We start from the raw sequence: 288,358 nt of genomic DNA, 5'->3' as shown, positions 1-288,358 counted from the left end.
GTAAAATAATCCACTTTGAAATCAAAGATAGATTTGCTTTTTTTGCTGGACCTCGGCTTCATAACATGGCTTCCCTTTATGGCCAGCTTGACACAACCAAGAAGCTAAGAGATTTCTTTACCATCACAGATCTGAGGATAAGACTGCTTAGGCCAGCAACTGGAGAAATATATGTAGATGAGCAACACCTGGCACGCTACTTTTATGCAATTTCAGACATAAGGGTATATGGAAGGTAAGCTAATACATACCTTTAGAAACAAGCATGTGTGTTTGGTTTTACAAGCTACTCAAAACTGCTTATTTTCCCAAACATTGTGAGATTTGTCTGATGGGATATATTCACTGGAAACCTGTCTCAGTTGAAGTCTGTTTGTGGTCATGCTATCAGTTTCTGACTCAGCAGCACAAAGTCCTGGGTGTTTGCTGTCACCGGCCTGGGATCACAGAATCACAGAATTACCAAGGCTGGAAAAGACCTTTTAAGGTCGAGTCCAGCCTATGACCAACACCATCATATCAGCTAGGATCTTGAGCCTTAGGTCTCATGAGCAGGATAGAAGTAACAGTTTCTTACATTGGCTCAGGAATTCACCCTGACATTAGGACACTTTCTGCTTTTATATAGTTGGAGCCTAATCTGATGGCAATTAACTGGAAAGAGAGATTCTCTTCTATAATTTTACTTTTTCAGGCCTGTAATGTAAGGTGTGATTGATACAGCAGCCCTTGCGTGGACCCTTCCCACTAGGTCCAGCTATGACCTGCCAATGAACGAGAAAGGCAGAAGAAATTAAATTCCATTCCTTGTACTTCAGTTAGCTCTGAAATGACGTGAAGCTGAAGTAAAATGGAAAAAAAAAATAATTAAAAAAATCAGTGTTTTAGAGAGACTGATTTAAACATAACTAAAATTATTAGCTGGGTTCAAGATAAATAGTCCCCCTAGGGCAAGCAGTGGCTGATATCAGGTGCTGTCACCTCAGAAATAATAACTGTGCAATGACATTCCTACTGGGAAATCTTCTTCCCAACTCAACCTAGCAATTCACTGATCACCTCAAGCAGGAGGGTGATACACTTTACATGTATCTTGGATGTCCATTTGTTCAGAAGTAAATGAGACCTTCTGTATTAGCAATTCACTCACCTCTCTAATGTACCTTTTCCTTCTCTGTTTCTTCTATAGAAAGTTCAAATGTTTTTAATTTATCTTTTTTTTAAAGAAGCTAAGTATCAAAACAAACAGGAAAGCTAACACATCTTAGAAGGCCAGGGCACTTTCTGCAGACACAGAACTGAGTGGAAAAATATAGAAACAGAGATCATATAAAACACTGGTGACTACATTTTTATTACTGCTGTTGGGAGTTTGCCATTTTCTAGCTCTTTTATGCAAACCTTTCATGTTCATAAGCATTTCCACATAGCAAAAATTGATACATAAAATCAAAATATAATCAAATTAATGTGATGTAATCTATTGAAAAACTATTGAATAACTTTATATGAAGGAAGAATTGATGCCACGTACAGATTTTAATGCCCAAGTGCTTTTGCAGTGGGAATATATTTTTATATTACATCAAAATACATTTCTTAAGACAGTAGATTTCTCATGTAGTTACAGTCTTCTGTGTCCACCCCAAATATATATGCATGCACACGGACTCACTAATTGAATATGTGAAAGTATAAGATAGTTGCTCTGTAAGATAAAGTTGCTGATTTAAGAATTCTTACTGTCATTTTCATTAGATACATTGTAAATTGTTTTTCAGAAATCTCTTGGAAGAGCTAAGTGGATCATACGCAGTTTAAGTTACTGTTTGAAATAGTTTGGTAAAATTAGCCTCAGCATATACAAAAAATAACATATTTGTTCTGTTTAATGAGCATCCTTTCTCCATGGGCTCCACATAGGTTAGCTCAGGAGAGGCATCATATCAAAGCTCAGGATTTTAAGGTGCACAGTTTAAGGAAAAGCTGCTCCCCATCTGAAAAACAATTTGGAGCTTAGTCTGACTTCAACTAGACTATTGGTACTTTATTAAAGAAATCATCTGAAAGATTACACAAGAGTGCACTTCGTGCAAATTAGAAACCTTCTGAGCACATCTGAGACGTGGCAGTCTTGTGAAAAGTTATCTATAGAAATGAAGCATGACCGTACAGAGAACTTATCTGATGCTGATGCTTGTTGTCTAAATGCTGCAGTAATTGGACACATGCTTTAAAAGAAATACCTGATGTATAATAGTATCTCACTAGATTAGATGCATGTCAATTCTTCTCTCTTCTGCTAATGAGAACAGCTCTTTAGGGATTTGATGGCCTTTCCTTCAATATGCAGTGAGCCCTCCTTGTTAAAAACATTTTATGGGCTTGCTTACTGTGAAGTAGCTGTGGGGCTGTAGTACACAGGCCCCAATTATTTAGTTGCACAAATATAACTTGCAATAGGCCCACTGCCAGCTGGTTTTAGGTATTCTTGGTCTCCTACCAGAAACCATATGACCCCACCCTCCAAAGAGTTTCCAAATAAGCTTTATGGTCATGTGCCCTGGCGTGTTCTGAGCATGGGAACACGATGGAGGGGAGCAAGGGTCACCAGGAGCTTTGTGCCATTGTTCCCGATTCAGCTGGGCTTTCCAGCTCTTGCATGGTAATTTAGGAAGTTAACTGGAAATGAAGTTATAATGTGTGGGTTTTTTGCTACGGCATTTCACATTCTGGGCTTTGAGACATAGATATTTATATAAATTTAGTAAAACTAGACTAGACTATTCCATGTGGACATGATACAGAGGGATGTTACAAAGCCACTTGACATGATTGGAAGAGTTATGCTAGCAGACACATTTTAAAGTTAGCCCTTTCACTGAAAAAAAAATGACCTATAGGTTAAATGGAGCAAGTCCTCCAGGGCTGGAGCATCTCTGCTATGAAGACAGACTGAGAGAGCTGGCGTTGTTCAGACTGGAGAAGGCTTTGGGGAGACCTTATAGTGGCTTTGCAGTATCTGAAGGGGCCTACAGGAAAGCTGGGGAGGGGCTTTTTACCAGGGTATGTAGTGATAGGACAAGGAGTAATGGTTTTAAAGTGGAAGAGGGAAGATTTAGGTTAAACATTAGGAAGAAATTATTTAGTGTGAGGGTGGTGAGATACTGGAACAGGTTGCGGGTGCCCCCTCCCTGGAGGTGTTCAAGGCCAGGTTTGACTGGGCTTTGTGCAACCTGGTCTAGTGGAAGGTGTCACTGCCCCTGTGGGGGGGTTGGAACTAGAAGATCTTCTAGGTCCCTTCCAACCCAAACCATTCTATGATTCTATGAAATACAGTTAAAATCACCAAAGCTCATAATAGCATACTTCTAAAAGCAGCATGTTATTTGTTTCACACTGTATTTTAAGGATTAATGACAGTAAAAGGCATCTTAAAGCTGCCATATTTTATATACAAGATGCTAGGGTGGTACGTACTTCACAACAAATGTTAAATGGGAGATTTGCCCACTTACTATGGGGCTTGTTTTGTCATTGCTTTGCATTTTGGTGTGAAGTAAGCCTGATGTATGCTGCATTAGAGATGAAGACCTGTGTACTCTCAATGAACACCTTACCTCCTCTATTACCATCTTTTTATTCATCTTCAATTTGCCGCTTCCATTGTGTATTTATTAAGATGATGAAAAAAAAAGGAAACGTGGCTGTTAGCAATTTCAGCAACCCCACTGCACTCCCATTATTCAAGAAACTTAATAATCCACATGAACTAAGTCTGACTTACTGATGGTGTGCTTCACTAAATCAGGGTGATTTCTTCTAGTGAATAATGGACGATGTAGTGTGCCGGTACCTTAATTAAAGAGAGCCTCTCTTAGTCTTGATCTCATTTTAATTTACAGGGTAATACTACAATAATATCACTAATGGAAGGTACATTAAAGGGCATCAAGTAGCATTAACTGTATTAAATTATGGCACTTGTGTTAATTAACTGCTGAAGCAAGATGGTCCTAGCAGCTAGAAAGGTCGACTGATGCATAAATAAAGTCTTCTGGGATGGAAAACTAAGAAAGAGCAGACATTTTTTCCCCTCATCTGGCCGTGTTGCAGAGAATCAGAGGGTGTCCTGTGCGGTAACCTCGGGAAGGTTTTGCTCACTTTGCTGCCTGCAGGAGTGGCCTGGCTGGTCTGTGAGCACTGCCTGTCTTCAATTCCACATGAAGGACAGTCCTGGCTGGAAGCTGCAAGGCACAGCTCCCTTTATAAACATTTTTTTCTATAAGAAGTTCACTAAAATGCTGATTATAATTCCTTTTAAGTCAAGCAAAAGGTTCCCAGCAGATTTTGGATCAAGCTGCTAAAGGTTTGACTGCGTTCATTCCAAAATATTTATGTTTTTACTGTTACATTGTCAGTTATGTTTACATTTATGCACTGTATATTAACTGTAATTCAGGATGCTAGTAAAAAAGCATTGCCTCAGCAGGTGAGAGAATAACTAGCTGGCTAAAACAGAGGATCTTACTGCTTTTTGGGTGACTAGGTTTTTATGTAAGAACCACTAGTTTCCTTCTGACACCAGAATATACAGCTTCTCTGTACAATGTTATTAAGTCCTTTGGAATTAATTTTTATATTCTTCTTGCCTTGAAGCTGCTGTGTTTAAGCCCCAGGGGTTTCTGACCCCGTCTCAGCTATGGTTGCAGTTCCAGCAGCATCAGACACCTCTAACTCACAGTATGCAAGTGAAAAATATTCTCAGTTTTAACAGTTTCTTGCTCTCTTATTCTCCCTTCTAAATTTAAATCCATCTCAGAATCTGAATAAATTACTCTCGAGGAAAGCATATTTGCTTCTTAGGGAGTTGGGGCATTTTTGCCTTATTAATCAGCCTGCTCCTCGTGCCAGCCATGACCCTGAACCACTTCCTCAGTATTGCGGTGGTGGATTTGGGGTAGGGGAGCGCCCTTCCTCTTAAAAAAGAGCTCATCTGCCCCCCTGAGCCTAGAGTTTGCACTGCAGCCTTCAGCGGGCAGTCACACCACGAAGGTTGGGTTCTACCAGGCTTCATCTTCTGGCTTATTCTACAGATCCGTTCTATGGATGGATTAATGGGATTAAATCTGTATGTTACTCGGGCATACGCTTGACAATGCTGTAATAATATCCCTCTGTAATTTATCCGAAGGCAGAACTTTGCCCTAGGGAAGTGGTAATATATAGAAGTGCTTTAGTTTTATTTATAATAGAAAATGTTTCCATTAATGTTCAGCTCAGAACCGAACCATCAATATGGAGATATGTAGGCTTTACTTTTTTAAGCAGACAATGAAATACCATTCTTGTTTCTAGGATTTATTTACTGTACTTGGATACTCTTTGTTTTATGAGAACACTTGCTTAAGCAGCTTATTCTCCTTTGAGGTTTTTGCTAGTATTTGGAGGGAATCTGGCAGTTTCTTCAATTAAATTATGAACTCATTAGAGAACAGGAATGAAAAAGAAACATGTATTTAAGAGTATGTCAGTTTAGCTTTAATTCCCAAGTGCAGTTAGCTTTTTTTGATAAATCTACTGTAATATATCACTAAGGAAAATAGTCCGTCATTTTCTGCAAACAAATCTAGGATCTTCAGGAATTGAAATCATTAAATGGCCACTGTGTTTATTCAGACTGAGCAGTCTTTAGTAGTTAACTCAGTACAGGTGTCCTGCATGGGTTTTACTCCTGCTCATGTTAAAATAATATTGGTTTCTACCTTCCATCCTGGTGACACTAGTCCTGTCTGTCAATTCAGAGCAGTCTTAGTTTTGTAGTGACTGGAAGGGGAGCAGATCATTGGAGTCTGGATGGCTGACTAGGTCTCTAATTCTGATATGCACTTTTGTAACTAGTGAGTCTAAATCACCAGGTTTCACTCACCACCTTTGCTCATTAGCATTTGATCATCTTTTCTTAGCTGATTTCCATACTAATCTCCCTCAGCTGTCTTTAAAGGAAGCTGAGTATCATGCAGGATCAGGGTGTTTGAGGAAAGGCACCAAGCCTTTCTGTAATATAATTCATTTTGCCACTGAACATTAAAGGACTAGAGATGAAACTCCTGATGAAAAAAACGAGAATTTTTCTTTCTATAGTACTTTGTATGCTGAAAAGCAATCCAAAGAGCTTTTCTGAATAAATTCAGTGATTCCAATATCTTGCAGAAACATTTTCCTTTAAGCTTTTCATTTCACACGAGTTGAATTTAATGCAAACACTGAAATAAGCTTAAGGAACTCCTGGATCACATGTACAAATGATTCCTGGCACAGGGATGTCCTTCAGGTTCAGGTGGAGTGGTACAACATATTATCATCTTAAAAATTTAAAAATTTCCAGCTATTTCACAACTAATATGAACTACCAACTTGCAGGATGTTTTGTTGTTGTTGTTGTTTTTTAATTTAACGTTCTGATCCCTTCCATGGGCACTGGCATAGTAAGATTGCCTGCTATTTGTTTTGTCTATCTCAGTACCCAACTACACATGCTTAGGAGTTGATTTTTCCTGGATACTCCTCTGCAGAAAGTAGTTGAATCCAGATTATCTACAGCCTTTCTCTTGACACAGGTGATGTTTCTCTTGCTCTCTCTCTGTTAATCTTTTTTGTTAGTCATAATAAATGAGCTATTGTTCAGCTGCGATTTAAGGAAATGATTGAAACAAGGAGACTAAACTTTACCATCTTTCCTCTTATCCCCCTGTAGTACAGTCCTGTAGTTAACGCGTTGTATCACTCCCTTTAAGAGAAGTTAAGTATTGAAACAAGGTTCCAGACATGACACTAGTTTCAGATGCCATCCTGTAAATCAGGATTAATTTCACTGAAGTTACCCATATAGAACTGATCAGTTTCAAATGCTTTCACGTAAGAGGAGTAAGGGCAAAAAAGTGAGGGAGAGGAAGTGAGGACAGAAGGAAGGAAAGCAAGGAGGGAGAACAGAAGTAGAGGCTGTCCCAGCTTCTGTTTAAAATAAATTAGAAAAAGAAACACATCTGACAGTGTTTTCATCCTCTCTCATCTTCATATAATAAGGCTGATGTAAAGCAGAACAGTTCTAAATTCAGTGATAGACTCACACATAGACACCTCTTCAGAAAACTGAAAGTGAATTTCTAAAGGTCAAGGTCTAATAGTCTTGTTAGGTGGGGTCTGTGAGAACCCTTCCTCTCCTTCACTCTTGAGTCTGTCTCTGGGATGAACGGGCCTCAGCAGTACTAGCACACAAAGGGAATCATCATGGTTCTTACTTGATTGCAGCGGGCTGTAGTGCAAATGACTCTGCACCAAAGATCTGTAGTAAAACACAGGTAAAACATCTTGTTCACTGAGCTGAACAACAGGGTAAGTTTTAAACACTTCTGTAGTCATGTTTTCACAGAGTGCAGTCTTGCTAATGGACAAGTAAGAAAAGAGCTACAGAAAGAAACAGCATTGCTGTGAATTTAGCAGGCAGTAATACTGGCAGAGAAAGAGAGGCAAGGGGTTATGCTCCAGGTAGCATTCCCAAGAGAAAGTCTGGCTGCTGACGCATTCAGGAAAGCATAATCTTAGCTGTAGCCTTTTGCAGGACATGCTGTGTCCTGGTCAAATTTGTGGGACATGGTAGAAATGAAAGGATGCTCAATGGCAAGAGGCATCCTAATGACATTAGGAGGGAGCAGGAATTGGAGAACTCGATACACTACCACTCCTGTATGAGACCAGGTTTAATTTTTTCATCATGCTGAGTCCTTAGAGTCTATCCGCTAAGTGTCTGGCTGCTTACAGAACTGTTCATCCAGACTTCTAAGCAAGCAGCAATTAATAAAAATGCATTATTAGTATGACTTCTATGCTGGAAATGCTGCCATACTCTGAAGTAACATCACGTACTTCACTGATTATTATTTTGAAATTTCTGGGGTGATGACCACTGTTGTATAATAAGCCTAAAAGCAAATAAAAACATTTCAGGAAGAGGCCAATAATCCACAGCTTCATGCAGTGGGTTAGGGGTGATCATCCCATGGGACATACTATGGATAATGCAATACATATGATGCATACATATGCCCATATCCCAGAGCTGGAGGGCAGTCTTCTAAAGTTATTCTCTTTCTTGAAGCCTTGAGTCTATCCTCTAACTTTGATGTTAGTGCAAATGTCAATAGTTGTCAGCTTCTTCCTTGTAAACTCCATGGAAGACCTTGTGATTCATTTCATTTCCCCTCTTAAATCCTTTTCTGCTATGCAGAGTGTCTTTCCTCTCAGCCATACAGTATCACCACTTCCACCCTCACTAGGTGTGTTGGCCTCTAATGTGAGCCAGTATCTGATATGTTAGGATTTATAAAGCACTTTGAACTATGCTTAGGAAAGATTGGTGAAGAAGCACAGTGGATCGCTTATAATCTGTCCTCCCTGCACCATCACTCATAAAACAGGCATGTAATGGGAGTACTGGTACAAATGTTAATGATAGCAATACTGCCTCGAGGACAGAGGGACATAGTGGTGCATGTTTAAATGCCATAAATATTTGCTACACTGCACATTAAACCTATTCACCACCAGAAAGATAACATTCTATCACAATAAGGATATATACATTGAGATATGCATCTTCACAGTCAACTAATTAGGTGCCATCAACTGTTTTCACTTTGCTCAGTGACATGTGCTACATAAATCATTACAATATGTTAAATGCAAATGGTTGGTAATAGGGTAACCATCTGCTCACTGTTGGAAAGTTAGCAGAGGAATATAGTAAGCTGTACTTCTAATAATGATGCTAAACTCACGTCCCTGAAATACCAAGTATCTAAAAACAGCTGCCTCCACTAATGCCAACATTACTAATATGTCTTTTACCCTTTACATTTTCAGAAGTGAACTACATATTGTAAGAGGTAATCTTGTTCTTCAGCATGAACTTGACTTCAAGGCTAGAGTCTGTAACAACAATGTGAACCACCGTGTATCTCAGAGCCTGATTATCTTCTTAGATTGTGTTTAGTACTTTTGAACAGCCAATAAATAATCAGGCTGCCCAGTCTTCTCAGGACATCTTTCTGTCCACAAATATAATTAAACTCTCTTCCTCTCCTCGCTCCTGCTGCCAGGTCCTTTCTCAGGGACAACATTTTTTTTTTAAGTGATAGATAGTTGGCACATTGCTGTCTGGTAACATATTACACTAGAGACCATCAAAGGGTGCCTTCCATCTAATAACCTACAGTGCCCTATGAGTGTTAAAGATCACCACTGCAAAGAGGGATCAATTACTTTGCCACAGACATAGATTATCAGGAGCTGTCATACAGCTTCATAATGAGCATTTCTGAATACCCAAGTGACAAAGTAATGCATTGGAAAATTAGTAGTGGGGCAAGAGTGAAGGACTTCCTGCCAAAGTTGAGGCTGTGCCTTCAAGCTAGAGCAGCTCCTTCTCTCCTTACCCATTCAGTCATTTGTTGGTCAGGGTCACTATCACAGTCCTGATGTGCTGGCTCCCCCATCAGTAATGTATTGCATTATCACCCATCAGAGAGATTAATATGTTCCCATACTGAATTCCCATGACATGACTCTAAGAATTAGAGAAGCTGAGGAATTAATTTGGCTCCCACTGTCTGAACAGAGAGGTTGTTTGTGATTTCATCAGAGTCAGATGCTAGTGCTGCCATGCCTTTCTTAAGCCACATTGGGAAGGAGGGGTTGGTGTATGTTTGGGGGGGTTACATCTGGCATGGCAGTGTCTGATTTAAGATTGTTCTTCAAGGGAAGCACCTGCAGGGGAAGAGGCTGCAGGAGAGCTCATTAGCCTGGCCGTTTCTCAGCTCTGGGATGAATTACAGAATAAGATGCTTACTCTAAAGGGTCTCAGAAACCTGCAGCTTTGTATAGGTGTGCTGTCCTGCAAAGCTTTCCAAGTTTAAAAAAATGTTACACAGAGATGTTTTTGTGCTAACACATTTTCCTTTGTTACCTTGCACTGGCTGAAGGCTGCACATGTTTAGCAGCTCCATTTTGATTCACAGTGAACACTTCCCTGTTTCAAAATGGGGTGTCTGGACTTCATATTTATCTGGAGCATTCATAGACAGAGCTGGTGTGTGAGCAGCACTTTATAATACCTCAAAGGCATGGTGCCAGAGTTGGGAATTTGATAAGCCAGGGGCCTGAATTGAATTCCAGCAATGGTCACAAGTTTTAGGAAGCTCTCATTTCAAATTGCAAGCAGAGGAAAAACAGGATTCTTCCTCTTTAATTGCATTAGTTTTATTGAACTGAAGCATCACTTCAGTTCCCAGAACACTTTATATATATTTTAATGCAGGTTACCAGAGACAGAACAGTTGCAGGACCATTTATTGTTTCTGACTTTTATATTTGGTAAAACTGATTTTACTCATTTTCCCATGTAACTCTCTAGTGCATTAAGAATCTTTAAACTTTGTGATGGTGTTTACTGAAGTAATCATAAACATAGTAATTTTAACTTATTTGATTTGGTAATGCTTCTGTAGTGCTTTTGTTTAGGCGTGTTCAGAAAAACCAGGCCAAGCCACATGAATGTGAACTGAAGCCCAGAAACTTCTGGTAGCCTTTTGTGCAGGACAGGGAACATGAAATTCATTCTCTCAGAAGCTGATCCTTTAGGTTTTGTTTGATGTATCCTTCTAGCACTCACTGTGACACAGATGTCCTGGTCATGGGATGCTTCCCATCTGTTGTCTGGGGAAGAGGGTCATTTGAGAGGTTTGGGGTTTTTTAACCTTACTTAGCTTGGCTTTATTTTTATAATGACTCTAGATCTTCTCATTGTATTTATTCAACTGTGGGCTGCTTCTTCCCTTACTTAGAGCTATGGGTGTTGATTTTGCCATGTAAGCACAATCAGAAATTGACTTTAAAAGATTTTTTACATTTTTTTTTTCCAAAAAATTACTATTCCTACCCCTCAGGTAGAGCACAGCAGGTCCTGCAACCTTCTGCACCACTGGGGGAGCAGAGCCATCAGGAAGAGGGTGCAGTGATGGCAGTTGTGACATGGGGCAGAGCTGCAGGATAAGACAGCATTTGTTTTGTCAGTGACCCACTTTGGGAATTCCTCCATCCCTTCTCTCACACCCTGCATGCCTCCAGCTCATTTCTCACTGTCTTCACATCTCCTTTTGGTGATCATCATTCCTTCAGTTGTACTGCATGGGGAGTCACTGCACGTGTGGCTGAAAGAGGAAATAAAAACCTTTGCCAGGACATCCCCCTTTACAATGAAAAGTAAACCTATTACACTTCATCAATGCAGAAAATTGCTTATGATTTAACAAGCTTCATTAAATATACTGTGCTTATGGAACCATGCCTCCCTTCCTTTGAAAGACCCTGAAATAATTCTTCCAGCAGGGCAGCCAAACAGCAAGGAGCCAGTTACATTTTTAATCACTTGTGTCCCATAGGAACTGCAGTCTGCCAGCAAGGGCAGCTCCTTCCCCTCTGCAACACAGGAGAAGAATTAAAAGATGGGAAGCTGTGGTTCCAGAATGGTGTGTTACAGTTATTAATGAGCTAAAGATCAAACAGGCTCAGTGTCATTAACTGCTAATATTCCTGTACTAAAAAAATTTAACCCAATCTGCAAGCTAGATCTGAGAAAAACAAAACAAAACAAAACTGTTTCATCCCCCTTTTCCACTTCTTTTTTTTCCTGAATAGTGAATGGGGTGTGGAGAAACAGCAGGATGAAAGGAATAGGGAAAAGTAAAATGACACTGAATTTCTCCTGTACTGTACATATATCAAAAGGAAGTTTCAGTAGCGTAGAATCTTTACACACCCAAACCAGTTTGCATCATTTTACCTTCTCATCAGATAGCTCAGTTAGTTGCTGCAGAAGCAACCCCCAACCTGGCGATTCTTTCTGAGATTCCTCCTTTCAGGTGCATAACAGCAAGAGCCTCAGTTATGACGTACAAATATCTCAGGTTTTAGACCTGCTGTGTTAAAATTTACATCTAGACTTCTGTTTTTTACATAGTCACTATATTCTGAAATCTTTCTTCATTCCAATGGATACTAATGCAATCTTTGGATTTTGTGGTCTATATGTTTGTTTGCTTGTCTGTTAATGCTTCATAAAATATACATGCTTTAAATAGAAGAGATGCAGGAGAGCAGTACCACCAGGATGACAAAGGGTTATGTGTTTTCATTCCAAAAACAGGTGAAGTATATATTTTTAACATAGTTCATTGGTTTCTTCACTGTATGGTCATACCCAGGTTTTGACTAATAAATGCACTATTAGTGTATTCAGCTTGCCTGTGAATTGTGGACAGGAGATATATATGCTCTAAAGGCTTCATACAAAGAGCCTCACTTTAGATTTTTAGAGGCATTTAAAATGAAATAATTTAGACATGGTTTAGTGCTGGTTCTTGGGAAAAAAAATGGGGATTTTGTAAATTTTGACTGTATTCTGTTATACCTGGACTTTCAAAAAACCTCTTGCACATGTTAGGATCACACTCACAAAAAAAACCTTACTCCCAGATAAAAAGTTCAGCAATTTAAAATGCACTGAGTGTATGCTGGAACTTTTGGAGTGTTGTGCAAATATTGCTGCAATACAAACACAATTAATAGAACATGAAGTCCAAACTCAGTGCCCTGTATACAGGAGCTCTCCCCTCACTCCTAACACATAAAATGTGTACCTTTTTTTATATCCTCATAAGCTTAGCACATTTTAAAAGAAACCAGGTTTGAAAATTCAGCTGTTATAACTACATTACACAAATAGGAAAGGGAAGGGAAAGAATTACTATGAGGCATAGGAGAGACTTCATCCTAAAAGATTTGTAGGCAGCAGCCCAGAGCATTTGTCCTGCCTTGCAACTGCAGGTGCAGGTGGCATAACAGTGAGAGAGGCGCAAGCTGTTTTGTCATGGCTGTTAACAGAGTTTGCAGTGCATGCATCTCAAGAGAAGCCTGTTACAGACCTTTTTCCTTATTTTATCAAGTTCTTTATCTTCAGAGGCAGATCAGCATCTGAATACCCAGAAATTATCTTGAAGGAGTAAAACTGAGACAAAACACAGGAGTGATTTGCACAGAAAAAAAAGGTAATAAAATGTATTCTGAAAGCTACATTCAACTTCTGTTACAAGCAGCTTGGACAGATGCCAGAAGCTTGTTTCCTTTGTGGTACAATTATATGGCCACTAAGTCATTTGGTTCAGTCAATTTGCTATCATAGAATCATAGAATGTTAGGGGTTGGAAGGGACCTCTAGAGATCATCCAGTCCAATCCCTCTGCCAAAGCAGGACCACTTGTGGTAGACCACACAGGAACGCATCCAAGCGGGTTTTGAAAGTCTCCAGAGAAGGAAACTCCACAACCTCTTTGGGCAGCTGGTTCCAGTGCCCCATCACCCTTACAGCAAGGAAGCTTCTCCTCACTTTGAGGTGTAACTTCCTATGTTCTAGGTTATACCCATTATTCCTTGTCCTATTACTAGACACCACCGAGAAGAGACTGGCCTCTTCTATTGATACCCACCCTCTGATATTTATAGACATGAATAAGATCCCCTCTCAGCCTTCTCAACACTAAACAGCCCCAGTTCTCTCAGCCTTTCTTCATAGGAGAGATGTTCAAGTCCTGGTTTCCAGAAGGGTGACCCCTAATCTGTACTGGTGTTATTTCTCCCCAGATGCAGGACTCTACACTTGTCCTTATTGAACTTCATGAGGTTCACCTTCGCCCAACTCTCTAGCCTGTCTAGATCTCACTGGGTAGCAGCACAGCCTTCTGGTGTGTCAGTCACCCTCCCAGTATATCATGACAAATCTGTATAGAGCAGAAAATCTACAAAGTTCTGCCCTTTTCCTCTCCTGAGATTTCTGCTCAATGTGAAAGCAGAGAACAGCTTCAAAAAAAATCTGGGGGCATTTCTGAGTCCTGTGTAATACTCCCTTCCTGGCTTGTGTAGGTCACCAGGAGGAGATGCTGAGTAGTCATGAGAATAGATGGGGAAAGATGAGCAGTAACGGTGAGGACAGGAGGTCATGACTGTTGTGGGCACCATCCTAAATCCCAGTGGGGCTGTCTCCTTCCTTCTCCTCTGCAACTCTCTTTGTGTCTGAGAGACAGAACACAACACTAAAACATATCAGTTTCCTTCACCCTCAGAAGTATTTCTTACAAAAATATTTCCTAATAAAGTGGCTGTTACACTTTTCTTCTTAGTTTTTTATTTCCATAATTCAGGAGGTTTCTGATAACTATGCCCAAATTCACTAAGGATAAAGCTCTGTGTTCTGAAAGAGCTTTTGTTAGGATCCTCTCAGAACACTTTGTCTATTCCTACTTGTCAGATCTTCAGGACAAATCTCTCTTCTTTTCACTGGGTGGCAGCTCTCTGTCAGTGTGCAAACAAAAAACAATTCCTTTTGAACAGCACTCTCCTTCAATCCATGCCTGAAGAATGCTTTAATGCAAGGAAACTGTTGTTCACCGTTCAGCTATGTCCAAAACAGGATCCCATCCAATCTTGCTAGATCTATTCCTTATAATAAGCAGCTGCTGGAGAAATAGATGCTGCTAGACATGCTTTTATTAATGATTTTTTTTTTTTCAAATCTGTGTTCTTTCTTTACCTGCATCTAATAGTCCTCTACTATTGTTCATAAAGCTATGTATTCTATTTATTTTATATATACACATATATGTATGTATGTGTGTGTATAAATTTGAGTTCCAGATTAGCTCAAACATTATTTGAGAACAGAAACAGCCTGTACATTTTCCATTAGAGTTTGAGGCTGAGGAAGTCTGCTTGACATTGCAGGGAAAACTGAAAAGTTTGTATAGGATTTTAAAACCTATGTTATGCAAGATGGAATAGCAAAGGTTTGTTCTTCAATATAAAATATACTTATTGTTTTTTTCAGAAGTATTTCACAATTTGCTTTCTCCTATGACAGCTTTACATTATTCATAACTAGCAATCTATTCCTTAAATTCTCAGTTATAGGAGTTTCTTGCTGGGGGTTGCAGAATATGGAAGGAAGTATTGATTTGAAACATTTGAAATATAAATGAAGTTGTTTTGTTCTTCTGGTACATGGAGTATTATAATCACTGCATCAAATTTGACCTTCCCAGCATGTCTGTTTTGTAGACAACATGTTCCCAACCCCTCAGTGGACAGTGCAGCTCAGCTCTAGCCTCTGCCTGAACATTCTTTGATTTACCCAGTACCTGTTAAAAACAAACATGAATAATAAATGTTTCAGAGCACTTGAAGGCCAAAAGTGATCGCTGTTTTATCCTAGTCTGACATTAGGTCAGAATCATAAGGCTTCCCTTTAAAACTACTAGTCCTTTGCCACAAAAACTTATGGGATAATATCAAAGCAGTATCATCAACCCTGTTTCACAGAGAAAGATGTACAAGATAGTCTCTTGTTCAACGACACTTGAGTTTGGGGCTAAGACAAGTATTAATTGCATGGGCAGACCTGTTTTGGCATTGGGGGAAACCAGTCAGCTTTGGTGGTGCTGTCACCTGTAGGCAGATGTGCAAGTCCATACGTGTCTCCTTCTCACTGCTCTATGGCCAATGCCAGAAGCCAGGTCTCCTCTACCTTTCCCCATCTGAGTTCTATGAGTTCCCTTCCAGATGCATTTGATGAGTGAATAGGACTGCCTAGTTCTGGCCATGCACCCCTGAAAAGGCCAGGTCATCCATTATGAGTTGTACCCACAGACCATCTATTAATTTGCTACATTCCGATTTTTCTTTGGTAAAAATCCAGTAAATTTGACCCCTTACATAACCTGTCTCATACTTTCTAATACTAAATAGCATTTGTAATTTTCTCATCTTTGGATAATTCTAATAACTTTAATAAAATATAATAACATGTTTGCAGAATCTAGCCAGTTTAATGGCCTCAAGATAACAATTAGTGTCTCTAAGTAAATAGTCATGTTGTGTTTTTGAAAAGAAAACAAGCTTTCTTTACATGAAGTCAGCAACTGAAATATAGTAGGTGAAGGCAGAATTGTTTTCCCAAATTAAAAAGAAAAGATTGAGTTAGAACTTTATTTCCAGAACCATTTAAAATTAGTCCCAGCACATAATTTCATTGTGCTGTTACACTAATGGGGCTGGAGAGAAGATAATCCAGGAGTTCTTTTTCAGTATCTATGTTAGCTGTAGGATGCTAGGTTGCTTTTGGCATACTTCAAACACTGTGCAAAGACACAAACCATTCATTTTTCATCTAGTTTTCTTCAGCAGAAGAAAGGATTAGTATTTCTGAATTATAAAGTACTCACAGAAAAAAACTTGTCAGGGATGGCTAAAAGCATTTTTTAGAATTCAATCCACATTAATAAATACTTTTGACTAATTTTTTTGAAAATTCAGAAAACACAATTTTTTATTTGGAAATATTTTTTGGTAAAAAAAATTGTCAAAACATTTCTAAAAAGAGATTTAAAGCCTAAAAATAAAATGACATGTTTCATTTGACACAATTTTTCCCCCCAGTTTTTCCATTTCAGTCAGTGAAGTGAAAAATCAATTATTTATATAGCTCTACTTGCAAATAATCCTTCTCATAATAATTCCAGAGGGAATTATTCTGTGACAAGGAGCTTATACTGTATGGAATTTAAAAGTTAAAAAATTGAGGCTAGCATGATAAACAATGAGAAATGTTCTGTTTGGTTTTCTTACTTTACTCTTTCAAATAATTACCTCCAATTGAGATTAAAAACTAAAGGAAGAAAGAGTGTGGGAAAAAAAGAATCAAACAAAAAAGTATTTTAAAGTGGATGTGGAGTGTTTGTTTTGCTAATAAGAACCCACCAACTCCCATTGAGATGGAGCCATGAGGCCTGAGCATTTTGAAAATCAACCCTAATGACACTCAAGAAAACACCAGAACAAAACTACTTTGGAAATATTTAGACAGCTTTGATTGCTCTGAACAGTTCATTATGCACCCTCAACTTTGATAGCTTAATCATTAATATTTTGAAACACACTCCAGAAAATATTATAGCTGCTTCATGCCTTATGATTACTCTTAAAGTTCAAGTTCAGCAACGTGATTTTTCAAAAAGAAATCAATTAACCTACCCTTGGAGTAAGTGTGTTCTTCTCCTTAGCCTTTATAAGAATCATCACACAGTGGCACCATCAGGACCCAGCAGAGAACAGCTGGGATGCCAGCACCTGCAAGCTTCCCTCTCTGGTAACAATGGCAGCACTGCAGAGGGAGAGAGGGGATTAAACTTGGGTAACACCTAGAAGTAATATCAGTAATAATAATCAGTGATAACGAAGAGAACAGAAGAAGACAAAGGGAAGAGCAGGACACTTTACCTGTGTGATAAGGTGCCCCTGAGAGTGGTTGCATCAGTGAGTCTTGGGCAGTGGCTTTTCTGAAGATGAAGAGCAAGGCATAAGCCTGAAATGAGGAATATTAAGCTATTTCTCAGAGTCAAGTGTTACCTTTGGCCTAGGTGCTGTATTCACAATTAATAAATATTTTACATGTTTATAATTTAAAAATATCTACCAAGAGGACAGGCCACTAAATCACATACCAGAAGTTTTTGCATCTAGATTCTCAGCATTCTCAAAAGAGAATAACATGAATTACATTTCTGCTATGCCCTCGCTTATCCCTGTGGTTTTCCTAAATGTCCAGTCAGTGCCTAAATATCTCACAGTGATACTGAAAATTATATTATGTGCTTTTACCAACAGTTCTTCACCTTTCCCCCACACATCTCCTATAAAACAGGATAAATAAAAGAAAGGAAATCAGATTTTGATGTACATGTACATTTAAAGCACTAAAGTCTTGGGCTTTTCAGGGACTGTTGTGTTTAACTATCATCAAAACTGAACTGGAATGATAACTCAGTCTTTATTCTTTATGTGTGTTTTATTGCTGGTTGTGCATGTTGTTGGTACAGCTGGAGCAAAAGGTGACCAAAATAGGTAGACAAAACCCCCAAGGATTTGTTTGATATTCCTTTTCTCTTTGGAGAATTCTTTCTGGCAGTTTTCAGAGAAAGGCAAGTGGGGTCTCCTGAGCAACTGCCCAAAGATTTCCTACTGTCTTCTGTCCCTTGCCTGGCATATCCCCCATGGCTCCAGCCACTGCAGGAGCTTTCCCAGCCAGGTGTTTTGTAGGAGCCACGATGAGCTGGGTTGACCTGCCACTCTGACAGGATTAGACAATATCTGTAAACTATTCTGCTTTGCATTTGCTTTTCTCTGAATTATGACTAATTTTCTTTTTGGAAACAAATTGTTACTTGGCCTCTGTTTTTGTTTGGAAGGAAGGTGGAAGTCTCCTCAGGGCTTCTTTGATGTTTAAAATCCTCTCACCTACAGACATAAACGTAATGAGGGCTTAAAAGCAGAGCTGGTCACAGCAGATACCTCTCAGAGAATGAGCAAGGGAGAAGGTTCCTCACTGAATCCAGATACCAGGCCCCATAGAAAGGACTTTCCTGTTACTGACTGCAGTAGAAACAAGACTGAGCAATTTGTTTCATTAAAGCTATGAGAGAGGTCTCGCTTTTTCAAGTGAAACCTGGTGTCCCAGAGTACGTGTACCTGGCATGGGCTGTTCTGCACCTCTTTGGTGCCTGTGTGCAGAGATCCTGCTGCCCTCACAGGTGCTGCAGCTGCAGGGGATCAGGTCCTCGCTGAGGGCAAAGGGACACCCAATTGGGGACAGCAGCAGCAGCAGCGTGCTGCTGCACCAGTTAGGCCTTACATTGATTGCTCCTCCCAGGAGCATTACTCAGCAGCACAAGGCATATTTTCTCTCCCTCTCAGGCAACCTGTTACAACCTGTAACCCTGCTCTTCTGTATATACCATCCCTACAGCAGTAACTACTAGGGGCATGTTCGAGCCTTCAAATGAGCCCATAGGAGGTCTATTAAACAGAAATGCTTTAAAATGTTTTGAAAAGAGCAGCAGATGTACTGCGTCACAGAGCTGGTTTCCCTGGTGTTGAATTGTGTGCACACCACAGATTTTTATGCTGCTTTTCTCTATTATAGCCCTTAAACAGTTATTGAAATCAGTATGAAATTAACCTTGCTTGTTTCTCATGTATGCAAAATGCTACTCCTCTGACAATGGCTCAAGAAAATACTTTATTCCCTGTTGTAACAAAATAGGTGCAACATCCTGAGTCTTTCTCTAAGCTTAAAGCAGAGATACTTTTGCTTTGGCCAGTTCTGTCCAACATTAATCATGGACACAAATTTGTACCAGCTCGTTTGGGCTATCACCACATGGGAAATGAAATTTTCCCATTGCAGAGAGTCAAGGAATATTTTTGAATGGTATTGTAAGCATGTCTCCTTGGATGGTAATTTAATGACCACAGCTTTAGACCTCCCACACAACAAATCATTCTTTTTCAGTGTTGTGCTGGGAAAAAGAATTTGGGTACCAGCTGGCAGCTGATACTGTGAAATACTACTTACAAATAAAGACGTGAAGTGTGGTGTAATCACTAGCATCTTAGAGCAGCTTTCTTTGGATCACTGCTGAGCAGATGTAAGACTCTTATTAATTAAGCTAAACCCAGAAAAACTGGTGTCTCGATAAAACTTAAAAGTGGTGATGCATGTTAATACAATGCCAGGAATTTAAAATCTAATGTTCAGATTTTTAATCTGGAGAAAAGAGAAGAAACGATGACTTCTAAAGAGTTTTGAACTTTCCTTTTTAATTTTGAAAGCTGTGGAACTTTGCAGTGATATATTGCTGCACCTTTCGTCTGAGGTTTGTGTGTCACATTCTTAACAATCTAGCGGGTTGCATTACAGACTTCTACGACTGCTGTGATATAGTGATTAAATTGTGCCTGGTGGTATTATAGTGATTAAAATGGCAGTGTGTCTAGAGGGTACCTGTTGGTGGGTATTGACTTGCTGATGATGACTTACCGCCCAATAGATGGATGGCAAACTAAGGCTGGTAAGCAGGACTTTGGACAGCAGCAAGAAAATATTAAAATAGTAACAGCTTTGCTTACTTAATATCCTGATGGCAATGAGCAGTAGCAAAATCTCAGCCAGCATTCTCTTGAACTTTTTTGCACCATCAGAAAGTCAATGACAAGGTAATGCCAAACAGATTGCATTATTTCAGCTGGTGAAGGGACAGCTACATTCGTGTCCCAGTAGCTTTTTCTCTCTGATGTATAGCAGCATAAGCAGCTGAGGAGATGCTTTAGTTTTTTTCCTTCTCCTAGTTTTCCTTGATATTCAGAAGAAACCAATTAAAGCATGTAATATATCATGACAGCTCAGAACACCTAAACTGTGTAGTACAACTGCAACACACATGCTTCCCATTCTCCCATCCCATCAGTGTATTGAACAGATGGACTGTTACACAAAGCACAGCAACTTAGTAGGTGAGACTAAATTATTGCAGTGAGAAAGAAGGGAAATCTTTAGTGGGAGAGAAGAGAAGAAAGGGACTAATTGTAACACTGATGTACTTAAGAGTTTATCTCTACTGCTTTTTCTTCCTTCTTCAGTGGTTGTCTGGGAACCCACCAAAACAATCACCAGTGTTAAATGATCAGTTAGTAGCACTGGAAGAAACTGTCATTGTTCATCTTCACCTTAGCAAGAGATTTTACTTTCTCTGTGGGAAGGGCATGACTGCCATGGTCCCTAGTTTTGGCATCTTTCAGGTAGGTAATAAAAGCTTTCAATTTCTGAGGTTCCGGATTGGAGCAAAACAGATGCATGTGAACAATATGAAATATCAGCATCATACCTTCTCAGCAGTCATGTCCCTAAAAGCACATCTCTTCTGGGCTCCTTATTTTCCACTGACGCCCAGTTTTTATCCTATGCTTGTTCAAGATCACAGGTTTGTCCTTTAAAATGATAAAAAGATTATCTGCCATTATCTAAAAATACAGTCACCAAGCCTAGAATAATATGAATGAAAGCTGAAAACCAATTAGGCCACATTTCAAACAGTGTGAACTAACATAATTCCATTGATTCTAGTGGAGCCAGATGGATTTTACATCAGCTAAGAATCTGGCAAACTGTGTTCATGGGTGAAATTATGTGCAGAACATGCTGCTGGCAAACTCTAGCAGATTTTATAGCCACTCTCTATTGACACATTTCCATGAAAACTAGTATCTGAAGAAAAAGTGAAGGAGAGGGGGGCTGGAAATGCTTGACAGCAACTATATTTTCAGACAGATTTATTTCGGCTTTAACACTTAGAGAATGTGAAATGAAAAATAGAAAAAGCACTTGGACATTCCAGTTGGCTAGGTGTATCTAAGTGTTTAATATTAAGGCTAAGTATTTTTTTGTGGTAAACTGAAATAACTCAGACTCAGAATTAGCCATTCTGTTCTACTAGGTATAGGCATCACTGGATTGTTTTGAGACTTTGGACCTAAGAGACTGAAATAATTCTGAAAATTTTCAGATCTGCTGGTCTGAAACATTTTTGTACCTATCCAAGAAATCAGACCAGTTTCAAATGCTTAAATACTGAGGTGTTTGTAAGAGGTTTAATAGGTTACTGCCTCCTACTTCCTGTGTTTAAGTTTTGAGCATTGCTGATCTAGCCTGTAAACATTTTCACTGGCCTCTGTTTGGAAGGATGTCCTCTAGTAAGCTACTGCATTTCAGAAAATTTTACAATTCAGCAAGGTGAGGTTGTCTGTGGCCTTGTGTCTGAGAGGGACAGAGGGAAGGGAGTGGTGAGGCCAAAAAGACCTGCCCTGCTAACATTTGGCTTCAACAGAAAGACAGTATATGTCTCTGCCAGACTATGTACTAATCAGATACAGATTGAGAGATCCATCAGTAGTGATCCTGTAGTTCTTGTTTGTATTGACCAGCATTTAACTTGACAGTAGTTCCCATTTAAATAATCAGAATATATAAAAATGTTTACTAGCGTGTGGACACAATCTTAAAAACATGTTAATATTTACATTTAGTGCTTCTGTGCTCTTATTGTTAGGCTTGTTTCAAGCAAACAGTGGGCAGTCCATACCTTGCACATCTTCTGAGTCCTTGGTCCTGTGGGAAAGGATATTATGCTGCCCTTTTGGACTTTATTTTCTTTTTTAACTTCAAGCTCTCCAAAAGGCTTGGAAGTAGGCCACTGAGAAAGCAAAGCAAACAAGCTCTCTGTCCCTGCATTTTGCTGTTCCCTACTAGGTATATTCTATTAAGCTGAGGGAGAATAAGAAGCTATTTTCCCCAATTTTCCATACTGTCTGTGGGAATTTAATTCAATTTCCTCCCAAATTTAGCAGCAAAAACTAAACAGTAAAGAATCAGGTTGAAGAGGTTTCTGTAAATCTGTGGGTTCTAAGGTACTAAGGTGCAGCAGGATTACTGAGAGCAGGTTAAACTTCTTTTCTAGCCACAAAGCTACTTACAGATTTAAGAAGCTTAAAAACCTGATCCAACATTAGTCCTTGCTTTGCGAATGAAAAATAACACATCTACCTATACGAAGTTATATTTGTTATTATTGAAAAATTTTTATACTTTATTATTGGTGTAGCCCCATTCCACAAAGGAATCTTTGGGGTAGTGGGGGTGGAGTGGTAGACAGAGGAGATTATGATGTATTGGATAAATTCAGGGAAGGGCACAGGGAAAAAGGCTGGTGACCAAATGCATTTCCAGGAAAAAAAAGCAAATGGAAGAAAGGACTCACATTTCCTTACTCTGACTACAATGGCTACATTTTACCAGCAGACCACAGGGCTCTTATTCATAACTTTCAGAAAAAGTTGTAATGCCTTTTTTGGACTTGGATTCCATATAGAAAATGTAGAATTGAAATTTTCATATTGATCAAAAAATACTGAATAAAAAGCAGAATTTACTTTTCTACTTGACGTGAGCTGGAACATTTGTTCAGCAGACCTACTTGCAGACAGCAAACGGTGTCATTTTCTGATTTTCAGCTGTCCTTAGGTTTTTTTACCCTTTTAGCTTAGAAGTTCTTCAGACAGGTAGTCCCTGCAGTGAGCACTGGTAGCCTAGATTTCAGTAATTATCTTGTTACCTTTTATGTGTGTGTTCTCACTGTCTGTTCCATCCTTGCAGAAATAAATTGGCCAGCAATAATTTTATTTCTTCACAATAGTGTCCTTTATACTTGTTTTCATCAAAATCTTCTTAGATAGTAAAGCTGCATAGACATCTATTAAGCTTTGGAAATTAGGGTAAGAACCAGCATACTTTTTTTTGTTAACATCACATGGAAAAAGCCTATGATATAATGAATAATAATATTCAGCAGACGTGACGTTTCTGAGACTGTGAGGCTCTATGAAAACATGTTTTACTTGTTGGAGGGATTTAAATCTAAATATTTTCATGGTGTTTACCTTGTACACTTAATGGTTTAAGAGTTATGTCACTTACCTGTACACACAGTTTCTCAAATTATGATGAATTTGTCTCAAGGTGTCAAAAAAAATTTTAAAATAAGATAGATGTAAAACCTCAAAAATTAAGATGCAAAGCTGGTTTTATCCTGAAAATTTCATGGTATATTTTAAAGCTATTTCTATTTTCACTTTCACTTTCTCAACCTACCTCTCTTCCTCCTTCATGGCTGAGGTATCACCTAAAATGTATTTGCAACATGGAATTTTAATCTTAGTCTACATTATAACAGAAAACTAAATCTTGCTGGTGAAGCTGCCTTAAGGTCAATAGTAAGCTTGAGAGGTATCATGGAGGTGACAGCCTCCACACATCTAATACTGTGCTAAACACAGCCAAACCCTTTAGGACAACTGTAACAAGGTGCTGGAAGTGGTTGCTAGTACTAAGGAGCTAAGGCTCTGACACTGGTAACAGTTTTTCAAAATGCCTAATTAAAATTGTGCAGGATGGTATTTTACATTGTGTGGGCACCACATTGTATGGGCACGAATGTGAAGATCAAACATGCCCACTCCTGTGCAAGTTCCAGCTTGAGCAGAAAGCTGACCTGTGGTACATAAAAGTGAAGAGCCCATGCAGAGGGCTTAGAGGCTCATTTTAAGTTGATTTTCTAAACTTTGGTGATGACCCAGAATGATTCAAAGATGTGTCTTAGTGAAGAACATATGGCTCATCGTTAAAAATGTATCAAAGAGCTTCTCTTGCCTTTCTTTCTCATGAATTGTCTCTTCAACATAAATTATCCCCTCATGTGACCCCTGTCTGGTGGCTGGCACTCACAGGCAAGAGCATCAGCATGCTATTAGCAATTACCTTAGTGATATTTACAGCATTTTAATGTCAATTGTCTGTATGTAAATAGAGTCTGTGGGGAACTCAGTGCACCTGGGGCTCCTGCTCCCACTAGAACAGCTTTGCTCCTTCTACACAGCAGAGTGCGTCCTGCACCATACGTGTCTGCCAAAAATACAATTTCAGTTGCTTTATGACAAAATAATGAGTCTGTCAAAGATGAGTGGTCAGAAAAACAAATTTGTTCTCCCACACAATTAGAGTTTATAGCGTTGGACAGCAATATCAATCTCCAGCGATTCACAATTGAATTTGCACGTTGGAGGGAAGTGTGTTCTTGTCTGTGCCGTAACCAGGCTGCTTAGCCAGAAAAGTCCTCACCGTTTCAACTGGAAAGATGGGTATCAGCTGAGTTGTGGAAAGATCAGGATGGAAGTTTCCAAATGCAGACTAGTGATGTGGGGACGTGGGGTTCACTTTACGAGCTCAGCACTGACAGAGCCACTCCCACAAGTATTAACAAAGAAAAGTCTGGAAAAACTGTTGTCAGAGGTAACAGGCAGACAAATGTTCCCTTCAGGTAGAAAGCTGTTTCAAAGGCCTGTATCTCCCTGTACATAACCTGATTGCACATAGAGTTACTAATATTTAATATTTATAATCATGGACTTGAGACATTCTTTGTAAAGATGTACAAAGCATTAGACCTCAGCAATGCCATTTATGGTGAGCATACACTGTATCACAGATCTGCCCTTTGCCCTTAACATTTGCTGTATCCTTACATAGGATTTTGCCCTTAGGCTGTTTGCCAGTGAAGTGCAAAGGCTGCAGCATACATCCTCTTCTATTTGCTATACTTTAACCTGTATTGTCAAGCCTGGGTTACTTGTTACACATGCAAACCCACTTGACACGCCAAGCATCTGCTACCCACTCACTGCTACCCAGTAATTGCATTTCTGGGCACATGTACATAATGCCTTGTGAAGTACATAGAATTTTTCCTTTGGATTTCAAGAAACTATATATGCATGAAATCTTGTCACCTGGAATTCAGTACACAGGATGTTGAAGCAGTTTTTTAGGTTTTCAGAACTCCTCCATTCAGAAACATACAGCCAAAGTGACCACGTTCTTCTAATGGAAGAATCTACAAGGGCTATATGAAAATTTATGTTTAATGTGCTTTGTATGTAAAACTAATTAAGCCTTTTTGGTACTATCTCAGATTTAAAGCAGTAGCAGCTAAGAATAGCCCTTCAAAGCAAGTGTTTAAAGAACTTACAAATGGTACCTAGGATTTTCAGTAATAGTTTATCATAATGGATATTCACATAAGGTAACAAAATATTTCCTTACCTCTGGAGCAGAAAAGAAAGGTACTCGTCCTTAAAAAAGAGACAAGAAACGTGAAGGACTCTGAACTGGGGCAGTCTTCCATAGGGATCTGATGTCCACATCTTGAGAGTGATCTGATAGGAACCCGAGTCAGCTACCAGATCAGTGGTGCTCTGCTGATTCACGGTTGCCTCAAGTGCCTGAGGTCCAGCTCTTTGTTATCCAGTACATCTCATCGCAGGAGTGATTCTCTCATGGTCGGTCTGGGTGGTACCTGAATAGTCTTATCTCTGTAACTTTAAATGTTTCAATTTGCATTACTGTTTATCCTGCAAATAAAAGTAGCTTTTTATTATACTTTAGTCATCTTTCAGCCCTGCTTTGTACATTTACCTCTTTCATTCATCCAGAGAAGTCTGCCCCTCAAGCACAGCTGGCATTTCTCTTCTTTGCTGGAGTCTCTGAGATTGTCCATACATACACTTTGATGAGGTCCCTGGGACAGATTGCCCAATTCCTAGTGTAGCCTTCCTTAAACAAGCAGAAGTATACAAAATATGGTTCTTCTCTTTCAGTAAAAAAGTCTCTCCACATACAGTACAGGATTTAGTATTGTCTGGTTTTTCCCCAGACACAGTACCCTCCAACTTATTTTCAGTTTGCTTTCCACAGATGCTTTTTGTTCTCTTTCACTTGCCTGCTGAAACACTGCCTGCATTTTATACACAATCAGTATTCAGCTACATCCTTGATTTGCTGAGGAAATCATGATCAATCTCTCTGAGATCTGTGAAGTGACCTCTGCATAAAATTGGTACGAGTGAGAGAAGAGTCAGAGCCTCTGTGGTTCAATCCTCTGATTGTCTTTTTTTCTGCTTATCCTTCTGCTCTCTTATTCCTTATGTGTAGTTACTGACACCAACAAGAATTCCAGCTTAATCTCTTCAATTTTCAATAATCTAAGGATTTGCTTATATTTGTCTAACACTAATGATCATAAACCAAACTTTTAGGTTGTCTATACACTAAGAAGGCAAAGGTAGCTTTTTGCCACACATTTGCTGACATTTTGTGGTTTAGTTAGTGGGGTTTTTAAAAACATTTCTTTTTGTGCCCACTTTTACCTAGCTCTCATTAACTCTACATTTAACATTTTTAATAGAAATCTATTTATTTACCTTGGTCTTTGATCTTTAGCTAATCTTGTAGAAAACCACAATGGTCACTTTTGTTCCTTACTTTCTTATCCTTGGAAATTATACACAGCTAAGTTTGCAGGTAACTGAGGATTTTTAGGATTATTCAGCATTATCAGCTCTTTTTTCTGCTCAGTTGTTTTAGGTTTTTAGGTTTTGACAATCTATTCTCTGCCCACAGAGGTTTTAGATCAGTCTTTTATTTTTTTCAGCGATAAATTGGTTTTGTTGCATTCACTTTAAATCATACTCCTAGAAGGCTACACCTCTCTCCCTGTTGCTGTTCAGTTTTAGTTTGTTGGGGGGTTTTTTTGGAGGGTTGTTTTTCTGGGGTTTTTATTTAATTGAGAGGAGTAGAAAGGTTGCTCTCCTCTTGAACATGATATTATTTGGAATTTTCTTTTAAGGCAGGATGCAGCCTTCTGCAGGGAAAGATTTTCAAAATGCTTATAAAACATCCAAATAAGTTAATGTTCAGAGAGGTATTAACTGAATGAATCTGTGATTATTCTGCTGGTTTAGGGCAGGAAGACCCATGTAGCAGTTTAGGAATTGCTTAGGAAATGCTTTAGGAAATGGCTGAGATTTCTTTCTACATTACCTGTTCTGTGCATGTTTGTTCTGAATGCCTGTGTGAGAGCTGATTGTTTTAAGTCTCAGACAATAGCTTTAAAATTTGACAGAAAATCTCCAAGTACTTCCACAAGAAAATTTGTTTTTCTGGTTTTGTGAAAAACTGCCTGTATTGGGTAGAAATATAGACCTCCAAAATCTGTAGTTGTCCTTTGTCTGTGGGAGCTTGGTGGCTAAAATCACAGAAGATTAATTCTGCAGAAACCTTGCCCATTGCTGTACTGCATGGACCGTGGAACAGCTACCATGGCCTGATGCCACCACACTGGGCTGAGAAGAACTTCCTCTGAAATTAAAAAAATTGGACACCAGAATGGGCAGCAGAGCTATTCTGTGCTGTCCATGCTCCCTTGCTTGGGAAATAAGGACAAGGAGGAGGCAACTTATAAAGAGGTGATTGCAGTGGAGTTAGGAAATGTGGGAAATAAAAGGAAATCAATGTGCATGAGAATTTATGGGAATTGTTTGTGTATGCATGTATAAAACTACAAATACAAATATGTGGTTTGTATGTATATGAGGAGGCATAGGACAGGACCAGATAGAAGCAGAGGGAGATGGAGAAGGCCAGAGTGTACCCAAGACTTTTAACCATGCAAGCAAAATTGAGGAAGGTCAGTCCATCTCTTCAGGAGTATACAAGTATAGCATCTGAGTGCAAACAGACTTTGCACAAGGTGGTTTTGGCACAACTGTTTTTTACTTTCAGGTCCTTATTAAAAGAGGTGTGCACATTTAAACCAATTAGAAGATGTACATACATTTATTTCCTCTCACCTCAGTTCACCCACCAGTCTGCAGCATCCTCTCAGAACCCAAGAAGCTACATCTTGTCCTTAGAATCATCTGTTTTTTTCTTCCTGCCTAGATTAGTTTGCTGCCCCTTACACTGACGAGTTTCTCCACTAAAACAGAAATCTCCACCTGAAAGAAAGCAAATTGGTTCCTCTCTCATTTATCAAAGTGACTGCACAGTCTCCCCTGCATCTTTTTCCTCTGACTCTCTGTTTTTTGGTACTATCATTATTGTATATTTCTCCTATTTGAGAGTCTTCCATTTTCATATTCCTGTGGACAGTAAAACCCACCCATCAGGTTTTTTAATAGCATTGCTATTTACCAAAATTTTCAGTCTCTCTCCATGAATAAGCATATCTCATCTACTGACACCCAGACAGGCATCTTCCATTCTGCAGTGGCTAGTCATTGACAATTTACTTTACAATCAATATAGTCGTTAAGCATCAATATTTTGGATATTATATTTTAAAATTCCTTTTTTTTTTCCTTTTCTTTTTCCACTTCTTTTTGTTTAGCATATTCAATACATTCTTGTAATTTCAATTTAAAAGGTGCTGCTCCCATTTTTCTTTACAGTGACCATTGCTCAAATAACAGCAGTTTCATCTGCCTCATTTCTAGCATTGAGCAGAATGCTCTGCTATCTGCTCTGTTACAAATTCTTGTGGATTTTCTCCAGCAGCTACTTCTGACAACTGCAAGCTTGGTTTTACCCCGGTGATATATATGTATGTGGCCAGTTGCTTCAGGTCATATTCCTCCCAAATGGATGTCACTTTGACAGCTGGTAATTTGCACTTGGCCATTCCATGTATTGTTTTGCTCTAATTATTGGTCACTGTATGGAACAGGTGACAAATACCCACATGAGAACCCTTTAAATCACTAGATGTACAGTCATTAGGAAAACAAACAGGGTCTTTGGGGGTAGTTTTCTCTCCACCCTCAAACAGAACAGGGTTTTGACATCTATTGGAAAGGCACAGAAAGAGGTGAACAATACCTTACTGTTTCTTGAACTACTTTCCCATTCTGTTAGCAGCCTAATTACAGGGAAGGAGGGAAATTTAAGGAAAACACAGCTTTTCAAAGATCAGATGCAAAATCTAGTTTATCTAATGATTTGTCACAACATTTGATGAGGGTTTCTTTCTTAAGCAAAACTAAATGTACCTACCAAAATATTTCCTCTGACCTTCAGCCACTGCAACCATATCAAATTAAAGCAGGCAAAAAAAAAAAAAAATTCTTTCTGAGTAAGAGAGTACTTGCTGAACAAGAATGGCAAAACACCATTGGTTTTGGTCTGTGAGCTTCACTTCTACCCAAGTGTGGCAACTGCAGAGGATATTTAATTGAAATCTCTTTTCACAAACCCCCCCAGGCCTAATTTGGATCTTAATTTGGGCCAGATTCTCAAAGGACATAAGCAGAGGACTTGTTTTGTTCCTGGGAGTAGTAACTCCTGAATTTTTCCAAGATTATAGACCCATCTGTAGTGAAAATTATGAATAATTTAGTTGATCCCAGTGGAGTTGCATTAGTGGAAACAAGAAAAGATTCAGCCTTTTGGAATCTTGGTGATTTTAGGCCTGTGCAAGCTGAAGATATTACAACATGCTATTTGAGTGATGTCTTGTGAAGCATATTAAAATACTAATACAGGCACAGTGCAGAAACAGAGTGGGTACCATAGGACATGCTTAACTAAGATTTAATCTGAACTGAAAATCACCTCTAAATAATATCCCACTGTGTTTTTGTTTTTTTTTCCTTTTAAAAATAGGTGTAAGTGCAACCTTCATGCTACTGGCTGTAAAGAAGAAAACAAAAGACTCCTTTGTGAATGTGAGCATAACACAACTGGCCCAGACTGTGGAAAATGCAAGAAGAATTACCAGGGCCGACCATGGAGCCCTGGTTCTTATCTGCCTATACCTAAGGGCACTGCCAATATCTGTAAGTTGTTCTGTATAATAAGGATATTTCGTTATTAGAATTCTGTCCTGTATCTTGATTCTGAAGGAAGATTAATGCTGGCAAAAGTTTGTAATTTCTTTATGACCCAGTGCATATAATTTGGAAAAGTGTCAATTTGTGTTAATTGTAAGCATACATAATCTGTGCTCTTACATGGTTGTAAATAACTTGCACAAGAACTGCATGTTTGGGTCCACAGACAAATCCTTGGACACTGCACAGAAAAGGCTAAGTAATGAAAAAATTATGACTCTTCACCTAAAAAGCACGCACAGAGGAGAGAAACTCAGGAGGAACATCTGCAATACTGCTCCAGCCATGGCACCCTCAGCTCTCCATCCTAATTGCCTCGAGATTCAAAAAAACCTCAGGTCAATGTGGGAGATGAGGCCTTTGCTCGTTTTTTGCCCATATAAAGTTTTTAAATCTCAGAGAAAATTCTTCCAATTAAAAACTAAACATCTAAAGGTTGGTAAAGGAAGTTTTTACCTGATGTTGACCTGCAGTCCAGATTCACATGCACTCTTTTAGATCATGGAAGGTGCTGAAGGGGGAGATCGAGGGCAAACCCAGAGTTTTTTGTCTGCTTGTTTCCAGCTGATAGCCATTCAAGACCACTCATACACACTGTTCCAGCACATTTTCATATTATTCAAAGGAAGTTATTGACCAGCTGCATTTCCTGGACCTCAGCGGGACTGGGTGAAAAAGATCATGGTGCTGAAAGAAAGGGCATGAAAACAAGTATGAGCATCAATTCTTCCTTTCGTGTATAAAATACATAATGATTCAGAATCCTCCTGAACAAACTTAATAGATTTAAATTCCTTTGAAGAAAGGATTGAAGATGAGGATAAATCACCAAATCTTTTGACAGAGTTACTAGCTTCTTTTAAGAAAAGAGTCTACAGCTTTGCCCTGATTAAAAGCAAGGCATTCGTCTTAGAATATTAGAATATAACCATTTACTGAAAAGCTCTTTGAGAGAAACAGAGCTATGTACTGCAGTCAAATGAAAAGTTTAAAACCAGGAGCAGTGTGCAATGCTCAGAATGTTATCTAAGACTTCAAAGCAGCAGCTGTAAAGAATCAAAACTCAAAAATTAGTATCATAGGAAGCAGGACCTTATCAAGTTAAATGTGAGAGTATTAGACCAAGTAACAAACCGTGAAGTGTGAGGGCATGAAATTATGATAAAATTCTTACTGAGCTGAAAAAAAAAATGAACTTCCAAAAGGCAGGGGAAAAACATTTTGTAAGAGTATTCTTTTTTACATATGGCATAGAAAGTGAGTGTGGCTCACAGAATAAATACTTTAAAACTATGTTTGGAAAAATTAGTGATATATACCAGATTGGTTTTATTTATATATTTTATATACCTACACACACACGCATGCATAGGTATGCATATATATACATGTTTATATGTAAAATGTAGCTGCTACCTCAGCAATCATTTAAACTAGGGACAAGATCCATCTGAATGTGAAAACAGAGATCTTTCTGAATGCAGCTTGCTGTGTCAGCTACATCATCAGTTGCCGATCAGTTGAGCACAGAATGAACAATGGAATTAGAGCCCACCAAAAGGATGCCTGAAGCTTGTTAAAACAATGTTCAACATTATTGAATACACAGTTTCATCAAAAATCAAAATGTTTTGCAAGTCAGTCTTTTCTGTTTATTGTTATTATGATAGCATAACGAAAACCTTGTTTGGGCTGACAGCTGCTCCACTTACCCTCAAATCCTGACTTCAGCAGTAATCAGCAGGAGGAATTAATGAGAAACAGGAAGTATGAAGGATTTCTTCTTTGCCTTCCCCATTGCCAGCAATAAACTGGCTTTCTGAGCTGGACCCTCCATCATACCCACACTGGTTGCTAGCTGCTGAGTGGAGAGACCCAGCTGCCATAAGCTTGATCTTGGTGACATCTTACAGCAATACATTTCACATTTTAATGGCACAGTGAGTGAAAGGTATTTCCTTTTGTTTGCTATAAATGTTTTTATATGGTTCTGCCTGTACCTCCTTAGACAGGAAAAAACAGAGTAATGCATCCCTGTTTACATCCATGTACCATTTATGATTATAGAGTCTTGAAAAACCCTCTCCAACCTATTTTCTACTAAATGATGAATCCTGATCACTTTAATCTTATCATATATAAAACCATACCACATCTCTGGTCATCTGTGCTTTCTTGCTACCCTCTAGTTCTATGGTGACATTTTCTTATTTGGTGAGGCTAAAACTACACTTGATATTCTAGACATGAGAGCAATATGAATCTTTTACAGTGGCACAAAAATATGTCTGCTTTATATTTTCTTATTACAGGGATCAGCCCTTGAGTCCTTTTATAGTCTGTGCCACAGTTACAACGTTTCTATTGGCATCAAGGCTGACATAAGTGACAGGTTATATGTTACAGTAGTTCAGAAATGTCATATTTGAGTTCCTTTAAAACACTTTTTGGTTGAACATAACCTTACGGCAATTCTTAGTCTTCGATATTATTTACATCTTCTAAAGCACCTTCAGGTGATTACAGACATTGAGAAACTTCTTCAGATTGTGAGAATCTCTCTAATCTTTGCTGTGAACACCAGTGAAAACAATTAATTTATTATTCAGTACTTTTATACCTTGATTACCTGCCTACCCAATCAGCTCACTGGGAGGCCTCCTTCTTCTAGTGTGGTTATTTTAACAAAAAAAATAATTATTTAGTTCTATGTCTGTAGCAATTTGATTCTTAAAGTACTGTACTTTATATTTAACTTGAGAGATTATATGCTTTTTTTCCCCACCTTTCTCCATTGAGATGACATATTTTTGAAGGATGTCTTTCCAAAATCATCTTCATGTGTTGAAAGGGGTTTTTTTGTTTATAAGATAGTAGATTTTTATAGTTTATTTTTTAAAAAAGATGGGTTGTGTTGAGTCTCTCATACATTTTAGTCTGCTTCCAAGCTGTTTGCATTAAATTATTTTAGCTGCTTATTTTTCTTTTAACTAACTTCCTCATTTTTTTATCTGCTCACTCTCTGGAAGTTAATATTACTGCAGTGGATTTTTGTTATCCTTTTCCTTCTCAATAAGTATGTTGACTTTCAGTTAAGAGGTGGTTCTCTGATAACTACTTTTTGAATCAGGTCCTATGTACTACTCAAAACAGCTTCTCTTCTTGTGGGTTCTTTGATTACTTGCTACAAGCAGCAGTAATTTATGGTACATAAAAGCTTCATTTGTCACTTCCTGATGTAATGCTGCATGTGTTGGAGCACATTAAATTTTGCATTACTGTCTAAACTCTTTGCACAGCCAAAGTAATTTTGCTTACCCTGTTGTGTTTATGCCACCATCTCCATCGTGTGGTCTCTATTCTAGCCCTGGCATTATGCTCTTCTTTCTCAGGTGTTAATTCCATAAACAGTTGCTGGAACACATTGATAGAATCAACTTATATTGTTTGACCCCATACTTCCCTTGATATATTACTTTAATTCCCTGAGGACTCTTGGTATAATCCAGTAATAGTGTCCCTTTGCTACTCCTTCCTCCAGTTTTTCAATGTCTTATCTTTTCCTTCTAAGACCAAAATATTTTAAACTTTAAATGCATCTGAAGGGTATTTTATGAGTGTGCTTACAGAAGATATAGCTAAAAACAGTTGTATAAATGAAATACACTAGGGGTTGGTTCTTTTTAACAAAATAAAGAGATCCTTTTTCTTGAGATTTTCTAAATTTGGGAAGTTTGCTTAGATTTAACAGGAACCGTAATAGCCATTTCCAGATTTTTCCCAACTAGAACTTCTGTTTTTTCCAGTTCTGCTTCTGCTTATTTTTTTAATTTATTTTTTTTTTACTGTATTCTACCTTTTCAAACCACGGCTCATGCAATACAGGAACATTGTAGATTATTCTGCAGTTGTAGCCTAAACCTGGATATAAAGCTGTTTTCTCTGTCCTTCTCATTTTAGGTCAACACGAGTTTTTCAGGACAATGCAAAGTGTTTTTTCCATGCACTGCTTGTGAAAGACACTGAGCACCTTGTTCATTGGCACTAACAATATTTCCACACTTGTCTCCTGCATAGCGTTTATTTTATATTTTCACTCTATCTTATTGACTATTTTGTGATTCTATTTATTCTCTTGTGCTGCCACATTCTGTAGATAGTTTGTTCTGCAATATATTTTGACACTCAAAGTGAACTTATTGAATTTTTCTGTACTTGGTATTACAAGCTAGCTTTTTTCCTCAGCAGTTGTGTGTCTGACAGCATTAGCCCTTTTCTTCCTCCTGTTGTTTAGATCATCTTTGGCACTTATGTTCTTTGCTCCATCAGGCAGAGCTGTGTACGACTGTGCTGGGCTCCCATCCGTCAAAGACTGCTCATTTTTTGTCAATCCCTTCATAACCAATAACTTGAACCAACGGTGCTTGACACTGGGTGAAAACTGCCTCCCAGCTGTTACATGACTTTCCTAATTCACAGTTCAACGTGAAACAAAGGATTGAGCAGAACACAGGGAACACTGGTGGTTCTTTTCACTGAACAGTGAGGCAGATACTCACTTTCAGTTTACTGAATTTCTCCTGCAGTGGGTCCCCCTCTGATAGCAAAGCCTTTGTCTCAACAGCACAGCTTTAATCCTCCCTGAATGGGAAATGACTTATGAGGCATCACTGCCACACAGCTGCCACAGAAACAGTTTCTGGCAAAAAAAAATATGGCACTTGAAGTATTGCACTGATTAACCTCATTTGTCTTTGTAGTTTTCCCCACTGCTGACTCAGAGCCATCTTGAAGGACAGGGGTAAACAAAATTGGCCAAGAAATTGTGAGATGGCAGTTTTAAAGGAATCTAAGTAGCATGTAACCTTGCAACTGAAAGATCACGCCTCCTGCTTTTCCTGTCAAAGCAGACCCATAAAGTAGATAGTGTCCAATTTTCCAAGGGCCACATTCTCCCAAACAACTGGAAGGAACTTTCCAGTGTCTAGTTTCATCCCTGAGGTAGAGGAGGTAAACCCTCATGATGTCAGTTTGAAGGAATGGGACACTCCTGCTCAAGAGGCAAAATGTTGCTCTTTGGTGATTCTGATAACATGTTTATCAAGAAAAAGGAAGATAGGAATGCAATAATACGTTACTAAACAACAAAGCTTCTTATGGCTCCCGCTTTATATTATGTATTAATTTTGGCTCATGAAGCTTACAGAAGATGTAAAGCCACAAGGAGATGTCACACAAAAGTTGTGTCAGACTGGGAAATTTGGTGGTGGGAACAGAATTGTAGAATATCAAGAGCACTCAGGAAGACGGAAGTGTCAAGAAAACCTGCAAATTATTAACTAACTTCCCTCCAACTAGGTATCCAGTGCAACGGCCAACAAAACATCATTTTTCAGCAGGCTGTGCTGTTGCGTGACCCTGCTGAGTTGGTTGTTTGTGCTGTTTATGGTGGCATCTGTTGCTGGGAAATGAATTGCTTCCATCCATCACTGGTTTCAAGCTCTGTTTTGCTGTATACAATGAAGAGGAGCAATGAAAGAGGGTTCTAGTCCTTAAGCAGCAGTATGAAAAGGCAAAGTGTCTATAAATGCTCAAAATTCTAGAAATGGTCTGGGTTTCGGGCTTTTAGAAGCTTCCAATATCTAATATTCTATTAGTTCTGATTACTTGGAAAAATCCTGTGATCTCAGTAGGACTTTGCTAGACAGTTTTCCAAACTGGTTTGGAGTCAATCATGAGAAAAGTTCCAAATTTTAAAATGTACTATCCAATAAATAATAACTGAATATGTTACCTGTCCCAATTATTTGTGGTGATATTGCTTGGGAGAGCAGGGATGGAGGATAAACTTCATCTTAGCCATTCTTTTTCTGGGAATTGAAAAATATTCATTTTTTATAGAGCAAACAACTGCAAAATTAACAGCAGCAGGAATTGTAGGACTCTTCCAAGGAAAAGCACAAAATTTCATAAGAATTGTGTCTTTTACTGTGTGTAGTTCTTTGGCTCAATACAGGTTTGGCAAGACAGGACAAGTTTACTCCTATGATCATAGCAATCACTCCCTTTGAGGGATTACAAGATGTTAGGTTCCTCCAGCTTCTCAGGGCTTCAATAACTAGAGAATTCAGACCTTCCAAAATTGATGCTGAAGGTCTGATATTGCAATCATGCCTCCGTGGAGGAGATGCAAAGCAAAAAAGACTCACTGCAGGGAGTGCTGTCATGCTGCAGCACAGATATTCTAGCAAAAGATCAGATGTGGCATTAACAGCCCAGCTCTGACTCTTTGCCATGGAATACCGCTCTGTATTTTGTTCTTGTTCAGGAATTAAAATGTGCAGTGTAGAGTGCAATTAGGAGGACATTTCTTTTGTCAGAAAAGCACTTACAGAGCTTTGATCAGCAATTAATGTGACTCCAAACTTGTACTGTGTTATTTACTATTGTATTCTGCCGTGGCTTCATAGGAGGCAGTTTTAATTCTCAGTCTCCTGGGCTGCATTCACCTCACCTGGATAATTCACAGAGCTCTTGGTGACACGTTTTCCCTGAATGTGAGTGATATGTAGTGTTTTGATAGCAGCAAGAGCCTGTCCCTGGCTCCCTGTCATACAGCAGGTGCACATTCAACTTGCAATGGAGAAGAGGCAAAGAATAGAATAGAATCATAGAATGGTTAAGGTTGGGAGGCACCTTAAAGATCATCAGGTTCCAACCTCTCTGCTATAAGCAGGGACATCTCCCACTAGACCAGGCTACTCAAGGCCTCATCCAGCCTGGCCCTAACACCTCCAGGGAGGGGACTTCCACAATCTCCCTGGGCAACCTATTCCAGCACCTTAATACCCTCATGGTGAAGGATTTCTTCCTGATGTCTAACCTAAATCTCCCCTCTTTCAGTTTAAAACCATTAACCCTTGTCCTATTACTGCCCTCTCTGGTGAAAAGCCCTTCCCCAGCTTTCCTTTAGGCCCCCTTCAGGTACTGGAAGGCTGCTGTAAGGTCTCCCTGAGCCTTCTCTTCTCCAGGCTGAACAGCCCGACTCCTTCAGCCTGTCTTCATAGGAGATGTGCTCCAGCCCTTTGATCATCTTCATGGCACTTCTCTGGACCCTCATCCACCAAGTGGTCCATCTGTTAAATCCATGACTTGTCAGTTTGGAGACCAGGATGTCATGTGGGACAGTGTCAAATACCTTACACAAATCCAGGTAGATGACGTCAGTTGGTCTGCCACCATCCACCATCTCTGTAGCCTTGTCATAGATGGCCACCAAATTGGTCAGGCATGATCATGAGAGAAGAATCACATGGGAAAGATGGTAGCCAAGACTGAATTGACACAGTAATTCCTTCATCCCACACATACTCCGTGCCCAGGAAGAGATGTAATCTGGTTGCATTAATTGTGCTGCTGGTGGGTAGCACACAGAGGAATTGATGATGGAGGTGATAAGAAGGACTGCAGGGTATGGCCCATCCTGAGACTGGAAGCAGCAGCACGGCCCTTCTCACCAAAAGCTTGATGCTGTTCCTTTGTCACAGATTTCACACCAGTGCAAACTATAGCAGAAATAAAAAAAACTTGCTTTCTCTCCTAGCATCTGATTTGCTTTTTTTCTCAATCTCAATAGTCAGCTCCATGTTACCTAATAGCTAAAACAACATATTTCTGGAAAAAAAAGAGGAAATGAGAAATTACAGGGCAGATGCAGATCATATGCAAAGAAAACACCAAGTAACACATGTATATTTAGATGCACTTACAGTGAACACATAATATACCAAACCACTACCCTCAAGTGAAGTCAGAAATAATAAATGGTATCAGAGACTTTCTTCTGCAATGTTTGCCATTTCAAGGGCAGTAGCTACCCCTGAACTTTCTTTGCATGCTTTACTTGCTGTTTCCTGACTCTGAAACTATTATCATCCCAGTGATTTCAACTGGAAGATAATTCAGGCTGAATACTGTTTTGGTTTAAGAACAGAATATACATAAATGCAGTCACTTGGGGTTTTTTACTGTCCTGGTTTGAGCCACGACATTTACTCATTATGTCTGGCTGAATAGAGTTGTGCATCAAGGGAGGTAATGGGCCTGATTCTTCATCTCTCTCTATAACCTGCTCACATCATTTCAAGGCTGCAGAGTGCTCACAGCTTTCAAGAGAAGGCTGACTGGAAGTGATCCACAGCACGTGCCGTAGCGGTTTCCGTGCAAAAGATGACAGCAGTGGTGTGACTGCCCAGAGCCTGCTGGTGTCCCCAGTGGTGGTGGCACAGGAGTCCCCATGCAGTGGGGCCCCTGCAGGCCTCCACATCGACAGAATCACACCTCCTTTGCCCCGTTACCTAAGGACTTGCACCAAATACAGCTCAGCTGAATTCAAGAGCTAACCTCAATATGTAACTGCAGATCTCTCAAAAACACTGGTTTTCATAAATGTTAGATCCTGCTCCATGACCCTACATAACCAGCTCTTTTCCAGACAAACTTAGATGTACCCTTCTCCCTCTCTTGACAGAAAGAGCATAAAGTAATGCACTCTCAAGGTCAGTAACCACACACAAGGATACCTGGGATTACAGAAATCAAGCTGGTTAAGAGATCATACCAACCCAGAAACTCAGTATGGAAATTGAAAAAGAGCTTTCCAAACAGAACCCAAAGACATCTTTACAAGGTTAATACAGAGGCTTTCAGGCTAGCAGGTGTCTTGTTTTCATTTTTCTCTACCCAGGAAGCATTTATCACTATGAACTTCACTGAAAATTTTTAAATACAGTAAAATGAGGAGAGGAGACTTGCAGGAAAACCTCTCCCTTTGCTACAATCTGTGCAGGAGAAAGGAAAGGATATTTGTATATGTGTGTAGGAGAGAAAGAGGTTTGAGGTGGGGGAGTATAGCCAGAGAAATTACAAATACCATTTCACAGTGGAAGTGTGAGTGTGAGAACACAGGATCTCTATTTTATCTAATATTTGTGCAGTTTCCATCAGTGTATAAAGGAAAACAAATCCTGCTAATTTAAATAGCTACAGTGACTTGCAAAAATGTTAACAAGCTGCTATTGAAACTTCAGGGAAAATTATTTGAAATTTGATTGCCTTTTTGACATTTAAGATGAAGGAATAGAAGTTCTTTTACATTATCCTAACTGAAAACTGCACTTTTTGCTGTTTCTAGAGCTATAACAGCATTGTTCTCTTATTATTATGATCTTTTTATTTAGCTTTTAATACCTCATTATTTTAAAATTTTGGAATACGTGTTAATCTCAGCAGAAATAGAAGTAACTAAGTTTGCAAGTGTCACAGGTTGCCTCAGGGTGGGCAGTTAAATCAGCAACAATGCTTTTGATCCCCTCCCTTCCTACCCAGGTAGGGAAGGAGAGAGAGAATGAGAGACTCTCTGGATGGAAAACTAAACTACACTGCTTTAATTAAATACTAATGATAAAAGAAAATATGTACAATTACATACAAACGTGTTCAGGAATGTGCAAACCCCTATTGCCTCCCCCCACCCCCAGCAACTCCTTAGCTGTGAATAGCCCGAAAAGTCCCGAAGCTGCCAAAGAGAGAGCACAGAGTGATGAGGGTCAGGAGAGCTTGAGCCTGGGGGTCGGTGGTGATGGATGGACGGAGTCCTCCCTGGACACTGGCCATGGATGGAAGAGAAGGGAAGAAGCAGCAGGAAGGAAGTTGTCTTCTGTGATCTCTGACCTTCCTCTGAGCTTATGCAGATCTATGGAATGGAATATCTCTGGCCAATTTTGCTGTCTGTCTAACTCAGCCTCCTATGGGGGGGTCATACATCTCCCCATAGTGTCTGAGCCAGCAGGGCAAAGACATAACCTTGGAGTCCCAGCAATAACAAAAACATTCCAGTGTTACCAGTCCACTAGCTGGAACACTTTCTTCTAGTTAAAAGAGAGCTTACTGACGGAAAAAAACATCAGTAAAAGGAAAATTGGCTTCATCCTGGTTCAAATCAGGACAGCAAGCAACACGAATGTGGGGCTCAGCTAGCAGCAGGTGCTGTCTCCAGTGCAGTGCCTACTGCTCTGCCACACCACAGGTTCCATGGGATATGAAACCAGCAAGCTGCAGTTCTGACATGTGCCCCAGGACTAATGCAGGGAAACACAAGAGAACTGGTTATGGTTGCCATTCTGCAAATGCAACTACTTCAGCATTGTGAATACCACTTATCTCCAAGACATCCCTTTGCTCCAGCTTGCTTACTTGCAGAATGAGGTCTATAGCATCTCAGAACAAGACACAACATCAAGATAGATGCTGAAAGAAGTATAGCAGATGTTTAATGGAGAAACAGACAGATTTCTGCAGTAAAATGGATGCCATGAAAAGTCTATAAAACTTAGAAGAGGCAAACTGTCCTTAACTAAGGGGATGCAAATAGCTGGGATTTAAATACCGATCTGCAGCTTGTGACTTTAACCCAAGAGACTAGCAATAGTGCCATCAGCAGTATCATTTAATCTAAAGAAAATGACATTTCAGGAAAGATTTTATGTCCATAATTTTGTGCTACACACCTTTCAGGACAGACCTGACAACAAGCTATATTTTGAGGCTGCTTCGTGCAACATGAGATTCTGCATTGCTGATCCAGCAGAGGAGTTTTACTCCTCAGCAGCCCCAACTCTTCTGGTAAATCTCACTTGCCTCTAGAATGGTTTCCTTTCATTAACTCAGCTTAGGAATTGAAACGAAAACAGGAAAAAAGAAAAAAAGAAAAAATCAATGAGAGGCTTAGTCAATACGACCAACTTAATGCATTAGATTGTTTCGCTCAATTACCTTTCTTTTCCATAGCTTAATTCAGATAACCATCAGGTAAAAGAGGAAAAAATGGCTATATGAAGTTAATGCAACAGAAACTATCAACTGATTTGAGCAGCTGGCCAAAGCCGTTAGCAATGTATCTATCCCTTGGTTAAATTATTCTCCTAGATCTGCATAATACATGCATGACTGATATTTTTATCTAGAGCATTAAACCTAATGGCTGGTTAGTTGAAATACAAAACTGTTCTGAACAAATTCATGAAGTTCAGAGGGCTGGTGGAGGTCCCAGAAATACCCATCTGTCAATACATTTTAGTGGTCCCTGCTGCCTCGTACTGAAAAATCTAAAGACACTGGCTTTATAAAGAGCTGGGTACATACTGGCAGTTGCTTGGGTTTAGCTGTGTGTATTGATATAATATTCTGAAAATTGGGAGAAAATTGTTTTCAGAATGTAAGATACAATAGCTCAGCCAACTACACCAAGCAGCTAACTACAGTTTTTTGTGTTTTCTTTCTCTCCAGGTATACCGAGTATTTCCAGTATTGGTAGTAAGTAATTAAACCAGTATTGTTTGGCATTGTCATTCAGCTTCTTGGATCTAATTTCCCAAAATCCCTTTCTGTTGTTTATAATGTTTCTCTGAAAATGTGCTCTATAGTGTGGGGGGCTGTGTATTGGCCTTCCTCTATTGCATTAACATGTAGTCATATTACACCTTTTCCCAAAAAAGCATGTTTAAAAAAAAAAAAAAAAAGTGCTTTCTAATAGCAGAGAAGAATAGGACCATTAATTTTCATGCAAGTATAAGTGTGTGTAAATTCGAGGAGCAAGCAAAAGAATTTATAAATGGAAGAATTTTCATTTGTATGAAGTAGGTTAGCAAATGCAGTGTATCAGCTAGAATCTTTGCACTAACTCCAGCAGCCTCTGAACTGGGCTTTATTCCACAAAATAAGCAGAATTACCTTCCTTGACAAAAACCTGCTTTCCCGTATGGAATTAAAGAGCAAAAATATTACACTTAAACTATAGCATAGTTGTGTGAAGAACTATTACATCAATGAAATGGTGATTGATTAAATAAAACACTTGAAGGGACTAAGCACAGGGTAGCTCAGCTATGAGCTGAGCAGGACACACCGTCAGGACACGTTACCTGATTACAAGTAAAGCAGGCAGGCAGAAATGGGATCCTGCTGTGGCTGACTGGAAGAATATTCCCCACAGCCTCGGCTTCACAGAGGCTTTTGATACAGCTTGTGTGATCAAAATGATAAAGCATCACAGTAGTAAAATGCAATTTGCCATACCCGATATCCAGCTGAAAAGCTTCTAATAGTTTGGGTAAAACTTATGATGCAGGGTCAGGTCTGTCAATTTATAAATCAGCTCTGTTTACTTAAGCTCATGAATGGTGCTGATTTGTTGAGCTCTTGACAGCAAGTTAAGTGCCATCAAAACTAGCCCACTTGCAAATAAAGCGGTGTTAACAGGAGAATGCCTTGGCACCTGTTTTGCAGCTTCAAATGGTGAAGCAGCATCAATGACAATAACGTGCAAATGAAAGCCTTCAGTCTCCATAATGCATTGTTCCTGCCCTAGTGTCACCTTTGGCATTTGCATGACTGCAAATGCATAGCGATATGCTGTTTTCCAGACCTTGTGTTTATACATGTATTTTATAACCATAGCAATCAACTAAATGAAAGAGAAGTTAATGTCACTGTTCTCAGGAATATTCCTGCTATTTACAACAGAAATGGCATGAATGGGAAAATAGCTCTTTGGAGTTTGCTTGTGCTGTGGTTTCTTAGTACTGTGTTGCATGCACTATATGGTTGTGTTTTCACTTCACACTCCATGCAGCCTTTGTCACCACATCTACCATTCTGAGCATCAGCAGATGTTGGCCTTTGAAAACTTAATAGGGAAACTCAAATAACTTTTAAACAATGGTGACCTGAAAGGATGCATTGTTGACCTCTTTATATTTTTAACAGGGGTGATAAGTACAGTTTACCTATTACAAAAGAGAAAACTCTGTTTAACATTTTGTAGGAAATACAAGAGTTTCTGCAAGTCTATGCTTTATTTTTAATCTGCTGTGAATGTCTTGGAATAATATGTGGTAGAATTCAAACAAGTTCTTTGCCTACCTGGAAAGGATGAAGCATGAGCACCTCTTCATGAGCACAAGTAAATACTGATACTCTGTTTTTTCATGTGTTGGTTTTTTTTTTTCTTAAATAGCTCAGGGAGAAAGCAGTTGTACTTGCACAATGTTCTGAACATCTTTCCTATAAAATAGAATTAGCTGAATTATTGTTAAACAAGGATAGATCCCATAAATTTAAGAGAATTTATGGGAGAATCTAAGAGAATTTAACAGAAGTACAATTAACACATAAAACCAAACAAGATTAATTAGTTGTGGCTGCTTTAATAGATTCTGCATGATTTCTTCGTTTGTCTATGCTAATACAATATTTATGTTCAGATCAGCAGAGTTTTATCCTGTCTAGGGACAGGAACTTACTCTTTGGGAGATGGAGTTTGGGTTTGATTTTGCCTGGCAGCAGACACTAGCAGAGGATCATTGGCTTTTGTGTGCTTCTAGCTTTTCCTAGTATAAGGAGGATGGGGTTGAGGTGGGGGGTTATGAAGACTAAACTGCCAGCATAAAAAGAAGATGCCACTGCAAGCCATGTTCATTTAACACTTTGAAGACTGCAATGAAAGCAAGCAAGGACAAATGAAATTTATTTACCTGTGTGCACATATATGTATCATTCCCTATTCCTTTTTTACCTCAAAGAATCTGGTATTAAAGCAGCTCATCAATAAGTTGAACACAAAAAAAGGAGTGGTCATTAAGTAAACATCCTTTCTGATCATCTAGAAGAAAAATAACAAAATCAGAGCTTTCCCACCAAGGTCATTTTTACCTGCTGTTGTCTGTCAGTTGAATAATAGGGTCTCTGGTCATTTCCAGCATTCTTGATTCCATTGCTGGCCCTTTCAGCATTTTTCAGCCATGTCTGGAAAAATACTGGTGAAAGTGTTAGCAATTAATGAGTCCCAAAACCATTTCATAATTTGAAGCAATGCTTACATACAGTATATAAATATTCTGAAAACTACATTATTTTACTTGCTAAAATAATGGTTGTACAGTTTTTCATAGACCAGTGCATCAAAACGTTCATTATTGTGACCAAATACCAAATTACTAATCTGCACATACACGCCTTCAAAAAGTTTAATCTTCTAAATTCTAGCTTCTGTCTTTATTCCTGTAAAACATAACTCCACTAATTATGCTAAACAGTTTGTTATAAAGGGTATAATTATATACAGGGTAGGATAGACATGATGTGCAAATGGCTCTGTGTGGGTGATTATCACCTTAAAGCCTGCTGGTGGCAGATGAGTCAGAGTTTAGAGACAGTGCACCCAAGTGCAAGATGCAATCACGATAATCAGATGGTATTTTCTGCTTTGTTTTCTATGTTTTTGTCCTTCTTTATAGCCAATTTCAAATTAAGAGAACTTTTGTTGTTGCTGCTAATGACAACAAATGCAAAACACAAAAGTAAAAATTAAGACTGAATGGGCACTTTTTTGTTTTATTGTTTTCTTAACCTTGAGAGATCTAGTAGGTGTTTTTCTGGAACTAAAATAGTGTCAGGATGAGTAGCTTTATTTGTTTTACTTATATGTTACAACATTTTAATGTGACAAATACATCTTGAAAGGTTTTGGAAGCAAATACTAGTGGATTTTTTTTCCCCTTTTTTATAATAACACAAAGTATTTTGGACCTGATTTTGCCCCCTTCCGGGTACTGACAATTCTCTCAGTAAATTTACAGTCATGGTCTCAAAGCCCTTACAGTGCCAAGTACTGAACTAGAGTATATAGACAATACCCACATATATCAGCAGGATATGAACATGAAGAACTAGGTTGCATGCTACTTTTCTATTATTATTTGAGGTCAAGTTTTACAGAGTGAGCTCTATTGCTTACAGACTATTAAGATGTTTATCTCCTTAGGACATTTAAATATTGTCTTCAGACCATATATAATTTTGGACATACTAGCAAAATGCTCTCATTTCAATTCAATTATATCAAAATCTTTTTCATAAATAATATTATTAATCAGGTTCCTAGTCTAAGGCAATCACCTTATCTAAGCCAGTAACAGTATTTGTTTTCCCTCCTTTAATACTTTGAAGAATGCAGAATTTTTCACTTTAATTATTAGACTTTCTGTTACATTAAAATAATACTGGGCTGAAAGAAAATACTGAGTGCCTATGTTGTATAATGCATTCATTTGAGCATGGGATCTGAAAGATATTTAACATTCCAATAAAGGAAACTGTGGGTATTTTATTTAACTGGTAGGATTCATGACAAAACCAATTTTCTTCAGTACAAGTAGGATTTCACCTTTGAAGCACAGTAAGCAGAGCGCCTGCACTGACACCAGCGCTGAGCACAAACCACCTCTTTGTGGAATGAGTTCTAGTGCAAGGTCAGAAACTATCAAGGCTGCTCCAGGGAGCACTGACAGGTTGTTGGTGTAGGGCTTTTGGGAGCCTTTGTTTCCATTTTTGTTTTGCCAGATCCACCAATTTTAACAGATAAGAAGAGCTGTTCCTACCAGTCTAGTAGACATGGCCGCTTACAGTTAGTATTGTTTCTCATTCATCATCTCAGTTTACCTTCATCATCTTGGGTTAGTTAAATAAAGTGTATCAGTCAAATTGTCTTTTCAGTGCTTTTTAAATTTGCTGTAGTATACAGGAAATCAGTTAGTTCACTTATCTTTGTTTTAACCAGTAGTAAGCAACCAAGAGACAGGACACTATAGAAAAATAAGATCTCAGCATTTCAATATATACCACAGCACCTGTGCAAAACACATTGCACTTGCAGTATGTGCAAGTTTAGCTACAGTTATTCAGGGAAGTTTACAGAGAGCAGACATGATCCTCAAAGATATTTAAAAATCTATCTATAAATCTTAGGCAGAAACTGCTAGGAAAAAAAATGCACTGCTATATCTTATCCTCTCCTTTTCTTTCCATCCCATAGACGTAATCAGTTTACTTCATAGCGTACAAGGGATGACTGAAGTTTCCAAGTCAGCATTCTGATTTTTAAAAGAAAGATCTTGATTTACTGTTCATCAGTTGTGAATTACTGTACAATAATCCTAATTGACCAATTTCATCATCTTTGTAGGAATAAAATAGAATCAATCAAACCAAAAAGGAACAACCCCCACAAACTATCAACAGAAATATATCCTTTTTTTGTCATGAGAAAGTATCTAAATATTTCCTTTCAAAAATGAAATTGTGTGAAATTGAATTCATTGTGCATTTTTGCAAATATTTTAGTGGAAATGCTTAAAATTGAAGAATACTCCCTCAGACCTCATTAGTTTGAAAATCAGCCAACATGTTTGTTAAAATCAGTAGATTTTTGTCAGATATGTAAAAGTTTCCAGAGCTGGATCACTGGAGTATTTTTTTTAAAGCTTCTAAAAAGATCACTTTCTTTTACTCTGAGATGACAAGTGGACACATAAAGGACTAATTGCATTTAAATTCTTCCAACAGTTATAAAAGCTGTTATGGCTGAGGAGCTGCCATAAAACAACCACATCATTTATGCAGAATTCTCCTTTCTTCAAAGGAACAGGTATGAAACTTCCTACATTGCTCCAAAAAATATTGCCTAACACTGGCCAAGTAATATTTTTAGACATAATAAAATAAAGGGGTGATTTTTAAAAAATAAAAACCTTTTCAGCATTTCTTCCCTTTGGATGAGTTAGATTTTGCAGTATTGTGAAAGTGCTGGAAGGCAAGTTTTATGTGAGGTAGGTTATCAGAACCTAATGAGACAGAAATACTATAATAACAATAGTGAGATCCTTGCAATAAGTAACGGAATATGAACTGATACAAATACACCAAATCATGCCAATCTGCTAATAAATTCAACAGTTCAACTTCAGTAACTTCAACAGTTGCTAAATTGATATTAGTGAGCATAATTTTTAATTATTCTTAATTCCTTGTCCAATATTAACAGCTAAACCCCCTGTCATATATATAACTCCACTGTGCTCAGCAGACATCTGTATTTTAGAATAGATATTTACTCTCAGCTACTCATGGTTAAAAACAGGCAGATGTCAGGCTAGCTTTCTGTGGCTATAAACATGGACTTCTACTGGAAACATTAAGCTTACATTGACAATTTTTGTAATGATTTATTGTGTTTTAACATCTTAACCCCCTCTAGGGTTCCTTATTGTTATTATAAATTAATGATAATTTTCAATACAAGTCCTCCCTGTCTGCCATGAGAGTGGGCATTAAGACTTACTGATTCATTACTAGTAGTTCTCAGCAGATGCATTGTTTGTGGACAGGGTCAGCAGAAACAGTTTACGAGATGAAAATACGTTAGTCTGCCGTAGAGTGCAGATGGCCAGGCAGCAACACAGTCTTCATGCATTCCATCACCTGTGCTCCTCATCCCTGAGGAAAGATAGCCACTCTCAGCAAGAATGCATTTTAATTTTACTGCCAGCTCAGTACTAGGTTGGAGTGAGAAGCCAACAAAGTTCTTAATAATTTCTGCCAACGTCATGACAGGTTCTTTTCATGTGCAGCTGTCTGGTTGGGCTCAGGCTGAAACTATCTCCTCGTTTCCATTGTTTTGCCAATATGAAACCAAGATGTAGCCCATGTTCCAGTCAATATTTGAGACAGATTTTTTTCATTTAATATCATAGGTAATTCTGATACTGTACATCAAAAAAGAAAAAAAAAAAAAGAACTTCTCTCACACACCTTATATAATGCAGTCCGTTTCTGCTTACTTGATGAAAGAAAGATTTTTCTCCAATAATCACTTCATGCATATAATTGTCTCTAGAACAATAGTAACTAAAAATGCATAAATTTCCAATGCAAATTTAACATGTCATATCTGATTTTCTGCTCAGTCATGTAGTTCACATATCTCTACTCTTAAAGGTCCTACATTAGCTTCAGTTTTAAATAATAACATTAAAATGTACTTTTAGAAACTTCTTCACATTTCTGTAGCCTTGTTTGCCCAGAATAGCTATCATAGAATGTATTACAATGGATTTATATATCTTCTAGATTACTTACACCAAAATTCATTAATTATTCTGGAAATAATAACTTTAATTGCAGAATACAGTGTCCACACATGGAACTGTTCTGAAAAAGCTTGGTTTATCTTGTCAGCTTCCCTGTAAATAAAAACCTTAGTGGCAACCACTGAAGACTAAAAATATTTTCACAAGTTGCTATAAAAGAATAGCTAGATACTAAGTCAATCTCCTCAGTGTCTGTTCAAAGGATGACTCATCTGCTCCAATATACTTGTGGAAATGACAGTCAACATTCTTTAACTTGGACGTCTCACATACCTTTTTTTGATAAAGCACTTACAAGTTGTCTACATCAAAATAAAACAAAACAAGAACATTTCTAAGATAAGAAGAAAGGCCTTTATGAAGAAGCCTGTAATTTTTATTATAATACTTTCTATGAATAAGAATACAAGAAAAAATATTATCTTTACAAAATAAAATAAAATGCACAACGTAGCAGAAGTATTGAGTCCCCAGGAGCATTAGCTACATTGCCAAGCAGCCCAGAGACACTGAAGACAGTGGCTGGTGTCAGCTGGATATGACCCTCAACAACCTCATCTAACTTTGAAGTTAACCCTGCTATGTTCAAAAGGTGGAAAAAAAATTTCTTCCAGAATCCCTTCTAAGGTGGCTGTAATTATTCCTAATAACTACTAATTATCACTAGTAATAATACTTAATTGATAATCTTCAGACACTGTAAATATGCTATTTACTGTTTTAGAAGTCCATTAAGAAACATAGTTCAACGCAGTCTAATTTAAAGAGGGAATTCTTAATTATTTTGCAGTAAGTCACAACCTGCATTTTAAGTAATTTGGCTAAAATGAGCACAGATCTAGAACATTTGCAGAATAACTAAAAAATATGTGACACTGATTTTTCTGTCATATAAGTAACAATTTCATTTGGACAAAAGATTACTTGAGGAAATCAGCATCAGAATAAGACTATATGAAACGCTATTGAGTATATAAATCAGATTATATCAAATATCTGATTTCCTAGATAGGACTTAAAGTTTATTAAATGACAGATATTCCAGAGGGTTAGCCCTGAGGCATGACAAAGCTTTGATGCTACTACTTCTGGTAATACCTAGGCCAGTTCAGTTGAAGGCAATTATGAGTGAGTTTTTGGAGTAGGTGTGCCACACAGTATTCAACAACAGAAGCAGGATACTAGAAGCTCCAGTCTGAAATATTATAGGAAAATATTATAGGTTTTCTGCAACAACCTTGATGTTGCACAATGACTAAAAGAGAAAAAGGCTCACGGGACAGCAGGACAATGCACTCAATGAAGATTGCTTTTCCTTTTTTAGCTCCTGATTTTTATATGTAGTCTCAGATGTCCAGTCCCTTTAAAATCTTTAGGTCAAGCCTAAGTGTTCATAAAACTACCAATACTTTTACAGTGAATTAAATGTGCAAATAATTTATGTGTGCTGGAAACTTCTTTAACATAACCAGTCAGGCAGTGTTTCAGGCAGTGTTTCAGGAGGAGGAAGGTGGTGTCTCAGGTGCGTGGAACTGCAGTCTGTCAGTGGGCTAGGGTTATCCTGCCAGCTCAGTGAGTATGGCTTTTAGATACCTTTTAGATACTCTGACTATTGTGCTTGCACTTCCTATGTGTGTGAATTGGTGGATCTGACCAGTAGAGGCAGGTTATTTTTCACCAATAAATAGACTGAGAATCTAACAAACTGACTCAGTTTTCCTTTCTTCCATGTTATTGATAAGGAAAAAGCACAAAAAATGCAAGAATGTGATGTTATTATGCAACTATACCACAACTTGACTGATTTAATTGCAGAAGATTACAGTAAATGTTACAATGCAGGTCATCATCCTTCCTTTGAGTTGTTCTATATGTGGGAGGACTTCTGAGGCAGATATCCCCACCCAGCAGACTTCTCTTCACTCTTGACAAATGAGTCAGAAGATACTATGGAAAAAAAATATGTCCTCCTTCCACATCAGATGTTTGAAACTCCAGTCTTTTTGTTGTAATATCCCTGCAGATCTTCTGCTAAGGTAGACATAACAGTGAAACACACCTTCTTCCAAAAGGCCTGTAAGCCCAGATCCTTAATGCCAACCAGCTTGTGACAACTGCAGTTTACTCACTACCCAACCAAATTCTCTGTAGGTAGAAATGAAGAATTAGCTCTCTCCCCACTTGTATCCCCAGTATGTAGGCTGATGTGACCATTAAGGAAAACTCTTCAGCTCAGAAGGAACACAACCACTGGAGTACTCACAGGTATTGATAAAAACATGGTCCAAATCTGATGTTCATACCTACACACATGAAAACAGAGGAAGAATTATAATAGAAAGAGACTATAAATACAGTTTCCCAGATGAGGGCTCAAAGAAAAGCTTTATTTTCTCCTCCCACAACCCCATCCTCTTTACTTATTCTTAGCTCCAACACTGAACACCTTTCTGCTAAGGATTATCACCCTCCACTACCCAGCCCCAAAAGCACATTGACCAAAGGAGAGCTCAGAAGAGACAGAGCTAATTCATTCACTGTGTAAACATTCAATGTACCTACCAAAAAAAAAAAAAAATCAAGCTGCAAAATACATCAGTAGAGGTGATGGAAATTAGATACAATATACGGAACTGTGAGAGCAAAAGAAAAAGCCCACTTAATTGGTAAACATATTTCTTCTGAGAACAGAAATATAATTCACTCAAAACAGCCTAAACCAGGATGTTAAGGTATGCATCTTTGGTAAGAAGTCCTTTTTTGTCCGATACTGTCGTTTTACCTCTATAGAGCAGATTTAACAGAATTTGTTCCTGTTTTGTCCCTGGTGTTAGAATCACATATTGGTCTAGGGTACCTTCTCATCAAGAAAAATTATATTTTAAATCACAGAAGATAAATTGTTATGCACAGTATTTTATGTCCATTTGGTGTTTTGGGAATCATCAATTGCTTGTTTTCTTGCTCACTGTGGAGTCATGTACTGTTCAAGTGCAACCTAGACTAGTCCTGTACTGGATGTTTGTAATCTATGTCTTTGTCCATATGCTTGCCTGTTTAGAACAATATCACAGATGTAAATAACAAAACCTGATTTTTCCTGATGCATGCAGATCCTCCAAAGTTTGATAGGATATGGCCGAATATTTCTTCCCTTGAGGTTTCTAAACCAAACCAAGGTAGGATGCTGTAAAATTCCTAGTAGTCTAAAATTACTGAGATTGCTTTAGAAGGAGTCCCACATAGTAGAAGTAGTAGTATAAAATATAATCCAATTCATTTTGGTGCTAAGTAGTATTAATCTGTGAGAAAATACCCATAAAACAAACCTTACCTGACAAGTCTTCCAACACTCATATTATGTACATCACTGCAAAAAGTCTGGAAAAGTAGACACACAAGTTATAAGTACTGATACAGAGAGCCCTAGATAACATTGGACTTGTTTAGACAGTAGTCTGTATTTTGAGTAAGTTTTGAGATTCTTGACTGAGAAAGACTGTCATTGTCTACCTCAAACCCATTTTTAATGTCTTGTTTCCACTTTGTTTTCCCAAGTGAGCTGAGAGACATTCTCAGCCAGCCTACCATCCACAGTACAAGCAAGTTCTCTGCAAGCTACACTCAGTTTTCTGCAATTTGAGTGCCACGTAAAAAAATTACTCGCAGGCTGTGGCACGATGATTAGCATTGAAAGACACAAAAAAACACAAAATTACTAATAAAAGTAAGGTTCTTTGTTATCTGAAGTTGCATTCAGATACACTTCACATTTCAAAACGTTTGTTCACTATAAAAAAATAATATCCTTTTTTTCTCCTTATTTAGTGCCCTTTGCTCCAAAAAAACACAACCCTGCAGAAATGTAGCCTCTGGCTTGCTTTGACTGTTGAAAGGGTGTCCTTTCTGTGCTATAACACATACAGATGGAAAATAAATTTAATGAAAAGGTGATCTAGAAAATAGCTACTAAATTGAACAAGATGTATTTGGAGTCTGTTGCGGAACTACATTGGGAGGGTTGTAGTTAATACACACAACCTAATCACAGAACCAAATCAAAACATATGCACATATATATAAAATCTACCATGTTACATGTGCAAGGTTCTATGCGCCTGACAAAACAGAAATACTAATTGATCTGTGCTTTCTATAAGAATTACTTTAGTTTGCATTACTCAAATATTTTAAATTAAATATCCCTGATGAATGATACTTAGCATTCTAGTAACTTCATTTAGCCCATGTTACATTTTTCAAGCTTTTTCATGTGTTCCTTAAACAAACAAAAAAAACCCAGATTGATCTTTGCTCCTCTGCTCTCTGTAAGGATTAGCCTATATTATTCACAGGAATTTTAAATCAAAACATTCCCAGTGAAATTATACTTAGCATTTCTAATGGATTCCATAGCTTAATTGCACTGGTTGTGATCTAAGACTTAACTTCATTGCAAAATATATCTTGAACAGCACAAAATTATTCAGTTTATCTTCCCCAAAAATAAAAAGTTTCAGTAAAGACATTTTGTTAGGGAGCACAAAACACAAAAACTTAAAAGCATTCAAGTCAGATTATGTGTTTGTAGCATATTGCTACAGTGTTTAATATTTATTGTAGATTAAAAACTTCAGTCAAGGATAATATATGAAGAGAATAATTACTGAAATCTGCATATACTTACTATTATTTTATTGTGTTTTCTTTGTTTATGCTATTAGGCCAGAATAAATATGCATGTAAATTTAATAAAACCCTCTTCAGCCCCCTCTGGTTACCACTGGTGATGAATTGGGAGAAAACATCAAATAACATCCAACACAAAACTGCCAAAGTGCAGATATGAATTACATTCCCTTTATCTTGGGTATTACAGCTCAAATTATTCAATAATTGATAGTATGCAACTAATTTTCCCTAATTTTCTTACAAAAATAAACTCTGACATTGTTAAAGTTAATTTAAAAGTTAGGAAATAAACAAGTTTATTTTAATCTCTTGATTTGTTCCTATATGATACCTTTTCTAATTTACTGTTCATTTTATTGCCTATCCAATTGCTCCCAAATTAGCTATGTCAACTGTTTCTTCTGTTCAAGTTGCAAACCACAAGAGAGGTAGGAATTCTTGGATTCATACAGTGACTCCATAGTGCTCTGTGTTGTGAAAACATTGCACTGTATGAATCTGGAGTATCTGTGAAGTGTATCCATCACCTTTCTGGTGAGGCATCTTCATTGACAACAACAGAAGCATTAAGTGACATAAACATAAGCCATATAAAGAAAATAATAAATGTGCTTCTTAGACAGTCACTGCTGGCATGTAAAGTGACCTGACATTCTTTTAAAGCAGTTTAATATATGAATATGACCATTCAGGTTGTTGCCTAGAAAGCAAATGTTTACTAGAGTCCTTGTGTTTTCCTCACTGATACGCATAAATTGTAAGAATACATAAGCAGATTATGTGAAGGCAAGCAAGACATTAAACATCATTGTCCATATCCTACAGGAGAACCTGTAAATGCCATGGACTATAATGCATAGTTATATCTTTTCATGCACTGTAAGTGGGCATTACATCTTCATTTTAAGAGTGTGCAAATTCAGACATTAGGCATTATATTTTGAACTGAAGATTCAGTGTTTTATCAAAATAATGGAATTATTTGAGCATCATGAAGGATGCCAGTGTTCACTCTGACTTACAGACAACCTGTTTCATTTGCATATCTGTCATTCACATTCTGAAGACTGAGATCTTCTAATTGTTCTTCCTCATCAATTGTTCTGTAAGGAGTATGTATAAAGATGTTTTCTCTTTCTGTAGCTATTGGGAATATCTGACTATTCATTAATATTAATATATTAACAAGGAATAAGGATATTCAGAAATTATTTACCTTAGTTGTCCCATTCAATGAGATCATCATAACAAGCCATACTGTTTGCTATGAAGCAGGTGCTTTCTGAGGGTATAATAAAATCTTCGTTTGCCTTTTGTTAGTATATAGAGGAACACAAAGTTCCTGAAAAATGTAAAAAAAAATTAAAATATTTAAATTATTTTGAATACACCTTGACTGAAATATTCTTCGTGCTTCTAATTAGGAAATGACACTAATATCTGTCTCATGCATTACCTGTCTTATTTTAAAAATTATGCTTCCCTTCCATGTGTGTTTACTGTTGTTTCATGTGATGACATTTTATTGGGCACAGCTGATGCCTTCAGCACACGCCGCAGCACAACAGTATGTCACCTCAAAGATGTAACTGCATAACATTTTAACAGGGGAAAAAAGTATTCACTTGGTGGGGGGGGGAAATTACTAATCTCTTTGTGATTCTCCTTCAATGGGTAATTTTATCACGCTTTCTACAACTGAAGAGTATTGCAATAGACTCGTTGCATTGGAAATACTCTTTAAAGGTGCATACGGTCAATATTTCTGTGAATTGGCAAGGGATTTGACAATTCCTGAAACATCCAAAAACAATTATCAAATCTAACATGGCTAACTCTTCTCCCTTTTTCCTTCACATTTAACCTGTCTAGCTATCTTAACCTCTCCTCTAAGGTTTTCTTTTCCAAACCATTTACTCCTTGTTATTTAGCTTTAAACTGTCTCCAGTTTATCTGTGTCTTTTCTGGCATGTGGTACTCAGTGCTGTAAGCTCATGTCATATCATTGTTGGTAAACCATTTGCAGCCTGATTTGGATACTTTCCCCAGTCACTCTCAGCAACTGCATGGCTTTGCCAGTGCATGGAAGTGATTGGGCTGCTAGCCAGAGACGTGCCTAAAAGCCTTAAGCTGTGCTTCTGACAAATCTAATAATTTCTGGTCTTGCTGTGCTGGTTAAGGAAAACCACATGAGCTAGAAAGGCCATATGGCATGGCCAGGTATCAGCTTCCCAGCAGGAGGGATGTCGACTGCCATTCTATGTGTTCTGTTTGGCTGGTTTAGGGTAGCACCTCATGTAGCCAGTGGAGAAAATAATTAAGCTCAGTCATATGAGGACCCTTTACATTACTTTTTTTATAAATAGAGAGGGATGTAGAAATTATTCACATGATCAGGCAAACAGCAGTAAGCAAAATAATTTCATCTGATACGGGGAAAGGAGCAAAAATTAGCAAAAAAATTATTTAAACACTACTTGCCATGCTTTTCTTGCCTTTGTGCCACTGCTGATCTTTGATGGGAGGTTACACTGGTTTTGAGTGAACTGGGTTTTTTCCTATGCCTATTACCAATCTGATGATCAAGATTCCTAGAGTTTTCCTGTATGGTAGTGTAAGTTAACCTTGAGACAAATGTTTTCTTTCACACAGCACAGTTGTTTCAAAAGAGCAACATCCAATAGGAATGCAACCAACAATGGCCTCATTGTTTACTTTTAATGTTGATGAGCCACATCTGAACTTGGGTAGTTCTTCTGCATATGTTTAGGAGCATGTGTGTACATCAAACTAAGTCATTTGTAGTTATCAGATCTTTCTTGAGTCCAAATCACAATTTGGACCAAGCCTTGTGACACAGTGAATTACTTTATGTGCAGCTTTTTTTTCTGTGCTTTTGTAATGGCTGATTCTGTGTAGTATGAATATTATTGAAGGTCATATCAATTTCAGAGTTGAAGAATTGTAATCATTCATTCACAGAATATTCTCAATTTCTTTCTACTACTTTAAACACAAAAGATGATGTAGCATAGTCTGCTTTACTTCTGCTTCTTTATAGCATGCATAATTTTGAAACCTAAAAATGCAGTATTCTGTTGCCTGTTACTGATTCAAAAAAACAAGGTAAATTATTTCCTCTAAACTCACCTGCAGTATGATTATGTTTAGCCAAAAGTCTGACAAATATATAGTGTGGTATCATCTCACCAAAGCAAATTATCCAGTGGTAGCAGAAGACAGGTCCTTTGTCAGAAGGAGAAACTAAGACAGCGTTGCTTCTGAATCCAAGATTCAGAAGGATCATATTCCTTATCATGAAGCAGTCTTTCTTATTTTAAAAATGAAACACAAAAAACTTGCTGTCAATTTTCCCTGTGATTTCTGTCTGCTAGTGCTAGTTTCCACTTTTAGATCTGTTGCCTCTGTCCCACACAAGCAGTTTTTACTTGAGCAAGATGGATATACAAGGGTAGAAATGCTGCTGGGTGGCTGGTTGAGATGCTGAATCATACTGACCAGCTGCAAAAGAAAATAAACATGAACACTGTCTTCCTCCCTCTCATTTACATCAAGTGGTAACTGACTGAGACACCAAATGTTTCACTATACTCCAGCAGTTATAGGCATCAAAATTCTCAGATTGACATGAACCACAAAACATTAGTTTAGCAGTATAACATTGAAGAGAACAAGAATGCATATGTTAACTAAATCTGTATATGTAAATTGAATTCATGTTTCCTGGCAGCAGAAAGGCAGCTCTCAACATTTAAACATACGTTGTGCGAAGCATTGGACAGGATAAGAAAAGATGCTATTTACATTCCGCTACCTCAGAAAACAGCAGGTCTGCATAACATACTCATAAACATGTACCAGGATTGCTTTTTATTTATAAAAATACAGACCCTATGACAACCTTCAGTGGGCTTATTAGGTGCCCTAGCATAATCAGCAACATAACGTAGGAAAGGCAGCACAGGGGAATTGGCCCCCATTTTGTATGGAAACATTTTACACCCTCTGCTACAGTTTTATGTAATTACAGGGTAAGTTAAATTCAGGACTGCCTAAATTAACTTCAGGACTTTGAAGCCTTTTCAAGTCCTTGCATCCAGTAGTCCATTACTGCAGGAAACATAGCATAATCTCTCTCACCAGTTAATAAACTACAGCTCTAAAGCATCAGTGTTTTTGTTACAAATGGAAATGTTGACGAAACACAGTGCCCTAATGGCTAGATACCATCTCCTAATTTCCAGTTTCTCAATGGCCAGTTAACACCCATTTGTTCTTGTGCCAGTGTTGTCCATTAGCACAGATGCTCACTTAGGATGGCAGAAGGCTATCTCCTGATTTATAGACCAGTGATATCCCATGTCTTCAGCTTCCTGACTAAACAAGCCAAATTATCCTAGTCTTCACTTTTTAAATAGGCCCTCTACTTCTCTGATCATCCTAATAACCTTTCCTGCATTCAGTCTGGGCTCATAATCTCAGAGTTGAGTGATTAGACTTACCCAAGCTGATATTGATACATTTGTAATTTCTACTTCATTCTGCATAAAACCAAGCACTCCTTCTGATTAAAGACTAAAAGACACAAGCATTCTACATTTAATGAAAGTGCTTTAAAAAGTGGCTATCGTGCCAGCTGCGTTTCAGATGGCTGTAGAAAGCATGCTTTCTCTTCAGTACACATTTCAGAATTTTCATGATCTTTTCTGGCATAATTGTTTTTCATCTCAGAATGTAAGGATGGGTTAATGCCTACCTCAAAAGTACTGCAGGAGTAGCTCTTAGATAATATTGCTCTACTTTCCTTCTCTTCTCTTTTGTTTTAGGAGGTGCTCGCCAAAATTGTCAAACTAGTGATTTGTTTGGTCTTGAAAGAAAACAGTCTGGTTCCCAAGGTGCCTACCAGCTGCAGTACCCTGAGAGTTCAGGAGTATTTTTAAATACCCATCACATATGTCAGAACAAAACTTGTAGCTTTTATTGTACTTATAGTTGTGGATTTAAGCATGACAAAGTTTGACAGTTTTGTCCACTTTATTTAATACGAGGAAGTTTTTCCCGTGTCTTGATTTACACTCATCTCAAAAGTGCAAAAACTTGTGCATTTCTATCAGTGGAAAATGAGCCCCAGGGAGCCCTGAAAGGTTTACAACTGCAAATGCTTCAGTCCCATCAGGTCTGCCAACAACAGCCAACCTTCAACATCATACTGTGGTCGTCGGGTCACGCTAACCTGCCTGAAATAAACTTCGCTTTCATTGCAGATAAACATCTGCTGTTGTCCATGTTACATTGATGAACATGTATGCGCCATTCATTCATATTTCTATTCATGGTTCATTTTTACTAAGCATGTAATGTGCTATTACTCTGCTGCTGTATACATTTGGTATACATTTCTGTTCTTCCTTGAAAGACTGTGAATGCTTCGGGCACTCCAACCGGTGCAGTTACATCGAGCTGCTCAATACGGTCATTTGCGTGAGCTGTAAGCACAACACTAGAGGTCAGCACTGTGAGTTATGCAGGCTGGGCTACTTCAGAAATGCTTCTGCAGAGCTGGACGATGAAAATGTGTGCATAGGTCAGTCCCGGGATAACTGCGCCTTTTCTTCTGTGCCTTTTCAGCTACTGGCAGCTGCTAGGGACCACTGCTGCTTACTTGCCAGTTGAGCCAGAATGAGCTTTTTCAATGGATAAAAACATCTGTGTCTTCTCCATTTCCATTGCCCCTGCAGCCCCAAGGAGGCATTTTTTATCTGTATATGACCATGAACCTCCCAGGCTAAGGGTCCTGGGAAGACTTTTTCAGGAAGCCCCTGAGAACTGCCCCTGCAGGAAGGAGCCACAGTGGAGTTGCACATGAATAAACTAGAGGGCTGAGTCATAAATACCTGTATAAGTACAGACCCTTCAATACTTGCCTGGAGAACTACAAAAGTTGTAGCTCCCCTTTTATCCACTTCAATTTCTTATAAACATGTTGCAGCTAATTCTGCTCCCAGACACAGGGCTGTAAGTGCAGCATTACCACTCTGCTCCTTAGAGGAGAAACTGATGATACGCCCATGTGGTTAGGAGCAGAATTTGTCAAATCAGTTTAACATTATGTCTATTTAGAAAAGGGATTCCTGGGTGAAAACAGTGCTGTACACCTAGCAAATGCTATAAATAGCCAAAATGCAGAATTAAAGGAAATGTCAGAACATAGTTTTAAAAGCCATTAGGAAATAATAAGATCTTTATCACACTAGAAGAATATGCACTATTCTCATGTCACTACAGATAGTATATAGCAAAGGACACTAGATGAAGATTGAATGTAATCAATACAGAAAGCCACATACAATGACCAGCAGTTAATAGGTAGCCACAAAAGGTGCTGTTCTAATAACAAACAGAGGTTGATGATTTATTATATAACATTTCTTATAGACATAAGCATCAGTAGAACTTGTTCTAGATTTTCATTGTGATTTTTTTCTTTCTATTGTACAGGAAGAAAAATGAAAGAGTAGTTAAAAGATTTTTTTCATGCCAATATAGACGATGAGTATATAAATTATATTTTAATATAATTTATAATCCATTGCTGAGATTCAAGCTAGAAACTATTTTCACTGCTATTATTTGTTTCAGTCTGCAGCTTGACAGATTTACATTTTATTTTGTGATAAACACCCAGATCCATCCACACACTGCATTTCATGTCTCCTTTTTTTAACTTTGCTTGGCAACACATTCAGAAAATGCATTATCTCCTTTGACATTAATTAGTCTGAGCTAATAAGAACATTAGTAGGCAAGTCATGATTTTGTATGACTGTGCTGAGGAGATTAAGCCAATCAAATGTTCTTGGAAAAAAAGCCACTGTCCTTCATATTTGTTTGATATAGATGATGGACTTTATTGGTATGACATCAGGGCTGTATAATTTCAGTTACCTAAATAGGCCTAATGAATATTACACTAAATTACTCTGGGATTTTTCATCAGCTCATTCAGTAAACTGTTTTCCTGTGTGCACTGAAATGCTAAGACAGCAGCTCTAGTTATGTAAGACAAGGAAGTTAAACCTGGAGACAAAACTAAGCAAATTTGAAATTAATTTGCAAGTGATGTATTTAGGATGCTTAGTAAAAAAATAATTACGCACTTCAAAATTGTCCAGAATCTGCAGAAATAAAATTAGAAAACCTTTCATTTAACAAGGGTCTTTAAAAACTTTTAAACAGGCAATGTGATGTATTTGGTGACTTCCCCACCTTAATGCAAGCAGAATTCTCTTGGGCTCCCATGAGAATTGTACTATGCAACATGACTATAGGATCAGCCCCTGGTTTGCTACATGTCAGGCAATAAGTTTTAAATAAATAATATACTCGGTGGACTAAGACTTCAGGATTGCAGTGCATACAAAATGCATGTATCCTAGCTGACTTGCCAAGACTTTCATATTGACTCTTGTAATAAGTCAGTGAAGTGAAGCAGACTCCTACGTTCCTTTCAGAAAACAAGTAAGTTTGTTCTTGTTCTAAAGTGCATGAGAACTGGGGCTCCTAAGATTTAATACTGCAAACTATAGAGTATTTTCACCTCTGAGAGCGCTGATGGATTCACCATCCTTCTGGGTCAAGCACACAGGGTCTTGCTCTATTGGAAACGCTCATTTCTCTCTTCTCTGAGTTTAAAAGCAGTGTTTTGGGTTTTAAGTATGAGTGAAATGCTGGCATGAACATATTAATAAGCAGATTTCCAGTCACAGGTGCAAGTCCTATTCCCATATGAAAGTCTCATTTTTCCAGGCTAATTCTTTCCTCTTCAGCCATGTATGTAGAAAAGTAAAATAATGTTTGGGTAAGCTAGTTAAACAGCAGTTAATGGGGCTTTTACTCTGATTTATCACACCTACTTATCTAGTTTTCATGAATATATATGGTAAGTACATGGATAACAAATTGGTGAATCTTAGTGGATGCTAACTAAATGGAGAAAATGTAGAATGTTTCATTTTAAAAACTGACAAGTTACAAAGAATTTAAATACTGAGAAGGTTTTTACCAGTGAACCAACTGCAACATGTTATATCATGGGCTTAAATCTGTTTTCATTATGCCCTTAATTTCTTTAGAAGCAAAATAAATTTTATTTCCTAAAGTGAAATATCAAAAATTTGTGGATTTGTCCATTAACTGCAAAATAACCTCGTATGGGCAACTGCATTTTCTAAATAAATCAAAGTATTATAAAGTTAAAAATAATTCACTTGATGTGCTTACAGTGAAAAAGAATTTAACAACTTGAAGAGCTTTTTATTTTTACAAGGTTTTGATATTCCTAATAACTCTTTATTTCACTGAATTCACATGCTGGCAAGCATTGATAGCATGGAAACCACCAAGTAGACCCAGAGTAATAAAATATTTTCTTTGCATTACAACATAAATACTAAAATGGTAATTATTGTCACACCTATAAGAAAGCCAGCCTTACAGTCACTTAGACTTAAACATGAGTTAACAGCTGTGAGACCTTTAGAAACCCTAATGCTATATTGTTAAGTGAACCTTGGGGGTCCTGTTGCCACTCAACCCAGAATTACAAGCAGCAAGCCTGCAAGCTTCAGCCTTATTTCTCCAACCTTCTTTTTTACTTATTTCCATTGTGCTTTGTTGGCAGTCACCAGATGGAGGTTAGTAGGAAAATTCCTTCCCAGTTCAGATCTGCAGGGTTTTTTTCCCCACCCTGGAATCTGGTGTGTGGTCTGCTTGTGAGGATGATACAGGAATGTTAATTTCATGTTATTTAAAGCTTATTGGACATACTGCCTGCAGCATTCTGGAACTGTGGCTTTTGAGCTTTTCAATGTCTTACGTATTTGGTAGGTCAAGGGAAGTGTTCCACAGCCTGTGATATTGTGTTGGACAATGAGCTTGGATGTTTGGTGGATCTCTGTAGGTTATATATCTCTGGTATCAATTGTGTATTGGGAAAGATGGAGGCTAGATTCAGTTACTAAACATTACTGAGTCTGAGTGGTGTTCTGATTTGACATACTACTTTTGTAAAAGGGCCTGGCTTAAAATTTTGATTCCACTGTCTACTTGCCCTTAAATAGCACAATATGTGCCTGGTACTTCTTACATGTTTATATGATAGAGTTCACTAGGAAAGCTTTCACTGATTCAGGGTCAGGTTCTTGTTTTCTGGAAAATAACAGTATATATCTACAAACATAGAATATCATAAGCCATAGATTTCTTTCACAAATACATGTTTAAATCACTGTAACTCCATTATGTCCACCTAAGCTATTAACGTACAAGAATTGGACCCTCCCTGCTTCTAGTGTAATTCCAAGCTTTTTGCCTTTCAAGATTTTCTACAAACACTCTTTAAGCAGATTTTACTTCCTGCACTCAGTATGTATCTCAGCTCTATGGCTGTTTACATGAACATTTTCTACATTCGATGAACCTCAGAACTGCCAGCTTTTCAAATGGCACTCGCTGTGCTGTAATTCTGCTGAGCCTTGCACAGTATCTTTGGTGTGTCAGTTTTCAGCTTCATTAATGAATGTTGCTAGTTATTGACTTTATTATTTTTGTAGAACTCTGTTTGCCAAAGGTAACTAGTCTTCAGCATGCCAGATGTTCAAAGTGCCATCTGTAATTTATAGTTAATAAACATTGGGACAACAGATGACTAATACCTTCCTGGCAATTTTTTTCCTGTTACATTTTTTCCATTGGATTTTTTTTCATATATTTTATTTCCTGGTTCAACTCCATTTAATAATTTACAATATTGTTGAGGTTTAACCTAATGCTAGTGAACAATTGCCAAAGGTAGCACTGATTCATAGACACATAAAACTAGACTCCCAGCAGGTTGCCTAGATTCAGGAATAGATTTGTGTATCTTTTGCCTTCAACAGCAGCAGAGATCAGATGCTGCCAAAATGTGTCTGCATTCTCAGATGACAGTGGAGTTACTCTGGGTCTACATGGGTCTACATACAAATAAGATGCAGCCCTTCATTTAAAATAATCAACTGATGAACAGGAGTACCAAAAATGAGCTCTGCTAGCTACTGTCCTTTTTTCTTTGTTCAGCCAGCTGAAAGCTGAACACAGATACTGCAATCATGTTAAAAGGGCTGTGAATTAACAGCACAGTAAGTGTTGTGGCAGAAAATGGGTTACCCTAGTCATTCTTTAATTAGGTGAACACATGTGGAAAATATACAGTGGGGAATGAACCTCGTTGTATTTTCCATCTGCTCGCTGAGAGGCGAAAGAAATGAAAAAGGCAGCGTAAAGCCACTTCTGATAAATTCTGCACTGTATGACTGCTCACCTCAATTTTTTCTTTTTGGAATATGTAAATGGTTTATTAACATCACTGATAAATACAATCTCATCAATTTAATGGCAAATATCCACATAAATTATTATACTGCTCAAAACTATAAAGGAAGACTATCTTGCAAATAAGTAAAGTGCACCTATATGGCCCTGTAAAGACATTCAGCACTTCTGAAAATACTGAGTAATATAGATAAGCCTGTTTTAATAATGTGAAACATTTCAGCCTGATGGCACGTTGCTATATCCATACTATGCAAAGTTTTTCTAACGTTCTTTAAATTGTCCAATACATTCTTACCAAAAGAGAATTTATTATAATCACTTACCCTCAAAGAACATGGAATCTTCTGCCTTTATGATTTTTCAGTTTACTTTTTCTCTTCACATTGTAAAATATCTCTTCCTGAAATGACATATGCAAACAAATAAATGGAGCTGTAGTAGTTCTATTCACTACTCTACATATCCTTAATAGACAGTCTTCCTTTACCTTTTGCACTGGAAATGCATCCTTTATTGGTATTGAATGAATTGCCACCATATGTAGACCTGAATCCAGTGTGTATGTGTTGTCTTGTTTCTGCAGACTGTTATTGTAACCCTTTTGGTTCAGTCCATGATCGCTGTAATGACAGAGGATTTTGTGAGTGTAAGGAGGGAACATCAGGGCCTAAGTGTGATAAATGTCTGCCGGGATATATCTGGCACAGCTTGGGCTGTCAACGTAAGTAACTCTAAGAGTCGCCCCTCTCCTGCATCTCTATGCTGTCATGTGCAGCTACTTAAGAGGAGAAAATGAGCAAAACCCTCTGCGAGCTGTAAGAATGCCATACTCTGCCTGAACCTTTTTGGAGACTCCCACGTGAGGACACTAAATTGACTGTGCCACGCATTTATTTCAACATGCTTTCTGTGTCCTCTTTCTCTTGTTCCTCCTCCTCGAGGAGCTCCCATTGAAATACATAAATATGTGTGTATCACCAACTGTGAAATAGGTTTTGTAAACTAGAACATCAGCATGTTAACTCCCAACTTTAAAACTCTTACTAAAAGACAAAAGGTAGTTTCTCTGCATGTTCACTTTTTCTGTACTAAACTTCAACTTCTTGAGTAATTTAACTATGCTTTCATATCTTAAAACTATGTCCCTAGACAATAAAACTGCAGAACACTGGCTCATCATCTGTTATAATTAGTGAAAACTAAACAAAAGCTAAAGGTAAATGAAACTGAGGTATACTTAACATCCTTAAAAATAAGAGCTGAAATTTTGCATAAATATTGCTAGAGCATATGTTGTTTCAATGCTCAGTTGTATATTTAGCTTCTCCTCTGGTGAACAGGTCTTGTAAACAAGTAAGTGGAAATACGAGATCGGTATATACAGGACTAGACTTTTATTGCAAATTTATTCTGAAGTAAATTCTTAATATTTATTCTTCATAATTGTTTTGGTCACCTACTTCCAGACACTCTGGAGAGTCCTCTCACATTTTTCTTTCACCTTTCCTCGCTGCCTCTGCATTCTTCTGCACACACATTAAAGAGATTTCTATATGAGCTTGCTTTTGATTTTCAAGAGTGAGAAACATAAGAGAGAATGTAATTACTGACACCAATTAGCCAAATATTATAAAATTTGACATATAGCCACACATATGCTCTAAATGCTCTAAAACAACTGCAAATCTTCTATAATGAATTTAAAAAACAAAACAAAACAAAACAGCAAGCATAGAGATTACCACTGCCTCTGCAAGTGACAGGTGCCTCTGCAGTAAAAATTCTGGGCTTGTGACAATTCATCAAATTTACCTGGAAAGAAAACGAATAAAGAATTTCAGTAAAGACTGTGATAATTAACTGATTAGCATTAATACATGAAGAGAAGGGAAGTTTGTATGGACAATGTGTTAAATGTTAGCTGAGAAAAGTAGACTTTCTCAGCTTCTGCATATTTGGCAGATTTTATAACCATACTTTTCACATGTGGTTGTTAACTGTATTCTCATTTTATGGATGCTTGCACTTGAGTTTTGATTTACAGAATTATTGAGCACTTACAGTTGCAGCAGAAATCACACTAAGTGATCACAGGGTTGTCACCAACCCTGTACCTTACCCTAGGTACTGGAAAAATAAGCATTGTAATTTGTGAAGCATTGAGATATTGCAGTGAGAAGAACCACAGGGAAAAAAAATTAAAAGGAAATTAATATGATTATCTGCAGTAGAATTTGAAGAAAGTATAGTAAACACCATGTCCACACACTAGGTCTTAAAAAGATACTAAATACCTCAGATATTCAACAGATCTGGAGGTGTGTGAAGCAGATTTTACAGTCATATAATTAATGTAATAATTTATAAATACCAGCTTGTCAAACTGATCACTTATTTAATGCAGTATTTCCTATATTTTCAAGTTTGGACATTATAACCCCAATAATGTTCTTTTAATGAGGATTTTTTTGAGCCAAACATATAATTAGCCTGATTTTAGCTGAATCAGAGTATTTGTAAAAGCTTTAGACAGTTTCTGGAAGTGCAAGCTAGTGCCTTTATACTTGCTGACAAAAGTGATTAAGTTTCCCTCACTGTGTTGTAACTTCCTGAACAACGGATTGTGTAACTGTTAGATATTCTCCAAGTTTGACCAATTTTATCTAATCAAATGCACAAGAAAAACAACTAGATGGAGTTGTCAGTTTTATGGAACAGACATCAAATTGCTATGGTTTTCCTAAGCACACACGGATGTAAATCTCATTTCAAGTCTTTTCATGGAGGAACAGAATTCCAATTCACTTAATTTTGTAGTGTTGCAATTTTAGCCTTGCTTGTTATTTTCCCATTAAAATCTAAACAAATCACTGGGCCAGCAAGCAGACCCAAATATACAAGAAACATGAGAACTCATTCTGCTGCCTTAGCAAATCTCAAAAAGATTATTTGTCTGGACTTGTAGCATATGGGTTTGAGCTGTTTCCCTAAGCTCATGCTGTACAGAAATGTATGCATGCAAAGATGGATACACACAGAGAGAGAACAGATCAATATGCATTTCCTTACTTTTTGTTATCCATAGCCTATTGGTACTATTAAGAAAATCTATTTGTAGAGAGCTTTGTTGCTAAAAATCATTGACCTAGGGCAACCAGAAGCTTGATCTGTAAATAAAGAAGTTAAATCTGTACTATAGCTAGCTTAATTATTTGTATAATTGTATTAGTAAATGGAGTGGCTTAGTTTATATAATAGTAATCCTACTTGGGGAAAATCAGAGCTAAAGTTCTGTTGTGTTTTCTAAGACTCACAACATATTATTTGATAAATTACTGTTCAGAGTCTACCTTGTACCACACCTGGACAAAAGACACAGAGGCTATGATCCTCAGAAGTATTCGTTTAGGTACCTCACTCTTACTGACTTCATCTAAAACCTCTGAGGATCTAGGCTCATCACTTGGCACCTCTGCGTATAGAGGACAGATGTAATTTTAGACTTTGCCTACAAGATAAAAAGCACGGCGATAACAGCTGTTTCCTTACTGAATGCAGGGTTTACACTGCACAGACATAGTGGTCAGCAAGGTCTAGTTGGTACAGGAAGGTTTGCTGCCCTCAGAAGAAGAGGCACAATAGATGCAGCTGTGCCTTGCTACTTCTAAGCCCTTCCCTGGAACCCGTCATTCCATGGGCATTGTGCAGGTGGGAACCTGCTGGGATTTAGCTCTCTGCCTCCCTCCCTCCCAGATAGCAACAATGGTTTTCTCTCTAGCACACATACATAGATCAAAGCACAAGGAATTAATTCAGAACAGAAGAGTCTGGTCCTGAAAACCTTTTAGAATTCCAGAAACATGAGAAAATACATAGCTATATTTCATTTTTCTATTTTGTAGAAATTAAACCGTTTCCTTTAGAAATTAACATTCAAACAGATTTAAAAGCTTCAAGTCTGGCAAGACATGTGAGGAGCAGCTGCCAGTGTTCTGGGCCAGTCTTAAACTGAACATAGTGCTTTGTGATAAAAGGAACCTGTAACAAAAGGTAGAAACATTACACACAAAAGTGTGTGAGTTTAAAAAAAATGGATTAAGGTAAAATATTAAAAGCATGAGCATTCATTTGGTTTTCCAAGTACAAGAGTTACCAATGGTAGCTTATACCAGGAGTTAAATTCAGTGCATTATTTATTATGAATCACTTTTAAATCATCCTGCTTCAGTGGTGTAAATCTTAAACAATTAGGGCCTGCCTTTTCAACCAGATGCCTTATTTCAAGCTTGGAATACTTTATTTTCTTTTACCCTGTTTCTTTCATTTTAAGTAGTTTTTATTAAAGTAGGCAGAGGATAACACTCTAATCTTCAGTGCTCAAACTGTGCTCAGTGCTTGTATCTGTCTTCCAGACTGAAATTGTATCACTCTGCAGCCTGTCAGGTAATTGATATTCTATCACAGCGTGCATTCAACTTATTATACAATTATTTAAATATAAGCTTTTTTTAATCTGCATTTTATCATGTCTTACAAATGTTGGAAGCCAAGATATTTGATCAAAATCATCACACAGATTGATTTGCCAAAGAAAATCAAACCTGAAATTGTAACCAGGAAGTTACATTAAAATTTGCTTTTGGAAGTTTGTACTTACAATTCAGCAAGAAAAGATGAGTTATCATCCATTTTGTAAGTGGCCAGTGGCTTACAGATGTAAGACAAGCAAGGCAAGATCACAAACAAAATTATAGTGCCACTGTAAATTACAGGTCTAATTCTCAGATGATGCAAAACACTGATTCCACTCAGCTCAGGGGACACGTGCTGCTGACTTACACATGTAATGCCATACTGATAACCTGGGTCTTTAAACCTGAGAAAAGACAACCTGAATGTGTATATTAACACCTTCATGACCCACAGAATAACCATACAGATAATAGGGACACAGAGAAAACAGTTAACCAAAGTATGAATACCATGGAATTGTTTGGGGGTTTTTTTAAAAAATACTGGGTTTGAAGGAGAAAAAGAATGTTGATACCTCTCTGGGTAGAGGATATTTCAGCCAGAACAAACATGTCAGAACATGAACACTGTATTTAACAAAAATTATTAAGTGAAACATCTTTCCTCTATGAAAAGCACAGAGGAGAAGATGAAACCATAGGATGCTTTCTCTATAGAGTTATTATAGACATTTACATAGTTACTGTAGCATGCCTAGGTTGGGGATCAAGTCTCAAGCTGCTTCTAGTACTGCTGCCTACAAAGCATGTGTAATACTATGGACAGGGAAGAGCCTGCAGAGGGAATAGACTAGCAGGGCATTGATGAGAGCTCAAGGATACTTCTCACGATCTCTGTGCTGGAAGGAAGACTTCTGTGAACAGGATGGGAATTGTGAGTTTGGTAACACCTGTGTAAGGAAGCCCAACAAAATAACAGGTCACCAAGCAACCAGACAATGAGGCATAGATTGGGAAGCTAGTTAGCATCTTACCAAGAGGCACCAGGCCCATAACAGACTGCAACTCTGCCCTTCAGGAGAGCTCTTCACTTTACTCATAACCTGGTGACCAGAACTGCTTTCTCCAAAGTGAAAAGAAATAGTTCAGTATCAACATGTATACACTTAACCTCTAATAGAACAATTATTCTGCAGCAAGGTGAAGGACCATATTGGAGCAGAGAGGTTGTTCTCTTCTTGATCGTGCCCAAGTGTCAGCTTCAAAGCTGCTATTCCATGACTGTCTAAATGGCTCTAATTGCAAGTGCTGCAATTCCTCTTCTCCCAGTTCCCAGCTATTTAGTCCCACACCCCTAGCAATTTCTCAGGCACTTATTTGGCCTTTCATTGAACCATTTCAGATCTAACTCAGTGGGACACTAAGCAAACAAGAACAGTTTTCTGCTGTGTTAGTCCTGTGATACAAATCCACAATAGGATGAGCAAGCAGGAGCACCCTGGGAGAGCATAACCCACTCAGCTGGGAGTGATATGACCCTGGCAGCCAGCAGTTCAGCTGGACCAGGCTGCCATGCAACTGTAGCACATCTGTGGGATCAGTATTTTCCTCTTTCCATCGTTAGATCTTTCACATTATAGTCTAGTATGGTGCTGGTATTTTTACCAGACAAAGCCACATAATTTCAGATGAATGAGCAAGTGGATCATTAGGGAACCTTCCCAATAATTTTGTCCTTAAAAAAAAGGTTCTAAACTTTCACAATAATAATTCAAAACTGCACTAACCTGCAGGAAAAAAAAAATAAAACAAAAACAAACAAAAAGCAAACAAACAAAGTCCAAGATTCTCTTCTACTGAAGCAGAATAATGATTTTTAGAGACAGCAAAACTCAGATTCTGTATGCAGAGCCAAAATGAATAGTGGTGACAGATGTGAGTGGAGTCATTACAAAGCAACCCAATTTTAAAAGACAATATAATTTCTAGGGTCATCAGTATTTTTGGTGCTGTATCATGGAATAGTTCTGAACAACTAAATATTAGTATATTCATGAAAAATTAAACAAGTAGCATTATTTGTTTTCTTTAGTCAGATTATTTTAAAATTGTTAATATTTGATAACACAATGATAAATATTTTAATATAGTATATTGCAGTCGGTTAGGAATAGATCAAAAAGATGCAAAGTAACTCCACTAGATAAACTTTTATTAGGTACATGAAATAGAACATAAAGCTTGATAGCAATTACTGTTTAATCTATTCACATTTGGGAAAGTATTGAAGGGGAAACTTGTAACTCAGTTGTTATGAATTATTAAATGTTCATTTGAACAGTGATGAGCAGGACTGCTTTTCCTCTGAAAAATCTCTCACAATTTTCTTTTAAGCCTGCTTGGTGGCCATAACTTCTATGTAGTTTTTGCCTGCTCGCTGGCTTTTTATGAGGACAGAAAAAGAGATCAGTAGCACCACAGACACACCCAGATGGGATGTTTTTATGAAGGGGCTTAAAAGCATTATTCAGGACTAAGTAAAATAATCACCATCCTCTTTAACTGCAGATAAAAACTACTGACCTGAGGAAATTAAAGACAGTCAACACTGCCTATCTTGATATCTCCTTTTATGACCTGATGACCCAATTATTGGATGAGGGAAAGGCTGTGAATATTGTCTATCTGGACCTGCAAAAAACATTTGACACAGTTACCCATAGAACTCTTACAAAAAAAACTGGCTGCTCATGGCCTGGATGAGCACACAATCTGTTGAATCAAGCACTGGCTGGACAGTTGGGCCCAAAGAGTGGTGGTCAATGGAGTCAAATCCAGCTGGGGCCAGTCACAAGTGGTGTTCCTCAGGGCTCAGTGTTGGGACTGTTTCTGTTTAACATCTTTATTGATGATCTTGATAAGGACATAGAGAGTATTATCAGTAAGTTTGCACATGACACCAAGCTAGGTAGGAGTGTTGATCTGCCTGAGGATAGGGAGGCTCTGCAGAGAGACTTGGATAGATCAGGTGGTTGGGCTAATGTTCATGGTCTGGGCTTCACCAAGGCCAAGTGCCAGGTCCTGCACTTGGGCCACAACAACCCCAGGCAGCGCTCCAGGCCTGGGAAAGTGTGGCTGAAAAGTGGCAGAAAGGGACCTGGGGGTTCTAATTGACAAGCGGCTGAATATGAGCCAGCAGTGTGCCCAGGTGGCCAAGAAAGCCAATGGCATCCTGGCCTGTGTTAGAAATAGTGTGACCAGCAGAAGTAGAGAGGTGCTTGTCCCCTTGTACTCAGCACTGGTGAGGCCACACCTGGAGTGTTGTGTCCAGTTTTGGGCACCTCAATTCAAGAGAGATATCGAGGTGCTGGAGTGAGTACAGAGGAGGGCAACAAAGCTGGTGAAGGGCCTAGAGAATAAATCTTATGAAGAACACTTGAAGGAGGTGGGAATGTTTAGTTTGAGGAAGAGGAGGCTGAGGGGAGACCTCATCAGTCTGAAAGGTCATTGTAGAGAGGTTGATGCTGATCTCTTCTCACAGGTAATTAGCAATAGAACAAGAGGGAAGGGCTTCAAGCTGCAACAGGGGAGGTTTAGACTAGACATTAGGAAAATTTTTTTTCACAGAGTGGTTAGACACTGGAACAGGCTGCTTAGCGAGGTGGTTGAGTCACCATCCCTGGATGTGTTTAAGGGTCGTTTGGATGTGGTGTTGGTGGATATGGTTTAGGGGAGGACTTTGTAAAGTAGGATTGATGGTTGGACTCAGTGATCCCAAGGGTCTTTTCCAACCTGAATAGTTCTATGATTCTATGAATGCAACTGACAGCAGCACATGCTGATTATTAATCCCTCAGTAGTTATTTTTTTAATGTCATTTGCACATATGCAAATGCAACTCTCCCAAGACATCTTTATTCACAGTGATGGCAATTTGAAAGCAAAAGTTAAGTTTAGAAGGAGTTGACAGGGTCCAAGATGCTGACTGCCTCCCCTATCAGAAGCTAAGCCCACTCAGTGTTATTTGAAGTAAAAAAAGTCTTTTGACATTACGCATTAATAAATGGATGTCATAGAACTAGTATCAAAATTCAGTCTACCTGTACATTTAAAATTTAAAAGACTAGCTTCTACTTTTTATGTATTTCAGAATTATTCTAGGTACAGGGGCACACCTGATACTAAGGTGTGTTTCTGCTCTGAATTTGAACATGCTGAAAGGATGTAATTTAAAGCAATCAGCATTTCTAACTTCAGGTTTGTATTTCTACAGAGCTGAGTGTTGTAATATTTCACATCTGATGAACTCAAGGCTTTTAATTACATACTACTACTATTTGAAGTATTTTCCAAAAGATTTTAGATGCCTTCACTCATTGACAGAATTTGTTTGAGTAATCTGTAGAGATGGAAGAAAAATCCCATCAGACTGGAGGTTTTAAAGAAATGTAGTTGAACTAAAGTAGTTATTTAGTATCAAAAGGTTGAGTACTTCAGCAATTAATTTGTGAAAATAATCAAGAACTTCCAAGATCTGAGCTGTTAACTAAAACACTTTTCAGATACATCATCAACTTGATCATTGCACCCATATGCTTACTGATTGCTTAAAAAAATAATCTACTAGGTTTGTAAATCATTATTTCCCTCTTTTGTTTTCATCATGTTCATTCATCTATCTGCTAATTCTATTCTTCATTATAATTGCCATCAACTTGCTTGCGGCAGAAGTTTTACTTGGCAGTCATTAGTACCTCAAAATCTCCTTGGAGTTCTTTATAAAAATCACATCTGCAACAGCCCCTTCTTATAGTTAACCAAGCCCATCTTGGCAATTAAGTAAGTAAAATCACAGGAAATAGTAAAAAATGTAATAAACCTTCTAGTAATTTCAATTTAATCTGAAAGTTAAGAGTGCAAGTAAATATTTTGACAAAGAATATGGGTACAATAAAATCAGGAACAAATGCTTGATCTGATATATGTCAGTCCAGCTTTTTGTAAGATGCTTGACTACTACTCTTTACAGCAGAAGTTTTAGTCAAGCTATTCATATATTCATATTTCAGCGTTGAAAGTGACTACAGCTTTACAGGACTCAGCCAGCAAATATTTAGAGGGGACTGATAGCTCATAAAAAGCCACAATGTTCTGTAAAACATCAACAGCATTGTTCTTTCCATTTCTTTCATCCCTGCACAATTTTGAGATAGGAGTTTGTAATCAACAAATTCATTTTTTTCTCACATTGGACCACAGTCAATAGCAAAAATCATTAGAAGAGAAGTTTCATGGAAGCCAAGTCAAGTCCATTATAAATATCTTGGCTTCTAAAGTGAATAAGTAAATTGTTAGTAAAATTTTACCTATAAAGTTTCAAGATTTCTACAGTAAAAAGGGGAAAGGGAGTTTGATCATAATTCAGTTGTTGGTAATTAATGTCTATAGAAGATTACGTATAACTGAAATCAACTTGAAATAATTATATTAAACAGATTGTGAACATTAACATCACTGATTTCAATATACAGCTCGGGTCCTAAATTATTAAAGCATTATGCCCAAAAATATTTTATATTATTATAACTACAGCTTAGACAAAAACTTCTTTATATGCTGTTTTTTTTTTTTCAATTACTACCTATCTTTTTATTCAGATGGAAGTAGAAAACCATGGAGTAACAACAGCACTGGTGCCACTGGCTGAATCTAGAGAATATTTTGATTTGCACTTCTGTTTGCAGATGAATTAACCTACTTCATTCCCTTTCTAGAGACTAAGTGGAGAAACTTTCCAAAACTTGCACACTTTTCAGACATTTATGAAACCTGTATATTTTCCAGACATACAAAGAATAAAGCATAACAATAGTCAGCTTATGGAGCCAGTGGCTGAGCTGTATATTGAGCATCTCTGAACAGCCAAAGACATTCTTATCTTTATACAACACCTACGTGGCTAGCCTCTGTTCTTATTTTATTTCCTGCTTAAATCTGAAGGCTTTCCAATGGAACCAAGAATCTATTCTTGCACTTCAAAACTGCTAGGTTATAAGGAGCTCAACCATAATCTCTTTGGAGCAGGAATTCTCCGTTGAATAGTTATTTAGGTCAGCCTTAAGAAATAACCAATCAGCTATAGGTCAGGGATACACAAGGGCTACAATCAAAAGAGCTATCAACTTTGCTACCTACATACACTAACCAGTCCCCGTATATGCTGACAAATTGCAGGATTATCCTCTACTATCCTCAGGATAGAAATAGCTGTCCATAGGAGACAGTTCAGCAGGGTGTTCTGTTGATGAGATGCTGCATCACTGAGATCTGAGTGTTGTACATACTTTAAATGGAAAATGAACTGCCCTTTTAAGCCAGAAGATCCTTGAAATAGGACTCTTACTTTGAAGAGTTGAGAATTTCATTTCCAAGGAGAGTAAAGAGTTTCACCACACGTAGCTCTTTCTTTATGGAGCTGAAGCAGCACTTTGAGAGGGAGGCAATAAGCACTGACTAGCGTCAAGGAGAACAAGTTACTCTCAAAAGGTTCAAGAAATTGGCTTGCTTCCTACTGATTTCAAGAACAGAAGAATCCCACAATGAGATTTAAACTGGGGCTGTTAGTGCAAGGAAATTAATATTGAGGGCAAACACAGCATCCTTAAATCAGCTCATTAGGTTGACATTATGCAGCTCTCTGCAAGGAAGCTTCTGCAAGGTTCTCAGAACAAGCATCCTATTCCACTTGTCTTTACAGACAGATTACAACAGTGTATTCCAACACAAATATCTCAAAAAATTGACCCAGATGTTTTGAAAGTCCTAACATTATGTATGCATACGTACCATTAGGTACACAACTGGGGAGAATCAGGAAAGGCTGCACGTACACAGCATAACTATTGCAAAGGTTTGAAAATTTGGGTCAAGATTTACACCACCTATCAAAATAAAGCTATATACTGCTGTAATTTTTCTTCAACAACCTGAGAGCTTTGCCAGTTCATGCAAAACCATTACTGATTTAAAGCACAACTGAAAAGATGCTTAGAAAAGCATACTCCAGTTATATCTTCTCTTTTATTCAGTAGCAACATGACAACTTAGTGATGATGCTGCAGCCCACGCTGCTCTGCACCATTAGAAGACCTTGACTGTTCTGCAAATACAAAACATTGAGCCAGCCATGCCGAGCACCTCCCTCACCTCCTCCCACCCATCCTGGTTTGGGCACAAAATCCTCTGTTCCAGTTCCAACCACTTCCCTTTAGCACTCATCTTTCTCTTTTAGTCTAACAGCTACTCATTCTGTAGCTTCCCTGCAGTCTTCAGAAAACCCTCATCCCACTCAGATCTGCCATGTTACCACTTCACTGGGCCTGCACTTCATACCTGAGCAGGAACCATGCTGGAGTCTCTCCTGCCCCAGGCAGGATGTCTGTGCAGAGCTTGTCCTTACATGCTGGCTAGCCAAGCTTGCCACGTGGCTTCATGGAGCCGGAGACTTGGTGTTCAGCCTCAGTGTTTGACACAAGGGTTCAGGCGTAGACTACTCCTACAAAAAAAGTCATCCTACCTGGAATTGCAGCCTTTTCTCATCCTCCAGTATCATGTGCACCCTTCGGCTGGCACTCTACACGGGCATGCAGCAAACACCATCTCCCACCATTGTAGGCAATGGAAGGAGTACACACTTCTGGAGAACGTGTGACTGGTCAAGTCAGATTTCCATTCTTGTTGCTGTCAAGGCTGCTGAAAGAGAAGGTCAAACATAAGACAGGAATTGTGGGGGTTCCATTTATGTAAGGTCAGGGGATGCAAGGGGGATAGCTGGGGGCAGAGGGCAGCACTGGACCCAAAGAGAAATTTGTCAGGAAAAACAGCCTCACCATCCAAATTCAGGTCAGCAGAAATCTGTTTACTTTTTCTCTGACAGTTCTACAAAGAAATGTAGTTGCACAGAAGGTTTTAAAATAAATGTGGACATTATGTTTTAAAAGAACATACAGTATTCCAGAAGTCCATTTGCATAAAAATTGAGGATTTCTTGTGTGACACTCACTCTAACCCAAGGCTATGAGTTAGTAACATTGTTATATGAACAGCTTCTTAGGAGCGTAAGAAAATGACCAAGGTCTTTGGCTTTTCAGTCTTATGTGCAAGTAAAAGACTTTTTGAGAAATGCAGTTATTTTTTTTCATCATGAAGTTTCAGGATATTTATACAATATATCTCTGGAAAAATATAACACACTCATTATAGATACATTGATTTTGCTTGTGTATAGATTAATGGAGATATCTTTCTTATTTTTTCAACTCTTGCATGGCTTGACAACCTAAAAATTGCAAAAATAATTTTATATAAAGCAAGTACTTTGAAGTGAAATAATATTTTACAGTTATCTATTCCTTGAGGATCTCAGCTTATTTCAGTCTTTACTAATAATTAAATTTTAACACCTTTGTGCATCAGGATTGATAAATAGAAATGTAAGTATGTTAATTAGCATGTCAAAAGTAATGCAAGAGCCATATAAAGCACAGAGGGAAAGTTCTTTACTCATGAGAGCCTTTTAACTCTGGACTTTTTAATATCTTGAATTGTCTTAATGTTGTTTCATAGTAAGCAATATCAACATCCATATTTAGAGGCATTGTCTTTAGTTCATATGTGTGTGGAAAGAACTTTTCAAACACATACCCAAATGCACACATTGAGTGCTCTCTTTCTAAGTCAATGCCAGTCTATTGTCATTCAGATGTTTTCTACATTGTAGCAAAACTGTAGAGTTGCTAAAATGAGATTAATGTAATCCTGTTACTATTGCAATAACTTAGTAGTGGTAGCCTGTATATTAATAATATGAAAAAAATGTTGATTGCCTATATGCAGTCTTTATCTGTATTGGTCAATGTGCAATACTGAATTCTAACTACATACTTAAAAAAAAAAAAAGAAAAAAAGATCATTTTTGAAAATACAAATAAATAATCAGAGCCTTTGAAAGTGTGTTATGGGGCAATGCAGTTAAAGACAGTTATTTTGTGTTTTGGTGTGAGCATCTTTTGGGTATTTTTGCTGAATGATGTGATACTCTAAGTCAGCTTAAAAAGTGTTTTCAGCTAAAACACTGTCTAAATCTATCACATTGGTTAGACTTGCATAGCACAATACATAAAAACTAGTGTTCCTGATGAAGACTGTGTTGGAAAATGAGCATCTAATATCTGTGTTGTCCCATCTAATGGCAGCTCTGTCATGAAGACAAATGCACAATGATACCTAGAGCAGTTCTGTGTGTAGCAGTAAGTATTGTTGATGGAAGCAATGGTGAAGCAGCTAATAGCTTTGATTATTTGATACATTAATTTATTAGTTCTCATTTTTGCCGAGTGCTACATATAAGCTGTTTGAGTCATCTTATTGATATGCTGATGAAAAAAGTAGGAAACTAAAGCATTACACCAATTAAAATCCCTCTTACAGGAGAGCATATTATCATCCAGCATATCTCAGAAATTAATTATTATATAAGAAGCTGCCTGTTGAGTGTAATTTTTAATTTTACTGTAATAATTAAAATAGACAATAATGGATAATATGTTTAAAGGCCAAGATAAAGCAGAGGGGATAAAAAACATTTGCGAGTCTTTACCGTGTTCCCTATAGATGAATATGAAGCTGATAAAGTTCCAACTGGTGAGATTAGAAAAAGACATACATGAGAGTCATCTTTCTAATTGGCAGAATATTTAAATAATTTAAGAAAATGCACATGACACTTAAGCGGATAAGATTGCATATTCCTTTTCTTAAACTTCATCATTTATAAGCCTTTTTCTAGCTGAAGGTCTCCAAACTCCCTTGGAAACATTAATCAACTCTGCTGCTGCATTTATTTGATGAACAGTACAATCTAGTAAATAGAACTGGAATTCAGAGAACCTGCTTTTATTCCCTTCTTTTGTTAGCACAGGCAAATAGTTTGACTTTCCTTGGCATCAGCTTTTCTACATTGGTCACTGGCAATAACAACTCTTACTCTGAAGAGCTTTGAGACATTTACAGGGCAGTGTTTTTATCCCTATTCTAGAGCTAGCTCAACAAAAGCACCCTGAAGCACTTAATCCACATTCAAAACAGTAAATCAATGTAGACTATGAGAGATGATGTCCTGATTCCCAGGGTTGCTGCTTTAACAACAACAACAAAAATCTCTCACATTTCATATGTTTTGCAGAAACTAAATTATTTTGCCTTTGCATTGTAACTCATGTTTACATAAACTGAGAGTTTCTATGCTGTGTACTTTTGCACATTGGTGTTTTAGTTTGCTATAGTAGAGTATTATCCTGAGATCTCAAATCTCTCTGTTTTAAAAAATGTACATGAGAGGAACACAATGATATATAAACATAAACTTGTGGTCACTCTAACATAGCTGATTTTAAGTCACACACACGTGTGACTCCCTTTTTTGTTACATACCCATTCCATTTTAATATCCTTAATATTTACAATTATGTAATTAGAGATTACTGATGTTTCCATTAAAAATATTATTTTATATCATTTAGAAGTTGATCATAATGTATTTCCAGCAAATTTTGTTACTAATTTTTCAAAATGCCCATGCAATTGACTTTGAGCCAAAGCTGCAAGAAGAGCTTGCAACATTCAAATTATTTTAGATCACAAATAATTTTAGAACAGCAACGTTAAAAAATTTACCATGACATGAATAAAGCATCTTCTGTGTAAAAAATAACCGAGACTACTTAAAAAAATTAGCTATTATAATGCAATATTATTTTTACTTCAAAGAATTTTTCTACGTTTGCTATACAAAGCAAGTATTGTAAAATAAAATTTGCAGAACCAGCTTCACTTCATCTGATACTAAACTGATTATTAAACATGTAGCTCTTTCTTAACACAAAAACAAGGACATGCGTTACTAAGCTAGAACAATTATGTGGCCTTGTGCAATAAAAATAACTTCAAATAACTCATTAGTCTCCTCTTCTTTATCATACACATCTCAAACACTTTTGCTCAGATTACCAGAGAATACACACACATGCACAAATGTATCATGTATTGGTGGAGCAAAACATTAGGGACAGTATAATTGTTGTTTGTTTGTTTTTTAAATACTGACATTAAATAACATAAGGCTACAATTTAATGTGAAAGTTCTCACTCAGCAGCTCTCTGAAATAATTTTTAGGTTTTTTCTACTAAGAACTTCAGGATCCAGGGCCATGCAGATATTTTGAGGAATACCAATACATCCAATATTTGTCCTTAGACTAGAACTATTGTGGAATTAATGTCTTTATTAATAAAAGCAACCAACACATTCTCTCTCTCTTTCCTTCTCTAAAGAAAAATAGGAAAATAATTATTAGAATAATTTTAATCCCCTAAATAATTAAGAAATACTTTCAGTTGTGACTATCTTCTCTGGTTTTGCTGCCAAATAAAGTAGTGAATGTGTAAGCATGTAGGACTATCTGATGGGTTTTGAAAGTCTTCAACACAGCATTTGTTGGGAAGAACAGCAGGGAGATAAACTTTTGTCTTTCTAAACAAATAGAAAATATTTGCATTCTTTTGTGTCCAAAATTTTATTTCAAGTCAAATATCTTAGCAGCTAAATATGCAGGAACATTCAGCCTTTTATATAATTCATGATCCTGTATTAGAATTGCTGACCTTTGTATGCTTCTGCTTTTGTTTGCTGCCCAGGCTTTCTTCTGCCTTTTTGGGCTTTGTAAAAGCAGGACTTGTTGCAGCTCTGTTTCATAGTTCTTGGGAACTTCTAAGAAATTACTGTAGTCAGGCATGAAGCTGGAAATGCTGCTGTTCCAGCAAAGCCATCCCTCTAGCTTTTTGGAAAGGACTGAACTGCCTGACTGTAGGTGTCTAGTGCCACTGGTAAGGAGCAATGGCAGCTGGTGTCTTCTCAAGGAGATGGCAAGCCAAGACCATGAGGGGACTGCTGGGGGTAAGGAGGATGGAGGGGTGAAATGGATCAGGCAAGAGCCTGAAGTTCAAATGCACTCCCAGGCTAGTGGGCAGAGTGCTTGAGTGGAGACCTGAGGTGAGGCTTTTCAAAGCTCTTTCTCACAACTTAGGGGCTTCCACAAGAGCCTTGTCAAGTGTCACGCAGCTGCACAGGACCAGAGCAGACACGGAATGCAGGCAGGGGAGCCATGTGCCAGATGGAAGGCCTGCAGGCAGGAGGGCAGCAGGCTGCCCACAGCAGGCAGAACCAAATCCTATGCTCCAAATGGCCTTTTGATGACCACTTCATCTTAGGTATCTAAGGAGTTTTTGTGCTTAGCCAGTTTTTATTGACAGTGGTTAAATCCAACCCCCAACCTTGCTGTTGGCACTAGACAAAACAAAACCAAAAAAACCCCTCTAGTTTAAATTGCTTCTCTTCTAGTTTAAGAAAGAGAAGACAGATCATGTAAGAATGTTCATTTATCTCCAGGAAGATAGAAATAATGGTGCTGCGGCTTACAGCTTTGTAAGTGGTATATGAATGATAGGGGTATGTAGTCCCTTTTGAGCAACTAAAGCTATGATGTAGCTTATTGCTCTGCTGAGATTATCCTAAAATATGATGAGGGTCATACCAATTCAGTGGTGCTTCTCCATAAGCAAAGCAATAAAGAGAAAGGATCCTCTTTTGTAGCAGTATAAAATTGGGACCAAGAAATCAGAAAAGTGAAAGGTTAATCAATCATTCCTTGAAATCAAGGAAGAATGTAAGGTATTATTCTCAACCATAATTCTTAGATAACTAAATCTGGATTTTATTACAGCCATTTTAACAAGCAATCTTGTGTTGTTTCTGACAAAGCTACTGTAGCTTCTGTATCATGCAAGAATGTGAATTCCAAAATTCAGTTCTCCCCCTTGTCCTTTTGACAGATTTCATGTATTTCTTATCATTATGTTTTATTAATTAAACCCAAGGATTTTAGATGAGGAACAGAAACAGAAAATGAGAAAGCAGACACAACCTGTGTAACAGAGTAACCTGCTACCTCTGCTCTCCTTATACCATAGTATGAGGTTATTTGTTCTGTAGAGGATTTTGCACTTTCAGTAGTAAATCAACTAAGCTTACCCATGTGGATGCTCGGATAAAGGAGTACCTGATTACAGGAGAGAGGAATCACCATCCATTCTGTGGCTGTGTGCTGGGGAGGACTCTGAATAGTACCTGTATCTTCTTGTAGAAACTCTGAATGCTTTTCCTGCAATTTGATTAGAACTGGCCTACCTATGAAGTGAGAATTATGCGGAGAGAACAGAAATTACATGTAGGCAAACAATCTAAAAATCTTACCAGAAATTTTCTGCAAACACAGCACTGCCATTACCCACCTATTCATTTACTCCTTGATAACATAATAAAACTGGTTTGATAAAAAATGAAGTGTCATTTCAATCGTGCTTCTAACAGGCATTTCTAAGACAAGTCAAGATGGAGGTGTCTGCCTTTAGAAACTGCCCTCACTTGGTCAATGTTTATTTCCTTGTATTGTTGGCAATATAATTAATCACAATATTGTTTCAACTTCGCACCAGAGATCTTTGTATTAATGTTTGTCATTTTATGACTGTAATTTTGACACAGTAAGATATGCTTTAGGCTTGTACTTGTCTACAGTGATTTATTTTGCCTTAACTTCAGACTGTGCCTTGGTAGATAAGCACAAACCAGTTTTCTTTTCATGCTATCAAAGCATCTACCTTGTCTTGATTTGATGGTATCCTAATATAGTTTTACTCATCCCATTACAAATAATGTTGAATTAGTGTCACTTCAAACAAACAAATCATTATTAATATCTTCACTTTAAAAACCAATAGCTGTTTTTCAGATCAGATATGTCTGTAGTTTAAAACCACTGGAGAAGTCTGATCAACAGTAACACATATACTAGCAGTAGCAAAACATTTAAAAACCATTTGGCAGTGTAACTGGTACCAATAAATTAAATTCTAATAATAATCTAAAAGTAGATGTAACTGGAAGACAGGAAGGAGGAGAAATCTAAGTGACAAAGCTTCCAAGTCAGTTATTAGCCACTGGTTATAAAAACAACTAAGATACTCAAAATCCAAAGATACGAGGTTCTGTCATGTTGCAGCACTAATGGTAACAGCAAGAGTTGCAACATTTAAGAAGCCTGACTATTTGTAAGTTTTCCCCATGTGCTTATATTCTCATTCCTAACACTTTATATAAGTAAAGTCTCCTGAGTCAGTGGGGCTCCACATAGAGGTCTTTAACACTTAAAAAGTACATACTGTATTTTTAGGATTGTTTCCAATTAATGGAAATAATCTGTTGTTGCTAACTCTGGCAATTTGAAAATATTTTGATTGTGGTCACTTATGTTCTGATTCAACTGGAAACAATTTTACACCTTTGCATTTGAATGAGACTAAGTGTTTTGCATTCCTCAATTCCATCAATGTCTACTTGACAAATTGTAGGGAAAATATGAATATTATTTGTCATGACAGCAGAGGTTTTCTTGTGCATATTTGTTTTATGTATGTGTAGATGTCCATACATACCAGCTTCCACAGTTGCTGCAATTTCTTCCATTTTCTGTGATTGTTTTTACCATTTATTAAATTATCAAATTTTTAGAAAAAGCATGTTAATTACAGAATTTTTCAAGTATTCATACAAACTAATTCTGTTTGAGTCCTTGCACTTGGCCTCAATTTACTGAACTTATTTATGTAGTGAGATGAAACCTCTCAATTTTTTCATGGCAATTCAATGTGCTGTTCACAGCTCTCTATATATAGACAACCACTGCATATATTGAAGGTACCTGTGAACATCATTACTGAAAACATGGGTTTCACTGTGCTTGGTTTTTTTTTTACTTACTTGTGCAGATACAGAATATTCTGTTAGCATGGGTGCTGAAAATTTCCTCATAAATGAATTCAAGTAACATTCTTTACTAGATAAGAATTACCAAGGAAACAGGTGCTTTGGAAAAAAAAAAAAAAAATACCCAAGAATAATTTCTTCAGCCACCAGACCTGCATGCTTTCAAAGTTAGGAACAAGGGGTGGAATTCAAGGTCAAAAAATTCTCATGGTTTCAGCAGTGCCATTCACATGAACTACTGACAAACACTATGGAAAATTCACTGCAGCAGAAGTAGGGTCAAAGCTTGGATCAGTGCTTTAGAATAGACCAAAATACTGTGTAATATATTCAGAGCTGTCAAGCCACCAACCTGTCCAGGGACTATAATACAGAAGATCTGGGGGACAAAAAGGAGAAAAGTAAGGAGGTGGTTTTAGAAAGAGAGAGAGGGAGAGAGAAGACTGTAACAAATGATACCACAAAAAGAGCACACTGAAGAAAAATAGTGATGGGAGAGATCGTACAGGACATTGCTTAAAATGAAAGACTTCCAAATTCAAGAATGGAAGCAAGGATCTCTATATAAAGTTTTTGGTGACTTTATCATTATTGGTCTTTATGCTGTTCCCACGAACAATGAAAATTTAATAACAAATCTAGATTTTTATGCAGAAAGTGATCATCACCTATCCCAGATCAAAAAAAAGGTGGGCTTTTGAATATGCTGATTTCTGATTTTTAAGTCAATAGCCTGTCCTTTCTCATATTCATGTGGCTTACCCACCTGAATAAGAAGCTATTGTAGGAAAGCTGTACAAAAATTATGGTAGCACAAAGAAAGGTACAAAATGTATTTTCTGTCCTCTTGGATGGTCTTCAGGAAAGACAGGACACTAAAAGAAATTCTGTACTGTAGGCAAACCAAAAGCCAAAAGCCAGTAGGCAATAAACAAAGAGCACGTGCTCTGAAACTGTCCAGGCACAGTAACCAGGTAGAGCATAAGCCAACTGAACAATGATGTGCTCAAGGTAGCACAGATTGAAGAACTTCCTTTTGTGTTACTGTGTCTATATTGCTGCTTCCAAACTTAAATCAGCCACAGTTGTCTACCTTTTTTTCTTTCAAGAAGTTGCAAAGGTATTAAAGTTGAATTTTGAAAAGACTCAGAATTTTTCATGTATTCAGATTTGATTATGTAAGAGGAAAGTAGACATTTGTCAAACAACTATACTACTCCTGATACATTTCATGAAGTATCCAATATAAATTCTATGAAACACTAGCACATCACTTACCCCTTGAACTGCACGACTGTTTGCAAGACTGGATATTTTCCCATTGTTTTCCTTCTTTATTGCATTTCGAAGTTTAATAACATTGTAATTACAAATCAAGAATATTTTGTGACTTGTGGCAAGGCATCTTTAATCATCATTTACAGAGGTCTTCTCCTACAAAAGAGTCTTCAATGTTTTATTAATGATTACTTGAGAAACATTTTTACATTTTAATTTAAAAATAGTAGTATCTCTTATTAACGGCAGAGGGTTGTTGGTTTGGAGGGGGTTATGTGAGAGGGTGAGTGTCAAGACGATGGAGTTAAGCTTTTTTCGGTGATGACCAGTGATAGGACAAGGAGTAATGGATACAAGTTGGAGCATAGGAGGTTTAAGATGAATATCAGGAAAAATTTTTTTACTGTAAGAGTGACAGAGCACTGGAACAGGCTGCCCAGAGAGGTTGTGGAGTCTCCTTCGCTGGAGACATTCAAAACCCACCTGGACGCCTTCCTGTGTGATGTACTCTAGGTGACCCTGCTCTGGCAGGGGGGTTGGACTAGATGATCTTTCGAGGTCCCTTCCAACCCCTAGGATTCTATGATTCTATGATTCTATGATTCTATGGGGGTTGCCCCAAGAACAGAAAAGCTTGAGATAGCCATCTATTTGTACATGTGGCTTTGTACATTCTTTCTCCTTTGTGTAGTGTTTTAAGGATCCCATAATGGGATCATAGCTTAGAGTATAAATCAATGAGTTACAAAAATACCATTAAACATTTTGCTTTATTCTACTTTAAATATTTTGCTTCCCTCAGTAGCACAGATCTGCAGACTGTGCTCAGAAACATCCTTCAAAAAGGCCTGCAAAGCTCTCCAGAGTAAATCAGATCTCTCTGTTTTGTTTCTTAAGTGATCAGTTTCATGTCCTGTCTTCTAATTAATGAAGAACTGCTAGGAAACCCACAGCTAGCTCAGCCACGCAAGTCTTAATAGCTGGCAAGTAAGTTTAAAAATGGGAAAGCTATTGGAAAATAAATGTGTTTTACTGAATACTTGGGAAAATGCAGATAATACATTCCATGCTGAACACAAAGTGAAATATCTCATCTACTGTTTAAAGAGTGGTATTTAATGAACTATTTAATTCCACTCAATAATTCAAGGCAAACAACGGTCAGTATTGATAGGACAGATATTTCACCATTTTCATTGCCTGAACTGTAGGAAGCATCCCAGCAATAAGCAATGTAGAACAAGCAGATTTCAGTAGCTGTACCATCAGATCAAGTATTTCAATTTTGTATATTGATATGGCTAAATACATATAATATAAATGAGTCAGCTGTAAAGATGCATAGCCTCAGTCATAAGAGATGTCACTCAAGTATGGTCTTTTAAAATACACTTAATTTTTTTGGCCTATTATATTTCTCTAGGTTGTTAATCTCATCACATATTTGGTGGTGATTTACTGTTTCTTGTATGTGATATAAACACTTTTTTTTTGTAATGTATATACAGAAGGTTAAAATTCAGGCATAGGTTGTCATAAAGAATGCGTGTTGCTTGTTGGACCCTAATATTGAAATTTTGGCATAACAATTCAGAAACTGGACAATGTTAAATCCGCAGCTCTTAGGAAAAATCTTTGCTAAAGGAATCACTGAAAAACATTATGCAACTCTTCTCTCTCAATTACATTTATGAGTTTGTAACAAATGCATTATAATTTGGCCCACTTGAAAGCAGAACATGAGAAAGCAGGTGTTCAGAACGTCCTTCAAGAGTGAGAAATTTTTTTTTCTGAAAGCAGACCAGGACAGATAAGATTACCAGTAAAGCTGCTGGTGTGCAGAATTGTACAGATTGATGTAGAATTGCACCACTTAAGAAGTTGTACTGTTTCAAATGTAGTTCTTTTAATATTTGCATTGCTTTTAAAAATAAACACTAACATTTATAAAACTGAACTTTTTATAGCAGTAGATAGCAATGTTTAAAGTAAAATTAACAATATTTTCCCTGTTTGGAATTATTTAGGCTATTTCCAGGCTAAGGTATGCATGAACAGCATAAAGTGCTGAGTAGGCTTCCAAACCAAGTCATCTTTTCCCTAATTCTCAGAGCAAAAGTTTTTGCTGTTACATCTGCCTAGACAGTAGGCGCAAGATCTTTACTAAAATGGCCTGTTCTGTGGAAGGCAGAGCTGTGGAAGGCAGAGTAGAACAGGCATCACTGTTCTACTAGTATGTCATCTGAATTAAAAGACAGATTGACCCATTTATGTAGTTATGTTCCTCATATAGCTACAGATCGACCCAGTGAAATATTTCAGTTGATGTTAAGCGATGTAAAGCTGTGAGTTCTTCAAATAGAATAACACTATGCATCTCTAAAACTTTTGCCTGTATCATTTTCTAATCTTTTTTTTCAAATCTGACTTCTGAAGTTATTATATCAAGGTACAATAAATAACTAAAATAGCTTTAAGATGCCAGTTACACTTGTATCAAAGTAAGAAATCTAATTAAGAAGAAATATTTGATCTCTAATTGAAATAACAGTATCTTTATCTCCATATGCATATACCATATAATCCCATCAAATAGCATGCTGAATTTCCTACCTGTGCTTGTCTTTTGTGCATATTTTTTTCATATCATTAACACATGCAGTTCTTGATTACAAAACCCCGCCTCCTCATACAGATCTTTTTACTTCAGCAAAGCCACGCTGCTTTTTTAATCACTCTTCATCCTTTCCAAAAGCTCCAAATACTTTGCCCCTTTCAAATAATAACACATGCACCTACAGTTCCAGTTTGGTAGGAAATATAAAAATGCAGACAGTGGCAGAAGGTATGTATCAATATTATTTCATGATTGATCATTTTTCATATTAATGAATATATTATAGGCCACGGTCTGAAGTGAATGTTACGGTTCTCCAAGACTACAGCCTAAAAAGATAAAACAGCAGATAAAATACAAAATCCAACTTGAAGTGTTTAAAAAAAACACATCCCCTTTTTACGTGTCTCAGGAAGAGGGGGGAGGGAGAGTTTTATATCTGGTTTTTGTGCAGAGTTTCTCCTCTGGATGGACTTTTATTTATTCTGCTCTTCTTTCCCTCCCTCCCCTGCTATCTTGCAGCAAACGTGTGTGACAATGAGCTACTGCATTGCCAGAATGGGGGAACATGCATCAACAATGTGCGATGCCAGTGCCCTCCGGCTTACACTGGCATTTTGTGCGAGAAGATGAAGTGTGAAAGGGATCCAGGTGGCTGCAGCCAGAACTCTGGCCAGGGGGCAATATCACACAGGCCGCTGTTACTGCTGACTGCTCTACTAGGAGCAACTGGTCTTCACATATGCTAGACTCAGTATGGCTGATGGCATCACAGACTGCTTGAAATGAACGTGCCACATGGAAACAAAACAAAATCCAAGTGTATGCTACCGAACTCTGAAAAGGAAAAACAAGAAGAACTCACCCCATACAAACTAAGGCCTAACTGAACTAAGCCATATTAATCAGTTATGGACAGGGCTCTGAGTCAAGACTGTTCACCTCTGACTCCAGACATTTTGGCAGCCTTTGAGTCTGTCTGATCAGCATGAGCTGCAAAGCTCACACAGGACTGGAACAGCTTTGACAGCCCCAGAATGGGAAGAGATTTAAATAAAACATTTGCTACTCCTCTATGGCGTGCGACCGTAGCTCTGCCCGGGATGTGGACCGACCAAATAAAGGCATTCTTTGCTGTCAGTGCATTGTGGGTATAAGGAAATCTGTAAAAGCTGCCATATTGGCCTGCTTCAGTCCCTGAATCCTTTCCAACCTGTGCTTTAGTGAACGTTGCTCTGTAACCCTTGTTGGTTGAAAGATTTCTTTGTCTGATGTTAGTGATGCACATGTGTAACAGCCCCCTCGATAAAACTCAAGCCAGTCATATCCTTGTATACCTTAGCAGCATGGCATCAGTAAGATGCTGTGTTCACCTCCTGTACAAGAGTGGCTATAGGACAAAAAGTGTATTTATCCTTTTGTATTCAAATGAAGTTATTTTTCTTGAAATAATGTATAATGTAGATTTTTTGTATTATTACCTATTTGTGTTACCAGACAATTTGTTATTGTATTTAATTCTAACCAGATAAGAGAAAAATATTACTTTTTATTTAGTTCTTTTCTTTTTCCTTTCATTTAATTGTGCAGAGATTTCTCTGTATGAGCAACGTGCTGGCATCAAAGAATATCAGTTTACATATATAACAAGTGTAATAAGATTCCACCAAAGGACATTCTAAATGTTTTCTTGTTGCTTTAACACTGGAAGATTTCAAAGAATAAAAATTCCTGCATAAACAGTCCCAGGATGATGTACTGCTATTTCTTAAGGCCTTTGTAGAAAACAAGCAAACGACAAAAAAATTTGATCATTTAACGACCTAGTATGTGGCAGAAAAACACTCAACAGTGGAAATTACATCATAACAATCTAACCTGGTTTTATTTTTACTACTGTCATTATTTTTGCAAACAATTTTTAACGTAAAAAGCATCCATGGTTTGAGGAACGATTCACCAAGTCCCAGGTTTTGAAAAGGTAGGAAAAGGTGAATAGTTCTCATCTTTGTTCTCTCAATTCATCATAAAAATTATTCCAAGACTAATTTACAAGGCATTACAGAAGCTAGTGTTTAATTCATACCTTTTTTGTGGATTCTGGCAGTAATAAGGTAGATACAGCCACAGCTTATATCGCTCCTCCAAAAGCTTCATTAAAATATGTTTATATATGTACTACTCTGCGTAAAAAACTGCAAAAACAGCAACAATCACCCAAAAAAAGCCAAGATTTAACTTTTAAATATAGTCAAATTTAATATTTAGAAGGAATGTCAAAATATACAGCAGCCAGTAGATAAAAAGTGCTGCTCCAGCAAATAAAGTTTGTTTAAAGTATTGCCCAAGGTGTAATAAATTCTTGTTTCTGCCTTTTATTAGGCCAATTACTGAGTGTGACAGAAAAAGGGAAGCAAGAATAGAGAGACAAGCCAAAACCACAGCAGTGTTTCAAAGTCCTGGGAAAAAAAAAAATACAATCAAAAGCTAGCAAGATTGAATTAATTTCCTGGCAATTTTCATCATAATGGCCATGAATATTTTACCAACATAATAGCCTAGTATGGAAAACAATTAATCAGCAAAAGAAAAATTCCTGAGAGAAATAATTTCTACCTGGCTCCCTCTTCAAAATGTTGAGCAGAGCGGAATTTAGGGCACTGCCTTCTTGGATAAGGTCTTTGTGCTGAGGAAGCAAGTTTTGCAGGCCAGGACTCAGCCTCCAGAAACAGGTAGGCAAATAGGTCTTGATTTCTAAAAGTCTCCTATGAAGATTATGAAGATGAAGACAACAAGCTGGTGCTTGTTCAGGCTGTCACCTTGGCCCTTCCTGTAGAACATTTGCAATTCACACTGGCTCTCTCTTCTGGTGGGCTAAATAAGACAAGGCAAAGATAAATTAAATCCTTGGCAGGTTGCCAGCCACGGCCTACATGAGATTGCAAGCAGAAATATGTTCACAACAACAAACAGAAAATTATATTGCAGACACAATGAGGAATATAAATGCTAATACAGGTGACATGTAGAGCTGGAGATTAATTATAATTAAGTGGATTTCTTATATTAAAATGTGGAATTTAAATTTTCTTAAAGCTTATTAGCACAGACCACATTCAACTTGTGTAATTACTGGAAAAGATGCATTTTAATTGTCATTATAAACTCAAGGCTTTGTGAAAGTGGTATAAAAGCACGTTGTGCACATTTGGTTAGAAGGGATTCTGCCAGCACTGCTAAAGTATAGTAAATATCTGAGCACAATCAATTCAGCTGCGTGCCAATTTCATATACTTATGATGTTCTAAACCAGGGTGGAGTAGATGGCTTTACACACATTTAGCTACCATTTCATGCATTTTATCCTCCCTCACCTATTAATAAAATTACAATTCTATACAGGAGTACATTCAGTGGAAAGTTTTCTAATCCATCATCCTTTTCTTCAGCTTCATTATTTTTCCTCTGAACCCCACAGAACCTCACTAACTGTAAATTTGAATGTTTCTCCTACTTATTCCAAGTATATGTGTAAAATTATGTGTGCACCTTTGAGAGAGGAGGAGATTTACATCACTCAGCTTCGCTTTACAGTCAAAAATTAAGGCAGAACCTGTTCCTCATTTCAGAAGCTGTGAAGAACAACAGATTCCTTTCCCTGAAGATATGGTAGGATCTTTCCATGATAATGTGTAGGTGCAGTATCTGCTTAATTTTTCACTTGAAAATTGACACCCCTTCCAACATACTTTAGGTTTCTTGGAGTAGGTATCTTGTCCCTGTGAATGCCTGTAAAATAGCAAACACATACATGACACTGAAAAAAAAAAGTAAGAGCAACACTATCACAAGCTTAGGATTTTGGTTCTGAATCAATATGCAGGAAAAGAAACCTATTGCTGAATTCTTATTTCCTGTGTGATATTCTTTCTATTCTTTCATAGAAGGTCCAGCATCCAAGTACTGACCAGGCTTCACATTGTTTAGTTGTCCAGATGATAGTTCAGAACACAGTACCTTTTATGCAGTTTTATTAGTTCCAGTTGTTTTGCTAAATAAGTCAGTCCTAGTCATCTTGCAATTCCTGTGTTTCTAACTATAGCATTGGTTCTTTTCCAGGATCCACGTGTGTAACATCTGAAAATGGGGCAGCTTATGACAAGGTGCTACTCCCTGACAAGGGAGCTGCAGAAATTTCCTCTTCAAGCTGGCCATCTTTCTCAAAGGGACATTAAGAGAGAGGCATCTTAATGCTGCACAACTGTTTCAAAAACAAACTATCCAAAGGGAGAATAATCCAGACAGAGCAAATTGACCCTGATCTAATACTTTTTCATGACTGAGCCACAGATAAAGAAAATTATTTCATGTAGTGAACAGAATAAAAAAATAATGTGCAAAAGACTCCTCAAATTTAGAAAGAGCTCTTCTACTTACATATAATTTTACACATCATTCTCATAACTCCAAGATGCCATGGGGGATTTTTTCTAACCTCATTAGGATTCTAGGTTTATTAAACCATTGAATTAAATAGATTCATCCATGCATGTGGTTTATTCACCTGTGAGAAATTTGAGTAATATTTTTCATAGAATATTCAAGACCAGATTTTCAGCCAGTCTTCAGCCTAGCCTTCATGTTTGTCCTTGCAAATGCAAAGTTACGATGTAAATATTAAGGCACAGTCAATCAGTTCATTCCTAAGAAAGACTGAGTTTAATTATTTATGGATGCAAACATTTGTCCATCAAAATGCAGATCTGACATTATAAATCAGAATTTTTATATTAACTAAGTTAGTACCTTTCCCACCATCACGCAGTCTCAGAAAGAAAAGGATGGAAGAAGCATATGCAAAATAAACAAGCAGAACAGCAGCATTTTGCACCATATGGTGCATTTCATTTAATGAAAGTTCATCACAAGTACAGTATGTTCACCAAGACACCATTTTTGCCACAATATGCAATAGATAAAATTCCAGTACAAAACATATGTTTCCCTTCATTGTTTTTGTGGCCATCATTATCTACACAGACCCAAACACATTCTTTATAACTGCTCAAGAATTTTAAAGCCTCGAAGAACACAGAGATGACTAATGTTACACAATCTGTAGATCTAAACAGATTGTAAGGTCTCAGGGTTGAATTCCTGCATACATTGCTAGCTAACATTCATTTCTGAGAAGGACCTGGATAATGATCACATCATGGAAGAGCACTGAATCACAGTTCCATGTCAGTCAGTAGAACCAAAGTGACAGCCAAGAGACAGAAAGCACAACAGGATGCTGTTAGTCCTGCAGCTGTCAGCACAACCAGGCATCACTCCTCCATCCAGACTTGCAAAAGCACATGTTTACAGATGTGCATGTTCTGGCTACAGTTGGTATGCTGCTTAGACACCCCCTGCTTACACAATATTGCTCAATGGAGCTGCTGTACACACATGGTCAAGGGTACTGCTGTCACTGGAAAAACAGTTTTTGTACTAGAGGGGAGCCGTTGTTGAGAAATTTAAGTACTAACAGCTTGTTTGGGGAAAAAAAAGGTTGAGAGTGGGTTTGGGGGCCATTGCATGTTTGTTTTGAGAAAATGAAACTGGTTTTGGATGAGTATTTTCTGTTTCTCACACCAGTACTTCACTTGAGTAGCCTGCCCAGGTCTTTGTGACATCTGAAAAATAAATTACTGATCGGGTAATTCTGACATTATATGACATTAACAAGACCTCTCAAGAATAATGACTACCATAGTTCCATCTTACACAGTCATCTTTATTGTTCCAGACTGCATGAGAGGCTCAAGACAGAGTTCTTTTCTTCAAAGAAGAAATATTAGAGCCACTGGCAGAGGTGAAAGGGACTTGAGAAGTCCTACACGTTAACTGTAAGTAGTTACATATATGCACACTCTCACTGAAGCCAAACCCTCCCTAATGTGGATGCCACAGCATTCTAAATAGAAACTCTCTGATTTTCACAAGTGCTCCATGTTCACAGCTCCCCGAGGTTGTCCCTTACTATTATTACAACTGTCCAGTGAAGCAGACTCTTCTCTGGTTCAGCAGAAGAGGAAACTGAAGTCTTTCCACATAAGACTGTAATTTGCCAAGTAACACATATGATAATCTACAAAATCACTGCCATCCTTAATATATAGAAGAGTTATGCATCATTTATGGTAGAAACTTCAAGTGTAATATTCTTTGCACACTAAGTTATTAAAAAAGTCACATTCTATTATTTTGGAAAACACTAAATATAATTAAAAACAGATTTTCTTCTTTACTAACCTAATTCCAGTGATGGAATTAACAGAGTCCACAGCTGCAACCTGAAGACAGAACTTGGACAGGAGGTTAAGCTTAAATTTATTCTACAGAAGAAATATTGCAGGTTCACAAGTCACATCTAATAGAGCAGAACTGAATTCCAGCACCATCACGACAGCCTACATCTGGAACTACTATGATCATTCCTGATCCAGCAAGCATGCTTAACTGTTAAATTTATAACTATGTTTATAAATCCAACAAGCTTTGAGAATTCAGATTATTGGCCAACAAATTTTGAGTCTCTGTAATGATCACAGTGAGGCTTTTTAAATTCTTAGTAGTCAAGTTGTCATTAGTTCTCTAGTCACATGTGTTCCAAAATCCCTTTTCTGGGACCAATAGCCACTCCAAAAATCATTTTTTAATCTTACAATGGAGTCACCAATTTCACTCAATTAGGTAATAGAGGGGAAAGGTTAACATTGTTCTGTACAGAGAATCATAGAATCATTCAGGTTGGAAAAGAGCTTGAAGATCATTAAGTCCAACTGTTATCGTAACACATCCAAGCCCACCATTAAACCATGTCCTTAAGTGTAATGTCTTAAGTAGTTTTGTTCTTCCTTAATGTAAATCACAACTCAAATCATAACATGAGTGATATTTTCTTTTTTCTCTTCCATTTTCAGTGGTATCCAAACCTAGTTCCCTCATTTATTCTACACAAATTTTAGTTCTTCAATGCATTGCTCAAAACAAATTATTCCTAGCTATGCTGCGTAAAGTAACATTAGCAAAGCAAAAAATTAAATGAAATCTTTATATCAATCTCTTCAAAACAAAGTTGAAAAAAATGAGCATAAAATTCCTCCAAACCATTTTGCTGCATAACACTATGCAAAATACCTTAGCAAACATTTTCTATTTAACAAGTCTCAAAAGGGTTATTTACCCATGTGTGATATTACGAAGCACTTTACATACAGTCAACTGACAGCCCACAAAAAGCAAAGGGATTCCTGCATGATCCCAAGAGAAGAACCATGTTCAGACATCATTCTTAGAATCAGTTCACAGCTACTGTGCTAGAATCAAAGTTAATTAACATATGCAGAAGGATACATGTGGAGGACAATATTGTCTGTAATGTAAAATCAGTACAAAACTAAATAATAACAATAATAAAAATTATAATTGTAATTAATAATAATAATAATAATAATAATAATAATAATAATAATAATAATAATAATAATAATAATGCAAATTCTCCAATTGCTTATTCAGCTCCATAGCATGAACAGATTGTTTTTAGAAATTTTTCTGGTGTAGATATAATCTGTTTTGAGGTTAATGCATTCTCTACATTCAAGTAGAAGTGCAATACCACTCCTTCAGAAAACTAGCAAAAACACATTATGAGATGTACACTCTTTCAGACCCTTATTCTGCCAGCTTCTGCAAGCCGTATTTCAGGTTCCCTAATATTAAGAGGCCTCAACTTAGCTGATGAAAACATCAACTAAGTGACTCTCTCAATGACTATTTTCAGTGTTACCTTAACATGTAAATGAAAATATTTCAATCCTTGTAAATCTATTGGGAACACGGTTCAATTTGCACCTGCAAATAACTGTGGATGCAAAATTAGTGCCTGCTGTCTGTAATTTTTGTTTATAATTGACAGCACTGAGAGATCTTGATCAAAGGCTTGGGCTTTCTTGGACTACATTCTGTAAATATGTGGAATGAAAAGATGTGTTTGCTTACTGTAACTAAATAAAACACAGGGCAAAACAATTCTTACAAGATTCTTATGATACTCAAAATGTCAAAGCGCAGTTGGGATACTTCAAAAACCCTCAAGGAAGAGACAATAGACCAAACTGTTATTTTCTACAACCAATAAATGCTCAGAAACTTCAAACAGAAATTCTGTATAATTTCTCTTTTAATAGATACGAGGGAACCATGACCCAGCTAGGTAAATGGAGTTGCCCAAAACACCCCAGTAGCTGGCAAAGGCAGGAAACAAGTTCAGTATGTGCAAGCTCCACATCACATTGAATATGAAGAAAGTGTTAAACTACATGAGTACTAAAAACTTCTTAATAACTTGTATTTACCACTTTATATAGTACTAGCATATATAACGTGTAATATTATTATGCATAACGTCTATAACTGTTTACAAAATATTACTTCACACCTCCTCATTTTAGAATGGGAGTCAAACCAATGTGTGGTCTCACAAGCAAATGTGCAGGACAAATGGGTGTATCCCAAATGGTGTGAAATTACTCCTCACCTGAACAGGTAACTATGACACTTCATTAGGGGTTATGAACACCCAGGTCATAAAGAAGTCCATTTTTCTATACTATTTTTTTAACAATAAATAACAACATATAGCAGATGATAAGTTGGATAGCAATAATGTTTTTACTATTGTGATATCTCATAATTTATTTACTAAAATTAATAGAAATAATTTTAATGGCATTAATGAAATTTCATATATTTTTAATACACTAATAGATTTGGACCTCAAGCACTCAAATTAACTTATTTTCTTTGCTAGTTTTATTGACCTTATAGATAATAGGTCCATTAAACTCTTAATGCAAAATAGGCCTGCTAAATACATGCCCAGCTCAAAGCTGGCACGCAAGCCAAAAAAATGGTAAGCTGAAACATAACAGCAATCTCATTTTTAAATTGAGATTTGCTCACCTAATAGAGCTAAAAAGCATTCACAGGAAGTAGGATTCAAATACTAAAACCAGGTCTTCAGCTTCACAGTGTCAAAACTTACAAGGCTAAATAGTGAAATGAAGGTTGGAGCCTACACTGCAGGAGCAGCAAGACCATGAAGAGCACGATGAAGTAGAATTAACAATTCTGTTCTCACCACCAGTCATTTAACTCAGTCTCAAAGAGAAGGGTATGTAAAAAGCATTGGAATCCAAAGGGAAAGAAAGCAAAAAGCAAAAAATCCACTTTTCTCAAGAGTTTTAACATTTGGCGAAAACCCAAAACTGGAAGAGTGAAAAGAGAACGTAAGGTGCCTCCAGACTAAAAATATACTAGGATCTCAGGGAAAAAGCCAATCTAGATAGTACATACACACTTGTAAATTAATAGACACAGCATTTGGCATTGTAATATCTGATTTGCAAACTATAGGATTTGAGCCAGGCACACACAGAACACTCTCTGCTTGAGAATTTCACCTCCTGGCTAAGTGAAACACTGCTCACTTATCTGCTCTGGAAGAGCCTAGGCCTGTCAGCACCACCTCTGCTTTGTCTTTGGGTCCAGCTCTGAATTTAGCAACACTGGTCTGGCCCTCTAGTCCAGACGTTCATAGAGCAGCTGCTTTTCAACACCTTTTGATAAAACATATCTCAGGGCTCCCTCAGGCCAATACAGAGCAAGCTCAGTGTGGGAAGAGCCCCATTGCCAAGATCTGTGCAAGGCCAGAGGTTACATCCACTCTTTGCCACACACAGCCTAAACCACTAAATGCAATTCTTATAAGGAGAGAGAGAACAAAAATTGTTCAGAAGAGAACATTTTCCCTTCAAGCCTTCTATTGGCATCTGATGTCACCATGTTCAACATGGAAGTGAACCAGGCTCTGAATGGCTGACTCATTCAAATGTATTTCTTGTTAACATCTCTTACCTCTAATTACTGTTGCTTGGCAGGATGGGAGAACCAGTGTGTTGAGCACTCCAGCAATTACATTTATTACACCGCTTTCTTTTTGCCATCCTACGGCTTGCTTTCTTCCCTCATGTCAGTTTTCTTCTATGCTTTCATAAAAATACATTTATTATTTGACATTAGAGGTCTCCCACGGGCAAAAGTAGGTGGATTGGTAGGTATGAATTGGTCTTGGCAGTGCTCTTTTGCCTCCCTAGATCTGGTAGGAAGTCACAACTACTTGTTCAATTCTCTCATTGAATGGGATGTAAAGAAAGATGACTAAACTATGTAGATTTAGTGGTGAACAATTATTTGACACCTTTCCCGTTTACTGGCAACATCTAGCAGCTGAATATCTCCCAGGTTAGCCTCATGACACTAGTGCAAAGCAGGGAGACATGCTATAGCCATTTTATGCACGGAAACTGAATCTTGAAGATTTTGAGAAACTTACAAAGTCAATTACAGAAAGAGAGATTAATTCTGACACCTCGTCCACTGCACTAAGTACCGAGACCTACAGTTCCCTACTTCATCCAAATTACAGAAATTTGAAATTAGTCTTCCATCTGCATGTATTTCCCATGCACTTACTTCAAATTATCTTATCCAAGTCTATTTTACATTACACCTCCCAAAACATTGTCTTTGCCTACCGTGCTTGGAGTTTCAGTGTTGTGATATGTAACTCACATGTTTGATTTTGCTTGTTTGGATTTTTCTCTTTTGGACTTCAGTCTAAGGCTAGATGGAAACCACAACTACTGTTTTTCGAAGGAATGTTATATATGAGTCAAGGTAATTTGAAGCACATAACAGTCTGAGAAATTAGAATACATGCATACAGCAAAAAGACTAAAATACTAAAATTTTCTTCCAAAGTAAAGAGGTGGCTATGGGGTTTTTCCCCTCTCCTCGCCTGGTTTTTGGGGGTATTTTATTGGATGTATTAAAGCTCACATAATAATAATATTATGACTTTATAAATTAATGCTTCAATATCAATCAATATCTTTTATAGCTTGAAATACCTATAGCTTTGGCATTTAATTTCTTCCATAAATGTCTATATATTGACACAATTAGCTTTGCATACATAGATATTTCTGTTTACTGTAACTCTGGTAGCAAAAAGACTGCATATTTTGAATGGACTCATAAATATATATTGAATTTAATTTTTTAATACACAAAATCAATTTTCCTACTGGTTGGCTGGTTTGGTGGCTGCTTGAGAAAAGTATTTTCTATAAATATTTTTGTTTTGTACAACTAATTAGCCCATAAATCAGTACATTGTAATATGGCAGAGATTACCCTCAAGCCAATAGAGAGGGCCTGATTGAATGTACTTACCTCCTTCATAATTCATCTGTCTCCCATGTCACTGCATTTTTTTCTGCTTCTTTCAAACTTCGTGTTGCCACTTTTTTCTCTCTTCCTGTTCTTCAAATATATACACCAATTTAACCAATAAGCATACTTGCTATTTAAACAACAGATTTTCCCTCTATTTTGAACCAAGTGCAATAGGTTGATGAAGTATTTAAATAAACAATAACTAGACAAACATAGATTAATCAAGTTGATTCTGTAGTAAGATTTTTTACATGCTTTCCATTTTCACATTATTTATTAAAGCCATTTACTAACATTAAAAATGTGCCAACTCTCAAGCATAAAAAAGTTACTAAAAGAGGGGAAAGGAAAACTACAAATATAAAATTCCTGTAAAAGAACAGATATGAAAGACTGATTTAGAAGTTAGTTCAGCAACTTTATATAAAGAAAAAAACATAAGCAAATGCTGAACTTGAAGCAAATCCCCCTTGAGCGTACTGTTTTTCTTCCTAATCTGTAACACCTACTTTATTTTCCTCAAATGGCTTTCCATGGCTACAAAGAAGTAGGATTGTTCAGAGGAAGTATCACTTGTGAGTTGCATGCTATCAGTCATCCAGCCCGTTACAACTTTAAAATATATATTTTTTAATGTATAAATAAATACACACATGAGTTTGTCATTATTTCTACTGACTGAAGTTTCTGAGTGGTAATTCTTGTGTGGCAATTAGTTGGCAGTCTTAGTACAGCTGCTAACAGAGATGTGAACACTGATTAACAAAAGCTATCAGTATTTTTACCCCAGCTGTCAATCTTAGCAAAGGAAGAGGAATGAAGATGAGCCAGCCTTACAACTCTCAAAAAACAGACCTCAGAGAAGGAGGAAATACATTGACAAAACAGTATTAGAAAACACAGAACTTCAGCATGCATGAAGCATCTATTCTGTGGACAATTAGGATTCATTCTCTAAGGACTGACCAGTTTGCATTCATTAATGACTTGCTCCAGAATCCCCTAAATTCAAAGGAAAGCTTCACTTTGACTTCAACAAAACAGAATCAGGTTTTAAATTCTGTCGAAATTAATTTCAGGAAAGGAAAAAAGTAATCCCTTAGGCCTTATCTCTCTGATCCTACTGTAATCTGCAACATTTGTAAAGTTCCATGTACTATTTATTGTGCATTAGTCCATTGCAGCACTTAAAATTATTCTCATTTGAATGTTTCCACAGACCCAGCAGTTATGATGACAAATGTCTTAATTTTAAAAGCTGGTCTGCATGGTAGGCACCATTTCTATCCAACAGAGAAAGGAACTCCCTTGCTGAAACTCTTTTCACCAACAATTTGTTTGCCAGCAGCATGTTTTCCTGTTTAATCCATGTTAACATTTTGTTCACAGTTATCCTAACTGGCATGTATTCCATCTGATAAGCATCTCCTCTTTTCCCTCACAGAAACATTATTTATTTATGACATTATTGTTACAGACAACTAAACAGCCAAGAGGGAAACACATTTGCTTTTCTACAAATACCTGCACATGCTGTTAAACCTGTGTCATTCTTCTTATAGAAACATCTAAAACTGGTAAAAGGCTTCCTAGCATGTCTTTGGTATCTGCTGAGAACAAGGGACAGGGATAGACACATGCAGCAGTACAAAATCAGCAAGGGTTCAGGAGAATAGGAGGAAAATAATTACATTTCAGGTTGTTAGGTTGATACATGAAATTTTCTGCTTTCCAGCCCATGACCCCAGGACTAAAATAACACAATATAAAATTACTCAAATCAAGAGCTGCTTTCAGTCATATTCTCTGTATCTTTGCCAACACAGGAACTAGCTACTGCATTATCAGGAAAGCAGCATCCAAACATAATGCACAGTGAGGGGGTGGGAGGGAGGGGGCTGAAAGGGGCTGTAGTGTTGGTAAAGTCTTCTTAGAATGATGCGCTACTGGTATTGGCAGACTCTTTATTCATATACCTCCACTCTCAACTGAAGTCACTGGGGCCACTGACTCAAAACACAACAGGCTAAACTCAAAACCTTTGCGTTCTCAGCAGTACTCGGGTTTTCTACCTAATTGTGTCTAGCACAAGACAGGAAGGGCTGAGAGTTTTGCATCTTCCTAAGGAAAGCGAGTATCAAAGTTCTTCAGCTTTAGAAAGAAATGATTGTTGGGTTCCTTGAGATGCCTTTAAAAAACCCAAGATTTAAGAATTATCTTCATCTTCATTTTTACTTTATGCATGCACACTTATATATAAACATATATGTATATATAGACACACACAATACTCTAAATGCCGAGTATTGCTCCTTACTCAGATTCGCCTGACATCTTGTGGTTACATGTAACACAACACTCCATTTAACCAAACATCTGAATACTACCCGGATGCACATAAGCATGCTAATGGCTGTATAATTTAGGCAAGTACAAAACAACTCTTGAACAATGCAAGACAATTATTTCACTCAATCAGACATGAGGAAGTGTCAGCATCATGTTCTGGAAAGACAAGCTGCATAGAATTGTAAAAGCAAACCACAGTCACAAGGAAGAGCTTTGGCTACTGGACTAGAGTAGATGATAATAATAATACATTGCTCAGAAGTATGAACCTAACTAATCTGAAATAAAAATTGCCAGAATATCCTCAGTTCTTCTGATATTGCCATGTTAAATATTACTTTGATTTTTGTCACAGGAACCAAACTACTCCTGCTGCAACAGAACATTAGTGCAGTAGACTACATGGGGAAAAATACGTCCTCTCAGACAGGAAAATATATGTCTAACAAAGAAGACTGGTTTTGCCCATATACACAGACACATCATGGGTATATGTGTGGCAGAGGTTGGGGGGGGCAGGGGGAAGGTGGAAACACCCATCCTGTGAAGAGCAGCTGCTTTTTCATTTCCTAAGAAAGGTGGTCTATTGATTCATTGTCAAGAAAAATAACTTAAATCTCAAGGAAGGAAAAAGATTCATCCTTTAAGGAGGATTTGCTGCCCTGTCTGAAGAGGTTTGACACTCACCTCCAGTACTACATTTTGGCATAAAGATGAACAATCAAGCAATAAGACAGAGAAAATAATTTGTGCAGTTTTATTAGTTTCCACACCGCATGTTCCCAGATATATTCATGTATCTCCTCAGCCAAGAGTGTGCACAGCTGGTATTTCTGGAGTCAACTCCAAAGCTATTTAACAGAGCAGTGGGGTTATATTAGCAGGGGGGGTTACATTATGGATCCCACCACTCTCCTCTGGGAGTCTGCTCCTGCTCTTGTTGAAGTGAAGGTATCATCATGCTCATTATCTTCAGAGAGAGCCAGATAAGGTTGCCAAAAAAACCTGTACTACTCTTTTACATGCTTGTACTTTCACCTCTTCCAGCCTATGACTTACATTTCATTTTCTTGCTGGTACCACAAGACACTGCAGCTGTTCACTGACCATGCTCTGGGGTTTCATTCTTTGTGAAGGAGATTCCAATCGCAAACAACTTTTAAAAGAATTGCAACAGATAATTAACAAACAAGCAACAGTCATTAAATTTTAATTACAATAGATTGCAAGAAATGGCAACTATGAAGTTGCATCTCATAAATGTTCTGGTGAGTGAAAAACCTCAGAGATGGACTTGACTGTTCCCAGATGAAAACAGTCATGGGTTCAGGCAAACTGCCCCAGGGCAAAGACTGGCTGGAAAGGAAGCCTCCAGCTTTCAAATGGCCACAAGATGAGAAATTCTAATTGGCTAAATCAGCTCCTGTTCATTTTTTTTAAAAGTTTCTTTCTTCATATTTACAGAAATGCTGCCGTAGCCCTGGAGCTCTGGGGTTTGTTCTAATTGCCCTGGTTGCAAGTGAGGTCATGTAAAATGTGGAAAGGAAAAAATTTACTACCCCTTCATATCTTATCAAGAAGGAAATTACAAGGTTATGTACATTTGCATTTCTAAGGAACTCCGTATCTGTGCAAATTTTGCAGTTTGTCTTCACAACTTCTGCGTTTTGTTACACAAGTCACACACGTGGGATTCTTTCATAAAGGATTAATACTTTTTTAATGCAAATTAAAGGTGATCTGAGGTGGAAACATGCTGGTGGAAGCATTGTAGTAACAGCAGGAAAGAATTCATCCTGTATACCCACAGTGCTGTGGGGATCTTTTTAGCACCAAGTTCCCAGTGTGTGCGTTTGACAACCAGTCTTTTCTATGTGGATGATCACTTGGAAAGTAATGTTACAGATAACTGAAGGGCTCTGCTTATCAGCTGAAAGCTCCAACTCTCCAAAAGGGACATTACAGATGTTTAATAGCCAGGTTAACCAGATTACCTTAGATAACTAAAATCATAAATAGGGAACACTGCTTTTAGAAGGTAAGGGACTGCAGGAAATGGGCAGTAAGAAGTACGTGATTTGGGTAGAAGGAATGGTCTATACCTATCCCTCAAGTCCCTATAAAGACACAAGATGGCTGTACAACACCAACACAGTAAGACTGGGTCAGTGCTGACAACGGAATCTCAAAGGGCAGCAGGGCTTGGCGAGGTACTACTGGAAGAAGGAAGGCACATAAAAATAGGACACAGGGATAAAGTACTCAAAGGCACCAGGGATATTCTTCCTTCAAGCAGCACAGGGAGATGCAGAAGGAAGATTAGTAAACCCAAACGCTCTGACTCTGAAAGGGACAAGCTAATAAGCAGAGGATCTGCTCAGAACAAAGGGGCCAGTGCCGTCCCCTGAAGCCTTAGTTATAGGTATACTTTGCTCACATAATTAGGTATAAAGGATCTTACTGTTCATTGCTGGTTTGGACTTGAAATGTCACAATGTTTAGTCACTCTTCTATGGGGACTGCTACTCCAATATATATATCTTGTGTAAAACTAGGCAGAAAAGGAAAAGGACTAACAAAGTAAAACAATCCACCATTTTCCTTCTACTTGTTGAATAAGGCAAAGAACGGCAAAGCAGCACAGAATTAAAGGCAAATTACACAGCTAACAAGCCTGCATACTAATCATTGAAAACAGAGTTAGCAGATGCATCTGTATTTAGTGTGTGAAGTCCCATTTCCTGAACTTTGCTAAGTCCTGCTGCTGACTTAAATCTAGCCACAATTTTATCCAGAAGATGTATCGAGTCACGCTGTGTGAGAAAATGGAGGCCAGCCAGTGTGTAAGATGGGAGGAACACTGCATACCTTAGTCTTGAAATACATTTAAAAAATTATGCCATGAGAATTTTTCTCTTCATAGGGAAATAAACTATATTTGCATTGTACCAACACAGTAGCTTAGTCCCCTCCTTCATGCACAGCTGATGCAAACTCCCACTCTTCTTGTTAGAGAAAACACCTGGGTCTGTTTCAGCTGTATTAGTGGAACCTGATTTTTAAAGTTCCAAAGATGCATATCTGACATGGAATTCCCAAATGCATCTTTAAAATCTGACCCCTACAGGTCCACTGGCAACGAAACAAGACACAGGATATCCTATCATGTTCCAAAACATTCTTGAGAGATAACAAATGAAAGAAAACAGCAGGATTGTAGGATCTAGCAAAGCAAAGGATATCTTGCACAAGGTGAAACAGTTGAAGAATATATCATCTGGTCCCTTCCTCAAAGTAACTGGAAAGCTCTGTCATCACAAATGCTTAGGGAGACTATGGCCAGCAAACCCTCCCCTTCAGCAAGCTCATTTCAGCGGCAGTTCTAGAACACGAGCATGAACCCAGGAGAGAGCAGATGTTAATTATAGCAAAATGGTATCACAGCCAAACTGAAATTTGTTTTGGTTTCATTTTGCCTTATTAGTTTGGCAGCACTCCCAAACAATGTGAACTACAGAGTATGCAAACCCTGACCATTTGACAAAGATAGATGTAGACTTGCCCATCCTATGTAACCAAATGTCACCTACGTAGTTATTAGCAATTTTCCTTAAGCTAATGCATCATATGTCTTTTTGACAATAGTAATGGCTGGGTTCTGACAAAGAATAATTACCGTTTCACTTGACAATGTTAAAATAAAACCAAAAATCAAACATGAAATTATTACTGAGAAATGTAGGAGAAATTACAGAAGGGTATCATTTTGCTAGAATTATCAGTAGCTTGACTGACCTTAATTTAGTTCTAATAAGCACTGAGTGCAGTACAAGGCTCTAAAGCAAACTGAAATGGTCATTACAGGGATTTGATACGAGGGTGCCCTCAGTGCTCAAGGAGCTTCAGTGCTAACCAGAGAACAACAGTGCTCCTAGGAGTATCCGTTCCCACCCAGTCTGGGGCTTAATGGCCTAATTCTTCAGTTTTAAACTTATTTTAAACTGTCAAGCTATTGTAAACACTGAAGCTGCACAGTGTAGCAAAATGAGGAATAATGCCATGTCCTCCAGACTTCAGCTGCAATGCTCCTCCAGCACACCCCTTCTGGGAAGTAATGAAAGGGGCTGAACAGTAAGTACTACAATTGTCTCCTTCCAACCCTCAGACGTTTACAGTATTCCATTGTTTCACTTTCAGCAATTTGAACTAAGCTCTCTCAATATTCCAATCAATTGCTTTTTGATTTACTGCCTTCCATGGTACTTTCCTCTTTCATTTATCGGTGCACTTGACTTGTATTTCCCACGGGGACACTGTGTGCTAGAATTGTGTGTCATTCTTTTAAAATGCCTTTCATTCCAGTACAAGTTTAGGTTGTACCCTGTAGGGTGCGCCCCTGAACTAACTTCTTCACTCCCCAGTCCTAGCAGAAATCTCTGCCTCTCCAGCTAGCAGTTTCTCCCACCACAGCACTGATTAGAATTTTGACCAAAATCTTCACCTGAATCCTGTCTCTATGGGACTGCGCTAGGCATAACAAGATAGCAAAGTTAAACATCTTTCAGCTTGCATTTATAACATAGTAGCATCTGATTTCCTACCTTCAAATGCACTGGTTGTACTCTTTGTCACCCCTGAGGAATAACGGATACAAACAATGAGTGGACTTTGCCCACATATCTATAGTACCAGGCAATCGAGACTTGAGGATTGTTCTTTTTATGCTGGCCATTAACCACTGCCAAATAAGTCAGAAGATGCTTGTGCCAGCTGAGGGCAAAATGGGTGACAGAAAGAACATTAGAGCAGCTCTTCACAACCCACTGACTCACACATCACTTCACTGACCAGCCATTATTTGCTTTACAGTAGGTGGAAACTAAGGTATTTTCCTAACAGTGAATCTAACGTATCCCTCTGCATTCTACCCAGCCCTCAAAATACTCTGTCATTCAAGCCATTGTTACTCACATAGATAATTTTCTTGCACACACAACCCTCATCCATCCCTCACAAATATTCTGATTTTATTAAGCAACAGAATTATCATATTCTCTGAATAAATCAATTTTCAATACCATTATGAACAGGGAGACCTTAAAAAAGATAAAGCCTTTGTGATAGCAATCTCTTCACTAGAATTGTCTGTTTTTCCCATACATACAAATTGCAGAATTTATCCTTAAGTCTACATATGATGTTATTTGTTCTTAATGTATCAGAAACTAATAAAGAATCATGCCAACACTGTATTCCTAATTCACAAGGCCAAGGAATGAGATAGGGTGGGGATTTTCTAGAATTTTAATTAAACCTACGGGAATCAATAAAACACTTTGTTTTATTCTAGCACTTGTTTTTAGGTGATAATATTTTCATGCTGCTGCTTGTTTAGTTGTACTAGAAACTACATTATCTGCTCAGCTGCAAAAAGACTATTGATTTGTATATAAAGCCAGGCAAAAGTACTGGTTGTTTACACAGGATTCAGAGTTCCTGTGAATAGTGTCTGTAAACAGTCACTGGACTCCAGTATAATACAGAATGGTTTGGGTTGGAAGAGACCTTAAAGATCATCCTAGTTCCAACCCTCCTGCATAGGCAGGGACACCCCCCACTAGATCAGGTTGCTCCAAGCCCCATCCAGCCTGGCCTTGAGCACTTCCAAGGAGAGGGCATCCACAACTTCCCTTGGCATCCGGTTCCAGTGTCTCACCACCCTCACACTAAAGAGTTTCTTCCTTATGTCTAACTTAAATCTACCCTTTTCCAGTTTACTGGAAAACTCCTTGTCCTATCAGTCCACAACCTTGTAAAAAGTCCCTCCCCAGCTTTTCTGTAGCCCCTTCAAGTACTTGGAGATGTTCTAACGTCTCCACAGTGCCTTCTCTTCTCCAGGCTGAACAACTCCAACTCTCCCAGCCTGTCTTCATTGTAGAGGTGCTCCAGTCCTCCATGGGCTTCTTCTGGACTCACTCCAAGAGCTCCATGTCCTTTTTTTGTTGGGGGCCCCAGAGCTATATGCTGTACTAGACATTTAGTCTCAAAAGAACAGAGTAAAGGGGGAGAAGCACCTCCCTTGACCTGCTGGCCACACTTCTTTTGATACAGCCCAGAACACAGTTGGCTTTCTGGCCTGTGAGCACACATAGCCAACTCATGTTGAGTTTTTCTCCAACCAACACCCCCAGGTCCTTCACCTCAAGGCTGTTCTCAATCCATTCTCCACCCAACCTGTATTTGTGCCTAGGGTTGCCCCACACCATGTGCAGGACCTTGCACTTGTGATGCTTGTTGAACTTCATGCAGTTAACAGAGGTCCACATCTGAAGCCTTCTAAGGTTGCTCTGGATGTCATCCTTCCGTCTGGTGTGTCAACCACACCACACAGCTTGGTGTCATGAGGAAACTTACTGAAGGTGCATTCAATTCCACTGTCCATGTCACCAAAGACATTATCAGCACAGGTCCCAATACCAACCCCTGAGGAACATCACTTGTCACTGGTATCCACTTAGACATTGAGCCATTGACCACAACTCTTTGAGTGCAACCATCCAGCCAATTCCTTATCCCCTGAGTGGTCCATCCATCAAGTCCATGTCTCTCCAAGAGACAAGAATATAATTTTTACCAGCATGCCTCAAAGGAAGCAAGCTAAAGAAATTCATACAGCTCACAGGAACCACTAAGCCCCTTTCTTTGTCACATAATAAACTTTCCAAGTCTGACAACATAAATAACAGAGAAGAACAAGTGCTTTTCAACAGCTCCTTAGAGGAAGATTAGGGAAGGAGTAATAAGATAAGAGGAAAATAGAAGAAATTTGATAAAGATGATCACTTAGCATTCAGGCAGCTTACACCTCAAAGGGAGCAGCCACAATTAATGCTCCTCAAACTTTTTTTCAGGAAATTCTTCATCCTAGAGAGTTTTGTCCAAAAATATCAGGCATCCAAATTAAAAAAAAAAAAAAAAAAGAACCACCAACAAAAACTGTTCTCAAAGCATTTCCTTTCACTGATGACAGAGCTGAGTAAAAGCAACAGATCTTGATTTTTGGCCTACTTTATTTCTAACACACTAGGACTGCTGTAGCTTTTAGGCTCAGGCTTAGAAATGCAGTAATTGAAGTTGAGGCCTCTGTGCAACTTTTGGGTTATGCATTTAACCTCAGCATTCATGCATGTGATACAAGAATGCTGACGTGCTCCTCCCTATCCACTGAAGATCAGTTTGCTTGAGATGCAGCTAGAATATAATTTTCTCGACAGTTATTTTATGTGATTGCCAGAGAACTATGACTCACTCAAAGACATGTCCTCAGGCATCATCACTGCTGAAACTCATGCAGCTGAATAATTCTCAAGAATTCACATCCTGACTGATCCATATGGCTTCAGTTTGCACCCTTTTGTCCTTTTGACAATGAAAGGTCTACAGTTACAACTGAACTTACCAGTTCTGGTCAAGCTTGAGCTGCTTCTGAGGTTGCTGGCTCTATTCTACATCCTCCATGGTCTGTGCTTCAGACATTTTTTTTCATCTTAGAAGCTTAAAAGAAAATATTATTCTAGTGTTATGCTAGAAACTGTAATAGTGAATTCTAATCTTGAAAGTAACCTGTTACAACAAACTTCCTCCCAGCCTTACAAGAAGCTAAACCCAGTATCCTATAAACTCCGATATAAGAAAATCCCACCATTAAGTGATTCGGCAATTCTATTTCAGGTTCTGTTCTTGCCAAACCTTTCAATAAATGAAAAATATTATACCTATGAGAAATGCTTACTTTCAAAAAAATAGTATAAAGACACAGAAGAAAGCCACAAAGGGGATTAAACAGGTGAGTTATTTGAACAAAGTACTCACCAGAAACCTCAATGCCTGGAATAAAAACTGATTCTTGGTCTGCAAAAACAACTATTTTTCACCCAGCTTCTTCTCCTAATAGTAGCAAGATTCTAAATACTGGCTAACCACACAGACCACAAAGAATATTCTGTATGCACAACTGAATGCATAATATATAATGCAATATTTTCACACAGATACACCTGTAGCTTCAGTGTCTAGATAATAGAGTTTTTAGAATTTAGTAAAAAAATTAACATATCAGTAGAGCGAATTTTGCCAACTCTTTGAGGTAGGATGGAGCCATAAAAGGACCATTAGTATCAGCTCCAAACCAAGCCACCACAATGACAAAATGTTCAAACTCTCATGTCAAAGCCAGGTTGATGTGCAGTGAACCATGTATATGCTCCAAATGTGAGTCACATTAACAGGGTCTGGATTTTGAACTCAGTCTCCTTCTGTGAGTGGAGACAAGCCAACCTCCAGTGACATAGAGAAGCATGAACAGTGTCACATGGCATGCCAGCTGTTCTCCAGGCCCATTCTGTTATTTCATAGATTAATCATTGTCTCTTCATGCAGTTAAACATCACATGGTCTAGTATTACTTAATGTCATTATACTATTAAATGGTTTAATAGTATTTGTGATTAGAAATGCTGACACAGTGACACTGAAATGAAACTTCTCTTTATAGTGCATTCCTGATGAAGAACCAGAAAGAGAAAACACCTAGGTTTATTTGACTTACTGCCTAGATGCATTTTATTTAGCCTTCTGCTGTTTTCTATGCTTGTTGCTTTCACTGAGAACTACAAAATACTCGTGACAATCCAAAAGTTGAGACTAAGTTCAGCTGCACGTAAGACAAAGCATTGCATCTCTTTACACACATTTAGAACAAAGAGAAAGGATGCCATGCCAAAAGCTATATTCACTATTAATCTAGAAAAAGTCAAACAAGGAAAAGATGTGTTCAGACACCAGCAAGAATTAATCTTGGCACTAGTACTCAATCCTTTGATGATAAAAAAAAAATATTGCAGTCAAGCTTATGGCTTGTTTGCCACTCTTTTACAAAAGACAGATTTTAATATTATAGTACTTTTGTAAATTGTGTAAGAACTAAATGAACTGGTTTTGTTTTATTAAAATGGACTGCCTGATGATTTGAGGGAATGATGCTAGAAGCAAATTAATCTCTCAGATCTTCCATTTTCCATTCATTTGGAATCAAGTAGAAAGACATGGTACCTGATCTGCCTTCCTTGTTAACCTTCCCCAAAACCCATGCATATTTAAGAAAAGTTTTTATTTTGACAACACTGCATATGTTGCAGCAACATTATGTTCTACCAAAAATAAACTTATAAATTATGTTTAGCTCATGCTTCCTACTGTGAACCAATTCTTAAGACTGGGGTTTTACACCAGTTTTACATTACTGTGTGGAAAAGATGAGCCAATTGCATCCCCTGAAGAAACTGTTTTGATTCTTAAGCATTCAAACTCTAATTATCAACCTGCTAGGTCTACATTGAATGTTCATCTTACTACCTTTCAACACCAGCAGTTGATTGAAGTACTGCACATCTGAAAGGCAATTACAGAAAGGTACTACAGGAGGACCTTCAAAAGAACATGTGGTATGTATTTTGGGCACCTAACTACATACAAACTGTCTCCGACATACATTTAGCTAGCTGGATCTTAAAAACCTCCTATGTTGGAGGTTCCACAATTTCACCTCACCATTTTGCATCTACATAGCTTGATATTCAGAAAACTACCCCTAAAGTTTTTCCCTAAATCTCCTTGCTCCAGTTTAAGCTTGTTTTTTCTGGTACTATTTACACTCACTATGGAGAACAGTTCTGTCTCTTAAGTTCCATAAAACCTTTCACCTGTTGGGGTTATTACCACTGCCCCCTTTAGCCTGTTCTATAATTCAGTTCTAACAAGTCCAGTTTCTTCACACTTCCTTGCTAGTCTTTTCAAGAATATCTTCAATGACACTGTATATTATACATTTACTGCCCAAAGCTGGACAAAATATTTCAGCTGAAGCCTTACCAAATATGAACTAAATTATTACTTTGCATTTTATAATTATGTTCCCAATACTCAACACTAAGACAGTATTTACCTTCTTCGCAAAATCTTATGTTCTGTCCATTATTCGCTTTTATTTTTTTCTCCTCAGAATTTAATGCAGTATGGCTGCTTAGCCAGAACTTGCCCAGTCTTGACTGGTACAGAAAATTCTTTCACCTGTAAATATAACTTCATAGATATTCTTATTTAATTGTAACCACTTATCTAAATTACCGATTTATCAGTATCTGGGTGAGTTTAAATCCTATCATCCAGCCCACTCCTAGCCCATACTTGCATGATATCACCTGAAAACACTTCAAATATATTTTCTAGACAAGAAAAAATATTGTTTGTCAAGAATTTGTTTGTTGGGGGAAGGTCCCTAAGCATGGTGTAAAACTTAACTCCCAATAGACAGATTAAGACTCAGAGACTCACAAATGAAGAATGTGCACACAGGGAATCATTGCTTTTGGAAGCATGTTTTTTCTAAAGCCATAAAGCCCTTTGGCTTAGTATGCAAAAGTAGTAATGTTATCAGAAATATTTCCCATATAACTGTTTTATATATACTTACATGAGTATTTACAGCTATGCACCAGAAAATATAAAACCAGAAGGGATTTGTGCATGTGGTCTTATTGTACAAGTCTGAGGAGCTGTTATCAGACTCATGAAAGATAGACTAAGCCTGCATTCCCCTGTTCAAGAGAATGTAGAAAAGAAAGTATGTTCCCCTAAGGTGTGATATAAAATTGCAAAGACTGAAAAGCTGTATCTAGATTCTCTTTAGATTGCTGGGGCTTCATTTTCCATCATAAACTGTCTAGAAAAAGTCACATTGACGTACTGATTTGGAGAACAATCTGCCTTTTACTGTTCAAATTCCTGTCTTTACCTGATCCAACTGGATATGCTTAAATTGTTACACAACTGCAACTTCTCTCCATGTTAATAACCCTGATGACTTACATACTCATGGGACTGGGAAGCTGACTTGTACCACACCTCAGCTGAATTTTTAAATAGTCTTTGTGATCTGGGGGGGGTAGGGAGAGCATGAATGAAAACAAGCTTCCCTTTCAGCATGTACAAGTGTTCTTCCAGCCAAAACACAAATGAGATGACATAGAAAAGTCGCATCCAAAACATTACAGAGCACGCAATTCCAGGGAATTTAATCTTTCATCCATCACAAACACAAGGCAGTCGAAGTTTAATGAAGCTATAGTCAAAACCACATCAAACTGAAAGAATAAAACTAGCCCACAAATTCCTTTGAGGTAAGCATTCCTTTATCTTACATTAAAACAAGCAGCTTTCTATACCATCCTTACCATTCTTACCAGTTGAGAAGCAAAGGAGGAAAAGCTCCCAAGCCTCTGCGTTTACACAGTATTTAACTAACTGGCCTTCTGAGATATCAACTTTATATAGCACTTGACAGGAACAGCACGGGAAAACAAACTCAGGATTCAAAAAACAGAGTATCTGGGAGAAGAGGTAGGAAAGGTGTTTGCACATCACCCAGTAACTAGTGGGATGGGGATCTCCAAGCACATTCCACGTTATTAATAGCTTACAAGCTACAGGGACACTGACTGTAAAATTACCAGAGAAAAAGGTTCCTTCAAGTAAATGTTTTTCCACTAGCTTTATGCATGAGTAAGAATTCTAATCCTAGAAACAATATTGCATTTCCCTGAGGAAACCTTTTAATTGCTTTGGGAAAAAATACAACTAATTGAAGACAGATTTATAGAGCTATCTGGTAAGACTGTGACCAAGTCCAAGGGTCCTTGATCCCTCTACCACGTTAACAGTTTTCCTATAGAGAAGCATTAGAGAATTTGTTTCCAATCCAATGCTATCAATAGACACTTAGTATTTTTTTGCACAATCACTCAGAAAAATTATCACACACCAGGTTGTTTCTAACACATACGGTATGGTATCAACTTTATACTTCTGTAATCTTCTCTATTTTTCTTCTTCCTGAAGCCACATTTTATACCACTATTAAAAAAAAAAAACAACACCCACAAAAAACCCCAAACAAAACAAAAACAACAACCAAAAAAAAACCAAAACCAACTAACCAACACAACACAGTTCTGAAAGAAACAAACCAGCCTGGTGTCCCTTGGCAAACAGCCACCTCTGAATCTGCCATTTGTTGTAACCCTAAGTTTACAACATTTCAAAATGAACTTGGATGTTTTCTGAAAAGCAATTAGCAAGGTAAAAATGTAACCCAGAAAAAGTCACCAATAACTTAAACACTTCAGGAGGCTCATTAAATAAAATCTAACTTCACAGTGATGTAAGCAGCAGAGATCCTTATAATGACTGGGCAGAATACACTGCAGCAGATCAGGAATTATAAAACTAAATTAGAAACCCAAATCTCATTTGCTATAACAACAAACAGCTCTTTGTTCTTGAAAAGGAAGTTGCTAAGATAATGCAATTAATCACCCTTCTGCAGTCAATTTCTGATGCATAATCCTTCCTATATTTCTATTAGCTAGTTTCACACATCACACATTTCAGCATTTCGGGGAAAAGTGTCTCTCTTTAACATCTTATCTCACAGCTTTATGAAGTCACAATTCCTCAAAAATACCCTTCTTCCATATAGCGGACATCTAGGTAAGAGCTATGACACATTTCAAGAAAGGCTACTGAATGTGCTAACTTCTTTCTCTTAAATGAATACATGCCAAGATTCAAAGTTGCATGCCAGTGATGACCCTAACCAAATTTGATGAAAACAAATGCTCTGTGGCTTGCTAAAGCCCCGAGCATTACATACACATACAGCCTCTCCACCCATCATTTTACTTTTTTGTGTGCCATAGTGGGTCTGGCTGAGATGGCCCTAACCTTTTTTGTACGAGCTCATAACAGTGTTACGATCTGCGTCAAAACCACTGCTGACAACACACTGATGCTTTAGCTATTGCTGACCAGTGCTGCGTAGCATCAAGGCCTTCTCCATTTCTTACTCTGTGCTCTCCTCCTTAGTGAATAGTAGTTGAGAGGGGGGACAATCAGGTAGATGACCCAAACTAACCGAAGAGATACTCCATGTCATGTATTGTCAGGCTCAGCAATAAAATGGAGAGGAAGGAGTGCCTCCTGTGTCACTGAAATGAAGTAATGCTCTCTGAACAGAAAAACTTCAATTTCAGATAAAATAGTAATGTAAGCCTTTCAGCACCCAGTCTGTAGCAAAGAGATGAAAGTTAATTTACTTTAGTATCAATACAGTTGGTGAAACTGTATGACAGTTCTAGTGAATAAATTGCATCTATTGATGCAGCTCTTTTTTCAAAGTGTTGGCAATATTGATTGTGAAATACAAACACTTTTGCACTGGACATCAAAGTCAACAGAACAAAACCTGGGTCCAAGGTATTTTGTATAAACAAGCCCCATTTTTCTCTAGGCAGCACCTCTCTCTCACCTTTATAAAATGCTAAAACCTTGAGAACTGACTTTTTCATCTCCTTCATAGAGCATCTAGAGTTTGCCTGTGATGCAAAGAGAAAGGTACCCTGGTTGGCATAGTTTTCATTGTTCAAGTTAGATTTTTTTCAAGCTGAGATTTTCAACTGAGCCTTCAAGCCTTCCAACTGAAAAGGTTACCAGGAACAGTCACAAGTGGTTCTTATGCTCTAAGTACAGTGCTTTCTCAATTTCTCACCTATCAGAGGATACACATCTCGCATATAAGGAGAAGGAGAATGTCTGTGACTGTAATATAGTTAATGAGAACTTGAGAAGCATGTTTGCACCACGCATTAGGTGTGACTCTTAGTTATGTGATATGTTCATGAGTGACAGGAAAATTATGCCTTACATCTGTAGAGATGTGTAAATGCCTCATTAAGTTTAATGATTACCTGTTAGAAGGGCAGTTCCACAAGAAAATCTCTGACACTGAAAAAGACAAGGGACACAATGAAACAACATTGCAATTGTATCATCACTGACCTTGCTGAATTAATTCACCTGTCCAGAAATATTTTTATAAGCATATTAATAATGAACGGTATATTGCAAAAAATGCATGAATTGGTTACAACATGAAAAGGTTATCAAGTAGGCCATGAAATCAGACACAGACTGTATGTTCAGATTTGAGTGCAATTCAACCCGAATTTGGATGTTAATTCACATATAACAGAGGGAAAAAGCAGTAAGTGGAAGAGAAAGTAAATTGCTATGAAACATTACATATAAAAGGAAACATTTAGGAACAACTTATTTTCAGTTAAAAAACTACAAGTATGACCTTTGACAGACAAAAATCTGATTCCACAACATTCTCTACAGCTAAAAAAACCCCAAACCACACCCCCTTCCAGGATGTGACAGAATGCCAATTATCCCAACAATAAAACACACTCAAGGAAAGCTATGCTATCCCATTTAGACTGACAGCTCAGTTTTGCAGCTAAACAAGGAATATATACATCTGGGAAACCAAAACAGAACATTATCAACTTCTGCTCACAATGACAAGAGGGATAGACAAAAGAAGCACAACCTTCATACTAGCTAATGACACATTTTGACACATACCATTAAACAAAAAATTAACCAGTTTATTATATGTAACATATTTACAAAATAGTACAAATTAAAGTACTGTAACTCCATTATTGCATGACAACAAAACCTCTATACAGGCAAAAGCAGCACATGAAAGAGACACTCCAGAATATTTAGGAAGTCTTTGGTACTCTAAACACAGTTTAAGATGCAGCATTAACTCAATCAATACAGGGCATTAAACACAGACAATGATATGTAAATTTATGCCACAAAATAAAGTTTATCTATGGCTTTCATTCTTCCCAAAGGCTCATTACTGGATTCAGGAATTGCTTAAAAGCTTAACAGCAACGTTAGGATGGAGAGACTTTTCAAAATTAGTCTAAAACCAAACTGTTGAAAAAAATAATGTATTTCTCAACTCAAATTAAAATGCCTCTTCTCAGAACTATATGACAGCAAAGCACTGAACACTTCACAGGCCTATTTCTCTACCCTTGATCAGGCAAAACTGTTAAAAGAACCAACTTTGTTTACTTAAGGAACACAGGATCAAGCTCACAATAGACAATAAAATCATGTGGCAAAACATGATCAAAGACTGTATACCCTAGTCCACACAGCTGTACACATCATTTACAAAATGTTTTATGCATAATCTACATATTTACAAATGTTCTCCATTGCTCCATTAAGTAATGTACTCAACATAATCACAGTTTACATAATTTTGAGGTAAATTCTTGAGCATCAGCAGAGTTTCCCTGCAAGGCCAAGTCTCAAAAGTAGAGGATTTCTAATTAGAAGTTCCTTTCACCTGGTCACACAGCAGTGTATGCTAGGTGTAGCAGATGGGTAAAATGGTTGCAGAGATGAAGAGGATTATTGTCAGTCCTCTGAGCTGTGCTTAGTTCTTCCTGATGGCCAGAAGGAGGCCAAAAAAAAAAACCAAAACAAAGAACACTGGAGACAGTCAAAAAGAATCTGAAATATGTACTAGCAGATCCTGCATCTGGACAAACAGTGCATATTATGTTGAATATTCAGTAGGAAAAACTGTGCTGTTAAATCATGCAGTGTCTTCACATACTCGTTGCAAGATGACTATTTGAAAAGAGGACAGGAAAAAGCAAAAGAGAGGATAGGGGACAGGATGAACTAACTTTCTTGATTGGTCAATAGTAACCTAGAAAGAAGACGCATTTAAGAGCTTTCTTTTCTTAGAAGTTTTCAAGCCAGGTTAGACATAATCTGTCTATATGAAACTGCACATCTGAAGACATCATCCACATTTATTTTAAGCTTTTAACTACAGCACTTCTGACCCTCCATACATTTATTAAAACACAGCCTCACCCAGGGGTGGACACCACTTTACAAGGCCTGATGTTTCAAGCTAGCTAACCTAGAGATACATTACCTTGGGAACGTTTGTAACTCACTCATGGGGCTGCCATTAACATCCCAAGTAACAAGAGAGGAAAAGAGCACAAGGAAATCTGAAAGTTCCCTTTGCATTACCTCGTAAGGGTACAAAAGGTGATAGAAACTCCTGTCTAACAAAGAAAAGACAGCTTAGAATTGGAAGCATCAAAGTTAATCAGAACCAACCAAGAGGTTAAGATAAACAGTTCTGCTCTTGAGAAGTGACATCATCTTGCATTTTATGTTAATGCTGAAAATTTTAAAACTCATCCTGTCATGACTATCCTCTGTTGCACTTCTATGGTCAGCTACCTACATGAAAAAACACACACACAAAAATAAAAAATAAAAAATAAATAAAAAAAAAGACTTGGGCTGACAAAGGATCCCACAATTCCACTTAGGGAATGCTTTTTCAAGCAACACCACATCATTACAACATTTTAAAACTTTGTCTTTAAACAAATTTTAGAAGACTTAGGCAGGACCTAAAAGTAGTCAGTTAACTAGTTATACATGTATTAATGCTACTCATGTTTACTACATTCATTTTTCTTTCAGAATGTTTTTGTGAGTAAAACTTTGTAAGGTGATAAGTAGTTTGATGTTTCAAGACAAGTCTACTGACTATACTTTATGCCCACTGGAATGACTGAAATCTCTTTGCTGCATGCAGTGATAAGGAATAATAAGTCTTCATCTCCTTTTAGCATCCCAGATGTTAGCTAGAAGAAACAGACTTGTTAAATATTCAGCCATAGCTCGTATTCATGGTGTAGTACAGGGTGAAATGAAAAGGAGCATAAAGAAATTTGCTTTCCAGACATCATCTGGGAAGGTGAGGGTTGGACTTAGTACTGATCCCCAGTGATGGCATGCTGGCAGGTCATTTCTTGCACAGCTCTGGGCAAGGTAATAAACTGTCAGAACAACCTTCTGTGTAAATCCCAACATAAAGACTGGAAGGTTCAGAGAAGACAAAAATGCTGCTGTTTAAATACTTAACAAGACCAATAACACTTGGAAGATATTACATTTTTAAATCCCTGAAAGTGATGGTCAGCGGAGGAAAGTTTATAATTCATTCATCCTCTTCAACGTAAGTTGATGGAAACCAGCCCACCTAAAAAAAAGAAAAAGCAGAATAAAATAGTATATGAAATGCACAGGGTTTGTTTTTTTTCAAATGGTTGAACTAGGCAAAACAAGGATGAGTCTATTTAGTAAATATAAGATGACAAATATAAACTTGACTGACCTGCCAAAGTTAGGGTAAGTACCCTAAATAAAAAAAATATATGCAGGTATGATAATTTGGAGACTAAATCCCACTCCCAAAAAATAACTTTTGCCCAAATTGGAAGTCTAGGCATTCAGGAAAATGTCTAGAAATACCAAAGGCAGAAGTAATTTTACTACAGGCAGGATGCTGCTATTTTTTGAATGAGCAGTTAAATACTCAACAGACTCCAGTCATGTCAAGGGAAGCCTCTTACAAAGGAAATAGTGACTGATCTGATTGCATTTCATGGAGTTAAGTTCTGTTGCCACCAACAGGAGTTTTAAATAAGACAGAACTGGAAGGCAGTCCCCACTGTTTCACACTTCATAAATTATAACATTATCTCAATTCTGAAATTAATGATGTGTCAAATAAGGATTATATAAGACATACAGGGAAACGATGTCATATTTTGTATTGTTTTATCTATTCATTTTAGGTTTTTCACTCAGACTTATTTATATATAAGTCAATTTATCATTAATGAAAGACCTCAAAACCAAGCCTAGAGCATGGGAGGAAGGAGTAACTGCGTAAATTTTGGGTTAGATTACCTTAACAAAACGTGTCCAGAGGTGAGCTTATGATCTTAAGTACAGGTTGTGAAAGTTATCAGAAAGAATGCTAATGAATAACAGGGAATCCTTTAGGATGTGGGTGGCTGCATTAGAATGAGATGCTCAATTTTCTTCACACATAAAGTGTATATAAGATGATAGGTATTTCTTCTGCTTCCCTATTTCTTCTTGTTTCTTGGCCATTTTACTTTGAGATCATAACCAGGCTCATGTACATTAAAAAATCTCCCAAATTTGCATAAAGCAGTAAAACTGGACATCTACTTCAACCAGACTCAAAACTTTCATTTCCAGCTTCTACTTTGCATTACTTGACCCTTCATTAAAAAACAGTGTACTAACACTGCAACATTATAGCCTTTATAGGTGAAAACTGAAACTGTACTTCCATGAAAGTCCCAGTGACTTGGTAAAAGTTCCTGCCAGATATGGCATTTCATATGAGTTACATTTTAGAGATCAAAGAAGCATCCTCCTATAAAAAAGGCAGCTGATTCCATTGCATTATAGTCTGCCAGAAAGCTGCAGAAATCTTTCTGTGTTAAACTGCTAAAGAGACTTTCACAGCATCAGGAACCTGAGCTTTTGACACCAAATATATGTGTGCAACACAGTTCAAGAGAGTTCAGCTGTTATTAATCCTGGTTATTTTCCAACTGTATAATTTTGCCCAGTTATCCAGTGTGGTAGCTTACATTAAATAACCAATTAATTTAGGTGGTGGGAAAGCAGCCTGGCAGGAGTTCTGCCTGGCTCCTATGAAACAGAGAAGAACATGCTGTATCTTGTGAATTTAAATACAAAAAGAAAGTTCATGATGTAAGAACACACTTTTTTTTTTTTTCTTAACAAATTCACTGACAGTGAAGACAGAAATGAGACAAAGAAGAAAAAAACCAACAACCTTACCCTTCCATTTACTTCACCTCTCCACCAGCCATTCGCACTCATCTTTGTATAAATTTTCACAACATCGCCTTTCAACAAGGACAGTTCCCTCATGTCTCTTGCACAGAAGTCATACCTGGCTATGGCAATGCCTATCACCTTTGGGCTTAGCACTGAAACAAAACAGATTTTGATATTATTAGGGTTTGTTAACTGAAGACTACTAAAGTAAATAGCAGTACTGTAAAATATAAAATAATGATTGCACAACATACACCAGCATTAGTATTATGCAAATGTGAAAGCATCTAAATTACACAGATCTAGAAGATCTAAACATAAATAGTATAAAAGTTGAAGGGATGTGATATTAATAGATTTTTATTTTTAGAAAAGAAGTCAAACTAGATGAACCATAAAAAAAAAAATCCCCCACCCTGAAACTACTAAACGCATTTGCATTTATTGTATTTTTGTGCTTCATAATAAAACTTGCTGCAAGTTACATGCATCAACATATTTTACAGGTCACTAGTTTCTCTCCAAAAGGATTATTACCATTTACAGTTGATTTAACTTTAAACCTTTAATGAAGCAAAACAAACAGAGTAAGGTGCAGTTCCTTCAAAAACAACTCCCAAGTTAAATATTAATGCACTTAAAATTGGAATCTAACATCAGCATGAGCAAACTAGTAAAGAGTTTCCACAGGAAATTTGTATGGATCATTTGTTACAATCTGCATTAACATTGGCTGATGTTAATGTACTCTTTTCAGGAGTATATTCAGTAAATCATCAATTAATTTGTTCTACAGAACTTAGGAAGAAAAAATTCTTTACAAACATAGTCCTAAGTTTCAGTAAAATTAAGACTCTAAAAATTTTAAGCTACATCAGCAATTAAGCATTGTGCCAATGTAAAGTCCTAACATTTTAAGCAATAAAAAGTTGTGAAACGTTTTTTAAAAGCCAAAGTGAAAAAAACCCAAATAATTTTACAGGAAATTATGTTTTTAACCCTCATGTAGAATGTCCAAACTTCCAAAAGAAACTTTCAACTCATTCAATAAGAGGAAAATTAACATAGCATCTAAGAGATAAAGGTTTCCAGATTTGAGCCATTTAGAAAAAAACATTTACTACTCTACTGCATTTTGTAGTTGGACTATTTGGCCAAAGCATTCTTTTTCTATATTTTTTATTCCATTAATACCACCTTCTTTTACAACTCTTTTCCTCTGTAAGTCACTGTAGATAAGAACAGGAATTTAAGAGCATAGGCAAGCTTCCTACTGAAAAGATTTCAGAAGAATTCATCATATGATCATGAAGGATGACTTGATATAACGTGCATATAATAATCATTTTTCTCAGAACCCTTTCCAGTTTTTTTAAAATTACCAATTGATTTTAGGAAATACTATTAAGATTCTAGTTTAACAATGCCTTCAACAATGTAATACTTTTAAAAAGTTCACAGCTAGTTGCCTTAAATTCAAACCAGGAACACAAAACATGGCAAATAAGCTAGAAAATCTTGACAGTTTTAGCTCTGCTAAAGATTTTTTTCTGACCCCACTGGAGACAAGTTACAGAAACACAGGCTTTTGCATAATATTATGAATTATGTGAAAATCATTATATATTCAAATAGTTTTAGCTTACAGGGCCAATATAAACATTTTATTTTTAAAATACCAACAAATACTACGTTTTAACTGTTATTAGAACTATCACAAAAACATAAGGCCTAAAAATCAGTTTTGGGAACAGATTATGCCTTCTTTTATACCATGCTATTCAAGTTTACTCCAACATTTCAGACAGCTTAAGCAGAGTACCCTTATCTGATACTTGATACAGGATGCCATATAAAAGAGAATCATCATTTCCATTTATTGCTTATATTCACAGTATGAAGATGATGTAAAAATATAGGCAATATCAAGTAATAATCAATAAAAGTATGTTAAAGTTCAAGCATATTTTTTCACGCTCTAAGTCAGATGTAGACACTACATTTTTTGATCCTGACATGAATGCTATGTCCTGTGGCCTATCAGGATTCCAGTAACCAATTTTACAGGGAAAGAGTACATCAAAGGCATCACTTGTTTTGGAGAAAGGAAAGAAAAAAAAAAAAATTTAAAAAAGCTGCATTTATTGCCCATAAGGTCAGTAACTGCTTATAGGTGTGCAGCAATATCACTGGCAGATTTGGGGAGCCATTGCAGGATAGAAGGGTGGTTCTGGGGAGCAGAGAATTAATTCAAATTCCAGAAAGGAGATAAAGGGGCAAGTAAGAAGATTACATGAGGCAAGGATGAACAAATTTGGAAAAAACATGGAAGAAAAAAACTAAGGAAGGAAGAAATGCATGGAAGAATAATAAAGAAGGAAAACACTGAGGAAAATAGTTGTTTCTCTCTCCCTGTGATACGCCCTTCTCACAATTCTGCATCTATATCCCCTAAGGGTTGCTCTTGTATATTCGTCTCCATGATCCTTGAAGCAATGTAGATTTACTTGCACTGTTTAACCAAACCTTGGTTCTATTATACAAGCATAGGCAGTGCCTTCAGTAGTGCTCAGTAGGCAGCTTAACCCTTTCCCTGTGTTACCAGCTTCCACATTAGCAGAACTAAGCCAGCTCTAAAGATCCTTTTGAAAAAAAAAAAAACTTTTAATATAATAAATAAGTATTTGTTCATTTAATGTAAGCAAATTCTTTGGCTATTGTAAAACAGATGGTTTTATTAAGAACATATGAAGTAAAGTAACCTTTCAGAATTTGAAATCCCATTCAAAAAGGGAGATAAGCTTAAATTAAGAATTACTAATCAGTATTTTCCTTTAATGTTTTTACTTGTATAAAGAAAAACTTTACACAGCATATTGTGATATGCAAGACACTGAATTCTTACTTACTGTTACAACTACTTCAGAATTTTTTGATACAGCAGTTTTTCATAGGAAAAAAGGAATATAATTATAATTTGTTGAAACCATATACAGGAATTTGTGATATACTTAAAGTAACCCTGAGTTTTGATTGCTGTCCTATCACCACAGGCCACTTCACAATTTTGTTTTCACAGAACAGGTATCAGCTTCAGTAAAAATGGACTTTATAATCAAGTACCATGCAGTTGAATGAAAGAGGCCATCTTCTATCCTAACCCAAAAGGATGAAAGCTCCAAGTATTTACCTATAACAAAGGGCCAAAACTTAACTCCTTTATGTTCTCCAATTCAAGTGAAGTGAGTGCTTCAGACATTCCAGCTGAATGTCACCATCACAGCATAAACAGCTATACCAGAATGGGTTTCTATTAATCTTTTCTACACGTGTCCCTTTATATAAGTAGATGTCAACTGGAAGAGTGCCTTAAAGCTTGGATTCTCAATGTTGTGACCATTGAAAAAAAGTAAAAGTATCTGTTCCAAAGAAATTTTTATGTAAGAAGACAGAAATGGAAAAATCAGTCTCCAAAACAGTGAACTGATGGGCAAAATGACCAAGAGCAGTATAGGACATTGAAATCCTTGGCATGAATTGAGAGAGGGCTCAGAGACACACTCAGCACAGGGGAAGCACACAAGCTATTCTACAGCCAGGCTGCCACCTACATCCTTTTCCCCTCTAGAAACTATGGTACGCCTTAAGCAATTTGGATGAGCTCTGTGGGCAGCTGTAAAACATACTGCCTTCTCCTAGTCAGATCTCAGTTATGGCCACATCTGTATTGGTACAGGCTAGTCACCTCCTCTCCCTAGTGCAAAAGCCAGCCTCAGTCTTCATTTTCACAACCTAAGCCAAGTTCTCTACACCCTCTACAGAGATATGCCAGTGTAACATGAGTGAACACTGCATTCTCAACAGCAGTAGCTCTTCCCTATGCTCCTCATAATTCTATACCATCTTGCTAGCAAAATTCTTGAATTGTGCAGCGGTGCAGTTCACCTCTGAAAACAAGGTCTTAGAGAGAAGAGCAAGTCATAGCCATACTGATCATAGAATCATAGAATCACAGGGGTTGGAAGGGACCTCGAAAGATCATCTAGTCCAACCCCCCTGCCAGAGCAGGGTCACCTAGAGTACATCACACAGGAAGGCGTCCAGGCAGGTTTTGAATGTCTCCGGAGAAGGAGACTCCACAACCTCTCTGGGCAGCCTGTTCCAGTGCTCTGTCACTCTCACAGTAAAAAAAAATTTTCTGACATTCACCTTAAACCTCCTATGCTCCAATTTGTATCCATTACTCCTTGTCCTATCACTGGTCATCACTGAAAAAAGCTTAACTCCATCTTCTTGACACTCACCCTTTACGTATTTGTAAACATTGATGAGGTCACCCCTCAGTCTCCTTTTCTCCAAACTAAAGAGGCCCAGCTCCCTCAGCCTTTCCTCATAAGGGAGATGTTCCACTCCCTTCATCATCTTTGTGGCTCTGCGCTGGACTCTTTCCAGCAGTTCCCTGTCCTTCCTGAACTGAGGGGCCCAGAACTGGACACAATACTCCAGATGCGGCCTCACCAAATGATGCACTAAGAGAGACTACCACTGCTACTACTTTAAGCATTTTTATGCAATTTCTTAGTTTAAAATGTTTGCAGAAAGAGGTGGTTAAAAGAGAATAAAGCAAGGAGTATTTAGAAAACTAATGGGTAAAATTAACAATGTTAATGCAGAATTTAAAGAAAGCACTTTCTACAAAAAACCTACTGTATTCTAAAATGGTTCTGCAGTATGGTTTGCTGCAGGGATGGGACGAACATATTTATCTAAAAGCAGTGAAATTTTCATTTGAACAAATACATTAAAATATAGATATAGCTTACAGATGTCAAATACGTAGCAAATTGACAGTCAATTAATTGATATTTGACTGAATCCGCTGCAGCGACTGAGCTTTACAACACCTATTCAAACTGCTTATTGTAATATACCCTTTTTCAGAAGTTTAAGAGTTTGATTTTTGTTACACTCCAAGAACAACATGTAATAACTCAGTTTTTGGAGCCAGAGGAGAACTGAAGTATTCAATTCGTCCCTTCCCTTGCTTGCTGCGCACAGAAACAACAGAAGCAAATTTAGAAGGAATATAAAAGCAATAAAGCAGTACCTGACCAGAAAGGAGTGGAGGAAGGGGGAACAAAGCTGTAGTCTGGAGGAGTTACAAAAGAAAACCCACAGAACAAAGAAGGGGCTTAGAGAAAGAAAGAGAAAAAGAGAAAAGCAAAAGAACATTGAAATATTGGCACAAGATTTAAATAATAGTTTTTTAACTATATCATTCATTGATAATAAGGAAACTAAGGTTCCCTACTAAGGATGTCTGGAAGGAAATTGACTATAATAACTATAAAATTTGTATCTATGATTTAATTTTTAACAATTGCATTTTTCAAAGGCTAAAGTAGAAAGGAGACACCCATTTAGGGTTTCAGAAAAGCAAATTAAAACTGCAGACTATTGCAAATATTTTCACATTTAACAGAACCTTTTCTTCTTTAGTTTTCATGCTTCTTAATAGCAGGAACTCATGCCTACATAACAATTCCTTTTGAGCCCAGAAATACTAGTCACACACCCTTCATTAGGAATACAGTCTAAGTACCAGTTGAACAGGGGTCTCATAATATGCATGGGAAAAAGTATGCATTTTGCCCTGCTAATAATTAACATCAGTAAGAATTCCACAGCTAAACTACATTCTCTAAGGCCCAAACACTATTGCTTGTCTTTGCAGTTCTCCCTGACTTGAGAGAAAACCTTTGAGAAGACAAAAGAGTATGTTTGGCCTGGGCAGAACTAGCACTTCATCCTAGTCCCTATAACAGCTTCCTCAAGTGAAAGGTTACAGGTACACTTGCTCTGTTACAAACAAACCTAAGGTCCACATATTTATAAATATAAAGTTTTATTAAATTAACTAAATAGCTTCAAATGGAACGAATGTTCTTACGTTTGTCCCTCTTTTGTAGAGGCAGTGACAGTATACACTGTACAAAACCTAGTAAATGGGATCTTAGCTCCCAGTTATGATTTGAAAAGGGAAGTCCCTCCTTAAGTGGTTACATGGTAATGTGACCGCTAAATTATACCTAATAACATCTGTAATTACAAACTAAGAGAGTTCCTTAAAAATGTAGCAGGGTTATATTAATCACCTGCAGCTGCTTCTCAGAATTTATTCCAGTGACTACACATGAAACAAAATAATATTTTATGCAATAAATTAACAAAGAATCCATGGTGGAGATAATTATTCAGTTTTGTGCATCTTACCTGGATCAGTATAGATACCTTCGTGAGAATGAAACTACCAGCATAAATAAAATAAACAGGACCAAGACTGTATTTTCACATTCACAAGCTATGGGTTTGTTTGTTGTTTTGGTTTATTAACACACAAAAAACCAAAAACATACCACTACAACCAACAGCAGTTGAAGTATCACAAGTACAAAAGAAACATACTCCAGTACTCCAGGGCTCTTTTGTAGTAGAAACTCCCTTCTGATCCTTCACAGTGATGATCCTTTCTCTACCTCTAAAACCAAATGCATTATCTAAGAATGCTCAAGGTTACCTGAGGAATTCCTGTATACTAGAGCTAGTGAGCCCAGGTGCCAGCTGTGTGTGGAAACACACTACACAAATCAAAAGAGCAACTTGACTGAAGTAGTGTGTCCATTCTTAGAAATAAAGGCAGTTATTTGTGTCTACAGAAGTAGGATGACAGTGTGCAAAAGTAGCAAGAAGGAATAAAGACAGGTAAGGTGATATAAACTGGGTGGCTGATCCTTTCCTGTCCATGTATTACCTTAATATTTTGCGAATTTTTCTGTCCAATATAACTGGTAGCTTGGTTTTACATGCCAAATTCTGGGCAACTAAACCTACATGGGTAGGGAAGTCATATTAGACTTATATAGATAACTAGTCTATATTTTAATATCTCTGCTAAGGGTTTTGGTGTTGGCTTTTAAGGAGAAAGTCTGGGTTATTTTGCTTCCTTACGGGTTGGGATGACATTTGTTTTATTTTATTTCGTTAATAGATACATTTACACAGCTAATGCATGAAGTAGTAGAATGACACGACTATTACTAGTTCATGTACCTCCTCCTAGTCTACAGATGATGAAAAACAGTCACTCAAATAGTCACTCTAATCTAATTTAAGAACTAGCATTTTTCTGTATAGCAAAACAAAATTTGATCAAACTATATCTAAAAAACCCTAGGGCTGAAAAATAAAAAATATAACATTTCCCCAAAAATGTTCCTAATTATTTTGAATTTCTATATTGAGAAAAGTAAATGTCTGGCAGCTCTTACAACCGCACTTTTAACAACTATCAGAACAGAGTGGATGACTTCTGAAAGAGCAGGAGATTAAAAACAAAGTTCTAACTAGAGAGGAAGCCTAACTAATTATCTACATTTAAAAAATATATTTTTCTTCTAAAAATCTAGTAGATGCTGAAGCAAGGATTAAATTCCCTGAAAATTTAAGAAGTTACAAGGTCATTTATTATGATTCACATCAGAAATTACAAGTAAACCAAAATGCCACTCTATTTTCTTTCCTTCAATGGGTAAGTGAAAACTTGACACACATTTGACACACAAAAATTGAATATAATCTTCTCACGTTGTTCTAGACAATGAAGTTAATTTGGTATTGCCATTCCATTTAATTTCACAGCAGCTCAAAGACTGAGAGCAGAAAATTATACAACTCTGTCAAAGTCTAGTGGTTCAACTCTGTTTTTCAGAAATACTTTTCCCACTTAATCTGTCAGCTATATTTGCTAAAGACCAGCTGTTTTTACTAAGAAGCTGATGTTTTCTCAAAAGATGGCCGCATAAAAAAATCCAAATACAGTCATGTGAATAGTGTAGTGAAAAATACTGAATTGAAATCCAAAACCTCCTTCAAATCAGCTTCAAACTGCAGAAACCCATTGCATTCACTAGCGTCAGCCCCGTGCTTGATAAAATATGGTGACTGTGACACTGAATAGTCATGCAACTGAAAAAAAAAAAGAGGGGAAAGTGCCCCTCCCTCTTTTCAGCTGACTTGTGTGGCTTTCTTTCAACAAACGTTTTTCTTGCACTCAGATTAAGTGAAAGAGGTCAAAAAAACAGTTCTCACTGAGGGCTGTGAAATGAAGTCAACGTTTAGCCACTGCCCCATGACTCATTTGTTTCCTCTACTAAACAAAACTGCAGCCTAAAGTTTACCAACTTCTTTCCAAATTCAGGCCCATCAATTCAGTAAAAAACTGACAGAATAGCTTTAAAACCAAGCAGTGTGATTTACGGATGGGTTGCTAATCATGGAAAGTTTGCTTAAAAACAACACAAACTTTTGGGGACATGATCACACTTAAAATAAAACTCTCAAATCCATTAAAGATCATTCTGTGTCCATCTAGGTAGGCTGACATAACTGTGGAAATCTATTAGATCTTAGGAGGAGTCTGAGAATTTAGAGGGTTTTTTGATCAGTTTGGACCAAGATAAAACCTGCCAGCTGCTACTACCATAGTCTGTAACATTAAATGGCTGATATTTACTATAGCAGAGATGCACTTTCTCATCCCCTTTATTAAAATGAGAACATCCCACACCCATGTACTGCCTAAAAGACCCTTTATTAAAGCAGATGTTTTCTTTTGTATGCGGACTGAAGGTAATCAGGATGTACCATAAGTCTTGTAGCCTTGTAAATCTTGAAATGATTGAGCTAATGATCTTACAGATTAATAAGTTGGTGGACAGTATGGACATATTCTAACTTGCCTAAGAAAGGAAAGAAAACAAATTGGCTCTGCTCACAGTCAATAATAACAAAAAATAAAAGCAAAGTAAAGTAAGCAGGGCATACCCTTCCAAGAATTAAAGCCTCATTGCTGTGAGGAGTTAAGCAATAAGGAAAGCACAAGAGATGACAAGAAGAAGCTAAGGGAGATCGCAAGCTAAAGGGAGATGAAAGGACAGGACACAAATTCACCAAGAGAGATGTACTGAGATACACCATAGCTGGGAGACAACTGACAGAAGTCCTGGGAAGCAGTGAAAGAAAACAGAAATTGAAAGAATAAAGAGGAATTGGGGGATAGACATAGAGTAAATGAAATGCACAGGCCCACGTTGGTTTCTTGCAATCATCTGTCCTAAATTATCCTCACTTTAATCAGGAGAGGAAGAAAGTCTCCAAAGTTACAGAAGTGCTCTGGAACAGAGGCAAGCAAGTAAACAAAAGCTCACAAACACAGCAAATTAAAGCAACACAGCCAGCTTCATCATCACAAAGACTAGACTGGACTTGATGGTCTTTCACAGCAGTCTTCATATTGTTAAAATATCAATTAATTTTTATTTTGCTCTTATTATCTGTTGCAGTACAAAGATACAGCCATTGTCTGCAGAACTGCAAATCTAATATTTGCTCTTTGACAGAAAGATTACATACTTTCCAGAGGCCAGCCATGTGGTAGCTTTTATCGTTAACGTTGAACTTGTACGTGTCTTAAAAATCATGCCAACTTCCACTTTAGTTGTAATAGGTTAAATAAAGGATACAACATGCATTGTAAATATTCTCAGTTTATTTCTAAATTTCAAAATTTTTTAACTGCTATTTACATTGTACAGTAGTACATTAACTTTCAGAAGCTTTGAGGCATGTAATAAGTATTTAGGGTTAAAAAGCAGGTATAAAAAAATTATGATTCAGGAAATCTAATGGGTTTTTTGAGAAATTTATGTGGTATTACTGAGATAGTACTTCATATACACTACAAGACTGATTTATTTAAATCCTTTTTTAAGGATTAGAAATCATCATAGATATTATTAACACTTGTAGATCCATGTATGCAAATGTCTGAAAAAACTAGGCAGGATGCAGTTTAATCACTCACTAGCATGCCTAATAGATGTTTGAGTATCAGGAAGATCTTAGGTTTGTCAGCAAGACAAACTTGCCAAACATGTTTATAAACCTCCTGGCAGATCTGAATCTGCTTAGCTTCAAAAAAATCCTAGCTAAAAACATTACTATAATAATTAATTATATATCAAAAATGGAAAATGAAGATGTTCAAAGTACGTTGTCTTTTTAATATTTATATAACAGAAAATACTACACAAAACTGTATAACACTCACAGTTGCCACCTGTTCTGTTACTTCTTTGTCCCACTGAGTTTTCAGCTTCTTTGTATGGAAATTGAAGAGTAGTATCCAAACTTCGGAAGCCTTCTTTGAGAGAGTGGTGCTTATAGTATTCTACGAGTTCCTTTTGTAAAGAAAAAACACTGTCATTGGAAATTTAACATCCTTTTCAACATTGTGGTATACAGTCAAGGACAGTTTTATCATACAAGGTAACCTCGTTTTATAATCCAACATCCCACAGTACGCTTGTTTTTTTAAAAGTGGTCAATCCTAAATATTGACCACTTTTACACTTACACTTAACTGGTTTTCATTTGTGTTGTTTTTTTTGTTTTGGTTGTTTTTTTTTTGCTTTTTAATGTAAAGTCTTATTCACACAGTCAACACTTATTGCTCCTTTGAGCCAGGCTGAGCATGCATTTGCTTTTCTGAAGTCAGGCGGAAGGCAAGATCAGCTGCTTGTTATGTAAGAGTAACTGTTCTTGTTTTTCTAATTTCTTTTGCAATGATAAGTGATACTGATCCATGTGTGCATTTGTAACACATGAGGCTTACATTTAAGACAACAGCACTTAAAGAGCAGATACACAGACCATATAAAAAGTTCAAGGCTCTGCCATTAAAATTAGTGTGGGGTTTTTGGGGGGAGAGGTTTAAAATAGTGCACGCTGACACACGTGACATTTCACATTCTTCTAGGGCCCAATCCAAAACTGTGTGCATATATATAAACTTATGTAAGTGTAACTGACATGAGCTGACAGCTCATGTTATCCCTTTGCAATCTTCAATCCCTGGCATTGTCTCTTTCATTTGAATTAGCCCTAATAATGTCAATATTACACAGTTTGTACACAGAGCCTAGAATAAGATTAAACGTGACCAAGCAATTTAAGGCAAACATATTTAATTTTATTAATGATACTTCAATTGTGGGATTTTCACTCTTCAGAAATGAAAGCACAAAGCAATCTATTTACTGTAAACCTTTCACTCCTATCAGTAACTCAGTCATTTCCAAAATTGAAGTTGACCAAGCCAAGCTTAGGTCAAAATAAGGAAATAGTACTGTGCTCAATAATTTCCCTTTAGTCAAAAAAAACCAACCAACCAAACAAACAAAAAACAACACCAAAAGCAAACAACAAAAAAACCTCACACAATTATGAGCCTACAACAGCCTGCATCAGTTCAGTAGTATGTTACTTCCAGCCAAACAAAATTGCTCTCAAATTATTTAATCCAATATTTAGTGTATAAACGATAAATTCTTGATAATAGTCAGAAGATTATCTCCTGAACTGAACTCTGTGGCACTTCACTCCTCACCATGTGAGTCGTTGCATATTCTAAAACTGCTTCAATAGACAGTCCAAAGCTAAGTAAGACGTACACCTGCTTTTAACAGTTCATAATCACAGACCTGCCAGGCATATCAAGTAAGCAGAAAGACCAGGAGACTAAGAACTGTTTGGGCTTTGTTGTCCAATATCAGCACAAGATGCAAAGTACAATGTCAGCAACCAAAATTTGCTATGGGTCACAAAGATTCAGTTGTGTTTAAAAGCTTAGCTTTTAATACCATTCTTCCATGAAAACAGTCAACAAACAACTGGTCTCTAAAACATTCATTGCACAAATCAGAATAGGAAACACACAAATAGATAAGCAAGGTAAGTAGCCCCTGCCAGCATGGATAGGGCTCCTCAGGAGTCTGTCACATTACCATGATTCACATCAGTAGACCTGACCTTTTACTGCACCTTGACCTGCTTTACCCACTCAGCTCTTTTTAATTATCTTGTGAAAGTTTTTCAAATACAGTGTTAAAATGATGTAGATGAGCTGTTCTGCTTTTGTTACCTTTGAAGTAGTACAGAACACTGTTTCACTGCAGATCTCTAGGTTTCCATGGCTGCTGGCTTTGTCTCTCTTCTGTTTCCAGGTCTACTCAGGCTACTCTTGTTCCTCTCATCTCCCAGACACTTAGTTTTTCTCTTGCAACTACCCAGAGCTAAGCAGCTGATCCACAACATATGCAAACAGTACTTACACTATCACTTGTCTATTTAACTCTCAAGGACAGACTTCATAATAACCTGAAACTGAGTTATGAAAATACTTTTTCCTAATGGAAAGTTAGCAAGGCTAAATTGGTAGCAATGTGGCCTTCAGACTAGAAATTTCTTTTGTCCTCTCAGACAGAATGCATAATCTTTTTGCTTCTTTTTTATCCAAGTTTGTGTCCAGTACTTGTATCTCTGATAATTCAGCTCTATTTTGAAATCTGTCTCAGAGCATTCAACTGCATAATTGCCATAGGATTTCTGGCAGCATGTGACTCCAGCTCATATGCTTTGCCAAGATCCTGAGAAGGCTCCAATGCTCTCATCAGCTTCCAGAGAATCATTTGCAGTGCGTGCAGGCTAAGTTGCCACCTCCTTCACGTGTTCATTTGAAGAACACCGTATGTGCTCGGAGGGAACCTTCACTTAGCTACTTTTAGGGATTACTATCTGAAGAAAAATTTCCAAATACTCAATATTCTCCTTTCAGAATCAGCCTAACTCCATTCCACATCACTGCAAGGGACACAGTCCAGTCCTAAATTTAAATATGTGGGTTTAAGCACATAATAACATCACTTAGAGCATTAACCTATTACCCTATTAGCAATTACAGACACATTTAAAATCTCTCACTCTCCCAGCCTTTTGTAATTCCACAAACCAAAGTAGCTCTCACTAAAAGCAACAGCTACACAGAAAATCTCGCATTGTTAAAAACATAATCGATGCTTACCACTAAATTCTTAAATTTTCTGTTTTCTGCAATGTGAAAAAAGCCATCTCTTGTTACAATCTTGATGTGTTTCACTTCATTATTGTACCTGTGGGCAACAAATAACTTATTCATATAAATGTGCTTTTAATCAGATGCAATCAGTAATTACCTGAGGGCATGTCCCTATAACACCAAACAAATAAATTCTTAAAGACTAAATTTATATCTGTACCAAAACAAAGATGACATCTAATTAACCAAATATATTTATTAAGACAGAGCTGAAGAGCTAATATGTATTCAGAAAAAGTCACAACTAACTGCTTATTCTAACTGGGAATTCACATATATTTCTTACTTTTATATTCATGTTGATAAACAATGTGAAATCAAACAAGACCCTCAGAATAATTTGCATTCACAGAATTTAGGAACCTACATTTAACTGAAATGTCTGAGATGCAAAGACCTTCGACAAGTTCTCACTGAAGTCACAGACACATTCTTATTCACTTCAGAGAATCAGATGACATTACACTCCATACACTTGCTTACTCTTACACAACATACTAGGCCATCATTTTTGTAGACCAGTTTGCTACACCAGAACAAAAAAATTGTTGCTACTTTCTTACTCTAAATCCTGGGCATTTTTGTCAGCAACTTAACTTTCCTATATTGATTCTCTTAAAGGCTGTGTATTATTACATAAATTGAAACAGGCTTTAATTTTCCTTATTTATTTCATATATTATCTAGACAAACATAAGAACAGAAGAACTTCATATACAAGATTTTAATCCACTTACTTAATACTAATTGCATATTCTCCTGACTCCTTGGTCCTGTGCCGAACCAGGTAAGTACTATTTATTCTGTTAATAAGTTCACTCTCTGCTTGCAGTCTTTCCATTGCTCCTGCAAACCTGTAACAGAGAACAATTAAAAGTGCCTATGATTTTTTTCACAGCTAAAAAGTAAGGTCTATTAACTATGCAATGCAAAGTCCCAATTTTCTGCATATGCTGGGGACTTAAAAATAGCTCAGTTGCAACTGAATATCCCTTTCCAGATCCTTGAACAAAGAAGAAAGCATGAAAAAATTCCACATAACTCAGGAGGAGAATTCTTAATTAGAAAAGTATTTATGCACACATTGAATACAGTAACTGTGAAGGAAAGTGCTAGAGTCTAAGCATTAGCTGAATAATTAGTAGATTGAATGGCTCATTAAACCAGGTGTTTTCCTTAATTAGAATTTCCAAGTGAAACAATACAACAGTGGTCCAGAACTTTTGAACCTCCCTGAGTTCTAGTGGGATTTATCTTAACAGAGTGCAGAATCAGGCTCAAATAGGCTATCAGGTCAAAAGAAGACCTAGTCAAATGTGGTATTTATACAACCATACTATTTTATTTGGTTGCATAATTATTCATAACCTCTAAAGGCTCAAGTGTACTGGGTAGACTAAACATCCACAAGCAAAAAAAAAATTCAACCTAATGTCCAAATTTGAAAGGGTTGATGTTAGGAGCTGAAAGCTAAGACAAATAAGTGACCAGTTCTGCAGCCTGATTGCATTAACAGATTTGTGCCCTTGCTCTGCCTTGCTGATTTGGGCTGTCAACTGATGTTTATTTGCAAAACTAGAGGTTAAACTGTTAATTGAGGAAAGTGACCTAACGTCCAGGGAAATTACACTTATTTTACCATTTTAGGCAGTCTAAAGGCAGTCAGCATCACAGACCACCACTACACAAAATTTCACACTAATACACCACTATCAATTAGAAGGGGGCTTTAAATAAAAAAGTTATTTTATGAAACACACCAGGGAACATGCATTTGCAAGTTTATTGCAAAATACTTGACTTTTTACAGTAAGTTTCAGCCTAAAGTAATTCTTCAGTTAAGTAATACAAATCTTTAGAAGATAGACTGAACCCAATGAGATGCTTTCTTCTAACAAAATTAGAAATAGAGTAAATGTTAGAATTTAATTTAAAATACCAATTTTAAATATTAAACATTCTATTTGGCTTGTTATGAAAAATCAGTATTTGCTTAGATCTTATTCTGATTTCACTTCTGGCAAAACAGGAAATCAGGACTCACATCTATATGATAAAAGCATGAAACCAGTGATGTTTATTCCGTACCTTTTCAAGAAGTGAGCTGAATTCCAGTAAAATGTTCACACATTACATAAGACCCCAGACGAGCAGTGGCTGTAGTTTTGATACACTGTTATTTTAGGTGTCTACAGTCTTATGTAGAATTATTCACAAGCCAAGATGTATTTAACATTATTCCCTCTTTTCACTTAAAATGTAAGATCTACTTGCACACTGTGTCTTAGTCTCTTATTTTCAGACCTCTGGGACAAAGGCTGCACAGCTACAGACTTGAAAACACAATGTCAAAATCATTTAGCATTTTATTACATCCTAAATGTTTTTATGTAACATATGATGTTACTTTCCCAAAACATTATACAATGTCACCTTCAGAAGTCTAGAAAGATTAAACAAATATAAATTAAATGGTAACAAACAGTCCTCCTTCTAGACTGCTGCCCTTCAAAGAGATTCTTTTAAGACTAAACAGGAACTCACCACAGTTGTGAAGAGTAGTCTACTGGTTTAGGAACCTAAGACATAAAAAGATACAAGAAAATGATGATAATTTTTTTTTTTTTCCCCAATCAACACAAATTAGATAGTATTGATATAATTGTCAATGTCCAGATGAAGTAAGCTAAAAAAAAGGACTAATTAGTCTGCAAGTGTAACTTCTTTTGAAATGAGTTATAATAAAGGACAAATATTTCATACCATTTTGAAAAGTAGTACAGAATATTTTAACTACTGGCTGCTGTCACAGATGATTTTTTTACTTAAAAAAAAATATTAGAAATTTTCCTGACTTCAAAAGAGACTACCTGTCCTGGTTTGAACCAGGATGAAGCCACTTTTCCTTTTACTCATTTTTTTTTTCCCATTCAGTAAGCTTTCTACTGATAACACTGAAATGTTTTGTTACTGACGAGACTGCAAGATTACGTCTTTGCCCTGCTGGCTCAGATACTATAGGGAGATCTATGACCCCCCCATAGGAGGCTGAGTTAGGCAGACAGCAAAACTGGCCAGAGATATTCCATTCCATATATCTATGTAAGCTCAGAGGAAGGTCAGAGATCACAGAAGACAACTTCCTTCCTGCTTCCTCTTCCCTTTTTCTTCCATTCATGGATGACATCCGGGGAGGACTCCATCCATCCATCACCATTGACTCCCAGGCTTGAGCTCTCCTGACCCTCACAACTCTCCCCTCAGCTCCTGTCTGCTCTGCCACTCTCTCTCAGACCTCCAGAACTTTTCGGACTATTCACAGCTAAGGAGATGTGGGAGTTGCTGGGGCCGGGGGAGGCAATAGGGGTTTGCACATTCCTGAACACATTTGTATATAATTGTATATATTTGCTTTTATCATTAGTGTTTAATTAAAGCCGTCTAGTTTAGTTTTCAATCCAGAGAGTCTCTCTCTCATTCTCTCTCTCCTTCCTTATCTGGGTGGGAGGGGGAGCGGATTGAGAGCATGGTTGTCGCTGGTTTAATTGCTGATCCTTAGTAAAACCGTGACACTACCAAACACAGATCAACTCAGGGAGGCAATATTATACAGGCCTACAAACTTAAATTAACTGAAACAGAAATAAATTACAGCTCCTACTAACTTAAGCTCAGGTATCAACTGAGATCTCTACCAAATGTCTAGAAGTGACCTTGAAATCAGCTCCAGCAATGGGATAAAAAAAACCCACAACAAACAACACAAAATCCCCATGTCCTTCCACATTTAATCACAGTATTCTGCAGTTAAATTTGCGAGGTTCAAGAAATGCAAATTTTTTGTGTTGTCATGAAGTTAGTCTAGTTCTTGAGAGAGAAAAAGGAAACATTCATTACTGCCAAAAAGCGTAAACAAAGGGCTCTCAAACAGCAGCAGTTGTAGTGCTGGTGGTATGTAAAGTCCTTTCAAGTGTAGGGTCCTAACGCAGCCAGGTACTACCACTGGCAGCAGCTGTGGCACTTCATATCCCTGCAGCTCCTTCTGCTTCTAATGGTGAGGCTTGGAAAAAGGTTAACAGATTATTAATGCACTGGCAAAGAATCCCAACAAGAAATGGTCTAGTGAAATAACCAAGTGACATTTCAAGGCCAGCTAGGCATTTACAGAGTCTACATGCTGCAAGATATTTCAAGAATATGTTTAATCTTCAAAAGAACTGGGCCTTTAATGATTTGGATTATCCCCCATAGAACTAATGCATTCTATCAGCAGCAGGAGTAAGAATAAGGAATATTTTAAATAAAATAAATATTCTTAATTTGTTAAGTGTCCTACTGTGTTGGAAAGGATATAAAAATTCAAAGATGGCTTAAGTCCATCCTCCAGAGTAGTTAAACAGTAGATGAGTAGTCCTTTTCAATTATTTTGAATGGATATATATATATAAAACACAAGTATGTAACTAGATGTAACAAATGGTGTTGTCATGAAACAGAGTAATATTAAATATTATTCCAGAAGCTCTTGGCTCATGCTGTGCTATGTATGAAATGCCTCTGAAGAAATGGAAAAACTGGAGGCAAGAACTAGATATTACTCATCTGGTGCAGAAAACGCCTGCTGACATATACTACTGATTGCAAAAAGGAAAAAATTGTTTACAGGTATATATCAGTGAAAAGTCTGGAATATAGATATTCTGGTGTTCAGCAAGTTTTCATTCAATATTCATCCCTGAAGTCTTTTGATGTATGTATTTTATGCTGTTTCTGGGCATTTTTGTATCAGCTGGTTATAAAGACTGTTAGACTTAATAACAGTAAAAATTATAGCATGTTTAAAACCTGATTGATGTTTCAGTAGCTTTAACTATATCATCTATCATAATAAGACATTTACATTTCATCCTTCCAAGTTAACAGTGGTGAAGCATCAAATTATCTTTTTGATCTGGTCATCACACCAGTTGGTAACACTTCAAGAATAATACTTATTTGTTCTGTAAAACTGTATTATTTTCAATGTGCCTCTAAACAGTATATTTTAAACTTAGCAGAAAGCTTTATCAGTAGAAAGCAGTCTTCGCAACACTCTACTAGTGTTCTTCTTAACTTTGATGTCCTGCTTCCTCTGCTTTGAAGTACAGTGGCAGTTCCTAAAATGTTGCTATGGTTACTGTCAATTATAGTATACAATGGCTGACTGGGTGGCTCCAAGAACCTAACATCAATACATAGCAGGTACTGCCCACGTCCAGGATGGTGACACCATGGCACAGAAAATCCACAACTTGTACAATAAGCAAGGAGTGAATGGAAGAAAGCTAAGTTCATGTAGCATTTTCATCTTTTTTCCAGATCTGTTCTCTCACCCAACATACCTTGTATCTAAAAACATTCTGTGCAGAGTACTAAAGATGTCTCAAGACACACTAACGTATTTATCCTCTGTAGGATTACATGTATATTTGTTTTAGAAACTAAGGCACAATAAAAGCCTTAAAGCCATATGAAAATGTAGCCATTAACAGCTGATTCCACGTGCTTATAAACCATTTAAGTGGCTTATCTTGATCGCAGTAATGAAAGCAATTCTTTTAACAAAGCAAACTGTTGAGAATCAAGTTCAAAGAAGTTAAAGCTATCTTGAAGCAAAGTAAGGACTATGATTCATTTCTGGGTTTATGGCTTTACATCAATTACTCAACAAAGGGATATATAGTAATGCAATGCAGTGTTATAGAGGAGCAAGCGTACAGTATATGAATGCATCATCACATCTGAATACAAAACTCTTTAATTAATGTTTTATAATATTTTTTTCTTATTGTTACCCTGAACTTCTCCAGATTGAGAACATCCTTGCATAAAATAAAGGCAGGTAAGAATCTACGGAGAGGAGAAAATGTATCGAGCAGTTGGACCTCAAAGTTTTATTTTAATTTTTCTCTTATGTGTTCTTCCAACTCACTACTTACGGTGTAATCCCTCTCTCTAAACCAAAGTGACTGAGGAACAGATTAGAACCAGAGGATTCTCACCTTACTGCTGGGAAAGGAAGAAAGTGCATTTTCAGATAAAATGCATTTGTTCTATACTCTTGAAGCAATTTAGACAGTTTGATTTATTAATATTCTCAAAAGTTAAATCTGCTTCTCAAGCTTTTTTTTGACATGCCTTATATACATCTGATAACCAAAAGTATTAGAATGCTGTATTTTAAGCAATATTGAACATACCATGAAAACACAAAAGAACTAGAAACAATATGATTTCCATAAGGTAAGATTAATAAAGCAATGGTATGAACTAGGCAGTTTTTCTGTAAGATGACAAAATTTAAAAATTGTACTTACACATGGGCTAGGCTTTACTGCATCACTTGGGAAGAACCCAAGCTCTCCTGTTGTTAGATTTCTGCCCTAGAAAAAAATCCAAAATTTTCCATTTTTGAGACATAATGGGGAGCAATAGTAAATAATAATACAAGCATAGGGATTTAGGACAAGATTTTATCAGAGTCTTGAAAATATAATGCTGTTCTAATAAAACATTACTCAACAGTTTTGTGGGTTTTGTTGTTTGCAAAAAGTTAATCATCTGGAAGATATTAAACATTCATGGACACAAAATGGTGAGAAACTATATAATCAGTGCACAGACTTATATGAGAGGTAGAGAAATACTCTCTGTCCAAACAACAATCCCACAATTTCCTTAGATGTCACCACTTCTTGGAAGATGCTGTTCCATGCAACTGTGGGACACTGTGTTAGGAGAGTAAAGGTAAAGTGTGCATTCTATGGACAGTATACCAAGACCAAAGCAAAAGCAGCAGTAGAGAAGTCACCTGGATGGTTTCTTTCATCACACAAAATATCCCTAAGTACTGTGACCAGTACAAAACTTTGCATTTTAAGCAATACCATCAATGTAACAAGCACTGAGACAATCCAAGAAAGGAGATGTCCTCTCAAGACAAGTTTCACATGAGACACCTGCAGATGGTTTTGCCAGTTAAATAAAATAAAATCCTTAAACAGAACAAGAGTTTTATTTACTACACATTGCTGAAGGAAACAGTTCACTTTAAAATGCTCTATTGATAGCGAGGTCATACAAATAATCTGATATAGTCCTTAAGAGACTAGGTTATTTTACTTCAGAAATTCTAGCTAAATTCATCAAGGTTTGGTGTCATTCATACACAAAACTGTGACCGGTTGTCAAATGATAATTTTGAAATTTAGGTTCTATCCATCAACTCATTAACAGCAGCAAAATTATTATGACACCATACTTCATTTCTACTAATAACTTATTTCTACTTTATGTTTCTTGCTTGCTATTCACTTATTGTTTGATGAATAAGCATCTTCTTGAACACTGCCATATAATTATTTGTGTCATTATAAAAAGGAGAACTAAAGGACTGGACAGAACTAGTTTTAAAAAATTATATTATGTACATACTATTACATGGTCTTTCTAAATTAGTAAATTATATATTAAAATATATATTTACATGTATGTGCACATACATATTCAAATACATAAGGGCCAGTGAAGCTAAGATTTATAAATTATCACATCCTTCACCCACTTGCATTTTGTTTACTACAAAGCATGGTGAAGAGAAGGATGAGACAGATGAAAAATTACAAACCAAATGACAAATCAAAATGGGAAAAAAATGCATTTTTACAGTGCTGCTTCCTCAATGTTTCCATTTTATATCCTAAGTATATTTACAATACACTTAATGCCTTTTGGCTTGTTTACAGCAGCACCACAAACTACTGAAGTATTAAAAAGTACATGTGTAATACTTATTACTTGATATGGGTTAATCTGCATCAAAGAAGAGTTGATTGTGAAAAAGGAAATAATCAGTCCAGGAAATATCTCTATTTTGGCATACTTGAGAAACATGATTTCCCAAAGATGGCAGCTAAATGCAATGCAAACTTGTGAAACTAGATTATATTATATACTATGGTAGGCATTGCAGCACCCCTGAAAGTCTACCCTCAGGCTAAGCAGGCACCAACTTACTCATACCAAACTCAGAAGAGGAGAGAAATCCACATCTGTAATAAAAATCTGACTACTTCAAAGCTGCACTATTACAGCTGAAACAACCAGCAGTGCTCTGGTTAAGGTGTCTGAAATTGCAATTTATAACACCAAGTTTTCTCCTCTCCTCTTACACACACAGCTCCTTTTTCTTATTTCATTCTGCAACTGATGTTAGCCAAGTACCAGCTATGCAAGCAGTATGGGTCTTCTAGTCTTGCATCTGAACTGCACAAAGAAATGCACAAGGGGATGAGTGTAAGCATAAGACCATCCTTCTCTTCACATGCAGTCAGGTGTTTACTGAGGACAGCAAAACAACCTGTGACAGTATCAACCTCCCTACACTACACATTCTCTTTGGAGAAAGTTCAGGTTTGGGGATGATACCAGTGTAGAGGTAGAAAGCAAATTCATTGAATTCAGAAATCTTTATTCCAGCCATCTTATTTCTTCCATGATCACCCAGTTTGCCTCTCAGAAAAGTATATGCAGCGTCATAAAGAGAAAAAAACATACTTCTCCTGTTTTCCAGACTGCATAACATGTAGATTCATATGGCTTTATGGTCTTGAATTACTACAGAGATTACCACAATTGCTGTACAATCATTCAAACATTAACTTAGCTGAATTTTAACATCAAAACACATTTGATTGCACTTAATGTATAGCTTATGCATTGCTTAGTAACTTGTGATTATTTGATGTAGTGTAAAGAATGCAAAAATATTTAAACCGTGCATACTAATCTATTACAAGCACTTGAATTTCTAAACTAAACAACAGGTGACCTAAAAATCTATTCTAGTATTCGTCTTACAGGTCAGCTGAAAATTACTTTAAAACACCTCTTGAAGAAAACTTACAGATTTTAATACAAATTGTGCTTTGCGGGGGCGGGGGGGCTTAATATGCATTTTTTAATGCACATTTCATTACAAGACTTATGAAAATCTGTCTGTGACAAGACAGCTTGTGAGAAAAAATGTTCCTGAATAATGCTAATGCAGATGACAATTTCCATTAAGATTCAAATCTACTACTAAGGCTTCTGGGGAAAAAGCTTCATGCACTTTCCAGTCTCTGCTAGTTAAAGACAGTGAGATTCTAGCTAAATTCTGTAGCATGATAGGTACATATATAATCTTAGAAAAAATCCAGCAGATTGAGTTGACACATGTTTCTGAACATGGCAAGAGAATCAGTCCCACAAGATGCCAATAATTCTGGGTTGTACTAAATTTATTAGTCAGATTATTATCTTCTAAGGCAGTCCCAAATCAAGAGCATGCTTAAGTGCTTCTCTGGCTCTTAACTCAAGAACTTGCAAAACCAAACACTCTCTTGAACTCTTATAATTTCACTAGAAGGACTAACTTTAATGCCATGTTCTTGCAGATTTAGTCACCAGGACTTTTATTCTAAGGCTGCAAGAATTAAGCTTTAAGTAATAGAGGAACTACCAGCACTTTAAAACTAGAAAATGTTGTATTAGACATTTATTTTGGGTAAAATACAAATATTTTTGTTGTTGTTGTTCAAAAAGAAAAAGGGTTAAAAGAGCAATATATCAATAAGAATCTAATATCTGGGACTAATGGAATATATTGAGCCATTTGCTAAATCATACACTACCTGCCAAAATAAGCTATGTGCATCTCCTCTAATTAGTTCAATAGTATCCCCAATCTGGATGTGCAAGGGTGGACCATCTTGTGTCGCTGGCTGTGGTATTCCATTGTAGTTTCTAATTACTTGCATTTTTGGTAAACCTGAACAAACAAATAAAAAAAAACAACAAAAAAAAACAACAGTCAACATATTTTTAGGTAACAATAATTTATAAAACCTGAAGATCACAAATGCAATAAATCAAAGAAACAATATGTCTTTAGTAGGTACCTGACAAATGCACTCAGGCAATGCCTTAGCGTACTGTGCCATGTACAGCCTCACAGAAGAGATCTACTTGGAAACAACATCTATGTCCTTCCATCTTTTTGTGGTAATGTAGATTTCTTGGCTATGGTGGCTCTTTGCTCTATATGTGCACTCCTGAATCTTCATAAAGTTCAAATATTAATCCTGTGTTTGTGTTCGAGGTAAGAATTGTAATGCGCTAGTATTAAAGACACCAATATGAACAATTTCATCAGCTTTAGATCAGTATGACTAAAAAGTTTATTGCTAATGTGAACATTCCCAAGACAGTAAGGATGACAATCCTTCTAGGATTTTTGTAAGACTTTTTTTTTTATTTATTTATTTATTTTAATTTTTTTTATTATTTACGGATTTTGATCGTAATTTTGGACACACATATCAAAGCCTGGATCACTTTTTAAAGACAAAAACTCTAGCAGCATGCTACTCCTTCCACATCAATACTGGCAGCATCTAGACTGCTGATCTGTGCTTTTTTTTTTTTAAATTTACTTTTTTAAAGGGAGCAAACCACTTATTGAGGCACAAAATGAGAATAATTAAAATACTTTATAGCTACAGTTCAAGTGCCCTCTACAAGCATGCATCAAATGGGAGACAGAAGGCAGGATTTCAGCCAGAAGAGAAAACTGTGTGTACTATAACTCCATATTCTAATAATTATACTTTTAAAGAAACACTGAAAGCATTATGGTCAACTAGTGAATTGCACTAAAAGAGCGTGCCGTGATATTATAAGACTACTCAAAATCAAGTCAAGTACCACCCACTCCATAGCAAATATTGTACAGACTTAAAAACTTTTAGAAAAGCATATTTTTCCAGTCTTTCTACTGCCAAGGAAAGTATCATTTTAACAGAAAAGATCTATTTTTAATTATTCTTCCCTTATCTTTAAAGAAAATTTTATGTAATAATTTCCCTAGGTAAAACTCCACATGGAAAGTTAAAAATTGCTTCAATTAACTGGACATATCAATTTATAATCTTAACCAGAAAGTTTTTTGTTAGGTAAGATTTGGTAAAAATATGTTTTAATAAATATAAATAGGAGTGAAAGCATAGAAAGTCAATGTACATGAGCTGCCATATTTAAACAGCTTCTTGCTGGAGAGTCATTAACAACTTAATTCTAACAACAAAGGATCTGCAGGCCTACAAAATACTTATTTCTGTTGCAAGACCACTACTGTAATTAGGTGGCAAGAAATACAGATACACATGGCCTCCTCTAAATTGTATGAAACATGAAAGAGATCACCTTCCATAATTGCTACTCTCTGTATTTAAGATTAAATACCAATCCAAAGGGCTGATGAAATATTAAGCAAAGTAATACCAGCTCTTATGTTACTCAACCCAAATGACACCATAACTTTCATTATTTCTTGAAGTTATTTGGCATATTTAAAATGAGCACCTACTTATTAGTAAGCCATTATTCTACTTAGGTAAATACTAGACTTTGCTTTATTTCTCAACTGAAGGCTGCTATGCTTTCAAATATTGACTCAGCATCAAAAAATGTTGCGTCTGTTTTGTGGGAAATAAAAGCAATGCTGCATACAAGTATCTACTCAAAGCTGACAATTTTGTCCTAATACAAAGGAAGTCCCTCATCACAATGTAATGATAACTTTGCAGATGTGATAAACTGTAAGCACCCACTCATCTTAGAAGTCTTTTGACTTGGAAGTCAAAACAAATGCGCAATAAGTCACTTGTGTTATAAAAACTTCTATCAGTGGTTTAGTTTATCGTATTTTTCATGTGCAAGACAGTACACTTTAACATCACCTTTGTACCAATCTCATCAGAATATAATAAAAAACACACTCATGCACTTCTCAGTACAAATCCTAGTGTTTTTTAAAGTAACTCCTTATTCTCTTTTTCACAGGTAATTATGATTATTGATACCTCTGAAAGTCAGGCCAGGAGAACAAGGGGGGGAAAACTGTGCTGTATCAACTAGCAGAATTATTCAAAGGTAACACAGAACTGATCATGTTAAAACATAACATGCCTAGAATACTTGTATATCATTCAATATGCCGAATTCTATAAAATCCTACAGCAATTTTCATTATAAAATTCCATTTGCAGATACAATGTTGAAAGATTTGATCTAACATCTCTAATCATCACTAGAAATAATCCTGCATATTTAAATATCCTTTTGAGTTAGAGTCTTAAGAAAGCTCACTATCTTGCTTCAGATCCCTTCTTAAAACTTCTTTGCCCTAATGCCCACAGAAACTGCAAAAACTACAGCACTGATGTGCTACAGCTGCTCTCTGCTATGGTGACCAACAAATCTTACTCTTCTACTGTAATTTTACTACCTACATTTATCCAGTTCTTGCACTGGGTCTACTTAGGAGTTTGTTGTGCTCAGGGCTGTCTTTGCTATGAATATATACTGTCTAGTGCAATGTATAAATACTATAACTATACCTACATAAATAAAAATCTGCAGTAACAGAGATACATGGCTAGGATTCCCATACATTGCAATAATATCCAAGAACACCATTATTTTCTTATTCTATCATTCACTCACTTTAGTAATGATACTATGCGCTAGCTTCAAGGCCACCGATCAAAAATGCATGTATAAACAAGGGAAATTATTTTCTGGTGCTAATTATTTAAGCACACATGAGATTTGACTCAGGTTCTGAAAAGTACTTTGTACCTCAAAGCACAGCAACTGAAGGTAAATTCACTCTCCAACAGAAGTGTCCGAGTCAGAGAATATATATTCATTTTAGTATCAGCAACACCAGATCTGTAAACAGCCTTTATTGATTGAAGATATAAAAGCAGTGAAAGTGCAACTAATGTGTTTTACTCGTTGCATGAAAATATCATTAAAAGGATCTGTCCCTGTTACATTATTTTAATTATTTTTTTAAAATCAGTTTTTCCAGGAACAAATGGCTAAATTAAATCCTTGACTCAGACACAAACACATACTATTCCAAAATAGCTATTTTTCCACAGATAAATGTTTCTTCTCATACAACTTCCCTTATAATACTATTAAGCAGAGAAGAAATAAAAGGGATACAGAAAAGTTAATAAATAGAAGTACACAGCCAAAGAGCTCCAAACAGAATACTCAAATTTCTTTTCACCATGCAATTATAGATTTGGTAACAGTAGCTTAGAATTAGCTTAGCAGATTAGCACTGAGATAGTGTACTTTTAATTGGACAGAATCTGGTCAGCCTTTCACCTGCTGACCTTGAAGTACACTGGTGTGGGACGAATCAAGTCCCATCCATCACTATCACAGTAAAAGGCTTGTACAAACTTTCAGCTGTTTAGCAAGCTTATCCTAAAATTAATCTGTTTGTTTCTACTATTCATTGTAGAACTTTATTCTCTGAGCACTTAGAATGTTCTACTTCCCAGCGTAAACCAGTTCATGGCCAACTTAAAGCCATTTGGAGGCAGCAGTCTGATTAGTTCTTTTCCTTGTCTGGATTTATTTTCATAGTGTAGTTAGAGAGTAATCATATCCCTTTTAACCTTAATTTTGCTAGGCTAAACAAGCCAAATTATTTTAGCCTCCTCTCATAACAGATCAATTCCTCTGAGGCAGTATACCAACTGTTTTACTGAAGTTCAGACAGACAAGGTCTAGAATATTTTCCTTGTCTATCTTGAAACTTCATTCCTTATTGGCACATGGATTCATCACAAATATTATTTAGAATCCTGAGTATATGCTGTAATAAAACAAGGCAGACAAGAAAAAGCACTATGTTATAGAAACCTGAAATGTTTTAAGCATAATTATGCATTATTTGTCACAGAAACCATATAGAAAAAGTACACATTAATAACTAAAGAGTGAAATATAAGCATTAGAAACACTGCCATTGTAATGTACATAGCTCCAGTATTGAGAGTATCTGACAACTGCAGAAAACTTCTGGAAACATACCTGGAAGAAATATGTGCCTCATTACTATGTTTAAAGGTGATAAAAATCCAACACAGAGGACAAGGTCAGATTTTTCAGCCATGCATTATTATAACTAATGTGAAAAAACCCATTGGCTTCAACGAAGTCAGATTTCCACATGACTGAAAGCTTTTTTCCAACACAGAAATAATAATAATTATTATTATTATTATTAATAATAATGATGATGATGATGATGATAATAATAATAATAATAATAATAATAATAATAATAATAATAATAATAATAATAATAATAATAATAATAATAATGATGATAATAATAGCAGAAAACTGATCCAGTTATTCCACTAATAAGTAGCTGAAATTTACTTCACTTGAAAACCAGGAAATCCCCCATATACCTAGGAAAGTCTTCATAGCCAAGCTTGGAGACACAAAACTGATACAAATTGATAATCTAAATTGTAGGTCACAAGAAAAGCCGAAAGCAGACTCAGGTCAGGGCTTACAAAGTCTCAATACAGCTACATTACCAAAAAATAAAACCTTTCATAAACTATACTATGTATTTGAGTATTTAATTTTAGAATTAACACAGTATGCAATAAGTTAGAATACTCGTTATATATGAAACAACAAGAATATACAAACTACTTGTATTCCTTACAGCTGCTCTGCATTTATGAATGCTACTGAAGGACCAGTCACATGCAGAGATTCAAAATAGGGAGGTTTTGCTGACAACACGCATTATGCATGCTCTGTGGTGACCTCTACTTGTCAAAACTGATTCCAGAATCTGTTATCTCCAAGCAACACCATTTACATTTTGGGTGTGGATAATTTTAACACAGAGAATAATGACACAGAGTACAGGAGAGCAGGGTTCAAAGGTGAATTTGTGGATATACTACATACTATTAGCACTGCTTTGTCTGCATTAAACATCCATTTCTAGTTAAAATGAGTCTTGAAGGAAGACATTCTTTCTCTCTATGGAAAATACAGCCTATCCAACAAATATTTATAACCTGATCCAAAACCCACAAAAGCAGTGGGAGAAGGCTCCCTGACTTCATGAGGCTTTGAATCTGAAACAGAGTTTTAGACTAACTGACAAAGCAAAATCTTAATGTTTCCAGAATACCAACACAATGACATCTTCCTTTCCTACAGGAAATGACATGAAGTCTCACTAATTCTATCCTTTCTTTCACCAAAACAGGCTTTTGGGGGTCTGTTTAGACACTCTAAACTGGCTTTAAACCTTTTTGGTTTATATTTTTGTAGCTACAAAAATAAGGAATGCAAGTCTGCTAAGGAACATTAGACTGACATTTAGTGATCGATAAGCCTTCCATAGCAAGGACCAGAAGAAACACCCCATCCCAAATCTCAGAGCAGGGTGCATCCGCAGCCATCTTCACCCTCCAACAAGGAAATGAGGGCAATGTAACCCACGGCAGTATCTCATTATCTCATTGGATTAAATGTCTGAACAATGAGCCACAGTGTCATGAATCATTTTAATAACACAAACTAAAGACACACAGGCAAAGGAGATCTTGTATTAAATAAAAGTGAAGAATCCTAAATCAATATTTAAACCACGGTAAGTAAAGTTAGCTTGTGAAGGTTTCAGATCAAGAAGGAAAACCTGCAGATAATGAAGTAACAAGGAGATGTGATTAAAAAAGAAAAAAAAAAGGGAAAACAAGTGGGTCAAGAAGGATAGCAATATGAAGAGCAGACGTACATTTATACCCACAATCTCAGCGTACATGACAAAAAACATCAGCTTTGCCACCTTTTTTGGCAACATCTTCATTCTCTAGGTATTACTAAAAGCTAGTTAAAGGAAAGCTCTTGTTTGAGCGTGGACTGCATGAAAACAAGTCCTTTACCATTCTTGTTATGTTCTTCACTTCAGCTCTGCTAGCTTCAGTGTTTAAAATTCCTGCTCCAAACCATTTTGTTGCAGAATTAACAGTAAACGGGATTCTCCTCTCTTGCATTTGTCAAGAGAGCTGCTTCTTAATTCCTAATCAGTCTCATCTATCTCCACAACTAGTGGAATTCAATAGATTTGTACAGTTACTGCCAAAGGCAAAACTTGTCTTGAAGGACTTCTCAGCTGATGAGGAGACATAAGAAAAGCAACACTACACAATCACTTAGAAAAAATGCATTCAGTTTCTGTGGATGTCTATTAATGATGCAAAAGAAAATAGGTGTGGGGTTTTTTTACTCTAAGGCCAAGTACTTATGACACAAATTACAGAACTCCTACATAGAATGCACCAGCACAGTCCTTTAAGTGTACTCTTCAGAGTGGCAATCATTTAAATAATTACTATTGGACAAAATTAATAAAAAATATTAAGTACATAGACATGCCTCAAAGAAGGTATTTTAACTGAACTTTTAATTTTCTGTCTTCAGTGATTATTTTATGTATGTCATCATAATTAAAAGTTCTAATTTTAGATATTGTTTATAACCTTATATTCAGGCAAGATGACTGAAATGCTGACAGTGCCTAAGAATCAACTTTGAATATTTCACTTGCCTTCTCTTTGGCTGTTTGTCTTTGAATACTGTTCAATAAAGTCTCAATATTTTTCATATGACTAACCACAACCTCCAAGTTTGTTGCTTGACTCAATTTTAAGTAAAAAAAACTTCAGAAGGCTGCCATTATAAAAACATCTGACAGCTACCATGAGCCCTAATCGACTAACTGTTTAAATTTTTCTTATACAGGTATATAAGTAGAGCAGCCTTGGCAGGATTTTCTTCCATCAAGAAAGAACTCACAAGCATTGGGAGAAGGGAGCAAAAATCTTCACTATGTCATAATTTAGATGACAAATTTTTAAAGCACTCCCAACTGCATCTGATAGATGTTCACATTTCTCTTCCACTTCCACAGAAATAGAAGATTTAAAGACTGTAATCCCACAGGAGAAATAAAACTACTGAAGAAATGTTTGGGGTTTTTTTTTTTACAGCCCAAGCCCTGCTCTCTGGTGAGTGCCCTCAACATTTTACCTCCTCAAAAAGCAGCATTCAGGGTTCCCTCCAGTCTCTTACTACCTGTCAAATCTTCTGTAATTATTCCAAGGCTCACTTTTTCTACCATTTCTCTTTAACACAGCATGTATAAGTTGTAATCTTGGCAGAGACCTCTGCAAAAATGGTCAACCACCAACTAAAATCAAGACGTGTGGGAGGAAAAAAATCTGTCTGTTAACAGTCTGATCAACAACTTGTTATCAGAAACAGAAAAACACCACAATTAATTCACTAAGTCCTACTGCTTCTTGGGGTTTCTTCTTGGGGTTTTGTAGACTTGATCATTACCAAAAAGCCCCTGAAAAGTAGCTGTACCTCCATTTTCCAGTTAAGATCCGCACAATATTTGGAACTATACTGCAAATCATAGCAGGTGTTGATGACAGGGAAAACAAACAAGTCTAGCTATGTTATTAATTTCACATGGTTGCATTTCTGAAATTGTGTGACTTCCAAAATATCTACACAGATATATTTTTTGTTAGAGTAGTTTGCTTTCCTTAAAGAACAATGCACAAACTGACATCTTGCCCTGCTCTGAACACCAGTATTAGACTTAGCTTATATGGTTTTTCAGCAAAGATATTGGAGGGTAAGTCTTTATGCTTAGTGAAAATGTGTGTGGCATTAGTGAAATTAGTAGCATGGGAACATGGACACCTACTGAGGTAAACAGTCCCCTTAGCAGCAGCTGCTTTGAGTTTTCAGGTCTTCCAAGTGAAGGCCAAACTTCATGCTTAGCTTGTGCTCCTATAAATAGCATTTATTTTGGTCAGAAATAAGCAATTTAGCTAAGAAAACTCAGAATCCAAACTGAGGTTTCAGAATTTAATTCCTAATTTAGAAAAATAACTCCAGCAGAAGGCATTTTCTTACTTAACTCATAGGCAGCAACATTTGGCACACCATGACATTCATCTTAAAGAATTTGGAAGCTTGCCTCTTTGCAAGAAAAAACAGCACTGCAGAAAAGCTTCTGAACAGCCATGTTTTTAAAAATTAGGAAAAGAAAGCCATAAGGGCTGCCTTTGGGAAAGGAATGAACTTATTATTTACATGATCATTTGTCTCTCATGCCCTTAAGGGTGGCTCTGCTCACAACTCTCACACATTCAGTCCCTCAGTATAAATTTATTTTTTGTTTCTCAAAGAAGAACAGAAGAAAAATTAACTGTGAAGATTTTTGCAAGTCCAGAGACAAAAATGTTAGGACAGAGCAAAAGCAATCAGGTAATTAGTGAGGTACAGCATGGAAACAATCTACTGACAAAAACACCAACCCGTTCCTGTTTGTGCAGCCAGCTTTTCCAGAATCCATCCTAGCCATCATTCAAACTCTCATAAAGTACATACATTTGGTTTTGTACATCCAAAGGTAATTGCAGCAATAAAGGATCCCATTTTCAGAAAGTCAAGTCCTTCAGAAAGATCAGGTAGCACTAGCTCCAGCTGCACTTGTCAAATTTTTTATTTTTTTTTTTTAAGCTTTAATTTAGAAAACCTGGACATGCCCTAGACAGATAACTGTGGATTGCATATGCAAGAAAGGATGTTTAAACTAATAGAAATTTCATGTGCAATTTCAACATAATGTCTTATAATTTATATTCAAAACTAGGTACTTGACATTTAAAACTTCAATGCCTGCAGTTTACTCTCTCCCAAAAAAAGAAGGCTCTCTCCAGGACTGCATTGACAGAAAGCAGAAGAGAGCTGGAAAAGTCACTGACTTTATAATGGTCATAGCCATACACATTTTGTGATAAATTAGAGTGAAAACTGTTTTTCTTTTGCTGAAAGACCTTGGTTTCCTTCCCATAGCATGCCTTCCTCTAAACAAGTGTTAAGGAAAAGTTCTCATGCTTTATACAATTTTAACTTCAATTGCTTATTTGGACAACCAGTCCTTACTTGCAGCAACACAGGCAGCTATCTTTGTGAGACTAAGAAATTTTGGAATTGTCTAGACTGGTAAGAATTTTGAACTTTGAACTAACATTACAAATAGCTGATTGCTAAATGTCATCTTATGAGAATAAATAACAAAGAATAATCAGGTTTAAAAATAAAGTTTTTATTTGTTTTGATAATATGATGAAGTATCATAATTTCAGTGTAGTCTAGTAGGTGAATTAGGGATATAAATTTTAAAAATAATGTTGATAATGAAATAAAAAGTGAGGAGCCTTACTATTTTCTTTAAAATTGAGCAAACTACAATTTTGACATACAAATCTGAAAATGTGGTACACGAGGTGCTGCTTTTTATAAAAGCACAAGGTATGAAATAACTAGTGTTAATTACCACATCTTTTAATGTGGTGCCACAGACAGGCATGGCATTCTAAAACTTGCATTTGTTCAAACAAGTACCTGCCCTGAGGAGCTAACAACTTACATTGTGCAGATATTACAGAAGAGCTATGAAGGTGTGTCCAGACAGTAGTAGATTATGTGCAGCAAAAGGCTCTGAAAAAACAGGGACAAATCTTGGATGATAAAATCCATTATTCCATAGAAGTAATTATTTAGTGCTATATTTTTAATAGTACATTCTGACTGCCCAGGGATGATTCTGCAGCAAGCAGCAGGAGGATAAAAGCTTGAGAAAGAGCTACACATTGGAATCTGACTTTAATACTGTGAAATGTCATTAATCTTGTAGAGCATTTAGGCATTTTTCTGTTGTTGAGCATTCACGGGCTGAATAATTTTGAAAACAACTTGGACAACTAAGTATAAACAAACTTTGTCCTTTCTAAAATATAAATGCACTGCAGTAAGAATATGATAGTCAAACCTCACCTGCAGTGTGCCTGAAAGCACAGCGTGACAGTAGGCAGCCCTACATTTCAACAAGTCTATTCAGCACAAATGGAATTAGTCATCCTGCTGACTACAGTGTTCACTTCAGTGTACGACGTTGTGCACTAAAATAACGATCATGGACAGCAAGATGGTAACTGTGCACAATATAACCCATGAAAACACACACTGATGCCACCTAAAATCTTTCACAGATCTCAAAACAAAATTAAAAGCATGCATTGCTGGAAATGCACTGGGATTTTAATCAAGCAAAAAAAAAAATTATCTTTCATGCAATTTCTTTTGTACTTAGTATTGATTAACAGGATCTGCCTCCAAGATAAAAGACCTTAGTCTCTAGTTCTGCTACTTGCAAGAAGTTCTATAGCAAGGGAGGAATTTTACATTATTACATTATGTGAAAGTGAAGTGGCTGATGCCTGGGGAAGCAGATGGGTTCCAGCAAATGACACAAGAATCTTACCTGCATGTACCCTCTTCATAATGCTACACAATCCTCCAGCTTTTTAAGTTAAATGCTCCTATAATCTTTCTTTTCAAACTACTTTTGTTTTCTGCAGCCTCTACTCTGACCATGGCAGACAGCTCTTCTACATATTGGCTGACACTTCTTAGCCTACATGCAAAAAAATTTCAGGCCCATATAGATCTTCTTTGCATGGAAGCATCTGTAGATGAATGTTACCAAGAATTATGGCATTATATTAAGCAATTAAAAGACACTCGCCTTGGATGAAACCAACCTCCTTACAAAAAGTATGCTTATTAACTTCTGGTTTGTATAGCTTACAGCTAATAACTTATTTTCTTTGAGAAAAGAGAAAAAAACTGGCATTCATTAAAAAAAAATTGTGTTTTAAAAGTAAAAAAGGATGATGTTGCCACATCATCATTATTTATCCCTAAATAATCAATACTTGTGATTTGGTTTTTATGCTGCATACTTTGCATATTTGAAGCACTGAGACTGCAGGAAAATAACTTCCTCAGTATCCAAAAGGATCTTGTGATACCTGCAGCTTTTCTGCATATTTGTTGTATCCCTGGCCTCATTCAGTTGACATAGCCATACACAGACACTCAGACCACTGAGTATAAAAATGCAAATACCTTACATCTTCTCTCACTGTCTTCTTTTAGAAGTTACTCTTTCTTTTCTATCAGGATTGGTATATCAAAAATTATGTGCTATTCTGATGCACTAAAGTTTCTTCAAACTTCCAACCTTTTTAACAAAGAAAATTTTTTTCGTTTTTAGTACAAACTCTAAAAAATGTTTTAAAAGTTACACAGCTCAATTTTCTATGTTTACATATAGAAAAGTCCTTTTATCTTTAAAGATAAAAATAAAAATATACAATGAAATTATCCATGATCATTTGATCTTTTCTGCACAATCAACAGACTCCATCTTCAAACCTCTGTTTCTTTCCCTTCTCCTGAGGAAACGCATATATTCAGATTCTCAATAGTGAAGATTTTTCTATTTAATGTTTCCAGTTTGAATGTGGATTTATGTACTCCACCAAACAGTGGGTAATTTGTTAGGACATAAAACGTACCTGAAAGCGATAAATTGTACAGGTTGATGTTCCATCTAACCCAGGATAAGTATACTCTGTTGCATCCCTGCTATCTGTGCAGCCTCAGGACTGAGCTGGTTCAGCAAGCCAATCAGAAAGAAAAATCTCTTATTTCCCCATGGCTGCCACCACCACCTCCTCCCAGGACTAGTTTTCCATTATCTCATTGGAGTGACTTAGCCCTGTGATCAGATGATCATTAGATTCAAAAGAAAGGGCAGTAAGGGAACACCTGGGTGGAAGAAAAAAAAAAAGCACCACACCTTGTAGCAACAGTCCACAGTTACATCAGAGATCAAACTAATACGAGCAGAACAGCCAGGGCTGGTTCTTTCTCCCAAAAACACTGCCTTAACAAAGACTACCCCTTAGGTACTTAAATCTCAGCATCAGCTCTTTGAGCTTAGTTGACCGATGTTTCTCAGACACCTGAGCCACGTGCAGGGCCATGTACAATTGTGGGATTTAAATCAGTATCACCAGAAACAGACAAATAACAAAACCAGTAGACAATTCACAAAAACAGCCAAAGATTTAAGTCTCTATCATTCAGTCTCATACTGTTTTTTTCCTTTTGAGCTTTTCTCCTTATTTATCCTCTCTATAGGGCAACCTGAAGGGTTTTACAAAGGGAAAAAAAAAAAAACAACACACAAACAAAACAAAAACCAACAAAAAAAAGCCCACACCATATTTACTTCATGGAAGATAAAGTAGCATTAAGTGAATTCAACTGTATTAAAATGATCACTGCTAGTTGCAAGACATGCTACTGCCAGGGGTGAGATGTTATTCTGGAAGGAAAGCTGTGCTCTGTACATGCAGCTTTTGTTGTTGTATCCTATTTCATGTGATTTGTTGCTGTCAAACTCAATTAAATGAAAAATCCAAGAAGAGTAAACACGTTCAGCTTTATCATCTGAACTAAAAGACACAGTGCCTTATGCTCCCTTCTCTCCCCAGAACTCCTATTCCAAATGGGCTGGTTAAAGAATAACTTGAAGGTTAATCAAACTGAGGTACAATTTTCAAAGTATCAGATAGTGAAGTTACTATTTAATTCCCTGTTACACATTAAAGCTTAAGAAATGCAAGTTATGAAAAGCGCAAGATTGAACATGTTTTCTATTTATTTGCAGGTCAGCAAGAGCAGCAACGAGGGCTGAACTCAAGTGCTTGCTTTGAACCCCTTAAAAAGGTACCTTACCTTTTTTCCTGGAGAAACCAAATCAAAGTGTTAAAAAAAAAACAAACAAGAGGTTGGATTAATTGATTCTACCAAAAAAAATCAAATCAGATCAAATTTTATACTGTCACTTAGTGGAAACACTAAGTACATTCAAATATGAAATTGCTGAGTTGTTTCATTATAATCTGCAACCTTTTTCTTAAAACCATCTCAGTACCATAGGAATAGGAGGTTAAGTGTGAATGTTCAAAGGAACTCAGTCATAAACAGTAGTAGAAGTCCCAACACAGATACCTGATGTTTGTACGAGACAGATTGGTAAAGCCTACTACAAAAACAGAATTTGCGAATATATGGATAAATATAATGTAAATTCTAAAAATACTTTTTAAAGAAAAACTGGGGACACTGTTTAGAGTTGACAATGAAAATGAGGATCAAGATTATATATTAATATGGATTAGCAAAATCATTTTAACAGGACTCATTATGAGGGTCTCTTCCAGATTTCATGATAAGAGGCAAAGTTCCTCTGGGATAAAGAAGCAGCAAGAGGACAGGCAGTAAAAGTTCAAAACAGTAGTTTGTTGTGTGTTTTCTTTTTTCAAATAGAAGGTCGTTTCCAAAAGGGTCACTCACAATAATCTGTGCTTGGACTTATGTTGTTCAAAAAACTAAGCAGTATTGAAATGGGAGTAAAAATGCATTAAGTCTTGTAGAAAGTGCAAGATTTTTTCTTTAGAAATAACACTATTTGCAAATAATTGAAGGAATATTTCATTAACTGAAGTGTCTGTACAATAGGATTACAAACTACAAAATAACTTTGGAGGAACCTTTGGAGGTCATTTGGACATAACTTCATGTAAGATGCAATTTAGCAAATACAAAGTAACATATGGGTGGAATATTCGTATACACTGACGGACTCTAAAACAGCTAATGTCATATAGACAACAGATCTCAGAGGAATTATTAAGCATTCTTTAACATCAGTTAAATCAGTTATTTAAGATTATATTCTAATTGTGCTGTGTCCCAATGCTAAGAACTTTCTTGGAGCAGAACACAGGCACTCTTGGACCTTTAAGTACGCAGACAAGCAAACAGAATGGTCAGATATAGAGAAAAGCTTCTGTATCAGAGGAATTAAGCAGATAATGGATCTTCAGGCTAAGAGAGAGATGACTGGAAGGAATTTGACAGACAACTTGTGAGTGGCATAGAGACAGTGACCAAAGTGTTAATTATTTCTTCATTTGTTATTCACTTTCCAGACTCAAAAATAGGAGGCAAAGTAACAGCAGGTTAAAAAAAAAATATTTTTTTATATATATATAAAAAAATTTAAAGGTTAAGAAACAAAACAAAGTACTGGGGGAAGCACCATGACAACCTACCCCATATTTTATCCTTAAGCATCCATTTAATTGGCTACTGTTGAAGAAAGGATTCTGGGCTAGCTTGGCCTGCAGCCTATCTCAGCCTCACTGTTCTCTGGGAAGCTCAAAGAGGTGAGAAGATTAAAAACTCTACTGAAAAGCAGCATCAGTTTCTCAGGGTCTTGCCTCTGGCTCCTTCTACTAAGCTGTAGAACCTTCCCCAGGCAAAAGGCAGAGGCAGTTCTGGGAGCTCTGGGAGCATCTCTTCTGTGAATTTTCAGCAGTCTTTTTTCTCCCATGGGATGTTTGCTTTTTGTTTTAGAATGTTTCCCAAATTCTTTGTGTGAGAATAACTTTGAAGTAGTGATCAAATACAGATTTAGTTAAATGAGTGAGCCACAAAAAAAGAAACCATATGCTTTAGAGTACTGTTAAAATTCAGTAACTTTTGACTGTTTTTAATCATTCATTGCCTTATTATCTTTGTTTTGCCTTCCCAGAATGACAGTACCCTGAAGATTAAAATTAGATATGAAAATAGGAGGGTAAATACAATACTCCTCTTGAAGATGAATAAGAGATTTCTAAGTCCCCATAAGTTTTAGCAAAATACTACCCAATCCCCTTCTACTTGCCATGGTATCTAAAGGCAATTTTTAGAGCCTTATGATTTCTGCACATGACACTTTTTTTAAATAGTGCTGGACTATTGTGTGTGTGTGTGTACATATGTAAAACAGAAAACAGTATAATTTTTTGTTTTATTGATCATACTTGTAAGCCCATTTTGTCCACTTTTAATCTGTTCCTTTTTTCTGCAATGCCAACTCCCATTTAGTTATCTGTAAAACAGTGATGTTTTGCTTAAAACAGCCAGTGTTGGAAGAGTTTTTATGCAGAAAAAGGCACTGTGGGACTGTTAACCCACTTCACCTGAAAAATGCTGAGCATTTATTAAATACTATTACTTCTCTAAGAAAAAAATAAAATGTTTGTTATTCAGAATATAGAGGCAGTCCCAAAAATATATCTAATAAGACAAGAGCCTGAATTACTCAAACACAAACTAATCTCACAATCTAACCAGACAAGGATGAAAGGGTTTGACAAAATAAATGTATTTCACCCTTTGGCATCTGGGTCTTCTGATGTTTAATTAAAATAAAGGCTAAAGGCTATATTCTTCTCTGAATGTTAGCTCACTGCTGAGATGCCAAAGGGACAGGCACCTTTCAAAATACCTCTCCCCAATAGGAATGTAAAAATAATTTCAAGTTATAATAAAACCACCCAAATAAAAAATCATTAAACTGTATTTGAAATGCCTCATTGGAAGAAAAAACTCTGCTTTGCCTTCCAGAAATGCATTCGTGGGAAATTTCTTGCTGCAAAATATGAGACATGTTCTTTCTTGTATCACGAGGAAGCAACTATAGCTCAGCACACAGCTTTAGCACTGCAGTAAAAAAAAAGCAATGATTCTAACTGCAAAATGTATTTTTAATAAATACATGAGATAAATTAATTTGATCTCACAAATTACACGGAATTGTGTGAGCTCTCTGAATTCACTGTTGCTGAGGTTCACCCGGAGGAAGCTGTCCCACTACCTGCTCCTAAGAATGCAATAACCACAAAGAAATTCACTGACTCTGGTCTCAAACCCCAACACAGTCCCAGCCACATGATGTAAAACATGTCAAAACATGTCTATCATACTAGAAGGTGTTCAGGTTACAGCTGCAATCCAAGTCCTTGAAAGACTCCAGCACATTCAGAACACTACAGCACAGCAGCAAGAAGTATTCCCTCTGTGCTGGCAAAAGGAGCCTTCCTGTTGCAGCAGCATGCTCCTTGCTGCCCTGTTAAACTAGTTCTTACCTGCAACTCACCTGGTTCACACAGAGACATGCACTGTATACTTCATATGCCCTGTTTAAACACTGGTGTTAAAAACATAAGTGTTAAGCTTAGAAAGGAAAAAACATCAATAATCTAATCAACTCCTCCAAAAAGTGAAGTATATGTGTTATATATGTATAATCAAAGCTAGTTTTTAGTTCTGTAGCTTAATACATTACCATGCAGAAAAGAGTTTGGCTACTTAGGAAATCTAATGCTCCACAAACATTAGAAAATAATAGGAAATAATTTGGGGAAATTAAGGAAAACACAGAAAATTATGTATACTTTTTACAATTGTTCATTATTAGAAATACTTTACGTCCAAGAGAAGTAAACCTTTGAGTTCCCTCAAGTCTCTAAAAGTCATTTCTCTCTCCCTTTTTTAAGCCATAAAGGCTGCATTATTTCAAGTCACGGGCTGCATTTCTTAACTACAGTAGGAAATTACAAAAAGTAAATCAAAAGGACATAAATGAGCAGGTCATTCTGGTTAGTCAGCCAATCTCCAAGTCTCATGGTCAGTTGCAGGATGTGTTCGATGTTTTACCCTTATGAACCTAATTAGATTATCTCACACCAGTAAGGAGTGGAAATAGACCTCAAACTTGCCAAACAACACACTCTTTGCTAATGGAAATTTCGGGAAACATTTCTCTTTGCTCCAGTATTCCTTCAGGCTTTCCCTGATTTAATTTACAGGCAGCTGCTCCTTCGTGTACATTTTCATTTTGACCAGCCATTAAAACACACAGTTATGTTCAATGTAAATAGTATCAAAAGCTTAAAGAAATGTCTTACGAACACTCTAGTACTTCATGTTGTCACATCAACACCCCCAAGAAGCTTTTCATAGATCTTTAACAGAGAAAGAAATAAGCCTGTGGCACTTTGAGCGAAGTCCTGAGGGAAAATGCAGAAATAAATTGCCTTGTAACGGTTTGCTCTACTCAGTCTGAAAGGAAAGACAAGAACTATTAAAAGGGAATTGCTGTTCACTCCTACCTTTTATTGACAGGAAAAATAATTAACACCAGCATATATGCCAGAAAAACACCTCTCGATATTAATTCTTGATTCTATGCACCAAAACTCCTTTACTAAAGGAAAAAAAAGCTACCTTTGTCTAATTCAAATTAAGGTAGTCATAAGGAGGAGATACTGCTAGTAACATCAGTCAGCTTCTCACAGGGAAAACTAAATACTGCATGCTTGTTTAATACCAGCTTTTCCTTTTTGGTATACCTTTGTGGCTTAAAACACAGATAAATTCTTCTTCTCAACAGTGATACTGACAGCCAGTTTCTAGTGGACCATCAGAGATTCAGCCAAAATCACAGCTAGCTGCCCTCATTGCTGAAATGGAGAAAAATTTCTGAATGCCAGTTTTTCAGCACTTGGCTACATGTTGCAGAAGGTTATCTTTTCTTATACAAGAACTTGGATAGTCTTTATACAAGACTGATCAAGAATGATAACATAGCTGGGCATATGTAGTGGCACTGAAATGGAGCTCAACATTAGACTTGCATACCACAGAATAAACTGTGTCAGAAATTGTTGAAATGTCTCACAGTCCAATACACCTAATTCTTAACTGAAAAGGAAATTTAAACTGCCAATATTACACTATACTCTAATTTTTACTGTGAAGATGAAATGCAATCATTACCACAATACACAAACATCTGAATATTGCTTCACTGTCTAGTAATCACATATAATGACACAATCCAGTTAAAAGATTCCACAACCCCATTTCAGCAAAATATGAAGCATGCAGTAGCTCATTTCACACTAAGTCTAATAAAATAAACATGTTTCCAATTCTGTACCTCTCCCTGCACAGATATAGCATATATATTTCAGGCCATAAACCCAGTTATTTTCCTCAGATTCTCTTCTCTTTAATCGGTATAAAGTCAATATTACAGGATTGTTTCACAAAGCAAGTATGGACCAGAAACCAACCAGAATTACAAACACTTACTTTTAAAAATACTTTTTGAACTTCGAACTTTCAGGATGAAAAATAGCTTTGCTCAAGCTATTGCATTGTATACATTATTTGTTAATAATGTTCCCAAAAAAAACCCCCATTCAATATATTACTTAATTTGAAAGGAAAAGACCTGTTTGTTCTGTCCTTTGGTTCAGAATTAAGGTTTCTAAGCTTTAACCCATGCTTATCAAGAAATAAGAAGTCAGGCCATGTTCAGTGACATTCTTTCATAGATCAGATTTTGAATTTATTCTGCAATGAATCTTGAATATAATCTAGTGTTCTATTTTTAACTATTCAAGTTTATGCTTCTGATATGAAATATAATTTCACACTTTCATAGAATAAAGTTCCAATGTTTATATTAGCAGAAGTGTTTTGCGTAAAGCTAGTGTTAAAAACACCAAGCTGTGAATCCATCAAATTTAGACTATACCATTAAAAAAACCAAAATATAGCAAACATACACTGTATTATTCCAATAGCTGAGTTTAAAAATTATTTTCTATTAAAATACCCAATTATTTCTGTTAAAAAAACAGGTTGGATTGCATCATCATTCTCAAGAAAAAATTCAAAGCCTTAACTTACGCTTACAAATATACATATGAATGGTCCATTTATCATTAAAGTCAGTAGTGCAAATCACATGCACGAAAGTTCTCTTGACATTCATTACACAAGGAAATAAATGTTATATAAATATCACTTCTAGGCAAAAACTGACACCAATCTAATAATCCACAAATACTTTTTAAAATAATCATGTTGTTCTACAGTAAAATGCAAATTCTAGACAAAAAATTTTTCCTGACATTATAGGTGCAGATGCATTTACAGGTTCATTCTCTCAATGGCTTTTATTATCTGCTGATTAATCCAAAAGAAAGGTTACCTAAAGCCTCTCTGCCCTAAAACTTCATAAATGGCCCAGTTCAGGAGGCTGTCTGCAACTGGACCACAGATGGAAGTCACATAAAGAAAAGACCAAGTAATTTTTCTTTTGCTTTCCAGTTTGTTCTTCACCTGTACAGTTTCTGCAAACATTTATTTTCTCATTGCTGTCATTTACCAGGAATTTCTCTGCCTCATCATCCATTAATCACTTTTCCTTCTACCCTTCCTTCTTACTCAGCACAAAGCAAATGTCAAGGAATAAAATGTCACTGTCAAAATTTTTACCAAAATTTCAAATAAAAACAAATTAAACAGCCATTAACAACTTATCGCTTTTAGGGCACTTCAGCTTCTTAGGTTCCCCTATCAATAAGCTTCACCAGCGGAAGACAAGAGATATTTTAATCCAGTAGCCTCCAATATTGTTTTGTTTAGACCATCCTTCTACTCTCAGTATGACTCAACAAACTGAAAGGATTTTTCATTCAGGGCTAGGCTGCGCCAGTAAATGTTGAATTTGGCTCTAACAAGCATAAAAAGAGAACCACAACACACCAACTTGACTCTACCATTTCTCCTACATTCATTATTCTTTACTAAAACACCTAAAGAAACAACAAGAAGAGACAAGACAGAACATGATGTTGAGAAAGTTAGGCTAAAATACCTGCAGCCCAAAAACAAGAGCAGCTACTGCTGATATCAAACTCCATCAATATTTCGACACAGTAGGTGCCTGTTACTGATTCACAGCAAATGCCTGCTTTCCTAAACTAGCACCCATGCTTCAGAAACGTAATATACAACAGAAGTAGCAATAAACCAGTCCGGGCAGCAAACTTTTAATTTCTTTTTTCTTTTTTTTTAAAAAAAGCACCTTAAGATTTATATGTTATCTCTGACTTTGATTACCTCTCTCAGCAAAAAAAGCACCCTAGTGCTAGGACTCCAGAGATTTATATGCCAGTGCTCTTGAACAGCTCTTAGGATCAATGCAGTATTACATGGCTGAAATAACAGATCTGTGGAGAGCATCTTCTGTCTCTCAACACATTGTGCATTCTGATGAGCAGTATTACTTGGAATATGCAAAAGAGATGCCAGGAGTTTACCAAAGACATACATGTCTTTAAAAGCTCCACCAAGTTATAGCAGGACTCAGGACATGTATGCTGACAAAATTCAAATAAAAAGGCTCAATGTGAAAACTGACAAAGTATACATATGGAGCATGTTAGTAATACATTTTCATTATCAATTATTTACTAAAATCTATTTACAATGTCAGAAGCAATTCTGTAAAACAGTCTTCTGCAACAATATCTCTAATAAAGGGACCTAAACATAACAAGGATGTTCTGCATTTCTATTGGCTTTCCAAAATACAATGGGGCCAAGAACTGTACTCAATAAGACTACTCCAACAACTCAAAAGAACTGTTCTGTGTAGGTAAAGGGATGGGGTGGGGGGAGCAGAACCATATTCTCAGCATTGGTTTCATCCCACTGTTAAATATCTATTTAATTCAATTACTCTAGTGATTCGAATGGTACTTAGCCTTCAATGAAAACTAATTTTAAAGTATCCTTATATATAAAGATCAAGTAGATACTTCTATCAGACATCAACAGCAAATACAGCCACCAGTATACTCTAAATTACTTAACCTTTTAGGAGTCTACATGAGATAGCTATGTTTAAAGATCTGAACCTGTAAGGACTACGCTGCAAGTATACATTACACTTCACTGCAACATATACCACTAAATAGGAAGAACTCAAACAGTCCCCACTTGGAAGTATTCTCATCCTCTTCTGCATATTTAATTTATTTTCTTGATGTTTCTCCCTCTGTGTGTAATAATTTTCAGTTACAGGGTGCTCTTCTTTTTTATTTAATGACTTCATTCAACAACGAAGAAAAATTTAGGAGTATCATGAAGCAATTTTTTTTCTAGAGGGAACCAAGTGACAATACGTGTTCCAAAACATGTCAAAGTGAGTGAGTAAGAAAGGTGTGGTCTGCTTCAGCTAGTTACAACATTCAGACTTTTAGACCCAAGGCAGCTGCAACGCTAGTGGTGCAACCAGCATTCCTAGTTTTTTGAAAAGTGCTTTGCTCTGCCAGGCTGTAATGTGGTGTATAGAGTTGCCATCCTGTTTAATGTTTGACTCCAAGTATTCTCAGGTGTCCACATTTAGAAATATTTAATAATCCACAGCTTAGTTTTATTCCAAATATTATCTGCATAACAAATTTCCAGTAATTAAACTATACAAGAAACATAAAAGACAGAAATGTAATTACTGTAAAAAATGACACTAAAAATATCACAGTTACACTAAAAACTATTTATAAAGACACATAATGGGTCTCTAGAGGAAATGGTCTCCCACTTGAGTACACAATTTATAAGCAAGCATTTAATTTTCTTAAGGGCTGCTGCTGCTGCCATGTTTCCACAAAAATATCTACTATAAACAAAAGGGAAGAATAAAATCACTTTGAAATTCTACATAAAACTGAAATCTCTTTATAACTTTCAGAAGAACAACTCATATTCAATATAACTAAGCACTGAGCACCACTACAGTTAAGACATCTGAGAATACCCACAACTTAGCAGATCAGAGCCTAAACTTTATAAGCAACTATCTGCTTCTCATCACTTAGTTATTTCTTTTAAAACTGCAGAGTACAGTAGGGTGGGTCATGTTAACCAAAAGTCCAGAGGCATTTTGTTGTTCAGACACAGCTAAAGCACTGCTTAAACAAAATAAATAAATGTAGATAAGAGTTCCATCAGCTGACCTTCTTTTTGAAATCACAGAACAATCACTGTAGACCTTCACAACTTTAGCAATAAAATTCTCAATACTGCATGCATTACAACAGTGTTCATAATGCAACTTGATAAAGTCAATTACAGCTTTCTCGCTTTGATTTAATGTTTAACTACTAAAAACTCATGACAAACCTGGGTCCACGTGTCTGGAGTTTCTTCTAATTCCATTTGTTCGTTTCTGCATAGGAAAACACAAATCAAGAATATGAATAAACATGTTTTCCTGTAGGCACATTGCACTCCTTTCGTTCCCACAATCTACTAGGCAAAGCTGGTTTTCTTATTTCCCCCAACCACCACCACAATTATCTTTATCTTGTAGAAAGATCATACTTTGAAAAACATTCTTAGGAGATAATTTTTTCATATCTCCCATTTTTTCTGACACTAGACTTAAAAGATTCTTAGCCCACAGATTTATTAAAAAATCTTTTGATATCAAGAACAAATTTCATTTTTAATAATTTATAATTAGGATAGTGGAAAGATATGCCATTTAGCCCCTCAAGATATCCACAAACACAAAAGTATTGAAGCTGCCTGCAATGCTTTAATAAGGTAGAAATGTCCACTATTCCTACTCTGTACTTAAGGTAGCTAGAATTTCCTATGCAAGTCTTTATTTCCTGATTCTCTAGGCAAGCACTTAAATGTACTTAATAACTCACCCCCCACTTGCTTTTGAATTTATATTAATCAGAGCTGTGAGAAATCAAAAATCCTCTGACAAGACCTAGACTTTTTTTTTCATGTATTTTATACTCCAAGACACTTAATAGGGATCCCTGAAAATTTCAATGTGAAATAGTATTTATCTGGGAACTACAGATAGGCTTTTGCAAACTTGCTTTAACTGGTAGCTTGCATGAAGGCTCATGCATTTATTTTTTAATCAAACCAAGCAGAGAAAAGCATGTTGCATAACAAAGGGAACAATTAGGTTGCTCCCATTTACTTGCAGTTGATATAAGCTGATGCAGGACACACACTGAGGCAAGCCAGAAAGCAGCACCCTGAGGCACAACCAAATTACTAAACCCTCTAGCAATCTGGCAAAACTAACAGCTTAGTTTAAAAAGAGCTTTCAGACTCCTGAGTCTTTGGACACACTTTCTCTGTTTCCTTTAAGTCTAATTAAAGAAAGGATGCAAGTTTTGTTTTGTCTGCAGTGGAAAGAAGTAACATTGAAAACTGCTGCTACAAAAAAAAGGTAATATTGCTGAGTAAGAACAAAAAGCTCCATTATACCCTAAGCATTTTCTTAAATGGACAAAACATTGCTGATAAGGATTGATGCAGAGTGGTGAGTAACTGAAGATTTGAACTAGAGAAGGAAAGGGACAGGAGTGGTAAAAGCAAACTACAACAAAGATACTAAAACAAAAGAAAAATACAATAATTCTGTGACCACATAAGTCATATACATCAAAGAACCAGATGGGAAACAATTATTGGGAAATAATTCCTGAGCTGCATGAAAATACGCTCAAAACTCTTAAAAACTCTTAAATGTACATTAAGTACATTTTATTACATTACTGGGATGAAATCTAAATCCATGTGTTCCAAAATGACACATCCTCGCCTATCCTCAAATTCCCTTCTGTACAGAGAGAAATAAAGGAAGCACTTGAACAAAAGTCTTCGTAAAAACGAAAGCAATCTGACAATTTGGATTAACTCGACAGTCAACAGCAAATCAATAGCCCCAGAAAGGAAGCCATTTTTTCCTCACAAAAAAATATTTACTAATCAAGCTAAGGGGTGAGAAGCCAAGGAGTGGAAGGGATTAGATACAACCAGTATATGTATTTTCTTCATCCAGCCCCAATATATTTAATACAATTAGGTTTACCGAGTCTGGCAACCTCGTTGGCAAGGCCCGACGGGCAAGTTGCTTCTTGCTCCCCAGTGCGGCCTGCCAGCCGCAGGACCGGGAGCGTGTCAGGCGAATGGACCGTGCTGCAGTTTCCATATTCCCAGCCCTTACTTAGAGGGTATTTCTAGGCAGGCATGTGAAAAGCCAGGCAGCACACAGTGGGAAGCACAGCTGGGGGAGCAGTGAGCAGAGAGGGCTTGCAGCAGCACCCTGGGCACAGGTCTGTGGCAGCACAGCACGCTCCTCACCCCAAGCTCCCCCTGCCGCCTCACCTGTCGCAGCCAGGCCCCCCAGACACCGGTGCCTGCTGCTGCGGCCAGCGCCCACCTGAGGCCTGCAGCAAGGAGCTCGCCAGAGGGTGCTGGGGACCCCCTCGTCTGGCCCGCACCACTGTCTGGGGTCACAGCAACACCAAAAAGAGCTCAACCATCAGAGAGCACAGATGTGCTCAGCCCTGCACACAACTCCCCTGGCACCAGTCACGTCAGCAGAAACGGTCCTTCCGATCCCAGTACCCGTTTTAGTGACAGAAAACACAGACATGCTTGGGGAGAGAAGTAACATACATATTCCTGTGTTGTTCATAACCAATATATCATTTAAGCATTTAAATTACCTTAGAATTCTGATCTAGAATAACTGCTATAAACTATTATATGCCATGCCCTTCTGTACTTCAGTGGAAAGGCATGAGGAGCTGGCGAGAAAACCACCCAGGGTAGCTTGCAGCCGTCTTGGAGTGGTGGCAAGGTAAGCCAGCATGCTACCCCAGCAGGGCTCACTTGCATTAAAAATTATAATTTAAAAAAGAGTACTCTTAAGCCAACTCCTAAATTTTGTTTAGGAACAGTAAAGATCTAGATATCAATTGTGAAGCGATATTGTTTTTAACGTTAACTTAAAAAATACATCTCCTCCCTTTCCAGTGCTCTCAGCATTAAGCCCTATCAACTGAAAATTGACTCACACTTGGAACAGAATACTTTTATATTTAATTATTAATATCTTGTTTCTTAGACAACTTGGTACTTTCCACTTTTCTAAAGAAATCTGCTGTTAAATACAGAAGAGAAACTTACCTGCTCAAACAACACATGCACAAAGTAAATAAGGAGCTCCTATGTCACTGACAAAACAAACACCGCATGAAAAGAAAAACAAATCCTTACCTCATGTTTCAGGTTCCCGTGTTCTGAAACATAAGTGAAAATTGGCATTATTGTCAACTGTAAATTGTACGCTTCTTATAAAGCAATCTCAGGCTGTGCTGTGTTGCATTACTGAAAACCCTGCTGCCTCCTTTCGCTACCTGATACCTGCAGCCTCCGCAGCACCCCGGGGCTGCACCAGCTCCTGTTGCGCAAACCCAGCTGTGATCTCCTCCCACCCATCGGTCCTGCCAGGCAGAGCCAGCTGGCTGGGAAAGGCTGCTTGCTGCCCAACACACAGCACCTTCCAGCAGTGGCATGGCAATCTGGTCTGCTGACTTCATAAGCGTTTAGAACATTTTGAAAATACTTCATAAATATTGACTTGTTAGGAGTTTAAAAGCTAGAGTTCTTCATCGTAAGTCAAGTTTACAGCTTTTCTTATCTGTGTTTTCATAGCATGCCAACATGTATCAAGATGATATATACCTCTAGCTGTAAAATGTTCTGTATTTCAGCAATGTATTAGTATTACAGAGACTCTGAAGTCATTAGTGTTTTATTTGACTTTTGTTAAGTCTTTTCTCATACTATGTAATAAGGAGGGGGGAAAAAAAAAGCCTTCTGGGAGATCAGAAGGACTGCATCATGACAATAACACCTTTACACACACATACCACTACACATCACAAAAGACACAAAAAGGATTGAATTTTTATATTTTTCTTTGAATGTCTAATTGGATAAGAGGTATTTGGGTGTATTCTAGGTTTTGATTCGGTTCCTTATCAAAGCACATGCAGCTGTATTTACCTGTGAGTGCTCTCTAGGACTGCACACACTATTGAGGCAAAGCACAAAACTGCACATGCCCAGTCTGTACTTCATCGCCTTTGAAAACTTTTACTGTAATATCTTATAAACAGTAAACCACAGTCACAGTAAATCAACTAAAAGCTTTAAAAGCAAGTAGATTTTGTTCTGATTAAAACAAAAAATAATATTAAAAATTAAATAATAAAGTGGGGGGGGGGAAAAAAGTCTTTGGCTTTCCAGCATTTTATGCAAAGATGATAAGACGTGCTGAGACGGGGCACACGCCGAGCACTCTGGTTCAGGCTGGGGAGGCACAGCCTGTTTACCACCAGCACAGCTCTCTTCTCACGTACACCTTCAGTCAGTTTTTTCCTCTTTATACAGTGCACCAAAGACGTATCATCTTCTCATCCACAGAAACCACTTTTATTATTATAACCTTTGCAAAAGCATTAATCTGCATTTGTATAGTGAGCAAAAGAAGAAAAATAAGCCCGCCCCAAAGGAGGAGATGCACGTAGACTACTGAGGTTTTCTAAGGAGCCTGAGGGAATTACTTACCTAAGTACTGCAGAAATTAAATATGATTCTGGTATTTACTTGTGCATTTTTATATGCCTTTCAGAATTCTTCCAAAAATCTGAGTAAAATCACCTTTTCTGAATGTTTTATCTCAGCATTATAACTGACTTTAAATTAAGGGAAGTCACTTATGTAAGTACTTGCACAGGAGGGCAAAATATCAAACCCAGACCTACGAGTTGTTTTTCCATTTTGTTTTGTTTTAATGGCCTCTGTGTAGTTTTGCAGATCTCTTACTTAAAAAAAAAAAAATTTAAAATGTCATTCTGTCCTCCAGAATCTGATTTTTAATGGTTGCTGTTGAATATTATTTTTACCTCTAGGTAATATTGCAAAACTAACTAGATAAATGAGTTCCATTTGGCGACTGAAGCATCTCAACACATTTCGTAAGAAATAATTAAGAAACTCATTGACTGACTTTCAATAATTGGATTCAAGATCTCACTACACAGGAAGGTAATAAGTATTCCTAATAATTCACATAGGATAAATTTCATTAAAAGGGTGGTGGGAGGACTGGAGTAAAAATTAAGTCCAAAACTTCACCAGCACTGACAGACCAAGATGCCATTCATGACTTCAATGTTAACACTTCAGAAACAGAAATCCAGTATCTGCATTTCCACATATAAACCTTTTCAAAAAATAAGGCATTGTCTTATCTTCATTACAGTTGAAATAGTCCTGTGTTACACAGTATTCCGTATGAATTAATTGCTTTCTTGTGAGGTTTTTTTACACAAGAGCAAAAATCCTCTGATTTCTATTTATTTCTATTTTTAGAGATAAATTAATGTATGAGGATATCCACCAGCAGATATTTTACACATGACAATTTTAATTCAAGTTTCTGCTCATCATCAATATGCCAAAGAAATTATCAAGTGAGTTCTCAGTTCTAACAGCAGGCTACTTTTACTGCCATAGCTCAGAACAATTTTTCCGTGCTTTTGTTTATTCACTGAGGCCATTATACCATTGGGTCACATTTTGATAATTATATTTTACTACAAAAGTAACAGGAGCAGCAGCTGACCTCAATAAGTGAGGGCACACAGATCAGAAAATGAGAAGAAGCTGCTCCTCAGGGATGCAACAGACCAGCTGGATTTACAAACTAACTAAATGGAAAGTAAAAAGGATATGTAGTAGACTACTTGCCTTTCTATTTTAAAAGAAATTTCAAAACATTTTAAATGTGTGAACTATAAAGTAAGCCACTTTAAAGGAGGTGTGGGACTACCTGGCTCCTTTCTGGTCAGCCAGTCATTGTATAATCAGAAGAAAACCAAATTGTGACCTAGAAGTGTCAAACCTCCTAACTGACTTGTTCAGCTTCAGAAAGGATGGTTAATTAAACAATACAGTTCAACCTTTGTTGCAGTTAAATAAAAAGTGGCATAACTCCAATGAACATTCTGGGCTTTGAACATTTGTTTGTCAATTCTGTTGACACGGTAGGTTTGGAGGAGAGCCAGCAATTTTGCAACTATTGATCATACCAGCAAAAAGGTAAACTGTGAAAGCTGATTATTTCTTTTTAGATGTCAAAACCACATGCTTTTTATGAATAATTTCTAATGTGCTGTAGCAACTAATTATTACAGAAACAGCATGGACTATATTATTTGGCATACACATTACCACGTGAAAATAACTCTGAACTTAACCCATTAATAGGGTAACATTTTCTTCCAAGTTCATCACACAGTTCAAGAAACTTCTTTTCCAACTAAGGAAATGCGCTACTTTCTCAAATGTAATTCTGTGAAGTAGAAAGGAATAATGCATAAGTTAACTAAAAATTACTATAAAAATGCCCATTTAATGTTTTTCTAAACCATTTATGCTTCCATTCCCTGGGAACAGCATTATAAAGAAGAATGTTTTGTGGGCTTCGCACTGCATTTAAAATATTTTTTTAAATTTCAGATTCTAGAACCATTTTTGGATGTTCATCTAATTTAAATATTCAATAGAATGATGAATCAGCAACTATTTGCCTGAGAAAAGTTAATTTAACATAATTGGACAGACTTGAAAAAATTCCAGTTTGGAAATAGAAATAGATGGCTAACTCTGCAGGTTTAGAATAGGAAACAGACTGGAGTTCTGCAGTGTGTTCTGAGCACTGTGATACTGTTTTATCAATCCTAAGGACCTCTGCAGAAATTGCAAAGGCCACAGGACCTGCACAATGGAAGTGGGAATAATGAGGAAGACAGATTCTGCCTTTGTCCAATAAAGTTGTGTCTTACTCATGCTTGCTTACCAAAGGTCCCACTCTTACCATGACCAAATATAAACACTTCCAACTAGCGGGAGAACATCACCAGGCAAGCAAAATTGTCCTGCGCTTTGAAATAAGGCACAGGAGTGCAGCTGAGAAGCCAAAAGAGGAGAAAAGACAAGGGGAGACGTCCACATCAACCCCCAGAGAAAAGATCACCACCTATGTCATTTTTAGTGGCCCTGTCAGAGAAATATGTGCATCCATTTTGTAATCCTTGTGTTTAAGGATAAGGCCTTGTGTTAAAGACTACACAACAAGGAGTAGTTCATCAGAACTTTAGCAAACAAGAGAGTGTATGAAGTATTTCAAGTCACAGAAAAATGAAGAGATAGGGCATATCAGTAATATTATGAAAATGCAGAGAACTACTTGAACATGTGCAGGGGCAGCATTTCAGAGGAGAAAAAGTTAAATCAATAATGGCAGAAATGAGCACAGAAGATTTCAACCAGCACTGTCAATTTACAGTAACAAGGGCAGAAACAGTAATAAAAAAACCCAAAGGCTAAATGTAGAGTTTTTGTTCTATTTATTAATTCAGCTGATTAACTCTTCACCTTTTATCACTGCAACCTCTGCAGTCTGTTGAACTGGCATTCTTTGAAGCAAAACATCTGAAGAGCTGGAATATGTGTATTTGGCATAACATGACAACGCAGCAGTTTATCATCACATTTTATCAATGTTTCTCTCATATATGTATAATTCAAATATGACACCTATTAAATTTATCATTCTAAAGGTTTCACCTGTCTTTGAATGTCTGTCTTTTTAATTTTCACAAACTTGGAATGATATACAAAGATTTAACCTACTCAGAGAGGTTCTAAGGATCATTTCAGAAAGGCTAGGAAAAACACCTCCTCAGTGGTCTGAAAGGAAAACAAAATCTTAAACTGCTCAAAAACAGGAAATGCTGAGAAAAACTCAAATGACTTTAAGAAACCTAATGGTGTCTTCTCATTGCCGTGTTTTGAATTCTGATCACTCCCATTTCAACAGACCTCTAGAAACAGTAGAGGTTTACAGAATCGAAATGAAAATTATTTCAGGCATAGAAGTAGCCTCAATTACTAAGATATAATTTTTTTTTTAAAGACTATTATTTTCAGAGAGTATACTGGTAAGAGGTCAAGTTATAAAATAATTTCAGTCACTCAAAACTTCCACTGACTCTTCTCACAAAAACTCAGTCACATGTTAAATTAAAAAGGTACAAAGGCCAAAAAAACAGGATAAGATATGCAAATTGAAAAAAAAAATAAAACAACAAAAGCAAACAAAAAACTTTACAGAACTCACTGTTCCAAAACTTGTGACACACAATTAGATATTTCTGTCAACAAAAATAGGGAAGCTAGGCAAAAGAATTAAAAAGATGTAAAACATGTAAAAACTTCTATGACAGCAAAAAGTTTAAAAGTAAATTTAACATGATTAAGAAAGTAGAATCACTCCTGGGCATTGTCTACAACACAGAGGATTTGCACTTTCCTGTGAAGCATCTGGAATGAATCACTGGCAGAAAGACAGAACACCAGATTAAATAGAACACTTTATATATATTTATAAAAATATGTGTGTGTGTGTGTGTATAATGGGATATATAGATATACAGAGATACATATAGATATATTCCAAGTCTGTGGCCATAACTAATGGCACATGACTGGGGAATAATAGTGTCCAGTTTCCTAAAAGGATGGTTGTGTTTCATATCCATTATACCCAGAGAAAAAGGCTGTAATAGTCCCCTAGAAACAACAGAAATACACTGATACAATACATGTTCCAGGCATTTTGCTATTACTGAAGCATTACAGCTGTGCTCTGGCTCTTTCTTATCTAATAGCACTCTCAGGCCACCTCTGCTAACTTCCCACAGAAGTAGCAAATGACACCACTAGAAAAAACAAGTTTATCAAATTAAAGGGAAAGCCAAGGGAAAGCATAGCTCCAGAAAATCATTCATACTCGAGTTGCACAAAACAGTATTTAAAGGAGTCTGAATTTTGTCCCATCCCTTTCTGGACCATGTATGGAAGTAGAAAGTGGTAAAGCTCCACCTTAAACCTTTCCTTAATCTGTGCACATGATTAACAGGCAGCACTGCTCAATCAAAACTTCTTTCTTTTAAAAAGCAAATAAAAAGAAAAAATGGAAAACAGTAGAGAAAACCCTCAAGATTTCCCTTCCTACTCATTGGCCAAAGTCCCTCATTAGGTGGGGAGAGGACACATGTTCAAAGTGAGCAAAACCATTTGTCCTTTCCATACTCCATTATTTGTAGAGTAAGGGGGAGCATGTGGAGTTTGTTCTTCCAGATATCATCCAGTCTCAGAGCAGTCTGTTAGGAAGCTGCAGCCTAGCACCTGTCATCCTATCTCATGAACAGGTGGAAGATACAGAACTCAGAACTTGTACTACAGCTACAGAAATCGGGGAGCCTTTGCATATAAGAAAAATAGACTTAAAAGAGAAAGTTTTAAGAGAGGACAGAGAGCAGAACTCCTGGATGCAAGCTAGACATGTAACACTTAACAACTCAGTTGCTTCCAGCCTCATTAAAGACTCAGTACAACATAATTTAAAAAAAATCAGGGCAATGTTTCAAACTAAAATCCAAAATAATGTTCTGCTCCTTTGAAGTTGCAAAATGATAATTTATTTCACTTACAAAAACATACTATTGTGATTTTTTTTTTTTCCTTTATTTTGTTCCCTCTAGCAAGTGCACAGCATTACTTAAGTATATATGCAGGAAAACTGCAAAACCAGACCTTGTGTTATCTGGGCATTTATAGTCATCCTTCAAGTCATTCTTACTGATACACCTTGCACCATATGTGTCCACAGATCTTTACAGAGGTACAGAAAGACAAGCTTCTGCCACCTGGGGTGTCAGCTATCCAATTAAAATAAAAACTATAGAAGTGATTAAAACAGAAGGAGCAAATGAAAGAAAAAAAGGACAAGTAGGGATGGTTTATACCACAGAAGACAGCTCTCTTGTGAAGAGCAGTGCATTTCTTTTTCCACTGTATTACTTTAAATGTAATTGCTTTAAAATATTCCATTTTAAGTATTTATTTTCTGTGAAATATAGGTTCTATGAAAATCCTGTGTTCCAAAAAGGATTTCAATGAAAAATACTGTGACTGCTTGTATGGTTTGCAGATCCACAAAAAATTATTTTTTTACAAGTCCAAACTTAGAGGAGAACATGGAAGTTCTCCAAAACAGGAAAGCAACTGTGAAAATAAACTTCACTGACTGCAGCAGAAGTCAGTACCTGCCATCCTGAGTGTTTCATGGAAGAATGAAACAGCCAAATAGCGCAGTGAGCCAAAAGCCAAGCAGAAGTCAGGAAGTAACATGAAGAGGGACAAAGACAGAAACAAGCTTACACAATTTTGAAAGCTAGAACCACACTCTTGAAGCAGCAGCTCAGTAAAGAGAAGTGGATGAAGTTATGTAAATTCAAGCAGTGGGAGAGAGATTCTCTCAACAGCATTTTGCAAGGATCATAGATAGTAACGTCAAAAAGAAAATAACCCAATGGAGGAGGCTGCAACAGTTTATGTGAAATAACATGAGAACTGTCAAACTATTATGATGTAATTTTGGAAAGGAATGTGCAGGTTTTAGAGAAGTGAGAGGCACAATTAATTAGAAACTTTCCCAACATATACAACTACGCTGTCCAGAAATCTTCTTGTTCCAATGGCTCTTCTCTTCCAAACACATTGAAAGAACAGGATTCCAAAAGTATTAATAGAGAGGGAAATTCAGAGAGGGGACAGGAGTTGTGGTGTCAGTCATTCCCCCTACACACCTATCAGTACCGAATAATCTCCAGAAAGAAGAAATAATAGTTAAGAACCTGAACAGAGAGAAGAGTCAGAAATGGCACTCTCGTTATTTGACCAGATGGCTGGAGTGCAACAAACTCACTGCCACCAACTGAAAAGGTACACTGAAGGGAAAGGGGGCAAATAATGAGAGCTAAAATTCTGCATTAGCAGTGGGAGATCCAGAATGTATCAGAGAGAATTAGAGATACAATACTAAACAGAAAGGAAAGAGGTCAAATTTGGAGTCATGTGAGGCAGATCAAATGGTATCTGAAGTCAAAAGATTCCTTAAGGTCCAAAGAGCAGAAGAATAGAAGTGCAAAGCGACAATGGCTAGGGAAGAAACTCACACAATACAAGGGCCTAAAAGAGGAGGAAAAAAAATGATCCTTAGATGTAGGAAAAAGAGAGCCATCAATCACCTTTTTGAGAATACTGTGAGTGAACAGAAACTATGAAAACCAAAGACATAAAAGAAGCAGCTGAGCCAACACAAACAAACAGCTTTAGCAGCCAAGGGGAAAGTATGAAAATTGGCATAGTTATAAAGGGAGAACCACAAGGGTGATAGAAGTTACACCATACAGTAGGTGTTACATGTGAGCAGTCTATGATGAAAATGAGAGCAATCCTTTGTTGTATATGATATTCATAGAGAAATTTGGTTTGATCTATAACAGTTCTCTCCTGCTTTCAAATGTTTCAATTTAGTAGCAATAAAAATCCCTATGAATTCTAAATGCAATTCTAATTGTGCTTCTAAATGGTAGCTTCACAAGTATGTATGTTACAATAAACACAAATTAGAGGTAAATTCAACCTTAATTATATCTAGCAAGTTTTATGTCCTAATTAAAAATGGTATTCTAACAATAAAAATTACTTACCACCTGAATTAGCTCTGCCACAATTGTCTAATCTTCCTAAACATTCTTTGTGTGCTCCAGCTCCACATTTAGAACATAAATAGCCTTGATAAAATGTTCCCCTGTAAAATAAAATTAATAGTGATACATTAGAGTAAATAAATTCTAACATAAAGGTAATAAGAGATATGGCAGAAGGTATTAAAAGACATCTGCTGTTCTGCATAATGACAGTCCTCTAAGGTTGAAGAAAAAGTGACAGATGACAAGCAGCTCATCTTTTTGTCACTACTAGTCGTTTAAAAATCACAACCAGGTAGTTCTTCTGGACTACTTGTAGAATAACAATCTCCATTTCAATTTAGCCCAAAGCAACTTTGGCACAGTTCACTTGAAATTGCACCATTATGTATCCTACTATATGTACACTTTGTTTCAACTCAATGAGAATATGCTTGGGCACTATGAAGTGTCAGATCTATTTCAAGATAGTTGTAAATGTGAATATATATTTAAGCATTAAGGAGTTCATAGGCTATATTGCAAATATTTTTTACTTTAAATGTGTTCAGCTAGTTAGGTAGATAGATACCTGGGTACACTTCAGCTAATATGCAGGACTGCTAAATAAGGAGTCTCTTCCCATATTCTAAATATTCTCCAGTTCCCCCCAAGAAACTGTAATCTGAATTTCAATCTGAGGAAACTGATTTATTTTTTATTTTGCATGGCTTTTCTCTTAGGTATGGGGTTTTTTTACATGTACCTCTGAGCGATTACGAGTTCTATCTACTGGTGTGTCTGCTTACTCTTCATGTGAGACTTTTCTGTCTCCAAGATGTTTCCAACCAGTTTGGAGTGATTATGCATCCTATTCTAACATGACACCTTCAGCTTGAAAGGAAAATCAGGTGTCTCATGTGGAACACAGGATTGAACAACTTAAACCTTAATGAAATGTACAGCAACTGCTGTTTACTACAGCAACTTCTAGACTGTTAGCACTGAAATATATTTTTAATTAGATTCAACAGCTCAGTATTTTGAAGTATCAGCATACACAAACTCAAAGACAAGTCGGAAGTATAAAAATATTTTTATGCATTCTTCTATTTTTGTTTTTTTCACTATTCACAGGACTCTATATACTCTCTAGATGAAAGTATAGGACATAACATTATCCTTCACTACAGATGCTTCTAAGACTAGGATTTTATCCCCACTTAAAGACCAGGCACTAACATTCAGATTTTTTTTTTTTCCAAGTGTTTACATATTAGCTTATGTTTGAAGCTTAAAATGACAATCGACTTTAAAAAGTGATTTAGGCACTTCATAAGGCTAAATCCAGTAGGCTTTTATACCACAAGGTAACGCTAGGGGATACCCAAGCTACCTTGGAGCAAATTGGCATGCCTATGCAGCACCATGCAGCACCTTGCAGGCTGGCTCCTGACAGCAGAACAGCCGTTTCCCAGCAACAGCAGTTCCTGCAGTAACAGACACAATGACTCAACTACACTGCTTCAAACTCAGAAATCAGCCCTGACATGTCTAAGTTGAGGATTTCTGCACCACTCTTCAGTCACATAGACCTTAGTGCATTGAGAAAATATAAAATTATCTACACCTCTGAAAATCCAGGTCAGTCTAACTGTTCAGAAAAAAAGTCTGGAAAGGAAAAAATCCTTGACAGAGAAGAACAGACTTAAGGTTATTTTATTTCATGCTCGTGCTTAACAAAAGCACTACCCATACTTCAAATGCCTTTTCTATAATGCTGTGGCTACATTTTTCACAACATCAACAATAAGCAACATAAGGACCTGAACTGGTCAAAGTTTACAAAGCTTTTGCGTCTTCACCTTACACTATGAAATTTAGGTTCAATACATACCTCTATATCATTGGACATTCTGTATTTAAAAAGAAAAAAAAGCCCATCAAGATAGCTCCTAAAAGATAGCTCAAATAATGAATGAAAAACTATCTATGTGCACACTGGGTATGTTTCAGAGGAAAGAGGCAAAAGATAAATTTCTTAGCTCAAGTTAGCCTTACAAACATGAAAGCATTAGTCGTCTGCTAGTGTTTGTTATCTGGCTTTGCAACAGCTGTCTTGAATTTGTCTACATAATTGGGTTCAGAAATGCCTCTTAATGATTCACAATTATTTTTTGTCTCACAAAGCAATCTTCCCATATCAAACATTTATGAGCATCGGCATCATCTGATTTTCTGAAAAAATATTTTGTTTCTTGTGACTGGTGGTCACAAGCAACAGAATCTGTGGAAATTGGGCTTGCAGGCAACACCAAATTTTGAAGGAGTGTTGATCTGCTTGAGGGTAGGAAGGCTCTGCAGAGGGAACTGGACAGGCTGGATCAATGGGGCAAGGTCAATTGTATGAGGCCAAGTGCTGGGTCCTGCACTTTGGCCACAACAACCCCATGCAATGCTACAGGCTGGGGGAAGAGTGGCTGGAAAGCTGCCCGGCAGAAAAGGACCTGGGGGTTCTGCTGGACAGCCAGCTTAATATGAACAAGTAGTGTGCCCAGGTGGCCAAGAAGACCAATAGGATCCTGGCCTGTTTCAGGAATAGCGTGGCCAGCAGGAGTAAAGTGATCGTGCCCCTGTTCACAGCACCGGTGAGGCTGCACATCGAGTACTGTGTTCAGTTCCGGACCCCTCACTGTAAGAGGGACAACTGAGGTGCTGGAATGTGTCCAGAGAAGGGCAACTAAGCTGACAAAGCGTCTAGAGAATAAGTCATATGAGGAGAGGCTGAGGGAACTGGGACTGATTACTTTGGAAAGAGGAGGCTGAGGGGAGACCTAATTGCCCTCTACAGCTACCTGAGAGGAGGTTGTAGGGAGGTGGGTGTTGGCTTCTTCTCTCAAGTGAATAATGACAGGGATGAGAGGAAATGGTCTGAAGTTGTGCCAGGGGAGGTTTAGATTGGATATTAAGAATTTATTTCCTAAAAGAGTAGTCAAGCACTGGAATGGGCTTGCCCAGGGAGGTGGTGGAGTTACCATTCCTGGAGATATTAAAAAAATGTGCAGATGTGGCACTTCAGGACATGTTCTAGTGAGCATAGTGAATGTTGTTGTTTGGTGGAGTTTGTGGGGGATTTTTGGGTTTTGGTTTCTTTTCCCTCCTGTGGTGGATGGTTGGAATCTGTGATCTTAGAGGGGTTATTTTCTAACCATAATGATTCTGTGATTATGTGAACACCCAGTTCAGTCAAAACTACATCATTTAGTCTTACATAAGAACACTTGTATTAAATAAAGCAGTTCTCATAAGAGTCATGATAAAGCAGCCTTATGATAAATGAGAAGAATCTTCAGGTTTTGAGCTTTTAATAGCTCTCCTAATATTTGGAAATCTGCAGACAATGAGAAGCACTATGTATAATTTCATGCCTTGTCTGTCTTGGACAGGTAACCAGCCATCTATATATTTTCCACATATTCCTTTAACTCAGACATTTCACCAATGGAAAAAAAAAATCTTACCTCAGAAGCATCTGACAGACTTTGCAAGATGTCACACGACTGAAGGTATGCATTTTGAACTCATGAAAGCTTGTATCTGCATAGTCTGGCCGTATGTTTGACCTAAAAAAAATTGAAAATCTGCTTTAAACCAATGAAATCTAGAACATAATGCAGGAAATTCACAGCAGGAAATCTGAATCCACAAACAACTAGTTTTATTTACACTTTAATGTTTATCACTGAGGTGAACCAGAAATACGGACCTTCCCACACATCTTGAAACAAAATCTGAATTATGATATTATGCAGATCTAGCCCTTGAAATACACCCTGTAACTACCATATTTGTCACAATAGCTAGACAACTGTAAGGTCCCTGCCAACCCTAGCCATTCTATGATTCTATGTTTTTATGATTATCTGGTTTTTATTACTGTTCAAGTAACTACAATAATTATATGGACCTAAAGAACACTCAGTTTTTCATTCTCAGATATTTTGTTATGTGAATATACAAGGAAGAGCAGCTCACACTAAGAACTAACACATCTGAAACCATGAGCAGCAAATTTGGAACAGTTAGGTCACAATTACACAGCAATACTCTGGATAACACAAATTCACTAGGGTTTGACTAGTTGTTAAGTGAGTTGTCCAATGCTTACAGGTGTTGCTACACATACTTAACAAAGCAGAAGATGATTATACTGCTAAGATACAAACACACTATTGACAGACTGACTTAAGAAGATAAATCTTATGTACAAAGCACTGGTCCATTACTGCACATGTGTTTTGTTTATCCTCCCCTACTGATCCGTCTTAAAAGCAAGAGTATTAATTTAAAATGTCCCACTCATCACTCATTTATTTAAATTTTATGTAATGCATTCAATTTCTTCTGTAATTTTCCCCATTTCCAAGACCAGGCAGATAACAGTTCATTGTGGGTTTTTTTATTCAATAACATCCCCAGACTCACTTAACATTCAAAACCACTAAAACTGAAATGCTAGGTGCGTAATTTAATACTAGACAGTATCAGACAAGAAAAAAATATATACTAAGGATTCATGCATTTTCAAATATTATTTATACTGGAATGCTTAGTTTTCCATAAATTCCTAGTGTTTTTCTAGCAAAAACAGGAATGCATGATGCATAGGACTTAAGAAAAAAATCCTGAAGGTAAAAATGCAAGAATACAACACTCAAAGGAAAGACTATAAGCTTTTCCAACACACAGAATTACAAATTCATGCATTAAAGTTGCAAATATTTACTGAATAGGTTTCATTTTTATGTATTATAAATAACTTCTAGAGTAAAACATAGACCAGCCACAAATTGCAATGAAACCTAAATATAGGTAACCATGCAAACATTGGTCTCTCCAGGACTGAATGAATAAGATTATGAAAAAAACATTCAAATAATTTTTTTAAGTACCTAGTGTTAGAAAGGTCAGTCTTCTAAACCTGCCTGCTGAAAATAAAACTGTACTCAAAAAGCAAACAGGATTTTGCTTCTATGTGTGAGAATAACCTCACACTCAATGCTGTTTTAACTAGCTCACTAGTGCCCCTCTATCTGCTAACTAAAACAGGAGTGGATACTACCCATTGACAGCAGGAAGGTACAGGTATCAAGATAAAATTAATCTCAAAAAAGTACTTTTTAATCCAAGAGATCAGTGTATTATTTTTGGGCTGTTAACTCTGCAGAGCAAAGCCTGTATTTCACAACATGTTTGCCAAGGTGCTGCTAAAACCTCTTGGCTACACAGTTAAATATGGACAATCCTGAGAACTCCCTAGAACAATTTACAGTATTTACATTCCCAACAAAAGTTGCTTTTTGTTGACCATTTGTTTCAGACTAGAATAGCTTGCAAAACCATCAGCCTAATACCAGAAACTCATCAGATTTCAAAGCATATCAAATTAATCCTCACAACTGGACCATTTTTCAAGACCAAACCAAAGAAAAATCCTTTCATTTAGAGCAATCTTCAAAAATAAAAAGCATTGTAGTTTTTTATTTTCATCCACTACATCACACAGGTAGTTGTTTAACACAAGCATATGACTATATTCCTCCTGTATGTAAAAATTCTTTTCTGTTCTTTGCTCAGACCATATTCCACAAAGACTGAAATACATGAACCACTGAAAATGGTGGTTTCATTTTTTCATCCTTCTTTATATTAAAAGTAGTATTTTAGTTTCTTTATATTTTATAAAGCCATTCAGACTCATTTTACAGCTCTTAATAGAAAAAAAACTATTCTTGAGAGGAAAAAAAAAAACATAGTCTTAAAATGTCAAAGAATGAAGCTGTTGCCTCACAGAGAGCTGTAACAAGGCCCTTCTTTCAAGGCAAGCTGTTTTTTTGTACCTATGGGCTAACTGATCAGATAATAATATCCTAATCAACACAGAAGATTTATCTAGATGAACAGAACTTCAACTTCAGCTCCCTATGCTAAAATTTGGATACAATTGTCCTACTTGCATCTGTAGAGGAATACAAAACTTAAAACATACAATACAAACCTTGGAATATAATGCAAACTTCAGTTTATCTTGTTCACTATTAAATTCAGGAGGACCTTTTTTGGTTCCAAGCAGTATTTAGTTCTTCAGGATCATAGAAATGTATCATAAAGACTGAATCCTTGTGTTTCTTTAGTGACTGTAAGAGTCTAATGATTAGTTCAATAAACTATGTAAAAAATAGGGTTTTTTCAGTACCTACAAATCTTTCATGCTCCCTATCAATTCACTTCCATCTAACTTCACATTGGCTACTGCCAAGCTAGTACAAAGATCTTCCAAAATAGCTTTTCTAAAAAGACTTGAGCCTGAGTAGGTCTTTCAGGGACACACAGCAACTACTCATAAATCCAAAGGGTATTTTTGATTAAGCTAGCTGCTAGCCCTTCCTTCTACCACTCAAAAAATTTTCATTTTCCTTATTTCCCCTATAAGAAAAAGCCTTATAATCCCTAACAACCCAAGCTATAATTATAATAGAAAATTTTCTTTGTAAAGAAATAGCCTATTGAAAATATTAATATTTAGATAGATTGTTATCTGTTGATTCATGTTAGACAAGACAGCATTTCATCACTGCTCAAAAAAAACATTCACATTTAGGCAAAAGTGAAGATTACGGTAATCAATATTCTGATAAGTAGAAAAGAACAGTGCAAAAGGAAAAATAAAATGCCTACTCTGAGGACATGAGTACTATAAAGTGAATCACAAGATTGAAAGATAATGACAGAAAAAAAACCCAACACACCATCATGTGTATTATCTACTATAAAAATAGAGGCAGAATAAGAACAGCTTTTTGAAAATACATATATTGTAATTCTAACAGTGGACAGGAAAGCTTACAGTCTGACCTCATCTTCCATGCTGCATTATGACAAATTCAGTAATCCAATTGCACATCACATCAGACAAATCTGAGATAATGTACAGTGATGCACTGTAGCAGTATATATCAAGTAGCAAGTCTTTATTGTAAAGTCTGAAACTTAATGAGTCTAGAGGTTTGATATTTTAGTTTTCAATATATTGCTTTTCAACAAAACCAAAATAATGCAAAAATAATCCAGCTCAGTAGCACAGGAAAGTTTCCAAATAAAGCTTAAGCACAACTCATCTGTGACTGTCCAAGCCCAAATACCATAAGGACCACAGGAAAACTTTTTTATGGCTAGCATTAAGAAAATCTGATTTAGAACTTAAACTGTGTTCCCTCTCCATCACAGTGGAACAGTCACCAGTCAAACTCTCTCACAGGTTCTTCAGTCCTTCTTCCACAACAACTTCAACTATTGGATGCCCCAGGCTCATGGCAAATGAAATGTTTTATCTATTTCTGCTGTCAAAAAATCTTGACGAGTGGCCAGAGCAGAAAGTCACACATGTACCAGGAATACTTAGTATGAGGTAAATTACAGAGAATATATTCTTCATTTTCTGTTAAAACTCTGTCTCTGATGTTCACAAGCAATATGGGGAGTCAAAAGTAGTTTCCCCTTCCTCTCTTCTACTTTCTCCCCAGGCTGTTTTAACTCCTACACTCTAGCAGAGACAAAAATGTCAGGATACAGAAGCAGAGTGAATCTGTAACTAGGAAAATTTTTCCATTGCCTCAGTTCAGCAGCAGACTTTTTGTTAACAGACAGCCATGAGTGCCTTCTCCTGCACAGTGCTGGATCCCCATAACCAGATTTACTCCAGTCACTACAGCAACATCTTAGAGTTGTCCCTGAGCCTTTTCAGTAAAGCTTTCTCTTTCCGTTATTTGCAGAATAATAGCCCCACTGGGACCAATTCACTGCTACACCACCAACCCAGAGACCTGCAGATGCTTGTCTTGCTTTCCTTCGTCATTTGGACATAAAATTCTTGTCTTTGCAACAGCCATCAGAGCCACCATGCAAGGAGCAGAACTACCATCTCCTTCAATCAATTCTGCATCTCTGAACAGATCTTTTGTCTGTCAAGTCTGCAGAGTCCAGTGCAGAAGAGTTATCCAGATATTTTATTTCCTTGGATATCATCAGACTCCAGAGCACTCCATTTTTGCTGACCTTGTGTGTATGAAATGTTCCCCTTTTAAAATATTTCTCCACATTTGTAGTGCCACTTCTTTCTACTGACTCTTACTCCTCAGAGGAGTAAATTGATCATAGGCCAACTCTCTCTTCAGCCACCCACATAACACAATATCTTTATAAATGGTGTCAGAAAATATCAAGTTATCAACAATCCCACACAAGCTTTTACAGCCAGAATTCATTCTAGGAACAATCTTCATGTAGATTAACGGCATAGCTGACCACAGAGTAACGCTATAGATAGCCCAAAATTATCTTGTCAGACAAGACATTTAGGCACCTATTCCTGTGGCATAAGGAATAAATTCTCTCTACTATCCTACCTCAAAATACCAAAATATTTGTGCATACGAATAAAATTAAACAGTTCAATCTACAGCTTTCTAACACTCTCCCATAGTGGTCCAGGCAACAGTTCAAAAACTCAAAGTAATTCTTAATCCTCAAGACACAAACACATCAAAATCAAAACAATAATGCTGAAGTCAAAATAAAGCAATGAACCCTGGCAATCTTGAGATATGCAACAGTGTAAGTCCTGTACCTCATTTTACAAAACTGAACTTTAATAATCTTGGGTCAAAAGTATTTCCAAGATGTGTAATGCAATACAAAACGTGCATCATCAATACCAAGCAGCTTAGATGCCATTTATTACTGTCAATTCCTTACTTAGTCAAAAACATATTATGATGAGAAAATATTACAATCAGAATGTGTCTGAATAGCAACAGCATTCAACAAGCATTGGCTACCATGTAGTAATAGTTTAGTTTTTTATCAGCGTTCTTACAATCATGTTTGTTTCCAACAAGAAAAACTGTGCAAAGTACTTTTCACAACAGGTTGGACTGAACAAATAAATTTCTTCAGTGGGCTAGGCACAAATACAATTTTCTTACTGTCACTTTAACTTCTTCTACATAGTCAACTCTTACAAAATAAAATGCACCAGGAAAGCTACTAAACTTTCAGCCCCAAAACTCTACCTTTTCTCTGTACTAAGTATGCAACTACTACAAATAATGAGTCCCAAGAGAATAAATAAAAGACTAAGAGATGACCTACTACAGCTCCTTTATCTTATTTTCCCAGGTGGAGCATAAGTGCATTATCATAGAATCATAGAATAATTTTTTGGGGGTTGGAAGGGACCTTATATATCTTCTTAGTTTCAACCTCCCTGCATTGGCATGGACACCTTCCACTAGACCAGGTTGTTCAAAGCGCCACCCAACCTGGCCACAAACACTTCCAGGAAGGGGGCATCCACAGGTTCCCTCGGCACCACCCTCACACTAAAGAATTTATTCCAAAAATGCCAGAATCTTTCTTTCTAGAAAGGCCATATCTCTAAAGATATAAACAATGAAAAAAAATCTTATTTCACAAATTTTAACATACTTAGGACCTCTTCCCTTGGATGTTTTGCCCTTCAGATGTTTCAGTATTAGCCTTACAGACTTTAAGACTATTTTCTCAGGTTTGTTTTCCATCGACATATTACTGAAAGCCTACTAGCTGCCAACAAATCTAAAAATATAATAAAGGAAATAAATATTCCATTGATTAGCTTAAATTCTTATAGCAACTTTAAATTTTAAATAGGAAAGTAATGAAATGCAAATAACACTGCTTCAGCCAAAAGAGAGCACACAGAAGAGGTGGAATTATAAAAATGTAAAGCGTAGAAGCAGCTCAAATCTGCAGGCTCCTGGTTAGGGGTGTCCATCTCATAGTACAGCACCAGCAACAAGAAAGTATCCAGCAGCAGAGAGCACTGCAAGTCTACCATCTTGTGGCTTTGTGTGCTGCAATGAGTGAAAGGAAGGAGGCTTTGGAACATAGCACAAAGAAAATTTCTCCCTTTTATTCTAAATCTACATACTATTACCTTTAATGCTACCAGTTAGAAACTGTAGTTTAAAAAACCTTCCTGCAAGGTCCACTGCTGTCCTCTGCTAGTGACCAGTTCTTTTGTTTTTCTTGCTTTATTTTGAAGGCCATTTCTTTTAATTGCTTCCTTGGCAGCCTTTCAATACTAGCTTGACTTCAACAATTAAGACCTGTACAGACTCCCTCCCTGCCTGGGTCAAGCCCAGTGAGGTGGTGTTGCTTATACTCATTACAAACATATCAATTAATGTCGAAACATTGCTTCTCTGGAGTACTTAATTAACAACTACTTCTTCCCATACTTGGAGTATTTTAAAACTTTTTTTTTTTCTTAAACTGGAAGAAAAAATATATTACAGGGAGCAAAAAAGAACACCAAAATAAACCTGAAAAATATTTTATATTCCTCAGATCTGTGCACATTTTTCCACCACAAAAACCACACACATGCTTAACTGCAGGAATCACAGCACATATAGGAAAATAAAGAAAAAAAACATCACACAAGGAGAAAATGCAAAAGTAACCCCTTGCAAACAGATCAAGGAAGCTCTTTTCTAAAGTGAATTAGTTGCCAAACATGACTGAGTATCAACAAGAGCAGGTGCTGACCTAGACACTGTTAAGTGGGTCACTTCTCTTAAATCCAAAGCAAGCAAAGGCATTGTAAACCCTGACTGAATTGAGCTATTCTTCTCAGGGAACTGATAATAAATCTCACAGGTACCCTTTAAGCCCAGAGATGCTGCTCCAGATTGTGATAACTCAGTGGGACCATCAACTTGCATAGAAGAGGAATCTTCTCTTCCCCCAGCAGCCATCACACAAGTATGTTTTTTCTGAAAGACCTGAAACACCAACAAGGGCCCAGATGTAGATGCTCTTGGGTTGGGAACAGGCTGTCCAACAGAATCACAGGTTCGGCATAACAATACAGTAAGACAGCTGCCCTTTCATTGGCATTGACAGTTTTCCCCCAAATGGGAAAAAACATGCTAGGAAGTTCGAATGATACATCTTTTTGGTTTTGACTCATTTTTGAAAAAATGCTATCTAAGATCAGTTTCTGAAGATCTTTTTCCCATAGCAGGTTCTTCAAGAAAAGCAATCATGTCACAAGAAATTACACAGGATTCAACTGCATATAGATGTTTACAAAATAGCCCATAATTTAAGCAATGCATTATATTTGAAACTGAGTAGCCATTTTACTTGATTAAAACATGGCTTTAGAGAACAGTTAATGTATGTATGCCCACCTGTGAGCCCAGAGACATAACAAAAGCAAATGCATGAAGTATCAGATAAGAAGTCTGCAGTAAACTGCAACTGTTTTAAGTATTTAAAGAACAAATACTACAAGGAGCTCAGATTAAACCCAATATCTTGAACCCTTCTGAACTCTCAATCCCAAATTAGACCATTGCATTTTAGAGCTGTTACTATTCTGCAATCCGTGTCATGCTTATAATAATTGAAAAAGCTCCATATGGAACTGTTCAGAATTATGGACACCCTGAGCACAAACTGCTGAAGAACATTTTAAAGTGTATGTGACATGAAATCTGATGCTGTATTCATGCAGGACAGCCTATAAAGAAAATGGCACAGGTTTAACCTGACAACACAAAAAATATTCATTCCAGTTTTGTTTATTGCACTAATATTTGACATCACTGCAAAAAATGCATAAATAAACCTCAATCTGCTGTAAGTATTTTTAAGTTATTCATTGCAAAGAGAAATTATTAAGATAGCTTGAGTTAAAATTCCTGTTTAGTGCTGAAGCAACCTTTCAAAATGTTATGCCCCTTAGAAGTTGGTCATGACAACTGATTCTAAGCATCTCAGAAAATTTGGAAAAATTTAACTGGACTATTAAATATAACTAACATCTGTCACATAGTCAAATGTTTTAATTAATAACATGGGCAGCAGCAGTGAGGAAACAGAAAGCCGTATACATGACTTTCAAACAAGACAAAAAACTTTCAGCCAAGCCTCATATGAAGAATTTAATGCAAAGTTCGTCCCAACAGATGCTCAGCCTCAGTCTCTGCTCTGATACAATGGAGACTTCCCTTAGAAACCTGTTCCCTGCAAACAGCAGAACCAGCCTTACATTTGCACTATCCTTTCTACATGGAACATTTCAGCTCTGTGCAGCTGCCATCATTGCAGCTGATCAACTCATACAACATGCTTTCATTTAATAGAAATATATTTATGTAGTAAAATAACAGGTTAAGAGTGCAGAGGCAAAAATACAAATAACGCTTTTTTAATCTTTACAAGTATTTTATTATTTACTGTAAAAAGGTGAAGAGAGAAAATGCCATTCTTGAGGGGTACTCTGACCAGAGGCGTGCATTGTCATTTAACATAGGATCATTTTCCGCAAATTTTCTACCTTCTCTTCTCAGGAGCAATTCTGATTACTTACAGCTAATTCATTTTCTCTGTTCCAGATAGGCCATTACATTTCAGAATCATCTTTGAAGATCCTATTTACTGAATTAATCAATCAATCAATTCTCCATATGCTAATACTCAGATATTCTGGTTTGTCACATCAAAGACTCTCCATCAAGAAGACATGTTATATAATTGAATTAACCATATCACAAGTAAATTGTGCTTTTGATCAAGAACACACAACTTCTAAGACTTTGCTAGGAATTTTGCTTATTTGATCAGTGGCTTTTTTGAGATCAAGGAAATTATCTTGTTAAGTTTTTGGAAATGTACTACATTGTTTCAAACAAGATAATGGCTTTCCTTTTTCCTTATCAGCCTACTTCCCTGAAAAGCACAGGAGATGAACTTCTTTGAGTTAATCTATTCCTACATAATGTTTTTAAACACCACCTAGTAGGAACAAAGCTTTGTCACACACTACTATTTGTAAATCAAAAGCATCAATAGTTTGTATATTTTAACATTCACCAGGTGAGTCTTATTTGTGAAAGTACTAAGACTTACAAACGCAAATTTACAAAGTCACTTGATAAGCTTTAAATATTTTATCCTATATTTGCACTTAAATGAAGACAAATGTCTATGTTTTGGAGTAAAAAATGTAAGACATATCCAACCATAAACTTGTAAATTACTGGACAAACACCTAAATCAGCTAAGAAAAAAGCTAGCACTGGTTTGCAAGGAGAAATTAGGACCTCTGTTCTTATAGCCAAGGTATCAAGACAAACATGTAACACAGCATTTGTCATTTAAAGACTGGAAGAAAAAAAAAAAAAAGTAAGACCTTGAGCAAAAAGCAATATTTAGCTGGTGGAACTCGATTTTTATGATGTAGTGTCACTAAAAATTTATTTCACCAAATTTTAAGAAATACCAATTTTCATTGTAATATACCTCACATGTTGTAGGGTAAGTTGAAAAAACATAAGGACTGGGAAATCTTTTATTTTTCTCAAGCAGAAGACATAATATCAAACTACATTTGTCATCTCCAAGTGTTTACAGACTCATAAATTCTGGTTTGCTTTCTCCTTCTATGCAGCCCTTACACTGTGCTCTTAATCATATATAGAATCTTTACACAGTTCTTGCTGTATCTGGAATAATCTGAAGACATCACGTAACTATAAATATGTTGTAAATGCTTGCTTATAACACTGAAAAACACTTGATCAAAAACAACTGGAGTCACAGCAAAGTACAGGCAATCATTCTTCTCTTGTAGACATGAACTTGGTATTCATTTTTAAAGTATTGAAATATTTATACTGATGGAGAAGCCCAGGCAGATATATTTGTTTATTGCTTTGGTAACCTGTGTGAGGTTGGTATAAGTGAAACACGTTTGGAGGCTATTTGAAAAATGCTGCAGATATCTAAGTTTTTTAAAGTGCTCTGATAAGAAGGCTTTAATGTAATATGTCAGTGTTCAATATGTCAGAGCTCAAATATTCTCTCAGAAGAAGTCTTAATGCATATGCATTATTAATGCACAATTTGAGGGAACATATCTACTTGAGCTGAATCTGACCAATGTCATTAGTCACAGAGTGCAAACCAAATTTGGAAATAGGTATGGTAATAGGTAAGAAGATACTTTTCACATACTTTTTTTTTTCCTATAAAATTTAGAAAACCAGTTGAGTTCTACTAATGATTTCTATAGCTTACCTAATCTAAAATGTTGTGCTCCCATCTATCAGGTTTGAGAGTGAATGAATCTCAGAGTTATCTCCTTAGAATCAGATTATGCACTCTGCATCCCTTGAGTTACAAGGTGTGAATTTTTGTCTAACCAAAATGGTAATTATTCAAAAACATATCGGACTCTACCTGAGCTGCTACGCAAACTGTGTAGTGACCTAAAATTTAAATACAGTATAATAATAAAAAAAAACCCACCACTAATGTTTTAAAGGGGTGAACAGCTTTCATGTCTGAAATATCTTTCATTTGGAAATTAAAAGAAAAAATTATTAACTCCACACAACTAACGCATACCCTAATCACTATAATAATCTTGTGCTTCCCACTATTTTTCAGGCATTACTAATTTCAGTAAAAACGTCAGTGTAGAAACTACAATTATAGTACTTCTGAAGGTGAAATTTTAACTAAGTACTTCTTAAAAAAGGCCTATTCCTCTGCCTGGAAGATATTTTCAGGCACTTCTCAGCTTGTGAAAGAGGGATGTTGAATAAAGCCTAATTAAAAGGCATGTTACAACACTGTTGCATGAGACATATTGGCTCTGTGCATCTCGAAACCCAGCAGTAATAAACTCAAGTTGACCAGGCCCTAAGCTCTGCAGTAGACAATCTCCACATACCCCTTCCAACCTAAATTCTTCTTTGATTACATTTTAAATAGTATTTCTGTGTAAAATACACTGAGGCCAAGTTTAGTGATCGCCATTTTTAGAGCGGATTACAAAGCACAATTGAGAAACCAAAGAAAGACTTAATTAAATTAGCAAACTGGACATCACGATGACAAAAGCAATTCAGCACAAACCAGCATAAGATATCACATGCCACATTACAAGAATGGCTTCAGATATTTAGCCAGTGGGAAAATGTGATATGTGGCCTTTCACAGGAAAGGTCTCTGCCACTGTGAGGAAGATAACACACACCTGCTGTACGGTCTGCTGTGATCAAGAAACAAACTACATACAAAGAAATATTTACTAAATGGAAGGAAGTGTTTTGAGTCAACATGAGACAGCTGTAGCAATAATCGATATATTTTAATTTAGTATTTATTCAATCATCTCATCATGAAATAAAAGAACACAATTTATAATAGCCATGACAAAAAAGCAGTTGCCACATAACAAGAAATTAATCCTGATAGTCAGCTACAATAAAGGACAACTTCAGCTTTCAAAGGAGATTTTTCTTTTAATAAAGAATATCTATCATTGACACATATTAGTCAATTATTTTTAAAATAAGAAAAGCATCTCTAGGAGAACTTTCTAAGTGAGAAAAAAAACAATCAGTACCCCTACCTTTTAGCATAAGCTGAATAAAAGTATCAAGTATTTTATGTAATTTATGGGTATATGATATTACATATGGGCTCTGATTCCTCTGCTTGTTTTTAATACAGAAGAAAAGAGATTAGACAAGATATGATCCTAGAAAATCGAACAAAACTGCGTCTCGCACTCGCAATCAGTTTTTGAGGATTTTTATGACTGACAGCAAATAAACAGTGATGTCTCGTGATAGGACATAGGGCAATGGGTACAAACTGGAGCATAGGAGGTTCCATGTAAACATCAGAAAAAACTTCTTTACTGTGAGAGTGACAGAGCCCTGGGACAGGCTGCCCAGAGAGGTTGTGGAGTCTCCTTTGCTGGAGATATTCAAAACCCACCTGGACACGTTCCTGTGTGATGTACTCTGGGTGATCCTGCGCTGGCAGGGGGGTTGAACTAGATGATCTTTCGAGGTCCCTTCCAACCCCTAATTCTCTGTTATTCTGTGTAAACCATGCTCTTTATCACACTGCTGACAAATTTTCACTTAATACATGATGCCTCTAATTTGGGTGAGTGTCATGGTGCAGTAATTTGGCTGTACACTTCTATTAATATTATCTTGGATATGGAATAACTTCACATTTAAACCAATGTTAATTTACATGCTAGATTATATTTAAACATTCCACATCTAGTAAAGTCTTTGCACTAGTAACTTTTAAAAAGTGTTGTATATTCAAATTTGTGTATTTGTATATTAAAAATGTTATATTATGTATAGCATACACAGCTATAGGCTCATCCATTACCATGAAGAGAGTTCCAAGAACAAAATAGCAACTGCTCAAATTAACAACTATTGCTGTTAAGCAGCACACCTCTTCTGAGGCAGTAAGGGGTTACACTCCCCCTGTGCATGCAAAGCTTCCATTCACATCAGTGTGGTAAGATGCACACCAATGCAATGTTAGCTGTGCTGCTCCAGTGTCCTACTTCATTTCATTGTCATCTAGAAAATCCAGAGCTGATAAATAATTGGCAATTGTGAAGGTTGTACACGAACTTAAAAGGAGGGGAGGAAGGTGACTCAACTTCAACTGTAAAGATTACTGTGAATAGCATGAAATTCAGTGCAGCCATGCTGCAGAATCATTGCTGCTGAGGATGTAGCTCATGAACAGGTTTCATCAATAACTCTCCTGAAATTCTTAGGAAAAATAAAAATTGAGGTGGTTTATTGTATTACATATTTTCTAAATAAAGCAATAGTTTCAGAAACACAGTAAATACATACTGTAGCAAAAAGGACTGCCATACATACACCAATTTACTCAGTTTCTTATGACTAGTAAACACAAGATTCCCAGTCTCCCTCACAATAAAACAACTTGCCATATGCCACAGTAACAACAGAGCTGGCCAAGAGGCAGAATATTTTCACAAGTTTGGGCAACTAGTTTTCTAACAGAAACTTACTAGTCTGAAAAGTAACACTTGGGAAATCAGACTGGGACTTCATCTTTCCTTACTCGAAGGATTTTTTTCCATATATCAAGTTTGTCTAATGTATTCCTGCCGTCCAAACCTAAACAAAGTCTAGCCACTGAAATAATGTTTTCCTCTATTTCATACTTCATCAGTAACATAAGCTTCCCATATGTGGAAAAAAATTCCCATCTCAATGACACTAGCCACTCAACAGTAAGCGTCTGTTAAGCAATAAAAATATAGCCCCTGTTGCTCACATGCTGGTATAAACATCTAGTCTCCTAAAAAATAAAAATTTACAGCCTAGATAACATATTTATGCCAATAAAACTCTTCCAGTAGCAACAAGGTTAATTCTTAGTTTAAAAATGATGAGAGATCCTATTTATTTCTCTTGTTATGTTCTTACACGAACACTTGCATAGATCTGACTTGAGAGAATGCCATTGTGAAGGCAACAAAACTGCCTTGAAATTTCTGTCTGGAACTCAATATACAATGTCATTTCTGATTAAAAGAATATAATTCACCCCTTCAAGTGTGCTGTTTTGTGTTTTGGGATAACTTGCTGGGCAAAATATGCTATGAAGTCACACCCACATAACAGAGTTTGGGGAAAGGTATAAAAACTACAGAAAGCATAAAAGCTCCCCCTTGTTTTCAATCCTAGTAGTTGGAAATACAAGGGAGCAAAAGCATTGCCCAATGTAAATGTCACTTTTTTTTTTTTTTTTTTACACCATAAAGCAAGCAGCACCTTATCATCCAATTCCCTTGTTCACATGTTTTAAATTTAATCAGAATACCTGTGTTGTCAATAATCATGTTTGTCTTTCTCACAAGAATGAGAAATGGAAATAAAGCTCATGCTGCATAACAATGTAATCTGCACTGCTGCATCTGAACAACCTTTCAAGAACTCTGAAGCAACCCCCTCTTTTATTTGAAAACATTCAAAAGAAATCAGTCATTTGAGACTAAATTTAATAAGCCAAGCAACTTGATCCAAATGGTAAACAACAAATTACTTAAAAGACATTAGGAAAGGTGCCAGGATTCCCTCTCAGATCTTCAGCATTGCTTCTCAAAAATATATTTCAATTAATCAAAATAAAAATGGGAGGGGGAAAAATGTCACTATTATGTTAGATATTTATTGCTAAAATAATTCATATTTCCCCGATTGCTTAGGACAGTATCACTGAAACAGTCTTTGCAGGAAAGGTGTAAAGTAACACATAGCTAGAGTGCCCTCTTTCTTCTCGAAGAGGAGTTTCAGAGAAATACTCTGTTCATTAAGATGTCAGTCATTTCCTTAGAAAGTCAAATAAAATAGATAACTAGGTGTATTGAAAAAACCTAAACATGAAAGCAGTTCAGCATAGTTTAAGTAATATCTTTACACTGGTGATCAACAGGATTCTACCTAAATAAAAATATACTTACAGAGCCATCTGAAATTGTTCAAGCCATTTTTTCTTCAAGTCTTTAGTTTTGCAATAAACTTCTAAACCATTTTGACCTTGGATATGAATGAGGTAGAAGCCATAAGACCACTGCATAAAAAGATTGGTAATATGAAGCTCATGAGTTATAAAGAAAAATAAGAAAGAAATAAAGAAAAAAATGAAGACATATTTATGTGTTCCTTAATACCCTGATTTGGGGAACAGCAAACACATGTTATTGTGTTTACTTAGGAATGACTTAATCATACATCATAATTCTATCAAAATAAACAAAGTTGAAATCCCTAAATACTCACTTCAGTTTACATTTAAAATAGAAATCTTTGTAAATCAATTTATATATATTCTGAACTCCTGCAAAATGTTTCAAATTGCTTCTAGAAATATACACTTTATATGAATTAGTAACAAATATTTACCTTCTTATTTTCTTTATCAGTAGTGGGGTTATTTGTAATTTTGTATTTCTGAAGATCTATTATTTCCTTCATTTCATAATTATCACCTCTTCGTTTGCAAACAATAACAGCTAAATCAAACAAGAAGATATGCCTATGAAAATACAATTAAAGATGGTTAAAAACACTCCAGAAAGCCAACACTCAGTCTTACTTTATTTACATACCTCTGTCCCTGGCACTTAAAATTTTGAAGGTGAACAACTAAACTACTGAATAACAAAACAAAAAACACAGAAAGTACTTTTGCTAGTGACTTGCTACTTGCAAGGGACCTAGGTGATCTTAGCTGATAACATAAGAGCTAACTTGCCATGAATGACTTTGCAAATTCACTGTGTAAAGGGTGGATAGGCTCTGTGATTGCACAGTGACATCAAAAGTGCTCTGGGGAATCACTGACCTGACCTCAAATCTAAAAAGAGTTACTTAACAGGCTTTTTCATAGCAAATACCAGAAGTCATGCCATCACCTGTCTTGCCTTGCACGTTTGTCTAACGTAGTTATCCTTATTTCCCCATCACCTTGAGGTCTTCCATACTGTAACAGGGAATGATTCTGAAACAGAAGTAATATGTATGATTCAATATAGCAAGTGTCAAGATGACAACACATTCAAATGTTAGACCACCCACTCCTTTCACCCCAGAAAAGGACTTTTCAGGCCTGAAAAAAACATATTTTTCTCAATATTATTTAAATGAAATACAATAAAGAATCAGTCCGTTCCATTTTTGTCTTCAAATGGGAAAATTTTTCCCATTACTAAAACACCTGATCACAGTACAAATACAAACCTTTAACTATGAAAATATATTTAACTACAGACCGTCAAAATAGCAGACATTTATGTACTTAAATATTTATGTCATTCTAGACCAAACAAAGCATACTTAAAAGTCACCAAGTACTATAATCTCCTATGAATTATGAAAAAAAAAATCAATATATCTGATCAAAAGTTATTTAAAATGTGTATAAATGAGAAATACCACATACCAAATTCTCTATTGATAGCTGAAACTGTCTAATTTCACGGAGTGTTTCATTATCTCTCTTTACTTCATTGACATATTGAGCCAAGTCCTAGAGCATCAACAGAAAAAGGGAAGAAAACACTTTTCCATAACAGATCAGTTTCATACATTATTTTGGCAAATTTCTTTCTAATTTTGTCTTTGATTTATCTGCATATTTAGGCTTGGGGTTTTTTTAAATAAAATTACCTCTAATATTAGAGAATTACCAATAGGTCTGCCTAAATAAAAAGGATAAAAGCCTCTCCATATCTTCAATCATATTTACAACTTTCTTCATATCTATTAAAATACAAATTTACTAGCAAGAAAGAGGGAAACCCTCAATTCATTATAAAGGGGCTGATTTCTTCTGAGTTTTGTTAATGTCTTATTTTCAAGACTACAGATGGAAACATAATTTATGCAGCATGCTTATGGTCCAAAAAAGCAGTCAACAACATCCAAGATGTGAAAATAAGACAAAATGTAAGTAGAGCATATAGTAGAAAAAGTAGGTAAGGCAGCTTGAAGCAGCATGCAAGGTGTCAACATATCGTAAGTCTGGGTTCTTATTAAAAAAAGAAGCTGCCACTGCCCCAGTAGTAGGATTGTGCTCTTGTTGCACAGCTGAGAGAAGCCATTACCAAGCAGATTTTTAAAGGGACTTCTAATGGGATATACTACCTGGCATCACAGGTTGAGATCATTATCGTCCCCTTTACCCAAAAATACACTGTACACATTTCACTGAAGCCTTTAAAATGCTCTGAACACACTTGAGCAATAGTCACAATTTGATGGGGCTTCTCTGTTTATGCCTAGAGAGGAGGAGTAAGCAGGAGTGATAACTGGTAAGGTCAGAGATGCTGAGAGCAGCAGTTGGAAAAGGCATTCTGTTCTTCAGAACTTGCTTTTACAGTATTCCTTCAATAGGATCACAAATGTGGGGTGTGAGAGAAAGATACACCTTCCTAAAATATTTTTAATCAGAATCTAAAACTAGTTGCAATCCTTATGCTTGTTTCCCAAATGGATCTGTACAGGATGCATTCACATCAGCCTTAAAAGAAATCAAATTACCTCTTCTCTTCCTGCTAAAGGAAATCTGACAGCATAATCCTTCCTAATATTTTATTTCTAGGAGGGCAGTACCAGCTTGCTGGCTCTTTTTCCAAAGACATTTTATTTTTGAGCATAAACACCAGGGTTTTTAGAAGTAACACACTGATGCTGCACTGTTACTTCTACTACACAGGCAGGGACTACTATAAGAGAATACAATAACGTGGGAGGGAAACAATGCTGCAACTTTAACATGCTTATACCCATGGATTTTTTTGTGGTGTGGAAGGGTGAGTTTGTTTTTTTGATTGGCTAGTTACGTCCTGCCAGCCAGCACATCACTGACACACCACTCTGGCAAGAGATTTCTTAATTGGTCTTTTATTTTTAGTTCAACAGCCACCAAAACCAAGGAAGCAAGCCAGCAAACAGGAAAGAAAAAGAGGGGCATAGGGGAATAAAACCTAAGTTGCATGGCATGCCATGACTGGAAGCAACACCGTGCCAACCCATTTCAGGCATCTCTCCATGGGAGATTACCATGGTGGCTCTCTCTGCATTCACTGCACAAAACCGGATCACAGGAAAGCGAAGCCAAAAACCTCATTTGTCAACTGGTCTGTATTCCAGGCATTCAAGACAAACAGCCGTATGAGAGAGCTGTGTGACCCAAAACTAGCTCATTCTGACTTCATTGTCTTCTGTGGACCATTCAGATTACAACAGGAGATATGACCTACACAGTGTTGGTTCTTTTCCCCTTTCCCCACAAAGCATAGAAAAATTTCACAATTCCAGCACATGAATGTCACAATTCATTCTGTGACGCCAACTGAAGCAGAACTGTGCTTCATTGCTGAAGCTGTGCAAAGGAATACATAATCTATTACCTTATACAGGCAGTACAGCTATTCTATAAAGCATTTGTTTGTACCACTTGCAAGTGAGTGTACAGTGACAGATACTCTACCTTCAGAAAGACACTACTGCTTTCAAAGTTAAACCCACACAGATAATTTTAAGATAACACCAAAAAAGTCTTACAAAGAAAGATAACTTTCTTCATCTCATTGGGAAACTACTGAACTTGATTAGAATTGACCTACAGTGGTAGAAATATTCCTAAATTTCAAAGAGAGACCAACATTATTGAAACACCTGTTTTTAATCTCATTACATGACAGCAAAATGATGTAGAAGTAAACTGAAATAAAGACTTCCATTTCATAAATTCTCCACTTCAGAAAACTACTGAACTTGCTTCCCAGAATTAAGCAAACCCTCAACTATAAACTTGCCCTGACATACTCACAAAGCCCACAATGACTTGTGAAAACATGTTTGATCTGCTGTGAGGAACATTATCTCCTCTATGAAATATAGTTCTGAGCAATCAGTTTAACTGCCAGCACAGACGTTAATACTTCATTACCATGAGTACTCACCTTCATCGCATCAAGTGCCAGTTTTAGATTTGCCTTCTCCATGGGATCAGTAGTGTGCTTTACCAGCTCCTGTAGACAGAGCAGTTAAAACCTTTCACCCACTGCCTTCTCAGTTTGTGAATTTAACTGGTCACTCATCCCCACCCCCCAAAAAAACCAAAACAGACCCAAATAATTCACATTTTCATCCCCATGGTGCGCAGCCTATAACTGAGGGGGGATTACTGCAAAAAGGTAATTGGCAAGTGTTTAAGATTGATTGCTGTATAGCCTAAACAGACTTTAGCTGGTAATGAATCAGAAGCTCATTTGGTCTGTCTAGCACTTCAAACTTGCCAATCAGATCACTGCTGTATGTGCATGCTGAAAGCACAGGTAAACACTTGAGTTCATTTGCACATGACTAAACAGTTTATCATCCCACTCCAAAGTATGCACTTGTCTGCAGAGAGGGATGTATGCTGGCAATAAAATCTCAGCTAAACTGAACAACTACTTAAAAGAAGTCACTGTCTCATTACACCCAAGATTAAGCTGACTCAGAAGACAAATTTCTATCAAACGTAAACATTTAAATAACTTTTTTAGCTACTCTCAAAAGAAAAAATAAAGGGGCTTTTTTGGTTTTTATGAAGTGAAAAAGTAAACTCCTGGGGAAACATGTCATTTCTTTTTTGTAATTTGAGAAGAATAAACATTCCAGTTAACATAACTTGTTAAAATCCTAGGAAATTAAGGAATAAGTATTTATTGTTCACATTACAATTCTAATAATTTACCAGAATTTTTCTTTTGAAGTCCACAAAGATTTCTTTCTTGTATGATGTACACTAGTGTCACACATTAGAGCATAGTGACATATTGTGCATCATCTTTCCATTATATACCAGCCAATTATAAAATCATGGCCCAGATCTCAATTTGGTTTTAAAAAGCAGTTGTGCCATTCATTTTTTTTCCAATTTTCCATTGATTAAAATATTGATGACTCATTTATAGAAACATTTTGAAAATTTTAGTATTATAGAATGTATCTTGCTCTGCAGAGTCAAAATTATGCTTCGCATACAAGTAGTAGATGGTTTTAAAATGACACTTTACAAGCATCAGCAAGGCTGACAGTCTAATATAGTAATATATTTCTTTGCAGCTGAACTAATGAGGCTTCTGGCACAGCTATCAAATTAAATTTATAAGACTCTCCACCCTTATTACAGGACTAACTGCAAAAGATAACGCTTTGTGGGTTCTAAGAAGCATTTCAAAATAAATATGGTTTTACTGTAATTTAAGACAGCAAAGAAGCATCTTAAAAGTATGCTCCAAGTATGGTTCAGCTTCCTCTTTTGGTGGGTAATGGTTCATATTTCAAAGTATCAGGATTATTGTTTGGTGCTACTAACCATTTCAAACATATCAAGAATTAAAGGTTCAGATACTGAGGAAAGAGTAGTGTTTTATTCTTTTTCCCCAGATATGCTTCAGCTGTGAGGAATGACCTCTGTAAGAAAACCTTGACTGGATTTTTTTTCATGTCAAATCAGACTCAAATGTATGGAAAAGTCAATCACCTCCCTTGGATAAAGACCTTTAGCTCTCATTCTTACAACTCACTGATGATAAGCATTCACAATTTTGCTCTCAGCTGTCTTGAATTTAAAAAACAAAATACCTGGAGCAGCAGGTGGTATTTTAGCACTCTCTGCATTGGAACCACTAAAAGATCCCGCAATGTAAATTTCCCGTTATTGGCCCTTTTGGAACATTCCTAGTTCAAAGCAGAAGAAAGAGTAAGACAAGAGAATTAGAAACTAACACATTCAAGTGATATATACAAAAAAATGAGTGATATATTGGTGAAGCAATTATATTAAGCTTGAGATAAAGAATATCAACAAAATGAAGGAAACGAGTTTATATGGAAATAATAACTAAGCAAAAAAGACTGGGTCTAGACACACACCAGATTGGAGGTGAAGGTGACCCTCTCCAGGGCATGTCCAATAGGGACCTCACATGAAGGCAAGGACAAAGGCATTCACTGGATATGCACCAAGCAGGGGCACTCTAACCCTTAGGGCTGACCAGCTAGGGAGCAGCACTGCTCGAAAGGACACAGGGGTCATGGAGACAGCAAGTCCTGTGAGGCTGTGGGACCACAGCTTGCTCAGCCTAGAGATCCCTCCCTACCTGAGTGATTTTGCAGTTGTGTGTTCTCAGCTGAAAGGTCACAATAAACAGAAAAGTATCGCTGATGATGTCTTCCCAAAAAAAGCCCTAAAACTCCATTCACTTCAGTGATAGGATAAAACATGTGGGTGTTCTTAATATATATATTTTTGTAAATACATGTAAATAAAATACTGATACCTCCAACTTCAATTTAACATCTTCTTTTGTCTTAGAGATGTTGTCTAAGCATGATATCGCTATCTCCACTTGACTGCAGTACTGTCCATAAATAACCAATCTAAAAACAAGAGATAAAGAATAAAAGGAACATATGCTTATTTAAGAACAATCCTTGATAGTTTTTCACAAATACATTGATAACAATCCTCCTTTCAAAAGGAGCAATACCTAAATAAGCCAGGATAGGATTTAGTCCCAGACTTCAATGGGTAGTATGAATATAAGGAAGAATATGAAAGAAAGTTCAGTTTTGAGCTACCTTCAAAATGCTATAAAATCATTCGAATTTCCTTTAATATTCACATGCATATGTTCCAATAAATAAAGGGCCCATTAAAAAGCAGTATCTACAATACTGTAGGTTTCCAAGGTTGTAATGAATATATTCTGTAAAACAGGCTTAACAAGATTAATTTCAGCTATCATTTGAAGAACTTGTAGGTTATCTAAGGATTTGTGTCCAACAGTTTCTACCAGGTTATATTCTGTGAGCTCTCAGATCAAAAATAATAGCATACAAAAATTCAAGAAAATTTCAGTAGTTGTCAAGGGCAGCAATGCTTCTTGAAGGAGGTTGGTTTTATGACAGAAGTTTCTCCTATTTGGAGTGCTTCTTTCTGCTAGTTCCATTGCCAAGAGTGCCATTTACTTTCACCTTTTCATTTATATCTTGAGGTGATTCCTTCTGAGTGCCTCAAATTCCATTTGTTGGATTTCTCATGAACTTTCAATTGAGAGGTAAATTTCTTCTTCTCTTGCCTAATCTTTACATGTATTTTATTTTTTTTTTAATTGAAGTGATTATACTAATTTAACACTTAACACTTCTGATGACATGGGTAAGATACTGAGTCTACCTCCATCTGTTTCCTTTTTGTATAATATAATGTTGAGGTTTCTTCTCAGTGTCCTTTGTTCTCCTTTTAGCACACAACTCAGAATTTCTTCAGAAAGATAAGCATCTTCCAGAACAACTTCTTGTCCTCTAGTTGCCTCCCTACAGCAGCAGGAAGTCTAGCAGCCTGAGAAATAACTGTGTCCTTCTCCAACATAAAAGCTGAGACAGAGATTCTCTGAAGGCAAGACTGTTTATGGGCAGCCTAGGACACTATCCTCCCTCAGACAACAACTCTATTGTCTAACATTTTCCAAATGCTGCTGCCCAGTTTCTTACAAGCCTTTTATTACTGCAGCAATCCTCCTTCCCCATCACCCTCAAGCAAACCCAATTAGCTCCCACAGGTCTTTCCTACTCCAGTTTCAGAAAAAACTAATTTTTCATCAGAACGCAAGGTTTAGTTCAAGGTAAACTTCTGCACTGTAGCCACACTGTACAAGTGTTTTTCAGGTAAGTACAGGCATATAAGTTCATTTATACAGTCCAACAGCTGTTCAGTGCTGGAAGAAAAAACAATCTGAAAAGGCAGGCAAAAAAAATTGGCAATTAGCCTACAGGTCATGGCATACTGCCACAGCCCTCCTGTTACCAGCTTGGCTGTTTTTCACAGTTTGAAAGTAGAGCATGTTTGCTTTACTGCCACACCTTCGACTGCAGATAAGGCCCTAGTCTCTTCTCCTTTATCTTTACACCTGCTTTTGTGTCTTTCAAGTTACCACCTTTTTTGTTTTCTTTAACCCTGAATAGCCTACATATATAAACTTGCTTTATTTTGCCCCTTCTTAACCTTCTATAACATTTTATCTGTTAAACAATACAGGCACATGCTATAAAATACATGGAGTTATCTGCATGAAGAAAATGCTGTACAAAATAAGCTAATTAAGTCTTGTTCAAAGCATAGATGTTACCTGTCTATGTAACAATATTGCCAAAACTAGAGGTAAGACAAGGGGATCTCATATAGCCATAGGTTACAGTTGGACTTCCAAGCGCAAAACACCAAATAATAGCTTACAAAATACACTGACATGAAATTCAATCCTGTTTCATATATAGTAAAACAAAGACATGGGAAAATACCAAACTGAGCACAGTTTATCACAATTAGTAAGACTGCATAAATCTTACCTTTCCTTGTAGTTAATAAAAATTTGATATAGGTTCTGATCATTTTTGTTAACAATGGAATCATTTATGTCCTGTGTCAAATTCCTGTGAATTTTCACTAAATCCTTAAAAAGAGGAGGGAGGGGAAAAGGTTTTTAAAAACAGAATGACTGAAAGCTTTGAATACAGAAGTAATTTTATCATGTTAGATCCATTAATTTCAATAAATTGAAAAACAGTTCATTTCTGAGTAAAACCTAATTTCAAGGTTTGCCACATCTTCTATGTAGTGCAACAAGAAAAACTAAACTCCAAGAACTACCTATTAAATGCTAATTTGTTGTAGCTTGGAACGTGCACTGTTAACTCATATTCATTTTATAATGACAACTTTAAAATTAAGCAAGTCAAGTAAATTCTTTAGTGAGAAGATAAAGTAATGATTCATGTCCCTGAGCTGCAAAAAAATTAAGTTTTGTACATCACACTGGTCCATTAGTGATCTAGTCCTAAGTCAACTGCAATCATAATGAGTTTCCAAATACAGCAGACAGCTAAGGGCTGAGAGAAAGGCAAGAGTATTGCAGAAATATTTGCTCCCTGAGTATAGTAACAACTCACCTTACTTTGTTATGCAAAAATCTGTAAGCAACTATAGGAGATTACATCAGTCCTCATACAGTATGAAAAATGCCAGAGATAGTTGAAATTAAGTCAAAACAGGTTAAAAAGCCCTGAAATCTAAGTGGTGTCCAGACCACTGCAATGAAGAACAGGGGGCTGTTTATAAAAAAAAAAAAAGCAAAAAAAAAAAAAAGCGCCATTGAAGATTATTTAATCCTGTAAATTTTTGTGTTTAAAGCCATTAACACTGAGGAGGGCCACCAAGATGCCCAGAGGGCTGGAGCACCTCTCCTACAAAGACAGGCTGAGACAGTTGGGGTTGTTCAGCCTGGAGAAGTGAAGACTCTAGGGAGACCCTGTAGTGGCCTTCCAGTACCTGAAGGGACTACCAGAAAGATGGGGAGAGGCTTTTTACAAGGGCACAAAGCGGTAGAACAAGAGGTAACTGTTTCAAACTGATAGCAGGGAGATATAGATTTGGTATTAAGAAGAAATTCTTTACTGTGAGGGTGGTGAGACACTGGAACAGGTTGCTTAGGGAAGCTGTGGATGCCTCCTCCCTGGAAGTGCTCAAGGCCAGGCTGGATGGGGCTCTGAGCAACCTGGTCTAGTGGAAGGTGTCCCTGCCCATGCAGGAGGGTTGGAACCAAGATGATCTTTTAAGGTCCCTTTCTATCCAAACCATTCTATGATTAACTCTATTCTATACTACAGAAATAATATCCAATATTGCATTGTGAACTACAGGAAAACATTTCATTTCAGGTTGATGAAAACGAAAGAGTACACAGAAGTTCAATCATCACATAAAAGGTGAAGAAGCAAAAACTTAAAATAGATCAAGTTCACTTGCTAACAATTGTATGGTCATATAGTCAGAATCTTAAGTTGCAGCAGACCATAGAAACCATTTATTATAGAAATGCCTCCCAGTTAACATATTACAGAAACACATTCTCTCAGGAGTGCACAGGGACTCACTCAATAAAGCCAAACCCCTGAAAAACAGCTTCACATTAAAGGCACAAAATGTCTTTTTAAGCTTCTACCTCCATTCAAAGTCAAGTTTTAAATTAAACCAATGTTAAAATCATTAGAAGTTAATGAAAGTTTGGATACTTCAGTATCTGTTACACATAATTCCATTGCTCTTTCTGTCTGTATATCCACATACACATCACAATTCAAATGCACAGCATAGTTGTCATACAAATGCATCTGTATGCACACATATATACACACACCAATGTTAATACAAATTAATATATACATGTACATATATATATATGCAAGACATACACAGATACACAAATATAGAGCCATACATAGATTTCATAGTTCTGTCCCATAAAATCTAAGTCTAAATGAAAGGCATTCTCTTTAAACTAGTAACTGGCTTGGTGCAGTCAGGTTTTTTTTCTTAAAAGTTTATTTTGACATCAGCAGATTATTTTGTCCAGCAAGCAACTTTTAGTCTATATAAGGAATACAGCATCACCCTAAAGCACTGATCCTTCACCACAGCCCTTTGACAAAGGCAAATCCATCCTGTTCTGATAACATCGCACTTGCTCTCCTCATGGCAGTTTGCTGTAGAGCTGTCTGTAGCAGCTATTTTTATCTTAAATAAGCTTCCACTGCCCTCCAGCCTTCCTGCTGAGGAACTGCCACAAGAGACCAGGTCTGAGCAGACAAAGCATTTGCACATACTTTTGGCTTAGGTAAGCCCTGTCTTTATTTCAGAGGTTTTGGATGCCTATGAAATTTTACTGGAGTCAGGAATAAGCACCATCTTGTAACAGGAGAATACTGAATGCTGATAATGAAAACCAAAGTAAAACAACCTAAACATAACAATTTACTATGTGTCTTCCTAGTTTCAAATAAACCAGTTTTGTTCTATTTCCTCCTCTGATCTGATCCCCTTACATTTCTTTAACAAACAATGAGTAGTAGGCTGACCTCTCAGTTTGTGCTTACAGCTTGTAAGCCTTTTTTATAACCCTGTACAGTGTTTCATGTTGGCTGGCTTTAGGCCTTTCAGTGCAGATAATTCAAGGAGCACAAGGAGCCTTAGGAAAGAGATTTACAATTAACTTTGGTTGTCTATTTGCAATTAATAAGAAATGTTAGTGTAGGGCAGAATATAAGTTCGTTTTCAAAAGCAAAGGGATCTCTATGGGCAGCTGACATACTTCAAGTCGAAAAGCTGGTTACTGATATCTATGGTAATATTTTGGACTAATACTCACAAAGAAGGAAATTACAGCAATTGATATTCAGGGTAAAAAGTCTGTAGTGGGACAAATATGGCTCAGTGTAACGTGTCAGCTTGTAATTCACCACTGTAATAACTATTGTAATTCAGCTTCTGTCAGGGTGGTGCTGAAACAGCAACTAAAACATTCTTACAGACCAGATTTCCACAGAACTAAAAAAAAGTCTACAATACCTCCTTCTACAGCTCTGAGAGCCTGTGGGATATGCCAGGGATGGCCAAAACAGAGATCTTTTACAGGCAATAAAGTTTTCACATGGGCCATGTGCCACACTCCAGGCACTCTTTCTTTACAGAATGCCTCATAAAAGAACATTCCTTTAATTTGTCTGTGCTGAGAGAGGCTTCGACTATGCCTGATGTCTTCCTTTAAAGTCAGATAGACTGAAAACATCTGCTGAACACTTATATCATACTGCTATAATCAGACTAAAAATAAATTGAACCAAGTAATAATCACAGAAACCTTTAAGATTTCAGTCAAATAAAGAGATTTTCTAGATACTTAACATATTTTTTCTTTATGCTTTCCAATGTCAGATTCTGAATCCAAAACTGAGTTATCTTAACTTTAACATGTCTTCAGTGACGACAGAGCCAGGGTAGATAAAAGGATTTGTGGAGTATCTATAAAAATCCTTAAGAAAGCACCACTCAGCATGCAGTGGTAGACAACCTAACAGTTACAGCTATGTACCTTCACTAAAATACCAGCATATATTAGAAGGCAATCTATCTTCAAATTATTAGCTTATATGGGTCGAAGGTACTCCAGTCTACAGCCACTCACTGGCATAATAATACTCTCTCTCTCATCCTTTTACCTCCAGCTGATGACTGAAATCATATGCACGTCCTTTTTCATCAACTATTCCAGTATCTGCAGAAATGCACTGTGCACCACATTTAAAGTAATCATTTTGTGTAGTAACATAAAGCACAACTACATCATAACCAGCTATGAACCCTGTATCTGTTTATTAAATATGTAGTTACTTACAGGAATGTTGATGAAAACAGTATCAAACTCTGATGCTGACAGAAATCTTTTCAATGGCACCATGAAAAACTGCAAGGAAAATAATTTATATATACATCATCTATGTCATTATATTTTCTAGACTGTTACAAAAATACATGTTACTGTTCTTTAAGTAGTATCTTACTTTCTCTATTGATTCCAGAGTTTCAGTGTATTTCTCTTCAGTTTGCTTTATTTCAGCAAGACAACAGCTTCTTATGTCATTCTCGGTATATTTCTGCAATTACAATGGAGTTATTATCAGGCACCAAATGGATAATAAATGTATTTATATCTTTAGAATTAAGCAATTAGGATAACTGCTTCCTGAAATGTTCTCAGTACTGCAGCCTCCAAGGATGATAGCAATAACCAAGAATATTTTACTGTTCAATTAGCTGATGATTTTAAGTGTTTTCCTAAAATTCAGCATCAAAGGAATATTATGAAAACTTAATGTTTAAATATAAAATGCTGAGCTCCCTGAATGTACTTTGGAAGTTGAAATACAAGGTCACATCTAATTTACATCCAGACTGACAAATCTTATTGAAAATACTCAGCAGTTAATAATTTTAATAACTCAATGGGGTAAATCATGCAAGAAACTTTGCATTGCCATAAATATTGGATTCAGTCTAATCCCTGGACTTATTAAAATTTTTCTTTTAGTTCTCAAGGGAAGCTCCCTCTTCAGATACAGCATGTGTATGACCTCCAATCAGGAAATGCAATGACCTCTAAGTTCAGCTTTTGCACATGTGTGAATGTATCTTCAGTGAGACTCTGGGTTTTTTCCATGTAAACCACCAGACTCATAAGAAATTTAATCATCAGCACAGGACTCTATAAAATAGTTTACAGGCACTCTTACTGAAGATCAGATTTACAGCATTACAGCTTCAATAACTTGCAAATCTCCCTTCAAATAGAAGAGTAAATAACTGGAAGAAGGTCTGGAAGCATTCAAGACAAGCAAGACGTAAAACATTTGGAGATTTATAGGTCAGCTTGGAGACCTGACACAGTAACTGGACAGACTTACAATTACAAGCAATAACTGATCCAAAAAGTTTTCTCCAAAATCAACAATAAGCAGTGGCTTAATAAGCAACAGGACTATCACATCCTTTCTGAAGCCTTTTATCAGTTTGTAACATCCTTCTAAGGCATCCTGCAGTATCTCTCTGACTGTATCTTACCTTTTTTTCATGCAGTGTAGGGAATCCATATGTAAACAACAGACCTGATGACTAGATGTTACTCAAATATAGCGTGAGTCAGGACTAGAAATTTAGTACTACAGTCTTCCATTCAGAAAAAGACTTCTAGCTTTTGAACCACCTTGGCCACCTATGAGGAATGGGAAACACATTCCTACTGCCTTAACCAGATGCCAAGTTGTAAATCACACAGGCACATATCACTGCTTGCACTTTGTTTGCTGTTTTGATGTCTCCTTTACACTTGTCTGTGTCTCCATGTGACTCTCCAAGCAGGTCCTGAAACTGGAACAGGGCTTTTCAATCTCACCTACCAGGTGCTGCATTATCTGAAAAATTACTCTTTGGAAACTAATTGGTGAAGTTAAAAAATTTCCCTAGAACAAATATTGATGAGCCATCCTTATTAGTTAGTTGCCAACAGAAGTAGCCATTTTGCAAAAATATAGTCTGTCATTATCAGTAAAAACAAACTCCATAAGTACCATCTGATGATGAGCCTCATCTCAAAATCTATCATTTATTCCTGAATTCTGCCAAGTTCTTTGGCAGGTGGAAGCATAGACTGTCACAATTAACCACAGTTCATTAATCTAAAGTATAAGTGGACATTTTTCAGGGTTTCTTTATTTTCACCGTTACCTTTGTGAGCTCTGTACTGTTCAAATTGCTTGCAGTATTTGCACCAACACAGAAATTGTTGCACCCAATGGGAATTTACATCCATTTGCAAAATGTGGGCTTTTGCTGTTCACCACGTTTTCCATGAGCAATGCAAACCAAATTCTGGAATTCTGCTTAAAACCATTCACTTCAGTTTTGTGCTGATCCAAACAGTTTGTTCACATAGGCACTTTTGGCAGAAATTTATGTGTTACTTTTCTATCTGTACCACAAATTTATAGAATTTGAGTGCAACAAACAAAAGGCATGAGGAAATAAGCAGTATGTGAATACCAGTACAAATAAGAAAAAAATGCCTTTGAAAGTCAGCTACTGCTAGAGAAAATTTTGTGAAACCATTTATGTCACAAGATAATGATGAAAAAATCAAGGATGAGAGAGATGTAAGACATTTTAGCTGCTACTGGAGACTCTGAAAAGCATTGAGTTCTTCTGAAAATCTACTTTAAGATTGTCATGTGCTAGATATTTCATGTGTAAGGAGTTCTCACACAGGGTTCAAATGAGACAACTGCGCAAAATCATGTTAACATGCAGTATATGTCTAAACCTGAGAGGAAATAATCACAAACCAGAAATAATTATCACATTAAAGGAAGCTGTCACAACAAAATAATTGTAATGTCTCCATTCATGACACGTTGCGGAAAAAACCTTTTTGCTGTACCATGTTTTTAATTTTCATTTACTTTTTATAAGAAACAAGTACAAGTCTGTTCTATTTGAAGTATCAAGGCTAAGATGCAACTAAAATTAGAATGTGAAGGCTCTGATTGCTGTATTAATCAGACAGATTAGAAACACAGATATTCAAGAGTGACAGGAAAGAATGAAAGTTTCCACACTCCCAGCTGCCAGAGACCACCAACTGTTAAAACAGTTGAAGAAAAAAAAAAGAGCCACCCACACTCCTTTTGTGAAACCCAAAACTTAGTGCATTTTGAGTTTCAGTATAAAATAAAAACTCAAAACAAGATCAGAGTAACAAAATAAGTGATGATTGCATTCCCTTTAAAAATTACATTTCCTTCAAAAAATTACCATAGTCAACATTGGACTCTGCCAAAACAGCCTGCAAAGTCTTACACAGGGAGTAAGGCACTGCATGTGACTGGTACAGATGCAAATGAGCATGAGTGAAGTTTCAGTGAAACTAGCTATAAAGAGAATGTCACAAATATTAACTTGCAAAAATATAACTGCTATTATTCAAAAGTTACTAGGAATTGGAAAACGTACAGGTTGCTGTGCTGCTTCATTTTTCATTAAGTCTTCATAAACCTCCCCACCTTCATCTTCTCCATAGACGCAATCATACAACTCCTCATCTTCATCAACACCAGTTTCACTGAAAGGAAAATACGATTAAAAATGCTGTGCAGGACAGGCAAATTACCATCAGTTCTGTAAGGGACCACTCCACATAGGAAAAGACTTCTGCAGTAAACTAACAGATTAATTAATAGAACTATTGAATGGAAAAAACCTCATTAAGAGCTGACTCTTCTTACTGCCTGACATCCCACCACACTGGGATGCAAGGTCTCCTGCCTGCCTCAAGAATTGATTCTCTGGGGCAAAATACACTAAAGACTGCAGAGCCAGCAGCTGGGAGTCTGTACCTCCACACGGTAACTATCTTGATCACCTCATGGCAAACTTCAGCTACCCAGAAAAGAAAAAAAGCAAACTCTCAAATCAACATCCACAGTTCAACAAAACAGAGTATGCACAAGAAGTGTCCTCCTAGTACCCAGACTACAGAAATCCCGCAGTACAGTCAGTGCTCAACTCCACCCTCAGCTAACCAAGCTTCATTAGAGTCAGTCCTTCTGGAGTTTTGCCTACTGTGCACTATGCCCATATTAAGCCCATCATTTCCCTTTCACTCATAGAATCACAGAATTACCAAAGCTAGAAAAGACCTTTAAGATCATCAAGTCCAGCCTATGACCGACACCACCACAATGTTTCTTAGGGTATGCCTAAAAAAGAACTCTAAAAGAAACTGAATCATAGAATCATGGAATAGTGTGGGTTGGAAGAGATGCTAAAGATCATAATCTATTTTAAGTAGTCCAGTCATAATAATATAGACACTTGATAGAACATGCTTCAGATAAATTCTTCACAGTAAATAGCAAATGGGGGAACTGCCTAATAGAGCTAGGAAGAACAGCTACTTCTCTGAGTGGTTCTTCACTACTCAAGAATAGGACACAAGAAGCTATAGTGGCAGTGACTAATGATTTCAAAGAAATCAAAATCAGTAAGAATTGCTGCCAAAACAGCTGGACATGGAACTACTTAGAAATGCCAGATAAAATCATTACATCTATAGTCAGGACTATATACAGAAACATTAAATATGTACCTTTTAAAAAAATAATCAAGAACGTCAAAAGAATAAAGTAAGTAAGCGTAAGAATTTTCAATAAAGTGTTTTAAAAATATATTAGGAGATTCAACAGAAGAAAGAAATTGCTCACACCACTTCTATTTCAAACAGATATCATGCCCCAGGAGAGCTAGAAAGCTCAGGTGCTCCAGGTTAGTCTTTTTAATTTCATTTCATGTCAACATTTTGGCTTGGCCAGTGACGATGATGTGCTTGCATTTAACACTACCTGCTGTGTCAGATGCAGCACAGACACACTCCATTTTACCACCTATGCTCCAGGGAACAAAAGCTGGCAAAAACGCAGAGTAAGGGTAGAAACATCCAACTACTACAGCTCTTCTGACAGAAAGCCTTAAATTGATGCTAAATTCATTAGACACCATTTAAACTTAGGGACAATTAAATAAATTTTAGTCAAATACACCTACTAATTAAGAGAAACTAAAAGTTGTGTGCCATTTGTAATAAGAAACAAAAATGCCAGTTAACGTTAAGAGAGTACTTCTTGAATTCCTTTCTCCACAATTAAGATAGCAGGTAATTATCACATTTCAGCTAATAATATTTGTAATTTTAGGCTAAAGAATAGCTATGAATCTCAATTTTTTGTGTGATTTATTAACTTTTTTTAATTAAAGGCTGTCTCCAAGTACTAAATGTGTATACTATTTAAGAACTGATAAAAACATGATTTTCAAACAGCGCTAATTGCACCACATCCAAGAGATGCAGACATCTCTAGCCCACTTGGGTCTCAGAGGAGTCTGCAATTCCTGCCTTCTACCTGTTCAGCTACACAGAGTGAAAAGCAGCTCTAAGAAAGCCAGCTGCAAGAGACAAGGTGGGGAAGGGACAATTGCAGGGAAGGTGATAAGTTGGCCAATACCAACAATGGCTGGGTTTCCCTTCTTTATAGGCAGTAAAAACCAAATCCATGGTGTGAACAGCAGCTAGTTCACCACATGGCAGCAAGTAACATACAATGTGGCCAGAGCCAAGGTGGAGCCAGATGGCCACTAGTGAGGTTAGCAATGGGGAACTTTGAGCTTTGGAACAGTGAGCTCCGATCCTAGGACTTATCCAATATGATTCCTAACGGATCTTGAGAGATCCCAGCCATACGATACAAGAGTAGTTCTTCCTGACAGTTCTTTTATGCCCAGATGTATTCATTTTAGCAGTCTGCAAAACAAAACTGCAGTCTACCACACAAAACTGTATAGTATGTTCAAGTCTATCTTACTTGCACCTCAAAGCCTATGTGAAAATATGTAATAATTAATAATCCTGCAAACACCAGAGAGGTAAATCACAGAATCACAGAATGTTAGGGGTTGGAAGGGACCTCTGGAGTCCAACCCCCTGCTAGAGCAGGTTCATTCATTTGCACTCATACGAAGGATTTTGTTGACTTCAGGGAAAGATCCACTTGAATTACAATTCAAATAGACATTTTCTTTGCAAGTTCTAGACAATTTTCTTGGGTCCCTTACAACTGTTATCCTAACTCTATGAAAGCATTCTCATAATGCAGGCAGATAATTTTAAAATGGATTCATAATTTACTTCTGACCAGCACCCCCTATGAGCCATGCTTCCTTACTTATAGAAGTCTATTACAAGTATTCAAATAAGCTTTCATAATTAATTCTTCCTGATCAGCATAACGGCTAATAAAATCTTTTAAAATCAAATAAATATCCCATTCTCATTAAAACTATGTGTTCTATAACATCAAATCACTAATAACATGCTAATGAAAGCCAAAAGCTTTAATTTAACTAAAGGTTCACAACATACTCTATTAAATCAGGAAGACCTTTGTAGACATCTTCATCATCAATGCTTTCTTCTGTAGGGAAGGGCCTATAGAAAGATAAATAGCATGAATTATAGACAGCACACTAATCACATAGTGGGCTTCTGTTTGTTTTCTAAAATGTTCACATAGATTACTGTAGATGTTGTATTTTCCCTTCTTTCTCTAATGCACAGTATACATGCTTTTAGACTTCTATTTATTACTTCATGATACTTAATATAACTAAAAACCCTACAGGATGGGAATATAAATCACCACCAATACCCATCACAGTCAGGTTTCCAACTAAGAGTATTAACTCATTTTAGCACTGGACATGGCTTACAAGACTGGCTAGCGAATTTTGTCTATGTTTCGAAAAACTCATCCATTAATGTATAATAAGACTGCTGAATCAGAAAATTCAAAATTATGGAAAATTAAGCATGAAATCTTTCACCTTCTCTCACAGGCCACAATCATATTTCAACAGGTTAGGTTTGGTTGGGTTTTCTTGGTTTCTTTTTGAAACTGAGACTCTCACTAACATGAGCAGTGTTGCTCATTTTTAGAAGGAAGAGAGAAGAGAAAGCCATTTGTGTTGACATAGATTAGTACTGCTTGGTCTGACTTCAAATTCATGTGTCACAATTATCACACTGAGCTGTAATTCTAACTGCTCATTTGTTCACCTCATGTTTCAGCATGAGAAGTAAATGTAGCTCAGGCACATCAGAAGGCATGACAGAGGCAGAAGATACTCTTCAGAGCTCCTCAGAGGTCCAGAGCCTTGAGTAGCTGTCCACTAGGCAATGTGGTTTTCAACTAGAGAAGTTCTTACTATGGGGCACTGCCTATATTGCCTCTAAGGATTTTTCCAAGGAGCATCGTGCAAGAGGCACTATTCCCACTATTGACTAGGGCAGCAACATACCTGATTCCTGTGCCAATTGCAATAGGAGTGCGAGAGAGTTTTGAAAGTGTTTCTATCACCTGGAGAAGAAAGAAATGGAAACCATCATTAGTTGCAGAAGAGAAGTAATAAAACATTTTTTTTCTCTAATATTTAATTCTCAGCAACACCATTTAACATCGAATGATACAAACAGACATAAGATCTGGCTGTGGCAAACAGTGAGTGCACTGAAATTCCACAGATTTCCCACGAGCTGGTCTTCAGTGCTTTAGTACGGGGGGATGTGTTGGGAGCACCAAGAGAAGAAAAAGGAAATCCCTTTTATACACATTTTAGCACAAATAAAAGCCAACTTAAATGGATTTAAAACCAAGTCATATATGTCAGAAATTACACATTCATTTTTCAATTGAATCTGGATGCAACTGTAAACAAATTTTATCCTACAGACTGCACTGAATACTTACTACTGTAGCTCCCGAAAGAAAATGTCAAGTATTAATTTGAGCTTTTCCAAACACCAGCCAGAAGAGGGAGCCAAATGCCAAATCTTTCCAGAACTGGCTTGCAAATGAAAAGTAATTCTTACTAGTAAAATAGTTTTAAAAGTTGCAAGTTTGAGCCCATAAACTTTATTTTTCAGAAGACAACAGAAGTCTGGAAGATCTCATTCTAAGAAAATAACTCCTTCAAGAGCTCAAAGTTACACAATAAAAGAGGAAAAACACTAGGGAGCATAGAATACATGTATACGTGGTCACATACATGGAGTTCCTTTGGTGTCATCTGTCAAAATACAAGACCAACCTGCACTCTGCCCAGCACGCCCTCTCCCTCTCAAATATTTTTTCTTATTTTGAGCAATATCAGATTGGCAAGTCTTATTTTATAGAGAGACAAAAAGAGCCAAACTGACACCCTGTCTTAACGTCCATACTTCTGATGACAAGTTTCCCCTGAACTTCCAAGAAGTTAAAAACCGTATTTAGCTGAAGTGAAATTTCCAAAGAAGGTTTTTATCAGTAGTATCAAAATTCAGTATAGCAATTACACATTCCATGGGCATTTGGGAACAATCTCTACAATTCAAATAGTTTATTTTTGAAGTTCTAATTACAAGACTAACCTGAGCATAAAACAGAGTTAAAAGTACACCTCGCAAAGGAAGGACAATAACATATTTACATAGAAGGGCAAAATAAAAACCACAGAGAATAGCCACCAACTACAGAACTTAAAGTGAAGTTAGAAAGCCTCCAAAGTGAATCAGGTCCCATAGGCAGATGAGCAGAATTCAGAACAAACTAAGTTATGTTGTTCCTGTAAAAGGAATATTGTGGGTTCATATAACTGCTGTGAAAATTAATGTCACAGAAGATCTGGTTTTGCCTTACAGAAAAGTCAAAGAATAATAAAAACAAATAAATATGCTATGAACATAACCAACGTTGCAGGCACATTAATTCCACTATGAACAAAAGAACTGCAACGCAGCCTAGAGTAAGTTTTGGAAATTGTGAATATAATTTAAGTTAACTATTAAGTTAATTAAAAACTATTTCACATTAGTCAAAAGATCAAAAAGGGGAGTTTCAGGGGAGTTCTGCTTTCTGTACCAGACAAGAACCTGCCTCTGCACACCTGTGAAACTCCCAGGACTGCAGTGGCTGAGCCACCTGAGACAAGACACTGTGGGAAGTTAAAAAAAATTCAATAGCCAGCAAAAATCAACAGTCCTGACAGATGGGTGAACACTGGTAAAATCACAGGACAAAAGCTTTAATGATTATCAGAACAGAAGGGGGTAATTCTGGTGAATTAAATATCCCTTTCCTTTTTTTTACATGTTATTTCCCAGCACACAAAGTCTTTTGCAAGCTACTCCACCCCATCAAACCCTTTCCTTAGCGGTAATCTCTTATGTAAGCATGGCTTACTCTTTCAGCTAGCTCTGGTTGCTCAGGGTAACACGAAAAAGATCTGTACCAAAAAGAAAAATAATAATAATTAAAAAATAATAATAATAACTATAAAGAATAATTACAGGAAGACAACTAGCAAAGGTTATTCTCAAAATGTATCACCAAGTTAGAATTTACAGCTATCAAACAAACACATACAAACAAAAGCAAGACTTACAAATTAAGAACAGAAAAATCTTTGCAGTAACTTAAATGAAACCTTCATTTAAGGTGTTTTTTTTTAAAAAAAAAAAAAAAAAAAAAAAAACACTGAGAAAACCAGACTAGAGAAAAAACACACTGAGAAAACATGACTAGAGAAAACAGAACATAACTAATAACTTTCACTGTTCTCAGAACAAAGGTCTCTCACTCCATGAAGGGAAAATTAACATGCTAGGAAGCCAACAGGCAGATTTCCACCAAAAACTGAACACTGGGTAATCCTCTAAGAAAATGGTAATGATCCTAACAGCTGTCAATATCTCAGAGACACCCTGCACTTTCCAGAAGTACATGATAAAGCACGGCCACACTGGCATCACAAATGGGCAGAGATCACTATTCTTCTATTTGAGAACAAAACAATTAAGAACTAGAGACCATTAACCACTGCAGCATATATTTAAGATAAAAATTAAAAAATGAAAACAGACAACTTCCACAGAATAAAAGGTAACACTTGCCTATTGATCACACAGCTTAAAAGAGAGCTCTGTCAAGAATCAGAATGGTTTCCACTGAGGGATCTTGTTCTTGCTGCCATGATTTCCTTAGAGAATTCTGAGAAAAGGTCAGGAATACTCACACAAAGTCATCATCCATGAAACTACCACTTCCAGTCAACACACTATTTCAACATCATGCACATGTATTTGCTCCAACATGAAATGGGGCAAAGAAAGATTCTTCTTCCACATTGAAATTTCACTTCTTTGGTTCTGAGCCACTGCAGGAACTCTTAGGAGTTCTTCTCTTCCTATATCCACGAGGAAGGTTGCAGTTATGTATGGGCTGATTTGTCAGAAAAACAGCTAGAATTTCAATAGATAGTCATAAAAACAACTAACCTAAACCAAGCAAAAAGTCTATTTTTCAACAAACTTACAAAGGAGGACTCAAATTTTTCAGAACATTTGTAGTTTGAAGCCCTATACAGTTGACATGAGGGAAGCTATAATCTAGTGCAATTATGACCTCCCAAATTACAGTGCACCATGCACATGAAAATCCGTAACATTCAATTTAATGCTTTTTGTGTGCCATTTTTGCCTTGCTCTCTTGCTTTCAGCGAGCTTTAATCCACTTTACCCATTTAACCCTAAATGATTGCCTGGTTCTCTTCCACAGCAAGGACTCAGACAGACACTCCTGTAGCTTGGAATTATGTTAAACTGGATCTTAGTTTAAGTGCAGAAGTAGCACTCCTTGCTTGTACAAAGTCCAGAGCAACAGGGCTGCCATGGCTGGCACTGCTCTGCAACCACTGTGTAAAAGGCTGCAGGGCCTTAGCAGATACGCCGTTACCAGGAACAGGCAGTGAAAGCTACATACCAAGTAAAGAGTCGTTTTTATACTCTGACTAGCTCCTACACATGAAAAAAGGAACAGTTCTACTCCATAACATCCTGTAACAACTACATCCCTTCATGCTGGAAACCTCAGTAACTCTAGGACTCTCGGGTAGCCAATCTGAAATCGGGAGGTGTTAGCAAGAGACTTTCAGGCATAAAAGGAAGTCCCACCTGCACCTGCTTCAGTGTAGCTCCTTTGCACTGACTAATGCCATCAGAGGTTAAGCAACTCTTTAGAACTCACATCAAAGCCACACTTGCTCCAAGATGATGTGGACATTCTAGTCAGCTGTTCAGTATATAGCTAGTTTATGCAAAATACAACATGAAATTCAAATCTACAGCCCTGCAAGAGGAAGTGCTCCTCAGCCTGCATCCCAGCCAGTGGCTCTGCTGGCAAGAGCAACGGTCTTGTACTACACATTAACTTCTTAACTTCATTAATTAATCGAACAGCAGATTTTTCTTGTCTTAGTACTTGTTTTTGTTTCACTTGACTTAACTGTTGTAGGTCAGACTCTCCAGGTTATGTAAGCCCTTTCATCTCCCTTGCTGAAACATTATTTTGCAACTTCCTGCAGCCATACCCTTCCGTAAATCACAGCAGATATTCCTATGCATACTTATAGCAGCAGTACACTAGAGGGACTATTTTACTTCTTTCCACAACAGTAGTGTTTCTGAGTTTAAAACATGCCTTATTAAGTATTTCGGTGGGGGTCACTTTTTCATCTTGTTTCTTAAAAATGAACTTAACAAATCATGCAGCTCAAGAACAAAGTACATTTTAAAAGTATTTTTTCCACATTTAAGGAAACAAAAGTAAATCATTTTACAACTCACTGTCTCCATAAATAGGCAACATTTCCTTGCTATTGACAGCTACTGTCAGGACTAGACCCATATTTGTAGTCCTGATGTTTACTTAAACTGAAAATATGAAGTGATTAACAAATCTTGATGGCAACAGTTTCATAGTTCATGCCAATAAAGCCTAGAAAGACTCACTTGAGCGTTAGATCTTCTAAACAGTTGTTTCCATGTATTTACTTCAATCAGGATACGTTTTTCTATGACACAGTAAAAGTCACAAAGAATTAACAATATTACCTTTCAAGTCTTTCTTCAAAATCTGGGCATCTAGCTTAGTACTGGAGTGTTGCATTTTGTCAAAAACTTAGCTTTACTTCCTCCCTCCTCCCTCCCGAAACACATTTATTTAGCAAATACATGGAAACAGATTAGCATAACACAAAAGCACTTATTTGTGGATGAAAAATATTTTCAATACCAACCTACTTTTTGATACATGCGTAAGCACTGAAAGGTAGGGAGTCTTGAGATATATATATGTGTGCACATATTAATTACCTGGATATACACATACACTGCTCAGAGCTCTGGGCAGATTATGAAATAAAAATACCTAAAGCAAGTAGAAATCCTATGTTCCTAGAGAAAACATACACTCTGCATCAGTAAGACCCTTATGACTCCAATTCCAATTGTTCCATATCCAGGATACTTCAAAGCCAAAAACTGCTACTCACAGTCATATTCTGAGTGAGTTTTCATTACACTGTTTTCACTCGTACACCAGGTTGGGGAAAGACAGAGAGAGGAAGACAAAAGATAAAGAGCAATTATAATTTTGAATGTCACTCAGAGGTAAGATGGAACTGCTATACTTCTCAAATTATTTGTATTAAGAAAGAAGGTTTATCATTTGCTACTCTGCAGTTAAACAGGCACAGAAGATGCAGGGGGAAAACATATCTTAATATTTTACCATAATGCAGCACTACCTTTTGAGCCAGAAGACCTCTAGGAACCGTTACATTTACATTTGCATTTAAGTGGGGTGACAGATGTGAAAAAGGGTATGTATAGCCAGACAACTCCAGGGTGATTACACAGCTGCTGATCTAATGAGTATATTATTACAAGCAAAAGGTGTTCAGAAGTTCAAATTATTTCTCTCCACCTGCCTTGTTCTGGTATCATAAGTGTTAGCATTCTGTGTCGGTTCAGGTTAGTTTTAATCAAATCACAAGCCTCTAAGGAAGGAGAAAGGATAAGAGCTGTTATAAAAAGGCAAAATGAATGAAAACTCATTAAAAAGGGAAGGAGGGGAGGGGGAAGAGATGCCTAAAATCAAACCCTTTGTTTCATATAGTGACACCTCTAACAGGCCCTTAAAAACAAACATCAAATTTTAAATGCCAGCTCTGCAAATATGCCTCTACATAATAGTACCATGGCATACATTGTACTGAAGCAACACAGACAGAAAGATGTGAAAGACAATTTACAGCCTTGGGATCCACAGCAACATGTCCTTAGGAACACAACAGCATGCAGACTTCCAGCAGGCAGAAATGTAACAGCCTGGTTTTATTACACATTTATGAAATCCAAGCTTTAGGCATACAGCACTGATAGCTGCAGTCCAAAGGAAAGTAATACATTTACTTTCCACGGGGTAATCACCAGCTGCAGGATGTGTTTCCTCACTTACATCACCTTCAGCTACCCCAACTCAGCCACTTCTCATTGTCCGTGTCCATTCTTTCATTTGCACTGAACTACATCTTCAGGAAATACACCTGAGGACTACTCCACCTTTCTCTCCCCACCAGGGCTTAGTGCTGGCATAGTAGCAGCAAGAAAAATAGCCCAAAAGCCCCAAGGAACGGTGGCAGAGAAATTCACAAACCCAAGCCAAGGTTTTTGTGACTTGACAGAAGCCTGCCAGCAACTCTGACGAACATTTTGAAACCAGGTGTCAAATGCTTTTATGCAGAGGGAGCAAGGGTAACACGACTGCCGTAAAAGCTGGTTTTGGCAACCAAAGCGCGTTCCCTCTGAACACCACGCCCCAGCTGCGACCTCAGAGGTGCTGTCCTACAGCTGGGGGGAAGCCGAGCTGGCTCTGGGCACCAAAACCTCCAAGCTCTCCGGCCTGGGTAGGGGATACCATACCCAGATATGCATTGCCTTAGGGAAGGGCATCTTGTATCCATTGTCTCCACGGATAAACTGGCAGGAAATGTTTTTCTCCAGACACAAAAAAAAAAAAAAAAAAAAAAAAAAAAAAAGCCAAGACAAAAAACCTCCTGTGTGTTCTCTTTAGGTTTGTAGATAAGCTAACTACAGAGATGCAAACTGCTGGGGCTTCAAAAGCCCTGGGAAATCAACAGCTATGAAAGATGCAACATTTCTCCAAAGCCTCGTAAACAGGAGAGGTGGGAAGGAGTGCAGTTTGGCAGCAAGAAGGCAAGCAGAGCTAGAGTAACATAATTTTTAAAAACCACCCTGAAAGATAAGAAGAGATGACCTAATGTCCAAAAGGATACATGAAAAATGAGCATATTTTACCCTTTTACATCTGACATTAAGTAAGAAATTTCGAAAACTGAAGAGTTCTGTTGTTTGTTTTCACATTATACCAAACAAAACTTGATGACCTAACTTTACATAACATAAAAGTATCCACAGAATTTTTCCCTAGGATAGTAGGTAAAACAAAAGCATAACTGTAGTTTCCAACAACAGCAACTGGCAGGTTGGACCCTTCACTAGCCAAGCTCCTCCTCCTCCCATTTCATGCACTAACATTTTCAACATTTCAGTCCTTCAATAGGGATTGATACCTCTGATCACACCAACTCCTAAACTGGAATAGTGAGACTGGCAGATATTGTCATATTATTATAGGACTACAACATATACACATTAAACAGAAGTTGTGCTTGAATTCAATTTTTTCAAACTTCAGGTCAGTGACAAGGCTACTCCAAAAGGCTACTCTGCTCTTATAAGGAACTGAGAAAGCCCAAATTGCACAAGAAGCACACTTCTTTTAGTCTCTCGGTTCATTTTGTCCGAAAGGCCGAGAGTCTTCCCCAAAGCAAGCATGGGGAGGGAGTTCTAGCAGTCGCTTCCTGTCTGCAGCTTGTGGTTTGGGTTCTGTGAATACCTTCCAGCCCTCAGCATGCCTTCAGGGGATTTAAATTTAGAGTTGGTTGCTTTTTTAACATGTTGCTGAAAGAACAACCACCTTACGCAGCACTGTGACAGAAACAGAGCACTTGAACATTGCAGATAATGGCATGAGTGCAGACTGCCTTCAAGCATACTATCCTTGTAAAAGATGGTGAATTAAATAGGATTTTGTACTTGCTGATGCATTTATTACATTTCAGGTCTTACATAGAGAGCAAAGGAATATAAAAGGATATGCTTAGGACAGTACTGCAAAACCTAGACCCTGTTAAATCATTCTAGTTCCCCTCATAATAAACTTTATCACGAGAACCTATATATAACCTATACCTACAAACAGCATCTTCCAACTGTACTTTGCTTTGAACAAGTGCTCATTTTCAATACTTGGTAAACACTATTATTGATGATACCACAGTTTTCTACCATATTTTATATGTTTCATAACACTACACAATCAAGGACAAACAACTTTCTCCTGTATTTTGAACAGCACATTTTAATATAATCAATCTTTCTCCTAAATTTAAGCATCCATTTTATACTTCTTAATGACATAACAGTGAGACTATCAAGGGTGTTCAGATTTTTAACAGGTTTTTTTTAAAATAGGAATGGGGGGAGGAAAAATCAATACTGTGGGTTTTTCAAAGCTACATTTCTGTTTACACTGTTCTTAGTGCAACCACCAATTTGTACACTACGTATTCATTTTGGGTGCTCTTGACCTTGGATGTTTATAATTAGCATACAAACGTTTTAGAAGGAAACTAGTGCTTTCATATTTGTTATTGATTGCATCTCAAGTATCATTTTAGGTACGCACCCTGGAGTTTAAGTGACATGTGGTTTCTTCACTTCCACTGTATTATTTTACTTTAATATTAAAACAGACTTCTGGTCAATTTTGCTATTAGCAAAAAGGATATTCAGAGGAGACTGAGCAACGGAGCTTCCCTTCCTCTCTTCTGCTACAAGCAGAGGAGGGCCTTCCTCTTCCTGTCTCGAGCAAACCAGTCATTCCCATGCCCCTCCATGTTCTGAACTGATTTTAACCAATCACTGTAAATTCAGCTGCAGTGTGGCTTTGCTGAATGGTACCAAGTCACAGTGGAACTGAGAACTGAATTTGCTCCAGTACACAATCACTGAAGATAAAGATATTTATTAGAGCTAAACACACACTGTATGTACCCTTATTCTCTGTGAGAAGAAAATTTCCCCTGCTACAGTGGGCAGTGCAAAGGGAAGTGAGCTGTTCTCTTTGATGCAATTACCCTTCAGCTCCTCACAGTGGCTTACAAAAGCCCAAGGCTACCTTCAAACCTCACACTAGAGATCTGTCTCTCTTCTGTACCAGAAGAGACGAGGGATTGAATCAGTCCATCAGAAAAGCATTGCACTTACTTTTAACACTAAAAGAAGATACACAGTACACACGATGGCATAACTGACTTTTACTCTCACTGCCTTCTACTCCTATTTTAAAAATCATAAAAAAGGACAAAAAAAGGATACATGAGAAGACATCCTGCAATGGGAATGGTAATACTATAAACTTCTATTACAGAAACCTTGAAAGAACAGAGGTTTCATTTTCTCCATAATCATCTGTTAATTTAGATTAAAAAAATTAAAAACTATTAACTACAGTTATAGTTCAGTTTACAGTTATAGTTTAACGATTAAAACTATAGCACTGTACTTAAGGAAAACATAAAGCAAGATTTATGTCACATTGTTCGTACCTAATTCTCCTTGAGCTGGATGCTTATACTGAAAATTACAAAATTAATGAGAGCAGGCAACTCGCTCTTTTATTTGCTACAGCTTCATTATTCTCTCACTTTGTTCCCTTGAACATGCAGCAGCTTGCAGATTGTACCAGTATCTAGGTCTATACCTTTACGCTTAGAAAGATTACTGCACTTCCAAAACTGCCACCGCAGAACCATGGGAAAGTAGGATTCCTCCCTGTTCCGTTTTTGTTTGGTTTTGGTTTTGTTTTGTTTTTTTTTAAATAAAATATTCGTAGTATATTTGTGCTTCATTATGGTAACCTACGAAATACAACCTCTGTACTAGTCAGTGTCTGATTGACAGCTTATAGTCTTAGTACTGACATTGATGCTGTCCTTATGCTGCCTATGACAAAATTAAGCCAGCCAGACTTCAGAGAGCTTACCATCTAAACAAACAGTCAGTAGACAGAAGAGACAGTCAAACAAGACACTTAAGGGTAGCTCACTTAAAATTGCTAATTTTTTCATTTAAATTTTTATCTGAAACATACATCTATTTAGGTCTCTTTTTTTCCCAAGCCAACCACCTATTAACACTGTAAAAGACAAATGTATTTGAATAAAAGCAAAACAAAATAAAAAGTATTTGAGCATGAGGATAATTGCAGAAGATCAAAAACTCCTCATCTCTGTACCAGGCATAACATTCTATTAGGTGTTATGCCCATATTATTAAAAAACTTAAGAGTCAGAAATAGATCTCACAATAACTCTGCATCCCTGGCCTGCCCTGCCCCAAGTCCTTCTCCCCAGCCAGATATAAAATAGAGGTACTTCTTAGGCACTCTACACTCTAGTTAAGGAAAATAATATTTGCTGTAACTCTTTCTATCATGGGGGGAAACAGTGCGTGGGGTGTGCTCCTATGGATACTGTAATACAGCTGTGGTGTTTCAGGCACACTGTTTCTTTTACAAGAAGAAAATGCTGAGTACTGTTTTGAAGAATGCTTCATTCTTCTGTTGTACCAATTATCTGAAGACACAGGGCAGCCAACATGTCTGACACTAAGCTAAGAACTGTAGCACCAGACCTAAATTGCAGAGAGGTATCAAATTTCTTTATAATTTATCTAACAATGTTATGAGACTTCTAAAATACGTCTTTCTGATGAGGAGTTGTTCTTCAGTTTTCACTTGTCTAGAGATTTAAAAGACAATGTCAAGTTCAAGTACGTGATAGGGATCATGCTGTGTATTTTAGATGTAGATACTGTGACAAAGACGACCAAACCACAGATAGCTATCACTAGCCATTTAGTCATATTTAACATTAAGATGTCGCCTGGGCTTTCACCAGAACTATTGGCTTCAGATTTCTCTCTCTCTCTCTTCCGCCTCATGCTCTTCATCTACTTGTTTCTGCCCTGTGGTGAAGCTTGCTACTGTCTTAGCTGTGTTAACCCAACTGTTAGCGTGGTCTTCTCATGAATTAATGTCAGAGAATTGATACACAGAGAGAAAGGGAGCGACTGATTTCTTCAGATGTTATTCTAGAGGATAGATGAGCTCCTCTGCTTATTCCCAGCTCAGCCACACCAACAGGTATGCTAGCGTGACAAAAGAGCAGCAAGTTCTGACATTAATATTGCCTCTTAGAGTACACGGAACTATACCTTACTTTTACTCCATAGGGTTTATAGGCCTTTCCAAATATTTTGTGTGGAATCATACTTAATAGCATTTGTGAAATGACATGGAACTGAACACATCTGGGATTCATAACATCTGGTTATGAAACTTTTGTGTGAGCCTGATTTCAGGCCTGATTATTCATGACAAAACCACCAATATCACATAAAAGTTTACTTGAACTCTTCACATCAATGAGTTGGACATCTCAGTCCAATATGGTGTGTCAAAACCAAACACAATACCCACAGTGTTATTCAGTCCCACTACAGTCCATCTCAGCAAAGATCTAACAATGAAAAAATGCAAGATCACCTGCAGGTGAGCAAATGCACCTAGATAACTCACTATCAGTAATGATGAAAGCCATTCTTTGTCCTAGACAAGAATAAGCTACCAGAACAGGCTGTGCTTTATCAATATCAGGCTCCTGCAGCTTCTGCAGTAAATGCACAGTCATCTTGGGGAGATAAAACTGGGGAAAAAATATATTGCAATGAACAGACCTTGCATAAGCACCCTGGTTTTATCTAACATACAATATGAAACATAAACCTTACATGATATCAATCTTCTCCTAGTCGTTTCTCATAGGTATTATGGTCTTATTGAAAGGCAATGTTTGTGGGAAAGAGTTAAATTTTCATGGGTCAACTGCCGTGGAGGGGGGGAATCAAATGTCTAAACCTTTCTTCAGATCCGCAACAAAACACACAAACTTCACTATATGCACAAGTTGGGAGCACGTTCTGAAGTTATAGTCTATGTCAAACAGCAACCCAACTTGAGCTATGCCTCTACCTTCTCCATGCTTTATATCAAAATTCAAGTCTTAAATGGAGATGAGTTAAAATATGCACAAGTTGATGAATGCTAAACAAAGTGACTGAAACAGTCTCAATGCCAAAAATCTAAAGTAACTTGTTAAGCACTAGTGCTTGTAGTTTTCAACACACCATAACTACAGTGTTTCTTAAAACTGTCTCTCTTTTCACTTGGCAAAGACTAATTTTACTGCTCACAGATATTTCCAACTGCACAGAAATTCCCTTGCTGCATTCGTACCAAAAATAGTAGCTTCAGAGATGAGAGTGCAGTAAAAACCGTGAAATAAAGCAATGCCTAATTGAGGCAGATGCATTAAATGTAATCTTCTAACAGCAGTGAAGTTGGTGGGTTTGGACAGACAAGTTTTGGTTAAGATGAGAGATGTCAACTGGAGAAAGATACAGGAAAGAAGGTTCAAGGAGAGAGGATAGGGCACTGAAGGAAGAGGAAAAATCCCATTCTAGGAAAGTAATGCTGTCAGTTTCTGAAGGGGACTGCGATGACAAAAATGTCATCTCAAAAACCAGGAAACAAGAAAACTGAAACAAAACCTGAAAAGCAATTGAAATCTAAAATGAGAACAAAGAATGTCACAGTTCCCTCACTGGTCGTTTGTTTCCAAAAAAGCTGGTTCATGTTTTCCACAAAAAGGAACAAAAATATCCACATGAACCTTATTTATTAGTTTTAACACTGTAGCTGATGTATGCGCAGCATACATAGCCACTCGCAAGGTAGATTTTGTGAAGTATGTGGGTGAGCCAGTACAAGGTACAGACATCAGCATCTGCTCTGAAGTTAGATTTAACTTTTCAAAAGTTTTTACTGCTGGTCAAGAATAGCAACCATGAAAATCACTCTTATTTGTATCACTTGTACTGTAGACTATGGGGAAAAGTTTTTAAGACCTGCATTACAACAAATGATAAATATTTTATATTAAGGTGAAGGTTTAGTTATTGGACAAAATCCAGTGCTACACATCTATAAGACAAGTCAGGAAATGGCAGAAGTTTAATTTTTCAGTGGATTTTTGATTACTGACATACTTTTCTATCCCAGTGTCTGTGACATTGTGAACATGCACCACTTGGCCTCCATCTTTGGAGGTCTACTGAAACTTATTCATGTCTAACAGAGCAGGCAAGCAAAAAGGGCTTCTGACAGAATTCACTGCCTTGATAGTTCACAGTTCCTCTGACTGAGAGAAGCTTCACAGCAAGGGGATTTTTCCCTTAAGAATTAAGCCTGCCAAGCCAACTAACGTGGATCAATTTCCAGCCATCTGAGGCTCTCTGTCAGATGCTTTTTTATCAGCCAAGCAGCTTTGATACAACAGTACCAAGTCACAATGCTTTGTGTTACTCTGTTACCTTGCTTTTAACATTTTACCTGACATTATGAAACAAATTCATAGCTGAATTCCCCTGCATACGCAGAGCTCTGCACTTGCAAGCATACCAGGAAACGTAAGATCCTTCGATACCATACCTACCTAAACAATCAGTTTCATTTTTTCTGAGCAAATCATTTTCAGTGTCGTACAAATAGCAGAACAAGATCTAATGTTAGTAAGTTTAAGTGAGTAGCTTCATCTACTAGCTACTATCAATTAAAGGGTATATTTCTCACTATATTAGCGGACTGAATTTTTAAAAAAATATTTTCATGACTTAGCATAGAAGGCACCTCAACTTCTTCATGAGTTTTCTTTATTTTTGCTTGGCAAAAGCAATATTTTCTCTCAAATGGTTATGAAAACAGCTGCCTCCAAACCAGCACCCGGCTTCATCTTCACTTCCCATTTCTGGTAAACCCCTTGAAAACATTTTGGATTTTCTTTCTCAACAGAGCAACATAACAAAGCATCTTTCACGTCTCCCAGAAAAATATACCTACTAAGAAAAAAAAGCTCATGCTCACTAACTCGTATTTCATGCTCCTAAATAGAACACGTATTTTTCTCTCAGCCATAACTGGGAACATCCAAGGTACATTCCCAGTTGGCTTACTTCCACATACTCCACCTACTTCAACATTAGGAGCTGAAGATCTGTCTTTTAGTATCAAGATGTATCTACAACATTAGGCACAAATAAAAAAAAAACAACCAATGCAGTAGAATTCCAACTAGCTTCTACAAAAATGAGCAAATATCTTAAGCACTCTATTTGTCTCCTCTGAGCTAGGCAGAGATTTGAAACCATACTGGCCCTGAACAGTAACACTCACTAACTTTATGAGACCCTTCTGCACATCTCCAGCCCCCAGCACTGCCCAGACACTTGCTAGTGGACAAAAGATCAGCAAGAGCAGCACGGAGAAGGGCAGCAGATGCTGGTGGGAGCTGCTGCAGCAGAAGATACTCACACCAGCAGCATGAGTGAAAAAAGCCAGGTTCTTCCCATCACAACTTCAGGGTTTGAACAGCCAAGCTGTGGTTTTCTCCATGCAAAGGGAGAATTTAAGTAACTTGAGTCACTGCAATGGCCCTGCAGCCTAACTTGAGATGGAAGTTTTACACTAAGAAAAGGTGGTACATCATTAACTATGTCTCTGGTTTCAACACACGCCCCCACTCCCCACTGCCACTTTTCATGCTTTTTTTCCACTATATGCCTCAGACAACTCAGACTGCCAGCACTACATGGAGTCTCTGCTTCTGCAAGCACACACACAAGCAGACATGCCCCATAAAAGCAAAAGCTTACCATAGAGCACACCACACTTCTCTGCCTTGCATTGCACTCTTCGTTCAGCCCAAAGCTATGAGCTGCCAGAAGACTTTCTTGCTCTAGGTAGTGTTTTCCCTGGGAAGATCTTGATCAGCTTCTAGAATTCATAATGCAGGCTTCTTAAAAGTGCCACCACTAAGGTACTTTATATTGCCTTATTTTCTATGGCACAAATTCAATTTTCTGTATTCAAACACCAGGAGCAGTTTTTGACCACATTTGTGAGTTTTGATTAGAAATGGAAAGCTAAAACCTTCTCTTGGATTCCATGTCTTCTAACTTAGTTTTAAATAATGAATCAGTAACTGTATCTTAGAATTCGATAAATGAACTCTGAGAAACTCAGGAAAAGTAAATCTGGTGCAAGTCCAAATTTCTGACCTCTTGAGAGATCACAGTAGTTCATATATGCATACATTGGTCAATATTTGTTATAGAAATCAGTACATTAAGCACCCCACTATTGCATAACATACTAATTTATGTCAACTCTTAAAAATTGAGAGAGAAACATAGTCCAAGAAAAACCTGACATAAAACACCCTTTTGAGTCATTCCAAATGGAAGTAAACATATTTTATTACTTGCAAATATAAAAAATTTAAAGTAAATTTATTGAACAACTTGTTTGTGTCAAAATTTTAAGTTCTTTCAATGCAACTTCAAGAGCTTTGGGGTTCTTTTTTGTTTAGGCAGAGGACATAAAACTTTATCAGAACATCAGTGCTATGAATTTCCTTTCCAGAGGTCTGCTGGTGCCAGACAACACCGAGTATTTATCTCACTGTGCTATTCAACATATAAAAAATATGCTCTGAACTACATGCAAGACACAGCAAGCAAAACCACACTTGAAAACTTTACACAACCAAAATGAGAGAAGACACCCTTGTACTAAGTTCTAACAAACAAACAAAGAGGAAAAGTAGTTGAATTGCAGGATTTCCATAGAACTAGAGTTCTCCCTCTGCAAGTAGTGAGTACTTACCTGTTACGCAGAAAAATTCCAGGATGTATTTAAATAACAGGACAAGTCTCCCAGCAAAAGCCAAGAGACAAAACTGCAGAAAAAAACCTGAAATGCAGAAATTGAAAAGGCCCAAAACACTTATTAGGGAGGGGGATGTACACTAGACTGCAAAGCAAAGAGATAAGAGAAGCGAAGAATGAAGGCAGTGAAGGAGACAAGGCAGTGATGAACAGCAAATAGTAACTAACCAGGGAAAATGAGTTTAAACGTTATGTGATGAGAGTATGATTAAGTAGAAATGGTGATAGAGATTATGTATTCCTCAGGTGTAAGACTAGAGCAAGGGAGAACACCAACTAGCACCAAAAGACAAGCATGGAGGAAGGAAACGAGCATCTCTGCAGTGCAGATCCTGCAGGAGCAGTCAGAGCAGTCTGCTGTCTCTGCTCTCCCACTTCACCACTTCGCCATGTCTCATCCCTCAGAATTCTTCCTCTTCACTTTAATAAGGACCACTAACATACCATCTGTATAACCTTAAAACCAACTAATTTTAAGAAATCCCGGGGAAACCCTAAACAGGAAAGCATGAAAACATTTTATCCTACACATGTCCCACACTTCTGAACTTGTACCATGGGGGAGACACGTGCTACTACTTGGTATGTTACTGCTTTGATAGTGCAAAGTTCGTACGCAGCACCTTTTCCTAGTGTTTAGGAGACTATCTCAGGCACAGGTGGATTACTCACTTTCACAAAAGAAACAGACATAAGGAAACATGTAAAAGCTCCGCAATTTGAATAGAGACGTTCTCATAAGCTCCCATTTAACCCCACATCCAGCATCAGCATGCTTAACTCTGCTGAACCAATGGTTACTCTAATTAATAATACATACAAAAGTAGGATGTAAAATCAGACTGGTTGTGGCTCCTACAGATTCCAAATTTATGCCACCCACCTGTGGGTGGCAAATCTCCATCAAAAAAACCAAAATGTAAATGTGAAATATTCTGTAAAAGTTCAAAATCAAAGTGCATGTTATGCTTAAGTTCCTACTATTTGAGCTCTTTCACTAAGTTTTGGATTATATTATCTAATGCTTGCTAGAAAATTACTTTGTCTTTCCTATGTTCTGAAAAAAAAAAATAATCTTAAATTCACATTCCATTTTAATTTTGTAAGAAAAATGTCTGTAGAAAGTAAGACAATATAGGAATTTGTATTTATTTAACATCAGATGCCTAGTCTAGAATCCACTTTTTCCAATCCCAAACCATATGCTAAAGAGTCTTAATATTATAAATAAAAAGTACTTATACTAATTTCAAGCAGCGTTTTACTCATTTGGCCAGGAAAAACCTGTTTGTTTTCTAATTAAAATATAATAATCATGCTTTGAAACATTTTTTGCCACAAAATATGCAACTGCAAAGAAAACATCTTTTATCAAGTCCTCATCAAGCCTCCAAGTTAGCATATACAAAAATGTAGACCTCATCAGTTTGAAAATGGTATGACAACATTTCTAATCAGGTGGTTTAAGAACTTTCATTAACTCCACTGAGCTAATATTTTAAGACTCACAACAAGGCTCTTTTCTAACACCCAGATTGTTTCCCACAGATTACACAGACTGTCATCTGTCCTACAGATGACAATACTATGCAGGGTACTCAGGTTGGCCAGCCTTTCTTTTTAGCTACCTAAAAACTCTAAGGGAGGTCCTCCTCCTCTGAAGTCAAAATACATTAAAACTCTGTCTCAAAATAAACCCAGAACTATGTCACTCAACAATATTTAGCATATTAGAATAAGTTAAGAAAGGCTGGCAATATATACAAGTGCTTAAATCTAAAAAGATGTCTATGTATTTTGTACTTTTCAAATAAACCACTGGTGATCAAGAGGTTTAATAATAAGAAATTGCAGAAGCCAAGGAAATACCTCAAATGCAAAAGAAAGTGATCTCAAGAGACACATGCATAGCTATTCCTGGCTAGCCATTTGTTTCAAACAGCAATCAAATTTCCTATTCATTATCTAGCCAAGTGAGAAAAGCATGTAAAAGAAAAGTTTCAGGTTAAAAATAAATAAATTAATTAATAATTAAAACTATGGTCTTAACTCCTTGTTCCATTGCTTTTGAAGGGACAGTTTTTCAAGGCAAGAATACATTGTTTGGGATGATCACACCACATGTAAACTACAACCTCTTATCAGGACTTTGATAGTAATAATATTTAGAAAACAAGTAGAGCCAACTGTTTGGACAGTGGCTGCCGTTGACATTGTTTCCCTTCCTAATGTTATGTTTTACATTGCAAATCTTCTGTGAGGTGCTGGGTGATGTCACCTCCTAGTCATCTCCCAAAACCCATAAGCAACTCCCAAGGTATGTTCAGGTACAGCAGTCAGAGAGCATACAGCTACTGCTATGCCTCATACCATTCAGGAAGATTATTCCTTTTTCCACCTAGCACTGGGGGAGGAAAAGGCTACCTAGTATTTTACTGAGTCACTGCGAGATCAACAGCATCTCTGCTTGATGCTTTAAACTGCACTGTGAGTTTCAGACAACAGCTTACCCTCAGGAAGGGTGGAAGGGAAATTGTGGAGAAGTCCCCAACCCAACAATGACCTACAATCATGTTTTTGCTCTACTCCCCTGGAGGGGCACAGCAGTAAATCCTCCTGTAAGTCATTTACATATTTTGGTAAAATCTGGATCACACTGTGCACTGAATTACTTAGTATCAATTATCCACTGCAGGAAACACACACCATGTGCTTCCAGAGTGTCACTGGTATTCTTTCTCAAATCAGTTCTATTTTAGAAACACTTTCAGCCTTTCAGTACCTTGAAGTTGATTTTTGGAGAATATATTTATGAGAACTAGCCCTCAATTGGTTTTCTTAAGGAGTTCTGTCAAGCATCCCTTACATCTTCAGAGAACAAAATAGGTTTCCATTAAAAATATATTCAGACCTAAATGCAACTCTGTTTAATTTGGGTATTTTATTAACGTTAACATTTGCATATAAAACATTCTTGGTATAGCACCTTCCAAAAATTCAAATCATATACTTTTCCCAGCTTCCTCAGCACCACACTAGCTTGCGCAGTGCACCTCTGTTGCTGCTTCATATCAAAGACTCTTCATAGGCAGGTCTTGAGACCTATGCTGGCTTATCACAGTTTTAAACTGTAATTGGGTGAAATCTAAAAACTTATTTACTTATACTGGTTAGCAGTAGCTGAAGTGTGTAATTTCATTTTTGTTAATAATTTTATTTGATAATACTTCTAATTTATTCTATACTATTACTTTCTACCCAGCAACTGCCATTATATATAACCAGTTTTAAACAGGTTCCCAAGTTTATCAGCTAATACATTCATTATAACATTTTACACTGAATTATTTAATTATTGAATGGTTATTTTGGAAATGAAATCCTCCATTTTCAACCACTAACATTTCACCTTCAAAATCCCATGCAGAAAGCCATGAAAATGCAAACAATCTGTTTAATAGACTTCTCCAAATAAATCTCAGGTCATGCTTCACAGTTAAAAACATTTAGGATCCATCATTTCTACTGTAACATGTTCTAACCAGAAGAAAAAGCCATCTCCCTAAATACACTTAGTGTTTGCAGAGAAAGATGCACTAATTTTTCCAGCAAGATAGTATTTATAATCTCAATCACCTACAAACAATATAAGCTTTTCAGATTTATAACTATGTTGAAATACACTCTCCTGGCTTATTTTTCTATTACTAAGCTATTTCAAAGTTATGCAGTGGCTGTGCATCTGACATTTATTCATAATACAATCACTGTGTCAGAATGAAAAACAGCAGAACACAATTCTTTATTAGCAAACACCTCTCTAGATTTGTCATCAGCATGTTAAGTAAAAGCCCTCTAACACATTTTGTAAACATTTCTCATTAACTCCTACCTATTTCCTTTTTATGAAATACTCAAACCTTGTTCCTGCTGCTGAAACTGAACAGAAAAAGCAGTCAATGAAATTACCACCTAACTACCTAAGCACTCTTCAGGCTATACAAACCCTGAATTATTAACATTTACAAAGAAGCAGCAACTAGTGTTGGAAAAGACATTGTTGTTTTTTGGGACTTTTCACTTGATTATACTTCTGCTTTATAGAGGAGAACTACCAGCCATAATCAACTAGCAGGTGGTCTCTCCCCCTTGCCTGCAGAAAGACTCTACACACTGAGCAGAAAAATCACCAGCATGCCAACATCTCCCAGGTTTGGCCCCACAAGGCCATTAGCAGATGGTCTTGGACAACAATTACAACTTGCTTGACTCACTCTTCACAGGAAAGCCCAACACTGCATAAGTGACACTTTAAAACACCATTTCCCTATCTTGCAGCTTATACCTCTCCAGGTAGAGTTCACAAGTGGCCCAAGTCTCTCTAGTGGAGAGTTAGCAGAGACAACCTTCAATAGTCTTTTAAACTCACATTTATAAAAAGAGAGAGAGAGAGAGAGAGAGAGGCTAGAAGATATCTTCAGTAAAAGAGAAGTTTAGATATTTGAAATCATTCCAAGAAAAAGAGAGGAGCAAAAAAACAAACCTAGTAATTACACTTCAACTTTTTTTATATTGGAATGGAATGAAGAAAGCCTCAAATTTTATTATTTCTAAACTATGCTTAGATAATGTATCAAGTTAACTGTCATCATTAATGTATACAACAAAAAGCAACATAGAGAACAATAGCTATTTCAAGCTGCTTATTTTTAATATGCTTTTTGTTTCTGTTTTTTCACCTCCTAATGCAGTCAGCTAAAATTCCAAGTGAGCTGCAGAAAAGAGTAACAAACAGATGATAGTTCAAAAATACGTTCTAGGTAATTCATAGCATTGCTTGTGTTAGTCTCTGCTCAGACAAAGGGCCAGGCATGGAGAAACAGCCCTTTCCATCAGCAAGAACACAGTTTTCTAGTATCATAGTAAGTAAGCTACATTTGTTGTAATCAAAACCCTTCAAGGATGTAAGAAATTGAATGTTTTCTTATGTAGACACTGCATAAAATTATTTCCCATTTTAAACAGGTGTGCACTTTAGTATTACTTTTAATTAGCACCCTAATGTATCTTGAACATGAGACAAATTTATTAATTTTTTTAAATCAAAGATCTTCTCACATTCTCTCCTGTACCCTTTGCTAAAATTTTAAGTAGAAGAGTAAAACTGGAATACAGCAAATGGGTTGATTCAGATATTCAAAACTAGAAAATACATGGAAGAAAAACAGACAGAGACAAATAGAAGCAGGAAGGAGGATAAAGGCCCAAGAAACACAAGACGTGATAAGCCACATATTAAAGAAGCAATTGAATGCTTATAGCAAAAACAGCATTAAGCAATCATTAAGATACATTCCTTAAATCCAAATAAATGAGGTGGCATATGCATTTTTCAAAAATAATAGTAAACCACATTTTACATGTTAGATAAGCATGCCGAAGCGCATCAACACTAATGACCCTTGTACAGTCTGCCGTTCCCCATTACCTAAAAATCTGGAGAACTCAAAAAAATCTGTACTGTTTCAAAACAGCACACAAGCACTCAGGCTGTCCTTGACCTGCTTATATTTAAATACCTTAACCAAAGCTGGTAGCCAAGTGTTCAAAACAACCTCCCAACCATTTAAAATAACTATACTTGAGTCCACACATGACTTAATGAAACATTAGATTTGAATATGACTGTTAAAAGCAAATAAAGTGCAGTCCAAACCACTCATTACATCCTCTGCCTAGAAATATTAATATAAATTTAAACAAAGAAGACAAAGCAAAGCCTGAACATGACTTGCATAAGCAAGTCTCTTCTCATGGTCTAAAAAAGGATGTGCAGTTGACTGTTTCAGAATGTACCGTTACGGAAAATCAATATATAGAGAACACAGATTTAGATCTGAAATGGAGAGCACTTTGAAAACATACACTCTCACAAAACAAGCCTGAAACTCAATGCAAAGTCCAGTCTGAGATTGCCATGAGCTCATCGCTCAGAACAAGTCTTCCCTATTAGGCTGTAGGAAGTCAAGTTAGGAAGCTAGGACAAACAACTACCCAATTCCTGGTTAGGGAAATAAAAGGCTGATGTGCAATGGATGGTCTTTGTCAGAGCTTCAGCCATGTAGTGACATCAGTTTCTCTTTCTTTCTTGCATTTGATCACTCCTAAAATATAAAATGGAATTAACAGGAACAAAACAGGTGAGGAAAAAATAAACTCCTTTATTGCAACAGTGATGGTATTTTTTCACTCAGGATCTAATAACTACAAGCAGACATGATGAGTATCAACTGAAAGCAAACGTTCCCCAGCTCAAACAAAGCAGAGGATCATTAAGTGAGTAAAAATTCAAAATCCTTTCACTCTACAACTGTGCCCTACTTCAATCTCTGACTTGAATGCTTAATTTGCACCATTGATAGCAAAAACAGAAGTGCTTTGGTCCAAAAATCAAGGACCAAGCCTTTGTAAGTTCAGTGGAAAAAAACAATCTTGCATCTTTAATGAGATGTGAAATTCAAACACAATTTGCATCAGACTTTTTAGGCTGATGTCAAGCCCATTCCATGTGGTAAATGGAAATATCAGAATGACCAACAGGCCCAGATAACTGCAATAGCCCTATATTACTTGCTCCCAGAAACATTATAATTTTGTGACATTTGAATCTATTTGAATTTATGTCATGTCATTTGAATCTCAAAATCCTAGAGCAGACAAAGAACAAGCAGAAAACCCAGGTAGCAAGCAGGAGAATCTAGGCCAAAGTGGGAGAGGGATTCTCCTATAAATTAACTATAGTGCAAGCATAAGAACATGGAACAGCTTCTACAAATCATATTTCATCTTCTCTTCTTCCACCCCCTCTTCCAACTGTGAACTGTGTTAACAGAAAACTGTCATGCTTTTCCTCTTTAGGAGCCTCCAGGATTTGCAAGAGGTTGAAAAAACAAACATTTCCTGCCCTTCTTAGAGGGTGAGCAATTTCACTGTCACAAAAAGAAGACTCCAAACTCTGCAAGTCTCCCATTTATTGCCTCACTCATTTATTTTTAGTTTGTGTTTGTGTTACTTTGATCAATATTTATAAATTCAGGAAGTTTTGGGTTTAGTTGTCAGTTTCACCCTCATCTTTTGGTTACTGAAGTGTTCATATTGCAAGTACTGCAGGCAATGAATTCTCTGTTTAAAAATAAGTTGTAAAAACATTTCTATACATAAATGTGTGAGAAGAAGTAAGTCTTAAGCCCTGTTAAGCCTACCCAAGCTCCACTTGTCCTCTTACTCCAAAACTACTTCCACCTCAAAGAGAAATAAATACATGCTCATTCAATGCCAAGTTCAGCAACTCCAGGATACATGAATCAGATATACTTAATATTTAGACAAGATCATCCTAACAACAGAGAAACATACTCAGAAACTCAGTTTTATCCTCTCATATTAGCAGTTTGTCATTAATTTTGACTGTCCAAACATGTTCACATTTGCTGAAAAACTGAACAGAAGCCTACATTATACAAGGACTCAAAATCTTCTGATACCTCTGAAATATCCCAAGCACTCCTTGGATGAGAATTTTTCATTAATGATCAAATACTTGTGGTATGTTCAATACTTTGTGATGTGGTCAAAATCAGATATTATCGTTACCATTTTAATCAACTGGAAGCAAACATTATTAACTTGAGACATTATTACAAACCTTGAAAAAAACGAAGATTCATTTGGAAAAACCAGTGAGGTGAGAGTCCACCAGCATTCTGTCACAAGAACACTCAAGACAATCCTGTAATATTCAGTCCTAAGTATATATGCTCAGACAGAAGCTATAAGCTCATTCTAATTGTTTTAGATTTAATGAAGTTAAATGTCTAGCAATTTGTACAGAGACTTCAGTAGCTATCACTGCAACCAATTATTGTAGATAAGTACGCTAAATTTATCTAGTGTTTGTAATGGTTTCCACTGTCACACCATGGTAATCTGTTTCTATAAGTTTTCAAGGACTTTTCAGAAAAGTGGTTTATTATTCATCCATCTCATTCACCTACCTCATCATTTTCCCCACAACTATGATTTATGTTCTTTGGGACTGGAAGTAAATTTTTGTTATGATTCAAGGGAGGCTTTCAGGGAGGCTACAGAGAGCTTGACCTTTACATAAATATATATATAAGCAGAAATAATATCTAACAAATAAGGTCTTCCATACCTGCCAAACATTTCAGCAGTTTTGTAACAGCCTAGTTTTTTCTAGCTCAGTTTGTCCAAAGCATTTCCCTGGAGAAGGAAGTTAACCGTGTCCATGTCATCTCTTTCTTCATTCTCCCACAATGACAGGTATACCTTGGTGGAGTTCAAGTGTCATTCATCACAAACTAGTCCATCTCACCAAAACACTTGAAAATATTAAGATGCTACTCCTAAGAGCAATTGTACAGCTAGTTTCTTAAGCAAACCACTAAGCTTTTTTTTTTTTTAATCCTACCACCGAAAGAGCTCGGAGAATGAAGATACAGAGCTCAGTTTTAATGATAGTCTTGCTTTTACAAGTTCATTTCTCTTTCTCCAATTTAATATCTTTACCAAAATCTGCCATAATGTCTTGGCTTGTTCCCCAATGTTCTGCAGTTTTAACACAACTTCATTAGCACAAGTGCTCATTTTTCTCTATTACCTCAATCATTTAATCAGCCAAATAAAAAGTTAAACACAACTGAGGCTAATTTCAACTGCTCCAGTTTTACTGAAGATCTCAAACATTTTTTGTCCTCTTTTTTCCTGGAAAGAGATACAACTTTTTATAATAACTGTTGCTCTTTGTTGTGTTCATTTTGGTGCATGTATCTCATGCACATCTGCCTGACCTTCCTGGAATCTGTTAAACCTGAGGGAATACTAACACATCAGGACCCTCAACTTCAGCATGACTTTCTGCTGCATCTTCCTCCGGATTCCCTTGGCACAAAGAGAGTGAATAAAATTACCACAAACTGCATGATCTTAGTATATGCACTCAGTATTTCCACACCAGTTATTTGTTTTTACATGAACTGAACTGTCACTGGAGAGTTAGCTACACTAGACATTATGTTATATGCTTTTAAACAATTAGGTACTTGTTTCATTGGTAGCAGCTGATTATTTGATCCCTTTTTTTTAAATCATTCTTGAATACTGTATGCTATTTCTACACATCTGTTGCAGAATCCCTACTAAGGTATCTACCTCTATGTTCATGTTAGATCAGTTGTATCATAGAAAACACTCTGTGGTCAGTTATATATTGCTTAGAATGTTTAAAGCAGAATACACAAAGTTCTTTCTCTGACAATATCTGGACACTATTTTCCCCCACAGGAGCTCAAACACCCTTGGGCCAGCAAGCATCTATTGACATCAACAGGCACTGGAACTAATCCTCAAGATTCCCATTTCTCTAACACATTAGTTACAAACTTCCTTCAGAGAAAAGGAACAATTTGTTGTGGCATACCAAAGAGAAAAGACTGCAGCTCAAGGAGTGTGCAGGGCTCACAAAGCTGAAAGAACAAGTATCAACATTATTTGTTGATTCTGGCACACAGGTAGAAAGGAAGAACCTGACAACCCTACACTAGTGAAAAATGACTCTCCAGCATGGAATTCGTAATGAAAACACAGTCTGGCACCCCATGTGTGTGGGAGGGCAATTCATGCTCAGTCAGGAACTTAATGCAGCAACAATTAAATTTACTGATAGAAAGGTGAGTGAGTGGGAATCAGTGAACACTACGGAACTCAAGGAAAAACAGGTTGAATGTAGTTTTAGAAAGCATGATTTAAGAACCTTCCTATTTCTGTGTAACATAGCCCCTCTTTTTTCAAGCACAGACAGTGTAAAATTAAGAAAATCTGTGCTGTTATACTTGAAAGAGAAGGAAACCCTCATCTTGTAACATCTGATACCAACGTGTATACAGAATGTATGCATTAAAACATACTCGTGGGGCTACCTGCTCTCCCGCTTCTTTAACTTCTCTTACTATTTACATCCTGCTACTTCAGCTTCACCTCTGATTCCCATCTACACCACAAACACCTATCTTTTTCTTGAATCACTAAGAGATCAAAGAGCCTCTGCCAACTGGAGCACAAAGTTTAGGTCAAATTTTCATGCTTTATGTCAAAGTACCTGAAAACAGCTCATCTGCGCCTGACTGTTAAATGCACATCTCACCATTACATGAAACATTTTGTAACCAGTATTTCACAAGGCTGTTAAGTCTTATGACTACACAGCCAGTGTACAGCTCCTAGTTCTACCATGCACAGGGTTTTGTGGCATTTTCTTTAAAGAACTTAAAAACAACAAAATATTAAAAAAAACAACAACAACACAAAAAAAAACCAAACACACAAGCTCCATCAATAGATCTCTCTCATTTAATTTTTCCCTTCAAGCTGATTGCCTTGAAGGCATATTGTTCATTGACACCTGACACATTTCTCATGTTCCCTCCACTAGCATGCTTCAAAAGTCATTGAAATCTGTCACATCAAGCACAACATTTCATCATAAGACAACAAATTCGATAATCATTTCTTTATACATACAATTGAAGCATTTAAAAGTACTGGATATATAAGGCTTATGGAGTCACCTCAGCTACAGTTTATTTAGATCTCACCACTAACAAGTACTTGCCAACTTCTCAAGACGGCTTCCAAGAAAATGTCTTAAACTACAGATATTGCACACTCTCATTCCATTACCCATCTAGTCACCAGTTTGGAAAACCAAGTGTTTCTACACTACATTATCCTTTTTGTGCCTGTAATCATTTTAAGATCATATATATTTTGTACACGTTTAGGGAAAGCAGTTAAAAAATATTTTAGAAGCAGCAGAATGACTTGGTTGCAGAGGCAAGAAAAATCTGCAGCTCAGTTTTTTTGGCCTTTTGCATATACACAACTTCATGCTGGCTAGAGATTTAGGACTATACTGGAGTTGTTACTCATAGGAAAAAAAGATTAAGGGGAAAGCTGAAAAGCAAATAACTTTAAAAATACAAGGTTTCTTATTATCACTGCTGCTACTAACAATCAGAATTCCCAAAATAATAAATACATTACCAGATATGCAACTGAAATCCCATGCCACTCCACATATATTCTCAGCTAACTGTACAAACAATACACTTAAAATCACAGAAATAACTTAGCTGGCTATACATTTTAATACAGTTGGTAACTTTCCCCCCCCTCCAGTTTCTTAATGGCCTCAAGTTCACCAGCTGCTGTAGGAAACTGACTACATGCTCATTTGCAGAGGCTACTAAAATAGACAGATGGGTCTACCTAAATGCTGCATCTCACAGCCTCCACTTCTGCATGGCAAACTTCCACACAAGCACGCAATGGAAACAGCTGAACAGCAGATCCATTATGCTCCTAACAGCCTGCCCAACACAGCCATTCCAAGGATTGCACAGGCTTGTTCAGTTCAGCGCCTCCACCTCTGCACAAGCAGCTGTTACCACGCACATCGTGAGCCTCAAGAACAAATCCTGCACACCTGCACCTTTCCAGGTCCTCACTGCATTTTCACTGGTAGCTTTCCAAGAAAGTTGGCAAAAGCCCCTAAAGAGATCAGGACTAGAGAAAAAAATCATTGTAAGAACTGTCACCATAACAAATATCAGCACCAGGAATAATTAGTCTGTTTGTGCTATGCTGTGGTAACAAGGCAGGTAAAAAAAATCCCTGTCCCTGCATTCAGTTGTAGTTTGGGAAGAGAAATGCAATACTAAATATCATGGATGGAAGATAGCTGTTTTGAGGGTTTTAACCAATAATTCTGCTTACATAAAGTCATATTCTAAAATAAATTTTGTTTTAATGACAATTAAAGAGCGCCAGAAATGTATTTGTTGGGTTAAATTCAGCCCTAATCCAAAACTCATTTTCTGGGTATTCAATGAAGAAACAATAACAACTTTGTAATGCAAATTGATTGTTCAAAAATTAGACTTCATTAAAAAACAGGCTGGTTATGATTATGTGGCATGAAATGTGAAACTCCCAGTAATTAATTAGAATATGCAATACTACAAAAATTATGTGCATTGGGCATTGGTATCAGAGATTTAAGCAACCATTAAGATACTTGACTTATGAAATACCTTAAGATATTACTAGCACAACAAACCAAACAATTTTACTTCCTCTACTCCTTTCACAATCAAAATAAAAACAAATCTCATTTTTAATAAGAAAGACGTTGCATTTGTAAAAAAGCCTACATTTTAACAAAAGCTTTGTGTTAAATACAATTTCTGAGGGCGAAAGATGTTGAACATAATGAAAGAAAAAGTAGAACTATCAGGCTTATCTAATTTTATACTCAAAGCCCTTAAAACCAGATTAAAAGTTCAGAAAAATAACTGATATTTTGGTAAACAGTAATCATTGAACCATTTCAAACAGTTAAATTGCAGCCTTGGTTCACACTTGCATGCTTACATCATCTTTACATTTACATCTTCTTATAAAAAAAGCAGTGTATAAAAATTAGTTAGTAAAATTATGATCTCCTAAAAAAGGAATAATGTTTGAAATACACTACATTTGAATAAATAACTATTTTTTGTGCTACTTCAGGCAATTTTTAGACATTTTCCTGTGAAATTAGGGTAATGATACTCTATGAGTAAAAAGCAGAAACTGAAGGTGAACTGAACATATGCTGCTAAGGACAGATCAAACAGATATGTAGGAGGTTCTGAACAACAGACTGGAAAAAACTTCTACATATAGAATAACTAATCATACATAGGCTTAGAGAATATACTTCAGGCTGTGTAAATTAAAATAGTCACATTAACCCACCATAGCTATATCTGAGCTTTAGAGTAGTATAGAAAAAAATAACAGATTTGAAAACTGATTGTAAAAAATAAATTTACAAGGGCAGACACATGGGGGAATTTCAAGCACTTCAGAGTAAATAAACACACTCTGTTCCATATGGTCTTATAATGTATAGGTCCTGGGTTTCTGATTCCACATCATTTGTGTCAAAAGTGATTTCACAAGACAGCACTCACCCACAGCTTGTCATCATCACACATTTCATTTACCTTTAAGTCAGCATCTTTAAATCAGATTTTTAGTTTATCTATGCATTTCACACCTTCAGAACTTTCTTATCCAATTTTCTCTGCCATTTTTAGCCACTCCAATGTAAATCTAATTCCTTTGCTTTCTTAATGTTTTGTCAATGTTTTTGTACTAATGAATGTTCATTTATTTGTCACAGCTTCTACACCACATCTACTATAAAAGTCTTCCATACTCAAGCAGCAGAACACAGGTGTTACTCAGGATACAATTAAAAGGATCCTTACCTTTCCAAAATCTCTCACATCAAACAAATCGAATGCTTCAAAGAGTTCACTTTTCTTCATCCCAAATATTTCACAACATGCCGAAAGAAAAGTCCTTATATTCTTCAAGCAAAGAAACTAGGGAAAGAAAACAAACATACTGAGTATCAAAAGTGTGTCAATTAGCAACTCAAGCGCTCCTGTTGGTTATAAATACACTACAAAATTCACCAATATAATTATTTTTAAGTCAGCACTTCCACTATGCTGTGGTCTTCCACTGGTTATAATTCAGTTGCAAAAGTTCCTTTCAGACTCAAAACATTAGCTAGATTCTGAGTAGACACATCCTGAACAGAAACTATTTTCTCCCTTTACATAAACAGAGAAACTACAATGTGCTAACAGATACAAATTAGTCTAAATACAGACTTACTTTTCAGTTCTCTACAGACAGCATAGAACAAAACAAATAGAGCTACTTTAATACAATTAATGAGAAAGATATTCCTCGTGTATACATCAGGTATCTTCACCTGTTAAGATAAAAGTGTAGTTTGAATGTAGTTTGAACAGGTGTACAGTTTTAACACGCTAAAGACATTATGAATAAATAGTCTACCTGGAATGTAGAAGCAGATGAAATTTGCAATTGAGAAGTCATAATTTATCTAGTGGAGATTTAAGATCTTCAAAAGACCTAAATTTCTGTATTTAATTCAAATAGCTATTTTCCTTGAAGGTACATACATGCATGAGAGATCATTTGAGTCTGGAAAATAATACCTTCAGCATGAGACAACAAAATACCAACTCAGCAGGGAGCCCTACTTCATGTCTAGTTACATAGAACTAACCAGCCAGCCAAAAAAAGCAAGCAGAGCACCTAATGGATCAGCTGTATAGCATGGTTACATAGGTGAAAGCAGCAATACAACAAGAGAAGCTTCAAGAGCAAACAACTCCAGTAGATGGTTGTGGATGTCAAGATAACAGTCAACAAGCTCATTGCAAAGCATCACAAATGCAATTCCTGTACAAGTCAAAGCTCCCAGGAAGACATCTGTGACAATTGCCACATCAAGTGCAAGAGGTCACAGGATGTTCCAGGTGCGAGTTGTGGCCTCCACACTTCCCTCCACTCCCAGTAGCCCCATATGCACGTGCTCCCAGCTCACATGGGGCAGCCAGTGCTGGGCTACGTACTAGGCTACTCAAGGACAACACTGCATTTATGCCTGACTGCTTTTATGCCTAGTGAAATTCGAAAAATTAAGTCTAGCATGCTTAGTCAATATCACAAGCTTCTCTAGTTTTGCAACAATTATAACTTTCAAGTCAAAATTACAATGTTATAAAGCTGAGATGTAAAACATATGTGCTGCTTCCACGAGGATGCTAGCAGAATAAAACCCGAAGATGAGCTGGTTTGGGTGTTCACAGCTTTAAAAACAAGATGTCACATGCTAGGTGATTATTAGGTTTTTTTCCCTCCAGGTTTTTTATTATTTCTCTTAAAAGCCATCAATGACACTAGGTTTGTCCAATGCGTGATTATCAATAGTGATTGACCCTGAATACCAATTTACTTTCTTACACTGAAATTGTCATAACCACTGACAAATTTATTCCTCACTGGAAAACTCAGCTGCCTTTTCAAAACTTACATTTTGAGTTTAGATTCATAAGTGCTGAAGTTTGCCAGTGCAAAGAATGCTTACATGTGCATTTAGCTGTTTACCTCTAAAGAGAGAAAGAAGTTAAGTGAGAGACAGGAGCTGTCATGGACCTAAATCTCCCTATTTTAGGGAGTTGCATTTAGCTTCTTATTGTAGCTACAAAGAACCATTTAACACATCAGCAGTTATGCAGCAAGAAAATGCCCATCACATTTCCAAAAAATGTATTCATTTTTCTATGCAGTTATTTTGCAATAAAATATATTAAGAAAAAAATATTTGAAAAGAACTCATTATATGTTCATGTTTTGGAAAAGTTATTTGATTACATTATGTAGAAAACTTTGATAAAGACTTCCAAAATTTTATATTGCAATCAACTAAACAATTATTTTTATCACTGTGGTTATTGTATGAAGAAGTACAAATTAGTAAAAGTAACCTCCAAATTAAAAAAGAGTATATACCTAAAATCTAGCAACCCTCCTTGCTGGCAGTAAGAAAAAGGCAACATCAGTCCACAGTCTCTCATTAGTAAGTACAGTCCCCAGGACATTTGGAAACCTACTACGTTGATATGTTTCTTTTTCAAATAAAAACATCATACTTAAGCACACCACAAGGGAGTTCACTAAAGACAAAGAGCAGTTGGGTACCCAGTTCTTTTAGAGATGCAAGGAGAGTTAGAGCTCTCAGCTGGTCTCATCTCTGCAAGTCTCCTCCACAGGAAATTTTGTATTTCACTACAAGAACAAGAACACTAAAAGACAACACAACTTGAAAAACTTAATGGTGCCTTTTTCTTTTTTTGTATTACATGGCTACATGAGGAGACAACAGTCTGAAATTCTTAATATGCAAATCGATACAAATATTGCAGCATAAGCTGTGAGTCAAAAAAAGTTTACACTAGTGAAACTCACAGCTTGTATCTGGCTCAACTCCAAATATACCATGAGAGAAGAGCCCACGCAGCACCCAGAAACAGATTGACAAAATCACCTTTTGGGGTTCAGGACCCTGAGAACAATTTTGAATCTTAACATCTGTAGATTATCAAGACATTTCTACAGCACCCTAATGTTTCACAGCATAAGTAGTTACACTACTAAAGAATAATGACATTGTCATGGCTGCCGAAATGGTACAACTCTTGTAACAAACCACTGTGTTTTTATGCAACAGATTAGAGTTTTAGTGGCCTCTGCTCCATTTCACACTGAATTTCATCTTGTAAGAACCATTAACACAATGTTTGTTAAAATTAAAAGGAAGTTTGCTAAAAAAACTTGTACCATCTGAAAAAGCAGGCATGTTTTATATAATTGAGACTCTATTTGTCTGAATTAAAAGCAGAATAGGGCAGGCAAACCAAATTATACTGAGTTCCACTGAAAAACCATGCTGTTTTCTACTGTAACATTTGCCATTTCACAGAAAGAAACATTTATTTCAGGCTTTTTCAACACAGTACATGGTTATGTGTGCTGGCAGAAATGTATAGAAATATTTTATAAGGGGTACTGAATACAAATTACTAATTAGACACAAAAAGCACAGGCAGGGCTATAGCTGCCCACAGGGAAGAGGGATTTCTCCAACTAGGCCTCTAATGAAGTGAAAGATGAAATGCAAAAGAAAGAAGAAAAATCCATTTCATATGTCCTCTATTCATATAAACTTAGAGGTATTCCTCAGAAAATATATTTTAGCATTGAAGTACTTCAATGGAATAAAGGTCTGTTCTGTACAGGCCATAATATTCAGTATCTACATGCATCTTTTGTACTAAAAGCACTCCTAAGGGTGTTCAGAGACCAAGACAAATAGCTCTGAAGATCAAATTCTGCCCTGAGACATTTATATGAATTCCAACATAGCAACACCAATCAGGCGAGAGAAAACTGAAAGGCAAAGAAATGACAACTATTGAGGAAAGACAATTCTAATACACTTCCAGCTTCCTTCTTCAAAAAATTACCAACAATGGAAAAAAGAGCTATCTGTATTTATTTCAACTTCCACTCCTTTTTATTATGGTGATTTAGTCACAAGCAGGGAAGAAAGTTTGGGTAGCTGGCAGTTTCCTTATATTTGTATCTGGATCAATAGACATTTATACCACATTTAGGACAAATTAGGTAACAGTGAAACCTTCGCATCTGAGACAGTCTGAATAGATGCTAGGCGGTAAAGAGATAATTAAAAACAAAATGGATCACAGTCATTCTGTGTCAGGGAAAGGGATGGGGGGGGTTCACTTTTGCTGACATTGTACACCCATCCCTTTACACTTCACAGACTTTTTTGCATGCTGCATTCATGGCCCTGCACAGACTTTGGAAGGTTCCCAATAACTGCACAACTGAGGTCAGTTTCTCGTAGCCACCCACAAATAGAAGCTATGACAAGAGTAAAAGCATAGGAAAAGAAGGACTTCACTTAGCCACTTGCCTACTAAATCCACTTCTCCTCTTGTGGGAAAAATAAGATGTCAATAAGGGAAAGTCCAGAAATCTTTCCCTCCTACTCCTCCTCTAAATGGCACCACTTTATAAACTACACAGCTGCAGCTATTTGCCTTTGCCTAGTCTTTAAACAGCCCTACAGGCATAAACAAAAAATGGTGATGTTTTATGTAACAGCAAGCATTTTATGACAAAAATAGTTGAAGAAATGACAGACATTCAAAACCAGTATATAAAAGGGAAGTAATAAGATGAGCAAACTCAGCTTCAACTCATGAATCTCAGAAGGTACAATCACTTCTTTTAATTTATGAAATACTGATACTACATGCAAGAAAACACACACAGGCTTATGAAGATGAAAGATTTTCCTATTAGTCATTTATAGTCTTAGAAATACAGTTTTACACAAGAATAGAAGGAAGAATAATAGAATAGAAGCAGATCATTACCATAACACATATATGCTCTTCCTACACCTCAACACTCATTGCAAAACATGCTCCTAACCATTCCTGTCCATTTCTGGGATGCTGATGAGAACACATTCTCCTTTTTATTTCCACTCTGTTGCTGAGAATGTATGTGAAGAGGAAAATAATGCAGTTATACCTCTTGAGCAAGAGTAGAAATGTGAAAAATGCCATCATGGATCTAGCTAGAAGAATTGCTCTCCTACATTCTGTCACCAAGATTGATGTGTGCAAGTTGTTTCAGTGAAAGAAAGTGCCAAAACACAAGAGCGTGTCTCTTCAAAGTTTCTCTGAAACAAGTTGGTTAACGACCTGAGAGTTGCAGATTTTTCTCTTCTCACTTGTTTCTGTATTTGTTGCAACTGTGTTGACAGAAGTAACAAGTTCCATACTAACACTGGTTGAGTCCTGCTAAATCCAAATCTAAGAGAGAGATCCGTAAGCTCCTTACTGTGACTGAACAGTAGCATCACCTCTTCTAGTCACAAAGTGAATAAATACACTGTGACCAAAACTGTACCTAGAACCTATATACATAAAAAAGCCAGGCTGCACAGTTCTTCAACACATGCTATCTTTGACAGACCAATCCCAAAAGCAGGGTTACCAAAACAGGAGTATGTTATACCTCCATTAGATGACAAAATTTCATTTTTTTAATATCTGTATGTTCATTAACACAGATTGCTAGGTGCTCAAAGCAGGGGCCTATTGTACTGACAGAATTGTACATTCAGGGTTAACAATTCAACACAGAAATCATTCCTGGCTCCTCCACAGATTTCAGCAGCCAAAACAAATTATATTAGTTCTGCTCTGCCAACAAGAGTAATTATCACTATATCCAGTAAAAAACATCTGTAAGGATTATAAGTGAATGAAGTACAGACCCACAGATGAAGTCTTAATTCAGTGTCTATTAATGTCTTTTCCTAAGTCAGCAAGAGGGAAAAGAGCAGTATCAGAGTCAATTATAGAATTTTTAACATTTCTGTTGCTCCTATACATGTGGCTTTTCTTGTTAAGATCTTTAAATTCAGAGTCTAACTGAAGATTAGCAATGCCAAGGGGCTAGAATGAATTTAAAGACCGAGACAAAGAAAGAGGATGAGTGCTGTTATTATCAGTAAGCAAATGAAAGCTACAAGGCTATCTCCAGACGAAGTGTCACAACACCACAAGTGTTACTCTTTTCCTCATTATTATATAAAACATATTAACTTGCAAATTGCATTTTAAAAAGAAACTACTGCATGCAGGAAGATCATGTCACTTGCAGCAAAGGAATTTGGTTTTAGGTTTTGCATTTGGTCTCCTGCTCTGTGAATTATCTCCATCATTCAAATGATCAATATTTTTAAAGCTCTAAACAGGAGCAAAAAAGCCAAATATTAAATATTTCTTAACCTTTGCTCTCCAAAAGGCTGCAAAGCAGAGACAAAAATAAAGATAGAGGAGACAACACACTAAGTTCTGGAAGAGGCAGGCTCATTACCAGGATTTCAGCAAGCTTACAGCCTACACCTTGTATCTTTGTATAGTCACTTAAGAAACGTTTTTGGGTAACAAAACAGGCAAGACTGGTACTATTATGTAACTGTGAAGAACTTGGCTAAGTAATGTGCTATGCAAAGAACAATAACAAACATTCCCTAATTCAGAGAACTAAGGAATAGCTAGGGAGATCTGTAGCTTTATTAGCTTAGTACATGTGGGCATTCTTTGAAGACCTACACAATGCATAGGATGCTGTATGAAATATAAAACATATTAAAATCCTTTGAACCACTACTAACACAGTATAAATATTAATAGCATGTTCTTTATTTGCTCAGTTAATGTTGTAATTAAATATTCATAGAAAAGCTCTTCTTGAAATTCCTAACTGACTACTATTCAATTTTGTCTATTGCATTTTGGCTTGCCTATGAGGTTTTGTTTATGTACATTTGCCCTTCTCTGCGCTTCAAACAAAATAAAAGTTGACACCTGAAAAAAAGCTGAGGAAGCACAAAGGATGCTCAGCTTTTATTAGTACTGATATGGAATGAACAGAGGGCAGGTGAAAAAGAAACTCAGGACTTGTTACGCATTCCTGACTCTCTTCTTGGCTTTACTGACATGATAGCATTCATTAAGCAAGACAGGACAAAGAAGCTTTAACATTCTCTGTGTCCCATAAGCCAAGCACTCCTAACCAAGCCATGAAACTGGTAACTTCTAGTCAACAGTCACTGAAATACATTCAGCAAACAGCTTTCACGTCCTACCATATGCATCAGGAGTAACTGGGCTGCCTGAAGAAGTAAGAAACCTTTTCTCCTTCAACTATTGCAAGATGAAAAAGGCGAGAGCTTCAGGAAAGCACACGGTCACTAAACACATGGGAGATACTATACCATAGGGCCCCGGGTACACAAATTCGCCAAGAGTAATTGGCAAGAGGCACAAGTTGGAGCTCAGGACAACATACTGCAGCAAAGGGCAATTTTTTTACTAGCTCTGTTCCCCACTAGCAAGTCTATTCTGCAGTATCTTGTCAAAAAGAAACCATCCTAAGGAGAACAAGAACAGGAGGAAGACAACAGCAAAGAAATTAAAAGAGAACCATAAGAAAAGGAACAGGAAAGGCACACCCACAGTGAAACAGAAGTGTAAAAAGAAAATTAAAATAGACCAATTGAGAGAAAGATCCAGTGGGAGATAGCACTGAAGTAAAATGGAACTTGACTCACTAATTATTAAATTGCAAGGAAACATGAAATAAAATACAAGAAAATTGTGTTTAAATATTGAAGTTAAAATGCTTCAGGCAAAACCATTTATGAAGCTGCCATTTATAAAGTGAAACAGCAGTCACTGTGCTGCAACAGTATTTACAATTGTGACATGGAAAACTGCTTCTGTGAGAGGCAGAACTGTAAAGGACACTGATTTTGGTTCTAACATAGGGTTTCTAATCATTCACATTTCAGCTTAGTTGATCAAAATATTAGCAATTGTATGAAACTGTTTTATAGACACAGAAACCTCAAACTCTAAACCCACCTAATGTATTTAAAAATATTGAGGGGGGGAAACCCTAAAGCATACAGCCTAGCTGACACATTTAAACAGCAAAAGCAATGGAAGACCTCATACAAATTAGTACTCAATGTTTTCATCATCAGAGGAAAAAAAAAAATCATATCCATGCTCAAATCATAAAAATAACCTTACAGCTACAGTAGGAAATAAAGATCTTTACATGAGTGCTAAAGAAAACACCCAGCATATTGGTTTCATATCATTAGCTGGCCACACTAAGTTGCTGCTTCCACTGTATCCTAGTATCTTTTATTCATGACTCTGCTCTGTTTTTACAAGTCTCTAATGCCAGTGTAATAACACAAGAAGACATCTTACTTCACCTATACCTTGCAAGAGAATTTTGGGGTGTATGGAGCCCTATGAAGGTATGTCAAAAGACTTTTGTAGAGGCTAAAGGCACAGAATTCATCTAAAGGATCCACAGTTAACTTCAGTTCAACTACAGAAACACAACTCCTTCTGCTATTTCTACTTCACCTCTAGAAATAACCACCACTAAATTAATAATCTGAACTGGATCTTTGTGAGTAAACTATGCCTCTAGCATCCTGGACACTACAAGGCCAGACCATAATCTCAACTGTGTAATTCCTTTACAATGACAGTGTGAATTTTTAAAGATTTTTTTTTTAATTTAGCACATGGCTGGCTTGTTCTCTTCTGAGCACTTAAAAAGTCTCAAAACTGAATCCTGCATGGAAATTCAACACAACAGGGTAGGATGGGGGGGGGGAATCTTCACAGGGTTAGTCAGCATCTATTAAAGATGAAACTTACCCAAATAACTCCTGTGCTCTTCCATTTCTTACCAGCAGATCACATAGATCATGTACTAGGTCTGTGATTTCCAACAGGAAGAAACAACATTCTTATTAACATTCATTAGTGTTAACATACATGATTTATTAAATACTTTAAATGGTTTCTTGAATTGCATATGAGTAGTCTTTTCCAAGCACTTATGATCATGGAATAAATTCCTAGCAAGACCTTACATACATAAGTACTGCTCTCTACAAATTGCCAAATACCAATACAGTTGTCCTCTAGTTACCTATTATAAATATCCACTGCTCTATTTTTGCTGGTGTGTCACTTCAGGTTTGTAGTTTATTAGACCATGATCTCTGTGGCAAGGACAGGAATTTGATATATTCAGGGAACACTCTTGAAGCAAGTCAAGTAAGTAGAACAGCTAAGTTCAGAATCTCAAACCACAAACCAGCAGGAATAGTCATTTATGAAAAACAACTCCAACAACAAATTTGCAGGATTGAAAGTGAAAACTCAGTGGTCAGAGAGTATACTTGGCTACATTTTTACACCTTCCGATACTCTCTGAAGCTTCAACTTATTGACCTTATACCAAATGTCATCTTTCATGCAGTGAGTGCTGCACAGTTCAGATCTCAAAAGTTAAGGAAGTCAAACCCTTTAACTGCTCAAACTTACACACTTATGGAGCTCCATCTTATTGATCAGGCTGAGAAAGTTAGATGCTTCTGCAATCTTTATTACTACATACATTGCATTTGAGCATTTCCCAGTAACAACGAGTCATCTATTAAAAGCAAATTCAGAATTTGCTTTGCTGGTCCCAGATTCTCATGCAATTTTAAGTAGAGCATTGGGTACCAGACACATCATCATCATCTGCTCTGTAGTAAAATAAAATTACCCTGCCTTCCACTGCAGGACTTAGGCTGCACACCATCCTTACCACCACCACCCACCCTGCCAAACCTCTCCCATTACTTCCTGGAGAGCATGTCAGGAGTCACACAACATAAATAGGCTTAACAATTGCCAGAATAAAGATGAAAGATCCTACTGGATGCAAAATCCTCTGGTGCCACAGCAGGCCTCATACTTCAGGGCTTTATGAAATAACTTACAAGCAGCTGACAAAACTGGCCAGGATTAGACAGCAATCTCAAACATCTACAAACCCTAATCTTCAAAAAATATCTTGCTCAATGAGGGGAACAACAGAGTTGTTTGCTCCCACTCATCACTAGACGCCGCAGCTCAGGCACTCATGCCAGTTCAGGAGACCTTGCTGCCAGAGTCACCAGCACCTCAGGAGACTTTGTTGATCACACCAGAAGAACGGGAAGCCTAAGGCAATACAACTCAATAAATGTTTTATGTTTCTAGATAACACAGACCAGTTAAAGCAGTATTAAAAGCAGTTGGGTACTATACTACAATTCATTTTGTCAACAAAAATAAATACAAAACTTCATACAGTGTGTTTCACCAGGAAACACCACCTCTCCTCCAAAACCATATTCTCAAACAGATGGTATCACCCCAGGACCAGCAGGATCTCTATACTTAGGATAGAAACATAGATATTTCAAGTAAAATACACAGATTTATTTCAACCTACAACGAGGAAAACTATTTAATACCATTTATTTCATAAATAATTACAGCATTCTAAAACTCAGATGCTTTATCTTATACACTACAGCAAGTCTTTCAAAAGAAAAATGTTACTTGGACAAAATAAAAATAAAAATTTGAAACTACCCAATCATTTGTAGTACATTACCTCAAATGAGAGTTAAAAACACTTCCAGTGTTAATGACTTTTGGAAATACTTAAAAGGTACTACAAAAACCATATGCAATTTGAAGCTTTGGGGTTTAAAAAAAAAAAAGTCAAGCAGAACACATTTTCTAAATCAGGTTGGTGAAGTATCCCCTCTTGCTTGCTTTGAATATGCTGCCTATCACTTCCAATGGTTACCACTGTTTCCACATTGGAAAGGACAGCAAATAATTTTCTCTTTCCTCTAATATTCTCCCCATGTTGCCTGTTTTCAAAGCTGGAAAATACTTTTTCTATTGAGCTGTCCCTTACTATTGCATGCCTTTGAAACCTCTATTGCCCTTCTCTGCACCTTTCTCATTTTATTACACTCTTTTTAAAACAGGAGACCACAACTGCATAACGTGAGCTACTGGCTTACACAGTAGAGACTGCAATGTCATAATGAGCCACAATGTGTAATAGCATAAAGAACATTTTGGGCACAAAACAAGCCTCTACAAATACACTTTGCAAAATCCCCTGGCTGATACATCCTCCACAGATGTGTATGGGAACAGATTACTGTTCTAAAGACTCTGGTCCTGATCATGATGAGATATTTAAGTAGATGAAACAGTGGTTTGATCCACAGCTACAATTCCTTGTGTAAACAGGATACAAAAACATTAATAGTTTTAAACTTAAAAAAATTCTGAGGGAAAAGTCAGTTGAAATACAAGTATAAAAATGTGGAGACTAATGTTTTTGTACCCACAACACTTTTACACAGAGCCACTCTGAAACCCAGCCAGTGTTTGGCAAACTGCACTTCATTTCTTCAGTGACATGTAACCTTCCTATTTAAAGAATTCAAAGTGAAATATCAACCTAATGCAAGAATCAGTAATTTTACAACAAATTCTACCATCAACAACATTAATTTACAACAACTTCAAATCAGGTGACTCCTTGTGAAGCTGCAGCAGGTTCCCTTCCTTAAGAAAGCCAACAATGAAAGGTTAACCTGACATAAAATGTTTCAGCTGTACATCATCATAGGTCTTTGCTGTCTAAAAGGCTGCACTCACTCACACCAGCTGTCTGCCAAAATGAAACACATCCTTGAAGGCAACCCAAATTTGTGTGCGAAATTTTTTTACTGTGAGAGTGACAGAGCACTGGAACAGGCTGCCCAGAGAGGTTGTGGAGTCTTCTTCACTGGAGACATTCAAAACCCGCCTGGACGCCTTCCTGTGTGATGTACTCTAGGTGACCCTGCTCTGGCAGGGGGGTTGGACTAGATGATCTTTTGAGGTCCCTTCCAACCCCTAGGATTCTATGATTCTATGAAATATTTACTTCTTCAGCAACAGTGTATGCTAGCAGGACACAACTTGTTTTTATATATACATCTCTATCACCTTAAATTTAATTTTATTAATAACATTAAGTTTAAAAAGGCACAGCAAAATTGTAGCAGGATACTGGTTATTTGCACAAGTCTACGTAAAAATCAGTCATTCTTGTCATGGCTAAAAAACTTTCTGCATGAGCAGAAACTCTTACTGGTTTTGGCACTGATGCATACATAAAGGAAAACACAGTAACATAACAGAGATAGTGAAAGCATCTGCCTGCAAGCTGTAGGCAAATATTTTTTTAAACCTATTATGCAGAAGAGCACATACAAAAGCAATACAAACAGCTGCTATAACATACTTTCAGACCTCTGAGCCAGCATCAGCTTACTAAATTGTCTAAAAGAACATCACTAACACAAATAATTCCTTAGGTGACCTTTTAAATAACGTATAGAATGCAAACATTGGCACTAAGCTGTAACAACGTCTAGGAAGCACAGATTTTGTCTAGGAAGCCTAATTTTACTCTGGTTTTGTCTGTTATTATTTTGTTCTACAGACTATTCAGTTTGCACTACGGTACTACAGATCAAGTACAATGAAACAGTTTAAAAGGCACAATAGCTTGGTGACACAACAAAGCAGGTGGAGATTAGAAAGAATAACAAAATCAATATATATGCAATTTGTAACTGAGAATTTTTAATGACAACAGATCTTCCTCTGCCTCTCTGTGGAAATGGTTCTCAGCACAGTAGATGAAATAAGAGTGATTTTCAGACAGGTGGACACAATAATACTGCCAGACTAATTCTTGCTTTTAAGTCAAATAAGCAGAAAAGCAGCATGGGATCCCTGTAGCAAAAGGCAAATTTATTCAATTTGTTGAAAACCAGTAATGTAGTATAAGAAACTAAACAGAAAAATTACGCAACACCATCCTTTTGAATGGATCACAATAAGAGAGGTTACATGAAATGAGCAGGAGAGTAAATAGGCAAAACAATTAGAAGGGACCCTTGCAACTAGTTTTGTCACTATATTATTTGGGAAATATTTGAATTAAGATCTAGCTTGCTTTGCTCAGAAACTAGCATTTCTCCATTTGCTACAATAATATGCTACTTCTCAATATATGGTGCTTGTTGTTTGTTTGTTTTAAAAAAAAAAAAAAGATGAGAAGTCAGTGGGCATCTGAATTATACAGCCTAATTATTTAACTTTCACACTGGTGCTTCATTTCTAAATGAAACTATGAAAGCAGCTACATATTTTCTATACCAAGGGCTGGAAACTCACAAGTCTGTGACTCATTGTTCCCTGGCTAGGAACAGGTCTGCCACACACAACTGGCTAAACTGACTGAGCCTCTGAACGTGACTCACTGGTCTAAAAAACCCGAGCTGAGACCCACTACCAGCCCAGGGCCACCCCATCAGGAGGTGAGCATCTCTATACATACTCTTGGCAAACTCTGCCATGGCTGCCATGCTCAACCCTTATCACCTGCTTCACAAGCCTCTGCAGAGCAGAAGATGACAGCAGTCTAACTTGTGGAGACGAAAGTTATCCAAAAGTCTGCTAAAGCCTGTTGATTGCATACACTGCCAGCAATAAGCAATGCAAACTAATGCTTGCAGAAGTCTGTTCTCCTGTTCACAGGGAAAATAATAAAGATGGCAGGGGAACTAATAAACTGTCCCCTTCCTGTATTATATTTTTGTGTCCATCCTATCCACTTATGACAGCAACACTACGGTTAAGAGATGCAACTTCTCCACACAGAAATTATTTTCTGGATATCAGTCTATTTAAGCAAAAAATGATATATTTAACATTATTTTTCTTCTTTTTATAAATCTCTAGATCTACCCAGCAGGAAATAGTTTCATCCTCAACAGATTTTGACCTTTTTAAAACCTTTTTGATATATTCAAGGCACATTTTTGGGGGAGATCAATTAGCATGATTGCTGCTGAAAAGTAGACTGAAAATAATAATTTTGAGGTCAATTCTGTAATTTCATCAGAGAGCTAGATTAGCAAATAAATCTTAGATTCTCTGGTTCAAAATATACACCCTTTTTAGCATCAGTATGCCTTGCCACTGGAAGGTAAGTCTGGGTTGTTGTTGGTTTTTGTTTGGTTTTTTTGTGGGTTTTTTTTACAGCTGCAGAGAACTACTAAAAAATACCTTGATTTATCTCCACTTCTGTCAAAGCCAGTCAAGTTACTGCCCAGTCTGTTTGCTAAGTGTGGCAATTTTTGAATGTAATAGAGGACATGGAAGAACATGTATAGGAAATCCTCCCTTATACAACATGAAAATCTCTTCTTTTTGTCAGCCACTACTGGTTTGAAAATTTGAAGTATTATTAATAAAAAAAAATTAATACCATTTCAAAGCCTGATAGAAACTAAATGAAACATCTGCCATTCATTTATTTGTTACTTGTAATTCTTGGAAGGCTTCTACCTCCAAAGAAGGTTTTAATTATCCTAAGGCAGCCAGCACTGTTATCATGAATACCAAAGGAATATACATAGCCAAAATAATCTTCATAATGTTAACAGAAAAACCCACAAATCATTTGGTAATCGTGTGTCCTTCTAGCTACCCAAGATCTCTAGCTTACTGTCCCCTTGGGGCATTAACAAACTTTCAATCAATAAATTTCTAGGCGGAAAAGAAAAAAAATTAAAATGAAGAAAAAAATTCTCAGGCATAGACTAGGGTACAGAATTACTTCCCAAAATGCTGAAGTGTCTTCACAATGGCACAGCCCACACCTAATACATTTACAGGAAATGGGAATTCTACTGAAAATGAGACAACTCCACAGAAGCAAAGATCAGGAATTCAGTAAAACAGGCCAAAGGTGTAGGTGATACAGAAAGGGCAGCAACTGCAGAAATGATGGAAAACAGCACAGTCACTCCTGTCCTGCACACCAGTAAGAGAATACAGAGACATGATCATGGTTGGAAAAGAATATTACAAAGTTTAAGAGTACAATATTTTTTTTAAGGAATTTCCCTAGCTAAAACTCACTCTCACAACTACAAAAAGTGAATGAAGTTGAAGGGAGCATAAAAGAGTAGGACAGACTACTGCAAAACAACATAAAAGCCACTTCCTTCCCAGTAGTACATTTCTGATCTGAAAGGGCGTGAAAGGAAAATCATTCTCAAGTTAAGAAAGATGCAACACACTGTTATTTAAAAAAAAAATATAAAATAAAAAAATAAATAAAAATTCACTGAACTGGATTAAGTTCTCATCAGTAACTCATCACAAAACAAATAGTTTAAAGCTGCTCTAGTACTTCAACTATTATGAAACCATAAAATCAGCCAGCATAGTAGGATCAGTGTCACAATATTCTTCAAATATATGTTTCCCCATTAAACCAGAACTGCATGACAAAATTTTAATTTAGTCCCATGAACAGCTTGAAAAAAATAACTCTCAATTGTTAATACTTAACTGCTTCAACCCTTAAAAGGGGAGAAATCATGAACAAATCAAGACAAAAGGTGCTTCTCAAAGCACAGTTTCTGACCTTTTATTCTTTAACTCTACTGAGCTTTCAATTACAGCACATCCACAAGTTTTGGTGAAGTAACCATGTGGGCATCACCTCATCCTATGCCTGCAATGCCTATAAATTATACCAGGCCTATAAAGACTGTCTGTCCACAGCAAGCAAGCAAGACTCTAGAAACCTGAAGAAACAAACTGCAGTCTAGAAAAAAAAAAAAAGTGTATAAGTAATCTCTGATAAAACTATTCTTAAATTTCTATCTAACCTGATTTATAGTTTCCATCAGCTATCAAGGTAATCCCTCAGGAACACCTTCATGTTATAACTGCTTTTCTCTCACAATATGGATACTTAGTTGCAGTGGTTGATTCACCTTGTATCAGACACTATAGTGTCTGTCTGCCCCTAAAGAGTGAGTGGAGCTCACTGAAAAGAAAGGAACCGTGGAGAGTGATGTCTACCATGAGGGAGCCCAGGTATGAGCATGCTAGCAAACATTTCTGCCTTGCAAGCAACATAGATAATCAATCTGGGAAGTAGCTAAAATTAACTAACACTCCTATCCCCACCTGCTCCCTTGGGACACAACCCCAGAACAAGATTGCTCAAGCACTGCTAGAGTGGCACAAACCTCCCCCCTTAGAAAGGGCAGTGGTCTGCTCCATCACCTGTAGCAAGCAGCAAAAAAATTTTGGGGACATGCTCACGTGTTGGAAACCTGTGACTGCAATAAGGAGGCAGCAGCCACGTTTAAAATAATGGATACAAGGAAAGCAATCACCATTTACAAAAAAGTATCAGTGGAAACCACTTAAAACAGCCCAATGTGCAACTGCTGTTCAAGTGCTGCCTGTTGCTTTGAAACCCCTGTGTTCCTTGGTCCTAAAAATGTAACTTCCACTTGAGCCTTCCTGCCAGGCCCTCTCACCTACATGGGAAGCAGCTTCCTGAGGAGATGTGCTCTCATCCATATAGGAAACAGATTTCAGAGGATCTGCAGAAGAATGAGGTCAACAGGAATAGTGAAAACAGGGCAGGGAAAACAGCTGAAAGGAAGAAAGAGCATCAGGAAAGAAGTGAAAGAGGAAACAGATGCACTGGAGGGAGAAGAAAATACCAGGGGAAGGAGGAAGGCAAGGGGAGAAGGTGAAAGTAACATAGAGATTGAGAGAGAGCATAGAACAAGCTGCAGAACTGAGATGAGTCAAAATGAGGGAGGAGTAGAGACAAGAAGGAAAGAAAGAAAAAACAAATTGTGGGGGGGTGGAGGGAAAGGCAGCCCAGACCTGTCAGAGCAATACCTCTTACTAATCACAGAGCAGTCTGGATTTCTGGGCATGGCAGATAAGACCAAGCCACCTGAGTCAAACTAGAAAAGAGCAAAAAGAGGGCATCACAAGCAGAGCTGACAGGAAAATGAGATGTCCTGCAGAAATCCTAGCATTTCAAAATTTGCAGCTCTTTCAAATCGAGATGAAAGGCATTTTAACTTAATTAAACTTGAACATTACTTTATTGAAACACTGGATTTTGAGGTCAAACTCTAATGATATTCAGCACAAAACAGGAAAAGCTAAATACTACTGCATTTCTTTTCCAAATATTTTCAAGAATGTTTCCCAAGAATGGCATTTCTGCAAAAGCCTTTTGAGGACTAATTTCCCTGTAGAACTGCTCCATCACAAATTTTACAAACAAGATTACATCAAATCACTGTTCCTCACTGGAATTAAAGAGATGCATCACTTAAGAGTCTTATTTCCAAACATAAACAGTGTAGCAAAGTATACTTGTTGTCCTGCATGTTGAGCCACAAATTTTGAAAACCATTGTTAAGACATTGTTAAGAGAGCCATTCCCCAAACCTGTCCTCTCGTAGCATGGGAACGTCAACGGAGTTTTGAGCCACAAAGACTAAGTTTTTAATAGGACAACCACTGTCAGGAGACCTACACAGAGAAACCCCACCAAAACAACAGTTCTGCCCCAAAGAAGAACATCTCAGCTTTTGCTCACTGCTAATTAAAGGCCACGTGAATTCATATCCATTGTTAGATTACTGATAGAAGAAGGATCTACTCTCCTCAGGCTTCCTCCAAGTGAGGTGTGTTAAGACACATGTATTACAAAATACACCCTCTCGTTTCAGGAATTGTTTTAATTAGCACTTGTTTTCTTATGTTTTTCCTGTTGGGCTATAGCAAACAGCTGAAAATATCTTAAAACAACAAAAAAACCCTCCAGGAATACTGTGTCATCATAACTGGGAATCCCACACACAACTGCAATATTTATTTTTTTTTATTTCATAATAGGTATTTTTAACACTAGAGAATAACTCAAATTACATCTATTATTGCTCTTGAAATAATGTGATGTGCCATGGGGCTTACAAGCTACAAAAACCTAAGATATCAGACAAGTAAATGCAAATAGCTTAAATTAAGCATATTCCCCAGGGGTCCATGAATCTGAGCAATTATAGCTGGGGAGAAACACCAACTTGAAATATGCTCCAGTCTACTGCTCAAGAACTTCTCATGAAGAGCAGCTCCCAGTTCCAAGCATGGCTCAGCCATTCCTACACCTGCACCCTCTCCCATCACCATGTCTGCATTTGGATGGGAATCACACAGGTACCAGTCAGCAAAGGCTTTCATCCAGCTAATCCACTTACAAGGGTCTTCCACATGAAGGGAAATCTAGAGAACTCTAATACAACTGTAGAGGCATTCCAACAGAATTACTGGAGTCATTTCCACAATGCTTCATAAAAGCTGCAACAGCACAGAGGTGGCAGCTACAAGCACTTTTGAAGGCACAGTCCTTCTAACCAACACTATCACTCAACAGCAACACTAAGAACAACTTTGGAGTTAAACCTCAGCTTTTACAAAGATTGCCATCTGTTCAGCATACTTTACAGTGAAATCAGTGGCCTCAGCACAATCCACAGAGAAGATGCATGGCCAAATTCAGTGCTGCCAACCACAACTGCAAACTGAATGAATACAGACCTTGAATAACTTCCTCATGACTACTTGCAGTGAGTCACCTCCAGGCACAGCAGTGGATAAATTCACACTGCCTTCTTTGTGACAGATAAAAAGAGATGAGGGACATAACAGAGACAGGCAAAACTCAAAACAAAATGGTCAGGGTGAACCCCATTCAGGACTCCCAGCTTCCATAAAACCCTCAGTACATTCACACACCTGTTAAAGACCACTTCAGATTCAAACATATTCTCCACTTTTAAAAACACTCTAGGAATTCCTTTGAACCTAACCAGCCCTAGAGGACACACTCACATCCCAAATGAGTCTTTGGAGTAAGAACCAAAAACTATTACTTCATACCAAGCATCCCACAACTTAAGCAAGATCCACAAAAAATAAAAGAGGAAAGGAAGGCAGGAAATCAAAGCTCAGCAGGAATTTTCAACAACATTTCAAAATAAGTAATGGCCAATTTGGAGAAGTATGCAATGCAGCCTGACATCCTGCATCACTTCGTGCACACACGTGTAGGGTAAACCACCAAAAGAAAGTGAAACTTAACTGTTTCCTCATGCAACATAGTGCAATTAAGCAATACAGGTACTGCTCTGAAATGCAAAACTTGAGCCACCAAGTAGCATGAAGAAGTTTTCAAAATATCTGCCTAAATATAAATTAGGTTTTCAGAGCTTGGCAGAAATCAACCAGACATCAACTGACCATGAGCTCAAAAGCAGCAGCCTGAAAGGGCAATTCAGAGTCTCAATCCTTCTATTTCAAGAGTAAAAGGAGCTACAGCAAACAAATAGTTTGAACATTCTCTCTAGTGTTTCCTATTTTCTGCTTATTCTCCAGGAAGAAAGAATTAAAAGCTTAATCTAAATTCTACAGAGATAAAAAGGTTTAATGAATGTTTACCCTGAGTTACAGTTCACATGGTAGGATAATATCACCCACACCTCCATCTAAAGACACCTCAAATCTGATGGGTACATTAGTGAGATGAAGGTGAGGTCCTGCATCTATCTTTAATCAACTCTGCACTGGAATCAGGCATATTTACTCCAAGATGCTGACAAATTCAGAGGGAAAAATAACATAGCCATCATGGCCTTTTATCAATTGATATAAGGCACCACTGCTATCCGGAGTAGTAATTGTTGGGAATTTGAGGTCAATCACTAGACCATGAACGTATAAATTAAAACTTGACAAACAAAACACATTATGATGACTCTGTCATTATTATGCTAATAATTCAGATTGCAGGCAAAATCATGCATGAATTTTTTTAGCAAGAAATTTCCTCCACAAGAGTGATGCTGCTTTGACAATCAAAATTTTCAAGGGCCAAGCTTCAATCATTCCACTTTAGTTCATTATAAGGTTTTCCATGTAGAAGCAATGTGAATGTAGGAACAAGCAATTATACAATGTATCTTAAAGATATTACACAGTATATACCCTCATATAACTCACAAATAGGTAAATTTGATTATGCCAAGGACTAAACAGGTATTCCAAATCTAAGGGTTTTGGAAATAAAAATCATCTTGTCCTGCTAAGCCTTAACAGTTAAAAATATGCTTTAAAAATGCTTTATGCTTTGTTTTTCTCAGAAAACATCCGATTATAGCAATAACATCAAATATACATTTTGCTTGCTTCTGCAAGGCAATCATACCATATTTTCTATATCATTTAAGATAACTTTCAAGTGATTTTTAGAGGGATAAAACTAGTGAATATAGATAATGACAGACAAACTGAACCCCTACTACCCAATTTTAACACAAAATTCTGATTGAAAGACAATTTACAGACCCAAGATACTTTGGATTGTAATGCAAGACAACTGAACTTCAATTTCCCAATTACATTAGTTCACACCCATACGTCTACAAAAGTGTTTTAAACAGTACATGAGTGGCTTTTACACACAGTACTATGATATCACTTTATTATGCAACTTGTGACTAAGGTTTCATGTTCTGAATATACAAATATATTACTAGTCCTTCAGTATTTCAAGACATTAACTATTGTCATTGAATACAGGATGAACCGAATACAGGATGACTTATATTTTTTTTAAAAGTGATGTTATCACTCAACAGTGTGTTGAACTGGAGACAAAAGCACTTACTGTGATTTGAAGGAGCATCTTTCTCCTAAATATAAAATTTCAAAACCTTACTATAAAGACGTCAGTTCAAATTGCATTTTACATATCATAAGTCTTAGCAAACAGCTGGTATTTCATAATTCCTGAAGTCTTAAGCTTGTTTTGTCAAAGCAACACAAGAGGAAAGAAAACGCAACTCCAGATGATGCTGAGTAATCTCCAAAGTGCAGGGGGAAAATTAATAGCAGATTTGACAAAGCACACATCAAATTGTACTTCTCTGTGAAACAATTTTTGGAATACTGAAATGACACAGTGTAGTACAAAACATTGCTATGGAGTATTACAGAACAATATGGAAGTGCTGCAACATTGTTTGAAGCAACAGAAAGGAGAACAATCCTGTTTTTACAGGAATTTTTTTATTATTATTTTTTTTTAAAGAGCTACAAATACAATTTTAGTATTGGGGGAGTTAGTTAAAAAACTGACACCTCTATATCAATTGAAACTGAAAGATGATAAAAAGGCCAGTGACATAATCAAACAATACCTCTTCCTCTGTACTCAGATATACATACAACACAGAACATGAGCCAGGATGTCCCTTCCTGAGCCAGCAGTGACACACATGGGCCAGGATGAAGCTCCCCTCTCCCCCAGGACATGGCAGGCTCACAGTGAGGAGCACACTCCAGCAGGTTCCCTTTGCAGCCACAGGCACTTGTCCTATTCCCATCTCAGCCAGCTGTTGCTCAGGGAGCCGACACTGCTTCAGCAGGAAACTCTTTCCCTGCCTGTCTCTATTTTACCAATACTAAATTGTGGTAAGTCCTTCCTGCCTGTGTCTCTCACCAGTCTGCTAGCTGCTGCCTCCAGTTAATCCTCCTCCCTAAAGCCCACACCAGTCAAGCCAAGACTCAGCCCTGCCAGGGCTAGGAGCTGCCAGGTCCCCCTTGGTATGGCCATGATGCTCCCTTGCCCACCAGCAGCTCTCTTCCCTCTCATCTTTTGGCCCTTTCCCTCCTTACCCTCTGTATTTCCTTTACACCTACAATCTAATTAACGCTTGACATTCAAAGGAGAAGGGGAAAAGCACACGGCTGAGAAATCCAAGATCCACTGACTAGTGCACAAATTGTCCCAAAGTACTGTACTAACCCACCCCCGTGTGCAGTGCAGCAGGCTCAGAAATAACCTCCTGGACCTTGCAGTCCTAAGGCACTAAGTTGTAACTGAGACCAGCATGCCATCATTAAATGATAATGCCATTACCATTAAATAACACAGCATATCCAAAACTCATTTTCTGTATTTAACTTGGAATAAATCTTAATTATCTTAATTGCTGACACCTCCTTCAATCCAACTTCCCTGCTTTTCCTGACCAAGCTTTCTAGTTTCATGTTTGTTTCTTTTGATTGTTTCCTCCTATTTCTTATACATCCCCCTCTCTCCTCTTGAGCCCTTTTGACTTCTCAAGTTTCTTTCCAGAAGCAATCCTTCAACTTGCTGCTATCACAGGTCTCCCACCTGTGTCAGACAAGGTTCAGAAACAAGCTTGGCTTCAACAGGACACAGCAGCCTGACATCCACAGATGTCAATTTACATTATCCACCACTAGCACACACATAGTATAGTCTCTGAGAAACCAGGACCAGTAATTTTCCTGTTAATGCATTAGACAGCTTCCAGCACACTAAAATTTTGTGCAGGAGGGGACACCGGAGACAAATCTTGGTAAGATGCATATGCTGCATTTAATAACTGTATTATAAATACTTACAAAATAAGCTTTAAAATACAGTATAACTGCTTTTTTCCCTTCATCCGCCATCAAAAAGAATAATTCTTAAAAATCATTGCATCAGTTTTCCATTATTTTCCTCCATCTTCTTAAGGTAAGAAGAATTACCTGGAAAAAACGGGTCACTACTTTTTGTCAGCTGCTTTTCTTAGCACGATGCAGAGAGGTCATATTAAGGTTTTGCTTTGAACATATACTTGTTCAAAATATTTTACCAAGCCTGATACATATAAGATATGCATATTTATGCATAACATCATACATATGAGTAAGTACATCTTTTATGGATAAGACATCCTATGGATATATCTTAAAGCCAATACAGCTTTCATTTCAGTGAACCATGAAAATAGAGGTGAAGACATTTAGTGAAATGAAGTCTTTCTGAAGCAGTTACATTGCATATATACAGTTTTAAATTGTTCAAAAAGATGGTTTGTTTGGGTTGTTTGTTTGTTTTTAATACATCTTTCTACACACTTACAAAAATTGAACCAGTTCCTAAACTCCTGTTCAAGCCAGAAATATATAGCAGTTTCAGAATAACTTTATCTAAATGTATCTTTGTGGTACTTTCCTTAACGCAATAACCTGGCAGCTAATGCAACAAGCAAACATGGCATTAAGAGTTATTTAACCCACCAATTCTCTCAAAGATCTCTCTGCCCAAGAAAAATAGATTATTGATATCCCCTGACTCCTGGGAATGGTGGCAAGCACCACGCCAACCCCTTTTTATTTTCTCACTTAGCTCATCTGGTTCCTCCTAAAATCCCAAATCTAAATCACATCCTTATGGACAGAGGTCAGCACATCCACTCACATCCCAGTTTCTCTTTTAGCTGTCAAGAGAGAATTCCCATTTCTTCCTTTGCAAAGTCACATGGCACACAAAGTTTGATACCCTGACATTTGGCATGCTCTCCTAAGCCAACATTTGGAAGAAAAAGAAAAAAAATCTAGCAGCATGGCTTCCAGAAGGCTTGCAGATGGTAAAGCTCAGGGGAGCACACCCGCCTGTGGGAAGCTTGGGATGCACATTCATAGTTAGAGGCAGGAGATCATGGTTATCATTTGTGGGGAATAGAAGACAAGGGTAGGATCAGAGGAAATGGAGAGATATGTCTCAGCACACCCACATCCTGGGGCTACCTGATGCCACTGTAACCAAGAAATAAAAACTACTGCTCAAAAGCTCAGTTGTCTCACCAAAATATAAAGCAGATGACAAAGATAATAAACTTCCTTAAGACTACATAGTGACACCAAAAAAAGTAACTCCCTAAAATTAGAAAACATTTGAACTTTTAATACAAAGAGAAGGATATTTTGTTTATTTTTATTACAATAATAGGAAATAGTTATTTTTAATATTTAATCTATGTCAACATCCCCTTTAGTAAACTCCCATGCCAGTATTGCATTAAGCACAGTTTTCCTGTTTAGCAATCTCTCACAAGTTAACTAAATGCCTTGCAAAAAATATTTCAAAACTAGTTTGCTGAAGTGTTAAAAGACAGCATCAAACAGATGACATCTTCTGCAAATCCATCGTAATCTGCTGGTTTCGGTTTTATATTTCTGGTGATAAATAATTTAAGTTCTTGTACAATTATGATTATACATTAGGATTAGTACTTTCAGTTATGGATCACTTCTATTTTTATTATTTTCACCAGCCTACATTCGCCAAGAGGCAGCATCTTAGGAAAGTGGAGAGCTAGAGTGAACAGCTCCCATGGAAGAGGCAGAGGCTGAGCTGCAGTGCTCCATCCTCCACCTCGCTGTCGGCATGCACTGATACTACACTTCAGGGGAAAACCTGCAGTGCACCAGCATGCCAGTCACATCTCTGCAATTCATTTAGCACATTCCCTCTTCCAGCTCTATTCCCAGTTGCTGCAAGGTTTAGCACTTCTTCACATCGTGCTTTCACAACACCAGCTCTCAAGTCTGAATAAGGCAGACTCCACTACAGTTAAAAGCCAAAAGACATTATTTGAGCCATCTTCCAAATTTCCTTTTCTGATGGCACATGCACTGGTTGAAATGTAACAACCAGAGCTGCTAGCTCAAGGGAGTTCAAACAGCAAAGTGCTTCTGGGCCTTAACAAAACAAATCTTAATAGAGCCAATACTCTCTGGTTCTGTTCAGTCACAGCAGGGGGAAAAAAAAAAAAAAACAACAAACCACAACACAAAACAACTGGATATAAATGTCCCTGAACCCAAGAGTTTTCAATCTCATACAAAACCCATCTGTGATTTTTCATAGGGGACCTAGCACTGAGACACACCAGCTCCTCAAACAGGAGGTAGGCAGCATGCAGCTTGCAACCCAGAAGTGGAAGATTCATTAGCAAAGCAACAACACTGCTTGTCTTTTATGTATGCAAGGTTTATGCTTTCACATCTGAGGCATACTTTCTGGAAAGCATAACTGACTGAATCAGCTTCTGTTCTTCAAAGGACAACTTCCACTAACCAAATTTAAATATTTTCATAAACATACAGAACCACAGACAAAACCTGCCAACATTCAAATGTTCAAACCCAGTGTTTTGCAACCTGAAAACAGAGACATTTCTCTGACACAGGCACTGTTACCTGCAAAAAGGTAGGGGTCTGAACCCACACATTTAAAACGCATAAAACAGCCCTCCCACAAGAACAGCTGTGACACAAGGTGGGTGGCTGGTGGTGGGACAAAGGCATGCAGTTCCCCATGCTAGTCAGCCCATAAAAGAGAACATACCCACTGCCATTTGGTCAAGCACATCTGTGTTGCAATGCTGACCGTCACCAGTCTCTGTTTCTATTCCTGCCCTGAAAACCAGCAGCAGTCGGGTGCTTGCAAAGCAAAGCAACAGTGCTCCTGTTTGACCAAACAAGGCTCCACCAAAAAGTGCCATCTAAAGCAACAGCATGAGTCACAGTCCCTCTACACTTCTGATGTAGCTTTTGAGGGGTTACTAAGGTCAACTGAGCAAAGCTGATGAGCGCCACCAACATCTGATCTGCCACACTAATTCCAAAAAACTAAATATGTAATGAAATGGAAGAGACTTGACTCTCTTATGTCAGAGGTCTGACATTCACTCCCAGGTCTGCCTGAGGCACTGCCTCTCACTTTCCTGTTCTTGGGTGCTGCTGCATTTAAAACTAGCCCCCAAGACATGAAAACTTGGTTTGTAGAGAAAGGCCTGACAAATTTCAACAGCAGTAAGACACAAGGCTAAAATCACACAGTCCGCCTTCCATGAGACCCATTTGTGAAACCTTCATCCACCCTTCTCATTCTCTGTTCTTATTGGTCAAAAACTGTGCAGCCAGGATGGCCTGAGCAATTTTTAAGATTTTATGGCAGAAAACAGGGAGTATGGGAGCTACAGCTCAATTCTAGAAGATGACAGATATGGGCCACACGAGATTTGATGGTCCAGCTGAGCGGTACAGACACAACAGCACATTCAAGCCAGCTGTGCTGTCAGAGGGCAAAACATTTTCCATCCTAATGCCAACTAAGCTCTGGCACTCCATGCCTCCAACATCTACAAATCATTACCCCACAAGGAACAGAAGAGTTATCTAGTGTTTCTGCGAGACCCCGAGATCCTACAATGCAGCAAATATATTAGTTCAGTGAAAAGCATTATCTGAGAAAACTCACACTTTAGGGCCCATCTCCTCAGACTCCAAGTAGATCTTACCAAATTGATTTGCAAGCCTCTGAGACTTGACCGTATGTTATTGCTAAGTGCTCTTTACAGTCTTAGCAACAAACTACAAGCAACTTGCATAATTTCAGCCTACTACATTTTTATTAACTATTTCTGAAATTGTCACCAAGTGATCCTTTCCAACAGAAATTAAGTCCTCCAAGAGGCGTTTCATTAAACCCCACAGAACCTGTCTAAGATGACCAAATCTTGATCATGCAGAAAGCAAAGGTTCCATTCCCAGTAAACTTAATGCTGCTCAGCATTATCCATTATATGTTTTGATACAGAAGCAGTTCCCCCTGTTTCAAGGGTAAAATCAGTGTAGGGCAGAAATGCACCACTGGACAGAGCAGCTTGCAGCACTGTGGAGTGCAGGTTCCTCAGGCACAGGGCAGACACACAGACAAGGAGACAAATGGCACAGCCATGAAACAATTCCAGTAGCCACATGATACATATATAAAGCTCAAGCTCAAACTATGCATTACAAATAATCCAAGATTTACAATTGTAATCCATAGTTCAAATGCACTTGGAGAAATAAATCTCAATCTGGATTCCCAAACCTCCTCCAAGAAAGAAGACAGCAGAGCACTTTGATATTTGTTTTTAGTAGGCAGAAAGAGATGACCATGGTTTTAATTCATTAAAAATAAAATAATATTGGTTCAGACAAACAACATTAATCTCTAATTGAAATTAATTCAATTAGTTAGCTGTTCCACACTTTTTACCCATTCTAAGCAGGGTAAGAAATAATTTCCAATGGTTCTTATGTAAAGTATTTATAGCTCTGCAAGCTAAACTGAAAAAGGGTCCATTTGGAAGCAAACAAACTAACTATTATGATAATATAAACCAGGGCTCTGGTACATTTTAGCAAGTCCTGAAACTCTCACAGTTTGAACAATGCAAAGAGAGAGTTTATCTGGATTTCTTCCATTTGGAGGAGTCCAGCCTCTGCATCTCTCCATCACTCAGGTCAAGTACTGCCTCAGCTCACAAAACCCAAGCAGGCACTGGAGCTCTCAAGGACGCGGGGATAGCCTCTACACCATTCACATCTAGCACAAGGGTCTGGGAGTTTCCATTCTAACCAGCTGAAATATACCCTATAGGTTTTGGGGGTTTTTTTTCCCCTTTTTGTGCTGTGGCCTTACAGAAAGCACTCCTTTGGTAGTAAAACACAGCTGCTTTAAAAAAAAAAATAAAATAAAAAAAAAAATTAAAAGAAAGTAACCGGCTTTATGAGTAAACACGGACCAAGAACTCTCCTCCCAAACTAAACCTCACTACCACTGCTTTTTTTGTCAGTGTCCTAAACACCAACGGCAGGGTTTTTTCCGCTGTAATTCTGCAACAGAACCATTACATTGAAATGTTACAATGTATCCGTTTCTCCACCTTTTAAAACACATTAGAGACTCAGAAGTTTAGTTTCCTTTCCGACAGCATCTGCGGGGCCGCCACCCTGGCCGAGGCAGAGGTGTCCCCCGGCAGCGGCAGGAAGTCATGTATGTCAAGAGCGTCTCCTCATTGAAATTATTAATGTAACCTTACCCCGGTACCTGAGACCCGCTTTTTGAGGCACAGTAACAATACATCAGTCCCAACTAGAAGGTGCGTTTTAAATGGGGACGAATTCGGAAGATTTAATTGCTATTTAACCAAAATACCAATTTAAAAAGCTAAACACAAGAAGGTGTGAAGAGATACTAAAACACAAGCACCCGGCTATGGAGAACACGATTTCACTGCTGATCGCTCTGCACATCCCACCTCTCAGGCCGCAGCAGCCGACACAGAGACCAGCTGAGGGCAATCGCTGCTTCCCTCGCCCACCTCCCCACAGGCTCCCGGCTCCCCCAGCCCCTGCCCTCCCCGCAACATCCAACAACACCGTCCCTGCTCCTTTCTTCCCTCCGGAGCTCCCGGCCCCTCCGCTCTCCCTCCCTCTCACGTACCTAGGTAAATCCAGAACAACTAGAAGCAAGAGGTCAGTTAGCGCTGTAACCGCTCCTGGGAACTACAAACGTGCGCAGAAATGTCACGCTGCTGGCTCCGGGGGCAGGCAGGGCCCCGCACCTCAGCCCAGCGCCCCGGGGTGACGGGCTCCTCTGGCTCTCCCGCCCAAACCCCCTCGCGCTGTCCCCGCGGAGGCTCCGCGCACGGAGGGAGCGCGGCGGGTCGGCCCGGAGCTCAGCCCCTCCGCCCTGCGCGGGCGGCGGCGGATGAGCTGCGCTGGGCGCGGAGACTCCGGAGGCTCCGGGCTGGGGCCGGGCAGCAGCCAGCGAGGGCATGCAACTTCCCGTACCCCGCGGCTCCCCCTCCGCGCCCGCGGGGCCGCTCCGCGCTGCCTGAGGCGCAGACAAAGGGCGAGGAGACCCTGGGCACGGCGCGCGGAGCGGGGCGCGCGGGGAGCGCGGTGCGCGGGGCGGCTCCACGGTCGCACCTGGGACATCTGCGGGCGCAGGTTGATCTCCTTGAGGTTGATGGAGTGGCTGCGCAGGTTGTTGAGGAGCTGGCAGAGCAGGACGCCGTCGCGCAGCGTCTGCGCCAGGTCGAAGACCTGGGCCGTGTCCCAGGTCACCCGGTGGTTGGGCGGCAGCACCTTGCAGCTGATCAGCCACTGCCCGCACTGCTTCCAGGGCTCCATCCCTGACACCGCGATGCTGCGGCCGCGGCGGCCCCGCTTCTGCCCTCCTGCCGCTGCCGCCGCGGCCGGCCCGGCCCACCCCGTGTCCGCCCCGCCCCGGGGGGCGGGTCCGGCCCGACCCACCGCCCCCCAGCCCGCAGGGGCGGGTGCCTGTCCCGGCCTCGGGGCGCTGGCGGGTGCAGCCCCCGCGGGCCGGGCAGCCACGGGGCTCCGCGGCTTCCCCTCGCCGCGCACCTGCAACAGGCTTGTCTATAAAATGGCATCGTGTTACGCCCTGGCTTCTTTTCAGTCTTTCATCCATTCCCTAAGAAACCTGCGGAAGGCTCGGAAACGGCCAAAAAAAGGGAGCTGTCGGGTATTATGAAAGATGCATCTCTCGACGCCTTCTAGAAACGACAGCGAACATACCGTGGCAGAGAGCATCCTTTACTTTCCATTCTCCTCCAAACCATTTCCCCGTAACTGACTTGAATTTTATTTGCACTTCAGTTTGAACCAAAAAATAACATAATAACTTCCAGAAAACACTCAGAAAATTTCAAATAAAAATATTCAAGCTATTTTAAGTTAAAAGCGACAAACTCTGAAAGTAATAGACAGCAAAAACAACAGAGTTCACAGGATCATCTGCATCTCAAAAGCTATTATTTCCTTTGAATTTCTAAAGCAGTGCTGGAAACTTTCGGGGGGGGGGGGGGGGGGAGGAAATGTACAAAACCCATTTTCTCCTCTATTAAAACATTCTATTAAAAAAAAAATCGCTTTCAAAGTCATATTAATGTGTAATTTCGGGGGGGGGGGGGGGGGGAGAGGGGTGTGAAGAAACCACAGTCCAGGGTGAGAAAGCCTTCTAACAGCAAAACTCTAATGACTATCCCTGGGTTTCACATATCCTCTGTTAAAAGCCTGACACTGGATGCTCAGAACAATCCCACAAATGCTTTTAATAAAATTAATACAGACGTTCTGGAAATTTATTTTTAAAGCATGCAAGTGATTTGCATGTTTCAATAAGCTGAAAATGCTGTTTCATTTAATAAAACAGGTTGTACTGTTGTTATTCCAGCCATTTTCCTGAGCAGGAAGTGCTATGAACTTTGGATCATGAGTGCAGTGCTGCAGAACATGTGTGGTACAGCTCACCACTTCACATTGCTTTCACCCAAAAAGGAAAAGTCAAACGTCACCCTCAGAAAACAAGTAGGTTCCAGCTCCATCATCTGTAACACCTGTGTCACCACTGGGCAGCCATGGCATGAGACATGTGTGACTTACTACCTAATTAGGAGGTACAAGTGTTGCCCAAAGTCATTGTTTGGTTCCACCACCTACAGATGCAGAAAGTTGCAAGCACCCAGCTGGCTTTTCAGCCCTCTGCCTGAATTAGCTGAGCTCCCAAATTAAAGGGGCTTCCAGCTTTGAGCAAGCACAGAGAGAGTTCTGGAAGCTGTTCTGGGCAGGCCTGGCCTGTTGAAGCAGAAACACATTTTAACAGAATGTAAACTCCAATTAGCAAGAAGTGGGTTTACATGAGCAAAAAAGAGGGGTCCTAATTTCAAAGGGTTGGTGGCAGTGCAGCTGAGATTAAACTCTTCATAATAAGTCTTACACAGGAGAGCACAACTTGAAGTTGAGTTGCCACAGCAATGCCTCCTTCCCTGCTTGCAGCAGGTCCCCCTGCTCTGTGCCTGCCCAGGCAGGTTCTCAGGAGAGATGTGAATTGTCTAATAATCACCTCAGGCCAAATACCCCATCACTGGGTGCAGGCACCTCTGCAAACTCACAGCAACACTTGAACTGTTTTATATCTGCACAGCTGGAGAAGAGGGAAACTTGCAACATAAACATGCTATTAAAGTATTGGACTGCCTATGACCAGGCAAAATTCAAGATAATTTAATACCTAATTTAAATTAAAACGGACTGAAACTAACAGCCTGCACTACAACCAGTTGGCTAGGCAACTAAAATGAACATCAGAGCAGACTGACCAAGAATACAATAAAATAATCTGGTAGGTAACATTTATGTGTGACAAGCGATAAGTGCGTAAGAATTCAGTCTCACCCACAAGCTATCCTCTCTGACTGACAACCATGACACTGAAGCAAATGCAAAGGCGGGGGGGGGGGGGTGGCAGGGAAATAGATAAAAGAAACAAAAAAAACATCTTCCCTATGTTATCCACATCCCCACTTGGTCTGCCTCCAGCCAGGATCAGTGGTACAGCACCCTGAAGGCAACATAAACTGTTGTGATGCCTTTGCAGACATACAGAAAAAATGAGCACAGTTCTGATTCATAAACAGCCAAAAAAGCACTTCAGGCTAGTTGCTCAAATGGATTTAATATTTTTACATGGTTTAATAGGAGCAATCCAACACTCCTTAATCAAAGCTTTATATCCAAAGAATGCATAATACTTTAAAGGTGGTAGTTGGATTCAAAATATCTTTAAAACTTAGTCTGCAGTTTTAAATTATCTTTAAGTCATAGGCTGTCATGCTGCAATATAAGAATTAAATTTCTTTCAAAATGCACAAGTCTGTTCCTCAAATGTATCTCATGTAGTCAACTGAGTGACATTGCCTCAGAAAGAGAAGGAATGGTATATCCACGTAAATTCCAGAAAATTAGCTCTCTGCAAAGAGGTACTTGGTTGAGAAGAGAGAAGGGGCAAATGGATTCATAGCCAAAATTCACAGTCAGTGCAGCTTCGCTAGAGAGCAGAAGACAGACTGCTACTGAGGTTCAGGAATATCTGCACATTCTCTCCTCTCTTGCAGTACTCTTCATAACTTTCTTCAGCTTCCTACGTTGTCCACAGTCATTTACTGGAAGGCATTCAATTTTTATCTTAATCCTAAATTTGTTTTTGTTCAAGAGCTGATTTTACATTTGCTTTTTTTTTGCTGTTAATAGACACCAAAAAAAAAAACAAACCAGCAGAAAACCCTGCAGCTCCAATGTCAAATACTTTAAATGGACCAGCTGCTGAAGACATACTGGAAGTGTAAGCTGTTTCCACTCTATTCTTCTCACACTCCAAGACCAGTGTGATTGAAGGATCCTTGGGATTCAAAGAGGGGCCAGTTAAAAGTCACCTCAGTTCATCTCCAGTATCACTAGCACAGACTGACATTCACAAACCTGGTAGCTAGACTGCAGTCTAGATTGCTCAAAAAGGTTCAATATATGTCACATATTTTTTTAATTAAAGCATTATTAAGCCATTCACTGAATCAGTTTTATCTTTCACAAAGAAAACTGGAACATTTCAGACATACATTCCCACTTTCAAATAACTGCAAAGCAGCAACATAAACACACAAAAAAAGAAACCTCTACTAAAAGAATAGCAAGTCTGAAAGAGAATTTTTCACCAAAAGGCACCCAAAAATAGTTTTTGTGTGATTTTTCTTTCCTCCTCCTTACTGGAGACATCATCGTAAATTTGTTTTCTTTACTCTTACCCTGTGCTGTATCCTATGAAGGTGTCCACTTTCCAGCTCTTTTTTCTGGTTGCTTTATAAAAAAAAACAACACAGAATCCCATTGTACAAGGTGCTGAACAAGAACAACAAAATAGTAGACCTCATCCCAAAGAGCATCACTCCTCACTGCCTTTTCCTACTTATTCCCTTGTTCACTAATGGACTCAATAGTTCTGGCATTCAGAGTTTTCCTGCCTTCTAACAATTGCACTGGAGTGAATTTTCAAATGTGCCGGGAGAGAGCTGTGCCATCCCACCTGTAGAACTGCCCTCATTCCTGGGTACTGAAGGCCAGCACGTTGGCTGAGCCAGCCCCAAGCTCATGCTCAGTGTGTCTCAATTAGACCCACTTAATTACACCAGTAAGAAAACTCAGTCAGAAAACTTGCACAGTCTACAAGCTAGCAGGAACATGCTGTCTTGTGTCTCAGCTACTTGTACCTTGCTCCTGTTTGGAAATGCACTGGGCTACCATGGCTCCTGGCCAGAAGCATCTGTTGAGCTGTGCTGGTTTTGGCTGGATGGGAATACTAGAGGAAGTGGCCAGAGTCCAGCATTTCTGAAGTGGCCTGCTTCTCTCACAGTAAGTGAGGGTAAGATCACTGACCAGAATTCTTCAGTAATTTCTGTCTGACACTGAAAATTAATGTCAATGTGGACTGAGATCTCCCAGATGCATCTAGCTCTATCCTATAGCTATAGGTTGCAGTTTCAGAATTACTTCTGGAACTTTGCAGCAGAAAGTGAAAAAGTAGCACTACTTTTAATTAATCACTTATTAATTATTTGTATTATTTTTGAAAAGTCTTACATTACAAATCAAATACACCCTTAAAAATACACATTATAAGATAACAATCCTATCTGAATTTCACCAAAGTGTTATATTTTACTTTTTAAAACTATATCAAGTTTTTATGGAAAGAATCATAGACAAGTGGCTTGAAATTTAAGTGAAGTACTGAAAAGAGAAATGATAAAAAGTAAAATAAAGTTGGGAATATGCATAGAACTGAGTGGAAAAGAACTTGTATTGAATTTACTTTTCAATATAGATCTGAAAGAGGCAGACAGACAACATGATATATAATTGGATAATTATAAACTGAGAAGAATTCTAGATGCTGACACCAAGATACTGAGTTTAGTATAAAAGTGCCTGAATACATAGAATGCCTCTGATTGGTTGAGAAACCTATTGAGTGATGCTACAAGGAAAGATCTTTCTGTACCACTCAATGTTAAAATAAGATATTGTGTCAAATGGAGTACCTAGATCTAAAAACTACCTGCCAAACAATAACTTTAGGCCAATGTTTTCAACTCTTGCCCCCCCCCCCGCCATAAATCTCCTTTTCACTGAAGTTAACAGAATCTTGTTCCATCTTACTGGGACCAGGATCCTATGTTGAATTTCTAAAGTAGGGTATTTGCTTATAAAAACCCAAGTTTCAGCTTTCTAAAACTCATTCATTCCAAAGAAGCAAGTTAATGATGTGTTTCCTGTTTGTGCTGAACAAAAAGGGAAGCAAGACTCAGCCAACCAGCCTCTTGTCCCTGTCAGTGGCCAGCCACAGCAGTTATCATAAGGAAAACATTTAAGGTCCCAAAAAAGAAAGGAAATTGTCATGCACGACTTTATGTATTTTAACCAAAATATCAAAAAGGATTCTTAAGAATCCAAGCAACTTGAAACAGTAAAGAAAATCATAACCTTCCCCATGCCTTAGTAAGTTCTGCTCAATTTTCTTTGACTTTTCTGTCATTTCTAGGCAATGTACATGTTTCTTACCCTTTTGTCCCAGTTCATCTCCATTTCTTAATTTCCACAGGTTGCTCTCAACAGTCTCATGACTTTTAATGAAAAAACAGATCGGACGACAGGGCTACATGGTAGTAAATACTCCCCTCTTTACTCAAGACAGAAGAAAAGGAGATGTTGACAAAAATATTTTTTGTGATCCCAGCTGACAAGAAAGTTACATTTTTTATGAAAAGTCAAGGTGTTCACATGCATATAGCTGAGATACAAATGATAAAAGCTGGAAATCAGTATATGTAAGCCCTAAAGCAAGGAAAAGCTGGTTTTATGTCTTCATAGTCCATTCCAGCCCCAGAACCAAGATTTCAGAAGGATTTTCCTGCATTATTGGAAGAAGGGATCCATTGCTGAGAGACTTACAGGAAACACTGTGCACTGGATAAGGTCAGAATATATGGAAAACCAGGGAAAAAAACCTTCACATTAATATATATATGTGTATATATATGCACTATACCTGAAGTTTAAAAAATCTGAAAATTGCCATGCATTAAATATCTACTCAAAGACTGAAATAGTACCTGGAGCAATGTTTATAACTCTACTCCTAATAGAAAATTTATTTCAAAATTAATAGTACTAGGCAACTGACCTTTTCATATCCTAAAGACAAAGTTTACCCTCAGTCTCTAGTCTCATGCTGTATTAACTGTTACAGGAAATAGGGCAGTCACATATAATCTCTGAGACTCTGTTCCAGTTTTTCACTTACAATGTTAGATCTGTATTTACATACTAATCTGAGTTCGGTAAATAAGAGTTTCCTTTTGTGCTTACAAGTCAAAAATATTAATGATTTTTAACAACAAAACATTCAAATTTATTTTTAGAGAACTCATTCAAATTTATTTTTAGAGAGCTCAGCAAGCAAAATATTTCTAAACACTTCAGCAGGCAGCACAGCTTCATCTCTAATGTTACCCACACTTGTCTCTTCTCAGGAATAAAGAATATTAATATTTCAGAACATTCAGCTATCTGGGTTTTTTTAACCTTTCATAAATGAGTGTACCAGGGTATTTCATATCCAAATTACAGACACTGAAGCAAGTGTTTTTTTCAAAGGAGTAAAAACAGGTCAGCAAGTAACAAAAAGACACAAGTATGACCTGCACCAGTCAGTTCCCAGCAAAGCCAGCCTGTCACCATAACCTGCAGCAAAACCTAACACTGCAATCACAAACAAGGTATTTACCCTCACTAGTAGGGTGAGTTGATCCTACTAATTCTGTTCTCAAATAGCTGTGGTTATATTATCTCCTTCATTGGATTTACCAGAAAGATGTACAAAAGCAGACAGGCAGAATTATGGGGTTTGATTTGTTGATTTTTACTTCCCTTTTTCCCAGGGAGGCACCAACGGGCAGATTAAGCAAGGGCAGGGGCCAGGCAAAGGTCTGGCAGTAGAGAAGCCATGTTGGGATCCAGGTCCTGGAACAGCAACATACTCTTGAACAAGCAGGATTCCCAAGTGCCATAATGACCACAGAGAAGCTCCCAGGGGTACACAGCAGACATCTGGAGGTGATGCAAAGCAGTCAGCCAGCCCCAAAAGCCAGTCTTAGTCTTCCAGGATACTAAGGAGGGCCCAGTGACCTGGCCAAAGCTTAACTGCTAAGGAAGGCCTAACAGCCAGTTAATGCTAAACCAATCCTCCTCAAACAGGATTCACTTGTGCTTACAGAGGTCCCTCCCTGCTGGGTGTTTGAGTTAGATTAAAGTTGGCTGAAAGCTGTTGTTGGGATTATTTTGACTGCATTAAGACATTAAAACACTGTAAACAAAAGCAAGATGTGTGTGAGTGTGTGTGCACGCATACATATACACAGAGAGAGAGAGGGAGACTTTACTGATCTCACACAAAGTTATTAGTTGCATTAATCAAGGTGACTGGCAAGTCTACAAATCTGTCTGCCCTGCAAGTTTGCCAGCATCACCTTTGTATGGAAATAAAGGTGTTGGTTTGTGGTTTTTTCTTCAAATATTTTCTGTGTTTTAAATGCAATTATACAGGGATTTGTGCTGCTCTGGCACTGTTCAGATGATGGGTATTTCGCTGACAGTTGGTGCCTTTAACTGCACGGGCTGTGCCACTCCCTGCTGCTGGAGAGACCAGCCATGAGGGCAGCTCTGGGTTGCAGGTGGTGCCTATGCAAAGAGTCTGCCATGAATCTGAAAAGACAAAAGCACATTTCAGCCACCTGGGTGGTGAAATGTTCTGTGTTTTAGCACAGCTAATAAGATGCCATTCAGCTGCTGTTAAGCTGGCTAAATGCTGCCTCGCATAGTGATTTCTGATTAAAAAATCGAAAGCTGTAGCTCAGAAACCCAGCTGGATGCACAAAGGTGGAAGAGAGAATTTACAAATTCACTCATGTGAGACCAAAGTGTACAAAATAAATTGACATGTACAATTATATGCTTACAGTGACATTTTCCTCTGCAATTCAGAATTAAATAAATATTTTCAGTAGTATGACCAGCCTACTACGATTTTCTTCAACATCAGTGTGGCAAACATCGAGTTGCATAGATCCAAGTGAACAAACTCCCTTGTTGGATAGCAAAAATGTTGGAAATATTTGACATGTCCTTTTTGCCCCTTCTTTAAAACATCTCCTTCACCCCCATGGGGCTGAAACTCTGTGCAGGACCCACAGCCACTGCCCGTTTGCCCGCAGTGGTTGCACCTGCTCCTGGCACTCCGCCCAGCCAGCCCGGGCTCAGCAGCCAGCCAGGACAAACCTCTGAGGAGAGAGTTTAGCAGATGTCAGGGTCCAGTTGTGCAGGATTATATTCTGAAGTCACTCTCTTCCTTGTCTTGGGAGCACACTGTGGGACCGTCTTCACAACAATGAAAGATTAGCTGGCTGCTGAGCTATATTGGCCTTTTGGATGTCACGTTTCTCCACAGCAAACACAAGAAACAGCAGAAGTGGAGAGGCTGATAATCCTCTGCTGTGACAGTCGCCACATAAGAGACCCAAATTTCTCTATAAATTACAATTAACTAGACTTTTTAAATATTTATTGGCATATGAGAGTTGTCTGTTTAAATTTGTGTTGTAATTACAGTGCCCATGAAAGCAAGAGTCCGATTTTTTTTTTTTTCCAGTTTCAGGATTAGCTGCTCGTGGAATTTAGCATAAACATCAGTTCCCCCTCAGCAACCTCACCCAGCAAGTGTGTTTTTTGTAGGGGTTTGGTTTGTTGTTTGTTTTTTTTTCCTGGATGGTAACACCCAGAAAAACTAATACTAGTGACACCTTCAAAGCTTGCAGTGAGGTGTCTGGATGTTCAGCCATGTAATTGTATTATGTTCAGGGCCCACTGCTAATGAATCATCTGTATGCATTAAGGGCTCTTCTGGATGCTCAGATAAATTCATCCCTGGTGAAAAGTGCTAATTTCAATAGAGTTAAACTAGGCACGACTTTGAGTCACTATGTTCTTTTTAAAATTAGCCTCCTGGGATTAGTTCCAGGAATGCAGTTAAGCTCAGATATAACAGCAAGATCAAGGCCACTGCTGGATCACAATTACAACTGAGAAAAATGAATGTACTAGCCAGCTGTTGATCAAACATATGAAAATGAATAGCAATTACAAGTATTAGCTATTTGTAACAGCATGCTTATACTTGGACCTCAGATACCTTAAACAATCTGGAAGCTCAGCATAATCACTACTCTAAAAGGGAAAAAAAAAACCCAAACATGTTGATAATAGTTGTTATGAGAGAGGAAGGTTCTAAGCAGATAGTAAGAAGTGTCAGTCTGAGGCAAAATACAGATCTCCCTGCTGTTGAATAATTAATGAAAGCTGCTTCCCCACTATAGCCACTGTAACTGTGTGACTGTTTGAACACTTTCTATTTAGTAAGTCCTCATGTATATGAGCTCAATCACCTCTTACGATCAGATTTTTTTTTTCCCAGGGCTGATTTTTGTTGTGCTCTCTCCCTCTCCTGATCCCATTCCACAAGGAAAATCCTGATGTGCCTAATCAAGCAGAGTTTCCAGTGAAAGCAATCAAGGCAGTCTAATTTATCGGCACAGCTTTATTAGAGAAATCCCGACACCACTGAAGTCAATTCGATCCTTGACATTGACTCCAGCCATGCAGACAAGCCATATCCTGAGTTTTCCCTTTTAATTGGATAGTATTGTTCTACTGGTTTGCACCAAGAAAATGGGAGTTTTCTCAGAAATAATTTTATTTTTAAGTATTGGAATACTTAAATTGGAATACTTAAATACTTCAATTGGAAATGTTCAAATATGCCTGAATTTAAAAAAATACATCTTGCAACCAGCTCTAATTTTAAGGATGTTATCCTAACATTTAGATGATCTTCTCACACCAACTGCCATGAACTAGTGGTTCAGGTCATGAAAAGCCATTTGAAGCCAGGAGGCCAGTGCCTGGCTGCAGTGCAGACAGCACCAGCAGGGTACCAGAGGGCATGGAAAAGGATGGCTCTGTTCCCCCTGAGGGGACAGCTACTACTTCATGCTTGCTCTTAACAAATCCTCTTAACTATGGCATTTGTCACAAAGCACTGAGTTTTGTCCACCCCTAGTGCTAATAGAAACTCAGAGCAGTTGTCAAATTCCCTGTGTACTCAGAGAATTAAGACCCAAAAGTTGCCTCCATCTCCACAGGGCTGACAAAGCCCCAGAGCCGGACTCTGCAGGCAGCGCAGGGAGCTGCCAGTTCAGCAGAGCCTCTCTCATACTTCCAGCCTGTGCTTCTCGGTCTCCATCCTTGCCAGAACTTGCACTCCTGCCAGCTGCAGGCTCTTGGTATCTTGGGGAATCTAGCTGTGATCTGGGAGAAGATAATACTGAGGATGCGTGAGGACTGAGTCCTGAGGACTACTTGCATTTCTTTACCACATCTGAGGTCAAAACTAAGGGTTTTTTAATGAAAAGTTACTAGTTTTTTATAAAAGTAATTGCCTTTCAGCACCTGTGAAGGCTGGCTGTGGCAGCCAGGGGGATGCATTATGTACAGTGCCAGATCAATGTGAAAACAGAGAAGGTGGCGACAGCCGTTATCATTCACTTCTTGTGACTTTGCTGGACTACGTGAACTTCGCAGTGTAGCCCAGGATACTACATTAAGCTCATGCTCCTGCTGCATTTAAGGTTTGTAACCAGAAGAGTAGAAGTTAAACGCACTCGTGTTCCTGGAGGGCAGGCAGGTGGAAACCAGCCCTCTCTCTCCTCTCTCTGCTGCCTTCAGCTCCAGGTGACCCCCTGCCATCCTGGGGCACCACAGCTGCTTTGCTGGAGCTCCCCAGCAGCTGACAGATCACACTGGCTTATGGCAATGAAGAAGCTGCCATGGTCCCTCTTACATTCACTTTAGCTTCTGCAACTAGTGACAAAAGATTATTTTACATCAGTGGGTGTTTTGTTCAGTCCATGCATGCAAATGCCTTTCACCACAGCAGAAATATAACATGGAAATATAAGCATTAAACACACTATATTTTTAATATGGCTGTCAGAGTGCTCTAACTGTTCTTCCTAAGAGCTGCTGGGAGCCAGATCCTGCCTGAAATTAAATCTTAAATCTTCTCTTGGAGACTACATGCTAGCAGATTTCTTTGCATAATACTCATAGCTTGCCTTCAAACATGGGCTGCATAAATAGCTCAGGGAAAGGAAACAAACTCAAAGTCACACTTGTAAATTATTTGATCATGCTGTTCAGTGTTTGCCAAATTCCCTCATCTTTCTACAGAAATTAAAACAAAAACAAAAAAACAAAACCCATAAAAACCAACACAAACAAAAAACCCAGAACACACACCACCACCCCCATCCACCTACCCCCCCCCCCCAAAAAAAAAAAAAAAAAAAAAAGGCTGCCTGATGTTCTACAATCACAGCAAATTCTTTCCAGAGAAATCCCCTAAGCTGACAATCCACATTCCCTTGCAAAGCACAGCCAGGCAAACAAAAGACATCTGATACAGGTGACTCTGAACAATGCTGGCACAGAACACACAGCTGGATCAGTCACAGGAAAATACTGGGGTATTTCTTATAGGTTGTCTGCCTTCAGCTTTCTAAGAAGAAAAAGCACTTGATGCGATGTTGCTGCAAGTTTACAGAAGCACGACATGTTATTTAAAGGCAGTGTTTCTAAGTGTAAGGTTTTCCTTGGCAGGATGTCTGCTGCATCTCACCTGGAGGCTTCCACACCATTCCCAGGATGGGCATGGCCAGCCGGGCCCTACATCCCAGGGATAAACAAACTTGCTGGATATGAGGTCAAGGCAAGTGTTGCTCAGCACCACACTGCAAGGCAGAAATTACATCATGAACCCACCTGCTCCCAGCTGCACTTTGGGAGTGACTCTGCAATAGCACTGCCTTTCATGATGTGAGCTCACAGCAAGGCTTCTTCAGCTCCACAGGATTATCACAGGAAAGAGTTCCACTTCTGAAACAAAATTCATGTTGCAAATAAAGAAAATATTATCAGAATCCTTGCAGTAATAATATTTTATGTCTAAGAATGCTATTAGTATGAGATGCTATGTAATGCTACCTAACTCCCGTAAGGGAAGTGTACACCGTCTTGAAGTCCACCAGTGTTCAATGATCAATGATCTCACTTCAGTAGTATTGAGCTTGAGGCCTAAACACAACAGACGACAAGCACCAAGCACTAACTTAAAAATGAAAAAGCAAAAACCAACACAGAACTTCTCAAAAATCAAAAGACACAGAAACTTCTAGAAACTGTTGTGGAGCAAGAAACCTATAAAGTGCTACACAGGTGTACTCCGTTCAACTAAAATGCCAGTTGCATAGTCAAAAACCTAAAATAATTATTCTAACAAAAAGTTAAAAAAATAAAATAGAAAATATTAAAATGTGAGGTCCAGCAATGAACACAGAGATAATGGTTTGTTCATTTTCTGTTCAGGCACACACAGGTTTTATACTGTGTGACAGCATCCTTCCTCAGCTGAATTTGCAGGGGAACCATGCATGATTTTGTCCTTTTGCACAGAAGATGACTTCCATGCATCTTTGACACATGCTCTGCCCCAAGCATGGGTGAAGACCAACTTCCAACTCTTGCTCATCGTGTGTATTTGGTACATTCCTGGCATTGTTCAGCCCTACCAAGTATAATGTTAGGTATGAAACGGGATCACTTTCCCTTTTCTGGGAGCAACCTTCAGGTCTAAAAGCTCATTAATTCAGTAGGAGCAACAATACCAAACCCAGTAATAACCTGCAACCAAACATTGCAGACAACAAACTTCGTCTGAAATTTACAGCTGCAGTGGAAGAGATTGCATTAAAACATTAAAACAGCTCAAAGCTGCCCTTTCTCCATGTTGACCATGCAGTTCCAAAGTGCTGTTCAAGAAGTCAGGCAGCTGCACGAAATGCACATGGGCAGAGAATCGCCTTCTTTGATATAGAAGTGCACAAAACATTCAGCATTAAACGTTTTTCTTTTGAATTTAAGGAGATAATTATTTTTACTGTCTCCACAAGCATTTTTGGATATTTAAATGAATCTACTGATGAAGATAAAGAAGTCCTTCTTAGGAGATACCACCTCTTACTTTATGTTAGTTATCAGGAACTGTAAGAATGCAGTGGTTCTGCAGCAACACCTGCCTGTGGCCTAGCTGTACTCCTCATTTTAGAAAACAAAAATAAACACAAAATCCCACATTTTTTCATATGTTAAATCTGACAAATAGAAAGCTAGGGTAAAAGGATCTCTAGAGTTTGACAGCAGGTAAACAAAAGCGACCAAACAAAAAATAGAATGTGTAAAGCTAATACAAAAGACAAGCTAAAAGCACACATCCCAGTGATTTCTTACAGTAAAGAAACCTTCTATTTTTATTCATGAAATAACATGAATTTAAAGTATTCAGGGAAGCAACCATCTTCTAGGAGATTGCATATTTAGGACTACAAACAGATTGAAAGTTAAAATTATGCTAAAATCACTGGGGGATGTAAATCCTTGTTTAATTGACACTGCATGAGCTGCCAGGAATAATTAATAAGGCTAAATTTAACCGCTCAGGCAGTATTGCCCTTTCAGATGCAGATTGTTTTGGCCAAAGGCCAGGTGATGTGAGGCAGGTCTGTCTTTCCAGTGCTGCCAGGGAGGAGCAGAGCAGGGGAGAGGTGAACTGGGTTTCTTTCTTCAGAAGAACTCCAACCTTTTTGTGTACAAGGGCCCTGAAAAATACCTCCTCCACTATAAGGCTCCACTGTTTCAGGCTGAAAACTTTTTGGCCCAGCTGCAAACCAGTGAAACCAGATGAAACTAAACAGGCAGGTTTACCACCCTCTGTTGTGCTTTGGTGTGTAAGCTCTTGTTGAACTCACGTGTCCAGCTCAGGAAGGAAAGCAAGCCCAGCCTCCCAGCCACTACAGCGGCGAGGGATGGAGGTAAGGGGTGCTACCCCACTTTGAGTGCAAGACACCTTGGTTTTGTGAGATGTAAAGAGGCGAGTGACCTTTTTAGCCCAGCCCAAAGGTCTGTCTCACTCAATTTCCTGTCTCTCACAGCCACGCAGGCAAACGAGCAGAAGAAGCAAGTATAAACTTGTTATTCCCTTATTTCATTTCAACACCCGCCTCCCAGTGCTTTTCCTGTGAGAAGTTCAGGTATCCAGAACACTACTATTCTATTGGTGAAAAGGCACTGGGATCCAAGCAGTATAATTCAACACCTTCTGCTGCAATAGCTGGTAATAATAGCTGCCCCTACCAGAAACAGCCTGAGATGCCCCCTTCAGTTCTTAAAGTGCAAAATAGTGTATTCGTAAACTTGAAGGCAAGTCAGGCTTCCAGTGGGACATGAGCTTCACAACCCAGATGGCTCAGCAGCAGCTTCAGTACAGCAGCATCTCAGAAAAGCCTCAGCTCCAGCAGCAACTCAGAGGAGAAAAGCAAGCTGCCAGTCAGGGCAGCAAGACCTAATCTGGAGGTTAGATCATCGACTTGTTTTGTGTTCTACAGCAGGAAAAGATGACTCCAAAGTTCATCCCTGTTAGCTGGCAACCGCCAGCCCTGTCCCATGCACAACCTCAGCTTCTTCCTTCCCTACTATTTAATTAAAGAGAAATAAAATAAAAAAAAATAAATAAAAAACCACAAGAATGACCCATAAAAGCCAGGGGAGTGGCAATTGATGAATAATTGTGTTCATATTAATCAAAACAGCATTTGTCTGCAGGAAAAAGAGACAGGCAATTTCATTATTATTGTTTTACCACCAGAAATCGTGTGCAGCTTGTATTTGGATGATTTATGCAACTGTTGTCCAAGGTATAATGAAGAAAGGAAGTACTTGTAGCAAAGACTATCTGTTACAAGGTAAGAAAATTTATATTTTGATCCACAGCAGGAAAAGAAAAGGCTGCAGCCATAAAGCTAGTTATCTGAGCATCTAGGGAGCAATCATAACACAGCTAGAGTTCTAAATTATTGTAGCACTCCATTTAAGAAATGTTTTAAAATCCAGGACAAACCATCTCTGTGCAGAGAGAAAATTTGTGTTTTGTGGTTAAGAGGAAACTGGAAATTCAAGACACACGTTAATTCCTAGGCTGCATGACATCGGAGCAATTTGATTTTCTTTGTCCCAGTTCCTCACCTACAAAATAAACCTGAAAATACTACCCTTCTTTTTAGAGGCACTGCCTTTTAGATTATCAGCTCACAGAGGAGGTATTACATCTTACTTTGTATTCAGTGCAGCATTCAGAATAAACGTGCTATAATCTCAGGTGGCCAAGCCTACACTGAAAACTTACACTTACATTCTAAGTTTTTAATTTTAACCTAATTCCACATCTTGTCATGTCTTACTTGGGATTTACAGGCTTAAAGGAAAAACAATAACAGTATCATACCTGTATTTCACATACCATTATAACTCTTGGAAGAAAAACATACAAAAAACACTAGCTGTGAAACTGAGAGAACAAGAGCTGACAGATCTAAAATATGATTGCAAACCTCTCACTGATGCAGCAACAACTTCAGCTCACCTGTAAAAGCTGTAATTTGCAGAGCTGAGCCTTTTCCTTTAAGCTGCTCCATCAGCAACTGCCACTGTATCTCTCCACTGAGCATCCTGCTGTCTGGTCCTCACCTGCTTCTTGTCCCTCACATAGAATAAAAAAATCACTTAGGTTGAAAAAGACCCTTAAAGGTTATTGAGTCCAGCCATAAAAACAAATGCAACTGCAGGATCATTGATTCCAACTGTACATCTCCACCAGCTTTCATACCCAATGTGCTGTAACACCACCCAGGGAGCCAAAAGCTGAAGAGTTACATGGGAGGGGATGAAGCAGGGGTCTGTGGGAGAGAAGGGGAGCAGCCCTGGGGCTTCCATGCACTCCCACATTACTTGCATCTTTCAAATCAAGATCCCCCAAACCACCACAATCCCTCCAGGCCCCACGGCTCAACTTGCAGCAACCATCCTCAGCTCCACAGGGAGCTTGTGTGCTCACCTGGGTGCTGAGCATCCCCCTGCTCCAGTACAGGCCCCATCCCTCACCCCTGAGCCAGCAGGGAGCTGCCTGCAGGGCGCCCCTGACAGTGTGAACCCGCCTGGCCGGTTCCCTCCCGCCTGGCTCCCCCCAGGCACACTCTGCCACACCCCACGCTCTCTCCAAGCTTGCTTTTGGTCTCCATCTCTCTTGGTCTCTGTCTCCTCAGAAGGAACACCAGTGAGTTTTGCTGGCTAACCTTGACTTTAATGGTGTTGCCAAGGCCACCCTACACCATGTAACGGCCAGGGGCTCTTTGCCTCCCTCCAAAACAGTCACTCTTTGTGGGCTGAGCTCAGGGCGGCTGCTTGAAGTGCAGACTTGAAGTTCCCGTTCCCACCCAGATGAATAGAAAGGCTGCTGGTGCTTCCACACTGATTGCAATAGCTGGTGACCAAACTAGCCTGGCACCTCAAGTTGTTAAATTCCTTGTCAGTGACTTCCAGAGACTTCTAGAGTCCCTGGTTCTACCTTCAAATTAATTTATCCATTCAAAGCCCTAAACTGGATCTTAAATCCAGATTTCATATGTATGCAAAACAGGCTAATTTCATTTATAGGAGGAGCCATAGAGGCCTAGACAGCTGGCAGCACACACTAAATAATAATTCAGACAAACACTGCCTGCCTACAATGATAAAGGACAATTGCACAGCCCAAGCAAACATCCCAAATAGATCGCAGTGCAATCCATACAGCCCCCTGAGTCATGCTGAGTTAGAAAACACTTTATAAATGCCAGTAATGGCAGGCAATAGTTTTAATTAGATATGGCCTAATTAAAAAAGAATAGAGGCCTTTATAGTTCATGCCTCCCCAGTGTGCACTAGGGATTCCTACTGTTTGGCAAACAAGAAAAATGTTTGTATTATTTAATAAGCATAATGTTATCAGCAGAGCTTTAATGCAGGATTTAATGCATAAACTCACCAGACTGCTCAGTGTGCAGGGCTAGCTGAGGAAAGGTCAAAGACATTTCGTATCTTTAAATGAGACCTCAAAACATCTCAGAACAATACAACACAAGGAACTGGTTAAACCTTACAAGCATTTATTAAGCTGTGGGCAAGTTTTGGACAGATTCCTTCAGATACAGTAAAAACTGCCCTAAAGCTGCAAAGTGACACCTCAGGTTGATCTGATCAGGATGCCTCTGTCGGCGTCAAGTAACAAGGAGAGAGGAGTGATGCCAGTGACACCCAGTGCTCCTGTCCCTGCTCCTAGTCCACTTTCCCAGAGCCCTGGTCAACCTTCCCAAAGGGGACGAGGGCTTTCCCGGCTGCTGAAGAGCTGGAGTGCTGACATGCCAGCCCTTGCCCCTTGACTGCTGAGCTGGTAACAGCCAAGGAAAGCAGAAATCCAGTGCTCCCATGACCCAGCCCACCAGCGGCATGGGTCCCTCTCTCATTTTCACATGCCGTTGTGTAATGTTTCCACTCTTCTGGGGGAGGAAGCAAAAAATACCACAAGGAAAAACACTTCCTGCAGTATTTCTGAGCTAGTCAAACCCAGGAAATAATGGAAATTACAGTGATGCATGAGCTATCTCAAGTTTCTTGAGTTTATTTTGCATTTCTGTTATTTCCTGTGCTTTTCACTGGAATATTTCAAGTCCTAATGAAGTTTAGCCTGCATATATGATCACAATTGCATTAAAGCAGCAAAAGCTCCTCTTCTGCCTACACGTATTTAAAATAACGGAGAGCAATAAACTTTGGTGAGTGATGGCCATTCATCATGCTCAACACACCATCTGAACCAGACTGCTCAGCCTGCAACCCCCTGGATTTCGTGGTGCTACAGACTAATCGAAGACCATTACTCCTGCTCAGGGGTCCCAGCGATCCCATCTCACAAAACAGCCTGGTGAGCTGATCTGCAGCATCTCCCTGAGATCCTGCTACTTTGATG

The 288,358-nt window shown here is 37.5% G+C and overlaps 2 protein-coding genes and 3 long non-coding RNA genes across 10 annotated transcripts in view; 1 reads left to right on the top strand and 4 right to left on the bottom strand.

Annotated features, from left to right (window-relative positions):
- NTNG1 (netrin G1) overlaps window positions 1-88,516 on the top strand; it is a 150,129-nt gene extending 61,613 nt beyond the window's left edge. Inside the window, exons 2-9 of one of the 5 annotated variants that reach the window (XM_051624599.1) lie at window positions 1-235; window positions 30,107-30,279; window positions 41,680-41,706; window positions 51,491-51,556; window positions 53,453-53,497; window positions 58,507-58,674; window positions 64,048-64,185; window positions 87,295-88,516. The exon at window positions 1-235 is cut by the window's left edge and continues 406 nt beyond it. In XM_051624599.1, the coding sequence (XP_051480559.1) occupies window positions 1-235; window positions 30,107-30,279; window positions 41,680-41,706; window positions 51,491-51,556; window positions 53,453-53,497; window positions 58,507-58,674; window positions 64,048-64,185; window positions 87,295-87,521 (1,079 nt within the window). In that variant the 3' untranslated portion in view covers window positions 87,522-88,516. The remainder of the gene's footprint in view (window positions 236-30,106; window positions 30,280-41,679; window positions 41,707-51,490; window positions 51,557-53,452; window positions 53,498-58,506; window positions 58,675-64,047; window positions 64,186-87,294) is intronic. The other 4 variants (XM_051624594.1, XM_051624595.1, XM_051624596.1 and 1 more) reach the window with 4 other exon arrangements.
- LOC127386904 (uncharacterized) lies at window positions 26,094-47,715 on the bottom strand. Its single transcript, XR_007890005.1, has 6 exons — window positions 47,570-47,715; window positions 44,104-44,207; window positions 43,315-43,455; window positions 30,790-31,020; window positions 28,297-28,443; window positions 26,094-26,217 (listed from the first exon to the last, which is right to left on the bottom strand). It is a non-coding gene; the product is annotated as an uncharacterized LOC127386904 (long non-coding RNA).
- LOC127386906 (uncharacterized) lies at window positions 50,182-54,408 on the bottom strand. The gene is made up of 3 exons (XR_007890008.1): window positions 54,286-54,408; window positions 51,712-51,758; window positions 50,182-50,680 (listed from the first exon to the last, which is right to left on the bottom strand). It is a non-coding gene; the product is annotated as an uncharacterized LOC127386906 (long non-coding RNA).
- LOC127386907 (uncharacterized) lies at window positions 63,787-65,282 on the bottom strand. Its single transcript, XR_007890009.1, has 3 exons — window positions 65,207-65,282; window positions 63,952-64,084; window positions 63,787-63,864 (listed from the first exon to the last, which is right to left on the bottom strand). It is a non-coding gene; the product is annotated as an uncharacterized LOC127386907 (long non-coding RNA).
- A 26,503-nt stretch (window positions 88,517-115,019) lies between the features above and the next one.
- On the bottom strand, window positions 115,020-270,585 carry VAV3 (vav guanine nucleotide exchange factor 3). 2 transcript variants are annotated; one of them, XM_051624781.1, is made up of 28 exons: window positions 270,364-270,585; window positions 242,125-242,241; window positions 213,163-213,221; window positions 212,228-212,293; window positions 209,266-209,374; window positions 206,265-206,357; window positions 206,099-206,167; window positions 202,218-202,321; window positions 200,147-200,246; window positions 199,449-199,544; window positions 197,777-197,845; window positions 195,250-195,336; window positions 194,723-194,808; window positions 194,211-194,343; window positions 193,769-193,878; window positions 178,848-178,949; window positions 175,348-175,448; window positions 166,934-166,956; window positions 164,018-164,063; window positions 141,931-142,067; window positions 138,574-138,639; window positions 134,762-134,796; window positions 132,955-133,071; window positions 132,164-132,251; window positions 129,353-129,482; window positions 124,292-124,375; window positions 119,185-119,336; window positions 115,020-117,538 (listed from the first exon to the last, which is right to left on the bottom strand). In XM_051624781.1, the coding sequence occupies exons 1-28, from the start codon at window positions 270,565-270,567 to the stop codon at window positions 117,497-117,499; spliced, it is 2,625 nt and encodes an 874-aa protein (XP_051480741.1). In that variant the 5' UTR covers window positions 270,568-270,585; the 3' UTR covers window positions 115,020-117,496. The 2 variants fall into 2 exon arrangements, with proteins under 2 accessions (XP_051480741.1, XP_051480743.1); XM_051624783.1 differs by lacking the exon at window positions 124,292-124,375.
- Between the last annotated feature and the right edge of the window lie 17,773 nt (window positions 270,586-288,358).

The sequence above is a fragment of the Apus apus genome, chromosome 7 (assembly GCF_020740795.1).
Source record: "Apus apus isolate bApuApu2 chromosome 7, bApuApu2.pri.cur, whole genome shotgun sequence".
In the NCBI taxonomy this organism is placed as follows: Eukaryota; Metazoa; Chordata; class Aves; order Apodiformes; family Apodidae; genus Apus; species Apus apus.
This window is presented reverse-complemented; position numbering and strand designations above follow the sequence as displayed.

Excerpts from the sequence above, each read along its gene's own strand:
- VAV3 (XM_051624781.1), bottom strand. The coding sequence starts at position 270,567 with ATGGAGCCCTGGAAGCAGTGCGGGCAGTGGCTGATCAGCTGCAAGGTG. Across the intron at positions 206,358-209,265 it reads ATGAAGCAGCACAGCAACCT|AAATATACCGAGAATGACAT; the intron begins GTACGTTTTCCA and ends TTGTAATTGCAG. Across the intron at positions 166,957-175,347 it reads TGGCAGAGCTAATTCAGGTG|AACACGGGAACCTGAAACAT; the intron begins GTAAGTAATTTT and ends CTTATGTTTCAG.